This window comes from Dama dama, chromosome 11, assembly GCF_033118175.1.
Source record: "Dama dama isolate Ldn47 chromosome 11, ASM3311817v1, whole genome shotgun sequence".
Classification (NCBI taxonomy): Eukaryota; Metazoa; Chordata; class Mammalia; order Artiodactyla; family Cervidae; genus Dama; species Dama dama.
In genome coordinates, this window is record NC_083691.1 from 5,737,931 (window position 1) to 5,981,748 (window position 243,818).

Consider the following 243,818-nt stretch of genomic DNA (forward strand, 5'->3'; position numbering starts at 1 on the left):
CCCTGGTGCCCCCCGACAGACAGGCGGCAGAGGTGGCCACACACAGCATCCCAAGGGACTCAGGGCGTAAACCCACCCGCCCGTGCACAGCGCATCAACGCCAAAAGCTCACATGCTCACACATGCACGTTCACTCCATGCTAATTCCTGCCTTTGATCGCGGCCTCTAGTCTGTCATCACCGCTCAGCGTTGACAAAGCAAAAATAAAAAATAAAACGAAAGAAATCCGCCCTGTCATTTGGACTCCCCCCACCCCGCCGGGCTTGGCAGCCCCCACCCCCGCCCCCGCCTTTGTATTATGGGTTTATGTCAAGGTATGTTGGATTCTAAATTAAATGTCAGCCCACTGTACGTTTCTGGCTCCAGCCGCAGAAAATGAAGAGCTAGCGCTGGAGACCATCCAGTTGTTCCGCTCCCCGTGCCTAACCGTGAGGGGTGACAAGCCCATTGAATCACCGCACGGTAGCTTTCCATGCCACAGGAAGCCAAGATAAATTTATTTTTAATGATAAATGTGACTGTCAGAGTGAAGTTGAGACAGCTTTACGGTGAGAGTCAAGCGCCCTCGGCAGCGTGGGGCAGAGGCTGGGTGGACGAAGGCCAGAGGTCCCAACCTCCCAGCCAGCCGGTCCCTGGGGCCCCATGAGACGAAGCATATTCAACATTCAGCACACGTGTGCTGAGTTCCTGCCACAGGCCGGCTTTGTGGTCCTGGGCTCAGGCCCAGAGCTGCCCAAGCAAGAGGACAGAGGTGAGGAAGAAAGGGAGATGCACTCCAGCAGTGCGGAGACCTCAGTTCACATTCTGACTCCGTCAGTTGCTGTGTGATTTTGGCTGAGTGCCTTAACCTCTCTGAGCTTCAGTCGCCTCATCTATGAAATGGGCATATCAATAACATCCACGGGTTTTTGTGGAGAACCGCATGAAATGAGATCTATTGCTAATGAACGGTACACAGCACATGAAAAATGCTTTCTGAATGGTAGCTATTATTTATATCATTTTTGCTAATAGCACTTTTACCCAAGTTATGTAACTTACCTTTGGGAGTCAATTTTGTCATTCGTGAAACAAGGGTAACAATAGCTCTCACTTACGAGGGTGGCTGGGAGGATGCGGTGTGCCCGGCGCAGGGCTGAGTGTAGGAGCGAGGGGCCGTGGATTCTAGCCGGTCGGACAGCAGTAACCCTGCATGTTGTCACCCGGCATCTCTGGCCACGCTCGTCTCCTTGATGAGAAGGCTCTCTTCCTTTCCATCCCTCTCAGGCTGGCAGGCCGCACAGCCTGCCCTGTACCCCTCCCTGCAAAGAAAAGGGGGTACCATGAACAAGCATCCCTCCTTCACCCTGCGGTGGGCACCTGGCCGAGGACAGCTGATGACCTACGAGGGACATGTCCTGGCTCCAAAAGATGAGCAGGATGAATCAGAGCCCTTCTCCTGGGAATTTAAACTAAAAATCCCCCAGGAGGGGTTTCTGTTGGTGCGACCGTCATGTCCCAGTGGCCAAAGGCAGGAAAGACAGGAACACGGGGAATCAGTGAACCAGAGGGAGAAGGGTGAGGGGATGTGTAGCGAGTGGGCAGGGTCCTGGAGCAGCCTGGGGGTCCCGGGTTCCAGCTTCCCTGAGGTCCCGGCTGGAGTGCCCTGTCTCAGGCTGGCTGGAAAGCCCTGGTCCAGCCCTGATTCCACTGAGCACACCTGGGCTCCTCCGTGGGGCTCTGCAGACACCAACTGTGTCCAGAGGAAATTAGAGGGAGGGGCTCTGTCCCCTCTGGGGGGTCAGCTGTGCTTTTGCTCACATAGATCCCTCTTCTCCCCCAGCCAGGGCAGCTTGTAAGGCACTGAGCAAATGCCGGCGGGGCTCCTTCTTCTGGGCGGGCTCTTCTTCTGGGGGTGCTGAGCAGGGGCCATCATCACAGCGGGGGTGATGGGTGAAGACCACTCCCACACATGCACTCACCACACCCCTGCGGGCAGGAAAGTGAGGAATCTGTGGCCCAGCTTGTGAGACAGGCTGACCGCAAACAGTGCCAGGAGCAGCCGCTAGGTGGCCCCCGCTTACCTGTCCACGCGCCCTTCTGCAGGCCTGGGAGCAGGTCGTCTGGCTGGTGTCCTCTGGTTGGTACCTGCCTGTGCTGGGGGAACTGTCATTTTCCATCCTCTGCCTTTGCCTTGCGGCTTCGCTGCCTGGAATGCCTTGTCCCCCAAATTCCAGGTGTCTCCACCTTCACAGCCCAGCACCCCACCCCCTCCTCCAGGATGTCTTCCCCGCCCATCCAGAGCAGACACCCCCAAAACTCTGCTGGCCCTTAGCACCCTCTCCACTCAGAATCTCAGCTCGGGGACCCCCAGAAGGGTGACCTTCTGTCTGTACATAGACACTTCTGGAGCTTACCTCCTCTCCCCAAATCGGACTCAGGTTAGGAGTTCCCGCCTCACGTCTACAAACCTCACAAGTCCCCATTTAGAAGGGGGAGGTGGCGATTTCTTGTTCAATGAGGAGACCCAGACTTGGAGAAGACAGGGAATCTGCTCAAGGTCACAGTGGGGAAGTCTGAAGCCTCATCTTGTCGGATGTTTCAACACACTGTCTCTCAGAACTTCCCGAGAGCCCTCTGAAGAGGGTGCTGTTGGCCCTTTAGCAACCGTGGGGAAACCGAGGCTCAGAGGCACGGCTGTTTGCCCCACTCCACTCGGCCACCACAGGCCTCTCCACAAGGCTAATGGCCCCCCTGCCAATCCATTTAACCTGCAGGAAAGGCCTCAAGTGAGAGATGCCATCCAGAAAGAGCCCAGGAACCAGGACTCCAACCCAGGTCCCCAGCTCCCAGGTGATGCTGGGGGACCCAAACTCCCAGGTGGCCTGACTGCCTTCCTTGGGCCCGGGGAGTGGGCTGCAGGTGAGGCGGGCAGATAGCTCTGGAAGGAAGAGGCGGCTGGCAGGTTGGGAACCCACCTTCTGTGGGTGAGTTGACAGTCCACTCGGATGCCAGGGGCAGCAAGTGCCCCCAAACCCCAGCTTTCCGGGGCCCCCACCCCCAGGCAGTCTGCTGCACCCCTGAAGGCCCTGGGGAGAGGGATGAATACGGGGCGACAGACTGGGAGCCGGTGGGAGAGAGACGAAGACGATGCCAGGGAACAGCCTGGCGCGGGCCAAGGCGCCCCGGGAGCCCGAACATAGCTCTGGGGAGAAGCGTGGGGAAGGGAACACAGGAGTCTATTCTAAAGCTGGGGGAGCCGAAGATTGGGGGGGTTGACGCCCCGCAGAGAGGGGCGGGGGGAGGGGCAGTCGGTCAGGATCTCTTGGCGGCCCGGGGGAGGGGGCGGCCGGCCGGGAGTTCGGCGTCGGTCGTGTGGGCGCCTCCCGGTCAGGAGTCACAATAGCAGCTCGTTAACAGCGCAGATTAAGGACTTTTGTCAATTACCTCTGAAGGCTGCACCGGGCGGATTAAATGCTTTTTAAAGTGCTGCTGGTGGGAGGGGGCGACTAAGAAGCCCCCTCCCGGCACAAATCCCTCCTCTCCCGGGCAGAGGAGGAGGCGGGGGCCGAGGCAGCGCTGGGCGCGCCCGGGGAATGCGGGCGATCGGCCGCGTGCGCGGGCAGAGCGCGGAGCGGCTCGCACGCGACACCGCGGGCCGCCTGGGCGAGAATAAGGCGTGGGGCCGGCTCTCCGTACGCGAGCACCGGACTCAGGCCTACCGGCTCTGGCCGAGGAGCCCCCAGGGCCAGCCTCGCGGGTCGGGGTCGGGAGAGGGCGGTTCCTGGTGGCGGGAGACTCTGGGCCTGGGCGCACTTGCCCCGGGACCTGGACCCAGATCTCAGACACCCGCAGGGGGTGCCCTTCAGCCGGCCCCCACCCCCGGGACCCGCCGGGTCTCAGGGTGAGCCCCTGTGCCTTGAGGGGGCCGGGAGGAGCGCGGCACCTCTCCCCGGAGACGCCCGAAGGCCCCTCGGGGGCGCCCCCGGGGCCTGCCCGGCGCCGCGCTCCCCGCGCACGGTGAGTTGGCGCGGGTCCGGCCCGGGAGGAAGTTTGCGAGGAGGCGGCCCCCGGGGTTCTCAAGCCCCTCCGGCCCCGGCGAGGGGAGGGCTGCCCGCGGCTCTTTGCTGTCCTCCCGGGCTGGCCCCGGGGGTCTGGGCCGGCCCGCCTCTTCTCTATTAATTAGCCTTTGGGGAGGTGGAGTTTCCCTATCGCCGTCCGCGGTGTGTGCGTGCGTATCAGAGGGATAGCGGGGGAGCAATAAAAGGCAAAGAGAGTCCAAGACAAAAAAGACACGGAGACTGAGAAGGAGGGGGGGAGGAGGGAGGAGCGCGCAGGGGAGGCGCGGGAGCCGGGAGCGGGGACGGCGCGCAGCGCGAGCGGCGGGCGGGCGGCGGGCGGTCGGCGGCTCTCGCGCTCCCGCTCCCGCTGTCGCCCGCACACACCCGCGCACACGCCGGCACGCACACACACACACACTCGCACACCCGCCCGCTGGCCCGGGCCGTCCCGGTGCGGGGCACCGAGGCGGGAAGCCGGCGAACAGAGCGAGCCCGCGCCCACCTCGGCGCCTTTGCGCTCCGCAGCGGCGCGCCTCGCCCGGCGTCCCCGCCAGCGGTCCTGCCGGAAGATGGTCAACGACCGGTGGAAGACCATGGGCGGCGCTTCCCAACTTGAGGACCGGCCGCGCGACAAGCCGCAGGTACGCGCGGGCCCGGGGCGTGGGGATACGGGGGCCCCGCGCGGTGGGCGAGGCGGTGGCGGCTCCGGCCGGCGGGCTGGGCACCCGGGCTGGAGTTTGGGGCGTACCCCCCGTGAGGCTCCGCAGGCCCGAGTTGGGGCGGGCACCCTCCTTGGCTCCAGAGGAGACACTTGAACTTGGGGTTCGGGCTGCGGATGAGGGCGGCACCCCTGCAGGAGCCCCCTTGCTCCTCCAACGGACTCAGGTGCACGCCTGCGCAGAGAAAGTAAGGGACCCATAGAGTTTACAGTGCCACCAGCCCTTGAGCGCGAGCCTCTGTTTCCTCATCTCTACAATGGGCATCTGAACCATTTACTAAGTATCCCACCCTGGGCACCACCCCGTGCCAGGCGCCTGGCATGCGACCCCCTCCCCCTCATCTCCTCTGAATCCTCACACTGTAGCCAGCCTACCCCCACCCCATCCAGCAGAGGATCAGTAAATATTTGCCTCTTGTAAGAACACTGGGCATTGTGGTTCTCCAGCTTTAGGACAAGGGAAGCAGGATTCAGAGAGAGTTGCTTCTGCCCCAGGCCTTGTGGCTCTGCTGGGATTTGAACCCCCGGTCCTTGGGCTCCAGGTCTGTTCATCCCCCGCTTTGTGCTGCCTCTTCAGGGGGCCGAGGAGGAGGCCCAGGGCTGTGACTGGAAGGGGGGATGAGGACAGAGCTCCAGGGCTGGCCGGAGAGGGGCTGGGGCTGGGAGCCGAGTGGAGGGGCAGCCCCGGGGCCGCCCCAGGCTGGGCTGCCAAGGGACTGGGGCAGGCAGGCGAGATGCGAGGTCTGCTCGCCAAGGAGAGGAAATAATGGAGCTGCCCGTTTTAAATTTCAAATTTCTCCCAGACAGATGTCATTGGGGAAGGAACAGTTCTTGTTTGCAGAGGCAGGAGGGGGGTGGCAGGGGCGGGCCTTGGCGGGCCCCTCACTCTCTCGGGAGCGGGAGCGGCAGCCTGAGCGTTGTCTGGAGCCACATGCCTCCACACTTTGCAGAGCCCTTTCCCAACCGTCTGCACAGCCTCGCGGTCGGCAGCAGCCTGGGTGGGGAGGCAGGGGTGCACGTGCCCTTGTCGCAGGAGGACGGCGGCGCAGAGAAGTCGAGGCATGCACCCGAGTCACACAACATGTTAGTGGGAGAACAAAGTTTCCAAGCCAGGTCTGACGCCACGCCTCTCCCAGCGCCTCCTGGCCCATTCTCCTTTCCTGTGAGCCCCCTTACAGGTACTGACTGCTTGTCATTTGCTAACAAGCAAATGACACCAGACTGCCTGTTTCCAAACGTTTGCTGCCTCATTGTCCCCCAAACACACACACACACACACACACACACACACACACACACACGCTTCACTCAGGGAAACCCTGTATATACTTCAAAACCTACTCAGGTGCCACCTCCTCCAGGAAGCCCTCCCTGATGCCCAGTGGGCTCTGCCTTGATTCCCAGCAGCATTTAGCCTGTGCCACTCAGCTGCCTTTATCTCCCTGCCTTGTTCCCTAGCCTTGATCCCTCCTCTAGCAGGAGCTCCCTTTGGACACATGCTTCTTCTGGGCCCCCATCCTGGGGTCTCCCCCTGGGTCCAGGCTCCTGTCTTTCCATGCAGCTCAGGCTGGGAGCTGAGGGATTTTTGCTGAACTGAACTGCATGAAGCCTGGCCAGGAGGAGCTGGGAGAGCAGCGAGAGCTGATGTGTCTCAAGGGGAGGTGGCTTCTGGGGGATCTATTTGAAATGTGGTTTTAAGGCCTCCTGGGTCAGCCCTGGCCTCTCTGCTGCTTCGTGGGGTATATATTCCAGCTGCCACCAGGCCAGAGCCCAGCTGTCTGCCCCTTGGCATCGGAGGCTGCCATGAGCTTGTGGTCTCAGCGGCCTGGGCCAATATCAAACACCACCTTCTCACTCCACCCCTTTGGTGATCCAACATGTAGACAGGCTGTCCCGTTGCCAGCTCCAGGCTTGTCTGAAGCTTCAGGTAGGAGGCAAGCCCTTTCCTGTGCCCACCGTCAGAAGGGTTCCCTTGGACCTGGCCTTCTTGCATCCATAGTTTCATCTCGACCACTGACATGCTTTGTGTCTGGGTAAGTTACGTCCCCTCTCTGAGTCTGGGCTTTACCATCTGTAAAATGGGAACGGCAGTCACTGCTTCCTCCTCACTTCAAAAGGGCTTAACAAGAGTTGGGTGAAATACTGGTGTGCTTTGCAAATTGTGAAGCGCTCTACACCCTTGAGGAAGGTGGTTCTCAGAGTAGCCTGACCCCTTTGCCAGGCTATCAATGTCCTGATCATCCCTTTGCCCACCAGGGAAAGCAATATGACCACCCAGTTCCCTCCAGAAGGTTCTGAATGAGGTTCTCTAATGAGGCACTTGCTCCAGAAAAGGTGCCAAAGCCACACTGTGAGTGCCGTCTGTGCACATCTGCATATCTTCTTGTTTCTTAGTCAAACCGTTCTGGGAGTTTGGCAGCAGGAATGATCAACCCATTAAACAGATGAGGAAACTGAGGCTGAGAGGAGTTGCAGTCAGGACTTGAACTTGGGTGACCGATGAGCCTTGTTGGGAAGACTAAGGAAAGAGAGGCTGGCTGCCCTGGACTCCGCCCGCTTGGGCGCATTATGTAACTCCCGAGGAGAGGGCTCTGGTACCTGGTGCGTGGTTCCCCAGGGCGCACACCGTACCCACTGCCATTGAAGGGCCTACATCCAAGTGCTGCTGTTTCTGCGGACAGCCTCGGGCCGACTGTGTCCCGGGCCTGTCCGGCCTCAGCTCCTCATTTGCCAGGTGACCTTGGACAAGGTGCCGACTTCATTAGAGCTTCACTTCTCCCCCTGCAAAGCCAAGGGGCTCTCACACCCTTAGGGCAGCAGGTGATGGTGGAATATTTGCCAGGAGTTCGGAGTTGCTCAGATAAAAGGACCTAGAAATAGCCACAGTTCTCCTAATCACCTAGTGTGGGGCAGAAAGTCACCCTGTAACTATCTCCTCTTGTTGCGGGGGGCGGGGGGCGGAGGCGGCTCATTTCTGAGCAGTCCCTGAGTCAAACCACCCCCCAGGGAGGTCAACCTCTGAACCATCCCAGGCAGTGTCTCTTGATATTTTCAAAACTTTGAAAAATATTCCAGACAGGGAATACAAGTCTCATTGGGAAGTTCTTCTTGATGTCTAACCTAAACCCTGCTGCATTTAATTCACTCAGTGGCTATTTATAGAGTCGCTCCCTCCTCTAGGAGAGACAGCTGTAAACCTGTGCCTCGGGAACTTAGAGTCTCTTGGGAGGAACACACTCGCATCATGGGATTATGACAAACCACGATGGGCATTATAAAGAAAACCATGCATGCCTCTGTCCTCATTGCCTGGGCTTTGGGTGGAGGTCACTGTGTCCGGGTTGGATGAGAAGGAGGCTGAAGAGAACAGGGACTGCCAGTCAAGGACTCCTTCCTTCTCCTTCTGTTTCCTGGGCCCCACCCCATGGAGCTCAGCCCCTAGCCCAGTGGTGTGGCTGTGATGAGGAGGCTGGAGGCCAGGAGAGGCTGGGGTGGGAGGGCAGAGATCACTTCCCCAGGGAGGCGGCATTTAAGCTGGACAACATCTGTCAGATCTGTAACGCCAACGTGTGTTGGAAATGACAGAGGGGGTGTCCCAGGTGATGCTAGTGGTAAAGGGCCCGTCTGCCAATGCAGGAGACTTAAGAGATGCAGGTTCGATCCCTGGATGGGGAAGATCCCCTGCAGGAGGGCATGGCAACCCACTCCAGCATTCTTACCTAGAGAATCCCAGACAGAGGAGCCTGGTGGGATACAATCCATAGCGTCGCAAAGAGTCGGACACAAGTGACTTAGCACACACACACAGGCAGCTGGAGAGGACTGGACAGGAGTTGAGGGGAGGGGAGGGGACAATAGCAGAGGCTGGGGGTGGGGAGGGACCTGCTCCCGAGGCCTCTTAGTCCCGGAGTGGTCTGAGCGGAGTGTCCTGGGCTTTTTGCCATCAGGAGGGTCCTGGGCCGCTGGGTGGGCTATGGTTGGTGGGCCTGGGAGGAGGTGGGGAGGCTAACAGGGAGATGGTTGCGGTGATTTTAAAGTAGACGATGGGGCTTGGACCAGGTCAGGGCTGGGGGGGCCATAGGAACAGAGGGGCCCTGGGGATTCGAGGAGGTAAGAGTGGACACAGCCAGGTGCTGGCTGGGGGTGGGGGTGAGGGAGGGGAGCCCAGGGAAGCCCCCGGTTTTGGAGGGGGCTGGTGAGGCTGATACCATCCCTGGGTGGAGGTTTCAGGATGGCTCAGGTTTGAGGTGGAACAAGCCTGGTTTAGGGGTCAGTGGGCTGGAGGTCTGGAGATCTGGGGGTGGGGAGGGTGAGCAAGACCCTCACAAGACACATTAAGATACCTTCCCTCATTGGAAATGGACTCAGAACTGAGTGCTCTCTGGGGAGTGAGGGCTGGCGGCTCGGCTCCTCCGGGAGGGGTGGACGCGGGCAGTTCCCAGACCCTTCTTTTTGTCCCTAGAACACCTCCGGCCACTCTTCTGGGGCCTTCCTGGTGGCCTGAGGCTTCAGACGGCCTTTAGCGTGGGTCATGTTCAGAGGCCCCTGGCAAGACAGGGAGCTCTTCCCCCAGGACTCATAGAGTGAGCCAGCAAGCCCTCTTCCTAAATCTTTGGGACCCCCCCGCCACCAGAATTTTGAGCAGAACAACCACCTCCTCTTTTTAAGGGGTCTCTGGGATCTTCCTTCTGCCAGGGCCAGAGCATCAGAGCCCAGCCCAGGTCAGGCACTGTTTGCCTGGCTGGGGAGCAGATGTGTGTTCCTGGGGAGAGAGGAGGAAGACGCCCCCAGGGCCTTTGGGCTGGGCAGGGGCTGGGCTGCTCCACTTGCGACGATGTGTGAGCCCAGGTGCAGCTCTGAGTCTCTGCCAGGCTCAGACCACACCGCCGCACCTCGGTTTTCCCAACGCAGACCCACACAATGTGTTTCTGGGGCTGGGGTGCTCCTAGGAGGTGGGAGGCTGGGAGCGGCTTGCACCTGGATCTCACCTTGCCTGGCCTCCCCCTGGGGGAGATTTTCTTCTTCCTATCCTGGTATAAGGAGTGTAGTCTCAGCCTACTCATGGGACCACGACCCAGCTCCTTTAAAAAAACGGAAAGAGACTTCTCTGGTGGCCCGGTGGTGGCCCCCTGCACACTCCCAATGCAGGGGGCACAGTTTCGATCCCTGGTTGGGGAACTAAGATCTCACATACTGCACAGTATGGCCTTAAAAAAAAAAACAAGGAAGAAGTGGGGTGCGGTGCAGGCAGAGCACTGTAGCCGTGAGCCCTTTCTTCCAGAGCCCTCTTAGCCTCAGCCAGACCCCGTGGCCATCCCTGAAGGCTGGAGACTCAGAGGAGGCAGTTGGGACGCACACCGCCCCTCTAATGAGGCAGCTCCGGGGCTTTCTCCTCCCACCTCCCCTGGCATGAGCCCACTGTGTCCTCCCCTGGCTGGGGTGTCCTGGCCCGCCTTGGACCGCGGGCCAGCACTAGGAGTCATGCAGGGGATGAAGCCACATCCCCCCAGCCGGGAGCTTGCACAGGGGTTTAGCACCAGCAGCAGGTCTCAGACCCTGGGGTTCCTCGGATGCCCCCCAAGCCCCGCCTGGGATGCCTTCCCAATCTACAGGCTCCTTGCGCCTGGGAGGTGGGGACCCCAAGTATGCATCACTCTGCCCTGGCCAAGGGCTGATGAGTTAAACACCAGCCCCCCACACGCTCTACTGGGCTGCTCGCACCTGAAGCCCCCCTTATGGTCTCAGATAGATTTCTTTGCAAGGCACGTAAACTGCAGCCTATAAAAGCGAATAGCACTTCATGTTTAAGGTGATCTCTGAAGACTGATTCTCCTCTGCTGAGTGGCCGGTTTCATCTCCAGGCTCTGGCGTCCCCCTGCCCCTGGGGGGACCCCCTGCAACCTTCTCCAGCTCCCCCCGCTCCTCTGTGCCCTTGGCCTTCCCACCAGGGACCAAGGGCCTGGGTGGAAGCAGATGCCCAAGAGGACTGTGGTCCTGGGGACACACCCGGGGGACGTGGCTGGCCGCTCTGCCTCCCCAGCTGGGGACCTTAACGCTTTCCTGTGGAGGACGTCGCTCAGAGCGGCTCGGGGCAAGGTGTCTCGTGACGGAGTCTGGGAGGGGACTGACAGGGACTGAATGACACTCCCTGGATGACTCACTGGCTGACACAGGGCTTTGTCTCAAACCCCGGCCAGGCTTCCCACAAGGCAGGACTGCGGTCGGATGGCTCAGCAACAGCCGCACAAACGGGCAATGGGTTTGAACCCAGTCACCCGGGCCTGGGTTCAAATGCTCCTGTCACCTCAGGCAAGGCTCTTCTCTCTTTGAGCCTCAGTTTTCCCATCTGCAAAATGTAACCAACCACAACAAGGGGATGTTTGGAGGTTTCAGTGGTGGGAAAACAGCATAAACTCAAGTAATAGCGGTGACAATGTGATGCCCGCCCCCGTGGATCCTGCTGCCTCGTGGCAGGGTTGGGGCAGCCTGGAGGCAGCCTTCATTCTGTGCCAGGCCTTCCTGGGTGGGCACAGGGCTCAGTGTGGAGGTCATGATCCTCTGCCCTGCCAATCACCATGGGTCCCAGGGCCTTCACCTCCTCCCACGCCTCCAAGGTCATGGAGAAATGTCCTAGCCCGTCTGCCCTGTCCTCCATCCATCCAACAACCAGTTGCTCTATGCCTTTTGGGGGAGGGTGGGACTCACGGTTTAGAGCAGGTCTCCTAGACCTGGGCTCTGCCGGCTCCAGAATTCTAGCTTCCCTTGTATCCACAGCTTTCATCATCTCCAAGGGGATCCATGCCCCCAAAGAGGGTAAGAGTCATAGTCCATGGGACACAAGCTCCCTACGGGCAAGGCTGGCATGACTGTCCACTGCTACCCCTCAGGGACTGGCTTGGACCCTGGCTCGGGGGGAACACCAGGTAATACTGAATGGATGTTTGAGTGAATGAATGCAGTCAAGGGTGATGACTGTATTTGTTAGGGCCACCGTGGGGGCAGCAAGGGCTGTGGGAACACTGAGGAGGAGCCTCACCCAAACTGGGAGGAGGGCTGAGGAAACAGTCCAGAAAGGCTTCCTGGAGGAAGTGACATCTACCTGAGCCCTGAAGAAAGAGAGTTTAGCTATGGAAGAGAAGCAGGGGAGGCTGATGCCTCGGGCCCAGGGAGCAGCCTGTGTAGAGCTGGCGGAGGGGAGCTGGCATGTTCAGGTCTGGCTGGGGTAAATCGTGCCACTGTGTGGAGTCCCAGCATGTCTGAGCAGGTGTGGGGAGAGGTGGGGTAGAATGTTGAGTCCCATCACTGCAGGGACAGGCTAAGGAACCCTCTCCCTCATCTCTCCAACAACACAGACCCCTGACCCCCATCTCCTCTGGTGCCAAATAGGAGATTCAGGGGTTACGTGTAGAATTTGAATTTAGGGAAAGTAGCTATTTGTTCTGCCATATTTTCTCATAGAAAAACACAGTATATAAGAGGCTATTTTTTTTTAAATTTGGCTGCACCTTGCTGCACATGGGATCTTAGTTCCGTGACCAGAGATCAAACCTGCGCCCCCTGCAGCGGAAGCATGCAGTCCTAACCAGTGAACCACCAGGGATGTCCCTAGAGGCTATTTTATGTATCACCAAGAAAGAAAATTGTCAATCACAATTGTAAGATCCTCCCAAATGTCAGAGACGTTGAGATATGGAGACCGAAAAAAAAAACACAAAAAAACCAGGGAAGGGACATTCTAGCATCAATGACACAGAAATAGCACTTTAGGTGGAAAATAAAAAACCCGACACCTCCAGATGCTCTATGCACATTGATCATGAGATAATAAAAGCCGCTAATATTTATTGCACAAACACAGCGTGCCAGGCATGGCTCCAAGTGCTTTAATATACTAACTCATTTAAAGATGCCCCTTGGATTCAGAAAGTTGAAAACGTGGGGAAAATTCAGCGCTTGGACATGCCTGGCCCTGGGAGGAGGTGGAGGTGGGGGGGCCCAGTCTGAGCCCAGCTTCTCATCGGCGGGGTGACTGTGGGCAAGCCCCTGGCCTTCTCTGGGCCTCAGGTCCCCGTGTGTCAAAGGCTGAGTGATCGCTCTGCAGGCTTCCCTTGGGCCATGAGGGATGCAGGCCAGTGAGTCTGGATTTGTGCTCCATCACGGTGCCTCCTTTAATTACAAGCTGCGCTGGGTCCAAGGGGTGGGGGGTGGGGGGGTGCTTTGTGAAGAGGGGGAGGAAGGCAGGGGAGGCAGGAGAGGAAAGGAGGGCGGGGAGGTGCTCAGGAGGCCACCCCCGGCCTGGGGACTCATGGCAGCTTCATGGGCCTGCGGTGGCTTCAGGACGCGGGGTGTGGGTGCTCTGGGTTGAAAAGACCTTCAGTGACAGCAGCCCATGACCCCAAGGCATCCATTCCGCTGAGACAGCGCGATGATTTGTAGCATCGCTGTGTCACCATCGCAGCTGTCCCTTCCCGAGTCTGCATGGTGTCGGGCGCCTGCCTATGCGGTGGGCGTGTCATCATTGCCCCCATTTAACAGATGAGGACACCGAGGCTCAGGGAGGTGAAGACCCTCACTCAAGGTCACCCTGCAGGAAATGACAGCTTGGGGACCCGAGCCCGGCCTCTCTGGCTGCAGAGTGGGAGTCCACCTCCCGCTCGCCCTTACTAGACCCAGGAGGGCTCCACGTGGGGCGATGTGCCCGCCTGGGGCAGGGGCAGTCAGGGAGAAGGGACTGTCCCTCCATCTCCTGGCTCTCTGCCCTGGTTCCTCTTGTCACCGTCCCCATCCGTCTCCCTGCCTCTCTTGCTGTCTTGAGCTTGCCGTCTTTGGTGGCGGCGGGTGGGGGCCTGTTTCTCTGTCTCCCCTCCGGGGCTGTTTCTCTGCAACTCCCCTCCCACGTCCCCCAGAAGGGGACCCTGTGAGGCTCGTCCAGGCTTCACAAAGGCCAGAGGGCCCCCATCCGAGGGCTGAAGCCGGAGGCCCGGGTCTGCCCCTGACGTTGTTCCTTCTCTCTCCTCGTCTGTCCCTCTGTCCGTCTCTGCGTCCATGTGCCTGGGCTGGCCCGCAGCGGCCGGGCTGCGGCTACGTGCTGGGTACCGTGCTGCTGTCCCTCGCGGTGCTGCTCGCCGTGGCGGTCACCGGCGCCGTGCTGCTCCTGAACCACGCCCACGTGCCTGGCACGGCGCCCCCGCCCGTCGTCAGCACCGGGCCGGCCGGGGCCAACAGCGCCCTGGTCACCGTGGACAGGGCCGACAGCTCACGCCTCAGCATCCTCATTGACCCGCGGTGCCCTGACCTCGCCGACGGCTTCGCCCGCCTGGAGGGCGCCCAGGCCTCTGTGCTGCAGGCGCTGAGCCAGCGCCAGGCCGAGCCGCGGCTGCCGGGCGAGCAGGAGCAGGAGCTGCTGGACACGCTGGCGGACCAGCTCCCTCGGCTGCTGGCCCGGGCCTCGGAGCTGCAGGCCGAGTGCGCCGGGCTGCGGAAGGGACACGGCGCCCTGGGCCAGGAGCTCAGCGCCCTGCAGAGTGAGCAGGGCCGCCTCATCCAGGTAAGGGCGGGGGTCTGCGCCTCCCTTGGGGTCTGGGCAGGGGTGGGTGGGGCGGCTGTCACTGCCTGCTGGCCCTGCTGAGTGCCTGGTGCCCACAGCGCCCCTCCGTCCCCAAGTGCCCCAGGGCCAGGGGCTGTTGCGATTCCCATCTACGGACAAGCAGATGAGGCTCAGAGAGGTGAGAGTCTCACCCAAGGTCACACAGCTGGTGACATGGGTGTTAGTGTAGCCTCCATGGCATGCAGTAGTCCATCCATCAGTCAAATCCATCCATTGAGTCAAATCCAGGCCTGGAAGGGCTTCCCAGTGCCCCTGGGCAGGTGGACACAGGAGAGGCAGGACATGGCCTCCATCAGGCTAATAGAAGATCTGGGTGAAGGGTTTCTAACACTGGCCATGCCTGCAGCACCAGCAAGAATTTTCCCCCTTGTAGAATCAGGGCTCAGGATCAGCTCACTGACCCTCTGCTGTTTTCCAGAAGGGAAAACTAAGGCCCAGAGGGGGTCAGTGATTTGTCCGGGATACAGTAGCAAGTCTCCCCAGGTGGTGCTAGTGGTAAAGAACCCACCTGCCAATGCAGGAGATATAAGAGACACAGGTTTGGTCCCTGGGTCGGGACGATCCCCTGGAGGAGGGCGTGGCAACTTATGCCAGTATTCTTGCCTGGAGAATCCCCTGGACAGAGAAGCCTGGCGGGCTACAGTCCACAGCATCACAAAGAGTCAGACAGGACTGAAGCAACTCAGCACACGCACATGCACAGTGGCCAGGTCAGGCCTGGCATCCGGCCTCTGGAGCACTGCCCAGCCGCCAGCCTTCACCCTGTCTGCTGCCCACCCCCCACCCCCATGACTTAGGTCCTTAGGGACTGAGACGCGAGCCCCACTTCTGCCACGGGTCCAGCCCCTTCCAGACACATGAAATGACCAGGCATTTGGTCACTCACCAGCTCAAAAGTGATGGGCCTTTTCCCTCCCCCGAAGGCTGCAGCTGGAGAAATTACAGTCCTCGTCATCCTGTCTGGGTGACTGATGGGGAGGCGGCCTCCCCATCCTGGGGGGGTGTTCAGCTGCCCTCCTGCTGCCCCTCCATCTGCAGCGTCCCCGCCCCTCATCCTCAGGGCTCGGGGAGACCTCCAGACTTTCTGGGGCATCTGGGCGCCTCACTCTGCTCTCCCCGTGGCTCAGCCCTGGACAGCCTGGCCCGCCCGCAAACGCTCACCTTCAGGGCAGGGGCGGAGGACTGGGTGGGAGCTCAGGGCCTCCCACCCGCTCACCTGCACGGAGGCCTGGAGCCGTCCCCAGAAGACTAATGGCTCTTCTGGGGCCCAGCACTGCCTCGGCTCACCTGATATATTCACTTCTCACAAGAATGTTTAATTTGACTCATTTCCCACAGAATCAAGGTGATTTCAGAGACCATGTGTCTTGCAGAGCCGTGTTGCCATAGCTCCTAGTTCCCCTTCTACGAGCTTCCCAGACCCTCCGCTGTCAGCCCGAGACCTGGGCTTCTCAGAGCAATGCCCACGGCACTCCCTGTCGGAGTGACCAGAGCTGCTTGTTAAAAGGCATGTCCCTGGACCTCACCCCCAAACCCCCGGGTCCCAGCAGGTCAACAAGCACCTGGCTGACTCCTGTGCACTGATGTACAGATGTCTAAGACCCACTGGCCCGGGAGCGGCAGAGCTGAGTGTTCCTGCCCTCACGGTTTGAGTCAGTAGAGTCAAGGCTTCACCGAGGACCAGCTGTGCATCCCTGAGCACCTCCGGTGCCCTCCCGGAGCGGAGCACTGCCCTCCTCACCGGTGACATGGGGCTAGCACGGTCCATGCCCAGTAGGATGCTGGCGCTCATAGATGTACTGGTCTCGGCGGGCGTGTGGCACGTGAGAGATGCTGTCTACACATCCCCACTTCTTTTATGATGACGGTAGAAACTTTGTAAACTGAAGTTGCAGCCCATGGGCAGCCACCACTGAAAATCTTTTTTTCGGTCCACACTGTGTGTAATAAGCACTTTGCAGTACAGTAGCCCCGGGAGATGGTGAAGTGAAAGTGAAAGTCGCTCAGTCGTGTCTGACTCTTTGCAACCCCATGGACCATACAGTCTATGGACTTCTCCAGGCCAAAATACTGGAGTGGGTAGCCTCTCCCTTCTTCAGGGGATCTTCCCAACCCAGGGATCGAACCCAGGTCTCCCGCATTGCAGGCAGGTTCTTTACCAGCTGAGCCAGAAGGGAAGCCCAGGAGGTGGAGGGAATCATTACCCCCATTCTACGGAGTGGCAGACTGAGGCTCAGTGTGGCAAAGCGCCTTGTTTAAGCTCCAACAACTGAGAAGTGCTGGAAGCAGCATCTCCGATTTCACTGCCTCTGAAAGTCGCCAAGTCCTCTTGAGTGCAGCTGTGCGGCTCAGCAAGCAGGGACTGACTTTCCCCATTAATTCGGGGCATGTTTTTATGTACATTTTCCACTTTAATCATTTGCTGATTTAAACTGAGGTCTTCCTTGCCCGTTAGCAAGAGCTGGCCATGCCTGAGTTTCTCGAGTGTGTCTGCCTTGTCACAGAAGGATGGGCAGTACAGATTCGACTGAACCAATGGGCTTAGTGATCTTTCCTGCTCACATCCCACAGGGCCGCCCCCTGCCCCTGCTCCCTGGGGCTGCCTGCATCCCGCTGCAGAACTCCTCCAATGGGGCTTGTCTCCAGGACACTGCAATAAGACCCCAGGAGAAAGCTGCCACCCTGCCTCAATGCTCTCTCCACCCGTCTGGGTGCCTCTTCCCCGGGCCTGAGCCCCCACTGAATCACCTGCTCAGCAGAGGGGAAACTGACAAGGAAACTAAAAGCTTTGTCGGGCCCCTGCTCCCGGACAAGCCGAGAATCATATTTTGTGAACTGCTGGCACTGTATATTTCTATTTCCCTTCCTCGAACGAGCTATTATCTGGCCAGTGACAGATTCGGTGTGTAAAGAAAGACCCAGCAAGCTGCATGCTCACTGGCTGGCTGCAGTCTGCCTGTGACCCTGCCTCCCTCCTCCTGGAGCCCTGGGGTGGGGAGGTGACAGACCACAGACCCCTCAGGCAGCAGGCACAACCGAGAGACCCCAGGTGGAACAGAGCCGCACTAACTGAGCCCCAAACCTCTGGACCGTGATCACAGTGGGAATGGTACAAATCGAGAAAGCAGACTGAACACATGCTGTCGAGAACCTTCCCCCTCCCTAGAAAACAGGGCCCACCGTGGTGGTTCTCGGGGAGGAGAATAACGCGAAAGGGGTTTGGTTACCCTTCCAGGGTTATTTGAAAGTGACTGGAGGAGGGGCCTGAGCGAAAACCCAGAATCAACACCAGAGCCTGGGTCCAAATCATGGTGCGGCCTGCCCCCACCTTAGGCTCCCTGCACGATGGCGCAGTCCTGGGTTCCCTTCCTGCCAGTCAGTCCACGCGGGTCATGGCCTGAGTGTGTCCTCCACAGGGACCTCCCCTTCTGGGCCTGTTTCCCTGTCTGTAACAAGGGGACAACACCTCAAGCCCTTCCACCTGGCTGTGCTATGGGGTCAGGTGAAGGGATGGACATCAGAGATCCCTGGAAAGTCAAAGCTGGGTTCTCATGGGGATGCATGGGGGGTGGTTCAGGCCTCCAGGGTCCCACCTGTGGAGTTCAGACCCAGCACCCCTGCTTTATAGCCTTGCTGGGCAATGAGAAGAGATGTTGGGTGAAGGTGTTTTGTAATCTGGAAGGTGCCTCATGAATTCCCATACTGAGGCAGGCATCCAGGTGCTGAGTGCTGAGTCCCTGCTGGGGGCCGCACGCTGTGACTGATCCCCAAGGCACCTGGTCCAGGGAGGCTAGGTTAGCCCTGTCTCAAGGCTGGGTTAATCACTCACCTGCAGCCGTGTAACTGGCAAGTGGGTGAGTTGGGGTTTGAACAGTGGGGTCTCTTTTAGTCAGCTCAACGGGGCTGAAGGCACAGAAATGGATGAAGGACAGGGCCTGCGGGCAGCAGCGGCACAGGGGTCTCCTCCCACCTGGGCCCCCGTCCTTTGCGCACCGGGGCTAAGACTGCCGTGGGTGGCGGCCAGAGTAAGTCAGGAGCTCGCACCAGGAGCATGCCTCCGCCTTGTGTGTGCACCAGAGCCATTGCCACCCCGGTGCTCCACTCACTCAGGGCTCAGTCCCCCCGGAGCTCCACCCACCCGGAGCTCCACCCACCTAACGATCCACCCACCCGGAGCTCCACCTACCTGGAGCTCCACCCACCCGGAGATCCACCCACCCGGAGCTCCACCCACTGAGTGCTCCACTCACCTGGAACTCCACCCACCCAGTGACCCCACCCCCCTGGAACTCCACCCACCCGGAGCTCCGCCCACCCAGAGCGCCACCCACCCAACGATCCACCCACCAGGAGCTCCACCCACACAGTGCCCACCCACCTGGAATTCCACCCACCCAGTGACCCCACTCCCCGTGGAACTCCACCCACCGAGCGCTCCACTCACTAGGAGCTCCACCCACCGAGTGCTCCACCCACCCAGAGCTCCACCCACCAGAAGCTCCACCCACCTGGAGCTCCACCCACCGAGTGCTCCACTCACCAGGAGCTCCACCCACCCAGAGCTCCACCCACCTCTGTGCCCTACAGCTTCTCTCTGAGAGCCAAGGCCACATGGCTCACCTGGTGAACTCGGTCAGTGATGTCCTGGACGCCCTGCAGAGGGACCGGGCACTGGGCCGACCCCATGTCAAGGCTGACCTTCAGAGGGCACCTGCCAGGGGATCGCGGCCCCGCGGCTGCGCCAATGGTGAGTGGGGTGGGGGCTGCCCTCCTTGGATGACCTGGGTGCCCAGGTTCATCCCCACAACGTCCCCCACCTGCCCCACTGACGAGACTATACTGCGTCTGTGTGCCGAGGACTTCCTGCTGCTGGGCAGCACTGAGCACCCTACCTATACCCTCCTGTGGACCCCTCTCCCAGCCGGATGAGGTGGAGCTCACTGCACCCATTTTCCAGATGAGGAAAGTGAGCCTCAGAGAGGGTGCTCACTCACCACATCCACCCAGGGAGAGGCAGAGTCACAGCCTGCCCCCAAGGCCAGTGCTCTGGAGCCCACTTGACCCTGCTGGACAGACAAGTCAGAGACCCAGGGACACAGGAGGCTGGGGAGGAACGTGGGTGCGGGGCCCAGTGCCCTGATGGCCTTCCCTGTCTCAGGCTCTCGGCCACGTGACTGTCTGGACGTCCTCCTGAGCGGACAGCAGGAGGACGGCGTTTACTCCGTCTTCCCCACACACGACCCCGCTGGCTTCCAGGTCTACTGTGACATGCGCACAGACGGAGGCGGCTGGACGGTGAGTCTCCCTGGGTGTGCGGCCGGCTGGGCCCGGCCCCGCCTCCTCTGGGCCCTGCAGATGTCTGAGCAGATCCTGGGGTGACCCAGGAGGCTGTGCACGTAAACCAGGGGTGCTTTTCCTGGCCCTGCCCAGAGGCTCGCCAGCCCTCACAAACCTGCCCGTAATCTCACCAAAGCCTGCACAGGGCAAGTGCAGGGTGTGTGCTGACACGTGGGGGCCACTTGGGGGCAGGTGTCAGATCCCGATGTCTGAGTGGAGCCGCCTTAGACTCCCTGCGCCTGCGGCCCCCACCCCCACCCTGGGCAGTGGTTCTGGAGCGGTGGAGGGGTACTGAGGTTGGGTCCTGGGACGACCGGCTGCTACTGTGAGTTCAAGGGCAGACGTTTTCCGTTATTCAGTAGGTGGTGTGTGTGCAGGAGACAGAAGGGGGAGCATGCACGGTTGCTGTGAGCAGAGATCCCCCCAGGGTCTCCTGGGGAGGAGCTGTCGCCATCTCCTTGCACATCCTGGTTCCTGCCCAGATGGGAACTGGGAGCGATGAAAAGGCAAGGGTGAGAGTCGCAGGTGGCCCGAGACCTCCCCTGGGCCAAGAGAAGGAGGAGGTGGGCGTGGCAGGGCGGCGGCCCTGGTTTGAACACCTGGAGGTCTCCTGATCGGCCAATGGAGAAGCCCCTTCTACAGCAGGGTAGGCACACAGGTCTCCCCTGGTCTGCGCCGCAAGTCCTCAACTCTGCCTTCGCAGGGGGAATGTAGCCACAAAACCAAAACGCCTGGGAGGTGCGTGGTGGCATACGAGGGTGAGGGCAGCGGCAAATGGAGCAGGAGGCGAGACAGGAAGGCCCGAGCGAGGCAGGAGGGCAGGGCCCAAGCGGATGCTCTCAGAGGGCAGAGCTGCCATCAGCAGCTGTGAGAGCTGCTGAGAGCCCCCTGAGGACCCCAAGACAGACATTCCTCTAAACGTCCCTGCAAGCTCCAGAGAGGGGAGCGTTTAGCACTGGACTCACATCTGAGCCTAAAAGCACTTTTGTTTTCCTATCTCGGAGCATCTGAGTTATGGCCTCCGCCTCTGGGACCCCCTCGGCAGGCAGAACAGCTCTGATACGCCAGCCAGAGCCCAGAAATCAGAGTTAAGGGTTAGGACAGGCTTAATGAAAGACCAGGATGCCGGCCCAGACCATGCATCTTCCACTCGGGTGGAGTGGAAGCCAATCTCCCGGGAAGTCAATTAGGGTTGGGGCCGGGAGGCGGGTAATTCCTCGGGCCTGGGCTTCGGGGGTGATTAGAGGGGAGTCGATGAGGTGCACTGGCCTGCCCAGCCCTCCCGCCCAGACATCTGGATCAGCCAGCCTGGAAGAAAGGCCATTCTCAGCAGAGAAGGGCTAGCGAGGCCCAAAGACGTTAATATCCATTTGGGCTTCCGTCAAAAGCAATCTTTTCCCGGATACCTCTGGGCGTCTGTCAGGATCACCTCCCTGCCACACGGGATCTCTTGGAAACTCAATTGCTGTTTGGGAGGGAGCTGGCTGCCACCTTGCTGGACCCCGATACCATCCATCCTCATTTAGGCTCCATGTCCAAACTGCCGGGCCTCGAGTGCCAACACGGGGGACAGGGTGCCTGGGGCCAGACACGCTAACCAGAACCTGCTTCCCAGAGAGCCGGGACTGCAAGAGGTTGGCACTCAGCATCCCTGGTTGCCTCGGGGCACTTTACAGTTTATATACCCTGGCCCTGCTGGCATGCAACCCCTGGAGACTCCCAGGGCAGCCTCAGCGAGGGCAAGCGGTTTGTTCAAGGTCATCCAGGTGGTGCTAGCGGTAAAGAATCTGCCTGCCAATGCAGGAGACAAAAGAGATGAAGGTTCGTCAGTCCCTGGGTCGGGAAGATCCCCTGGAGGAGGGCATGGCAACCCACTCCAGCATTCCTGCCTGGAGAATCCCACGGACAGAGGAGCCTGGCTGGCCACAGCCCATAGTGTCGCAAAGAGTCAGACACGACTGAAGTGACTCAGCACGCACGCACCTGGCAAATAAGCAGCCCGGCCTCGTGCAAGTTTGTGGAACCAACTGTCGCATGGTGTCACTTGTCAGTTTACGGCTCAATCATGGGGTGCCAGCCATGGGCCTGAGGATTCCGCAGCAAGGTGCCAGCCTGGCAGGGAGCTAGACAAGTCAGCCAGCCTGTGTGGGGGCCACAGGGCTAGGGGTCCAGGGGGACCCCAGAGGATGAGGTGAGGAGAGTGTCCAGGCAAAGGGAACACGTGCAGGGGTGGCAGGGAGAGGGCAGGGCTTGTTCTGGGACCTTGGTGGCTCCGTTCTGCTTGCGTATCGCTCAGGGGCCCGGGGACGGGTGGGAAAGCAGGCAGGGCCTGGGTCGCGTGGTTTTGCAGATGCTGTAGGAGTCAGGCTTTCTCCCTGGGGGCACGATGGGCTCTTGGGAGGGAGTGACCCAGAGACGGGGGGCCAAGGGGGAGAGTGTGCGAGCAGCTCAGGAACGGGGGTTGCAGGGGCCTCGAATCCTTGCAGAGGGCGTGGGAGTCACCATGTGGGAATGAGGTCAGGGGATAGGGGTACACAGGCCTCAAGGTGGCCTCTCTGATGATGTGGCCACTGGCCCTCGTGGAGCCCCAGCCCCTCTCCACACTCACCATTGACCACAATGACCCAGGCCACACGGGGTCAAGCTGATCAGCCAGGCCGCTGCTGAACCTGCCACATGCACCCCACCCACACCCGCCCTGCAAAAGGAGGAGGAAAGCAGGATGGAAGGTCCGCCCCCTGTTCACCTGTGACCCTGGGCAAGGGGCCCAGCTTGGTTGCCGGGTCATTTGAGAGTCCTCCCGGGTCCCCCCCTTGTGCTCCCTTTTTGCATCTGTCACAGGTGTTGTCCGTCTGTGTCCCCACCAGGCTAGAGCTCTGCAAGGCGGCAGCTGGTCACCCGGTGGCCCCCATAGCTCAGGGGTCCACACGGTGCTTGCACACCAATCTGTGCTCCTAAATACTTGCAGGATGGGTAACCGTTGGCATCTTCTGGCAGCATAACTTCCCCTCTTGGAACCTCAGTTTTCTCATCCATTAAATGGGAATAAAGTAGTGCTCTTCAGGGTGGGGGGGTGTCAGAATCCCCCACACGCTGCTCACTTGTGGGGCAGGGGCAGAGGAAGGGGAAGGGGCACCAAGGGACCCCCTGAGAACAGAGGAACTGACTCAACCTTGTAGGATCTTATGGTCAAACCGTGTCTTTATTATTATTTTTTACTTTTTTGGCTGCACCCCACAGCATGTGGGATCTTTAGTTCCCCAACCAGGGGTCGAACCCACGCCCCCTGCATTGGAAGGCAGAATTGTTACCACTGTACCTCTGGGGGAATCCCAAGTGGTGTTTTTAAAGAGGAGGAAGATTTGTTAAAAACAGAAGCCAAATTTCCTCATTTGGAAGGGTGATGCGTGGGACGAAGCAGCCGTTTCCAGCTCATCCCCGGGGCCCTGAGAGACTGGAAAGGTCATATTCCCTCTGGGGGCGTCCCCTTCCTCGTCTGGCCAGTGGGGTGGCCCCTGTGTGTTACATGTTCACCTTTCAGGGCCTGGGGAACAGGGTGACCAGGCCCAGGGCCCGGTTGGGGTTTTGTGGCTGGGAGGAGGGTCCAGCCGGCGTCTGCAGAGTGGGTCCCCCACTGTCCTGTCCTTCGACCCCGGGGTCACAGCCTTGCCCCCACCAGGGTCGCTTCAGTGGAGCTGCCAGCCGGCCTGATTGCCAAGCCCTTGTCTTTGCATAATCACCAGTTGAGGTCACAGAAATCAGGTCCAGTTCAGCGTCTCCTACCGCGGGGACCTGCAATAGGACTGGCTCTGCTCTGTGTCCCCCGCTCAGATCCACGATGCCACCAGCTTTCCCCCGGCCCTACCAGCCGAGTGCCCAAGCCTGCGTTCTCTGCCAGGCATTTTACTGCCGTGCAGGGTCAGCTGGCTCAGACGGGCCTCTAATTGGCTCCACGGCGAGAGCAAACCTCCCCTCCCACCGTGTCCATTCCCTCCCTACCTGCACGCCCCAGGCTGAGGAAAATCCTTCTCTTACTGGGAAGACATCAAAGGAACTGAACCCCTGAACAGAGCCCAGCCCAGCAGGGGATCAGGCTCAAGAGAGATGAAAGCTCCCAGCCTCAGCCAGGATGCAGGTGATGGGGGGGCTGTGGGACACACTGGGGGCGCCACCTAGCAGGACTTGGGGGTCCGCCAGGGTGCAGTCTCCCCGCTGTGTGCCAGGGGCTGCGGAGGCAGGAGGAGACCTGCCGTGACATCAGTGGCTGTCGCCTGGCTCCCCAGTGTTCCGGAGGAGTCCTCCGAGCGCACGCTGATAATGACCGCGTCCACTGCTGATGGCACCCCTCTGGTCCGTGAGTGATGCGCTGGGAGCGGTTAGGATTTTTCAAACTTTGAACGTAGACGGGGTGGGGGCTGCACGTGGAGCTCAGCCCGGCGCCTCAGCATCTGATAAACAGCAGCTCTGAGCGCCGTTTGCCTGGAGCCGACAGCCACCGCCTGCCAAGCCTGGGAAACATGGCGGGGCGCCAGGCCCAGGGGTACCATTTGCAGTCATAGACAAGGAGTGGGCCCACTTCCTTCTGGGCTTCCGCGGCTGGTTCTGAAGGAGAGAGAGGTTAGACATACCGTGCCCCTCCCCCACCCCACCGGGCTCACACCTACCTTTTCCTGCCTGGCATCTTCACTGTGACCCTGCAGGGCTGACGAAGGGGTTGCTGATGGGGCCTTTGAAAATATATATATTTATTTGTCTGCCCAGGTCTTAGTTGCGGCCTGTGGGATCTTGAGTCACGCCGTGAGGGATCTGGTTCCCTGACCAGGGATCAAACCCAGGCTCCCTGCATGGGGAACTTGGAGTCTTAGCCACTGGACCCCCAGGGAAGTCCCTGATGGGACCTTTTTTTTTTTTACAGAGAGGGGAACTAAGGCTCAGAAAGGGTCCCGTGACTTGTCTGAGGTTACACGACCCACAGCCAGGATTTGAACTCAGTTTGGCCTTATTCCAGCAACTGTGCTCTTGCTAGCAAGCCCAGGCGCTGGGAGTTGCTGCCCAGAGGTGTCCAGAAAGGACTGGAGGAGCAACTGCCTCCTGGGAAAGCCGGCAGAGCGTCCCCAGGGGCCAGCTTTGAAGGGCTGCGTTTGTTCCACGTCTAAGTTCTTTGTTCTTTAGAGACAAGAATCCGCCTCTGCCATAGCCTGCCACCCCTCCTCCCAGAACCGCCTGCTCAGGAGGCCTGGGAAGGCTGGTGGAGCACAACCAACACAGCTCTGCCTGTAATTGGTTTCCAGAGCAGCTTCATCAGAGTCGAGGAAAAATCTCAGATGCTGCCTCCTGGGGACCCCGCCCACCACCACCACCTCATAGCATTTGGACCCACCCTGTGTCTGTCTCTTGTGCCTCAGCTCCTCTGACCACCTGCCAAGACCCTGCTCAATCTGCAGTTCACCTGAACACCTCTTCCTTCAGAAAGCCCTCTAGGAACCCACCCTCCCAACCATCCCAGCAGGTGGCTCATCCTCTTCTGAGCTCTGGACAAATGTAACAACAAGCGTGACCCTGATGGAATGCTGTGTTATCAACCAGCCCATTTAACAATGTCACCGTATGCTGGTGGGTTGGAGCTGTTATAATTCCCATTTTACAGATGAGAAAACTGAGGCACGAAGATCAAAAGAACACCTCAGATTGGGAGCTGCTCAGCCCTGAGGCTGCTGGCTTGTGCATCCATCTCTCCTGGGGCTGTGAGCTCTCTGAGGGTCATAGTCCCCCCACCGCGAGTCCAGGCACACCACATGGGGTCTGCAGGAGCAACCCTATCATTTTGCAGAAGAGAGAAACCAAGACTCAGATGGTCGCACTGCCCTAGGCTGGAGCCTGGATAGAACTTGAATCTCCTGGGTGCCAGCCCAGTGGGTTTCCTGGGACCCGCTCAGCACAGCTATGAGGGAGAGACAGGGGACTCACAGGCCTAGAGGCACAGTGTCCACCCCCTCAGCCAAGGGGCACCCTGGGCCACCCGCAGTTTTTGTGTCAATCTCCCGACTTCAGGTTTCAGTGGGCCCCTGCCTTGAGGCACTCCTACTCCGCAGAGGTCTCCCCACCTCTCCAGACCTTAGTCTTCTCATCTGTCAAATGGCAGCATGAATCCCTCCCTCCTGGGTTGTGGTGGGGAGGACTGAGATCATCCTTGAAGGCACTGGGTGACTGCAGAGCCAGGCCCCGACTCTCAGGAGGTCTCCGCGCTCTGGGCAGCGTGGCTAACGTGATCAGCTGGGGCCCATGGGAGGAAAAGGCCCAGAGGACACTGAACCTGTGGAGCGCGAGACAGGCCCCAGGAGCCTGTCTGACACACGGGACAGTCGGCCGCTCTGCTGCTCCCCCACCCGCTCCCGCCGCCCAAATGCAGCGGCTCCTTCCTTTGAAACCTCCGGGCACCATCTGCAGGACCATGTGGGCCCAGCGCTCCCTTGGCAGAGCCTCCCCGAGCGGCACTTGGAAGACGCTGGGCGGCAGGCGGCTGGCTTCTGAGAATCCGCAGCAAAAAAAACACGCCCGTCTGTCTGCCCACTCGTGGCATCTGCCCAGGAGGCCGCGGAAGCGTTTCTCCATCAATCACTTTGCAGCCGGAACCCGAGGGAGAGGCCCCAAGAGCTGGGCCAGTGGATATTTTAGCCCTAAAATTCATAGTTTGTTTCCCCACCTTATCCCCACCATTTTTGTCTAAATGGAGACTCCTGTTCCATGGCCAGGATGGAGGAGGGGGATGTGGATGCTTCAATCCTTTACTTGCATCCCCCCATTTTTTCATTTGGCTGTGCCAGTTCTTACTTGAAGCATGTGGGACCTTTTAGTTGCAGCATGGGGGATCTAGTTCCCTGACCAGGAATCAAACCCGGGCCCGCTGCATTGGGAATGCTGAGTCCAAGAGATCGTTTTCTTTTTTTTTTTTTCCCTGCTACACTGAGCAGCCTGTGGGATCTTAGTTCCCCAACCAGGGATTGAACCCAGGCCTTTGGCAGTGAAAGCGTGGAGTCTTAACCACTGGACCACCAGGGAAGTCCCTTGCTTCCTTCTTTGTATCTTCTTGTCTGGCTGATCCTTGCTCTGTAATTGAAGGTCTTCTGGTGGGTGACATCTGGCCCTCCAGGGTTCCCAAAGCCCAGCTGGTTTCCAGAAATCTCAAGCCACAACTGCAGTTCACCCTGAACCCCAAGTCAGAGAAAACACTCCTGGGAGCCTGGGAGGACCTGCGGATGACCTGTGGCCTGTGCCGACCTGGGACGCATGGCATGCTGTGGTCAGCTCAAGGGCAAGATGCGGGCTTTTCAGTCTGAGATTCCAGCCATTGCCCAGCGTGCTCGGTCACCCAGTGTCGGAGCTACGGGATCAAGACAGCCCACGGCAAAGGCTGGCAACTTCAAACTGCGGGTCGTGATCCATTGGCTGGTGGAGAAATCGATTTAATGGGTTGTGAGCAACATGTTTTTTTTTTTTTTTTAATGAAGTGGAGTGGAGTAGAACAGAATAGCAGGATGGAAAATATTAACGCCCATCTATCTGAAGGACAGCTATCATTTTGGAAAGCTTTTGTTTCAGATACAAAAAGCTGTGAGTATGCATGTCAGGATGTCAACTGCATTTCCCTGGGTCACAGTCCGAGAGTCTGAAAGCCGCTTCTTTGGAACTGCAGCAGGGCTGTGTCTCAGCCCCGGAAGGGGTTGGTCACGGTTTGTTACCACTCGGAAGAGCGCCCGTGTTGGCAAATGATGCTCTGACCTCTGAGCTGCGGCGGATTGGAGCCAAATTGTCAAGACGTCTGCTGCTCTCAGCGATGGCAGGTGCTTCCCAGGTGGAGGAGAGAGGCCGGGAGGCCCCGGTGGCCTTGAATGTGTGCTCACCACCTCTGATCATTCACCCAGACCGAGCCGTAGCTGGGGCCCTGCCTGCTACTGGCACCCAGCCTGGAAAAGTAGCAGGAAAGGAGGGCTGAAGACAGGGGGATGCTGAGAGATCAGCTCTTGGCCTGAGAGGCCTGGCAAGGAGACAAGGGGGCAGGTTTGGGACGCCCCTGGTGGGTGGCAAATGAGCACGTGGACGTGGGTGGTGAGACACGGACTTCCGGGTATCCAGCACGGCCTCAGGCTACGGAGTGAGGGGTGAGTCAGACTGTCCACTCATAGCTGCCTGACTTCTGGCCAGTGTCTGAGCTTCTGTCTCCTGGAATGGAAAGCGGGGCAGGTCAGAGGACCCAGAACTGGGCTCCCAGAGTAGGAGTAAGGAAGTGTGTGCACCGGACAAGGAGAACTTAGCCTGAGCGTCGGCTGTGGTCAGCTCTCAACCCAAGCCGGCCTGCCTGTCCCAGTGGCTAGGGTTCCTGTCCTGCCTGTGCCTGCAAGCGTGACCCGCCCACTTTCCACTTCATAATAGCGGGAACAGGAAAAACAACAGCGATGGCAATAATGATACCAACTACTCTGTGATTTATTCCTCGCTGAGGTCTGGGAGGCCGGCTGAGTGGTGGGTGAGGCAAGCATGGCCTCGGGGGCAGGAATGATGCTCCTGGGCCACATGTTGGGTCATGCGGGGGCCAGGACGGGCCCTTGCTCCGGGGTCACCCTGGATCCCCTCCCAGAAGCCAGGCCCTCTGGCCATCTGCTATTCCTCTGATCTGCCCTGCTTCCCACCTGGGTGGGGAATCCCCTCAACCAGGCATCACCCCGTGTTCCCCTGCCCTAAGGGCCCTTACTTGGATTTCCCAGCTGGTTCCTGACACGGATGTTAAGTGCGACATTTGGGGGAATAGACTTGGGACAGCCCCCCTGGTCAGTTCTGGAGGAGACAAGCCCAAGTCTGGGAGCAATGTGGCCTAGGGCCAGGGCTGAGAGAGAAGGGAGGAGGCCCTGGTGGTCTGTGTCCTGGGGCTGTGGGTCTCCTCGTCTGGTATGGGCTGACCCCTGCCTATGTGCCAGGCCCTGAGCTGACTGTCTGTGGGTGAAAGTTAAAGTGTTAGGACTGCAACCCTTCGCAACCCTTTGGTTGCATGGAATTCTCCAGGCAAGAATATAGCAGTGGGTTGTCATTCCCTTCTCCAGGGGATCTTCCCCACCCAGGGATTGAACCCAGGTCTCCTACATTGCAGGCAGTTTTTTTTTTTTTTTTTAAACCATCTGAGCTATCTACAGCCAATGGGCAAGGGCCGGGGGGTGAGGGTGGTGGGGTGGTGTTGATGCCGAGATCCCCATTTTACAGATGAGGAAACTGAGGCTCAGAGAAGCGTCGTCACTGGCTGGCACTGTAAGTGGCAGAACCCAAGCTCTAGAGCCCAGATTGGGAACCACTGTCCTCCCCGCCCCTGCCCCTCTCCTCCGCCCCAGCAGCCCTCCCACCACCCCCCACCTCCAGCCCTGTTCTTCCTGCAGAAACAGGCTCTGCTGTCCGAGGCCTTCTCGGGGGAGTGTCTGAGCTTCTGCCAGGATTAGGCCTTTCAAAGGGCACGTGCTCAGGGTCCCAATCTGCAGCCATCAATACCCGCTCTCCACCGGCTCTCTGATCTCCGAGCCTGATCGAATTTCCTTCTGCTCGCGTCCCTTCTGAGGGCTTTCACGTGTCAGGGCCAGGCCGGGTTGAAGGTAGCCAAGCAAAGGAAAAAGGTGTCGCCTCCCTCCCCTCCCGCCACCTGACGTCAGAGCTGCCCGAGCGGCCGCGGTGATGGACGGTGCCCCGCGGACAGACCCGGAGCTGCAGGCAGACGCCGCACAGGGCGGTTCCGGGCGGCTGAAGTCGGGCTGCTTAGTAATGGATCGGGCGGCTCTGCTGGTGCCGCGGCCAAACCTCTAACACCTCAGACGCGGGCACAGATGGAGGCGGTGGGGGCGAGTGCTGCCTCTGCAAATGAGCAAGAAAAAGGCTTGTTAGACAGAAAGGCTTGGGGGCGGAGGGGGGGTGGGGGGCGGCAAGCGGGGGAACAGGATTGTCAGCGGATCCTGTAAATACTCAAGGCAGCTCTGGCCTGGACCAGCGTGCTACTTATTTCAAAGCAATTTAACCGATGGGATTCCGGACTCCCAAATCAAGAATGTTATTAAAATGAAGAACAGAGGCGGCCGGCAGCTGGCTGCAGACTCCTGGTGCTCCCCTGAGAGGTGGCCCGGGCTCTGCTTTCCCAGGGCCCCCTGCCGATCCCCTACCAGGGGTTTTTTAATAGGGTTGGCGGGGATGTGCATGAATGTAGCAGGGGTGTATTGAGAGACCCAGCCAAGCCGGTGTGTGTGTGTGTGTTAAGTGCAGTGTCAGTCACTCAGTCGTGTCCGACTCTGCAACCCCATAGACTGTAGCCCATCAGGCTCCACTGTCCATGGGATTCTCCAGGCAAGAATGCTGGAGTGGGCTGCTGTGCCCTCCTCCAGGGAATCTTCCCAACCCAGGGATCAAACCCGGGTCTCCTGCATTGCAGGCAGATTCTTTGTCATCTGGGCCACCAGGGACACCCTGTGTGTGTGTGTGTGTGTGTGTGTGTGTGTGTTGTTGGGCTTTAAAAACTCAAGAATGGGTTTTTGTTCAGTTTTGTTTTGGACCCAGGAAAAGGTACAGGGACCTTTGTTCAGCCCCTTATTATTTGACCAGTGGGGAAACTGAGGTCCCTGCAGGGATGGGACCAGTCCAGGGTCACACAGTGAGGCAGCAGAGTGGGTCTGGAAGTCTGTTTCTCTCCACTGCACCCCAGTCCACCCCGGTTCCTCCTTGAGGGGGTATTTCAGGGCCTGGGGGCATTTGGTCAGTTCCCCCGCCTCGGAATATCATGAGCCTCCCAGGTCTGGGTCCCAGCGAGAGCTGTTGAGAGATACGAGGCTCAGCCCCTGTGCTCCCCAAGTGGGCAGGTGAGGGGCAGTGGGACGCATGTGGGGTCCTGGGAAGTCTGGGGCCAGCTCTCCATTCTCATCCGCTCTCAGGTGTTTCAGCGACGGGAGGACGGCTCCGTAAACTTCTTCCGAGGCTGGGAGGCGTACCGCGACGGCTTCGGCAAGCTCACGGGGGAGCACTGGCTAGGTGAGACCCCCGCCCGCCTGACGCCTGGCCTGCCCTCTCCCTGTGCAATGCAGGCTGTCACACATGAGCCCCCTCCTCACGTGGATGCCAGCCAGGTCTCCGTGACCCCCCGTGCCCAGGTCAGCTCCCAGGTTCTGCGTGGAAAGGGGACCTGTGCACCCAGTGGAATGTGTCTAGGAGCAGGAAGCCCAGGGCGGTGCATGCGCCGTGGCTGGGTCCCTCGAGGATGTGTGCTTGTCCTGCTGGGGGCGCCCTGGGACCTGGTTGCTGTGGCCGATGCAGGTGCTGGAAGACCAGGATGACCCTCACGCTCCCCTTACCCTTGAGGGTCAGCGCCCACCCCCCAGAGCAGCAGTGGTGCCCCTGCCACCCCTGGCATCTTAACTGAAATCTGTTGGCAGCCATTGAGTGCAGCAAAAGCATCTAAGCGGAGCCTTGAGCAGCTCCTGGCAGGCAGGGAGCCCCAATGAGGATGTCAACGGGAGCCCAGTCCTCAACTGCCCTGTGATGTGCCCTGCCTCTGCTTTTCCACATTCCCCTGCCACCTTTTCATCTAGTGTTTTGTCTTTTCCTATTGAGTTATGAGAGCTTTTTATATATTAAGGTTATTGATTCTTTGTCAGATACCCCTGATACATAGTTACTCCCAGTCATTTGTCTTTCAGCATCTCTTTTTTGGTAACATTATTGCTTATTTCCTAGGAGTTTTAACTTTTTTTCATGTAGTTGATTGCGCTAGTCTTTTCCTTCATATCTTCTGAGTTTTAGGCCCTGTTTTTCTCTCCCGGTGTCATAAAAATGTCTATTTTTAAAATGCCTTTTCAGTGTTCGGTGGTAGGTTCAGCTCTTTAATCCACCTGGAAGTTCACTGGGGTGACGATGGGGGTCTGAGTATGTTTCCTCATCTTCCTCCTCATGCTCTGTGATCTGAACTCTGATGGATGGTGGGGATGGAACTCCAATCACCCCAGGGGCCCAGGGAAGTGGGGGTTGTGAGCATCCTGGTGGATCTACAAGGACTGGAGAAACCCAGAGGGTAAAGATGAGGGAGGTGGAGGCAGGAGGGAAGGGGGCCTTGAGGGGAGGAAGGGTAGAGAGAAGGGAGACCTTGGGCCCTCCCTCAGGACACCTGGGGTCCCCCATAGGCACTGGGCTGGCTTATTAAGGAGTGGAACTCTGCTTATCCCGGCAGAGTGGTGTCCTAATGGGGGTCCATGGGGCCCACTCGGGGGTGGGGGAAGGAATCTTCCACCATCCCCATGGGGCTGGGCTCCCTCTTGCCCTACACCTGGATCAGATCATCTGTCCTGGGCAAGAACTAAATGAGCGCACACAGTCTGGGCTAAGTCTGCCACTTAGCAGCTGTGTGACCTGGGCCAGTGACTTCACCTCTTGGCACCTCATTCTCCTCACCTATAAAACACGGATAATACTAGCAGTCGTCTCATGGATCACGACAGCAGTGGCAAGCACCTGGACCATGTGTGCAGTGGGCCAGGCGTGTTCTAAGAGCTGTACAGGGACCCTTTAATTAAATTGGACTCACTCGAATCCCCCTGGCCTCATTAATCCACGTGAAACGCTCATAGCAGCACCTGGCATTTGTAAGTGCTGTCTGCGGGGTGGGGGCTTCTGTCAGCGGTGCCTACAGCCTGCCCTTTACAGCTTGGGAAGCCCTCTGACCCTCACTCCACGGGTGTGCAGCCTGGGGCCCAGATAGGGCCCCAGCTTGCTATGAGGCTCCAGCCCAAGGAGACAAGGCCCCTGGGCTCCGGCAGCCGGGTCCTCGGTGATGGATGCCAGTGGATGCAGGGAGGTTCCGGCTGTCTGGATGGCTTTTGCTCTTGTCATGGTTCCTTTTCCTCTGCCCGGGACCTGGACCAGAGTCTTCCCTCTGGGCTGGTTGGGGAGGAGCCCACATAGCCCTCCCTCCCGCCCTGGGGGCGTCCACACGCTGACCCACGCAGGAGAGGAAGGCAGGAGAGACAGGCTGAGGAAATGTCACTTGGTGCCAATAACTTGTAAGGCGTTTAATTAAAAGCCCTCTTAATCAAGAGGTAATCAAACTGGCAGGGAAACATCTTGAGTGTGAGTGGCGGAGAGGGGGGGTGGAAGGGGAAAGGGAGGGCCTGGCATGAGACCCCAGGGTGGGCACAGGAGAGCGCAGGAGGGGAGGGACAGTGGTGGGGGGAAGGAAGTAGGACAGGGTGTGCTGAGGGGTGTCCGGAGCCAGGCATGGTCTTCTGCCTCTCGTCCACTAGGCCAGTGTTTATTGAGCACCTATTGTGTGCTGGCCCACCTCAGATGCTGGGGTTCCACAGTGAGCGGGACAGTCATGCTGATCACATGGAGCTTCCACGCTGGTGGAGGGGGGAGCCCGACATGGAAATAGGCAGCTGGAATCAGAATGATAAACACCAACAGGGGGCACCTGGGTTGGCAGAGGTCCTTCACTTCGACAGGAGGGCAGGCAGTCTTCCTGAGGAAGTGAGATCTGAAAATGAGCAGAAAGCAACCAGGTGAGGGGGCTTCCTTGGTGGCTCAGCGGTAAAGAATCCACCTGCCAATGCAGGAAATGTGGGTTCAATCCTTGGGTCAGGAAGATCCCCTGCAGAAGGAAATGGCAACCTGTCCCAGTATTCTTGCCTGGGAAACCCCATGGACAGAGGCGCCTAATGGGCTACAGCCCATGGGGTCGCAAAGAGTTGGACACAACTGAGCAACTAAAGAACAACATCAAAGCAGGTGAGGAGAGTAGGGAAAAGTGTCTCAGGCAGAGGGAACAGCATGTGCAAAGGCTGTCAGGCCAGGGAGTGCATGTGAGGACCAGATCCCATCTAACCGGAGCCCAGAGTGTCAGAGAAGATTAAGGCGCCATCACCCCCAACCCAGAAGATTTTCCAGACTCCTCTTGACTCCTGCAGCTTTTTACCAGCCTTCAGCTTAAAACATTTGGAAAGCACAGCCTGATTTAAAGCAAATACAAAACACACAGAGCATGAAAACCCATCAGTCCTGTTTCCTGCCAAACACAGCTCTGCAGGAAGAAGGAAGTAGCCTGGGGCTGAAAGGACACCCTTAGCGGTTGTTGTTCCTTTCTGTCACCAACCACATCAGCTTAGCTCTCATGTCCCCTTGGTTCTCTCTAGGGAGGTCACTTCCTCAGCCCCCAGCTTCTCCCATCATTCTCTCCCTTATTTCAGGGCTCAAGAGGATCCACGCCCTGACCACTCAGGCGGCCTACGAGCTACACGTGGACCTAGAAGACTTTGACAATGGCACAGCCTATGCCCACTACGGGAGCTTTGGCGTGGGGCTGTTCTCTGTGGACCCTGAGGAAGACGGATACCCGCTCACCGTGGCTGACTACTCGGGCACGGCAGGTAAGGGTCCAGGCTGCAGTGGTGGTGGAGAAGGGCTGGGGCCACCTCCCCACCTGGATGGACAAAGGAAGTCTTTCCAGGCCAGGGGCCAGCATCAAGGCTGCTCACCAGCACCACCAAGGGCCCAGCTGGTCCTCATCCCAGCCCCGTGAAGCTCTCAGGGCCTCTCCCACAGAACCACCCATTTTGCAGATGAGCGAAGAGCTCAGAGCCAGGAATCAGGCAGGACATCTGGAGTTTGAGCTCTGCTGAGCCTCTCCGTGGCCTCTGGGCTGGGTTTCTCCTCTAGGGGCCAAGGCAAGAAAACCCTGAAAAGGGTGTGTGACAAGTCTAGGAGGAGAGAGAGGCCGCGGGGACCCTCAGGGCGGCACTGGGGCTGCCTGTGGGCACCAAGGGGGTGCGAAGGGGCAGGTGCGCGCGCGCTCACGTGTGTGCATCGTGCACGGGAAGCTGCGTGCACGCACCCGTGCCCCACTGAACACACCTCCTGTGTACACCTGCGCAGGGGACTCCCTCCTGAAGCACAGCGGCATGAAGTTCACCACCAAGGACCGCGACAGTGACCACTCAGAGAACAACTGTGCCGCCTTCTACCGCGGCGCCTGGTGGTACCGCAACTGCCACACGTCCAACCTCAACGGGCAGTACCTGCGCGGCGCACACGCCTCCTACGCCGACGGCGTCGAGTGGTCCTCCTGGACTGGCTGGCAGTACTCACTCAAGTTCTCGGAGATGAAGATCCGGCCGGTCCGTGAGGACCGCTAGACCGGCGCGCTCCTGCCCTGCCGCATCCCTGCTGCCCCGCCCCCCGCCCCCGCCACGCCCCGCCCTCGCCCCGCCCCCATCACCACGCCCTGCCCCCTCGCCCCTCCCCACCCTCGCCCCAGCCCGCCCCACCCCCACCATCACCTCGCCCCCTCGCCCCGCCCCCAGCCACCACACCCTGCCCCCTCGCCCCGCCCCGCCGTCACCACGTCCACCCCAACTCCGCTCCTGCCCAGATGCCCGCCTGCCCGTGCATGACTGACCTGCTCTCGCCATGGGGTGGGCCAAGCCAACCCCGACCCGAAGCACCCCCTGAACGAGTGAGGCCACACAGCACCTTCACACTGTCCCCACCCCCAATTTGCCCCTGCTGATGGGGCGGGGCAAATCTGACCACCCCGAATTCTGCCTGCCCCGACTTTAGGTCCATGGGCCACGTGTCTGCCTCGGCCTTGGCCAGGAGTCGGCCACGTGCTCCTGGCAGCCCTTCCACTTTGCCAGCGCAAACATCTGGAGTCATGGGCGGTGGAGGAGGGGCAGCTGGCACCCCTGGAGCCCTTTTAGCAGACAGAGGGAAGGGTCAGATATTTCTAGTCGGCCCGAGGCCAGCCTCCTCTGACCCTCTAGACCCCTCCTCAGTTTCTCTGGCGCCTGGAGGTCCCCCTCTCTCCCAAGGACTGGGGAGTGGTGGTGCTCAGGGCTGCCTGTGCCCATGGGCTAGGTGGCCACATCCCTGCACGTCCTGGGGCCAGGCTGGGGTGCAGCTGCCTTCAGGAACTCACACCCCGAGGTGGCTAAGATCCGTTCCCTGGAGACCTACCCACCCACCCACCCACCCTGATTCCCGATGTCTTTCCAGGCCTGGGAGGCCCCCAGTCCCCTTGGCTGCTCTGCCCATCCTCCTGCCTTCCAGGGGCAGCTGAAGTCTGGCCCCACCCCATCCTCCTGTGGGACGCACAGGACCGGTGCTGGGCCAGTGAAGACCTCTTGATTTTCGGGGCATTGGCAGGGCTGTGCCACCCCCACCACCAGTTTCCAAGCAGGGACTCTGGGATCCTAGGTCCTCCGAGGAGCAGGCTGGTCGGAGACGGCTGGACCCAGAGGGTTTGGTGGCTGGTACCCAGTCAGCTTGGACACGGCTGTCTCAGTGGAGAGGCTGCCCCCTGCTGCTGACTGTGGGTGTTGCCACCTTGGGTCAGGGGGAAGGGAGGGCGTCACTGGGCAAGTGGGGGAGACCGAAGCACCTCCCAGGCATTCAGAGACCTTTCTCATCAAATTCTCTCAATGCTCAGTGCACGGTTACTGCTCCTCTGTAACAAGAACCGCAGGTTCCCCAGGCCAGCGACCAGGAGGGGCAGGGCTGGGACTCCAGCCCGTGGCACCCTGTTCAACCAGCCTTGGGATCCTGGTGTCAGAACCAAGCCCGGGGCTGTTTTGCCTAGTTTCTGCCTGTCCGGACCTGAGAGGGTCAGGAGGTCAGCCTGGAAAGCGGCCCAGAGGGTGGGCATCCCAGCGACCCCCTCCTCAGGCAGGGGCTAGGAGTGATTCCTAACCAGGACACCTGAAGGCAGCCAAGTTGGGGAGTGTGGGATCCAGCCCTCCCTTCCCCTCCTGCCAAGGTCTGTGCTTCAATAATAGTAAACTGGAGTTGGCCTCGGACAGCAGGAAAGGCCCCAAGGGCCTCTGACATGCCAGGGGACCTGGCGGGTCCCCTCCAGCACCACCTGGTTGTTGGGCATTTGTCAGGCTTTCCGGACAAGACCCAGTTGCTGCTCTCCTGGCCCTCAGCTGGAATCAGAGACAGCCAGGGAATCAGCGATGACAGCCCAGAGTCACCAGGGCAGTAACAGGAGTGCCAGGTGCAGGCGGGGTGGGGGCAGTGTGCTGGAGATGTGTGCAAGACGACCACATGGGCCCCCCTGCTGGCCCCTTGCCCATCCTCTAGAAACCAAGAGAGCCAGTCTGCTGGGACCCCCCCAGCCAAGGAGCAGAGGCCATGTGGAACCCTGCATCCTCATCCTGGGGACCCCCCTCCCCCCTCCAGCTCCAGACCAGAGCTAGCTTCTGCTGCCAGCCTCGCGGTGCCAGCCACTGTTTAGAAAGTGCCAAGTGCTTTCTGATCTGTCATCAAACACGCTCCTGGTGAGCGTGATGTTAATGGATTCACAGATGTGCGTGTGCGTCAGAAGGCTCAGGGGCGCTCATGCCAGGGCTTGGCCCGGGAACAGACGAGCCACATCTTTGGCCTGGTCGGGGGCCGGGCGAGAGTGGCTTTTAGGTGTGTCAGACCAACCTGGAGACACTGGTTCGTTCCTGCTGGGGATCCCCGGTGCCCCTCCGCAACCCAGGTTTGGCATTACTAGGGACACGGTCGCACCAAAAGCTGGCTAAACAGGCACACGGCCCATTGTGGTGAGGACAGCCAAGGCCAGTGCATCCCCCTTCCTAAAGGGCACCCCTTCCCAGGGCCAGGAGGCTGGGGTGCACGAGGCAGGCCTGGACCCTGGCTTGGAGGAGCCCGCAGCGTGATTCCAGTGCCCGTGGCTGTCACCAGAGATGGGGGTGACCACGGAAGGAAGGCGGCGCTGGGGGAGCCGGAGGGGTAGCGACAGCACGGCAGATGGAGAGATGACGGATGCGTGTAAGGGCCACCCGGGACGCACGGTCACTGCACCCAAAAGCTGACCCACCATCACGATGACGGAGTCGATGGCTTGATGGTGGGCTACCTGTGACCCAGCTGTAACACGCTGCCTGATCAACCCCCTCCTGCTGTTCTTCCTTCTCCGATGAGGAGAGAACCAAGCGGGGGCGGGGGGCTCTCTCCCCTGGGACCCTCAGGTGGGGCATTTACCCTCCCTGCTTCCGAAAGTCCCTTTCCAAAGGCACAGGTAGGTTCTGTGGGATCAGCCTCAATCCTTGCCACTCAAACTCTGGATCCATCTCTGAGACGCCACCCAGCCAGCCACCCCAGCTCCCCGAGTCCAGAGGGTGGATGGGCCCTGGGTTTCCAGCCTGAAGGCCTCAGCGTGGTGAACAGGAGTTGAGCACGGAGCCAGGGGCCGTTCTCAGGTAGCATGTCCCCCTGCAGCCGCATGAGAATAGGTTTGGTCACCATGGTCTTGGAGCAGAAGTGACAGCCACACACCCCAGCACCCACCGCCTCCGGGTCCCCCAGGGCCAAACACCCTCATCCACGCAGACCTCTGGCCCGGAAGCTGGGAGCCCCGTCACCCAGGGCTAAGAGGATTCGTGAGGACCGTCGACAGGACCCGCTGGCCACGTGCACTTCAGCAGGAGGGGAGGGAGGTGGGGATGCCGTGTGCGCTGCCGTCGGGAGACCGGGGCCAGGGCCCTGATGTGGAGTTTGAGGACGGACACGCTCATGGGAGCGGGCAGGGACGTGCGGACAAGGACATGAGGCTTCGGTCCGACAGGCCGGCCGGCACCTCCCCAGGGCCTGTTTCTTCATCTGTGAGGAGGGAGAGGGCTGCCCCCAAACCCCGAGTGCCCACGCAGCTGGCAGGACTTGGCAGACCCGGGGGGCTGACATTGGACCTCGGTGGGGATGGGGCAAGCAGCGTACACTGGGCTCTCACCTGGCCACGTCCGCCCGCTGCCATGCCCACAGGCTGCCCGACTGTCCACACGAGGGACGAGGCCCGGCCCGGGACGGGTGCTCGTGGGGCCTGTGTGCACTTGGCGTCATGTGTGGTCCTGTCTCCAATAAAGTCTCGTGGTGACCGACTCAGGCCTCTGCCTCCCGCCTGCTCAGTGCCCCACAAGGTGGGTCAGACACCCCAGGGTGCCAGGACCGCCTCGTGCACACGTCCCAGTGCAGCTGTCTCGACGTGGGCAACCCCTGTTCCCCAGACAGCTCTGTACCCCCAGGAACCACACGAGGCCCCAGGCAGAGCCGGCCCCACGCCTGGCCAGCACCCTGGGCGTCAGGGTCAGGGATGGGAGGCCTTCCCCCCTCAAGAGCACACCTCCCGGGGCTGAGCCTGAGCCCTTGTTTCCCATCACGGTCCCCAGGGTCCCAGTCGGTCCCAGTGGGTCTCTCTTGTGGCCGGGCTGCAGTCCTGAGGAGTTGAGACTCTTCATTCAGAAAATCAGTCCCTGTGCTCAGGTGCTCAGTCGTGTCCAACTCTTTGTGATCCCATGGACTGTAGCCCACCAGGCTCCTCTGTCCATGGGATTCTCCAGGCAAGAATATTGGAGTGGGTTGCCATTTTCTCCTCCTGGGGATCTTCCCAACCCAGGTGTCGAACCCACATCTCTTGTGTCTCCTGCATTGGCAAGTGGATTCTTTACCACTTCCCTGGTGGTTCAGCTGGAAAAGAATCCGCCTGCAATGCGAGAGACCTGGGTTCAATCCCTGGGTTGGGAAGATCCCCTGGAGAAGGGAATGGCTACCCACTCCAGTATTCTGGCCTGGAGAATTCCACAGACTGTGTGGTCCACGGGGTCGGAAAGAGTCGGACACGACTGAGTGATTTTCACTTTCACTTTCCCTGGTGGCTCAGCTGGTAAAGAATCCACCTACAGTGCAGGAGACCAAGGTTCGATCCCTGGGTTGAGAAGATCCATTGGTGAAGAAAATGGCAATCCACTCCAGTATTCTTGCCTGGAGAATTCCATGGGCAGAAGAGTCTGATGGGCTACAGTCCATGGGGTCGCAAAGACGTGACTGAGTGACTAACATGACACTTCTTTACCACTGAGCCACCTGGGAAGCCCCATTCAGAAAATCAGTCCCTAATGACTGTTTATTCATAAAACAAATTTGAAGCTTAAAGACACGGCAGTGCCGCGAGTTGCTGTAATGAAATCCAGTATTTATCCAGCGCCTGCGTTGGGGACCTGGTGGGGGCCAGGGCAAGTGAATGTGCCCAGTGTCCCGCCTCGGGCCGGCCTGCGCAGGGACCCCCGGCTGGGGCGTCTGCACTGCTGGCCTGTGTAGACGGACGTTGCGGCCCGAGGCTCCCTGGACCGTCCTTAGCATTGGTCCCCTGCACAGAGTGTCCTCGCTAACGGGCATGTGGTCCTGCCCGCTGACGGCTCCGTATCAGGCCCACAGGGATGCCATGGGGTCAGACCTCTGAGCCAGGCTGCGGGAAGTCACCGAGGTGATCATGGCTGCCTGCTTTCCCACGGGCTACACCCACCCCCCAGGGGGACCCCTCTGCTCCACCACCCAACCCAACTCCTCTGGCCCGGCACACAGCACCATTCCGAGGTCCGGTGACTCAGGCACACGGAGGCTCTCCGAGCTGACGAGCGGTGTTGGCATTTTAGTCACAAATAGTGAGCTTCCTTAGTGGCTCAGTTGGTAAGGAATCTGTCTGCAATGCAGGAGACCCAGGTTTGATCCCTGGGTTAGGAAGATCCCCTGCAGGAGGAAATGGCAACCCACTCCAGTATTTCCTGCCTGGAGAATTCCACGGACAGAGGAGCCTGGTGGGCTACAGTTCATAAAGTCTCTAAGAGTCAGACACGACTGAGTGACTAAACCTACCCAGGGGAGAATCCACATGGTAAGAGAGTCCCCAGGGCAGGGAGTGTTCAGCTGGCATGCCCGGGAGGTCTGAGGGGGATGTGCCGACCTGGGAGGCCCATGCTTGTGAAGAGGGCACCGTCCAGGCTCCCCTGGATGCCAGCAGCCTCCACCCCGGCCCCACCGGCCTTGTCCCCTGTGGTTCACCCTTCCCTCCCCATGGTGTGAGCTCTGCTGGGGGAGGACTTGGAGGTTCAGACAGTGACGAGACTTGCCCGAGGCCACAGCTGGCTCGTGGCTGAGCAGGGGGGAGCCCAGCCCTAGGGGCTCACGTGAGGCTGAAGGGTGGCGGGGTGGGGGAGGCATCTGAGATCCGAGTCAGGGGCCTGGGCTCAGCGCAGCTAGGCTGCGTCGCCCTGCAGGTTCCTGGCAGGTTCTGCCAGGGCAAAGGCCGCCGGTCAGCTTAGACATCCCGGGACACAGCCCCGCCACTCCGCGGGGGCGGCTTCCCAGGGAGCCTTGTGGCCCCGGGACCCCCTCCCCGACAGCCGCCCGCGTTCCCTTGGGGGTGCCGGGGAAAGCCTTTGCTTCTGGAAGCTGATCCTGACAGATCCCACCCACCCTGCTACAGAGTGTCACAGTTGTCACCTCCACGGGTCACAGTCACGCCCGCGTGTTACCGTTGTTACCCCCTCCTGCTCAGGAGTGGGGCTCATTCCCTGGAGGAAGTCCAGGGGTTTTGGGGAGCCCAGGAAGGGACTTGAAACCAATCTTTTGGGCCAGGTGTCCGGGGGAGCTGCTGGCAAGCCCCTGGGGTTGGGATGTTTGACACCAAATCTGACATCAAACTTGGTTCCAGGTGCCCCTACTCCAGGGCTGGGGTGGAGGACTCCTGATCGCCCCCAGTCTTGCCCCCTACCCCGCCCACACCCAACACCTGGGACCTTCTGTGGCCACTTCTCAGAGCCCTGGGCCCCCCCGTCCCGAGAGGGAACCACACGGGGGGCTGTTTTCACAGCAGAACTGTCTTGGGCCCCGTGTGTTAACAGTCAGGTGGAACTTTCCTCCTGGCGGTGGGGGGGCCCTCAGGGCTCGCCCCCACCTCTGCCGTCCCCACTGTCCACAGTTGTCCCTGAGGATCCGCAGGGCACAGCTTGGGGACCACGCCTTCTCATTTGATGCCTATGGGAACTGAGGCACAGAGGGCAGGCATCCGGCTCAAGGCCCCACAGCGAGTCCGTGACCCCGCGGCAGGCTGCGCTCCGTCGTCAACCAGCATCCAGTGTCACGGCCGGCCAGCACTCACCAGGGACAGCGCACCTCCCAGCTCACACGTGCACATGCGCACACACCTGCCTCTGCCTCTGCTCCAGTCGGCACATGGCGTGCCCTCTGCCTGCGCCCGCCTGCAAAGTCCTCACCCTCACCAAGCAGGCCGAGCACACCCCTCCAAGGGGCCCGGAGGCAGCCTGCGCCGCCTGCCTGCTCTTGACCTCGTTCCTGCCGCAGACGGGGCTGGAGACAGGAGCGCCAGGACACGGCTCTGAGTTCAGCGCCTCTGTCCCCCGACCCCATCGCCATGAGGGGAGTAAAGACTCTAGACCCTTCCTCAGGTCGCTGGACGTGGGGAAGGCCGTCTGTTCCCATGTGGGGTGATTCCCACCCCTCTCCTTAGCACGTCAGTGGCGCAGCGGTAAAGAACCCACCAGCAATGCAGGAGATATGGGAGACGCGGGTTCGATCCCTGGGTTGGGAAGATTCCCTGCAGAAGGAAATGGCAACCCACTCCAGTCTTCTTGCCTGGAGAATCCCATGCAAAGCAGCCTGGTGGGCTGCAAAGAGTCAGACACAACTGAAGCGACCGAACACTCACGCACACCAGCACCTCACAGGCAAAGGTGATACAGGTCAGCTGGGTGAGGGCCCTGGAGCTGCAATCCACTGGGCTCAGTCCTCAGCCCGGCCTGAACAGCCGCCCCAGACAACCGCCGGGCGGCCGCAGCCTCACCGCCTGGCGCGCTCTGGAAAATCTAGGCCGGGTGAGACACAGAGGCTGGGACTGTGCTGGGCACCTCCTGCTGGTCTCCCCGGAAACTGACGGTGGACGGTGGAGCGGGGGGAACGGGGAGGGACACTCCTGGGTCTGTGGGCTGCTGGACAGGCCAGCGGGGGGCCCACAGGAGAGCACGTCCCTGGGCTGGGCGCCAGCCATGCCCCTTTGGCTGGTGCCTTGAAGAACATGCTGCCCAAGGGGCCCCACACCCTGGCTTAGCCCGCAGCCCACCCCCTCCCCGCCCCGTGCCCAGAGCAGGCCCCAGAGATCACACATGGGCGGAAGAGCGCACCAGACTTTGCGGTGAATAGTTGCGGGGTGAGTGCCCTGACGTGTGAGCGAGATGCCGAGGGGCCAGAGTGGCTCCCGAGGGGACCGGTGTGCCCACGGCACACCCCCTCTAGCCCTGCACCCCGCTGTGCGGAAGCGGTGCAGGTAAGCACACGTGAAGGCCCCCACCCGGGCCTCCGACCTCACGGGGGAAACTCCCAGGGAGTGAGCGGCTGGGGAGTGACGAACGCCGTGCCCTCCACGACCGTGCCCTTCACCCAGGCCTCGACGAGCCACACACTGGGCTCACAGCCTCGTCTCCACGAGCTGGGCAGTGGGGCCTGGTGGGCCTGAGCCTCCCTGAAAAAAGGCACACCTTCAGTGTTTTAGGGGGTGTGGACTTGAGAGAGGGGCTGGTCTCGCCCCCCTGCACGCCCTCTCCCGCTGCCCAGCTCAGCTTCCTGGCACTGATGCCCCTCGTAAGGCTCCAGAGCAGGTGACCTGTGGCATCGAACACAGCACCTCGCCTCGCCCATGTGACAGGCCGGGGCGGGCTCCAAGCCGTCTGACCTCCTGAGTCCCCCAGGGGCGGAGGTGCTGGCCCAGCAAGCAGACCCAACAAAGGCAGGACCATTAGGGTTCCTCCGGGCCGGGCGGGACCCCAGGGCCAAGCCTGTGACTCACACTGAACGAGGCGCCCCGGCTCCTCCAAGCAAGGTCGCCTTTGCGCAAAGGGCAGCCCCATCTGGCCTCTCATCAGACCACATCCTGTCTGTGTTGGGTCTTTTATCAGCACAGTCCGCGCAGTTCCATCCTTCACCACCAGGTCCCCAAAGGAATCCCAGAGTCAGGAATGCACAGCAATCAGGAGCGCTCAGGGCACGGGCCCCCGGGGTGGGGTGGGGGGCCTATATAAAGCAGGGAGCGCCCAGGAGCTGCACCTCCTGGACGAGAACCCAGAGCAGCTCTGCCCAGCCCGGCCCGGGTCCAGCCGCCCAAGCGGGAGCAGACCCGCAGCACCGTGAGTACGGCCGCTCCATCCCCGGGAGGAATCGCACTCAGGCCTCCTGCAGGTCAGGAGCTGGGCACTTGGCGCAAGAACCCTGGGAACCCACAGGGCTGGGAAGGCCCCGAGGGTGGAGACCCGCACCTCATCTTGCCGCCTAGAGCAGGCAGAGATTGACCACAGGTGCCCTCCGGGGCTCAACCCTGGGCCTCCCTCTGTCTTCTCCTGCCAAGTCCTGGATGTTAGGGCCTGAGCCCCAACTTGTGCTGGGGCCCAGTTTTCGGTGTGGAGTGTCCCAAGCTCCCACTGGATTCCTGAAGGGGTCCACGGTCCCCCCAAAGGGAAGGAGAGAAGGCGCTGCCCGACCCCCTTTTGAGACCCAGAGGCCATTTCCAGGTAGATTCATCTACCAGCTGGAGTCCCACCTTTATCTCAAAGCTGTCTGCCTCGCTTCCTGTGGGGAGGACACCTCTTGAGAAAAGCCCCCACCCCACCCAGACGCTGATGGAGAGGCTTCCCCGAGGCGGGTAAGAGGAGGGCTGGATTTGGGAAGAGGAGGGGGGACATGCTTTGTTTTTTTTTTTAAGCTTTTGGGCTGAGTACACTTTGAAATGTCTTCAAGGGAGCCATTTCTGGAAAGACCTCTGGGAGGCCTGGGCTGTCTTCTCCAGAACCCACTCCCTGTATTCCAGCCTCAGCTCTCCTCCTCAGAGGACCAGCCAGCTCCCACTCACTGTGGTCGTTACCGAAGAGGCTTCCTTTGTGAGGGAAGGAGCAATTACTGCCAAGGCAGGGGCACTGGGGGGAAGCTCTATTTCTGTCTTGCATCCCCCACAGACTGCCGGTGCATGGGGTAGAGGAGCGATTCCCACGTCCAGCCCAATTAGACCGGGGCTTGCATCCTAGCTTTGTCACTTACAGAACTGAGATCTTGGGCCCGTCACCTGTTTGGGAGTCCTGCCTCCTTTGTAAAAGGGAATAAGGGAGGCCCTCAAGGACAGCATCAGGTGGGGAAGGTTAAACTGGCCCACAGTCCAAGAAGCCCCCTGGCCATTAGAATCGGGAACCCTAGGGCCTCTACTTTCTAGCTGTGGGGCCTGGGCACAGTCTCTTAGCCTTTGTGACAGTTATCTTGCCTGAAAAAAATAAATGGGACTAACAGGGCTTCAGGTTAGCTTTTCTGTGAAGATAAAATACAACTGTGCAGGCAAAGGTTTACCTAGCAGCCAGGTTACACAGTTGGAGGAGGAAACAGCAACCCACTCCAGTATTCTTGCCTGGAGAAGTCCATGGACAGAGGAGCCTGGCGGGCTACACAGTCCATGGGGTCGCAAAGAGTCAGACACGACTGAGCGACTATCACTGTCACTCAGGTACACAGTTAGTGCTCAGTGGGGACTGGTGAGCGCTCCTCTCTGGGAGGATGTCTGAGTTAGGCTGGGCATCAGATCAGCTTCCTGCTTTCCGGAGCGACTGGCTTCCAGGTCACAGAGACATGAGCAGAGCATCCCCACTAAACAGCTTAACCAGACCCATTTATTATCAAGTTGAAAACGAAGAGGGGTAGATGCTATTAACTCTACCCCATGGCTCTGAGATGATATGGCCCAGGAGTCAATAATTATAATAAGGGAAGAATGAGCCCAAATTTGCTCAGCTCTCCCGGGGCCGCCTATAAGCCATCCCAGCGGCAGCGGTATTAGTGTGCTAAGCTGCCAAGGCCGTCAAAAGATTGCAGGAGAGGGAGAACCAGCCTAATTGGCGCAGCTGGCTCCTGAACCTGCTAAGAAAATAAAGGCCGGGTCCCCCAACGTGGTGACACTTCCTCACGCTGCTTGTAGGCTCGGCTCAACCGAGCCGCCAGCTCATGCCTTTGATGGCGGCCTGGGAACCCGGGAAGCATGCAGACAGCTGTGCGTGGCCCTGGGGTGCAGCGTGTAACCCCCTCCTCTCTCTCCCCTGGACCAGATGCGGAGCCCTTACTCCCTGCCTTACCTCCTGTTCCTGCCCCTGGGTGCCTGCTTCCCGGTGCTGGACACAGAGGAGCCCGTGGACGCCGTGGGGGGCACCGGACGTGAAATGAGTTGGACGGACCCGGCGGGGGGACACCCCTTCCCATGGGCCCCCCCCCCTGGGTGGCCAAGAGCCCCACATCCGCGTGCCCTGCTCGTCACGGCCAAGGAGCTGTGGGCGGCAGGCAGGGCGCGTGCCGGCTTCAAGCTGCGTCTTAGGAGGCAGGACGACGGCAGCGAGGCCACCGGCCTCCTCCTGGGGGAAGCCGAGAAGGCGGGGGGCCTGTTGGGGACCCTGGCTGAGGAGCTCAATGGCTACAGCAGGAAGAAAGGGGGCTTCAGCTTCCGCTTTGGCCGGGGGTGAAGGGGCCAGTGCGTCCTGGGAATGGCCCCTCTCCACCCGACCCCATCCCTGCCATTTCCATGCGCTTCTCCTCTGGCCTCAAAGACCAAGACACTGAGAAGGTGTGGAACATTCCTATAAAGAGTGACAATAGGAATAATAATAGCAGTAGGATTGGTTAGGTGGGTGCTTACTTTTGATTTCCAACTTTGCTGAAGCAAAAAATCCTGGATGGTATCAAAAAGGAGCTCAAAAAACCAGAAAAGCAAGGGAACAAGAAACACCACGCCTGGCACCACCCCCGGCAGACTGCTGTATTTCAGCCCCCTCCTCTGGGGGCCTGGAGCCAAGGATGCCCTCGGACCACGACTCTGAACAGGCAGAGCTGGTTGTGCTGGCTCTGGCTTAAAGGTAGGTGGCCTGAGTGATTCCGTGGGATAACCACTGTTTTGACAGTCTCCGCCAGGACGTCAGGGGTTGACATCAGAAGTGTGACTGTGAGTGAGCACATTCCGCTGGGTACAGAGTGTGGTTCTGAAAGTTAACAATGGTAAAAAAAAAAAAAAAAAAAAATCTTGTTCTCCATCCCATTAAGACAACATCCCTCTGGCAAGCAAACCTTGCTGCCGTGTTCCGATGCCACTGAGAACCCGCTGCCCAGGCCTTCAGACAACCATCCTCATCGGTGGTACAGCGTTTGCCAGGCTGAGAAGGCTCCTGGGAGGTGAATGAGGAAGGAATACGTTTGTTTGGTTTTTTTTTCTGCAGCAAGGTTGAGTGTCCAATGTTCAGAATGTGAATGTATTGTTGTCTTTTGAAATAAAAGTTGTAGCGACTGCAAACTGTGACGGGAAGCCCGCCTGACTCTTGCCTGCAGGTCCTCTGTGCCCTGGGAACTTCGCTTCCCGAGTTGCGAGTTGCCTTGACTTTGGGGAGATGGAAATCCTGTTGCCTGTACCCCACACGCCTCTCCCGGCATCCCCTTAATTGGCAGTTGGTGAAATACCCGTGGTCAGAGGTACAGGGAAAGACACACGGGGTGGTGCATTTTTTCTCTTGCGCTAGACAGCTCTTGCCCTGGTTTTCTCCAAGCGAGGTGAATTCTGAAAGCAACTGCTCTGCCCCGAGGGAAGCCTGCGCTGGGCAGCCCTGGGGCGAGGCGGAGCATCTCCTTCAAATGCAGCTCTGGTGAGTCCTGCGTCCAGACCCTAGTCAGCTCCGGCAGCCTGATGATCCTCACTCACCGGCTGGCTGCAACTGCCGGGACCAGAGCCTGTATCGATGTTGCCATGGCAACACCGCCCCTCCTCCCTTGTGAGCCGCGGCTTGCCCCTGTTCACAATTGAATAATTCCCCATTGAGCTGTCACAATTAATTGGTAGATTCTTATTAGCCTTTTTAGAACCACACTGTGCCTGGGCCCAGCTTGGCACCTCAGAGCATTTCACAGTGTTTTTCCCGTTCTATTAGAGACTTAGGTTCCCCGGTAGCAGCTCTCAATCCTCGACAGCCTGGAAAGTCACTTCATTAAGGGGTGACAGATCTGAGCCACAAAAAGAGGCGGGCTGACTGGGGAGCAGAAATGAGATGGTGGGGTGGGACAGGGACGCGGGAGTCGGAGCTTCGCCTTATGCTGAAGCGAGCTGCTCGGAGCACGTGTCCTGGGCTCAGGGCCGTGGTGATGGGGGCCGGCAGTGACGCGGAGTCTGGGAGGCACCTTGTTCCCTTTGGCCTCTGCCACTGGTGAGGGAGGGAGGAGCCGGGAGGCCTCCTGCTAATGTGACAGGTTGATCGGGGGGGTGGTTTTTGTGGGTGAAAGAGGCGAACACTCGGCCCTGAAGCCACGGAGGGAAAGCTCATGAAACCAGTCAAGGACAGCCCCGCTGTAGAGGCCGTACAACACGGGGTGGCCAGAGGAGGCAGGCGGGGTCGTAGCCTGGGCTCTCACCCCGGCACGTGCTAACTTCCACTCTGATACGGGGGAGGCGAGGCAGATCCTGGAGTAAGTACTCCAGGCTGTAGCTCATTTACACACACAAAGAAGCCAGAGAATGTGCTCGCGACCCACCAGGGGAAACATAGGAGACCAAGGGCAGAGGGACGCCCTGCAGCAAGGTCCCCTGGCCCATGCGCTCGGGCCAGCTTCTGCTCTCAGGACGAAAGGAGACACCCCCGCAGTCACGAACGGTGAGAGCTGAGAACCTGGAGGTCACCGAGCGGGGGAAGACACTCCCGCACGTGTTTATGCACGCTGTGGGTATGCACCGGCTGGCTTTTAATTTAGTAGGATTAAGTTAACCTCGATGGAGAAATCCGAGATAAAGGGGGGAGGAGGAGAGGGGAGGGCCTTCAAACAGTGGATAACCTGTCATTAGGCTTTCATCATTAAACAGAAATCAACAACAAAGCTGTCCTCTCCAGTTGCTTGTACATTCGAGTTCAATAAACCTGAAAATCAGAACAATCAAACTGCTACGGGCGTTGATCTGTTAAATCCACTCCCACTGCGTTTGGCTAACCTTCCTCTTTAACCTCCCCACACCTCTCGACCCCCCGGCTCTGTAAAGGTTTGGGGGTCTCTCATGCCATCCCCACACAGCCCTCCCTCCTTGGTGGAGAAGATGACTCCCCAGATTAGTGAAGGTGAGGCTCTTCGGAAAACATCTGCTTTGGAAGCAGGGCGATTACGCTCCCCCGGCGGCCTGGCCGGCTCCACCTGCTGTGGCCGTGCTGTCCTCCGGCCCAGGCACCTGGGAGCCGACGCATTCGCTCGTGCTATGCATTCAAGACACATAAAAAAACGCTCCATCTTGGTGTGCAGATCTCCAGGTATTTAGCTCTTAAAATGGATGGGGAATATTTGCCGGTATTTTCTTGCATTTTTGAAATATTAATAAAAATGTCCAAGAAAAAAAAGAGGCTGGGGGTGGGGGCAATAGCAGACCATCAGGCAGCAGCTGTAGTAAGTGAGGTGTCAACTCACCCAAACAGTGCCCCGGGGCCAAAGATGCTGCAAGGCACACACCAGGGGAGACCCAGACCCAGGCAGGGGCTTTCACCGTCCAGGCAGGCAGCTGGGGCCCTGGCCTGAGATGGGGGGCGACCACGGAGGAGGGCTGGCACCGAAGACAGGGGACACCATGGTTGGGCAGTCTTGTCCCACCTAACGTCTTCTGTATGAAGACGACAGGTCGACATGGGCTCCCCAGAGCGCTCAGCTGAGGAGTGCCGTCTATAAAACACCCCTGACGCCGACAGGGCTGGGCGAGCTGTAGTTCTCACTTCTCCTCTTTCACGATGGAGCCGGGGAGGCAAGCCTGGCCCTGGAGCCCCGATCGCTGCGGATTGTGCTGTGGCCACCTGGACTGCCAACAGATGAGTCCGGGACAGTAGGCGTTAAGTGGGCACATGCTGTGTGACCTCGGGCTAGCTATCGCACATCTCTGAACCCAGCTTTCTCACCCATGAAATGAAGACGGTCACAGAACCTCCCTCGTTAATTCTGAAAAAGGTGTGAGGGTTTTCCATGGTGATGCGGAGTGCATCCGTAGAGTAGCTAAAAGCACTCCCCTGTGAGCTGTAATTCTAAAAAAAATGTTCATTGCAACCTAACACACATCTGGAATGCACCCCAGTTCTAAGCGTGGCTGGATGAGCTTCCAGCCAGTGACGCACCCATTAGCCGGCACCACCCAGGCTACGCACCCCGCGTCGCCTGCCCGTCTGACCTCTTCCACCCGACCACGTGCCTGTTTAAGCGTTGCCTCGCGGGGTCTGACGGCTGCCCGGCACCGTGTACCGTGGAGTGGGGCGAGTCTGTCCCCACCCACTCCCAGTGCCCCGCCACATTCCACAGCGTAAACACACCACCCATACCTATTCCTTTCCCCTCTTGATGATTGATTTCTGTCTAGGGAATCTCAAAGGTTTTAAAATTTTTGAGGCTGGAGGCTTATACATTTCGAGGTAACCATGTCAACAGCAGCTGCCCGCTTTCCGGGGCCTGGCCCTTGGGTGCCCACTCCTTGGTTCTGGAGCTCAAAGGCATGACTCGGACCTTTGACCACTGTTGTGGTGTGCACACAGATATGTCTTCCTGGGGCTAGATCCAGTCCCCACTAAGTTCTCAAGGGGTTCTGTGACCTAAGAGGTTCAGGGCCACTGACCTAGAATGGCGAGACCCAAGCAAGCTTCTTCAGCTCACCTGACATTCGTCCAAGATGCTCACTTTGGAGAAGAGCCTTCTGAGATCCCTGTCTCACGCCACTACAGCTGCCAGAGTGACTGGCGTGTACACGAGGCCTTGTCCTGGTCTCACCGCGTGGGAGCCGTGACTGGATGAGCTCTCTGTGGGCACTGGGAAGACGGGACAACCCACCCCGTCTGCGGGGCTGCCGTGAGGAGTCCGGGACCCATGCAGCCTGACTCAGGGGAAGCAGCCATCAGCGGGGACTTGTCACTGCAATCCCATGTCCTCTTTCAGACTGAGAGCTGTCCCTCAAAGGGAGAGTCTGCTCCCCGTGGAAAAGCCCCCGACTCAGGAGCTCTGGTGTCCAGTGACGGCTCTGCCACTGACCCACCCTGCGGCCTGGGCCTGTTTCTGCCTCCGTGAGACGAGGAGAGCTGTTCCTCGGTCCCGCCTGGGGCCACGCCACTCGAGCACACACCGTGGGTCCCACCGACTCCATCCCGGGCTGATGTTTCTACCGCCCCTGCCATGGAGTGGCACAGCTCGCTGCCCAGGTCTCTGGGAGAGAGGCTCCACTGGACCGTGTGTCTTCACTGGGCTCTGGTGGACGGGACATGCGTCTTCTGACAGGCCTGCTGGCTTAATAAGTATCATTAGCAGGGGCAGCTACTCACTTCCCTGACGTCCACTTTCCGAGCTGTCAGCTGGCGTCAAATGGAGATTGAGGACGCGTCAGCACCCCCTCGGGAGGTCCCCAAGGGAGAGGCTGCACCGAGGCCCTGGCCGGTGGCTCCATCCCCTCACAGGCCAGCACACCCTGCTTTTCTTCGTCCACCGAGAAGTAAGACGCCCAGAGCGCTGAACACAAGTGAATGGAGGGCACTTTGCGGACTGATGACAGTGGCCCAAAGTGAGTTCAAATGCAATGAGGAAAAAAAAAAGCCCTTGGGGAGGGCCAAACGCTTTCCGGCCAGAGAGGAATCCGGGACGTGAGCTCCTCCCCCCTTTTCAGGGACAGGCGTCACCACTGACGGTGGCCCTCCTTCCCCAGGCCAGACGGCTGCGGCCCGTGTGGGAGCACGGCCCGTTCTCGGGGCTGCCGAAGAGCCAGGGTGCTTGCGGGTGCAGAGGGGCCTGATGCGAGGGCTGGCTGGCCGCTTCGGGAAATCCTAGCTCCCTCCCAGCCCACACGCGCGCCAGGGCTCTGAGGATGACAGGGAAGAATTATGGACCACAGCAATTTGCCCAAGGTCTGGTGTTGTAAACATTTATTTAAAAAATACTACAGAGGAGAGATGTGGATTCAAAAAAACACAGAGTCATATACAGAAAACAAAATATACTGGACCAAAAAAAAAAAAAAGACACCATAGGCATTCCAGAAGGGAGGACAGTGGAAAACTATTTACACGTCATTTATAAAAGAGCGAGTCTACAAAAGAGTGTAATACCAAAGTATAAATGCAAAATATAGTGGCACATCGTGTGAACGGGGAGAGACAAGTACCTCATAGAAACGGGCAGTGGAGGGGACCTGGTGGGCGTTGCTCCGCTTCGTCTGCAAGGCCACTGGCGGTGTTTGGGCACCCTCCCCCTCGGTCTGCGTGGCACAGCAGCCCGGGGGGCAAAGAGGTGAGGTGCTGTGAAAACAGCATAAAACGACCCAGAGGAAACCACCTCTATCAGAGAAATAAAAGACAAACTCAGGTGATTAGTGTAAAAACGGGGCCCGTGTGAGGTCATGGGCACGGGGCGGCCTGGGGAGCAGGTAGGAGGCGGTCTCCTCCTGGTTTCATCGGGGGTTCTCCTGAGCAAGGCCCAGGCAGGTGCCGGCCCACTCTTCAGTAGCTGCTCTAGGTCAAGGTCAAGGGCACGTGGGTTCCTGCCCCCCCAACCTAGTCCTGGGCAGCCCGGGGAGACGACGCTGAGGACTCCTCTCTGAGACACTTCCTGGGGTTTCCTCTGATTCTCTTCATCCCTGATGACTCCCACCGGAATGTTAGGTTTAAGTGTTGCTTGCGGTAATTAAATAAGCTACGTGCCCATCGGGGCTCGGCCCACATTGGACGGGGCTTCGGTGCCCTAATCCTTTCCCTCCTGCGGGAGTGCTGGGCGCCCGATGGTGGCTCCTTCTCTGTGGGGAGGCAGCTGTGCTGAAGGCAGTTTGGAAATGCTTCAAGAACTCTGGAAAGCTGAAGACTGGCTTGTCACCAGGGAAGGAGCCCTGCAAGAATCTATTTTGCCTTAGAGGAGCACGATGGAATGGAAAGAGATCGACTGGGAGTGAAGACCAAGCGCCTTGTCAGGGCCCCTGGGAATTCGGAAGGAAGGTAACTGCGCTCACTGCTGACCTGCCCAGGCCCTGCTCTGGGCCATCCTGGGCCCAGCTGCACCGCCAAGCTTGCCACCCCCTCCAGCCTCTGGGGCCCCCGTGTGCTCCCCCGTGACCCTGCTACCCTCCAGACTCAAGCTTTCTTTCCAGGATGAGCAGTGCACGTCACAGGAGAGTGGGTGATGGGGCCCTGAGGACCTGGAGAGGATGATGAGGAAGCTACCCCCATCGCAGACTCCTCGGCTTCCCCCGGGCCCAGGACCCAGAGGCTGGCTGGTGGCAGCGCCCTGGCCTGTCTCAGCCCCCAGTCAGGAGCCATCCTTCATGAGGAGATGGTGCTGGGGGGGGTGGGCAGGGTGACCCCTGGGCTGCACTTCCCGGGATGTGGCTCTGGACACGTGTCCTCAGCAGGTGGCCCGAGTGAGCCAAGTGTACACTCGCTGCCTGGGGTGAGTGGAGGGGACAGTCCCCAAGCCCTGCTGACTCAACTCCCATTCAGGGTGCTCCTTCCTCAGAACAAAGGGGGGGAAGGCAGAGCCAGTGGAGGTCCTCCAGGAATGAAGATGGAAAGGAAGTACTCATCGACCTTCCCGCCTGGCCCCGAGGGCTGAGTTTTGAAGCCCCACGTGCGGGGAGGAGGCTGCCGTGCCCACTGCAGTCCACAGAGCGGGAACTCCACAGACAGAACTCGGATGAGGCTCCGGGGGCCAGGCGGAGAGGGGAGGCGAGCGCAGGAGGACGGCGGGCAGGACAAAGGCAGTGGCGCCGCGCTCCACGGCAGCCTCCGCTCTGCCTGGCACAGAGCTCTGGGCCAAGCTCCCCATGCGTGGGTCCTGCTGGCCGATCGCCCACCATCTCAGGCACGCACGGGGAGCCCTTGGGCGCTGCCGGCTCCTGCTACCTCTGCACGATGTCACTGATCTCCTTCACGGAACTGAGGAGTTTGCTGAAGTCCTGAGTGGCCGCTGGGCCACCCCCTGCTGTCGCTGGGCAGATCTGCAGCTCCCGGAGGTTGTTCTCCAGTTTGTTGATGGCCTCGCGGAAGGCGAATTTGTTCCTCATTTGCTGGATGGAGTCCACATAGCTCACGCAGAATGTGTAGAGGTTTTTGCCGGCTTCGAGCACGGCGCTGTGGCTGGCCATCTGCTCAGAGTTCTTGGAGATGGCCAGGCACAACGCCTCAGTGCCATCCAGCACCATGCCCTTGGTGATGGCGCCACTGGCGAGCCGCTCAGGAGGCTGCCGGGTTTTCCGAAGAGACACGCGGGTTGATATGAGCGGGATGAAGGCGGTGGAGGATGGCGGGTCCCCTGCCAGGGCAGAGGGTGCTGATGGTAAGGGGGCGGGGGCGGGGCTGGTCGGGGTCCCTGCCGGCTTGGTGGATGCTGGCGGCTTTGGCATGGACGGGAGCGTGGGTTTCTTGGCACCCTCTCCCAGCTGGCCGGGCTTGGTGGTGTCACTGTTCACGGTATCCGCAGCCAGAGCCGCGGGTTTCCCCTTCCCACCGGTGCCTGCCTCCCCGGCCGCTTCCTGGCTCGGGCTCTGTGAGGACTTCCCGGCTTTGCCAGCGGAGGTGGGTGGCGGGGGCGGCGGGGCAGGTTTGAGCTTGGCTAGTTTCCCCTTGTCTCTCCCTGGGGACTCAGAGGTGGGCTTGTGCCTCCTCCCCCGGGGCTCCTCTGTGGTGGCGGCCTTGTTGGGCCCTCCAGAGGCTCCTGGCCCAGCCCGGCTGGTGGAAGGTGCCAGCTCGGTGGGCACCCCTGTGGCACTGGGCCTACCGGCCTCCTCCTTGTGGGGAGGGCTGGAGGGAGGCGCGGCCGCACCCTGCCTCCGGAGGGGTTTCGGCGTTAGGCTGGGCGGGCTGGAGCCCGGGCTGGCCTCAGCCACGTCCTTGAAGACCTCATCGGCAGCCTCCTCAGTCTTCTTCACCAGCCGGGGCGGTGGGGTGACCGTGCCTCTGGTCACCTGGTCAGACCTGTTCTCACTTGCCCGCTTCCGAGGCAGGGCCGGCTTCTCGCTTTTGTGGCCTCCGAAGGTGGACGAGTCGAACTGCCTGCCAGTGGACTGCAGGTCCCGAGGCAGGGTCACCGACCGCCACTCTGTGTCCTTGGCGCCGTGGGGCACGCAGGAGGCCGAGCAGGACCTCAGGAAGCGCTTGCTGGCACCGCCGCCACCCTCCTCTTCACCGGCGGCCAGCCGGCTGCTGGTCAGCGTGCTGGACTTCTTCCACAGGTGGGGCGACCGGAAGCCCGCACCCCCAGACTCCCGGAAGGCCCCGTTGGGGACCCCAGACCCACCACTGGGCTTCGGGGACTTGGCTAACTCCGCTGCATCCGGGGGTGCTGGCGCCAGCGCCCCGTTGCTGATTTCCCGGCCTTCCTCCTCGCTGGCCGCTTTCCGCTCAGGCGGGCCGTCCATCTCCCGGAAGGAGCTGCTGCGTTTGGGAGGGGTTGGGGCGGTTTTCTTCTTCTTCTTGATCAAGGCGCTGAACAGGTTGGTCTTCTTGTCCTTGGGAAGCAGGCGCTCATCCTCATTAAGGCCTCCATCTGGAGGACCCCGCTCTTTTCGAGGGAGCAGTGGAGATACAGCGGGCTCGTGGTCCAGAGGATCTGAAACACACAGGGTAGAGTTGAATGAGTCCAGGCCAGAAGCGACAAGTGGGGAGCCTCGCCTGGGCCGGCTGGCCTGTCCTCACAGAGCGGCCTCGCATCTGGGCTCTGCCAGGCCTGCGTGTGTGGTCAGGCAGCCCGACCCTGGCGAGCAATTTGTCTCTGCTCACCCTCGGCTTCCTCATTGATAAAACGGAGGACAATAGAGCTACCCGGAATGCTGCAGTGAGAATGGAATGGACGTGGGGCATTTATCACAGCTCTTGGCATGAAATTCCTCAGTAGCTATTGTCACTGTATGTTGGTGTTGTTATTATCGGGCAGAGCTAAGGTCTCTCTCCTTGAAGACAGCAGAACAAAAAGCTGGGGCATCTGAGCCCAACCCCCCACACCTGTTAAAGCAGCAGAGGCCCCTGCACACCGCCATCTAGAGGGTACAGGCCACATGAGGCCAAGCACAGGGTCAGGAGCTGACCTCTCTGACCAGGCGGCCACTCCCAGCTCCCAAGAGGCCGGACAGGAGGGAGGGGGCCGCGTACCACAGGGTGCAGTGACAACGGGCTATTATGCTCGGGGAGCTAGAAGGGTGACCTTTTAAAACTTTTAAATGGGCATTCTTTAAATATGAATAACAGCGCCTAAGAAATCTTTCTGGTGTTGTCAAGCTCCCCGCGAGTGAGTGACAGAGCTCTTCCTCTGAGGGCGGCAGCAGTACGGTGGCCGTCAACACCTGGGACACTGAGGGACTGGGCATCTGTCAGAACAGCAGGCGGCACATAGGACTCCCGGATCTGGGGAAGTCGAGGCCCTCCCCAAACCTCAGCCCCGTTGGAGGAAGGCAAAGAGAGTGAATTTCTAATGAATTATGCACAGCTCTGTTTCAGGGGCTGAAGAGCTAATTGACACTCTTGGCGCGCCATGAGATTATATATCAGAATACCTCTCAGATGAATACTGATGGGGGGTAAATGAACATGATGGCTTATCACTGGCCTTTTAATAAGCCGCAAGTTCTCAGAGCGGCCCCTCCTCCCCACCGCTGTTCCACTTCCTGACGTCAGGACTACTAACAGAGGATGGAGGGGCCGGGTTCTAAATAGTTTACATGCTGTCGAAGCAGGGTAAGCAAAACAGTCCAGGGAGTGTGCAAAGAAAGCAGGATAATTTATCTCTGATGTAAACCTTTTAAGTGTATATTTTTGCTATATTTCATAGTAAATATATTTGTGCAGCAGTACATATACAATACCTATGTATAGAAGCTACACAGTCAACTTTTAAAATATGGGTACATGATGAAAGAATAGCAAGGACAGATAAGAAACACTTCCTAAGTGATCAATGCGAAGAAATAGAGGAAAACAATAGAATGGGAAAAACTAGAGATCTCTTCAAGAAAATTAAGAGATACCAAGGGAACATTTCACGCAAAGATGGGCTCAATAAAGGACAGAAATGGTATGGACCTAAAAGAAGTAGAAGATGTTAAGAAGAGGTGGCAAGAATACACAGAAGAACTATACAAAAAAGATCTTAATAACCGAGATGACCACGATGGTGTGATCACTCACCCAGAGCCAGAAATACTAGAGTGAGAAGTTAAGTGGGCCTTAGGAGCATCACTACGAGCAAAGCTAGTGGAGGCGATGGAATTCCAGTTGAGTTATTTCAAATCCTAAAAGATGATGCTGTAAAAGTGCTGCACTCAATATGCCAGCAAATTTGGAAAACTCGGCAGTGGCCACAGGAATGGAAAAGGTCAGTTTTCATTCCAATCCAAAAGAAAGGCAATGTCAAAGAATGTTCAAACTGCTGCACAATTGCACTCATCTTCACGTGCTAGCAAAGTAATGCTCAAAATTCTCCAAGCTAGGCTTCAACAGTACATGTACTGAAAACTTCCAGATGTTCAAGCAGGATTTAGAAAAGGCAGGGGAATCAGAGATCAAATAGCCAAGATCTGCTGGATCATAGAAAAAGCAAGAGAATTCCAGAAAAACATCTACTTCTGCTTCATTGACTACACGAAAGCTTTTGACTGTGTGAATCACAACAAACTGTGAAAAATTCTTAAAGAGCTGGGATATACCAGACCACCTTACTTGCCTCCTGAGAAACCTGTATGCAGGTCAAGAACCAACAGTTAGAACCAGACATGCAACAATGAGCTGGGTCCAAATTGGGAAAGGAGTACATCAAGGCTGTATATTGCCACCCTGCTTATTTAACTTATATGCAGATTACATCATGCAAAATGCTGGGCTGGATAAAGCACAAGCTGGAATCAAGATTGCTGGGAGAAATATCGGTAACCTCAGATACAGCACCTTTATGGCAGAAAACGAAGAGGAGCTAAAGAGCCTCTTGATGAAAGTGAAAGAGGAGAGTGAAAAAGCTGGCTTAAAACTCAATATTCAAAAAACGAAGATCATGGCATCCGGTCCCATCACTTCATGGCAAATAGATGAGGAAACAATGGAAAGAATGAGAGACTATTTTCTTAGGCTCCAAAATCACTGAAGATGGTGACTGCAGCCGTGAAATTAAAAGATGCTTGCTCCTCGGAAGAAAAGCTATGACAAACCTAAACAGCGTATTAAATAGCACAGATATTACCTTGCCAACAAAGGTCCATATAGTCAAAGCTATGGTTTTTCCAGTCGTCATGTATGGATGTGAGCGTTGGATCATAGAGGCGGCTGAATGTTGAAGAATTGATGCTTCTGAGCTGTGGTGCTGGGGAAGACTCTTGAGAGTCTCTTGGATAACAAGACCAAACCAGTCCATCCTAAAGGAAACCAAGCCTGAATATTCACTGGAAGGACTGATGCTGAAGCGCCAATACTTTGGCCACCTGATGCCAAGAACCGACTCATTAGAAGACTCTGATGCTGGGCAAAATTGAAGGCAGCAGGAGAAGGGGATGATAGAGGATGAGATGGTTGGATGGCATCACTGATTCAATGGACATGAGTTTGAGCAAGTTCCAGGAAACAGTGAACAACAGGGAAGCCTGGCGTGCTGCAGTCCACAGGGCCGCAAAGAGTCGGACATGACTGAGTGACTGAACAACAACATGATGGAAAAGATTGGAATCACGGGGTCTTGGAGATTCTGGGGTTTGTCCTGTCCCTTCCCATTCACCCAGAGTGTGTGGCCCGTCAGAGCAATCCCCTAGAAGCAGCTAAAAACCCAGACACCTGGCCTATTGCAGACATCTCCACTCAGTTGGTCTGCTCTGGAATCCAGACTTCTGTATTTTTTTTTTTTTTTTGGCTGGGGGCAACTGCAAAACCAGAGCAGCCTTGCTCAGAGAAGAGCCTGGCACACAGGAAGCACTGGATCCATGTTTGCTCATGTTAACCCCTCCTGCAGTGCTCCCACTGTCCTCGCTAGTCAAGGGGACAGCCCCAGAGTCTCTTCTCAGGGACCATGAGAGGACCCCAGCCCTGCCACGGGGGTCTCGTGGCTTCGTCAGCACCAGTGAGCTTTTCATATCAGTGCTTTTACAACGAGCTGCTCTTTGTTTGGTTTAGTGTTTATTACTGCGCTATCTGTCCACAATGCAGAACAACCACAAACAGTGTAAATGATACACGAAAAGGTGGGTTTGTTCCTGGTAGGTTTCATGAACACCTCTGCCTATCTGACTAGACTGAGTACCGAAGCAATGGCTCCTAACTGATGGGGGCGGGGTGGGCAGAGAGTGCAGAGAAAAGGAGAACTTTCCTCCCTTCGCAGCTGGCCCACTCATGAGGGATGTGCCTGCCTGCCAGTGCAGGGTCGCCTCCCCGGGGCCCCTGAGGCGGGTGGGGGGTGGGCACATACCGGTCTCTCCTGGGCCCTTGGAGTGGGGTGTCTCGGGCATGTCGGGGGTGTCTTTGGGCTCAGCAGCTCTCCTGGAGGTTCTCGTCTTGGTGGGCAGTTCTGGGGCCTGCAGCAGGGTACCTGCAACCCCTCGCATGCCTTTCTTCCCCAACTCCTTTTCCACCTCTAAGAAACACCAAAAAAATTAAGAACAAAACCGGCAGTCATCAGCAGTGGTATGTTGAGTAGTCATCTATGTACGGTTACAGAAAAGGGACACACACTCTGAAGAAACAGTACTCAGCAGTTTTCAGAACCCTGGCTGCAAGAGATGGAGAGCCACCCTCAGCGCCCCTGCTCCACTTTCTGCTCAGGCGAGATGCTGGCCCACGCGCTCTAGCAGGAAGTGGACTGAGGACTGGGCCGGGCCCCACACGGCTGTCCCTCCCAGGGCGACCCTGCTCCCCACCACGGGCACCCCAAGGAAGGGCACTTTACCGTCTGATATGCTGGACTCCTGGAACATCGTTTCAAAGGCTTGGTGGATCTCAGCAAAGGAGGGCCGGTCGGAGGGATTCCACTGCCAACCTGAGGATGAGACCCAAGTCAGACTGCCCACGAGGCCTTGCTAACACGGGGGGACGAGACAGTCTCAGTGGAGAGTCTGGAAATTAAGCATTCCAATCCTGCTTAAGCATCTTTTGCTGTGACAAGTTAAAGTGATGAATGTCACTGTGTCCTATTACAGACATCGAGAATTTGAGAAGATTTTGGATACTGGCAGGAATACGGAGTCTAAAATCCCAGAGACAGGCTGACAGCAACAACTACATTTACAAATAGGATTTTACCAGCCTGCCTCCAGCAAATGTACAAAGTTACTAAACCCAGTAGCTTGCTTCCTACCTTACCCTTACTTCATGGATATCAAAGCCCAAATTCCTCATCAGGAAAGATGTACTAATTAAAACAAGATTAAAATGAGGATTAAGGGATGACTAAGCCCTGTTAGGTGAAGACGTAGAGTCCCTCTTGGAAACTTCTGTTGAGACTATCAATTCATATAACCTTTTTGAGAAAAAGATAAAACCTATCAAAATTTAAAATGCACATAGCTTCCTGAACCAACAGTTCAGCTTCTAGAAGTACTAGCAAAGTGCATAGAGGTCTACATATGAGGGTGCTGGTTCCTGCCTTGTTTATAATGACAAAAAAAAAAAAAACCCAATGTGTAAAACAACCAAATGTTCATCAAAAGAGGACTGGATGAATGAATAAATCATGCAGTAGATCCCAGACAGCTACATAAAGATATGAGACAGGAAAGTGGGGGGAAGAGAGTGAACTTGTTCTGAATCACAGACATGGAAAGACAGGCCTGTTCCACTGGTAAGTACAAAAAAAAAGTTGAGGTGATAAATTTTTTTTTTGAGGTGATAAATTTTTATACATTTTATATATGCACACACATATTACATACATACACACACCCACACAACCTATAACACATACATAACATACATATATACACACCTGTAACATACATACACCACATATACACACACACACACACATACACGTGTGTGTATGTATGTGTGTGTGTAAATTACTGAAATTTCAGGGTCCATAATTACATGGGCTTCCCTGGCGGCTTAAAGGTAGTGAATCCTCCTGCCAATGCAGGAGATGCAAATTGGATCCCTGGGTTGGAAAGATCCTGGAGAAGGAAATGGCAACCCACTCCGGTATTCTTGCCTGGGCAATCCAATGGACAGAGGAACCTGGCAGGCTACAGTTCACAGGGTTGCAAACCCTGGGTTTCTTATTAATAAATGCAAATTTCTGGTATAGTAGGCAAATATTCTGAGTGCCTTTTATCCACCCAGGTTTTGTATCCATTGGTCTCATTTTTCGTGAAAAACAAAAAACCCTCACACATAAAATACTATGTATGAATAAAGGTGCATAGAAACATGCAAACAAGTTAAGAAAGAAAAGTACCAAACTGTTACAGTGGTCGCTTCTGAAGAAGGGGAAGGAAGAGAGGAAATGGGGCACTCTTAACCTCTCACTTTATACATACGGCCTGCACTGAGTTGCCTACAGAGCCCACATCAGAACAAGCAGGGGAAGGCTCACATGCTCGCATGAGTTCGTAGACCTTCTCTGGGCAGCCTTCCGGGCGCTCCATGCGGTAGTCTTTCTCCAGCAGCTCATACACCTGGGACAGGTCAATTCCTGGGTAAGGTGACATGCCATAGGTAGCAATTTCCCAAAGCAATACTCCAAATGCTAAAAGAAAAAAGAAAGAGCAAGACTGTTCAAGATGCGTTTAAGATTTGACTATACCACATTTAAAACTGGCTAACTGCGCAGCAGACTTCAGAAGTTACACCGTCAGAAGCAGCCCAGACACTTTTGACATTTTATGAGGCTCTTAATTACCAACAGCCCTGGACAGAACAGGACAGAATGAGGCTTTCCAGTCACTCCCTCCCACGGACTAACACACACTGTAGGAGAGAAGGGGCCTGGGATGACCAGCCCCTCCAGGGTCTTTAAGGGAGCATGGCTATCTTATTGGAAGACGTGGTGGAAGGCACCTAGGACTGGAATTGAAGAGGCCATTTCTACTTGTGGCTCTGTGACCAACTAGCTGCCTGCCTCCAACAGGCACCTCTCCCTGCTGGGTATGTGAAGTTATCTCTAAGGTCCCTTCCAACTCCAAAAACTCCATTAAAATCTTACGAAATCACTGAAATGCCAGGTCCCACTAAGGAACCAGAATTCCTTGGAGAAGTGGGTGGTTCAGGTCTGGGGCAGAGAATGAACCTGGAGTATTTTATTCATTTCAGAGAGCACAGATGCTATAGAAGACTATAGGGTTTTGTCAGAAAGAACCAGGAATACTTTGAAGTCTCCACGGGCCAAAGTTGAGACAATCTGAATATCAATTTTAAAAAACAACTGCAGTGGATTAATCCATAATATACTCTAATATAATTAAATCCCAGAGCTTGTAATAATACTACAAAAGAAAAACAAAACCTAATTGGTCACCACTGGAGGGTATTAAGAAATCAATCTGTTATCATGGAAAGTGGTAAATTATGGCAAGAAAGTGTATATTTATCTTGTCTTTCCTGTATAAACTGTACCCCCTACTGTAATCAGATGGTAGGAGAGAGGAAGTTTCTTCTTATAGAAGTATGGAGCTCATAAATGAATAAGGAATGACAGAACTAGAAAACTGTCATTTGGCAACCCCCTCATAAATCAGTGGCTCTAGACAGGGAAAATCAAGAATTATGGGGCTAATGATCAAAGGTACCCTCCTTCCTATGAAGTACTCTTACCAAAACAAAACAAATCAAACCCGAATGTGATCAAGGGGTCTAGGTTCAAATACCCATATTCTGGGAATGTGAAGACTGAGGAACATGAGAAACAGTGAGCAGAATCCAGAATGTGAGAAACTTTAAAGGACAAATGGCAGGATCTCTTCCACAAATAACCAGCGAGAGACACAGAGAGATAAGAAGGGAGTTTACAGATTAGAGGAGATCTTAAGGACATCGTCAACTAATTGCACTGGGAGATTTGTATTTTCACTCCATTTCAACCAGATTCAAAAAAAAAAAAGCGTGACTTTTATGATTAATTGGAGCTTTGAACATTGATATTTGCTAATATTTAGAAACCAGTTCCTCAGTGGCTCATCGGGTAAAGAATCTGCCTCTAATTCAGGAGACACAGCAGACACAGGTTCGATCCTCCGGTCGGGAAGATGCCCTGGAGAAGGAAATGGCAACCCACTCCAGTATTCTGGCCTGAAACATCCCATGGACAGAGGAACCTGGTGGGCTACAGTCCAAGGGGTCACAAAGAGTCAGACACAACTGAGCAACTAAGCACGCAAAATTCAGAAACTAAACTCAACTTGCGGTTCTACAAATACAAAAGTCGTCTTTAAGAGACATATGAATATTCATGGACAAAATATTATGCTGTCTGGAATTTGCTTTGAAATCACAAGGGTCGGGGCTGGGCGGGGGTGTAGGGTGAGAGGGTACCACCAGGTGAAGACAGCAAAGCTGGGGGTGGCGAGTGCCTGGAGTCATGGTAACTCTGCCTCCTTGACTGCCTGCTGACAATCTGCATAACAAAAAGTCTTTTAAAAAAAGTAAAAATGCTGTCATACAAGGCTTCAGAGAAGAACATTCTACTTGAATCCCAAACCAGACTCTGCAGCATTCTCTCCGCAGAGGCAGACCCTGGGTGCCTGCAGGGTGGCCTGGCTGCCCTGCACGTCCAGGCAATCTAAGAGTGAAGAAGACAAAGGTGTTAAGTGGGGGGAAAGTTCATCTGAATTATTTTGGAAGAGGAAAAAAAAAAAACCTCACTTTTACCTCGTTTTGGAGAGAAAACATGGGAGAAGAGATTTTTAAAATGAAAAAGAAGCAAAAGAAACAAAAAGAGAATGAAGTAATGAGAAAGAAATGAAAGAGCAAGGAAAAAGGAACTGAAAAGGCAAGGAGAGAAGGCACGGTGGGGACACAGCCCCGCCCTAGACGGGTGAGGTCAGAACCGGAGTGGCGGCCTTACCCCAGATGTCCGACTTGATGGAGAACTTGTTGTAGGCCAGGCTCTCGGGCGCCGTCCACTTGATGGGGAACTTGGCCCCGGCGTGGGCTGTGTAGGTGTCTCCTGTCATCAGCCTGCTCAGGCCAAAGTCAGCCACCTTCACCAAGTGGTTTTCCCCGACCAGGCAGTTCCGGGCAGCAAGATCTCTGGGAAAGGAAACGGTTTATCTGTGAGTTCCTGGCTGGCTGTCAGCTTTACAAATCCTCCACCATTGTTTATAAAGGTGCAACACTCACAATGGGAAAATGGAGATCCTAAATAAAAAAAAATGTTTGTAAACAGTAACCACCAAGCTCTACCTTTCAGAGGGTGGCGGGGGAACAGGCTCCCTGGCCCCACGACCTGGAGTGAGTGAATCACCCTAGGACTTGGTTCTCTCACCCGTAAAATGAAGATGATGATAATGGTGCTTGCTTCTCAGGATGGTTGTGAGTGGTGATAAATTAACAGTAAAGCACTGACTGAAATCTGGGGGATAGTGTCCTTAAGAGTCTGTTCAGCTACTACTGCCCTGTGCCAGGCACGGGGAGCGGACATCCAGGCCAGGCCTTGGTCTCCAGAAATTTACATCAGAGTGAGTCTCTACTTGTCCTATTTAGACTCAACAGGATAAAATAAAGCTCATGACATTCTTTATCCAAATTGTATTTCCCACTTTCCTATTTCTTCCCGATGCGCATCCAACCAAATGTATCTTATGGATTCTCTCCTGTATAATCGGCTTCCTTTCACCTCCTGATTCTCCCACGGAGGCAGGAGCCTAATCTCTGGTTCACGGACGTTAACCATGAAATCACAAGGCAACCTGGAATGCAGGATGAGAAGAGGCACCCGCTGAAGGCGATGGCTGCGTGAGATAGCCTGATCACCAGCAATGAGAAAGAAAGGAAATTCAGGAGGGTTGTGCCTAATAGGATTTCGGTAAAGCATTTTAAGTTTGCATGAATGAAGAGAGAATGAACTGAGCCATGCAAGGCAAACCAGAAGTCAAGAAATTTCAATTTGCAGCCTCAGAGGGTTCACTTTCCTGAGTGACAGGAGCCTCTGAAGCAGACTCTCACAGAGCAGAGAAAAATCTGTCATACAAGGCACCGCCAGCAGTTCACACACGCTCCTCTTACTCCTCACTATGAAGTCCCGTGTACAGGTTTCATACTTCAGTTAATTGGGAAGGAAAGGTCACCACGGTGGCTGGAGAACATCTTGTATAGAAGACTCCGGCAAAGCCCATCAGGCCCTGTCCTGCACAGGCCGTCACTCTGCTAGGAAGCCATTTCCACCAGCCAAGAATGTGGAGACCAAGATAATTGTGGCATGCTTGAAGGTCAGAACACTTCAGGCTTTGAAGCAGCCAAGATGCTTAATTTAGAACTACAAATACTCAATCCTGACAATGGTGGAAACATTCCTGAACCAGATGACAGCAAGTTAAGTGGAGAATGAAATGATAATTATGAGAAGGGAGGGGAAAACACATACACACACAACACGGGAATAAAACCCACATAGGGCCATTTCTGAGAGCTTGTGGAAAAGAAACGCCCCAGTGGCTACTGGGAAGAGGTCATGACACGACTGATGAACCCCAGTCCTAGAGGAGTAACAGGTGCCCTATGTCACAGGGAGCCTTGCCAATGAAAAGGGGTGCCTTCTAATGAACTTCATTCAGTATTCCCCTTAGTCCAAAATGATTCTGCAGTGAAATACTTCTCAGCCTGAGGATAACTGCTCTATGGGTCCAAGGGCCAGGCCGGGCTGAGTGAAGTCCTGGACGCATGCCCGAAGCTGGCAATGTCAGGAACCTGGTGTTTGCCTTTGCTCCAAGGTCCAAGGAGCTGCCAGCATTAAACAAGTCAGATGCCAAGCCAGAAGACCCTGCAGGTTGGGGTTGTTTAGGTGAAAGGATGCCCGGGTCCCGTGGCTGCCCTGCGACTCTGCTGGTGCAGGGAGGGTGGCCTCGCGGGGCTCCTACCTGTGGATGAAGTTTTTCTTCTCCAGGTACTCCATGGCGGACGAGATCTGAGTGGCCATGTACAGCAGCACCACGGCGTTCACCTCCTGCCGGTTACAGTCCCTCAGGTAGTCCAGCAGGTTCCCATAGGTCATGAACTCGGTGATTATGTAGAACGGGGGCTCCCGGGTGCAGACCCCTGCCAACGAGACCAAGGCTTCAGCGTGCCGCTCCGCTCCCAACAGAACACACACCAGAAAAGATGAGCCCTGAAGAATGAAGCTTCTGAGACGGATTCTCACTCTGCCCCTATGTCCTGGGCCCACGTTCTGCAATGAATTCATGCACTCGTGGGTTGAGATTATGTTCCCACGGGAGGGACGTGGCCCCTCTTTTTTCTTCCTATCAAGCCCATGAGCTTCAACAGGAAAGAGGCTGCCACTGAGTTCAAAAGCAGAGGCCGGGCCACATCAAACACACTAACTCATCACCGTTAGGTTAGCATACGCCCCTGATGGATATTTCCATGTACAGAATCGCCTCAGGAAGGAACTTCTGAAATTCTTAGGTTTCAAGATGTTGATTTGAGATTTGTGCTTGACTGCTTTTGGGTATCAAGTTAAAAGTTATAACATTCTCTCTCACTTCCGTGGGCCCATAGACACACACACCCCCCCATCTCTCACTTGTGGAGGTGCATGGACACACACACATACCCACACCCATTCCACACAGGCCTCTTTGTACCAAGGGCTGATGCAGGTGGGGAACAGACGTACAGACCAGAAACCTTAAGGCAGTGAGCCATTCACCTCTGTTCCAACAGCGCCTGTATCACCCGGAGAGTTTAATTCAAAGCTCAGAGCTCCTCACTCACCGAGCAACTGTACTAAATTGGGGTGCTTGATCTCTTTCATTACTGCAGCCTCTTTCAAGAACTCCTCCACCTCCATGGTATCCTCCTGCAGGAAAGAAAGAAGTGATGACATTATCTCAGCAAGGAAAGTGTTCAAGGGGGGAAGTACGACTTGAATGGTTAACACAAGCTGGAGCTTCGATGAGCAATGATCCTGGTCCACTGGTTTCAACCACAACATCCTTCTGGACAGGTTCCAAGGTGGCTGGTCATCAGCCCAACGGCACAAAGAATTTTCCACTATGGTGCGGAGCTTTTGAATTCTCACCCTGAGCACAACAGCAAACGGCTGGGTATGCTGTTGACTTGCTCTGATGGCTCTATGCAGACTTCTTGTTTCCATCACCTAGTGAAGTTTACGGGGAGGGAGGGAGATGTGTAAAGGCAAACACCACAAGCATGGTACCACTTCCCTAAGGAATGACTGGTTTCCAAGGACCATAACATTAAAAAAAAAAAAAAAAACACTTGAAGAATCCGATAGGTACTTGATTCAAGAGAAGAGACCTTGATGACAGAAAAAGATGTATAGCACCACCAAAGAACAGTGCCTCAAGATGTGGCAGAAAGAGAGGACGCTGAGTTCCTTAAGAATGTGGTCTCATGTGGCCCTTAATGAGGCAATCGCCACTACCTGTCAGGTCAATTTACTCAGATCCTAAAACAAGCCTGACTAGCAGCTCCCCTAGCAACGGGTTCATAAATGTGATCACCAGTCCATACCACATTTTAGCTAGTTCACAGTATTTAAATGCCAAGGGGAGACAAAGATATTAGCACAAGCCCAGAGCAAATGTGACAATATTTCTACATTTCCTCACCTATCAGGGTGGAGTGCTGTGGTGCTGGGTCTTGGAGTTGGCCTTGTTATCAAGATCGTGGGGGTGGGCTTATGTTGGGGAGACCTCTTTTTGGAACACCAAAGGAAGAAGCCAGTGGAAGATGTGACGTAGTCTGTTGCTATAAAGGCCAATGAGGGAAGTGAGACCCTAACCTCCCAGGTTTCAACATGGAGTCTGAGTCTGTCTGAAGAGCAAGACTACAGGGGAGACGGGGAGAGCACGTCTTGAAAACTAGATTCCCCAAGAAGAAAGCTTTATCGACTACTTTAAAAGTGGCGCTTTCTTTACACTGTACCTGCTGCCCCTCTGGGAAACAAAAAGCTAAAGTGTCCGACTCCCCATGGCTGCCGGTTGCCACCCTGGCACCTGGGGCTCACTCCAGAGGACAGGCCACCCTCTACTGAGCGCTGTCCTGCTCTGGTCAGTTGTGTTTACCAGCGAAGCAGGACCACTGAGGATGTGTGTCAGCTCCTGAATCACTCAGCTCAGGCCTTGGTGGGACTGAAACGTAGACACAATTTACTGCCCTTTAGAAATGGTGAGGGCTTCCCTGGTAGCTTGGTGGTAAAGAACCCACCTAGCAGCAGCTCAGTATCAGAAAAAAAAAAACAACCCAATCAAAACACTGGCAGAAGACCTGAACAAACACTTCTCTAAAGAAGACATGCAGATGATTAATAAATATGAAAAGATGCTCAACACTGCTTATTATTAGAGAAATGCAAATCAAAATACAATGAGCTATCACCTCATTGTATGAGATGATGGCCATCATCAAAAAACCTACAAACAACAAATGCTGGTGAGGGTGTGGGGAAAAGGGAACCTCCTTGCACTATTGGTGGGAATGTAAATTAATAACAGCCACTATGGAGAACAGTATGGAGATTCCTTAAAAAACTAGGAACAAAACTACCGTATGAGCCAGCAATCCCATTACTGGGCATATACCCTGTGAAAACTATTTTAAAAGACACATGTACCCCAATGTTCACTGCAGCACTATTTACAACAGCCAGGACATGGACTCAACCTAGATGTCCTTCGACAGATGAACGGATAAAGAAGTTGTGGTGCATTTTTACAAGGGAATAATACACACCCATAAAAACGAACAAATTTGAGTCAGTTCTAGTGAGGTGGATGAAACTAGAGCCTGTTACATATAGTGAAGTAAATCAGAAATAGAAAAACTAATATCATATATTAACTCATACATATGGAATCTAGAAAAATGGTACTGATGAACCTATTTGTAGGGCAGTAATAAAGACATGTAGACAACAGATTTGTGGACACAGTGGGGAAAGGAGAGGATGGGACAAATTGAGAGAGAAACATATACATTACCATATGTAAAATAGTCAGTGGGAATTTGCTGTATGGTGCAGGGAGTTCAGCTGGTGCTTTGTGATAACCTAGAGGGGTGGGATGTGGTGGGAAGTGGGAGGCAGGTTCAAGAGGAAGGAAACACATGTATACTTATGGCAGATTCATGTTGCTGTACGGCAGAAACCAATACAACACTGTAAAGCAATTATCCTCCAATTAAAATTAGATAAATTTAAAAAATAGAAAAGAATCTACCAAACAATGCAAGAGACCAGAGTTCCATCCTTGGTCTGGGAAGATTCCACATGCCCTGCAGAGCAACTAAGCCCACGTGCCACAACTAATTCCTAGTTTTTAAAGAAATCTCCGTACTGTTCTCCATAGTGATTATCAATTTACATTCCCACCAACAGAGCAAGAAAGTTCTCTTTGCTCCACACTCTCTCCAGTGTTTACTGTTTGCAGATTTTTTTTAAGCAACTCCTGAGCCCACGTGCTGCGACTACTGAAACCTGCATGCTCTAGAGTTCCTGCTCTGCAAAAAGAGAAGCCCAGGGACCGCAATTAGAGCTAGTGGACCCCACTCACTGCAGCTAGGGAAAAGCCGCGCAGCAACAAAGACCCAGCAAAGCCAAAAAGAAAGAAATAAAATTGCTTTAAAAAAAAAAAAAAGGTGAGCCATTCTAAGGTCACTTAAACATCCTGGGTGGTCTCTGTGTCAAGCTGCATGGGTGGGAGAAGAATACACCCCTGCCACCACTCCCCTGGCTGTTTAATTCTTCAAGTCCTCTCTACTCCTGAGCACACTGAGCAGACCGCGCTGTCTCTGGCACGGCGGGCTCTGATCTACCAGGGTGAAAGTGAAAGTCACTCAGTCATGTCCGACTCTATGCGACCCCATGGACTACACAGTCTGTGGAATTCTGCAGGTCAGCATACTGGAGTGGGTGGCCTTTCCCTTCTCCAGGGGATCTTCCCAACCCAGGGATGGAACCCAGGTCTCCAGCACTGCAGGATCACGCTGCCTCTGGCGCGGCGGGCTCTGACCTACCAGGGTGACACACTACTATCGATGACTGGAGGGCAAGCGCCTGCGGGAACCACAGGACCCAACGCCACTCACAGGAAGGACTGTGAGACTCGTGCTCAGCCAGCAATGTGTTCAAAAGCAGCCCTCGAATGAAGGCTTGTGGGCGTAGAGGCCCCCATTAACGAACCATGCAGAGTGAGATCATTTCCGAAGTAACACTGCTCTTATAGCTACTGACTCTTCTACAAGAACCACGTTCCAGGTCTTGAGGGGTGTGGATGTGCAAAGGAACACCGCGGCTTTCGAAGGCCCCCTTCTCCTCTGTTTCCATGCACTCACTCACTCACACACACGCACACACGGCATGTGGACAGTGTAAATAACTCCTTGTTTTCTGTTTTTCGGGACAATCTTGTGTGAGCTTGTCTCCCCCTGCTGGAAGCAGGCCTGGTTCAATTTTTAACTTAAACTACTAACGGCATCCTCCATTGGTAGCTGTGTTAAACTGGAAAGATCCCTGATGCTACCCTGTTAGAGTCCTTTCATTTTAAAAATCTCCATCACCTTTTAGAAGAGGATTCTTCCATTTACACAGTAAAATAAAAGGAATTCTGAATGATTAGGGTCAAGGCCACACTGTGAGTAAAGGCTGTGAATTTCAGTCCTGTCTCTCAAGGAGGGAGATAGATCCCCTGACCTCTCTTCACGAGGCCTGACTGGATGCGGATGAAAGCTGTGGCTGGCCCAGTGGTTAAGAGGATGCTGGTGAGTTACCCCTACCGAACTCTGCTGCTGTGTCACCACGGCAAGTCACCCACATGACAGGTAACAGTATCGCTGGACTTGTTCTCTCGCCTACCGAATGGAGAGTGGCTAGGACACAGAGAGCACAGAGGGCACCACCCAGAACACGGTCATCACCACTCCACGGCACTCACTTTCACTATTATCAAGACAGTTGATCTCTATTCCTGAGAAGCAGGCTAAACATATTGCTTGTATGGAAGACAGGCTGGTTCTTTACTTAACACTGGTTTTTGGGTCTTTTTCACATTCTCTCAGACTCAACACAGGTAGCTTCATCCTTTTTGCTTACTGGCCTCGTCACCAAGAGTAGGAATTCTATGGCACAGGACAGAACACCATTTTTAAGCCCAACCCAGCTCTCAGTCCTCTCCAGACCTCCCTCTTGGCAGAGCTGGGCTCATGTCTAAGGTAGATCAGCTTCCACGTTCTGTGTTTACCCAATGTCAGAGGAGCACGCTTACAAGCACACTAAAGTGCTACCCTGCACCATCAGCTTGACCAGGATCAACACGCAGGAGAGACGGGGGAGGTTCTGAGCTAGAGTAGGAAGGCAGCTGGTTCACAAATCAGGTGGGAGGCTTAAAGCTCATGTGAAAAGTCCATAAGGGACGATCTCAGAGAGGAACCCCAGCCTCTGGTCCCCAATACTGTAGCCGTGTTGAGTTCCATGGCCAGAGGGAAGCCACGCGACAGGGCAGCAGCCCCTCTCCCCAGCACATGGCTCCTCACGAAGCCAGAGCAACCACGTAGACTGGCTGGGGTTCCTGGTGTCCTGGGGCCTTCCCTTCTCTGCTCGTGATTGGAGCTTTCCAGCAAGACCAACTTCCTGGGGGTGGGGGGTGGCGAGAAACAAACGTAAACCCAAACCAAACACAGACTGTGTTGGTGCGGGTGGGGAAACGGGCACTTCTCCACATGGGTGCTGGAGGGCACACTGGTGGGCACACATGGATCCAGCAGCTTCTGCTCTGAGGAGCTGACCGGCCAGCTCAGGCTCCCGCAGGTGCAAACATAGACAGTCACCGTGCACTGCGTGCAACAGCAAAGAAGCGGGGAGAAGACGCATGTCCACGGAAGGCTGCTAAGATACTAGAATCTCCACCAGAAACAAGGCCACCTGCCAAGTACTGTCAAGGACGAACTGCCGAGAGATAGTAACAGAAGGTACAGAGCAGTGTCTACAGCAGGCTGTCATGTGGTTAAAGAGATAACACACGTGTGGACTACTTCCGGAAGGACATGAAAATCAAGGATGGAGGAAACTATGTATATATATTACCTACTGGGAAAATAGGTAAAGAACTGAGTACGGTGCTAAGTTTCAACTTTTTTCAACAGTGTTATTTTCCCCTCTTTTAATAGTAAATTTGTCAGCTAGCTTATGAGTCAATATTAACACAATTAGATCAATGGCAGACTTATCCAAATTCTATTGCTTACACAGCTGTTCTATACAAAGATGACTGATATACAAACAAACTTTTACTAGACAGCTCAAGACTGAAGACTGTCAAATTTCAAACTAAGTGCTCTCCAGGAGGCCTTCGCTGTAATCCCAGTTTCCCACCATAGGGGTCACCCTAATGTCCCCGTGTTTTCTCTCCTGGTCTTCCTTTGGCCCTGAAGGGAAGAGACCGGTGCTGCCTGGAGGATCAATCCAGAGCGGTGGTTACAAGCAGGGCCTCAGTGAGAACTGGCTAAACCGACAAAAGCTTGGGCTAGAAGAGGAGGACTTCCCAAGGCATCTTCAAGAGAAAGGCAGATCACAGCCTGTGGGGAAGGGGAACGGGAGGCTGGGGAAAGGTGATTTTTAAGGTGTATAATTGTAGTTTGTGTGTACTCTTCACGGTGCAGGAGGAACCGGATACTGCCTAACAATTTTAGGGAAAGACCTGGGTTTTGCAGCAGGATGTCTGGGCTCACACCCTGCCTCTGTCACTGCCAGCCATGCAACTGATGCCAGGCCAGTTACTGAACCTCCCTCTGCTTCAGGTCTCTCAACTCTGAAATGGTAGGGGTCATCAGCAGCCTTCTCTTCAGGCTGGAAGGATTAAATGAGATGCTCTATGTGGAGCATGAAGCACTCAGACTCTGCCAGGCACGTCGGGAGAATCAGTAAACGACAGCCACCGCTGCCACTTAGGGCCCACACAAACTCTCCACGTCTGTAGTGGAGATGAACGACCCAAATGCTGACACCAAGCTGATCTGATAAGTGGGAAACATACTGCACACACGCTTTCTGAGCAGGGTGGGCTGGAAGGAGGGATAATTTATTTAGCTGTTGCTCAGTACCTTATTGGAGAAGGAAATGGCAACCCACTCCAGTACTCTTACCTGGAGAATCCCAGGGATGGAGAAGCCTGGTGGGCTGCCGTCTATGGGGCTGCACAGAGTTGGACACGACTGAAATGACTTAGCAGCAGCAGCACCTTATATTGGGTTAATCTACCTCTAGAAAATGACACACTCCCCCTTTCCTAATTAGCTGCCACTTGGAATGACTATTTACAGAAATCTATGCAACTATATTCCGTAATTTTTTTTTTCATGAACTGCGGGATCATAAGTTAATAAGGCTCTTAGGGAAAATCATTAAAAGTATAAAAAGCTTAATAACACATCATTAGAGAAGTACGTTCTGGAAGGCACCCACTTCCAGGCAATTGTGATATCCGGATAGAATACAAACCCCCCTGAGCTCCAGGGAGCCTCTCCTCTAAAAGCATCTTCTTCAGTCATTCAGAAAACAATGGCTCGGCACAGCTAGTGGGCTACGGTTTCCCCAAGTGGAACCCCTACCTCCTTCTTGAGTTTTCGAACAGGCCTCTCCTGGACCGCTGTCTATTTGTGCTTTTCCTCTTGTTTGGCTTTGGCAAAGCCTGGCAAGCATGTGGGTGGCGCCTGAGCCTTGACCAGTTCTGCCAGCTGGCCGAGGCTGTGTCTCCCGGGGCCTGGTCTGCAGCTGTGTGCCGCATGGGGACGTGGGAGCATGCATCTCCCTGCCGTCGCCAGGCCTCTGTTGAGCTCATTCGAAGCTCATCAACAGAGCTGCCCCTGAAGCGGTGAATCCGATCACCTTCTTCCTGTGCATCAAACCCTTCAGGGTGCCCCACTGCCTCCAGGACAGCACCCCAGCTCCTCAGGCGGGCTCGAGGCCTCCGAGACATGCCAAGTCCACTCTGCCCCCTCCCTCCCTCTCCCAGCTCCATCCCCTCATTCACCTGTTCCTCTGTTGAGGCTGGCTCACCTGGCTCGCTGTCCTGCCCCCTCCCTGCCCAGCAGCGCTCACCTGTCCCCCCTCTCGTCCCCGTGTGGCGCTACAGCTTTGAGCTCCTGTCGTGATCAGAGCCTCCGTCACATGTGGTGCAGTGACGGGCACACCGACCCATTTCTTCTACTAACTAAGACTACCTAGTAGGGCTTCCCTGGTGGTTCAGATGGTAAAGAGTCTGCCTGCAGTGGAGGCGACCAGGGTTCAAATCCTGGGTCGGGAAGATCCCCTGGAGATGGGAACGGCTGCCCACTCTAGTATTCCTGCCTGGAGAATTCCATGGACAGAGGAGCCTGGTGGGCTACGGTCCACAGGGTCGCAAAGAGTAGACACAACTGAGAGACTAACACTTGCTCTTTTCAGACTACCTACTTCCACCTAGACATCTCTAACTACCTAACTTAGCCTGAGGCAAAGAACTCTGTCCAATTCCTTTTTCACAATCCCAGCATTAAGCTCAGGGTCTGGCAAATAAGAGTGAAGAATTTGATAAATGCTTATCAAATTTAAAAAATCCTATCTGGAAAATACACAGGAGTCCTCAAAACATCCATGCCACCCCCGTCCCCAAGTGTATCAATCCTGCACCCAAGGACCAAGCTAAGGGGACGCGGTCAGTACGAAGGCCAGGAAGCCACCTTTGGTCTCTGGGACTAAAGAATGTGATCTTTTCTCTAAAGTGTCACTTCGTATCAACCAGAAACCACAACTTCTATTTTGTCATGCCCTTGAGTGAGGACATCAGGGAATTAATTGGGTCCCGAAAGGGCAGGCGTTCTGGCTGCGTGAATCCAAATGACCTTCGAGAAGAAGTGCGTACACACTTGGGTTCATTTTCCCCAGGGGTGGGTGTTTCAGTTCTGCTTCTCTGCCAACAGCTGCAAAACGGGGCTCCCTCTCCCCCATTTCTGGGCACAGCTCAATGGAACCGGAGTTTATTTAAAACAAGTGAAAACCACACAGGTCAACACTAGGGGACACTCTCGCCACAGCTAAAAATGTGGGTCATATTTTTGAAGGAGGTGGAGGCCTGCAAACTAAAACTTCCCTCCCTGGGCGTCCTAAGAGTCACCTGGAAACTACAACACTAGACATCAGTTGACAGGGAAAGTCACAGGTAAGGGTACAGAATAGACAGTATCTGAGTTAGTAAGAAGTCCCCATATTTTCTTAACGTCTCCTGGTGGGGGCTGCTCCACACTCGTATTTCCAGGAGTCTGGACATGATATAGAGAATTGGAACCTACTAGAAACACCTAGTGCATCTGCTCTCACATCTACCAAGAAAAAATCCACAGATTTGGTTTTGTCTCCGACAAAACTCAAGAGATTCCCTGCCCACCCACCCCCGCCCTCTTAACTCAATAGGAAGTGATTCAAATGCCACACAAACTGAACGGAAACCCGCAGCTTTAAAACACCCTTGCCATAGAATGAAAAAACTCCTTCAAATGACTAATCGTTTTATACCAAAAAAAAAAAAAACCCCACAGCACTTCTCAGCTCTCCAGCATATGTGGAAACACGTGGAGAATGAGTCAACCCGCTCACAGAAACCCAGACGGCGTGTGCCAGAGAGTCAGGCCCGGGGCCGGGTGTGCAGGCAGGCAACGGAGGGCGCGTGGCTGTGCCCGGCGGACAACAGGCCCCCGGAGCTGAAGTGCCACGAGCGCCTGGTCTCGCTGGACGGCCTGCCAGGCGGGGCCCAGGCTTACCTTCAGGGTCTTCACGGCCACCGTCAGGCTGTATTTCTTCCACACACCTTCGTACACCTCCCCGTACTGGCCGCCCCCCAGCTTGTGCTTCATGGTGATGTCCGTGCGCTCCATCTCCCACTTGTCGTAGTTGGGGGACACGCCATAGACGGTGGGCTTGTTGCGCTTGGGGGCCGGGTAGTGGAGAGTGGTGATGAGCCCGTCGGCCACAGTGGAGTGGTGGTGGACCAGCTCGGCCAGCGTGTTGAAGCGGCTCTCTGAGGAGACGTAGAGCTGAGGAGACAGGGACAGCCTTCAGCCAGCAAGCAGACAGAGCCCCGCGACTCGGGAGGCCAGCTGTCTGCTGAGCCTTAACACAGCAGGCCTCAGAGGAACCGCCCTCCGCACAGGACCCCGGGCGAGAAAATCACGCAACTGTGCTTCTCTGTGACGTCCTCCACCCACCTGACTGCCACCTGTCTCCTTCTCTGTAACCAGCCTGAGCACACTGGCAACGTCCATGAAGTATTCCCTCACTGGCCAACGCAGAGTCACGGCTGAGCACCAGTCTTCTCATCACCTGTCTTACTTCTCTGTGCTGTACTTACCTCAGGCTGATGATTCCTTGTCTACCTGCTTGGTTATTGTCTGTCTCCACCTACCAGAATGCCAGTTTCATGAGAATAGAGCCCTTCAGCCGTCTGCTTTTATCCTATGTCCCCAGCGTCCAGAGCAAGATACAAGCACATAACTGGTACTCAAAAATGTTGTTGGTTAAATTAATAAAGAGGAGAACTTAGTATTTGCTGATTAGAAAAGAAAACGAATTATAAAAATTATGTTTATTACCCTAAACTTATAATGATATAATTATCTAGAACTAAACAGTGATCAGGCTTCCCTGATGGCTCAGTGGTAAAGAATCCGCCTGCCAATGGAGGAGATGTGGGTTTGATCCCCGGGTCGGGAAGATCCCCTGGAGGAGGATATGGCTGCCCACTCCAGTATTTCTTGCCTGGAGAATCCCATGGACAGAGGAGTCTGGCGGGCTACAGTCCATGAGGTTGCAAAAGAGTTGGACACGACTTAACAACTGAACAGCATCAACACTGATCAGAGGTGAAAATCACTGAATAAAACATAAATCTCCTTCTCGTTCCTACTCCCTCGATTTGGGCTGAGTAGAAAGCATCAGAGGCCAAGACCTGCAAATGCCTGTGGCATGCCCATGAGGGATGCCCTGCCAGCTCTCTCTCAGGACAGAGTGGGGGGTGTGGAGGGCTGCACATAGGCCACACGGCCCCCACCAGCACAGAGAAGAAGGGATAGAGACACAAATACACGTCAGTCTTGAATTGAGACTAACGGCAGGTGAGCACCCACACAGGCAACCCCTCCGTGTGGCATCTTTGTCTGAACATGCAAAGGGAAGGAAGGCAAAGGCAGAGGCTGGCAGAGAGCAGCATGAGGACAGGACAGCTATCTTTCTTCCTTCTTTTTGGTTCAATGAGGCAGTTAGGGGGTATTTCCTCACCAAAACCAATTCAGGTTAAAATTCACAGAGAACACTTGGGATCCAGGCACACAAGCGACTCTGCTGGCTCACTAAGGGCAGCTGACAATCGCTCAAGGTGGAGGGATCTTTAAGATCACGACTAGGTGTTTGTAAGCCTTGCCCAAACTGAAAAGACGTGGGAAGGAGGAATACAGATTTGGGACAGTGTTGATGGCTGAGCTAAGAGGGACAGAAGGAACAGGATCAGTCAGCTGTAGCTGTATTAACTTCCTACTTAAAAAAAAAAAAGACAGAGGAAGAAAAAGCCCAGATCACCTATGGCAGGGCCATGGCCTTGGCTGTTTGCAACAGTATGCTCCATTACTTTCTGCATGTCTATAATTTTAGACAGTAAAAACAGTTTAAAGAAAGGAAATATCAACAAACATACAAGTTATCCCACCTATAGCTCTCAAGAGGTAAACAAGAGTCCTTAATAAGAGATCTTTCTTTCTTTGCTTGGGAAGATGACAAATTTTTAAAAACCAGGCAAGCCAGTGGCAAACTTTGGCTTCAGTTCAGTTGCCCAGTCAAGTCCGACTCTTTGCGACCCCAGGGACTGCAGCATGCCAGGCTTCCCCGTCTATCACCAACTCCCAGAGTTTACTCAAACTCATGTCCATTGCGTCGGTGTTGCCATCCAACCATCTCATCCTCTGTTGTCCCCTTCTCCTCCCACTTCAATCTTTCCCAGCATCAGGGTCTTTTCAAACGAGTCAGTTCTTCGCATCAGGTGGCCAAAGTATTGGAATTTCAGCTTCAGCATCAGTCCTTCCAATGAATGTTCAGGACTGATTCTGGCTTAGAGGTTTATAATTTGCAATCTCTTTGCAACAATTCTACTAAAATAAAATTCTAATCCCAAGAACCGTGCAGAACAATCCTGCAGCCCTGGGGAGCCTGTCCCTCAGGAAGAGGGCGCCTCTGGGTGGGAGGGCCAGTCAGGGTGAGGAGGCCCCACCTTCACACCTCAGAATGCTGAGGACCAAGCCATGGTGAACCGCTCTAGGGAGAGGCCATGGGCCACCCGCAGGCCCTCTGAACAAGGCAGGGTCGGGGGAGGGCAGAGGAGGGCACCGCTGGGCCTGCCCTCAGCTGACGACATGGCACCCCAGTCAGTGTTAAGTCACCAGTGCACCTGCCGTTCACAAAGACAATGGAGTGGGGATGCGGGGAGAGCTCCTAACCCCTGTCCTTCTCTGGGAAGGCCTGACCGCACTACTACAGGCTGCAGACCCCCCACCCCGCAACAAGTCCTTTTCTCTCCGGCTGCTCAGCTGGTGGGCACTTTTCCTACCAAGGAGTGATGAGAGGAGGGAAAAGCCATTCCAAGGAGGCAGCCCCCTGGGACCAGAGTGACCCTCCCAGCCTGGAAATCCGTGCACAGCACATGCAGAAGAGCCTGTTCCACCTGCTGGGCTCCCGGGGCAGGTCACCTGGCAGCGAGGCTCGTTACCCATTTCTCCCTGTCAGCTTGAAAGCGGCGCTCCCCAACCCGAGGATCAAGTTCACTCAGTTGCACAGAATGCTAATGGCTCCCCTAAGCCCTAGTTTATGCAGAATTTGTTCTTGGTCTCAGCTGATTCCCTCTCAGGCTCCTTTGTTAAGAGATTTCAGAATGATGGGAGGTTTCACTGACTGGGCAAACTTTATCCTTCTCAATAATTAAATTTACAGACCCTGAGACTAGGTTCATTTTTCAACATAAAATTTACATCCTGACACTTATTAAATATTGACACTGCTCTCCCTTCAACGTACAGCACAGCCATCTTCTAAGAGTCAAGTCTGGGGGGCCTCCTTCTGATTAGGGCTGGTCTGTGAGCGGCATGTTGCTTAGTGAACTGGGGGAATATTCATCAGGAATTCATGGCATGTGCACAGGAGAAAGTGAAATGAACGTTATGAATGGCATGTCACCATGCTATGCGCCCAGTTACGTAAACACTCGGGGTGCTCAGCTAGGGCTGCACGTCTTCCTAATCACGTGGGGACCCGAGAGATGGGGCCTTTCAGAGACACTCACCAGGAACAGCTCTCCTCCTGACAGCCAGGCTCACGGGCTCATCGGACTGGGGCAACCTTCGGCTGCCTCAGACCTTGGCATCCCACCTCGGACGTGGTATTTACAGGCTGTGAGGCTAGTAAGTGACACCTGCCCAGCAACTCCCAAGCTCCTCAAACACCTGCAGGAAGGCAGTCCTTAATAATAATTCCCCCTGGTCTCCTGGACAAGGGAAGGTCAGCTTGGTTCAGCAGGCTTTTCACCAGGTGCCTGCACCTGCTAAGCCAGTGTCAGGGCGGGCAGGTCTTCAAAACACAAGAGGTTATACAGGTGGTGCCCCACCATGTCGCCTCTGCTAAAGCTAAGCTCAGATTCTGCTCCTGTCAACTCCAAATCTATGACTTCAGCAGCCCATGAAAATAAACGCCAACTGGGCAGCTCGTTGAAGAAAGGAAGGAAAGACTCTTATTGAGGGCTGTGAGGAACTGTGGGGCTTGGCAGTGGCAACCCCCCAAGTAAGAAAGATAGAGACACAAATAACCAAACAACGGGAGAATGATGGGGGTGGGTGGTGGAGGAGGAACAGCAGCCTTTAATTCCACTTTAATTCTGTTGGCAGAGGGTTCCAAACTTTAAGAAAGCATCAAGAATGAAAACCAAATCCCAGGGTATCTGGAGATTGTTAAGCCTCGAAGGACACCCCAGAAACAGCAATGTCTGTTTGGTACGGCCCTTCCAAGAGGCTAGCCTGAAACTCCTGGAGTCCTGGGCTCTGGCCCCCAGGCTGACTGACCAGCCACAAGGGCTGCTGAAACCAGAGCCAAGAGGGTGGAGGCAGAAAGAAATCCTTTGGGGCCTGAGAGAAGAATCTCCTAAAAATTCAGTTGTTTTCTAAAGATTAGCTAATTTGAAAATAAGAATTAAACTTATTCAACCCCGGCCTATTCCTTCCACCAAACTTTACATTTTCCCCTTTGAAATCCAAAAAGGATTGCATCAAAGCTCTGCTATGCAAGCAGCGTTTTCCGTGCCGAGCCGTGTTGTCCAACATGCCGCTGTAATACCTCCCCCTCCCCCGACTTTGAGGCTGTTCCACTCATTCCAGGAATACGACCCCACCCAACAGAGTCCCCTTGACTGTGACCTGATGACCCCATGGGCTGAGAAGTCTCCAGGTGCTGGGACAGCTGAACGGAGAGTCTTTGCTGGGGGCGGGGTGGAGGAGGGGGGGTCAAGAAACCTAGGACACGCTCATGAGCTGCCCAGCAGTGGGCACTGCCTGGTCGGCCCCCCGTGGACTACCTGGAACGAAAGGAACCCACCTGGCACACACCAGCTTCCAGACAGGCAGCTGGGCGTCCTCGTTAAGATGACTCTCAAATGCTGCAGATCATGTATCCATGCAGGCCTTGCTCTCTCCCCCGCTTTAACAATATTTCAGACCAACCCCCAGCTAATGAGTTGTCAAACTAGATCATTCCTGCCCTGCATCTGTTCCAAGGATGCTGATTAAACAACTCCAGGGAAAAGAAACCATTATCCTGTTCAGTACAGACCTCGCCTGATTACTGTGGTGCAGCATGGCTCGCCCTGGGTAAACAGCACAGATGGGAAGCAAGCTGTCAGCTCCAGGAAATCACCCCCCCCCCCATGGGTGGTGCACTCCATTCTAATTCACTGAAAAGGCTCCCCTGCGGCCTGAAGGCAAGGTTTCAAAGGGCCCAGCACCCTGGAATGTATCCCGCAGAATGGAAGGACCTAGCTCCACAGCTGGGCTGAGAACAATGACCTGCAAAGCATGCTGATGAGGCCACATTCTGGTCAGCCATCAACAGCAGACTATGCTGCTTGTCGTATAGACTCCGGTGCTGCTGTAAAGACATGGGCAGTGAAGGAAAGAATCAGAAAAACACCAGATGAGAACACTGAAATAAGTCATGCACTGTGTGTCTCTATGGTACAAATCAATGTGTGAGAATGGCCATGAAAATGCTAGCAAGAGTAAGAAAAGGGGACTAGGAACTTCCCTGGTTGGTCCAGTGGTTAAGACTCTGCTTTCCAATGCAGGGGGCGTGGGTATGATCCCTGGTCAGGGAACTAAGATCCCTGTTTGCTGCCAAGGTTTGGCCAAAAAAAAGGACTAGCCCTACCAGATATTAAAATATATTTTAAAGTCATACAATTAAAAAGTCTGGTATTGCTGTATGAAGAGACAGACCAATGAAAGAGAATACACCTGAATACAAATGTAAATTTGGTATACTTCAAATGCATAAGAAAAGATGAATTTAGAAAGCACAGGTATAGTAAGTATAATGAGGGATCATCTTTACCAGTCAGTGACAGAGAGGCTTTTGCAAGTCTGAGAACATACTGCTGAGGAGGGGAAAGGGAACACGCTCTCACAACACTGCTGGTGAGAAAACACATCTGCACAATTCCTAAAGAAAGTAATTTGGCACCATCTATACAAGTTTTAGATACGCATAACCTTCAATCAGTTCTAGCAACTTATCTTGCATAACTTGGACTGTACACAAAGAAGTATGTGCAGTGTAATTTCAAAATGCTGGTCATGACCCACCAGTGGGGTCTATGGAATAAATTTAGTGGATTATGCCCAGAATGTTTTAAAATGAAACAGAACAGAATGGTATACAAAATATCAGAGTGCATTACATACAGTAGGAGTAATGAGTAGGGTTTCCTGAACCTTCTGTTACTAGCCTGTATATGGGATGGTGGTGTAAAGCTTTTTTTTTTTAAACAGTGTGCTGAGTTTTTTTTTTTAAAGACTTGAAATCCACATCATAACTGCATTATAATAGCAAAAGACTGGAAACAGCCTAAAAATTGGCCAACAGGGGACTGCTTAAAAAAATGACGGTCCATCCGCACTATGTAGTCATTAAGAAGAATGAGGCAGCTCTGAATGTGCTGCCATAAAACAATCTCCAAAATATATTATTAGACTGGAAAAGCAAGATGCGGAACTGTGTAGATTATGTATCACTTGTGTTTCTTAAAAAGTATAAACAAGTATACATAGGGGAACTATGGCAGAAACTGGTCACAATGGTTGCCTCTGGGCAGGGGAACTGAATTAGGGGGCAGAATTATGTTTCATGGTGATTGATTTTCTTTTTTTTTTTAAACCATATGCATGCATTACACGTTATTAAAAAATATATACACCATCTGGACCCATGCCGACAATTCACCTATCTACACCCTAGATGACAGCGTGAAGCAGACAGTGGAATCTGAGCTTGGTTCCATTAGTGACTCACTATGGGATCTTCAACAAAGAAATTTTATCCCTCTAAACCTTCACTGGGGGCTTCCATGATAGCTCAACTGGTAAAGAATCTGCCTGTAATGCAGGAGACTCCAGTTTGATTCCTGGGTCAGAAAGATCCGCTGGAGAAGGGATAGGTTACCCACTCCAGTATTCTTGGGCTTCTCTTGTGGCTCAGCTGATAAAGAATCTGCCCGCAATACAGGAGACCTGTGTTCAATCCCTGGACTGGGAAGCTCCCTTGGAGAAGGGAAAGGCTACCCATGACTTGGAGAATTCCAAGGACTATCTAGTCCCTGGGGTCGCAAAGAGTCAGACACAACTAAGTGACTTTCACTTTCAAATCTTCATTTCCTTAATGCAAAATTGCAGTTAATAAAAGCAGTATCTGTCCTGAGGACTAAGTTCAGTTCAGTTCAGTTCAGTCACTCAGTCGTGTCCGACTCTTTGCGACCCCATGAATCGCAGCACGCCAGGCCTCCCTGTCCATCACAAACTCCCAGAGTTTACTCAAACTCATGCCCATCGAATCGGTGATGCCATCCAGCCATCTCATCCTCTGTCATCCCCTTCTCCTCCTGCCCCCAATCCCTCCAAGCATCAGGGTCTTTTCCAATGAGTCAACTCTTCGCATGAGGTGGCCAAAGTATTGGAGTTTCAGCTTTAGCATCAGTCCTTCCAATGAACACCCAGGACTGATCTCCTTCAGGATGGAATGGCTGAATCTCCTTGCAGTCCAAGGGACTCTCAAGAGTCTTCTCCAACACCACAGTTCAAAAGGATCAATTTTTCGGTGCTCAGCTTTCTTCACAGTCCAACTCTCACATCCATACATGACTACTGGAAAAACCATAGCCTTGACCAGATGGACCTTTGTTGGCCAAGTAATGTCTCTGCTTTTTAATATGCTATCTAGGGTGGTCATAGCTTTCCTTCCAAGGAGTAAGCGTCTTTTAATTTCATGGCTGCAGTCACCATCTGCAGTGATTTTGGAGCCCCCCAAAATAAAGTCTGACACTGTTTCCACTGTCTCCCCACCTATTTCCCATGAGGTGATGGGACCAGATGCCATGATCTTAGTTTTCTGCATGTTGAGCTTTAAACCAACTTTTTCACTCTCCTCTTTCACTTTCATCAAGAGACTTTAGTTCTTCTTCACTTTCTGTCATAAGGGTGATGTCATCTGCATACCTGAGGTTATTGATATTTCTCCCGGCAATCTTAATTCCAGCTTGTGCCCAGCGTTTCTCATGATGTACTCTGCATATAAGTTAAATAAGCAGGGTGACAATATACAGCCTTGACGTACTCCTTTTCCTATTTGGAACCAGTCTGTTGTTCCACGGCCAGTTCTAACTGTTGCTTCCTGACCTGCATACAGGTTTCTCAAGAGGCAGGTCAGGTGGTCTGGTATTCCCATCTCCTTCAGAATTTTCCACAGTTTACTGTGATCCTCACAGTCGAAGGCTTTGGCGTAGTCAATAAAGCAGAATAGATGTTTTTCTGGAACTCTCTTGCTTTTTTGATGATCCAGAGGATATTGGCAATTTGATCTCTGGTTCCTCTGCCTTTTCTAAAACCAGCTTGAACATCTGGAAGTTCTCGGTTCACGTATTGCTGAAGCCTGGCTTGGAGAATTTTGAGCATTACTTTACTAGCATGTGAGATGAGTGCAATTGTATGGTAGTTTGAGCATTCTTTGGGATTGCCTTTCTTAGGGATTGGAATGAAAACGGACCCTTTTCCAGTCCTGTAGCCACTGCTGAGTTTTCCAAATTTGCTGGACTCTTAACGACTGTTTATAGGAAGATCAAGAAACCATATAAATCAACTCCTTTACAAAACTATAGCTCAGGTTTGGAGACATACAGGTATAATGTGATCCCATTTTTATTTAAAAATATTACACACACACACGTGATTCTATCTACAGGAGGAAGGCCACATACTACACTTGTTTTGGAGAGGTACTATTAAGGTGATCTCTCACTTTAAAAATAACCATCTATTGTGTGAATTCTTCTCACTAAGGATAAATTACTATCACAATAAAAGATTTTCTAAAAAGGGAGAGTCTTAATATAAGAAGTCAGTCCAAAACCCAACAGACAGTCCACCTGTCTTAGGAAACTGCTGACCACACCACTCCAGGAGGACAATGAAAGAACATCAGGCTGCGGACCTGTAACTTCACATGACTGCTCCTCCACAGAGGGTCTTTGACCAGGCTAGTGGGATGATGCCTGCTGTTTCAAACATCTTCTTGCTTTGCTGCAAGAACTTAGCAACCCAGCAGCAGGTTCTCTGGCCCCCGCCCCTGCCCTGGCCCCCTACCTTGCCATCAGAAGCAGTGTTGATGCGGTAGTGGTACACCCTCCCTTCGTATCTCAGTGAGATGGACCTCTGCCCAGGACTACTCTCGCTCTCCCGAACCAAGAAGCTGCCGTTGATTCCGCTGCTCAGAAGGTACTCGGCAGCGTTGCGGGACACAGGCCCGTGGTACCAGGAGTGCTTCTCCAGGCTGTTGACTGGCGTGATGTAGTTGCTTGGGACCCAGCCTTGGCCATTTTTGGTCTGGGCTTCACACCACTCCCCATTGTGATTGTAGCCTAAGACCCGGAGCTTTTCACCTTTGAAGAAAAGAACCCGAACCGGACACATCAGTTTTAAAAGCTAACACGTTCATTCTTATTCACTCTTCTGTGATCACTAAAAAAAAAACCTCCAAGTTCCTAAATACCTACTTCATTTTAACAGGTCCATATAAATATATGCATTTAGAACTGTATGAGTATACAGTTTCCTGTTTACAGTGAATATGTAGATAAATACATAGCCACAGTTTTTTATAAATCTATTATTCAAGCGCCCTAGTTTCTAATATATGGAAGCTTTTTGTAGAAAAATACTTTTTCTTAAAAAAAAAAAAGTGTTTTCCGTGTTTGGTCCAAATGTCTTTTTCAATACAAAATAGAGAAAGTTCTGCTTTTGCTAAGAACTACACAAGAACTTTTCTCCTGAAGGAAAAGTGACTCTCATAAAGGTGCTCTTAGTTTTTCTGGCTCTCTCTGGATTCCAAACAGCTCTCCCAACAAGCAAAGGTGTGGCCAGTCAAGCCGCATCTCCCCCGATCTCTGTCTCCTGCAACCACCAGCAGCCATCCACAGCTCCTTTACCTTTAGTTATGCTTAAAGTGTTATCCCCACTGGCCACAAAGTCATACAGTGCAACAAAAAGGTTGGGGTCATTTTCACTGGGACCGGCGAGAAGGTTTTCCTTAGAGTTCCAACGAGCTGCTTCGCTCAGACCTTGGGGCTCGAAGTCAGATGCTACTGGCCTCTGAAGGGCTTCTGGAAGAGAAAGAGAAGAAACAGGGAAAAAAGTTTCATTTTCAGGAGCAAAGTCCTGATTTACTTTTACTTCTTAACATATGTACATATTACTTATTAATAAAAAAAGAGGGTTAAAAAATGGGACTCTTCCATTCCCAAATCTTGTGAAAAATCCTAAACATTTACATTCCAGAGAGGTAACTACTTACTGTTGCCAAACGGTTTAAACTTTACGTTCTTTAACTCAAAATGAATTCTGTAAGAAAGAGATGGTCCATCCTCACACCTCTTTACCATTGCTAATTTATGTTATAATACGGAGCAAAAGCTTCTTGCTTTAAAACGTTTTCAAATGTTAACATACATACATAATTTAAAAATCAAATAGCGCTGAAGGGATTATAATGAAGGACAAACATTTTCCATCCCATTCTTCTGTTACCCAGAGGTAACAGTTGCCTTATTTTGGTTATCACCTCCATCTCTCTGAACGCAAGCTATCCTATCATTACAACTGCCCCTCCCTCTCCCACACCAGGCTCTACTACTTACCTTTCTATTTTCAGTAACAGACTTACACTTTAATTTCCTGTTCTCCCTGCTAGAGTCCAGTATCTCTCAATGATTTACCTCACAAGATAAGGATATTAACATCCTACCCTTCCTTCTACCTACCCCCACTTCCCTACATACACACTCCAAGTAGGCCTTCTTTTCATTTTCTTTTACTTTGTGTAAAAGAAGTTCTGTTCTTCTATTTTGTCATAACAAAGTCTTCCATTTTTGTCTATAGGTAGATTCTAAAAGTTGAAAACCAATCAACATCTTTTATATTAGGAACGTGTGATTATTACTAAGGGGTTAAACACAGTTCAGTATTTTTTCCTCAAGTTTCTTCTTTTACTTTTTTTTCTTCGAACTACGTTCGAACTCTCCACAGGTTCTTTCAAGACAGCAAATCTCCTCCAAGTAGATCTTAACAGTTATAGAATATTATGGGGTGAAATCTGAATACTCATTTAAGGACACTACAGTAAGAAATCAAACTTTTAAAAAGGAGGAAAGTGGGAAATTCTAATTTTTATGCCAAAACACAAAAGCAAGAAAACAAAATTGTTCCAGTTTTTCCCTTTTTTACAGATTTGGAGGACCCAAACATGTTTTCTTGAGGAATGACATCCATCTCAGGGGTGGGCATGACTTTCCAGTAGTCGCTTCAAAGGATACACTAGAGGCACCTAAAGTATCTGAGAGACTAGGCTAACCTTCCAGAAGCACGACTGGAGAACTTTCAGAAACAAACACTCTTTAAACAATCTCTTTGAAGTAAACCAATAGAACATAAATAGGAAGCCCCTTCTATCCTAGTTTTTGTACTCCTGACTATAGTGAATTTTGAGGAATTGTTTTTCTAAAGAGTAAGTCCCAAATTATGTCACTATTGCGCTTGGTAACTTCACCCTGTGAATCATGAGGGCAAAAAGAATTTCAAGGAAGAGGGTCTTGTGACACTACCATTTCCTAGAATGTGCAAAAGGCTTAGTGAGATGTGTTAGGCCTTGTTCTCTGAGTACTTACAATATATAGCTCTAAAAGCATATCTAGTGCCATCGTGATCAGAGGCTGACCAATCAACCAAAAAAGCTGGTTAAAGCAGGAAATTCTTGAAAATTAAAACATGAGATCCCCTAGCCCACCTGAATGTACACTGATTTGCTAGTCTTGACGATAGGGCTGAGGACTGTTCTGAGTGTGGGTGTGTGATTAGACTTGGATACTGTCTTACCATCCTACCTATGATGCCTCATCTCAGTTCCAGCTCTACAGTCCTGCAGGTGGAGGAAGAGGGTGGGCCATTCGCTATAAAATCCCAGTACAATCCCTTCTAACTGTTCACAGTTGTGTCATTCACACCTAGTCCTGAAACAACTTTTTAAAAAAGACACCTGCATTTATTTACAGAGTCTCTCTAAAGCGCTGACCTAAATTTTCATAGAGACAAATCTCTTCACATTTGGATTTCACTGCTTTCATATGAACTGAGTAATAAAACAAGTATATCTGAAATAAAGGGACGTGGGAAGAAACACAAGTGGCTCTGGGTGTGCTTGTGACTCAGGGGGTGGGAGCAGAATGTGGCAGAGGAGCGGCTGCTCGACTCTGTGGGCACCAGAGAGGCGTGTGTTATGAAGGGAGCCAGACTGCTACACGCTGCAGTGAGTCAGTTAAGTGAAAGCAAGTCAACAGAGCTTCTATGGTCGTTATATTAAGCAGACTTATTAGGCAAAGGATCCTTAACATAAAAGAACTCTTGCAAATCAAAAGGGAAAAGATAAAACCCTCCTCCATGGAAAAATGGAGAAGGAAAATGGCAACCCACCCCAGTATTCTTGCCTGGAGAATTCCATGGACAGAGGAGCCTGGCGAGCCACAGTCCATGGGGTCACAAAGAGTCGGAAATGACTGAGCAACTAACACACATACTCCCACTATGGAAAAACAGATCAAAACTATGAATAAGCAATGCACAGAAACTTTAAATTACTACTAAACAAGGAAAAGCAGAGACATTACATTGCCAACAAAGGTCCATCTAGTCAAGGCTATGGTTTTTCCAGTGGTCATGTATGGATGTGAGAGTTGGACTGTGAAGAAAGCTGAGCACTGAAAAATTGACGCTTTTGAACTATGGTGTTGGAGAAGACTCTTGAGAGTCCCTTGGGCTGCAAGGAGATCCAACCAGTCCAACCTAAAGGAGATCAGTCCTGGGTGTTCACTGGAAGGACTGACACTGAAGCTGAAACTCTAATACTTTGGTTACCTCATGTGAAGGGTTGACTCACTGGAAAAGACCCTGATGCTGGGAGGGATTGGGGGCAGGAGGAGAAGGGGACGACAGAGGATGAGATGGCTGGATGGCATCACCAACTCAATGGGCATGAGTATGAGTATGAGTTGGTGATGGACAGGGAGGCCTGGCGTGCTGCGATTCATAGGGTCGCAAAGAGTCGGACACGACTGAGTGACTGAACTGAACTGAAACAAGGAAAGCATGTTAACATTTCTTGTAATCAAGGAAAGGTAAATTCTCTGTGGCAGGGACCTTTTCTTGAGGCTAACAGTGTAAAACTTCAATGAAATGGGCATTCTCACACAATGCTACTAGTTGATGTAGACACTGCTGGAACATTTTAAGAGAAAAACTGGAAACATGAACTGAACTGAGTCTTTGAAGAATTCTATCACCTTTGATATACCTCAAGGAATTTATCCCAGGAGACCCAAACAATGATTTGTATATGCTCAGTCACTCAGCTGTGTTGACTCTTTGAGACCCCACCGACTGTAGCCCATCAGGCACCTCTGTTCATGGAATTTTCCAGGCAAAAATACTGGATTGGGTTGCCATTTCCTTCTCCAATGATTTGTATGTACTGATTTTTAAAATAACAGCACCAAAAAGGAAAAGCACAAAATATTTATCCATTCAAGATAGGTTAGTTTGTGGTGTATCCATAAAATAGAATATAGCCATAATGTCATTCAAAATATTTTTGGAAAAACGTATCTAACAACTTGGAAATATACTATAACAATCCATAATTTTATAAAAATTGAAAAAAGTCCAGAAGGAACTACACCAAAATGTGAACATTAGTTAATGCATGGTAGTGTGTCAACAGTACCATTAACAGTAGTTTAACACAGGGTGGTGGGATTACAAACATTTTAAGTTTTCTTTTTTCTTTTCTATATCCTGGCATACTTCTCTCACCATGAATGTGAATTGTTTCCATAACCAGAGAACAATTACAAGAATAGAAAAACGGTCATATAGAAGCCAGCTGACGCTTATATAATTGATCATCTAACATGAAAAAGTACACAGGGGGAGGGGGGACTCTTCTCTCTCTGTCCTGAAAAAGTCCATGTGCGTTTCCCTGCAGGATCCCAACTTCGTGGGCGTGAGCACACGACTCTGGCAGACCAGGGCTACACAGGAAATTAAACCAGAGTCATGAATACAGAAATGCTTTTCTTCTCAAAGGCCCTCTGACCTCTTCTATCAAACATTCTGCAGCATCTGGATTTGATCAAAGTTACATAATCGGGGGAAGTGGCCTGGAAAACACCTGGAATGGGCAGAACACAGACACCGGCTCTGGGGTGACTATCGATTTAAAGTGTGGATTATTAAAGGGGGACTGTCCCTCACATGGAGACAGATGCTGAGAACTTCATGTGAGGGGATGAGGCCTCTCTGTCAGGAAGGAAAGGGCCTCCCACTGCCTTTTGATTCAACAGGACGTCAGGAAATCCAAGGCAGCCTCTCGATTTTCCTCTCCAGTTCTTGCTCCATTCCACAAATTAATGGCCAAAGCCCAAAGGGAAGTATTGCTCATGCATGCCTCTGGATCGAGACGCTGAAGTGCAGCCACAGTCCAACACCAAAACCTTCCAGTCAATTCCCAATCCAGGCTGATGTCAAAATTGACTCACGACGTATAAATGCCAAGTTCCTTGCTTCATTTCATAGCGAACAATGCTCGTCAACCTTAAAAATGATCACAGCTTACAAGGCCCAAGTTGCAGAATGTACTTAAATCTTTCTTGCCTAATACATGAACTTCCTGCCAGTCCCCGGATGGACCCTTAAAGGAGCTCAGAGGATTCATTAAAAAAAAACGATGCCCAAAATAGCTCCCCTCTTCTGTTCTGCCAACGGATAAAGAAATCCTTGCGTCTATTCTTCTTAAAAATGTTAGTTTAACATTTTCTGCGGCATCCTGAGTCATAGCTTTAAAATATTTAAGATTTTTATCTTCAAGAATGCCTCTCACCTCATTGGAAATCCTTTTGTTATTACCACATCCTTCATGAAAAGGTTTCCACTCACCCACAAAACTCAGGAAAAGTCATTAATTAGCCAGTTGAATACCAAGAATGGTGCTATCTAAAAGTGCTCCAAAGTTACGGCTCCAACTGTGCGAACAACAAACTGAAAAGTCTGTAAGAACGATGCCACAGAATTCACTGGATCGGTGAGTGATTAACTTATTTGGACAGCATTCGAAGAAAAGAGCTTGGGTCTTTAAAGTACAATTTAAAGATCATTTTATACAAAAATAATCCTTTCTTAAAAGTTGTGAGTCACTGATCAAAAATGTTTACAAAAGATTCTCCCATATGGCATGTCTGGTCTAGACTCTCAGGGGCTGCTGCTGAAGCTGCCACTGCCAAGGAGGAGGGGAACAGGCTACTTCAGTCCCAAAGCGGGAGGGGATGGGAGTGGGGGGAGAAGGTGGGAGGAACGGGGATACGAGTGAGGAGGGGGTGGAGGCGAGGGAAAGGGAGGCTTCATCTCCAGGAAAAACATCCCAGGGAAGCTTCCCACCTTCTTGTTGGTGATCGTGCCCAAGGTTATGGTTCCTGCTGGAGTCAGATAGACGGGCTATGTGGCAGTCATTACTGTCCACCTCGTGGCTCTGGGGCTGGGGTGGGGGGGGAGGAGGGGGGAGAGGATGGGGCGTGTCAGATGTGATAAACACCCCCTTTACTTTTGCTCACATTCCATTATTTAAACCCTGGTCGCTTTAGTCTTATTTCCTTTGTGGGCCCTTCATTATGATCCTCCAGTTCAAGGAATCTCTGTAATTTAAAAATCTATAAAACAGATCCTTCAAAAAAGAGGGACGGCTTCGTGTTTTATTTCACACTCAGTTCCAACCGATGAGATCATGCTCAGACTATTCTCAAGTCAGTTTATAACAGTCTGATACAACTTTTTATAATATGAGCTTAGAGGAAAAGGATGATTTCCCACAATCTGAACTCGATGAAAGTCATTTTATCTACATTCTACATGGTCCTTTATTTTGTAATTTACACCCTCACCCAGAGCAGTTAAACCTAAAAAACAAGTTTAGCTGAATACAGCCTTGGCATTAACTTCACACTCTGAACACAATGTTCCCAGCACCCCCAAAAAACTGTGTCAGCTGCTGGGGAGCAAGGGTAGGGCAATGAGGTAAGGATGCAAGGAACACAGCCTCTGCTCCTTGGGGGAGAAAGACCCGTTCATGAAAATGTACACACCCTCAAAGCAAAAGTCTAACAGAAGACAAGCGCTGTCCTGTGGATTAATTTTTAAGGACACAGACATGGACTACCAGGAGTTGTGAAGGGGGTTGAACTCAGCAGGGTTAGGAAGGAAGCAGACTATGAACAAGGCCATGCCCAGCAAGAGAAGCCCAATTAACACAGGGACCCAAGGCCAGCCTGACACATCAAGCCTACTCAGGGAAGGGGCTTCACCTGTGCTGTGCTGTGCTGTGGGCCCTCTGGTGATGCCTAGGAACTCCTCAGAATAAAGTCTGCAAATACATCAAATAAACATGGAGCACTGCAGAGAACAACTGTACTGTAACAGTCCTCAAAGTATCTTTTGAAAGTAATCTGTGATACAGTGTTTCTTTACTATGCATTAAATATACACTCCTTTATTAACACATTAAATTGCAAGCTCCAGGAGTAGCTACTGTCGTTTCAAAGTAGGGATGAGTTTAGGTAATAATCACAATTGTTATATCATATGAAAATATCTGAGTTCTACTGCTGGCAAAAATCACAAGCACTGCTAATATTACTGTGGTTTGTCATATACATTTGTTAAAAAAAAAAAAAAAAAAACAGATAAAACACTAATTTTCAGTTAGCACTTAGTGAAATAAAGTCTTAAAAATTTCTCCATCCAAGGACATGGAGCCTCTGAATGTCATCCCAGACTCCAAGGGCCTTGTGGGTTCACAATGTCTACACTGCTGACGTAGTTCAGCAGAACCCCAGCAACCTGACAGAGAGACAGGTCTAGAAAGGGGGCTGCTGTAGGTTCCTGTGAAGTCCAGATTATGCAAGTTTCTTTCTAAGTAAAAAGAACTAATAATTTTCTTTCCATTACTTCCCACTTAGGGGTGTTATAGGCAATAAATTAGATGGGATTCCAGAGAAATTCCCTTTAAAAAATAAAAAAAGTTTTTTTAAAAGTTATTTAAATTGGCCCAAGGTGTAACTATTGCTGACAACCTTTTTATATTGTGATATTCCTAGGCAGTCCATTTTAGAAAACAGAATCCTCCATCCTAACCTCTGTCCAGACAGGCAGTTCGGATGCAAACTCTTCTGAAGATACACAGTCCTCTGTCACCGTTCGCTCAACCAGAAAGCCAAAACAAAAGGAATTTTGTGTCACTTTCTAAGAATCCACTGTCAATGAAGTCAACGATGACTAAAGATGGAGTACAAGGACCGACATAAAAGAAGACTCTAGACTATCTTCACACCATTCTGAACCCAACATTCACACTCCTCTCCCTCTCAACCCAGTAAGCGCACACTCACAGCCTGGCCACTTTTCCTCCCAAATCTCTCAGCAAGCCTGTATTTTCCACACCCTCGACTAGTTCCCAGCTTTGATCTGGCCCCTCGTTCCACCTCCGCACTGCCACCTGAGCGCTCTTCCTAAAAAAATGCAGATCTGACCCGAGTCGCTCTTCCGTGAAAATCCACCAAGATGGCCGCCGGCCGAGAAGCCGAAGAGAACAGCTCGGGAGGCGGCCCTACCTGTGGGCCTCGGTCACCTTCACTGGCGCGGTCAGCCGAGGCGCTGTGAGGAACAGGGCTATCCCGTGCCTCGCGGGGAAGCTGGCAGTTGGCCAACAATGTAGGAGACACTGTTCCCTCAGACACCGGCGAGGGCTGTTGCTGCTGCCACCTCTGGGGAAGAAATCCGGGCTCCAGAAGGACCATCTTCCCCCAGGACGCCTGCTCTTCATTCAGCCTGCCCCCCACAGGCCCCCGCGGATTCCCCGTTGCTGCCTCAGCGGTGAGCACCTTGCCCAGGGCCAGTCACTCCCCCTGGAATGCCTAGTCCCTTCTCATCCTCCCGCCCGCACCAAGGCTAGGAAACCTCTGACTGGTCCTTCTGCCTCCCCACCCCTCACCTCTGGTTGATTACTTCCGGTTCGCCTCGCACTCGGGGAGGACCCGATGTCCGTCAAGGGCGCCCTGAGGAATCTGTCCCCGTGTCCCTTGTGGGACACTAAGCCTGGGCTCCAGGGTGGACAAGCCTTGTTCAAATCTCAGCCCACCATGTCTTTAAGATATTAGTTTCCGAGCCTCAGTTTCTCAACTGAACAATGGCTTCAAAACCGAGTTGGGCCGTCAGGAGGGGTCAATGCATACTTGCGTGTGGAGACGTTCTCCACACGGATGCGGGCATGGCGCCTGGCACCAGGGCACCGCAACAGAGAGTAATCATCCCTTCTCTTATTATTGTTACCACAATAATGTAAGTTCTTTTGGGGCAGAGATGGAGCGTTCTTCTCACAGAGTCTTCACTCTCACCTGCCTAATACAATAGACGACTCAGCCCTGCTCAGGGTTTCTTAGAATGAACTCAGTCGTAAGAACATCCTGCACTTGTTTATCTTTGGCAGCAAGGTAAAAAAATTAGGTCATGACTGAAGAGTGCACCTTAATGACCTGCCAGCCTTAAGTAAGAATAGCAGAAGTGACAGACGGGCAAGATGAGAAGCAAATGCAACCCAACCAGGAAAACTTAGCAAGGTGTAGGAAATACAGTAACTTTTTAAATGGAATGTACACCACAGCCAAGAACCTAAAACAAGGTGTAGCATGAAAGTACCTTTCTCTGTGCTTTCAAAAGAAACAGGATTCATTACTGTCTCCTAACAGGCCGAGATGCCTCCACAGACTTCTTATTTGTGAGGGAAGAAAGGTTCCCAGAGTCAAAGTGTCCCCAGTGAGCCCACTAACCTTAAAAGCCTTTTTATTCTGTCACAGGCCATTTGCAACAGACTGAAAGCCTCCCCCTCTCCTGCCAGGCTTGGGAGGGTGTGTAAGCCCTCATTTCACATTTCCTGTTTTCTGTTACAGCATCATCAAGGCTCCTGGGTCACTTGGACCCGAGTGACTGAAGTCAAGAGGCTGCCCAATGGAAGGCAATTTCCCTAGAACGTCTCGTCAGCCATTACTATTGGCATAACTTTAATTGGAGTCAATCCTAAAGGAAATCAACCCTGAATATTCACTGGAAGGACTGATATTGAAGCTCCAATACTTTGGCCACCTGATGCAAACAGCCGACCATTGGAAAAGATCTGATGCTCGGAAAGATTGAAGGCAAAAGGAGAAGATGGTGACAGAGGATGAGGTGGCTGGATGGCATCACTGACCCAATGCACATGAATCTGAGCTGACACCGGGAGACAGTGAAGAACAGGGAAGCCTGGCGTGCTGCAGTCCGTGGGGCTGCAAAGAGTAGAACTCGACTTAGGGACTGAACAGCAAACAACAAAAATTGGAGTAACTGAATGTAACCCCAATAAAGGTATTTTGGCTCCAAAACACAATGGTCAACTCTATTTATTCATGGCCCATCTTTAAGTTAAATTTTAAGGTTAAGGTATTCATTGTATAGCGCTGTTGGCTAAACTTGAGGACTGATAAGACTGATGGGGATTAGGTAGAATTTAAGAGTAATAAGGCTGAAGTTTATGCAACTGAATGTAAGGGAACAACAGCTAGTACTTATTGATCCCTGCTGAGTGCCAGCACTGTGCCAAGCACTTTATCTGCACGAAATCCCTACAACCCATTGAGTAGCCTCTATTATGAGCGTACGTGAGAGGGCAGGAAATACAAGCAGACATGAAGCGCCTCACACGCTCCCTCTCCAGGAATCCATCCATCCATCAGCTACCTGTCAGTCAGCCTCACTCAGTCTCCAGCACTGCTCCCTCCTGGTCTGGCTCCTCCTTCTCCACTCCGCATCTCTTGTCCCCCTCCCCCCACCCTCCCTCTGCCCTGTCCTAGCCCCTAACCCCCTCCTCCTCTCTCGTCTTTGTTTACCCCTCTCCTGTCTCAACTTGTCTTCTTGTCATTGTCTCCCAGTCTCCCACCACCACCTAACACAGACAGTATAACAAAGCATCGAAGATGTGGATTAAGCAAAAAGGATTTGAAAACCAGTTTCAGAGAATAACAACTATCAGTATCTAAGCACAAAGTTAAGTCTCTCAAAAGTCAGGAACTAGCAAGCTATTTTTCCAAACAGCTTTGGAACTTCACTAGGCAAGAAACAAGACTGACCATAAGTGATAACTATTAAAGATGGACAAGGAGTACAAGGGACTTCACTGCTTTTGTTACAGGTTTAAAATTTTTCCACTAAAAAAAGTAAAAAACACGAAAATTTCCTGGTGGTCCAGTGGTTAGGATTCTGTACTCTCAATGCCAGATCACCATTACAGAGGAAAAGATAAATTCTTTCAATGTCTCATCTGATCTTTGGTTCTTGGTTACATATACTTCTGGTTTTATTTTTTTTTCAGTTTTATTGAGATGGAACTGACATACCTCATTGTCTAAATTTTAGGTGTACAACATAGTGACTTGATATATGCACACATTATGAAATGCTTACCACAGGGAGTCTAGTTAACATCCATCACCACACACAGTTACAAATGACTTTCCTTGTGAGAACTTTTAAGATCTACTCTCCTAAGTCATTTTCAAATATACAATATAGCATTATTAACTACAGTCACCATGCTGTACAATGTTACGCATATTTTTCCTGTTTCTATTTCAGGTCAGTGATTACACTGATAAAATTGTGGTCTGATTTTACAGTAAGGTAATAAGCAGTATGAAATTTTCAGTTTTCATATGTTTGGAGCTATGGAAATGCATCTCTAGAGATGAGAAGTAAGATGCCAACTACGGCATTTAATCCTGCCAACAGGATTTTTTTTCTTCCACAATTAAAATATTCACCATGGGAATAAGAATGGGTCAAGGAAGAGAAGATACTCTTCCTTAAAACCAAGGACAGGAAGTATTCATTATAGGCATCAAAGCAAACTTGGAAACAAATTGTTTTCTTAACAAGAAAAACTATCCGTGGGTTTAGTTCAAATTCTATCACACTTCAGCCATTACAGCAATTGGCAATGCCAACATTTTAGAGTCTGAAATACTTAAATTACTAACAGCTAACATTTGCTAACATCTTGCTCTGTGCTAAAGAGTTTAAATGAAACGTCTCATGTGAGTTTCCCAACTCAAGAAAGCAGGGACTATGATGAACCTTATTAGAAACGAGAACACCGAGGCTGAGAGAGCAACATGCCACAGTCACTTCACTGGCAGGATGGATGACATCCGGGCCAGGCGGGCTGGCTTGGGAGCTGTGTGCTTCCCAGGAGAACAGGACGTCGGCAACATTCTAGCCATAACACTGCCTGGATTTAAGGACATCCCAAATGAGCCTCACATCAGTATAAATACATACACTTAGCACTTCACTGGTCTCAAAACTTTCCTGTGACTCATCTCCTGGATTCTCAAAAACAATCCTTGAAGGTGGGCTGGCCAGAGAACATTTGTTCTCTCGGTCTTAGAGGTAAGAAGGCAGAAAAGTTGAGACATGATGAAAACTGGGTTCGCCTGACTCCAAATTCAACTGTTTTTCCTACCCAACTGACCTGGGGCCCTTCCTCCTCCTCTCTAGAAACCTCACAGCGTCAGTCTGAGAATGAAGTGAGGATGTCTATGAAGTGCTTGGTGCTAAAGAACTGTCGCCTCATTGATGCGCAACAATTTCAGTGTAACCTCCAAATGAAAAGGACTGACTGGCTTTCTATTTGGTTACAGAAAGAGCTTCAGATTTTTCTTTGTTACTAAACAAGGGAAGTATTTGATGACCTCAGAAGAGAGTATTTAGAAAGAGAGCATGAGCTTCTGGGAGGCAGAAGTTCTAAAAGTGTATCTGTGTGGCTGGCACCACACAAAGCCTCCACCAGAAAGTTAACTGCTGAATAGAAGCGTTTCAAAGTGGGCCCTTAAAATAAATGCTGACAGTTCACAAAGAGTTCACTTCACAGAATCAACACGTCCACATGTAAGATTAATGCACAGTGTACACAAACACACCAACAAATCAAAGTAAACTGGGGAGGAAAGAAAAAGAATTCAATTGGCGAATGTTCATGTTTTCTTTCACACCTCTAGGAGAGAGAAGAAATGAATCAGAAAATTCAGTGCTTGAAGTAGACCTAAGATTGTAAAGCTCAATGTGGCCATAAAGGACAGATATACCTATAAACATACATTTTTGCAAAGCTGGAACATGGAGGTTAAAATGCTATAATTGCCTATGTGTGCATAAAATGTTTCTAGAAGGATACACAAGAAACTCAAGTGAGGTTTCTGGATGAAGAACAGAATTTCTTCTCACTAACCTTTAAGAATTTTTTAATGATGTACAGCTATTCTAATAAACATTTAAAATTTTACTGCTAAAGGCAGTCATTTTTATCAGTATTAAAAAGGAAAAAAATCCCTGATTCAGGCTTTAGAGTGTTTCTGAAGATACCACTTTAACATCCACAGAGAGTTCCAAGGAGATGAACAGTCATAGCCGGTAAAGCATATAGTGGCTAAAACTGGGCTCTTTGGAGCCAGACAGCAAGGGCTCAAGTCCTAGCACCACCACTTGCAGGCTCTGCGACCTTAGACATGTTTTCTAACTTTCAGATGCATCAAGTTTCTTCATCTATAAAATGGAAGTAACCAAAGGGCTATCATGAGAAATAAGCAAATAAAATCATATAGTATGCCCAAACAGTGCTTGGAATACAGTAAGCATTTAATAATTGTTGCTTTGGCAGCTAGGCCTAAATAGCAATAGATGCATGATCAAGTTGCATTTATGGCTGAACTTACTCTCAATGGAAAACTTGATCATATTCGATTTTCTTGGTCATTTGGGACACCTGGGGCCCCAGTGTGTGTCAATAAACACTGACTGATTGATTTAGGATGTCAGTAAAAACCAAAAGGCTGGATTACTTATCCAGATGTTAGAAATATTTTTCCCAAGCAGCTAATAGCACATCCAGGCTTTTTTTTTTTTTTTCCACATCCAGTCTTTAAGAAACAATCACTAAGGTCTGTTAAATTCCCTCAACTACAAAACAACGGTTTCATTTACTTTCTCCAATTAAACGTAACAACGAAAGAAGGAAAACTCAGTAACAGAAAAGAATTCCTAGAGTGATACCTTCCTAGATGGAGGCTTAATGCCAGGTAGTCTGCTGTAATCAGAATTTTTTTTTTTAAACTTGAGAGTCAACATTATTTCAAGACACATTAGATTTTGTAAACCCTCACCTCCAAAAACAACAACAACTATAATTAAACCATCCAGGTAAGAACTAAATCTACTGTTTACCCCCAGGGAAAACAAAACAATGCCACAACAGTGCTGTGACCTAAACCTTCCTCCATCTCTGCAGCTACAAAAGTCCATTCATCTACTCTGCCTGAAGCATCATCTGCAAAATGGATGGTGATGCCTAACACTAACTCGTTACAGATGTAAATGAGAATGTGCTCAGAATTCTGAGCAACTTGGGAAATAAGCAACATATTAACTGAAGATGATCTTGGCTGCTCACATGCCAACTTCTAGCGAGAAATAAACCATCTTCTCCCTCTAAATGCTAGATCTTGTGAGCCCACTCCATCTGGATGCGCCTTCTCTGAGGTGGCCAATATACACGTCTCATGGCAAGAAGCGCCAACTGATTTCGCCTGTACCACTGGTGTTTACGGTTTGAGCTGCGCATGTGACTTCATGCAGACCCTCAGGTCAAAAAGTTGGAGAGAAAAGAAAAATAGGTGAGACAATGAACAAGGCCTCCTGTTCATTTCTCCTTCATTTTAAAGAGAAAAACGTTACAACTCCGATGGCATTCCAGCAGCCGGAATTCTACTACTTGTTCTAAAAGGAGCTTTACATTTCTACTCCTGTTTTAAGTCCTAAATAAAAAGGACAGACAAATTCAAGCAGATTTACATCCCTAAAGTACAATTAACTTTTCTGCTGAAAGCCAACAGTCTGGGGAGAGTCCCCAAGTCAGATAAATTTCCGCTTCATTCTGAAGCTACAAAATGAAGGCCACTCATCATAGTCAATTGTTTTTTGTTTGTTTGTTTTTTTCCAGTTGTCACCTTACTAGGACAGAAAACAATGACACACAAGAAAGGGGCAAAGGCGGGGGGAGGGAGGGAGGATTAGAGAAGAAAAGGGGAGTAGAATGGGGAGAGGGCAAAAGGGAACCGCCCGGGCTCTGAGGCTTTATGGAAGGAACTTGACACGAGGTGACCCTCCTCCAAGTGCCCTGGACTCATTCAAAATCTTCCTAAAATACGGTGGAACTTCTCTTCTCTCCCTGCAGAAGTCTTAAGAATTCTTACGACCTCTTCGTGGTCCGTAGATAAGATGGAGTGAGTGTGTGTGTGTGTGTGTGTGTGTGTTGTGGGGTGGGGTGGGGGGGAATGGTGTAGAAAGATCACTTCAAATTCTGTATCCATAAATGGTAGAGCCATGTTCCCTTTTGTCCACGAGACTTTAATGAAAATCGTCTGTTTCGCAAATACGGGTCGACCTTTTGGACGCGTAATTCCCAATTAACGGTGGAAATTCCACGACGTGGGCTCACGAGGCCCTTTGGGCCTGTACGCTTTGCTTTCTCCAACTTTCTCGGGGAGACCCTGAAGGCCTGGGGGCCCCGCGGCTTGGCCCTCCCGGCGTGGGCTCCCCCCACACCCCTGGGGTTAGTGCGCGCGGGGGTGGGGTGGGGTGGGCCCGGCGCCCCGCACCCTCCGGGCTGGCGGCGGCGCCCAGGGGCGGGCGAGGGAACCAGAGAGCGGGAGAGGGCGAGGGAGAAAGGCAGAGGGGAAAGGGGGAGAGGGCGGGCGCCGAGGGAGCGCGCGCGCGCGGCCGGGCGAGGCCTAGGAAGGCAGGCAGGCCAGCCGGCCGGCCGGGCAGCGGACACGCGGCCGTCCTCGGCCTGCTCCCCGGAGCTCACCTTCCAGGTAGCAGCTGGAGGAGGATGAAAGCCCCTTCTTGGATTTGCAGCCCACCAACTTCAGGCAGATCTCCAACATCTTGGCGCGCCGGCGGCGTCGGGGAGCCCGCGCCCCGGGCTGCCCTCCGCGGCGGGCTCAGGCCCGGCTCGCCCCGCGCGCCGCCCCGGGCCCTCGCGGCCCCGTCATGCCGCCTGCCCCGCCGCCTACCCCGCCGCCCCGCCGCCCCGCGCCAGCTCCCGGTCTCGGCTCCGGACGCGCCTGTTAACAAAGGGCCCCCGAGCCCGGCCTCGCGAGGCCCGCCCCCGCCGCCTTAACCCTCTGCGCGCCGCGCCCGCACCCAGGAGCTGCCCCGTGTTCCGCCCGGCCCGGGCCGCCGTCCAAAATCGACGCCTCGCGGGTTTCGACGTTAAGGAAAGCGGAGAGCGGTGGGGGGCGGGGGGGGGGGGCGTGATTTTAAGCGCGCCAAGTCTTGGTTCTCAGACTTGCGAAGTACTGTCCTGACGCCCCAAGAAGACAAGGGCAACTATGGCAGGCAAGTCGGGGGAGGGCGGGCCTGCTCAGCATCACTTTTAGGAACCTCCTGCATCTCTGGGAGGAGATCCCCCCCCAACCCCCCAACCCCCGCAACTGCACCGCTGAAGGCCAAGCGAGTTGCACAGGGCGCGGTGCCCTGGCCAACCCCGTGTCCCCTGACTGTTGGTGAATAAGGCAGATTCCTCTGCAGTCATCAATACTGGTCTCATTTCTATTCGGTGAGCTTACTGTGATTAAGGCCAACTCAGTGGGTGTCTGAGGAGTGAATAATCAGAGAGCTGCAACCCACAGTACAGCTACACAAGTTTGCAACACATTTGTCAAGTCATACATCCAGACTAGGAGACAAAGGAGACGTGTGAGTTCAAACACAATGTCTGATTATTAATAAAGGGAGTTTAGTCTCCTCCATGAGAACTCATCAGGGGCAGGGCCTGCTCCCCTTCTTTAAGAAGCCTCATTTTTGTTCAAGAGAAAACTCCTGTTTGGTGGGTGCCATGGGGGGAGGGGGGAACACATTATTTAAAACCCATTTCACTGCTGTGCTTGGCTCGAATAAACATATAACATATATATCTATTATATATATCTATTATATATATAACATATATAACATCACATATAACAATATAAAAAATAACAATAATGTGTGACTTGGTACCAAACTGGAAATCTACATCACTGGAATACAGAATCCGGTCATACCAAATAATTTAACAAAATCGGAAATGTTTCAGCAAGTATAGGAAGGAAAAGTTGTCTAAACAGTGTTAGATAACTAAATTGCAACAGGGAGAAAAATCAAGTTAGTATACATCATAGCATCCAGGAATACTAAGAGCTGAGGGGTACTGAGATTCTACTACAAGCCAGACTCCTGTAAGAAGCACCCTTCAATCATTACCACATTGCATGTGCACAACTATTCTGCACAACAAGCAGAATTATCATCCTGATTCTTCAGGTGAAAATCTGAAATTCAGAGGAGTCAAGCAGCTCGCCCAAAGCCTGAGCTGGACTACCCCTAGGTCTGCCTGGCTCCAAGGATCAGGCTCCTAACCAGTGGGTTATGCAGTCCCTTCTCACCAAAAATAAATCCCAAGTAAATTAAAGCTTCATATATCTTTATCTTTGGCTAAATAACTAAGGTTACCATATAACTAAGAGACTTACCAATATAACTTACCAATAACTAAGAGACCCTGGCTACAGTCATCAGTCCCAGAGGCAAAGCTGGACTCATCTGTGGTCCAACCTATCCTGTAATGACAAAAACCTGGGTATCTTCACTATACTAGGAATGGCTAAGTAACAAGACCTTCACTCAGGTCTGCCAAAACCTGACAGTCCAAGGTTGGACTAGATGTGACTAGTGTGTATCACAGTGTTTCTCAGCCATTATTAATTTTTCAGAGATGTCCTGTCAAATTCTGATTCATATACAAAATGCGTTTTTACTGCAACCAAGTGACCTGTGGTTTGTGTTGTGGTACCAGGTCAGACCTCATGAGCAGCTAAGAAGACACAGCACTTCCCACTGCCTGGAGACACAGGGCTACAGGGCTCCGAGGGGACAAGTGACTGTGGATGCCACCTATTGATAGATGCTGGGAGACTCTATCATTCTGTCAAACAGCCCATGTGTAATGACGGCCAACTGTCACTGAACCTTTCAAACTCCAAGTATAATGCCAAAAATAAAATCCCAAAGGGTGCCACCAATACAAATAAGCTGAAAACTACTGTGTTGGTACCTTTTAGAGAGTTCAAGGGCTTCGGATCAGACTATAATAAAGTCTGTCATTATATAGCATTTCAGATGTAATGTGATGGGATATATTCAAATAGGCACCTTAATGCCAAGAACAGTGGGCATTTTTGCAATTTTAGCCATATCCTTGAATTCTGTCAATACAGGCCCAGATATTTGCCTGCATGTGCTATACTTTATATTAAGATGTAAGTTTATTTTAAAAAGTTAATGACTATTCCTAATATTCTGCTCTTGAATCTAAAATGACCGTATCCCTTTAAAACATCTTAAAATGAGTAATGCTTATAAACTGTGTCCAGATCTTTTAAAATAGTTATAAAACCATACATCAACAGGTCTGGGAAAACACTCTGAATTAGCAGCAATGAACACTGAAAATATCGCCAAGCTGCCCACTACCAAATTAAACTAGGACTATTCTTTCCAGATCTAGCTTTTGATGCTTTTGAAACTCACTCACAAGTACAAAAAACATTCTGCTACAAGCAGATAGGAGAGCTCCAATCTCCTTACTAGAACAGAGGCCTGAGAAGGATTCCTTCTAAGTAATCTTAAGCCTAAAGGCCATTAACTTAAATTTAAAAAAAAGGAAAACAAATTTAAAAGATTATGATGTAACTTGTTTGCTACATTGTACTCAGTTTGGGAAAGGAATAACCTTTTAATATGTGCCACAAAGCTTGCAACAATCCTATGGATTTCCTGTAGTTTAACTCCATTTCACAGGTAAGGAAACTGAGGGGTAAGCAGGTATGGGGACGGGTTAACAGTCTGTCCAGGTTCACACAGCTAGGAAGTAGTAAGGTCTAAAGCCCTTGAACTTTCCAAAATGGACATAATTTGTAATTTAAGTGAAAGGTGGATAATTGTACCAAAGCCAGAGGATGAAATAAAAATCATTAACTATTGAAAAATATCTTGAAACAGCTGATGGAATTAGAACTATTTAAGAATATTTTAAAATATATTAAGAATAATGAGAAAGAATAAAGGTCCTTACTTACATTAAAATATGTGATCTGCACTGTGTTTCTAAAAGCACGGTCCATGGACAACCTATTTTGAGTTGCCTGGGGTGCTTGTTTAAAATGCAGACTCTCGCTCTCCTGTCTAGACCTACACAATCAGAATATATGGAATGGTGGTAACTTAACATGATCTGAAGATGATCTGCGTGCATACGTAAGTCTGACATGACAACCATTGTTTTGGAAGAAGGAAGAGTTCCTTGTTTTCCCTGGGAATAGGACAAATAGGGATGGATATTTCTAAAATTTATTCATCTGAAAGCAGTTTCTGCATTTAAGAAATTGTATAACTCTAAAACAAGTTACCAAACGAGGACTTTTCTCTGAAAATTTTGGATAAAGAATGAACTTTTTTAAAGTCTGGAGATCAGTCCTTTTTTTTTTAAAGTAGAGTTGGGAGTGCGGGGTGTGGATAGGCAAGGGCCGACCACAGAAGTTGCTCGTGGGAAGAAAGCAGGATATGGATGCAGGGGGCAGGATGTGGAAGCTCTACCTGGGAGCAGCAGGATGGGGGTGGGGGTTTAAGGGAGACAGATGAAATCTGACATGGTGCCTGGTTTGGGACCCCGAGGACCAAATGATCCCAGATCTGACTGATCCCTTCCCTGTTTCCAGCCCAGTTAATAGCTTTAGGAGGAAAGAGCAAAGATCTTGAGGTATGTACATGCTTGCTATTTCACTATTTCATGTGCCAACAGAGACTACATCCTCCGATTTGCAGACACTGTCCAGTGAGAGCCTGCCAGGCTTCCAAGTGATGGGTCCAATCCACAGGAAAATGTGGCTTAGAAGAACATATCAACCATACCTACTTTTGCCCCTGTAAAGGGCATGCATGCATCTCTTTAAGTATCATAGATTTTCAGTGAGATAACACTGTTTATTGGTCGTGTCACAAAAGTCCAGGTACTCTGGTGTGGGGGAACTAGGTGAGACGGGAGGCCATGCAGTGAGGCTGAATGAGCTATGACATCACACGACCTTATTCTCAATCTCAGATTTTCCACTCATTGTGGTGGCATAGGCAAGTGACTCAGTTTTCTAGTCTGTAAAACTGTGGGGTGATCTTAAGAGTAGCCATCTCGCTGGATGATGAAAATTAGAAATAGTGTATGATGCTCTGTGTTCCTGCCTAAGTCTTACTGGGACCAAGTTGAGCTAAAATTAACAAATGTGATACGTGAAAATGATTCCAGAAAACACAGTCTGAGGGAGTGAAAGCAGTCTGGAGGTTTTCCAAGGGACAAGGAAATCAACTTATTTTATTAAGGGAAAGAAACACTAGTTATGGGGTAAGAGCCACAACCAAGGTTCAGATGTCACAGAGAGTCCTACCTTTAACTTCTAAAGACGAAGTTTTACAACCACAGCTTGGAGGCAAAACACAAACTCCACACCCTGCATCTTTAGTGAAAGCCTATTTCAGGCCCAGAACTTGAGAACTTGATGTGCAGCCTACACATAGGACTGTCTTTCGCAAAACACATTGTTTTGTTACTCCCTTTGGTGGTTCCAGACCTACAATTCTCAACGGGGGTGGGGTGGAGAGGCACATCTGAACTGCTTTAGGGTAATTACATCCACTTTCTAGAAAATCTCATTCTAGAAAGATTTTACTGTATTTTTATAATTGACAAGTCCAACATTACTATTAAGTGATTTTTCTCCCAGAGGAAACTAATATTGATGGTATGCCCTAAATAGTCTTATTTTTATTTTTAATCCAAGTAACAAAAGTACATGGTTAAAAACCAAATAGTACTAAAAGTCATATAATAAAATCAGAAGTCCCCTGACTCTATCCCCTTGTCTGTTTCTCCAAAGGCAGCCTTCTTCAGATTCTTAATATCCTCATATTGTTGTTTCTGGATTCATCACTATTAACCGGTTATAGTAGTATCATGCTATCTCCAATCTCCCATAACAATACAATCACAATTTTTGGTTAAATCAACAACGGTCAGTGTTGATTATTACGATGACATAAATATTGTTCATTGCTCCACCAATAATATACTGTGAATGTTTCCTTTATTATATAACTTTGTTTATCCTGGCGATATTATTAGGTTGCAAAACTAATTGCAGTTTCGCACTGTTAACTTTGCCATTTGATATTGGAATACATTCTTAAATAAATGTGGTTATTTTATGCATCATTTTAATGTGCATTTCTCACTTTTTTTTTGCTAATGACTTATTACTTGCTGTGAATTTTATATTTATTCTAGACTATGGAAATGATTTAGACAAAAAGCAAATTCGGGTGATTTTTCTTATTCGAGCTCAAAGTAAGTCATAAAGCAGCAGAGACAATTTGCAACATCAACAACGCACTTGGCCCAGGAACTGCTAAAGAACGGACAGTGCAGTGGTGCTTCAGGAAGTTTTGTAAAGGAGATGAGAGCCTTGAAGATGAAGAGCGTACTGGCCAGCCATCGGAAGTTGACAACGACCAATTGAGAGCCATCATCGAAGCTGATCCTCTTACAACTACATGAGAAGTTGCTGAAGAACTCAACATTGGCCATTCTACATAAGGTTATTCAGCATTTGAAACAAACTAGAAAGGTGAAAAAGCTCGGTAAGTGGGTGTCTCATGAGCTGACCGCAGATAAAAAAAAATCATTTTGAAGTGTTGTCTTCTCTTATTCTACACAATGGGGAACCATTTCTCAAATGGATTGTGACGTGCAATGAAAAGTGGATTTTATACGACACCCAGCAACGGCCAGCTCAGTGGCTGGGCTGAGAAGCCGCAAAGCACTTCCTGAAGCAAACTCATACCCGAAAAAAGGTCATGGTCACTGTTTGGTGGTCTGCTGCCCATCTGATCCACTACAGCTTTCTGAATCCCAGCGAAACTATTACATCTGAGAAGCATGCTCAGCAAATTGATGAGATGCACCAAAAACGGCATTGCCTGCAGCTGGCATTGGTCAACAGAAAGGGCCCATTTTTTCCTCCATGACAATGTCCAACCGCACGTGGCACAACCAATGCTTCAAAAGTTGAAAGAGCTGGGCTATGAAGTTTTGCCATGTTCACCTGACCTCTCGCCAACTGACTACCACTTCTTCAAGCATCTTGACAGCTTTTTGCAGGGAAAAATGCTGCCACAACCAGCAGGAGGCAGAAACTGCTTTCCAAGAGTTTGTCAAATGCTGAAGCACAGATTTTTATGCTAAAAGAATAAACAAATTTATTTCCCATTGGAAAAAATGTGTTGATTGTAACAGTTCCTTTTGATTAATAAAGATGTATATTTATAATGACTTAAAATTCACGGTCCAAAACCGCAATTACGTTTGCACCAATCTAATAATTGCCTTGATTTTTTCATTTCATTAGTCTTCTGTATACCTATTACTGTTTTTCCCCAAAACATTTCAAATATCTATGAAACATCTAGTAGTATTTTTTCCAAATATTAAAAAACATTTAAAATATCCTCAGTTCTATTTATTGACTCACATCCTCATGTGGCTGGAATTCACCATCCAGTAGCTTCCTGGGAGTGGGGAGAGGTGCTTGTTTGAAAAAAATGCCTTTCCATTCCAGTGAGTTTGGCTGGGTATAGAATTTTAGGTTGAAAATCATTTTCCCTGCTTAATTTTGAAGGCATCTCTGCTATCTTTTAGTTCTCAGTTCTGTTGTGTAGAAATATAAATCCACTCTGACTCCTAATCTTTTTTTTTATTTTTACTCCTAATCTTTTATATATTACCTGCTTTTGTCTTTGGAAGCTTTTAAGATCTAATATTCTCAGTGTTCTGAGGTTTTACAATGAGATGGCTTGGAGTGAGTCTTTCTCCATATATTATGCTGTGCACTCAGGGAGCCAATCCAATTCAAAGATTTAAGTCATTTAACTCCAGAAAATACTCACTCCATTGAGTTCTGAGATTTTTCGATGTTTACTGTTTCCTAAATTCTCCTCCATTTGCTCTCAGTTCTCTCTTTCTGGAAGTCCTGCCAGATGGATACTAAAGCCCCGGGACTGAGCTTCTAACCGTCTTATCTGTTCTTCTTGTTGTCTAAGTCTTTGTCTTATGTTTTGCTTTCTGAGAAAGACTGTTTTCCAAGTTTCCTGTACAGTTCTTCTGAACTCTTCTTCTGTTTCCTACATTGTCTTTATTTCCACCATGTTCCCTTCCTCTGTGAATTTCTTTTACCCTTTATCTATCACGTAGAGACTTTTAATTTGGCTGTCCATTCATTATACATGGGAGAGGAACTAAAAAGTATGCACCGAAAGGGTACAACATATGGACCTAAATGAAGGGAGGTGGTGAGCTTACTCTTCCATCGAGAGAATGCCCAAATGGGCTTTTCTCTGAGACCATTCAACTTTGTTTTTGTTTTTTTTCTAGAAAAGATTCTTTCCATCTCTTCTCTGTTAGGAAGAGGGCTAAGAATCTCATTATTCAGTATGCAGGCTCAAAAAAGAATCTGCTCTTGCCCACCCCACTGGTTTCAGCCTGATGGTGTACCCACACCTCTGCTGGGGGTAATACCCCAGAGTCTGGAGCCTTTATAGGACAATTTCTCAGTAATACTTCTAGTCTCATGAAAGTGGGAAGGAGAAGTGGTCATCTGGCTGTACAGGAAGGGGCAGGGGTATGAAGAACCTAAAAACTCCTTTATAGGTTTTCAACGGATCCCCTTGATTTCAGTTAAGGGCCTCGCCACCCCCTGCTTTTTGTAGTACTGAAGACTCCAATTTCTGGTTTATTTCCTCTCAGGTTCTTATAACTTGCTTACTTCTAATCAGTGTCTCTCTCAGAAGAGGTTAGGCTTTAGTTTCTTTAATTCTGCTAGGTTTATTTTTTTTAAATATATGGATTTCTTTAATTGTTTTTATTAATGAGTTTACTCATTTATTTTTGGTTGTGCTAGGTCCCCACTGTGGTACTTCTCGTTGTGGTGACTGCTCTTGTTCTGGAACACGGGCTTTAGGCACGAAAGCTTCAATTGTTGGAGCATGTGGGCAGCTTTGCTGCTTTGTGGCATGTGGAATCTTCCCCAACCAGGGATCGAACCTGTGTCCTCTGCATTGGCAGGTGGATTCTTATCCATTGTACCACCAGGGAAGTCCTATTACCACGCTCTTGACTGCCTTCCATTTTCAAAAAACATTTTTGCCTTTCTTATCTGCTTTTCTTATTGGGTTCTTTTTGTCCTTATACATTTTCACTTAAAAAAAAAAAAAAAAGAAATCATTTTGCTGCTGTTCCAGTAGGGCTTGGGGAGGTAGCAGAAATGAAGACAGCTCTGCAAACTTTAATCATTTTCATTCAGAGTCTCATTTGACCATTTTACAGATGAGACAACTGAGGCAGGTTAAGTAACTTGACAAGGTCTCATAGCCAGTTAGTGGCAGAGCCAGGGAAAGAGCCTGGATCTCTGAATTACCTTGCTAGACTTTTTCCATTATATAACACCCACAAGGCACCCATAATCAAGAGCTGACAGGCTAATTTTGGGATATGAGGCTGAAAAAGTATTTAAAATTTGTTGCAAGCTACAGGTCTCAAATCTTAATATTGCTGGTAGTGAAGAAACAACCAAACCCTGAATTCTTAAATCCAGTCACATAACTTTAAATTATAAACAGATACGTTATTAAACAGAAATAGTTTGGGATAGTCTTATTAAACTCTAAGTGCCTGAATTCAATTTAAAGAGGTTTTGCATGATTTCATGAATTGTCTTTGTCCCTTTCATTTTGGTTAACTTTTAAAATAAATGCCACAGAATTTTATTTTAAATCGTGGAAAGTCTTGTTTATTTTTAATCAGAATATTGAATAAAGATTGAGAAATCTACAAAACAAATAAAAAAGAGCAATGTTGCCGAAATCTAAAGGCTTCAAACTATTTTCTTTATAATAAAGTAAATTTAAGCTCCCTTAAGTAGAACTGGTTGAAAAAAGAAAAGCCCAAGTGCTGGTTATTTATAAACAGTAATCCCTTTATTTTCAAACACTAGCACTGCCTTTGGCTTTTATAGTTTTGTTCTGTCTGAACTGGAAAATCAATGGTTAACCTTTTTTCCTCTCTTTCTCTAAGACTAAAAGAATCTGCGAAAGCAGCAGACCAGGCCTAGGGGATCACGTTACTTTGGGGGTGGGGGGAAGGAGGCAGCTGGAGGGGAGTGTAGAGAGAAGGGCCAGAAGGGAAAGAAAACAAGTTGTCTGAACCTCCCCACAGTGTAAGACCCAGCAGGGATTAGGAGGTACGTGGAGGAGCCCGTGTTTATCCAAGTTATCTCTGGGGCAGCTGAAATGGGCTGTGAAAGTATGGGGTCCCTCGATATTAAAACCTTCTCAAAGCACCAGAGCTGCACCCGGGAAAGCGGATTTCTTGGTAATTGTTACCAAGGCCTGAAAACCTAGAATGAAGCGCTCAGAGAGTGTTAATGTTTGTTTCTTCAAACATTCAGTACCAATTTGTTTTGTTGTCAAGGTTTTAAACATACATAGGACAAACGGATTCAGAAGATTTCTTCCCTACACTTGTTAGAAATTACTGCTGTCCTTAGAGAAGCAATGACATCTCTAAACGAAACACTGCTGCTCTTTTTCCTCCTAAAGAGACAGATCTGGCATATTAATACAGAACTACATAGTAACCAGAGAAGAACAGCTACAGTTAACATTGGAGAAACTGCTCATTAAAGGGCACTGCCGGGGGAAAGAGCCACTTGAAAAGCTACAAAACAAAGTTGACCTGGCAGAGGCTGTCCTCTTGTCTGCCACCTTCCTACCACTGGTATATGAAATCTATATTCAGTAAAGCAGCTCCAGAACTGTATTTGATCACTAGGGTATCTTTACATTCTCTAAGTAATAATAATTCATATTTAATATTTATGGCTACTTCACCATTAAGAAAGAAACTGTGAAGAAAGCTGAGCTCCGAAAAGCTGATGCTTTTGAACTGTGGTGTTGGAGAAGACTCTTGAGAGTCCCTTGCACTGCAAGGAGATCCAACCAGTCCATCCTGAAGGAGATCAGTCCTGGGTGTTCATTGGAAGGACTGATGCTGAAGCTGAAACTCCCAATACTTTGGCCACCTCATGCGAAGAGTTGACTCATTGGAAAAGACCCTGCTGCTGGGAGGGATTGGGGGCAGGAGGAGAAGGGGACAACAAAGGATGAGATGGCTGGATGGCATCACCGACTCGATGGACATGAGTTTGAGTAAAATCTGGGAGTTGGTGATGGACAGGGAGGCCTGGCGTGCTGCAATTCATGGGGTCGCAAAGAGTTGGACACGACCGAGTGACTGAACTGATTGACTGACTGACACCATTAAGAACAATTCTAAAACAATAGCAAAATTAACTCCTCCAAAAGGTTTAGGCCAATAATGGCATATCAACTAGACTTTCTTTGATGAAAAAGTCATGGGACTCCCACACAGACTAGTTATAGGAACCGCCAAGCCCAACAAAGGCCCCTAACATCTGTTCTCCTCTCTCACCCTCAACCTCTAAGTTTTAGATGGACATATGGCCCCTAGTCCCTCTTGTACCTAGTTATCACCACGTAACTAAGTTTTAGCTGGAATCAAGATTGCTGGGACAAACATCAATAACCTCAGACATGCAGATCTGATACACAGATACCACCCTCATGGAAGAAAGTGAAGAAGAACTAAAGAGACTCTTGATGAACATGAAAGAGGAGAGTTGGCTTAAAACTCAACATTCAGAAAACTAAGATCATGGCATCCGGTCCCATCACTTCATGGCAAATAGATGGGAAAACAATGGAAACAGTGAGAGACTTATTTTTTTTGGGCTCCAAAATCACTGCAGATGGTGACCGGAGTCACGAAATTAAAAGACACTTTCTCCTTGTAAGAAAAGCTATGACCAACCTAGACAGCATATTAAAAAGCAGAGATATTACTTTGTCAACAAAGATCCATCTAGTCAAAGTTATGGTTTTTCAAGTAGTCATGTATGAATGTGAGAGTTGGACTTTAAAGAAAGCTGAGTGCCGAAGAATTGATGCTTTTGAACTGTGGTGTTGGAGAAGACTCTTGAGAGTCCCTTGGACCGCAAGGAGATCCAACCAGTCAATCCTAAAGGAAATCAACCCTGAATATTCATTGGAAGGACTGATGCTGAAGCTGAAGTTCCAATACTTTGGCCTCCTGATGTGAAGAACTGACTTATTGGAAAAGACCCTGATGCTGGGGAATATTGAAGGTGGGAGGAGAAGGGGATGGCAGAGTATGAGATGGTTGGATGGCATCACCAACTCGATGGAGATGAGTTTGAGCAAGTTCTGGGAGTTGGTGACGGACAGGGAGGCCTGGCGTGCTGCAGTGCATGGGGTCGCAAAGAGTTGGACACGACTGAGAGACTGAACTGAAATTTTAACCAATGATACGGGGAGCAGAGGGATTCCCAGGTGGTGCTGGTGGGAAAGAACCCACCTACCAATGCAGGAGATGTAAGAGACTATAGGTTCGACCCTTGGGTCAGGAAGATTTCCTGGAGGAGGAAATGGCACCCCACTCTAGTATTCTTGCCAGGAGAATCCCACAGACAGAGGAGCCTGGCAGGCTACAGTTCATGGGGTCACAAAGAGTCAGACATGAATGAGCCTCTGAGCAACACAGCAAGCAGAAACGATGCATGTAACCTCTGGGCCAGGTTCTTAAAAGGAATGAGAACAGCTTCCCTCGCTTTTCTACTTCCCACTGCCTGCAAGGGGACAGGCTAGCTGGAGTGGTTGTTTGGATCATGAAGTAGAATCTACACCTTAAAAGCAACAAGATAGAAGGTGTCTGAATCTGTGGAATCCTCATACACATGCAGGACTGCTAACGCCAGACTGTTACAGAAACCAGAAATAAACATGCAGTTGTTTAAACCACTGGTATTCAGTGTCTGCAACAGCCATTTAGTCTTTACCGTAATACTAAAAGACCAGTTCTAACTCCTATAAATCTAAGAATTTCCCAAATCAACTGTTTCTTTTCTTTATCTAGCAAAAACTGTTAATCAGAGAGCAAACATTTGAAATTGCCCTATAACCTTTAGAAAATGAGAAAGTGTTTTAAATAATTGCTGTGAAAAATACAGTCCAGGGTCCACCTCATAGCAAAGACTCAAATATTACACATTAACTGTTATTACTAGTATTTAACTGTCCCTTTCACTTTCCACAGTCTCTGGTACTGGTGTGAGGAAGATTAAAAGATTCTCTATTCTATGATATATCTGAGAAAGAATTTGTATCCAGAATACAGAGAACTCAACACTCAATAAGATAGTAAGCAAACCAAATAAAAAATGGATACAAGATTTAAACTGGAGTGTCACCAAAAAAGAAATATGAATTGCTAATAAGCACATGAAAAGAGGCTCAGTATCATGAGTTAGTCTAGAAATGGAAACTAAAAAACACAATGAGGTACTTTTTCACAGCCACCCAAATAACTATGATCAAAAAGAGACAAAATCAAGTGCTGGTGAGAATGTGGAGAAACTAGAAGCCTGGCGTGCTGTAGTCCATGGGGTTGCAAAGAGTCAGGCATGACTGAGCAACTGAACAACTGTTACAACACTGCTGGTGGGAACATAAAATGGTAGAGCCCTACTATAGAAAATACTTTGGCAGTTTCTTAAAAGGTTAAACATAAATTTACTATAAGACCCCAAAATCTCTACTATTAGGAATCTACCTTAGAGGAATGAAACCATATCCACACATGAATGTCCACAATAGCATTGTTCGAAACGGTCAAAAACTGGAAACAATTCAAATTTCCATCAATTGATGAATTAAACAAAATGTATATCCAAAGAATGGAGTAATATTCAGTAACAAAAGGGAATGAAGTGCTACAATCGAAATGGCAACCCACTCCAGTATTTTTGCCTGGGAAGTCCCATGGACAGAAGAGCCTGGTGGGCTACAGTCCATGAGGTCACAAAAGAGTCGGACACTGCGGAGCCACTCAACAACAACAACAAAGAATAGACAAACCTCAAAAACACACTGTGATGTGAAAGAAGCCTGTCACAAAGATCATATACTGTATGATTCCATTTATATGAAATGTGCAGAAAAGGCAAATCTACAGAGACAGAAAGCAGATCTATCGGTTGCCTGGGGATAGGGGTGGGACTGACTGCAAGGGAGCACAAGGGATCTCTTTGGGATGATGGAAATGTTCTAAAGCTGGACTGTGGTAATGGCTGCACACTCTATAAATCTACTAGAGATCACTGAATTGTACACTAAAATGGTAAATTTTATAGCATGTAAATCTTACCTCAAAAAAATGTTAATAAAAACGAAAAAAAGCAATGTGTTCTATGATTCTGACTCCATTTCCTAATTGGATAGCATACAGAGGGTGAGAAAGCCTGGCTGCTCAGTTCCAAGCTGTGAACCTAAAAAGACCACACTGTGTGTTGTAGGTATGTAGCATTGCATTTCAAGATGCTTCTAATGAGAGCCCCATTCCCAGAGAGTAAACGTGAAACAACTCCGCCCAGCCCTGATACCTATACTGTCTCCTGGCATATTCCTGGCTAAGGAGTGTATGTGAAGGGGAGGACTGGATATACAACTAAGATAATTAAGACCTGGGTGGAAGTGGGGGGGGGTACAGCACAAGTTGATTAAAAACAACCTAGCACATCAAAGACTGAAACTGAAATGCACAGAAACACATCTCCCATTCATAAGAAGCACTTGGACATGCTCACGAGTCCCTGCAGCTTTCTAGCCTTCACCTTCACAGAGACCTGCAGGGATGCGACTTTTGAGTTCCCAAATATGCACCTTGGTACCACTCATCTTCTGGACACACAGTCCAAACCATTAAACTTCTCATAGAAACCGAGAATCATGGTAAATTAGTTGAGATCAGAATGTTAAGAAGAATATTTAAGATCTATTGTAGGAAAATGTCTAGGTAATAAATATTACGTTTCCAAAGTCCAAGGAGAAGGAGAAGCAACCAGTTAAATCCTGAAATTAATTTGCAAGGAATATTTCATGAGTCTTAAGTTTCTGACAAACAAAGGAACGGCAAAAGTTAATCAGTCAATAATTCTCAATACTGTCCAGACTTCTCCTTTACTTTTTCTTATCAAATCTCCAAAATGGCTCAAGGGAGAGAATACCCTGGCGGTCCAGTGGTTAGGACTCTGACTTCCACTGCAGGGGGCACGGGTTCCATTCCTGGTCTGGGAACTAAGATCCCCTAGGCCTTGCAGTGCAGCCAAAAAACCAAACAAAAACAAAACTCAAGGGAAGTACGGAGGAAAGACTGTATTCCCAATGAAGCCACAGTGACTGAAGCCCAGCGTAAAGGAATCCCACAAGAGGGACTCAAGAAGCCAGCATGCTCTGAAGCCAAGATTCCACCAATAACCCAAATGCACCTAGTATAATGGATCCATGGATAATGCCATGCATGCCTGGCAAAACAGAGGTCACATCAGACTAGAATAAGAGACAGTTCCTGCTTTAAAGAGAACTGGGTATTTATCTTCACTTCTTGATCCTTGTCTGACTCTTGGCTTAGCTCTCATAAAACTCTTATTACTTGTCAATCAAAGATTTGACTTGTCATCAGAGATTTGAGAATAGCTGCTCATTCAACAAACGTTACAGAGCCAGTGGTGACGAAGATGATAAAAAGAAGAAGACACACTTCCAGGCTTCTCAAGATGCTTGGTCTTGAGAGAGACGTGGGAAAGAGAGAGGAGCAGACACTGAAACAAGGAATTAAAAGGTTGTGGTTTGTTGGACACTAAGTCGTGTCCAACTCGTGCGACGCCATGGACTGTAGCCCACCAGGCCCACAGGCTCTCTGTGGGATTGTCCAGGCAAGAATACTGGAGTGGGTAGGCATTTCATTCTCCGGGGGCTTTTCCTGACCCAGGGATCGAACCCGGATCTCCTGCATTGCAGGCGGTCTCCTGCACTGCATGTGGATTCTTTACCAACTGAGCCATCTTTCAGTTTAGAAAATTTCAATAATAAGTATATGCATAATAGCTACAGGAGCCCAGAAGAAGTGGCTAATTCTGTCTAGAAGTGAAGTGAAAGTCGCTCAGTCATGTCTGACTCTTTGCGACCCCAGGGACTATACAGTCCACAGAATTCTCTAGGCCAGAATACTGGAGTGGGAAGCCTTTCCCTTCTCCAGGGGGGCTTCCCAATCCAGGGATTGAACCCAGGTTTCCTGCATTGCAGGCAGACTCTTTACCAGCTGAGCCACCAGGGAAGTCCAAGAATGCTGGAGTGGGCAGCCTATCCCTTCTCCAGCGGATCTTCCTGACCCAGGAAGATCCTAGACATTCTGCCTAGAGATGTCAGGAAAGGTTTTCCAGGGGAGAAACCAGTAGCACAGTACCATTTCCTTTCAGAATATAGAAATCAACTAAAAGCATACAAGTGGCCCACACATATGTGTTGAATTGATTCTCCACAGAGGTAGTACAAAGGCAACTAGTTCAGTGGGGATAGGATGGTCTTTTGAACAAATGGAGCTGGAACACTGTGCCATCCATGTGCAAAATGATGACACTTGGTCAATATGCACCATAAACGCTAAATGAAAACTTACAAAACTTCTAGAAGAATATCTTTGTGACCTTGGTGTCAGCAAAAATTTTTTAGATACAATACAAAAAGCATAAACCTTAAGAGAAATAATTGATAAACTGAACTCTATCAAAATTAAAAATTTCTGCTCTTCTAAAGACACTCTTGAGAGAATGAAAAGGATAAGACTGGGAGAAAATGCCAACTGCTGGTAAAAATGTGGAGCAACTGGTGTGAATTGCTGATGGGGAATGCAAAATAACACATTCACGTCGTAAAACAGTTTGGCAGTTTCTCAAAAGTTAAGCATACCCTTAACATATGGCCTACTGACTCCATTCCTAATTATTTAATCATGAGAAATGAAAACTAATGTTCACACAAAAACCGGTATGTGAATTTACATACAGTATAGTGGCTTTATTCATAACCATCAAAAACTGGAAACTCAAATGTCCTCCAACAGCTGAATGGATAAACACACTGCCACACCATCACACAACAGAACACTACTCAGCAATGAAAAGGAATGAACCATGTTGAGTACACGCAACAACACAGATGAATCTTAAATGTATTCTGACTCATAATTCTTTTTATGATATCCTATCACAGACAAAACTTCAGGAAAGAAAACTTCACAGTGGTTGCTGGGGCTGGGAGGATATGTTGACAACCAAAGGAATCAGGACCGGAGGCATGAGTGATGGGACAGTTCTAGGTCTCAAGGGTGGTGGGAGTTTGATGGCCATGTGTGCTGGGCTCAGTCGCTTCAGTCATGTTCGACTCTGTGCGAACCCGTGGACTGTAGCCCACCAGGCTCCTCTGTCCACGGGATTCTGCAGGCAAGAATACTGGAGTGGGTCAGCATGTCCATTCCAGGGAATCTTCCCGACCCGGGGATCGAACCAGCGTCTTCTGCATCTCCTGCATTGCAGGTGGATTCTTTACTGCTGAACCACCAGGGAAGCCCTACATGACTATAAGCACTGTCTAAACTCAAAACTCTAAAAGGGGCAAATTTTACTGCAGGTAAATCATACCTTAGTAAACACATGTCCTTCTTCCTTCAGGGGATCCACGCACTGCCAGAGCGCAGCTTGGTGCTTCCCTGTGAATAACACCCCTCGGCTGTGAGAGGGCCCTGCATTACTGGACTTGATTTGGCTGGTGAGAATTACATTAGTGGAACTAAAGGAGAGGTCCTGGAGGGGTGAGAACAGTCTATACCATTTGGTTTCTTTGCCTTTGTTCCTTCTACCTACAAGACTCAAAGATGAATATATATCAGACGTACACGCAGCACTGATAAGCAGCTTTATCTATTGTCATGCCAGGTGGCAGAAATCCATGCTGAAGGGTTGTCTTTCTCTAATGCAAGCCTCCCTGCACCTGGGTAGGAAGGCACCGGTGACCTCAGGGGAGAGGTAGCTGTGGCGGATGGAGAGAAGCCCTGCAGGGCAGTGGGGCCCTGGGTTGTGGAGGTTTCTGTAAGGCTCGAGAAGGCACTTCGCCAGCTCTGAGCCTCAATCACCTGCAAAAGGAAGGCTGTACCACATGGCTGTTGTGACATGTCCAGGTTCTCGGTCGATAAGCTCATTCCAGGTCTAAGGTAAATCTTTCTGCTTCTCCTTGTCAAGGGCTTTTTTTAAAATGACCACAGACATTTTCCTGACCAGGATGAGTAAGTTTGCTAACTTACAAATGCCAGCACTGTACCCAAAGACTGGCTTTCCTTATCTAGACCATGCCCACAGCCAGTCAATCTTCACAGATGAACTTAGGAGCCTTGGGGCCACAGGACAATGAAGGGCAGGTCTCCAGCAAATCACATCAGAAGTGTGGATGGTCAGCCCTGGCTGGCTACAACTGATTCCTATCTCAACACCTGCAGAGCAAGTGAGCCAGAAAGCTTTATGAAAAACAGTGTCCAGAGCCCTGGGTGTTCAACTTCCTGCTGGTAAGGTGTACAAAGATGAGGACTGGGTGGGGCTGACCAGGTTTGCACAGTCTCCTAAGGATTGAAGGCACTGTTTAATTAATTCCGCAGCTTTCCACTCTTTAGGCGACAAAACTGCCTTTAACTTTGTCCTATAGTTGTGAGCTCCTGAGTCTGTCTGCTGCTGCTGCTGCTGCTAAGTCACTTCAGTCGTGTCCAACTCTGTGCGACCCCACAGACGGCAGCCCACCGGGCTCTGCCGTCCCTGGGATTCTCCAGGCAAGAACACTGGAGTGGGTTGCCATTTCCTTCTCCAGTGCATGAAAGTGAAAAGTGAAAGTGAAGTCGCTTAGTCGTGTCCGACCCTTTGCGATCCCATGGACTGCAGCCTACCAGGCTCCTCCGTCCATGGGATTTTCCAGGCAAGAGTACTAGGGTTTGCATATCTGATTCCTAAGTCTCAAAAAGCCCCATGAGGGAAATTTGACAATATTCAATATCTACCAAAACTATAAATTTATTTACCCTTTGACCCAGTGATTATATTTTGGGGGATTTACTCTATAGACTTAGCCACCCATACACACACACACGAGTGGATGCGAATATACACATATTCATTCAAATATACATATATTCATTGTAGATTGTTTAAATAGCAAGTATCCATCATTAAGTTAAATAAACTTTGGTCTTAGCCTTCAAAATGGGGTACATTTATGCCTGGATGAGGGTACACATTAGCTTTCCAAGAAATATGCAAGTATTTATTTTAAAAGGAATCAAAAAAATAAATAAAAAGGAGTCAACTTTCAGAGCTTCAGTTTCACACATTAGCCTTTCTACAACTCATCTGCCTAAGAACTTCTCTGACTAATGTTGCTCTCATAAAGACCCCTCACTTTCCCCACGAAGGAGAAGAATACCCCTTGTAAGTCCATGGGTTTGAAAATTCCTGGTCATAAACCATGGGACAATCTGAGAATATATATATCTTTAGACAGGAAGTTGGTTTTCTTTAAAAAAATTTTTTTTTTATTTTGTATTTGAGTATAGTGGATTAACAATTCTTTTCTTTTCTTTTTTTTTTTTGGTGAGAACAAAACAAAGAGATGCCCATTAATAGATAAATATTAAATATTCTGCAAATGTTTATGGAGTACCTACTAAGAGCTAGGTACTGTCCTACACTCCAGGGTTATAACAGCTAGAATACAGGGGAAAAGAATCCCTGCCCCTTGACAGTTCACATTCCGGGGTGGGGGTGGTGGTGGAGGCAGACAGACAACAAAATAAACTAGTAAATTATAGACTACATAAAGGGTAGAGACCACAAGAGAGGGCTTCCCTGGTGGTTCAGTGGTGAAGAATCCGCCTGCCAATGCAGAAGACATGGGTTCGATCCCTGGTAAGGGAAGATCCCACATGTCATGCAGCAACAGAATACAACTACTGAGCCTGTGCTCTGGAGCCCGGGAACTGCAACGACTGAGCCCACAGCAATTACTAAAGCCTGTGTGCCCTAGAGCCCGTGCTCCGAAACAAGAGAAGCCACGGCAATGAGAAGCCCATGTACCTTGGCTGAAGAGTGGCCCCCGTCCCCCACAACTAGAGAAAAAGCCCATGTAGCAATGAAGACCCACACAGCCAAAAAATAAATTAAAAACAAACAAAACACTAAGGAAATAAAGCAGGTAGTAGGGGTGGGGATGCTGAGGTTGAAGAGTAGGGATTGAGAGCAAAATTTTAAAGTGATTAGGAAAACCATCACTGGAGATGACAATTGAGCAAAGACCCAAAGGAGCTAGCGTGAACTATGGGGGAAGCACTTTCCTAGCCCAGGGAACAGAAAGTACAGTCAGTGGGGTAGGGAGGATGACTGGGGAAGGTTTGAGGAAGAGCAAAGATCCCACGAATTTTTCACTGCATTTTCACTTTCATTCAGTTCCAAATACTTAAGAATTTCACTTTTGATTTTTTTTTTCTTTGACTCATGGTTTTACTTAAAAGTGTGTTATTTCCTTTGCAACTAGTTGAAAGCTCTTCCAGATATCTTCCTGTTATTGATTCCTCATTGAACTCCATTGTGGTCAGAGATCATACTTTCTATGAATTGAATCAACTTATATGTATTGAGACTCTTTAAATGGCCCAGAAAATGACTTATCTTGGTAACAGTTTCATGTGCACTTGAAAAGAATGTGTATTCTCCTGTTTGGAGGTGTGGCCAGAGTGTTCTATAAACATAAATTAAACCAAGATAGTTGTTTTTATTGTTCAAACCTCCCATATCTTTATTGATTTTCTGTCTATGTGTTCCATCAACTGAGTGAGAAGTGTTAAAATCTTCAAATATAATTGTGGATTTCTCCTTGAAGTTCTATCAGTTTTTGAGTCATGTATTTTTGAATCTCTAATACATATATGAACACTTAGGATTATAGATTCTTATTAGACTGACCTCTTTATTATTGTGAAATGACTTTCTTTACCCTTGGTAATACATTTTGCTTTGAAATATACTTTGTCTGATTAGAGCCATTCAAGTTATCTTTTAATTGATGTTGATATGGTACATTATTCCCTACCCTTTTGATTTTAATCTATCTGTATCAAAAGAGTTGGACCTAACTTTGTGATAAACAACAACAAATCTTTATACTAAAAGGCAGCATATAAATGGGTCTTACTTTTTTATCCAATCTGACAATCTCTGTTTTTTATTGGGGCATTTACAACTTTTCTATTATCAATGATAGAGTTTAATCTATCATCTTGCTATTTTATATTTATCCAATCTGTTCTTTTTCAAAAAATCAGCTTCAGATGTACTGCTATGGTTAGACAGCATCAACGACTTAATGGACATGAATGTGAGCAAACTCCAGAACACAGTGGAGGACAGAGGAGCCTGGTGTGCCGCAGTCCGTGGAATTGCCAAGAGCTGGACACGACTTAACAACTGAACAAGACAAGTACTGATGTGTAATTGGCTCTATGTTCATTTTTCCAAGTTTTTCTGCCTGTCCTTTTTTGTGTCAAGTAGCTTCATGATTACAATTTCTCTCTGTTGGCTTATTAACTATAACTCTGCTGCTTTAGAGTTTATCATATACATCTTTAACTTATTACAATCTATCTGCAAATGATATATTAACTTCACATATGGTATAAGAATCTTGAGACTTCCTGGGTGGTCCAGTGGTTAAGAATCTGTCTTGCAGTGCAGGGGACATGGTTTTGATCGCTGGTGGAACTAAGATCCCATATGCTGCAGAGCAGCTAAGCCTGCGTGCCATAACTGGAGAGTCTGTGCACCAAAATGAAAGAGCCCACATGCCACAGTTCAAACCCCACAGAGCCAAATGAATAAATAAATATTAGAAAAAGAATCTTACAATAGTATTCTTCCACTTCCCCTCTCCCATTTGTGCTTTGCTTCTACATAAGGTATAAATGCCACAGCAGGCTATTTCTGCTTTTGTTTAAAAGACATATCTTTTAAAGAGAGGTTTAAATAAAGAGAAGAAATATTACATATTTGTAATAATAGTTATCCTTTTCCCAGTGTACTACTTTCTTTCTGTTGCTCTGGTTTCCACCAGGTATCATTTTTCTTCTGCTTCAAGAACATTCTTTTAAACTTATTTTTAGTGGTAGCCCACCAGTAATGAATTCTTTTAGCTTTTAATATGTCTGAAAAAGATTTTATATTGCCTTTGTTTTTGAAAGATACTTTTACCAAGAAAAGAATTCTAGGTTGACAATTTTTTTTTTTCTTTTGTTACTTTGAAGATATTCCTCCACTGCCGCCTGGCTTACACTGCTTTCCAAGAGGAATCTGCTGTCATCCTGAGCTTCATTCTTATATATGCAATGTGTCTTTTTCTCTGGCTGCTTTTCATTCTTTTCTATCACTAGTTTTAAATAATTTGAGTATGATGTGCCTTGAAACCATTTTTCTTCATGTTTTTTAATGCTTCGAGTGTCTTGAGATTTTTTGATCTATGGGTTTATAACCTTCATTACATTTGGAGATTTTTTTTTTTTTTTCAGTTATTCTTCTCTTCTGTTATTTCTTCTGTCCCTCACACTCCCTTCTTTGTCAGGCATTCCAATTACATATATACTTGGTGCGACACTTCAGTGATGCCCTGTTCATCAACTTTTTTCAGATTCTTTTCTTTCTGTGTTTCATTTTGGACAGCTTACTTTGTCTTCAAAATCACTAATCTTTACTTCTATGCTGTTTATTCTGACATCAATTTCATTCAGTATATTCTTCATCTAGAATCTCTAGTTTATCTTCCATGTCTCTAACACAATCTTTCCTCTGGCTTCTTAAACATATGGAATACAATTATAATACTTATTTTAATGTCCATATTTACTAACTGTACCATCTGTGTCATTTCTGGTCAGTCACTGGTTGTATTTCTTACTTCCTTACATACCTAGTAGTTTTTGACTGGATGCAGACATTGTGAATTTTACCACAATAGGTCCTAGGTATTTTTCCACTGCTAAAACTATTCTTTAGCTCTGTTCTGAGATACAGTTTGGAAACAGTTTGATCCTTTGGGGTTTTGCTCTTAAATGTTGTTAGGCAAGACCAGGGTAGCATTTATTCTACCATTAACTGGGGCAAGACCCTTGTGATGGTTAATTTTGTGTGTCAGCTTAACTGGGTCACAGAGTATCCAGATTTTTGGTCAAAATGTTATTCTGGTTCTTTCCATGTGGGTGTTTTTGGATGAGATTGCCCTCCTTAATGTGGGTGGACTTCATCCAATCAGCTGAAGGCCTGACTAGAAAAAAAGGGCTGATCCTCTCCCAAGTAAGACAGAATTCCTACTGCCTGACCACCTTTGAATTGGTATTCTAGCTCTGTGTAAGAATGGGATTTAAAAGTATATGAATTCATTTTTGCTTACGTTTGCACAAAGAAGTGATGGAAAGACATCTAACAAAACTGACTACAGTGTTTATTCATGCAAGACATGAGAATGGAATAACCAAGTAGTTCCACACAAGGGTCAGAGTAAGACTTCTCAATCTACTTTTTTTATACATTAATTTTTAAACTAGCAAATTCATTAATCTACTTTGTGTGTGTGTGTGTGTAATAAAGTTTTATTAAAGTATAAAGGAGATAGAGAAAGCTTCTGACATAGACATAAGAAGGGGGTAGAAAGAGTACCCCCTTGCTAGTGTTAGCAATGGAGTTATATACTCTCCAATGAATCCAAAGAATGTCTGGAGGTTGTAAAGGCCTCACCAGACCTACTCCCATAATTTACATTTTAAGATAACAGAATTAGCCAGAAGGTTTAATCCAGAGACTGTCCTCAGGCAGGATGCATTATTGTTATATAATCCTAAAGAATGTAGAGGAAAAAAAGTAAAAAAGTTTGTCCTTTCTTCCTCCTTGAGTATTCCAGACCTCTCTCCTTGGGGACCCCTAGAATTCTTATCAACCTGCCTAGGAAACAACTCTCTCATTCCCCCCTTTTAGGAGAATTATGTTGCCAAGGGAAAGGGGCGTCATTTTTGTTCCATAACTACTTCCTGCTGTTTAGGGGCGTGGTCCCTAAATTGTTAAGGCAACATATTCTCCTAACCCTCATGTTGAGGGTCGCTGATCCAGGGGCCCCAAGTATATTTTACTTTTAAAAAGTCACCACAGGAAATAGGGTTGGCCTGGCTTACTAACATATGAACAGGAATCTTAATATTCTGCAGCATGCTGGAGTCCAGTAGGGCGATCTCTGGACTTTAAGTCTTACTGGTGTGACTAGTTCATAGTAATTAAATCACCTTGGATTAATTCCAAGGCAGATTTATCCTACCATTAAGGCAACAACTTAAGCAATATTTTGCTCAAAAGAAGAGCTAGACTGTGAATTCCCCAGGCAGCTGAAACTATGTCTTATGTCCAATTCACCTTTGTACATACTTAGAGCCAAGTCCTATAGTTATTCATTATTGATTGGTTGGGTTGGTTGAATTAAGAACCTAATCCCACTGTTAAGCAAACTTTCCATAAGCCCTATTTCCTAAGGATAGTGATAGATATCTACTGTTGAAGTGTTTATTGGGACTCCACTTGTTGGTTTCCTGGCTTTTGACCAGATTCTAGGGTATGAGGTTTACATAAGCACCATTTCTTTTTTTTTTTTTTAATTGAGGTATACACCAGTAAACTTAAATTCCAAAGAACCCCGTACTAGATTCCAGCATGCTGCAGAATATTAGGATTTCTGTTCTTACGTTAGTAAGCCAAGCCAGCCCTATTTTCTGTGATAATGTTTTTGATAAAATAATACATTCACTAGTTTAAAAATTAATATATAAAAGATTCTCTCACTAAAAATTTTTTGATAAAGTAATACAAATTTATTTTAGAAAAGTCAGAGTAGAGAATACTAATATCTTATTTTTTATTTCTATTTAGTCTTTCAAAAATTTATTTTTAATATTATAGTATCATACCTAAAATAGAAATTTAAACCAACACTTTATTGAAAAGCAATTATCCTCTAATTAAAAATAAATAAATAAATTTTTAAATAATTAGAAATTTACATCCCACTTGAAAATATACTGATTGCTTAATCAGCCCAGCCATGGCTTTTTATTAAAAATTTTTCATGTTTATAAAGTAAAAAATACCTATTCTGTAATTTATCTCTTCAGCCAGCTGCAATTTTTAGACATCAGAGTCCCTTACAGAGAAATGTACCTAAACAAAAAATATGTGGCCAGTTATGCAAAAGTAAGATACCAAATTAAATCTTTAAGCTATGAAATCAATAATCAACATATCATATCTGGACACAACTCTATTCATAAGTGCAGTAAGTTTAAGCAAAATTTTTGAATCTGTCATGCTCATGTACTTATGATATTGTTGGGAATACAATTTTAAAAATAAGAGCAAAGAAACAGCTACAAGGAACAGACTATTCTGAAACCATTTCCAGGAACAGGGTTTGTTTAAACAAAATGTATTAAGTGAAACCAGCTGCATTAAGGGTCAATGCCATCTGAAGTGGAATTCTAAAACCACCCACTTCATAATATCTGGGTAATTATTCCTTCCTGTTGCTATAAAGGAAACACTCAATGGCCAACTTGCTATAAGACAGCATGCCAAGGAGCAGTGCACCAATGAACAAAAGGCCCAACTGTAGCACAAGTGGACGCCCCCCAAAAACCCTCGAGTCTCACCAGCTAGTCCAACTAGCTTTACGCCTCCATATCACACATCAGACAAAATGCTGAAGAAATGTGAAGGGACTCGCTCTTCTGAGGGTACCAGGAGAGAGAGGCCTACAGTCAAGAATAATAACATTCTGCCAGTGGGTCAAGTGATGATGCTTTCACACAAACTGGTTTTTTAAAAAAAAAACACACACAAAACACTCCTTGAATTAAAATATGCTCTAGGGAATCCTAAAATGCATATTTATTTTCCAATCTGAAAACTAAAACAGATCTCAAGAAAAAGGGGAGTCTAAATCATAAACAAGGTTTCATTATTTAAAATCATTTCCCTTAACAAAACTTATAACAAAAGCATAAAAAAGAGCTTGCTTCTTTGAAGACTTCCTAGTGGCAGTATATCAGGGGAACCCTTCATGAAGTCAGGTGACCCAGTCAGGAATATCACCCGTTTTGAAAGTGTTTCCCAATGTATCATCAGTACTGGTGGCAGGACCGTAATCAAAACAACGCAGTTGAGAAATGCAGCCATTAATCATTTTATTTTGGAAACCAATTAGGGGATGATGAAGGATGAAAAAACAGTGATTCATTTGTTTTGATGAAATCTGGCCTTCAAAAGACAGAACAGGCCAGGAAACACACATATTTTTATGGTCTAAGGTATTTTAAACTAGACCTTTAAAATAAGATTCTTCCCAAGCTCACTAAATGAACAAAATAAATCAGTTAGTTTATGAACCTGACTATGATGTATTCTGCTAAATTTACGGATATAAGCTTACAGGTAAAAAATAACATATGTGACCTGAAGGCAGTCACAAACTTTGCACTTTGAAGCACCAAACTCAACAAGATAGCGATGTACCACCATCTGATGTCACCAGCAAGATAATGGTGGCTCAGGTTTGAAACTGCACTCATTAGCTGGGTTTACCTCACTCTTTAAAAGGCAGGCAAAGCTCAGTACTAAAATTCAAGTCAAAATGTGCAGTCTGCAACACAGCTTATATGGACTAGAACTGTTTCTCAGAAGAAATAGTTTGAAACTTCTAAAATCCACCGAGAGGATAATATCAACAATGTCCTGAAAGGTTTTAAGAACATTCCAATTATAGGGATTCCTGATTAGTATGACTACCACCCATTAAAAATTCATGATAACTTGGGCCCAGGTTAGACTTCACCATACTTATGGAGAACAAAGCGGGTAGAGGCTGAGTACTTGGAGGAACTGGGGGAATGTGGAGCAAAGTAAATCTATGGAAGAAACTTTTAAAGAAATTCATCAATACTGACAGGAATACTAAAAATAAGCAAATTTCATGATTCTTGGTGGCTGATTAAAAAGTGTTGTTCCTTAGCAACATCTATGAGCCATTACTTACTATATAGAAGCAAGATGGTATTGGTGGAGAGCATCTGATTAGAAACCAAGGAAAAGACACGAGCTTGAGTCCTGGGGCTCTGTCCCTTCACGACCGCAGGCAAATCCATTAACCTCTCTAAGCCCGACAGCCTTTACCCATAGAGCTGAGATAACGTTGGCCATCTCATATGACACCAAATGAGATGATGTCACATGACCAGTGTTGCCAGTACAACCACATAAACAGAAGGGACAGTATTGTTTCAAACAGCTCTTAAAAATATTCTTTTCTTAATTTGACTTTAGTTGATTTTCTCTTAAAATATCCTATTCAACATGTTTTACACGTCTTAACCCATCTTATAGTCCCCCTATTTGCTATTTCCACTCTTTGTGCTGCCCAGGACCCTACGTCAGAAATCTTATTTGACGTGCCTACTGGTCCGAGGAAGGCTGGGGGAAGGATGAAACACTTGAAGGGTGGTCAGTGCAAGAAGTTGATGGAAACTGGAAAGGAAAAAGAAGAAAATCAAGAGCCACGCAGTGAAATGAAAGAGGTCACGTCCCTGGCAACACAGAAGAGGTTTTTGGTTACTTGTGGCCTTAGGCTACCATGTGGCCTCTTGAAGGGCAGAAAATAAAGAAAAGAAAAGTTCTCAGTTACAGCAACCATTTCAGTGTCCAGAGAAAGGGAAAATGACACATTAGCAATGAGAAGCTCAGAGCAAATTCCCAGAGACTATCAAGACTCAACCTAAGTGACGGTGGGTCCTGACAAACAAGGAGGGCTTGCCTCACAAGTGAACCCCAAGGCACCCGAGGTCTACTTCCTAGACAGAGATGCTATTCTGCTTTCAACTTTCTTACTCTCATTCTGTCTGGATAGAAGAAAGATGATTTAGAGGTTTAAATCCTGGCTAGGCTCTAAAACACCTAGGATCTTCAGGCAACTTAATCCACCTTTCTGGGTCTATTCAGCTTCTTAAATTTTACCTTTTTTCTTGGAGTCATTTCCCTTTTGAAATATATCCTTGAGAATGTCTTTTAGTGCTGAGTTCTCAGTGGTAAATTCTTTTCATTTACCTGAAAATGTCTTTATTTCATTCTCATTCTTGAAAGATAGTTTCATGGCTATGCAATTCTAGGTTAACAGTTATTTTCTCTTTCTGCAATGAAAATATTATTCTACCATTTCAGGGCTTCTCTAGCTGTAAAAAAAGCCAGCCATCACTCTAATCCTTTGTAGGTAATCTGCCTTTCTCTCCAGCTATTTTAAGAGTCTTTTCTGTCTTTGATGTTCTGTAGGTTCACTATATATTTAGACATCTGTTTCTTTCCTCCTTTCCCTTTTCTCTTTGATTGCTTTGGGCTTTAATAGGCTTCCTGAACCTGAGTGTTTTTATCTCTCTACCACCCTTAGTACTTAGGATAGGGAGGCCCCTGTCCTCAGTTCCACGATTTAACAGACTCCAGCTCCCTCCACAAGGCCAGTGGTCTGAAGGTTCAGGGGATATGTCCACCCAGAGCTTGAGTAGCATATTCCAGGTACCCGGGACCCTGGAATCCCCTACCTAAACAGCTCCAAGCCCACAGTCAGGGTTTACATGGATCTCTTCCCCACGTCTACTCTAAAAGTGGAAGGCACCAGCAGTGTGGACACATGCCAGAGGTGTCCTCAGATGGCTTGTCTGTGAGAAGTGTGAACCGAGATTATACATGTAGGGTGAAACATCTATGCATGTGTGCCCGAGGCCCCTCAGCAGTGCAGAAAAAAGCCAGGGGAAGAAAGAGAAGAGGGTCAGCCACAGGCCAGGGTTTGGCTCAGTGTGTGCTGCTACATGCCAGTGCAAAACTCTGTGAAGTCTGGACACTCTAAATTTCTAGGGTACTGTGGTATATTCACCTAGAAAGGAATATAGAACATATTTTGTTTAATAGTTTGTTACATTTGTAACTTAATATTTAGACATATGGTTTGTAGGTTTCCATGTATACTGATGCACTAGCTCTCACAAATGATAAGGGATGGCCTGATTTTATCATTTATGAAAATCCTCACCCATTATTGCTTTCAGTATTTCCTCTATGACATTCCCCACAGCATCTTTTTCTTGGAACTCCAGTTAAACATAAGCTTGATCTTCTCACTATGTATTCTCTCTTAACCAATCATATTGCCTACCTCTTCATCTCTCCAAACTGCAAGCTCTGTTACTTCTTCAAATTTATCTTCCAGTTCACTAATTTTCTCTTCAGCTAGACCTATTTTGATATTCAATCCCTTCTTGAATTTTTTATCCCAAAGATTACATTTTTCACTTCTTCACATTATATTTGGTTTTTAAAATAAACTTGCCTAGTTCTTCTTGATGATATCTTTTCATTTACTCATACTTTCAACTCCTCCTTTTGTTTCCAAAAATTACTAAGTGAATTTATTTTATATTCAATATCCAATATTTCAAATATTTGAAATCATTAGATGTCAGAGTTTACTATGATTTCTAGTGCCACTTGCTCGTGATATCTTATTTCTGTGTCTCTGCCTGTCGGCTTTTTGGTGAGTTCACATTGGTTGGCCAAGGCCACTAAAAACCTAGGTCCACTTTAAGTCAAGATTTCCAACTTGTAGTTATTGGAGGAGGGTGGGTATCACACAATTAGTATAAAATCAGTTTCTAAATCCATGTGAGAGCAGGTCGGTAGCCACAAGTTCTTATGTTACTCTTTTTTTTTTTTTTTTTTAACTTTGTCCTCCACTGGAAGCCAAAAGTGAAACAGAAAATTTTCTTGCTGCTTGATATTATATAAAGTACTTCTCTCCTAGTCCACCTTTCCTCTGAGAGTGTAACCTCTCTCAAGTCTTGGCTTCATAAGAAATGGTCCTGGATCATCAACTAACTCCCTTCTCTATCCTCAGAGAGCCCAAGGCCTGCCACAGGCACACTACTCCCCTCTCTCCCCTCACCAAAGTTCTAGGTCATCTGAATCTATGTACCAGGGTATCATCAATGGATGCTTATTCTGGGGGTAAAGTTTTGTAATAGCAGATTATTTACATTGTCACAGAATGTCTTCCCCACAGATTGCTTTTTAGTTGCAGGAGCAAAACCAGCAACTAATTATGCAAACCACACACTTCACTAGATAACTAAAACCAATGTCGCTAGTGACAGGCAGAAGGACCCTGTGGGCACCCGGGTGTCACACCACGAGAAAGACACGGCTTTACCTTTGCAGCATTCTAGCCAGGGGTGCGCAGCCTGAATCCAACAGTAAGGAAACAGACCAGGACTGAGAAACATTCTATAAAATAACTGGCCTACATTCTTTAAGAAATATCAGTGCTATGCAAGATAGAAATACTAAGGAACTGTTCGAGATTACAGGAGATTAAAGAATATGACTGCTTAATGCAATCCATGATCCTGGGCTGGATTCTACACTTGGGGGTGGGGGTGGGGGTGGGGAGATGCTCTAAAGGGCATTACTGGGACAGCTGAGAAAACTGGAAACACAGATTATAGATTAAACAAAAATATTGTTATCAGAGTTAAAAATTTCCAAAATTGGTAATCACACTGTAATTAAATAAGAGAATATCCTTGTTGTAAAGAAATATATTTGAAACATTAAGGGACAACCTCAACTGACTCAGAAAAATGAATTTTATATCCACATACACATATGGGGGGGGGGGCGGTGCAGAGAAAGAAGGATAAAGCAAATGTAAACTGACAAAAATCCTAAAAATTGATGAATCTAACTAAAGAGCATGTGGGAATCTCTATACTATCCTGGTAAATATCTTGTAAATTTTGAAATAATTTCAAAATATAAAGTAAAAAAAGTGGGTGATCCAACTTGAGCCAATGGTAGATGTGGAAAACAGAATAAACAAATATACAGTGCTTGCATTAGCAAACTATATTGATCTGTGAGGAACCTAAAACTCCATTTTACCAAGCATTCCTGCTGAGGAACCGGTGAAGAAGTAATATAGAGCTCTGCTCCTGTTTAAGATACAGAAAGTTGTAAGAGAACATCTCTCTCAACCTAACAAGAAAAAGTTAAGAGTATCTCTAAAATCATAATGTTTCTTGAGCTAATCAAACAGAGCTGAGGTCATGAGGTAACCAAGTGAACTGAATTCTAAAGAGTGACAAGTCCCTCCAAGGAGAGACAAGACATACAAACTGTGTGACCCTTCACAGAGCACAAGAGAAAAAGCTGGATGCCATAAAGTCAGGTAAGAGGGAAACAACTTAAATTTTAACAAATTCTTATAAAGCCAGTTGTGGCTTAGTATAACATATCAGATCTCTGGGAGGTCCAAACATCACTGCTGTCTGAACTGACTTGTGAGCTCCTTCCCATGAGGCTTCTACCAGATGCTCATGAGAAAGACTGGGAGCAGAGCGGGAGACTGGAGGGCACTCCACGCCCCCAATACTGACTTGGGAGAAAGTCGTGCCCACTTCCTGGACCATTCTCTCAAATAGCGCGTTTTAATCCACCAGGGTGAAGGGCAAGAAACCCTCCCTGCACCCCAGGATCCAGGGAAAGATCTACCACTTCTGGGGGTGGAGGAGAAGCAAAGACATCGTTGGCTGAATCGGGCATTGATACAATATAGAGGTCTGCTACTGTTGGGGAGGAGGGGCCTGTGAGAAATTATATTCCACTCTTGCCACAGAAGGTAGAGTTTGTGTGCCTCAGAGGGTGGAAGTGCTGGAATGCTAAGAAAGCCCCACCACAGGACTAAGGGGACCAAGAAATTCCCTGTCCCAAGCAACCACACGCCTGGCTCCAAGTAGAAAACTACAGCAATTTACCACTTGGGTAATGATAAAGGTAGGTTAAAAGTAAAACAATAGGGGAAAAAACTACACAAGCATTATCAAAAGGAAGCTGAAGTGGCTATCAGAACAAAAAGTATTACCAGGGATTAGGAGGGATGTTACATAATGATAAAGAGGCCCATTCAACAAAAAGTCTAAACAGTCCTAACTGTGTCTATACCTAATAACAGAGCTGTAAAATATAAAAAGAAATAATCTAAATAAAAGTAATTTAGTCTTTCCTTTCACTCCAGCTGGTCATTTCTTTGTCCTTCCTCCATCCTTACTAGTCCAACTTTTATTACTCATTACTATACGGTAACCAGTTGTGAAAGCTAATGACTAACTTCAATATATACCATATTTTCCTTGCAGCCCTGTTTGTGTTAGCAAAACAACTTAAATGTCCTATAACAGGTTGGCTGAGAAGTTTATTGCATTAGGGAAGAGGGAGGAGATGATATGAGAGGAGTTAAGTCCCACCACAAAGAAGTAGAAGGTCTAAACCTCCCATCGTATTGAAGTGCGAAGGGAAGAAGAGAGGAAGAAGCCAGTAGACAGACATGTCATCACCTCCCCTTCCTGCAACACTCTGAGGGCGGGGACGACGTGTCAGTCAGGGACAGGCGTATCAGTCAAGAGACAGAAACCACAGCAGTGACTTGTACAGGGAAATGTTAATATAAAGAATTAACAAAAGTTGTTAACCAGTAAGAGGGTTTTCTGACTGTGTGTTCTTAAGAGTCTCTACGTGTCTGTTTGGCATCCATTAACTACAGGGCCAAAGTACCCAGCCAAGCTGCTTACATCTGCCTTGTGATCCAGAGCCTTTACTCCAAACCACATCCTTATCCAGCTCTCACACACCCAGCTGATACTTCCCCTGCCCTAAGTCATCCAGGGCCAAGGGAAAGCATATGAGGAAGGCACTAAGAACTTAGAGGAGCCTCCCCGCCACTCCAGAGATGAGGCTCAGACCCTGCAGAGAGAGGTCCCGCTCCGCCGCAGGAACACACAGCCAGCGAGGGACAGGACACTTGTCCAGAGGGAGCAAAACAGAGGTCTATGGCAGTGGGGAAACCTGCTGGGAGAGTGTGTGAATGGGCTGGAGCCAGTCCACAGTATGGTCTCTTGGGTGGTCTGGGAGGGACACGGAGTGTCACTGGGCGTGAAGTCCACGAAAAGCCACACCCCACTGAAAATCAGCACACCGGAAATAGGGAAGGAAACCCCTTCTCCCTCGATGGCCTTGCAGGGTCCCTTCAACTCTGTCCCTCTACTGACAAAGCCTAACATTAAGCCAGCTGGCAAAGGAGAAATGCTTACAGAGTCCAGATCCCATGTCACAAAGCAGGGCAAAGAAAAACAGATTTGGAGATGAAAGGCAATAAACCGGGACCTGGCACAGAGAGGGGAGGGGAGGGCAGACTAGTAGATGGAGGGGAAAAAACAGGGCTGTGCCCCACCTGAAACTCTGAGAGGAGACCACCTTGCAGGATGCAACCTCCCATCCATACACGGGGATGGCCACAGAATAAAAGTGGAGAGTAGCACAGCAGGATGAGACACAGAGAAAGTCTGAATCGTAGCACTCTAAGCCTCGCTTAGTTTCTCTGTGGGAAGAAAGGGACTCGGAAGTTCTTTTCTGCTTCGTGGGAAAAAAAAAACCACGTCAAGAGCCATGACATCTGCCACAGAGTGAATGCACTGAAAAGGCAGACAAGGCTAGTCAGCGGGACCTGATGGAAACAAAAGAATAAAACAAAAACACAAGGTTACCAAACACACCTCTGGGGAGGTCTGCACAAAGGGTCCAGGGACCAGACAGGACTAGATCAGCAAAGGCAGTGAACAGGGAGCCCGCCCTCATCGCAAGACCTTATTATCCTCAAGCCACTCAGATGTCATTCTTTCCTGGGGAAGGGCAGTTGGGGGGGGGGTGGGTGGTGGTGTGTGGAGGGAAATGTGCAAGACTCAGAGCTTACCCAGAGGTAATTTTTAAACTGAAAGGAAATGAGACCTTGTTAACTGACTAGTTAAAACACTTCTCCCCACTACAAGATGACAATTTATGAGGAAGACAGATTCGTGATTTAAAGAAAAAAAAAAGATTCTCATATCTCTGCACAGTAGGTGGTAGTATATAAATCTATGACTCGTCTACATTACTACATGTCTTTAAAAGAGAGAAAAAAACGCAAAGAACACACAAACTTGTATATGCATACAACATTAAACTTCAACAAGTCTAAGACGCCACTGTGAGATACCGTTTTACTTTATGTATCATTAAACCATGGCATTCTAATAGAATTATTATAAGATCCATCCTGATGTTAGATTTTTCTTCTCAATTTTTAATTTTTTAACCATTTTTTAAAACTGGCATACAATTGATATGTTACAGGTGCACAATATTCACAGTTTCTAAAGGCTATATTCCATTTACAGTTATTATAAAATATCTGTTATAGAGCTTTTTAAATGTGAAATAATGGACATTTCACAATTAAAGTAGCTCTGAAAAAACGCAGGAGAAACTAGCAAGGTAGACCTTACATTCTACCAAATGCCTTCCTTTGTTGCTTTCATTTTCTTACTGTGTGTACTTAAAAAAACACACAGGCACAAACTTCCCTACTATTCATCTTAAATTCTCTCCTTAAAAGACATCCTGGTCACTCTCAATTTGAGGGAGGAACTTAAATTTCTACCTAGACACATTCTAATTCCAACAAAATACGTGTTTCCAATTCACAGCTCTCTAAATTCACATGTAACCTACTGCTCCACCTCTCTGCGTTTCGGCGGGTACCTTTCTGGTGCTTCACTTTACTATCAGAGCACGTCTGTGTGAACCGGCTGAGTAGAGGATGCTCTCTCTACTGCAGGTGTGACGGCTGTCCCCACACAGAGGAGACAACCCCAGGCTCCATCTCATCTCACCAGCTCTCTGTGGTTCACATAAAAGGAGGCCAACAGCTGATTTAATTTTCCACATGAGAGTTACACTTTGGGTGGTTATTTTCATCTTCACAGGAGTCTTCAGCTCTGTGAGGACCTTCCTAGGCCATCTGGTTCATCCTTAACTCTTTTGAATGGTTCATGTTTAAAACATTCCTGTGAGTTGGGGAATTCTGCATATGGACTGCATGTTGAACAATGTTACTGGATCCACGCTGAGTTTCTTATGTGCGCCAATGGTGCTGCGTTGGTGGAAAAAAGAGGGTCCTTTTTCTTGGCTATCAGGCGTCTACAGCCAAATTCCAGGTGGCTGGATGAAAAGGAAGTGTTTGTATGTAAAGAGAGACGGAGAGGGTGTGACAGTTGTTAATAGCTGATGAATCAAGAGGAGGGAAAGACTGGTTGTTCTCTGCACTTATTATTTCAAGTTTTAACCGGTTTGAAAATTTTCATGATAAAAAATTAAGAAAAGAAAATCAATGTTCTTGATAAGTACAATCTATCCTTCTTAACATCTTCAGGAAAGGAAATTTCATGACTTCCCATGAAGCCAATACAGCTGCAGCATCTTAGTAAGGGCAATCTTGACCACCACTGAAGCAGCCCTTAATATAATTACCGGGGTTCTCTGCAGGCTCCATGCTAAGAGCTTTTAGCTCACGGCCTCTCCTCATCCTCTCAATAATCCTTGGAGGTGGGTGTGTGTCATCACCATTCCTATCTCACTGGAGTCAGAGCCAAAGCTTTCAAGGGGTAACCCAGTAACTATGAGATCCCACTCCAGTTATGGTAGAGTCAGGATTTCCGGGCAGAGAAACTCTGGGGCCCATACTCTTTATACCATCTCTTCAAACTTGGATCAGGACTCATTCCTGGTCATGAAATCCACTAGTAAATCATAGCCCAGCATTTTTCAACTATGGAATAAAATAAAAAATCACTGTGCAGGATAAAGAGGGTGTGTATTAATTCACAGATTTTCTTCAAATACACAGAGAGAATCATACTAGACTATATGTTTCCCACACAGGTCACAATGTTTGAAAACCATTGCGTTATTCTATATTGCTTCTTCTTTTTTCATTTCCTGCCCAGAAGCCTCCCTGTTTAGGAGACTAGAGAAAAAAAAAGCAATGCAAATTTAGAGAGTTAAGGGGAAAATTCCATTGGGAATTCTCTAATCTCAATATAAGCCAAAATAATATACTTTTAGTACACACTAATAGATAACAATGCAGCTGGCAAATTTGCTAATATAAAAGACATTTTCAAGTAGGAATTTGGATAATCCCCTTGATGTTTGTTACAGTAAGATGTTATCTGCCATTCTATTAAAAGATATCAATTTAAAATTCCGGCTGAAATAGTACATATATACAGTCAGTTGTTAAAGTTAAATGAAAATTCTTCTCTGGTGATTCTTCTTCACTGAAAATCCCACTGCATGTCAACACGACTGAGGTCAAGAATGATGAGTGAAAACTACACTCAGAAGTCCAAGGTGAGGCGTGTATGTGTATGTGTCTGTGTTGCTGGCAGTGCTGGACTGAGCAAATGAGTGGTAGAGAATTATATCAATAGCGTCTCCCCAAACCAAGTACCCAACCTTTTTTAAAAAGGTTAAATGAGAAAAGTGAAGGGAAAAAAAAAATTCCAAATGTGTTGAAGGACTACCATTTAAAGAGGGTTATCTGTGAATTAGTCTTACCATCACCAAATGAAGTCATAGGAAGAAAGTACTATGTCTTTAAATCCACAACTATTTTTCATTCCAAGTTTCTGTTTAAGGCCATTACTGCTCCCTTGGGACTGTATTGACTCACTGCATCTTCAGAATGACGCAAGTGAGCTTCTCTGCACAACTTCAAAACAGACTGTGAATACATCCAGGCAGAGGCTGTCTGGGGAGCCAACAGTCCATCAGGCACCCGTTCGTACAACAACTGCCAGGGCCGGGCAGGTGACGAGAACGCTCTGCTTCTCACCTTCAACTTCATCACGGTCTGAAAACTTTCTTCAACTGGTAAAAGACCCTGACCACTTTTTCTACATCTTTTCTTCACTTGCCTATCTTCTTTGGGACCTCAGATCCACCTTCTCTGCCCAATTGGGGTCCAGTCTACTTTCTTGGACTTACTTGGTTACGGGGTAAGAAAAGAATGAAAACAAGAAATCCAGTTCAAATTTCTCCAGTGCTGGGTCTCTTACACATCTCCAGTTCCCTCCTCTAATCTTTTTTTTAATCTAAAAAAAAAAAAAAAAAAGAGAAAACTCACCATGGGGAGTGGGAGGGCAACATCAATTATCCATGCTCTCCCGCCCCACTGTTAGAAAAAACTGAGAGCTGGCTATAACTCAGTACTCCTTCCAGGGCTAACAGAGACAACACCGAATGGCTCCCCTCATCTCCTACGTCAGTCCCCGCCTGCATCCACCAACCACAGGCAGAGCGGAAAACAGGCAGGACTGGCAGCGGCGGACCTCCACGCGGCCACTCAAAATGCAGAGCACCAGCCCGTGGCCCGTGCCAGGCTCCGAGCAGGCAGGCCAAGACACTCACAGGCCCTCCCTGCACAGAGCTGACAGTCTAGGGAAGGAGGGAGGCTTTAAATCCCTGTCACACTAATAGGGTTCATTCTAAGTACGGAGAAGTGCTAACAAGGACTAACACAGGTGCTAGAGAATCTGGCTGAGAGTGGAAAGGGCTCTTTGAAAGTGACAGGTAAGATGGGACCTGGAGGAAGAGGTGATGTTTGCCAAGGAGAGGAGAGGGTCGGATACGGGAAGTGCGGGGAACAGTTCACCTAGAAATAGCAGGGACAAAGGCCCGAGGCAAGGAAGGACTCGCTACAAGAATCAACATGAGGTGAACAGAATCCAAATCTGAAGCTTCAAGGGGTTTCATCCGGAGACCAGTCACACAGACAGTCCCAATCACCACCAATGTGACAAAGGCAAATGAGGCTACAGCTGCCTGGCCAGGGTTACCTGAAGGCCCTACAGCTTCCTTCCCAAAACAGATGGCCAAAAGGCAGGGACCGAACCAACATAAAATGTGTGTGTGTGTTTTTTAAAGTAGTTTACATTTGGGGCTGATCATTTTCACACAGTGTTCTTTCTGAGAACACTCAAATTATAAAGGTATCCGTGGTGCCAGAGAGCAGAGTGGGGCCTATTAATATGACAGCTGAACAGCTGTAAATAATAAAACCTCAAGTAATCAAGCTAAATGTCAGGCTTTGCCTGTAGCACCTCTCAAAATCAAACACAACTTTATCATATTTCTATTTTATCCTTACAACATGGGCGGTGATAGTGGTAAGGAATCTATCTGCCAATGCAGGACACACAAGAGACAAGGGTTCGATTCCTGGGTCAGGAAGATCCCCTGGAGTAGGAAGTGGCAACCACTCCAGTACTCTTGCCTGGAAAATTCCATGGATAGAGGAGCCTTGCGGGCACATAAGCCTCCTAAAGTATCAGAAGAATGACAGCGTTTTAAGCCCAAAGCAGCTCCTCACATAACAGATTACTCATACGCTCTATATTGTTGGGTGCTTAGATGAGGCATTTCACTATCAAATGCACCACTTTGAACTCATTTCTCTATATAAATGTATAAGCTCCCCCACCCCAAGCATAAAGGGATAAACAGTACAAGACCCTTTCGGGATTTACTACTGGGGACTAAAGTCTTTAATATATCTCAAGACTTTACAGGACTTTGTATCAAGGGTGAAATTGTACCCCATTATGCCATAAGTCAGCAAGCTCTAACATAAAGTAAAAAATGGCGGAGGGCAGCAAAGAGGCAACGGAGGATGGAATTTTTATAGTAAACAGCTTTGCCATCGTGAATAATGACTGTTACTAAAATGTGCTGCTGCTTTTCCAGTATCTCCCTCCTTCTCCCTCTGTTGATCTCCGTTGCCATAACTACCACTCGAATCATCTTAACAACTGCATACACGTCTCCAGCGCTGTTACTGCCACTCTGTCACTTCAGGTCCGCTTTCACTCACCTGGCAGCTGCTGAGCCCAGACTGCTAACACATCGAGGGGCTGTTTTGTGAGCAAGTAGTTAGGAATTAATTCTTAGATTTTTTTAAAGTCCTAGTTCTCAATATATGGTAATATTTAAATCTGAATCATAATTTTCAATCACCTAGAAAGTTTTTCTTCCCTAATTGCCACAAACTTTTTAATTTTCAAGGAGAAAATGACAAACTTTCAAAATATAAGAAACTTCTAAAAAATTCTAAGCTCTATATTTGGCTCTGTATATTTGGCTTCATGGCCTATGCTTTCCTCTATTTGCAGTCATCCATCATCATCAAAGGTGGCAAAATAACGACTGGGTTTCTGGGGAAAGATGATGAACTGAGCACATGTGCTCAACTCCTCTCCTGACGGCGGCCCCTTTAAATTACAATAAAGGACTTTTAAAGGAAGTCTAAACACACAAGGAGGAAGAGAAAAGAAAGGGGGCTGTCATCAGACTAGAAATTCTAACAAATTTTTTTGGAATCTCAAAGTGGATGGGTACACCTTTCCCGGTGAGGCGGAGCAGAGGAAACCACCACTGAGCAGTCTTGAAAGAGGAGAGTGGTAAGAGGGAGCCCGTGGGCCAGGAAGAACTCCAAGCACAGACATGGCAAGTAGAACGTAGGGTGGAAGCGAGACAGGGGAGTGAAAATGGAGGGATGCAAGCCTGAGCACAAAACGATCCACAGCCAAGACCCACACCTGACCCACCTCTGCACCCCCAGACACTCACCCCACCAGCAAGGAGGAGTCTGCTCCAAAGGAGTTAAAGGCAGGCAAGTCTGGAGAGCACAAATGCAGCCCGTTGACGCCCCGATGTCATATAAGCCACCGGAGAAGGTTTCTTAACCCCCCTACTCACCCACATACACAGAACACACTCAACCTTCCCATTCCCCCACTCTTCTATGGACAACAAGGATCACCAGACTCTTGAGGAAAGCCTAGAGCATTACAGAAAGAGATCAAGAGAGACAGATTAACCCTGAAAGGAACAGATAAATTAGGGGAAAAAAAAGATTTAAAGCACCAAAACACAAAACCCTACAACTGCTCTAATCCATACCCTCAGAGATTCTCATAAGGATTACATGTTGAGAAATCAAGAATGTCATGCTAGGGAAAAGATTTTAAGAATTAAAAAAGAAACCCTCTGGTAGTTAAAAACATGACTGCCAAAATAAAAAAAAAAAAAATGTAGTTAAAAAAATAAAATAAACGAGGGCTTCCCCGGTGGCTTGGTGGTAAAGAATCTGCCTGCAAAATGCAAGAGACATAGGTTCGATCCCTGATCTGGGAAGACCCCATATGCCGAGGAGAAGCAGCTAAGCCCGTGCTCTAGAGTCCGGGAGCCGAGACTACTGAGCCGGAGCCCTTTGGCAACAAGAGAAGCCACTGCAATGAGAAGCCTGTGCACTGCAAGAAGAGAGCAGCCCTCGCTCACTGCAACTAGAGAAAGCCCGTGCACCAGTAAAGACTAGGCAGAGTCAAAAAATAACCAACTATATAAATAAAAATTCTTAAAAAAAAAATGAATGAAAAGTAGGCACTTCCCTGGGGGTCCAGTGGCCACACTCCCAATGGAGGTTTGATCCCTGGTGGGAAAGCCAGATCCCACATGCCACAACTTAGACCTGGGGCAGCCTAATTAATTACTGATTATTTTTTTTTTTTTTTTAAAGCATGAGAGGTAGTCAAGGAAATTTCCCAAAACCCGAGAAAAAATGCAAAGGTCCAGGAGGGCAAATATGAAATTAATACAAAGATCCCCTGTAATAAACACGACCCAGTTTCACGGCTTCCGTGGCGGTCTGCACGCTCCCTACTCTGCCCAGCCCCTCCGGGGCTTTCTCCTGTGTGATACCATCCTGGCCACCAGGGTGCCTGGAAATCAGCTCCCACAACAAGTCAACTGAGGCTCACTTAGAGCTCACCTGATTCAAATTTCACAGAGGCCACCTAGAGCAGACTGACCCCTCAGGTTTAACTCCTGTATCTCACAGTGGCTATACCACTCAAGCGCACCCAGAGTCTCTCTTGCCGCAGACATCTGTTTCACCTTTTGGGGTCCTTTTCCCTTTTTCCTTAGAGTATAAAAGTTTTTTTTTGCGAGAGTCTGCTGCAGGTAAAAGCTCAGTTTTCATTTATCTGAAAACATTATTCCCTGATTATTAAAAAATTATATTTTAGCTGAGTTTAAAATTCTAGGTTTGGCAATCATGTTCTCTCAGCCCTTTTAAAACACTATTCCACTATCTTCCGGTTTCCATCGCTGCTGCAGAGAAGTCTCCCTGGGAGGCAATCAGTTTTCTTTTTGACTGCTTTAAGATCATCTTTATGCCTTTGGTGGTCTATTATATTAATTTGTCTGGATAATGCTTATTCTAATTTTAATTCTACTTGGGATTTACTCTGATTCTTAAATCTAAATATTTCTGGTTTTCAGTACTTTTGGAAATTTTTAGCATCATTTTCTGAAATACTGCCTTTTCCCCACTATCTCTTCTTTTTCTGCCTCGCTATTTATTTTAAATTATTTCATTCTGTTTCTTTAATTTTCACAGTTTTCATCTTTGTCTTTCTATACTTTATTCTATGGAGTTTCTTCAGCTTTATTCCCAGTTTACAAAAACTCTCTTTAGCTATGTCTAACGCATTGTTTGACCCATCCACTAAGGTTTAATTTCACTGATTACATATCTCTGCTTTCAGTTCTTCCAGATCTTTCTTCATAGGATTTCAGCTCTTACTAATTCATTGTTTGACCTGTTCACTAAGGTTTAATTTCACTGATTATGTATCTCTGCTTTCAATTCTTCCAGATCTTTCTTCACAGGATTTTAGCTCTTATTTTCTATTTCACATGTTACTTATCTGAGTGTTTTTAAGCTGTAATTTTATATTATAATTCTAATATCTAAAGCTCCACACTAGTTCTGCTTTCTTCCTCTCTCTTGCACTCACAGTCGCTTATTTCCTCATGTTTTTAAATTGGGGATTATGAGCTCGTGTTTGGAGAGGCTTTATCTGCGGGAATCCTGGGCTAAGGCTAGAATAAAGGCAGCCATATCCAAAGAGGATATAGATTGACTTCTGCCAGTATCCGGGAACTCTATCAACCCAGGATCTCGTTAAGATAATTTCTATTTTTGGAATTCCCCAAATTCCAAAGACTACATAGTAAATTCAAACAACGTTCATGAGAAGGCAGGCCTAGGGTAAAAACTATCCAAGGAGAATCCCACCACCACCACACACCCCCCGCCCCAGCAATTCAAAGTGAAAGTGAAGTCTCTCAGTTGTGTCCGACTCTATGCAACCCCATGGACTGTAGTGTACCATGCTCCTCCATCCATGGGACTTTCCAGGCAAGAGTACTGGAGTGGGCTGCCATTTCCTTCTCCAGAAAGTACAGGCCAAATCAGACAAGTTAAAAAAAAAAAAAAAAAAACTGCCAATGGGCTTATTTTTTCATTCTACCATTTTGCTAGAGATATAAGTAACACTTCAATAATCCTAACTTTATATGGTCGTCTCAGTTCCACCTGCCTGTTTAACACAAGCTCCAGACTTTGTCTCCTATCCCAAAAAGCCCTTAAAATCCAGGTCTCCCAGACACCCACCATATGAATGTACTACTCCACCTGTAGCTATATACCAAAGGGAAATAAAGCATATGTCCACACAGACTTGTTCACAAATGTTCTGGCAGCTTTATTTGTAATAGCCCCAAAATGGAAACAACCCAAATGGCCAATAAGAGGTGAACAGATAAACAAAGCATGGTATGCCCAGACAATGAAATCGTATTCAGCAATAAACAGGGACAAACTATTGATACACACAACAATACAGATGAATCTCAAAACAGATAAGAGTATACAGGATATGACTGTATTTTCTAGAATTTTATATAGATGAGAATTAACACATGGGAATAGAAAACAGGTAAGTAGCTGACAGGAAGCAGAGCGGTGTAGAAGGGGAAAAGACTGCAGAAGGTCATAAGAAAACCTAATGATTGATATTTTCATTATTTTAATTAAGGTGATGATTTCATGGGCATATACATATGTCATAATTTATTATGATCATACACTTTAAATATTTGTAGTTTACTATAGGTCAATTATACCTCAATAAAACTATCTGGCGGGGGGGGGGGGGGGGGAGACCTCTTGGTTACTGAAAACAGCAAATGATGCCAAGACAGCTGTGGTTTCAGCTTGCGCCTCTAATTTTCAGTTTGTCTGTTATTTTTTAGGCCTTGAGGAGTTCCCCCTTTTCTTGCAAGTTCCACTAGTTACTAAAAAGATGTCATCTATTTAAGCATCGTGTTTAAGCATTTTTATCAGGTGAATTTTCAGAACAGTTAACCTGTCATGTCACCGGTGAAAGTCTCCCTCGTATCTGTGCTTGCAGGCGATGCTAAATTTCCCTCAAGTCCTATCACATCATGCCATCCCACCCCAGATCCTTCAACAATAAAACCCCGAGGGTGAGCAGAGCTGGATCACAGCCTAATCTCTACGGGCCTTGTATTTCCCTTTCCCCGGGCTCGTGACATGCACTCTGCCCAGAAGCTGTGCCTCCGTCCTGTACCTTTAACTCCTTTCAACAGTAGCATCTGGGCTGTAGTGAAACCCCACCTCTTTACTCCTGGCCTCCTCATACACCCCAAAGCTCTCTCTCCTCATCTCCCCCCACCAAACAATACCACTCCCAAATCTCTCCCTGACTTTTCACCCTAATGAGTGGCAGGCTCTCCTTCCTCTCGACCACTGTTATTCTTTTCACCTACACTCTTAATGTGAACTGAATCATGCCTAGCATTTGAATTAAATGCTTGGGTGTTTCATCTTCTCAACTTGGTTCCTGAAAATCAGGGCCATCTTTGAATCTCCCACAGCTCTAGCACAATGCCTTGTGCTCCTGTAAACAAACAATAAATACCTGGCAAATGAATCACTGAACATACCCAGGAACAAAAATCCTTAAGGGCAAATTAGTACAATGGGAGATATCTCCCAAAGGTGCAGAAGTGTCCGACTCTTCGCGACCCCATGGACTGTAGTCCGCCAGGCTCCTCTGTCCATGGAATTCTCCAGGCAAGAAATACTGGAGTGGGTTGCCATTTCCTCCTCCAGGAGATCCCCCTGACCCAGGGATCGAACCCGAGTCTCCTGCGACTCCTGCACTGGCAGGAGGATTCTTTATCACTGTGCCGCCTGAGAAGCCCAACCAGCCTGACATTCTGATACAAATCACTTAAATCCAGACAGTCACAGCAAGAACTGTTTGGAAGTATCCATTTCAAATCTATAAGTCATGTACACTTTGCTTCAAGAGAATCACAACTAAAATGTTAAAACTAAAAAATAAATAAAATGTTAAAACTGTACTCCCTAGAGTAATTATCAGGCAGCATTTTTAATACCAATTTTTGAAGGAGAAATATCAATAATATTTTCTTTACAGATGTATTTTTTTTCCCTCATAAGCACACATGCTTCTGAGTGAAGATATCTGCAGCATTTCAAAAGTCTAGCACGGGTTAATGTACCATGAATATGTCACAGTGTTTAAGAAAGAACAAATGTTCCTATATTCTGACATCTGCATAATTTCTTGAGCCAAGAGAACGAAAGGACTCTAGGTCCCGATTTGTCCCCTCAAACTCAAAGCACAAATGTATAGAACATAAATTGGCATTCCAGCTGCCTTTATTCAACTCCACGCCCAAACCTATAGTTTTTTCCAATTTCACTTTTTAAGGGAGTGCCACCATGTGGCGACTGACTTTAGTGCACTTAACAGATAGCACTAAGATGTGTTTTTGTTATGTACTCGAGAACAGGAGGGGAAGGAATAAATTATCCAGGCCACATTTTATAGGATATTTTATAAGAGATTACTTTCACAAATGATCAAAGCTTAATATAAGTCTAATAAGATTTTCTCTGTTCCTTTCAGGAGGGTTCAGGTTGGGACCCTGCTTTCATGTTAGTGAGACCCAGAGTCAATAATCCCCACAGCAACTGTAACTGGGGCAGGGCCGAGAGGTGGGGCAGGAATATTGCTAGGCCCTGCAATCCCGGTCTCCTGCCTCGCTGTCCCAAGCCCACAGCTCTTCTGTATAAGATGCAAGTTATCTGGCAACTTTCAGTTTTATTTATTTATTTAACAAACACGTATACGGCACTTACTATGTGCCTGCGACTGTTCTCAGCACTTTATAAGTATTTGTAAAAGCAATATTTAGAGCAGTGCCTGGCACGCAGTAAACACTACATGTGTTAAATAAACAAAAAAATTAAAATCTCCAAATAATTTGTATTTAATGCAGCTCTTCTCATCTGAGGAGTCTGAAGTAACAGCCTATATTATAAAATCTCAGCAATCTTCTAGGTTTTTTTTTTTTTTAAAAAAAAAAAAAAAGGATGCAAAATTCATAGAAATAAAGCTAAGAGCAAAAAGCCAGAAGTCTGTGCTCTAAAAGGATGGAGCACTGTCCTTCAACTGGTGACTGGATACACATCCACACAAAGGGATACCACTCAGAGACACAAAGGGAGGGACTCGCGTAACACGCGACACTGTGAATGACTCACGACGCATGACGCTAAGTGAAAGAAGCCAGGCTCCAAAGGCCATGTACTATACGACTCTGCTATATGATGTCCTGTACATATAAGGACAGAAAACTGGCTGTGGTCGCCAGGAGCCGAGGAGGGAGCGGGGTAGGGATGACTCCAAAGGAGCAGCGCTTGGGGATGTGGGGGATGAGGGCAGGGCTCTGTGTCTTGAATGACGTGGTAATTTCACAACCGAATGCATTTGTCACAGTCCACAGAACTGTACCCTAAAGAGTAAGTTTTATACTCTATGGAAATTATACCTCAATAAACCTGACTAGGTCCATAGTTTAGCTTTCCAAATTAAAGACTGGTTATATTTTAAGAAGCTAAAGAAATTGCATTCTAGAAAAGTTAAAAACTGGTCAGATTTTTTTTTCCTCTGTAACTGACCTCTAACCTTTATTACCTTTATAACTACCCTTCACAATAGTTACAGTTTGCTGAGCTAACTATGTAACAAGTACTATTCTGTTTCTTCCGGTTTACCACTTCCTTTTCTATGTCAACTTTAGATACATATGAAATAACGAGGGAAAAATGCCCCTTCACTTCTCCACAGCATACTCCTGCACCCATTCCACTCCCAGGACATAACCACCATCAACAGACTTTTTTCTACACATGTTCAGACCCACACTTTCCCCTGTGGTATGAATGGGACTGTATTCCATATTACACTTGCTTTTCTACTGAACGCTTTGAATGTCTCTCCGTGTTTATGTAAAGCTGCCTCAATCTCTTTAACAGCTGCAGAATGTTACACAGAACCATGGCCATAATTTATTTAGCCATTCCCTAATAACGTGTACCTAACTCCTTCCAAATGCTCTAAGGTAGGTTCCTCGTAGAGAGTTTAATTCTCCAATGACCCAACAACAAGAGGGCCTATTAAAGATAAGTACCCCAGGGCTTTGGAAAGACGCACTAAGTCCTTCCTTCCACAAGTCCTGCTCTGTGCCAGGAACACAGCAGTGCACAGGTCAGACACTCCTGGCCACCACCTAAGTCACTGCCTTTCTTCTTCACTGGCTGGAACCACTAACAACTCCCTCAGCCCCCCGAACCGGGACAAGTCAGGGCTGATGCGAGAGGGGCTCTGGGGGCTGGCAGAGGGACTCTCGGCCTGGCCTGAGTGCAGAGTGACTGCCGGGGGAGGCCTTCCCGTTCCTGATACTCGGTGCGGCGTCTCCTCCATCCCCATCAGACAGAGGACACACAGCGAGGGTCATCACAGACTCTATCCTAGAGCGGCCCTGCTCTCAAAACAGAAGTCGTCTGCCTGCTGCTGCTACATGCCGGCTCACACCAAGCCTCCCAGGAAGCGGTACACTCAGCAAATCATAAAGTAGTTCACAGATTCACAAATGAGGCCGCGGAGCAAATCTTTCTATCAACAAGGAAGCAGAAAAAGAGGAGGCTGTGGGCTCTGACCACTGTACACGTCAACGAAGCGCACAGGGAAAGACCCCCATTTTAAGAGACACAGCTGAAGACAAAAGCAGCGATTCGGCTCCAGCAGAGAGCTACAAGTAAAAACGCAGGGTTTGGGGGCAAAATCGCCCAGTTAAAAAAAAAAAAGGTATTATGGGAGTTTTAAAAATGTATCGCAAAGCAGAAGAGCATCAGAACCTCCGGGCACTCCACATACCCGTGTCCCCACGTCCTACTCGTCCTGGCTCCAGCAAGTATTGACGCATAGCTGATCATCTTTCACTTAGACCCTCGCCCGCTCCTCTGGCCCAAATAATTGTGAAGCATATATCTGATACTATATAATTTCATTCATAAATATTTTAATACATGCTTCTAGAAGATAAAGTCTAATTTATAAACATAATGATCCTTTTGGTTATAAGACCTAAAAATTAACAGTAAATCTTAAATATCATCCAATATTCAGTTAAAGCTCAAATTTCCCCAATCAGCTCATAAATGCATTTCCACCACTCCAATTTTTATAGTTTGCTTGAGTTCAGATCTTAATAAGTTCCACGTACTGTGGTTATGTCTCCTTTAATCTATAGGTTCCACTTAATCTTTTTCTTCTCATTCACTTACTAAATCAAGACCTTTGCTCCAGTGCTCCCCTCTGTCTAAATTTTGATGACTAAGTTTAACATGTTAGGAGGCCAAACTGTAATTGTTTCTTTTCCTGTGAAAACTTCCTTTGCTCATTTGCAGGTGACGACTCCTAAAAGAGGTACCTTTTTCTGCGTATAGAGGGAGGGTGGGGATGGATGGATGTGCACACTTTATTTTGGAGGGCTGTTCTGTGGCTGGTTGGAAGAATAAAAAGTGTTTCTCAGACAAACTGCAGCTCTTTCACAACTAAAACTTGGTATTCCCTCATGAGGTCAGACTCTCCAGGGCATTCTGAGGCCAAGCAAGCCTTTAGAAGAACAGGATCATGGAGGACTTCCCTGGGTAACACTCTGTGCTCCTACTGCAGGGAGCATGGGTTCGATCCCTGGTTGGGGAACTAAGATCCTACATGCCGTGCAACATGGCCAAATAAAAACGGTAGGATTATGAAGGGGTCCTCTGCATTATAGGAGTATAGACAGCTGGGAGACCCAGGTGGCACCAGTGGTAAAGAACCTGCCTGCCAGTGCAAGAGACATAAAAGGCACGGGTTTGATCCCTGGGTCGGGAAGATCCTCTGGAGAAGGGCATGGCGACCCACTCTAGTATTCTTGCCTAGAGAAGCCCCATGGACAGAGGAGCCTGGAGGGTTACAGTCCGTGGGGTTGCAAAGAGTCTCACACGACTGAAGCGACTAAGCACACACAACCAACTATTTCCATAAATAAGCGAGGTTGAGTTTGGATGGCATGAGTTGGGAAGAAATTAAAGGGGGAGAAAGAGCTGGTGCTGGCGTGGGCACTCTGCCAGGATGGGTACTCTGGACTAGGTCGCTGGGGAAGGTCTTTCCTAAAGGTGCCACGTGAGCTGGGCCTGCATGATCTGAAAGGCCAGAACCAGAGCCGGTGTACCAGTACCCAGCAGAGGGCAGAGCAGGGCTGGGGGGTAGGCACTGACAGGGCAGAGCACCCCAGTGGGCAAAAAGAGGGATTGGGGGGGGGGGTCTGAGTGGGAGACCAGGCCCAGACCACACAGGGCCCACAGGCCATGGAGGGAGACTGGGGACGCTCTTCTGAGGTGGGCACCCAGCGGAGGACAAACACTGGGAAGTGAAAAGGTCTGACACGGATGTCTGCAGAAGGGTCTTTCTGACAGCAGGAGAGCAGACACGGAGGGGAGAAGGACTGAGCCGGAAGACAGAGAAACTTGTCCGAACAGAGGTGGTGGTGGTGAGGGGCCAGGGTGGCATTTACTTGCTCTTAGCCTTTATTCTAGGCTGCTAGGATTCTTCTAAGATTTATTCTAGGAGTTCTTCTTCTTAGAGCTTTTGCTGCCACCTCAGATGTGGGAGTGGGGATAAGGGAGGGGTCCAGGTCGACACCTACGGGAGGGCGGGCCAGGGACCTGGGGAGAGGATGCCATGGTCACAGAGCTGTCACCTCTTGCCCAGGCCCGAAGCCATGAAAAAAAAAAAAGACAGGACCACAACGTGAAGACCAGGTTTGGGGAGATCCCATTCACACACACACACACACACACACAACCCCTGAAAGCGCCTGCACGTCTTCCTCTTCACAATCACAGGACTCACTCGCATCTGCGCCCTAAGGAGCTGCGTCCGACACAGTCGCCCCGGGAGCCCACCTACGCGGCCCTCCCGCGTCCTGCCAGAAGTGCCCGTGGGCTGGGCGGCCACTCACTGCAGGTGCTCCCTTCTTTGCTCCAGGCCCTTCTCGGGAGCCTGCCTGGGACCACCCTTCTCTCCCTGAGCCAACAGTCCTGCCTGGCCGGACCCCCCTTCTGCGCTGGCGGCCACACAGCTTGCGCTGGCTGCGTGGCCTGATGGGGAGCGGGCGGTGGCGGGCGCCGGGGGGAGGGCAAGTGTGCTCGGCATGCGTGTGTGCAATGCCCCGGCCACGGCCGCATTCCTCGGCCTGCACCAACGCACCGGAAGCCCCTGCTGGGCAGCCGTTTCTCTGCAACCCTGGGAAACTTGTCGTGGGCGATGACCCGCACCCACTTGGCCTCCGTGCTGCCAAATACGCTCTGATGAATTCGCCCAGTTCTCTGTTTTGTCTTTGCTCTCCTCGGGGAAGCACTCGTCAGGTGACCAGCACCCCGGTCCCTGTGACTGTCTTCGTACCTAACTCTGCTGATAAGGGGTTTTTTCTTCCACCAAGCGTCTGCATACGACTGATTTTTTTGGTCCGTGCCAGGATTTGGAAAATGTGCCTTACTATGATGCCCTACTAGATTAATAACACTTTCAAAAATCTCAACATTTGTTAAAGCATTAAGCTATGGTATAAAAAAGAAGAAAGAAAAAAAAAAGCAAAAAGGGCTCTTGGGGGCTTAAGAGACAGATCAGAAACACAGGGGCTGTCAGGTGGAATTATGGCTCCACACCACAAAGTGATATGAATTTCCTCCTTCATAAAGACAAATAAACACTGCTCTGTCATTGGCAGTGCACAGGTAAACTGTTCTACTGGACACACATTCCAGGTGGCAGTTCCAAGGATGTTTCCAAAGCCTTAAAAAGTACCTATTCTTTTGATGCAAAATCCCACTTCTAGAAAACTTATCCTGAGGAAATAATAACATACAAAAATGGATTATGAAGACGATCCTGGGGAGAAAAGCTGCAAACAGCGTTAAGTGCTCGTGAATGGCGATTAGGAGATTAGACCGTGGCGTGGCCACATCCTCCAGGTAGATGAGATGTCCATCCTGCCACAAGTGCGGGCAGTGCTCCCTCCTCCTGCGAGAACTCGGCAGAGAAGCAGGTGAGCAGTACCCAGGCGGCCCGGCTGCTGGCTGCAGCACCAACATGACTGCAGCAGAGCCCGTCTGTCCATGCGTCTCAAACAACTGCCCTGAGAAACCAATAACGGCCTTCTCTCTCTCTCTCTCACACACACACACACAAAAGCCACGCGAATATACAAATGTCTGCATATAATTTCAAAAAGGCCTACAAAGTCCAAAGTGAAGCGTATCATTTATATTTAAGAATAAACAAACAAACAAACAAAAGAATAAACAATCATCTGGCAAGGTAACAAATGCTGAATGTGGGCAACTCCGACCACAAAGAACAGGGGGAGGGGAAATTCAGTCTTCGGAGGCGGGCAGCAAGCACGCCACAAACTCCACCTGGATCTTTTTAAATTTTAATTATTTATTTTAACTGGAGGCTAATTACAATATTGTGGTGGTTTTTTTTTGCCATATTACCTGTTACCTTCTGAAATGATTAAATTAATCCACACAAGGTGTCGGGAACACAAAACACAAAATACCTGGCCCTACACATACAAGCGCAAGGAATGGGGAATCTGTAGAGATTTCCAAGGTTTTTGCATACATTCACTAGAACACGAGTCTGATCCTGCTAAGTAAACCAAAAACATGGTTGAGACAAAAAGCCCAGTCCCTCTAATGAGAGAGGGAACCTCTGACACGTAGAAAGGTCAGCGACAGAGTTTAGTCTGAACCAGAAGACCTGGACATACATTTCCCCAGGGGTAAGTAATGAAAGAAAACAAAGAGCTCTGGGGAGATGCATGGTACACAAAAACCTCCCTTTGCAGGATAAATGCAATCCAGAAAGCTCTGCTCTTACTTTCTCTGCTCTCTTCTGGATAAATGCAGCTGTACTCCTAGAGAAGAAACTCTCCCTAAAGAACACGGTGATGGCCACATCCTGGCCTCTGTAGCTGGGTGCGACCTGCTCTCTGCCCCCTCGTGGCCACTCTCCCTTTCCCATTCAGCAGCCTGCCCCCTCAGGACCTTCGCATGTGCTGCCCCTTGGCCTGGAATGTTCTTACTGCTCCGAAGCCTGCCCCTTGGTCCAGTCTCGGCTTAAATGTCTCCTCTAACCGCCCTCCCCCCAAACCCATTATGTTAGGACCATTTCTCACGTGGGTGGGCACGTGAGACTGGACGTGTGTTGTTAATGACAACACAGTCACAACTGAGATGCCTACACTGCTTGCTGTGTCCTGGAGACTTTTCCTCATTCACTTTACCCACATCATCTTGTTTAATCCTCACTATAACCCAAGGATGCGAGTACTGTTAGGAAGGTCACTGCAGGGTCAGTATAGCGGTCAGGATGCAACAGGGTACCCAGTGATTCCCATCGCACCTTCAGTTCAGTTCAGTCACTCAATCATGTCCAACTCTTTGTCACCCCATGGACTGCAGCACACCAGGCCTCTCTGTCCATCACCAACTCCCGGAGTTCACTCAAATTCATATCCATTGAGTCAGTGATGTCATCCAACCATCTCATCCTCTGTCATCCCCTTCTCCTCCCGCCTTCAATCTTTCCCAGCATCAGGGTTTTTTCAAATGAGTCAGTTCTTCGCATCACGTGGCCAAAGTATTAGAGTTTCAGCTTCAGCATCAGTCCTTCCAATGAATATTCAGGACTGATTTCCTTTAGGATGAACTGGTTGGGTCTCCTTGCAGTCCAAGGGACTCTCAAGAGTCTTCTCCAACACTACAGTTCAAAAGCATCAATTCTTCGGCACTCAGCTTTCTTTATAGTCCAACTCTCACATCCATACATGACTACTGGAAAAACCATAGGTTTGACTAGACGGACCTTTGTTGGCAAACTTAAGTCCCCTCCCTTACTGAATAATGCTGGCCGGTATAACCAATAGGATACTGCAGAAATGACAGTGCGACTTCTGTGGCCAGGTCATAAAAGACACAATGGTTTTGGCCTTGTGGTCTCTTGGACTGCCTGTTCTGCAGTCCTCAAGCAGCCTGTGGAGAGGGCCATGTGGCAAGAAGCTGAAGCCTCAGCATCGCCCCGCCAGCCCTGGGAGGGAGCCTCCTTGGAAGCGACCCCACCCCCTCAGCCCCAGTCAAGCTGTCAGATGGCTGCAGCCCCAGCTGACGCCCAGCCTGCAGTCTCACTGAAGACCACAAGCCAGACCCAGCCAGCGAACCCACTTCTAAATTCCTGGCCCACAGATACTGTGACGTGATACTTGTTTTAAGCCTCTACATTGTGAGGAGATTTGTCATGCAGAAATAGATAATACCGATGGGAAAATTGGGATTCAGAACGAAACACAGTTACACAGCTTACAAACGGTGGGACCAAAATTTCTGAATCCCACTAGTCTTCCCTGATAGATTCAGTTAGTAAAGAATCCGCCTGCAATGCAGGAGAGCCCAGTTTGATTCCTGGGCTGGGAAGATCTGCTGGAGAAGGGATAGGCTACTCACTCCAGTATTCTTGGGCTTCCCTTGTGGCTCAGCTGGTAAAGAATCTGCCTGAAATGTGGGAGATCTGAGTTTGATCCCTGGGCTAGGAAGATCCCCTGGAGAAGGGAAAGGTTACCCACTCCAGTATTCTGGCCTGGAGAAGTCCATGGACTGCACAGTCCCTGGGGTTGCAAAGAGCCAGACATGACTGAGCCACTTTCACTTTCAGTCCGACTCCAGAACCCGAGTTCTGAACCATTACACCAGGCAGCCTTCTCCACAGCAGGATTAATGCCCCCAAAGGACCGCATAAAGGCAAGAATCGTGACTGCCTTTTTTTTTTTAATGCTATAACCCCACCAAACACCAGTACAACAGAGCTGGCATATAGCAGATATTTTGTCAAAAGGAAAAGAGTAAATGAAATGAAAGGAGTGGAGTCAGTGGTGGAATTTATAAGGTGACATGCTCTAGCCTACATTTTGCTCGATTTTTAATTTTATTTATTGTATTTATTTTTGGCCATACCGGCTCTCCGTTGCTGCACAGGCATCTCACTGTTGCGGCCTCCCTTGCTGAGGAGCATAAGTTCGAGGAGCAAGGGCTGCAGTAGCTGCAGCTGCCGGTCTCCAGAGCACAGGCTCGATAGTTGTGGCACACGCACTTAGGTGCTCCGAGGCATGTGGGATCTTCCCAGATCAGGGATCGAACCTGTGTCTCCTGCACTGGCAGGTGAATTCTTAACCACTGAGTCACCAGGGAAGCCCCTTGGCTAGGTTTTCTAAGTTTTCCTACCAAGTACATGTATTCTGCAGTTCACTTTACTTGAATTCAATTTGCACTGGAATCTTCAAGGAAGGAAAGCCCATCACCCAGTGCCCCAGGGCAGAGGAACTAGAAAGCAGTGCAAAGACCCTATGGTTGAAACAGATCTGTCCTGCTTAATGAACAGCAAGATGGGGCCAACGTGGCTGTGGGGGCAGGCCGGGGACACGGATGGGCCAGATCTCGGTTAGGCGTTTGGCTTTTAGCTGAAGTGAAATGAGAAGCTACTGGAGGGTTTTTAGCAGAGGAGCAATATGATCTCATTTGCATTCCTGAAAGATTATTCAGGTTTCTGTATGAAAAATAAGTTGTAAAGCATAAAGTCTGAAAGCAAGAGGAGGCCAGTGCACATGGCCAGATGAAGTGAGGGTCTGATGCGGTGATTCCTGTCTGAGCGCGGGGCACACCGCCTGGCAGACTTTATGCACCCAACTGTTCTTTTTTCCTTTGGGAAGGCTCAATTTGAAAATCACTATAAACATATGCAATCACTATAAAGTCCACACCATGCACCCAACACAAAATAAAAAGTTACCATATTCTACATTCAGTGGCATGGAAAAATATTAACAATATATTGTGAAAGGTTTTTTTAAAAGCAAATGAACGGTTTCTATATGTGAGGGGTATGGCTCTGAGCAGAGAAATAAATCTGAAAGATTGTCACAGAACAAATAGTGGGTTATCTCTAAACAGGATCGGAAAGCTCAGTGAAATTGTGGATGGTTTTTACTTTCTTTGTGACCCCTTTCTATATTTTTTAATTCTCTTTAAGTTAACAGTATATTTATTAAAAATTCATATATGCATACCCTATAGCTAGCAGTTCAAGAATTCTCACCTGTATTTACCAAGATATGTATAAATACACACTATTCATGACAGTCCACAGGGTCACAAAGAGTTGGACACAACTGAAGTGACTTAACACACACAACACCCATGATAGAAAAACATGCACTCTCTTTTTCAATAATGAGCACTTATTTAATGGAGAGAAACATAAAACTGTTTTCATTAGTAGGAAAACACTTAACTTCTCGAATATTGTTTTTTTTTTAATTTGAAGAAATGGCTGGATAGTCCACTAAATGAAGATTTATATTATTTCAAAGCAGAATAATTTAGCTGGGAGAACCTTCTGATCACATGGAAGCTGCAAAATGCAATGTTCATGACAGAGCATGGGAGAAATCTGTTAATGTCGAACAACGATTTTTCAAAAAATTAAAGGGGGAGTTGGTTAAAACAGGATATTTCAGCATTTCTTGATTTTTGTCCTCCTGGTCCTAAAATGCTTCCAAAAAAGAACTTCCCTTCACAGAGAAAAAAGAAAAGGCTAAGCTTTAGGATGGGGAAGGTCTGACAGGTTAGAGGTGTGATTTGCTACCCAAAAGTCAATTGTCAGATTTCAGTGATATGCCAAAGCCCATGAATAGTCACAAAAATGGGGGTGGGGTGGGGTGGAAATACATTTAGCCACCAAGAAAATACATAAGAGAAATTTTCTTCCTTAAAAAGTAGAGAAGTAGTATGTTAAGGATGTGTTATCCTAATGTTTTAGCAGAAAAGCTGTCGCCTAATATCTTCAGATCTTCTTACAAGGATCAATTATGCAGCCACTTGGAAAAAAAAAAGAGTATTTCCTGCTTTCAAGAACCCCTGACATTTGTAAGAGTGAATGTTAAGAGAATGGAAAGAAATCCAGGAACAACAGGTCTCCTGTTATAGGATGGCGCTGTCTATTACAAACCCAAGAATAACAGGAATGCACTTGATAGCAGCCGCTTAGAAGTCGCCACACTGAAGGACCGCCTTTAAGGAGAGGGCAAGAGACCAAACATAGCAACTACTCCTTGGCACAGCAAGTCGACATCCCGACAGCCCCAGGATCTGCAGGCAAGGCAGTGGCAATCCTAAGGAGACCACATTTTAACCAGGCTAAAGTGGGAAAACTAAAGAGCTGCAAGGTGGCCAAGGGTGAGCCTTCCAAGTCTGCGACAGGAGGCTGGGCTCTGGTCCAGGCCCACCACTGAGAAGATGGGAAGCGTGGCTATCTAGTGACACTGGCCCTGCAGTGTGATTGGGAGGATTAAGCAAGAGACTAGGAGAATTCCAGACACACAGTATGCTCAACAGTTATTATAATAAATGGCAGAGATCCTAGGAAACGCTCACCCCTTGCTCTACGTGAGCCGGCAAGCTCTGCGGGTGCCCCCAGGCCTCCCTAGCCCTGGAGAACTGCTGTCAGGCACTTACCAGGCCTCCCTCTGCTCTGATGAGAGAATGCCCTCCCAAACCCAAGGAAACAGGTATGATTTTAGCTGAAACAACCAGCCAGATCTGAAGCTAGTAAAGACAGAGTCGGAACTCCATCCCAGGTCTGACTGACTCCTAGGCCCAAACTCTCAGCCACTCTGCAAAGCAAAATGGGCATGAGACGTCGAGCACCCAGCAGCACATGGCCCACTCAGAGTAAGCCCTCAATCTAAGTCAGGGAACCGCCGAGGTAATGTCAACAATATCCCCTTCAAGAAGGGGAGCTGGGGTAACGCTATTGGGGGAGGAAAAGACAGTGCGTGGGGGATGCCCTGGAGAGACCATGGCTTCTCAGCTTTCTCAGAATCTTGCCCAAACTCTCCAGTTTCTTGTACAACATTAGATTCTCAACAGGATCTGGCATTCTCCTCCAGGAGGTGAGCAGACTTCCCGAGTGGGCTGAACTCAGAGTCTGTCTTATAACAACTTGTTCTGAGATCTTGAGAAAGAATGCTTGAGCCAATCTCAGTTTCTTCCCTCACACGGCAAGTTTTGAGGGCCCCAGACTGCTTTCTCACAAAGTCAGAAGGAAATTCTTAAGAATAAAATGGCCTGAGACCCCCCATTCCATCCAGCATTCAGGATTCTCCCTCTTTTCCTGAGGTCAACTGTGTAGTGAATTCAGCAGGTAACACCAAGAGAAGCCCTGCTCTGCCCAGGCTGAGGTTCTAGAGGATTCCAAATGCCCTGATCCCACAGCCATGAGCATGGGGCAAGAAAGAGCTTGGCTCCAAATGCCCACATCCCAGAGCCACAAGGACGGGGCAAGAAAGAGTTTGGTTTTCATTTCCTTTTAAAATCCCCAGACACACACACCTCAAAACCTCCTTACAGTCAAGGCAAAATGGACACAGATCGGTTATCACATAATAGAATGTAGCCAGCCAACACTAATTCTGTGGAGGCCAGTGGCCGGCTGGCACAATGGCCACAAAAGTTCCCTTAGACATCTGAAGATAAGTTGGCAAATAGCAGCAATAAAACAATATCTTCCCCTCAACTCCCATAGCCCTAACAATTTCTCTTTTTTGGCAAAACACCATCGGGTTGCCTTAGACGCTGTCAAGGTAAGTCTAAAGGTGAAGAGAAAATGTTAGAGTGAAATGGATTGCAATGGTTTAGAAGAGAAAAACTTCCATTTATAGCAGCGCTGAAAAAGGCACCAACTTTGTTGTGCCTGAATTAGTCAAAATGTTTTAAAAGTCGTAGAGAATTAAGTGACCCACTGAATTAGCTAACTGGAAATCTAAAGTCTGTTGCAATTTCATATAGAAGATCTGAGGTAAATGTCTTTCATTTGACCACATAATTAATTAAACTCCCCACTCAGATGCAGAAAGCCCGAGAAGCAGCTCTCTGCAGGAGGAGACCTGGGGCAGCTCTGTGTGAACCCGGTGTGACCAGAATCAAGGGGAAAAGGAAGTAAGGAAACACAAAGCCTCCCAGATTCAGCTGCTTTCCTAAAGCAGCATAAACTTGGAAGCAGGCTACTCCAGCAGGAAACCAGCTTCTATTTGTTGATCTTTGCATTTCGAAACCCATTCGTCTTCATAAGAAAAGTGGTTGCCTCTTTTCTCACAGAGAAATACTAAATGGCGTACATAACGAAACCACCACAAAGTCTGCAGATCACTTTTTAATAAAGGAGAAGTGTGGTCGACACTTGGGTATTCTGACAGAAACTTATCCCTGACACTAAAGGGTGTTCTTTCTGCACAATTAAAGGCGTGAAAGGCACAGTCCTGGAACGAGTCCCGGCCTCCTTGGTCGCCTGGGGCAGACGTCCACAGATGGCAGGTCACAGACCCCATCTCTGCAGACCAGGCTGGGCAGCAGCTAAGCAGAGGCCCCTGGGGCTGGGTTTGCACAGACAGCCTTCACCCCACCACGCCGTGAGCCCAGCGAGGGGAGCTGCAGGGTGCCAAAGACTCAAGAAAACAAAGTTTTGTTTAGCTTTTCCAAGATAGAAAAAAGGAGAGAATCGCTCAAAATGGTCTCCTAACTCGCACACTGTTATAGCTAACACATCAAACACACCTTACAAGTGAAGAGGAAAACCATGTGAAGGGGTGTGTCTTACTGAATCCACACGAAATAAGTCCCACCGGGCACGTCTCATCATTACAGTTGACTCTCCCTAGAGACCTAGACTTCCCAAGTCATGTGAGAACCAGGAACACCCTGGAAACAAGTGGTGAGCGAGTGACAGGTGTGTACAAAACACAGTGGGAAGAGTGGACGGAGACTGTCAACCCAACATCATCACTAAAGCATGTCCAGAACAGAAGCCTCACCTTCTTCTGCTTACGGAAGGACTACAAGGAGTTGTTTCTGTGATTTCACTGCTGTTTCTGGTTACCAGACTGAAGTTCAAGAGAATCACTTTTTCCTCCTGCCCATCTCTGCCCACTTGACCAGTCCAGTCAAGCCCATACCCAAGATGGCTCTTGGCATCACTGCAGTTCATCAGGCTCTCCTTAGCTCCTTCTCAAATTACAGACTGATTTTGCTAAATCATGGCTCTGCTCTTCTGACAAACTCCTTCAACAAACATTTACTGAACATGTACTATGTGTCAACTACTGTTCTAAGTACTGGGGATACTCTCATGATGCTAACAGGTTAATGGGAATCCTCTGTAACTTTCATTGGCTGCCAAATATCCCCAGAATCTTTGACTTGGCATTTGAGGTCATCGCTCAGTGAAGCCCAACGTGCCTTTCTGCCTTAATTCATGTGCCACCCTGAATACTGCAGCCAAGCCATTCCTAACGAACTTTTTCCTTTGCCACCTGAAGACATCTCCTCTCCCTTATGAAAGAATAATCTCCCTGAGGCTGTTTCCTAGGGCACTCAATGAAGATACTCAGAGAAGGAAGAGTCCTGAGAGGCCTCACTGAATTCAAATCCCTCTTTATCGTTGTATCTTGCCTCCTTCTGAATAACCCCAGTGATAAAATGATCCTGGTTTTCCAAGGCACTCATGCTATTGCTCAACTGCTCTCCTGTCTGAAAACTCTTTCCACACTGACCCCGAACACATTTTACTTTGTGACTGCCATCCGCTTCTCCTAATTCTGCCTTCCAAAGCAGTGTAGGGTGAGACAAGCTTCCTCTTACATGACCATCCTTTAAATATTCTCAGACAGCTAACACACCTTCCCTTGGTCTCTTCTTCTCCAAGCTCAAAAGATCACCCAGGTTCAGTCAGTCACTGAATACTTACTGAACATCCTATGTGATAGGCACTAAACACAGTCTCTGCTCTAAAGACATGTAAGAGGAAATGATAGAGAGGCAATTATAAAACAGAGTGGTAAATACCACAGTGATAAGCAAAGAATGCAGCTGGAGCAGGGGAAGTGGTACCCTTTGGAGGGGGTGGATTCTGGCAGGTAGCAGGGAAATGACATGGAATCCCATTTTCTGAGCCTTGACCATTTTTAGGTTAAATAATGGGCTCTTCAATTTTCAGAGATTGAAACTTGGTGCTATTTATTTATATTAAACCCCAAACGTCATATTAAAAGGAACACAATTAGAATAACATAATAATATAAAGATATGTCATTTATTTTGTATCAGTTCATTTATTCTACTCGGCCATGCCTCTCTGAACTGAGGTTTTTAATTCTCAGATAATGGTTACCAGCATTCATTTAATTGCCCCTCATAATTCAATAAGAACTCACATATCAGAAGCCAGTGTGTTAGACTTAATTAAGGACCAAAATACAACTTAGCACAATTTATTACAATAAATTACCATTGCTTCAGGAGAAGATAAACGGTTGTACTTCAAATCTAGTCTAAATGATGATTAAATGTCCCTAAAAGTGATCTATAGCAACATTAAGCCAGTGTGAACTGCAGCCTGACAGCAGGAAAAAGATAAACTCATATCATGCTTGGGGTCATGGTGGAGACAGGGTTTGGTAGAGATTTTTCATTTAAAAAGATAATTAAGTAAAGAATCAACATGTTTTAGATTTTAGTTATTCATTAGAAAGCTACATGACATTCACCTCTTAAAACGGAATCAAGAATATCATCAACCCAGACAGTACTTTATACGGAAACCTGAGAGAAGATACAGTACATGGAATAAGAGACTGTAACGTGGCACTGTGCTGCTGCTGCGGCCGTTCCTCAGTCACTAGGTCACGCCTGACTCCCTGCGACCCCCCGGACTGCAGCACACCAGGCTTGCCTGTCCTTCACTGTTCCCAGAGTTTGTTCAAATTCGTGTCCATTGAGTAGGTGATGCTATTTAACCATCACGTCCTCTGCCACCCCCTTCTCCTTTGCCTTCAATCCTTCCCAGCATCAGGGTCTTTTCCAATGAGTTGGCTCCTCTTTGCATCAGGTGGCCAAAGTATTGAAGCTTCAGCATCAGTCCTTCCAATAGATATTCAGGGTTGATTTCCTTTAAGATTGACTGGTTTGATCTCCTTGCAGTTCACGGGACTCCCATTCTCCAGCACCACAATTCAAAAGCATCAATTGATGCTTTTGATCAATTGTTGCTCAGCCTTCTTTATGGTCCATCTCTCACATTAGTACATAACTACTGGAAAAACCATAGCTTTGACTATACAAACCTTTTGTCAGCAAAGTGAAGTCTCTGCTTTTTAATACACTGTCTAGCTTTTATTCCAAGGAGCAAGCGTCTTTTAACTTCATGGCTGCAGTCACCATCTGCAATGATTCTGGAGCCCAAGAAAATAAAATCTGTCACTGCTTCCACTTTTTCCCTTTCTATTTGCCATGAAATAATGGGAATGGATGTCATGATCTTAGTTTTTTGAATGCTGAGTTTGGAGTCAGCTTTTTCACTCTCTCTTTCACCGTCATCAAGAGACTCTCTAATTCCTTTTTGCTTTCTGCCATTAGAAGGATATCATCTTGTACCTGAGGTTGCTGATATCTTTCCCAGCAATCTTGATTCCAGCTTGTTATTCATCCAGCTTGGCATTCTACATCATATGTTCTGCATATAAGTTAAATGAGCAGGGTGACAATATACAACCTTATCATATTCCTTTCTCGAGTTTGAACCAGTCTGTTGTTCCATGTCTGGTTCTAACTGTTGCTTCTTGACCTGCATACAGGTTTCTTGGGAGACAGGTAAGGTGGTCTGGTATTCCTACCTCTTAAAGAATTTTCCACAGTTTGTTGTGATCCACACAGTCAAAGGCTTTAGTGTAGTCAGTGAAGCAGAAGTAGATGTTTTTCTGGAATTCTTTTGCTTTCTCTATGATCCAACAAATGTTGGCTAATTAATCTCTAGTTTCTCTGCCTTTTCTAAATCCAGCTTGTACATCTGGAAGTTCTTGGTTCATGTACTGCTGAAGACTAACTTGAAGGACTTTGAGCTTAACCTTACTAGCATGTGAAACTATACTGTATAACAACGCTATTAGGCAAGATTCTGCTCCAAGACTATAATGTTCTTTCTTTAGCTATGATTCAGTTCACCCTTTCCTTCCTCATATTTATAAAGGCAATAAAAAGAGAAAAATTAAAATGTATAAAGTTTTCACATGAAAAGATTTTCAAGATTAGCCAGCAGGGAAATGCAAATTAAAACCAGAAAGAAATATCCAATAAGAATAGCAAAAAAAGATAATACCAAGTGTTGGTAAGGAAGCCAGGAATTTTGGCATGGAAAGGTACTGGTAGGGATGTCAAATGATAGCCCCTCTGCAAAAGAGTTTGGAAGTTTCCTATAAAACTAAATAAACTAATCAGGTGACCTACTAATACCCACACCAAGAAATAAACCCACACAGTTAGAGTTAACCTACAACAAAGGCAACAAGAATATACAACAGAAAAAGACAGTCTCTCCAATTACTGGTATACTCAGAAAATTACATGTAAAAGAATATAATTAGAACATTTTCTCACATAATATATAAAAATAAACTCAAAATGGATTAAAGACCTAAACGTAAGATCAGAAACTATAAAACTCCTTGAAAATATAGGCACAACATTCTTTAACATAAATCGTAGGTAGTTTTTTGGATCTGTTTCCTAAGGCAAAAGAAACAAAAACAAACATAAACAAATAGGACCTAATTAAACTTGAAAGCTTTTGCACAACAAAAGAAACCAGTGACAACATGAGAGGACAACCTACAGAACAAGAGAAAACACTTGCAAGTGACAGCACTGGTAAGGGGTTGATATCCAAAATACATAAACAGCTAACAAAACTCATTATCAAAAAAATAACCCCAATAAAAAGCGAAATGAGAAACTGAATAGACATTTTTTTTCTAAAGAAAACATACAGACACATGAAAAGGTGTTCATCATCACTAATCAACAGTGAAATGCAAATCAAAACCACAGTGAGATACTACCTCGCACCTGTCAGAATGACTATCACTAAAAAGACCACAGGTAACAAATGTTGGCGAGGATGTGCAGAAAAGGGAACCCTTGTACACTGTCGATGGGAATGTAACTGGCCACTATGGAAAACAATATGGAGGTTCCTCAAAAAACTGAAAACAGAATTACCACATGATCTAGTAATTCCACTCTTGCATATATATCCAAAGAAAACAAAAACACTAATTCAAAAAGATACATGCACCCCAATGTTCATAGCAGCATTATTTGCAACAGCCAAGATATGAAAGCAACCCATGTCCATCACAGAAGAATGGATAAAGAAGGTGTGAGAGATATATATACACACACACAGACACACACACATATGTGTACATACACATACATACATACAGTGGAATACTATTAAGCCGTAAAAAAGAATGAAATTTTGCCCTTTTCAAGGACATGGATGGACCTGGAGGGTACAATGCTTAGTGAAATGTCAGACAAAGATAAATACTATATGTTATCACTTATACGTGGAATCTAAATAATAAAACAAGCAAATGAATATAGCAGAAAAAGAAGGGGGAGGCTGAGGGAAACATGACTACAAAACAGGAGAAGATGGAAGTGAGAGGCTGAAGGGATTCGAGGAAGGAATCACAAGCCAAGGAGTGCTGGTGGCCTCTAGAAGCTGGAAGAGGCAAGGAAGAGGTTCTTCCCTAGAACCTTGGAAGGGGCAAGGCCCTGCCGACACGATGACTTCAGCCCAGCAGTACTAATCTCAGACTTCTAATTTCCAAAACAGTGGGCAAAGCAATTTCTCTTGCTAGTGGTAATTTGTTATAGCATCCATAGGAAACTAACATGCTGTGTGAATTGAAAGCTTATATTCCCATTAAAAACTGTACACAGAGGTTTATAACAATTCTATTCATACACATCAGTAGCTGGAAATGACCCAAACGGTCTTCAACTGATTAGCACACTGTGGTACAACAGTGGTACTGATGTGCAACAGAATACTACTCAGTAACGAAAAGGAACAGACTACTGCGATTTGCAACACTCGGATGTATCTCAAAGGAATTATGCTCAGTGAAAGAAGTCAAGTCTTCAAAGGTTATACACTGCATGGTTCTATTAACATGACATTCTCAGGAAGACAAAATACAGAGACAACAACAGATCAGTGGTTGCCAGGGGCTAAGGATGAAGGGAGGGAGGGACTGCAAAGGAATCGAATGAAGAAGGTTACTGGGGATGTGAAAGTATTTTGTGTCCTGTTGTCATGGGGGGTAGTTATTTATAGTTTATTCTATATCTTCCCTCTATATCTTCTCTAATTAAATCATCACTAACACAGTAATGCGATTCATGGGGTTGCAAAGAGTCGGACACAACTGAGTGACTGAACTGAACTGAACACAGTAATAAAGAAGAATGAAATAATTTTTGAGCCAGAAGCATTCTCCAAAGACATCTGGGGCAGCCCACATTCATTATGTTTACTAAACATAAGCCTAAGGACCATAAAGTCAAAAAATGATTCTGTACTGGAAGAGCCTCAAAGAAATTCACCTGCTCCCTTCATCCTACAGCAGGTGAAGATGCTGGTGAAAAATAACACGGCTAAATGGTGTAAGAATGGAGGAAACTGAAAGCAAGGGCCTGGAAAACCAATTGCCAAATAACCACCAGAGTATAAGCTTTACTTTAAACTCATACAGACTTCCTTAAGTTGATAAATGCCCAGAAAGTCATGAGAAGAATCAGCCGTCACAACAACATAAAGAAAAAATGCAAATACTCTGGTGTGTGCATGCTAAGTTGCTTCACTCATGTTGAACTCTTTATGACCCTACAGACTGTAGCCCATCAGCCTCTGGTAGACCACTAAATTTCTTAGGCTTTTACCCATGCAAGAAATCTTTCTGACCAAGGAGAATTGAAGGCTTGCAGGGTTGCTTATAAACCTCAGAACTTAACCTCTAGCAAACTAACCACAATATATAAATATTTTAAAAATTGTTTTATTATTCTTATTTTTATTTTATTTATTTAGTTTGGCTGTGCTGCATGGCTTGCAGGATCTCAGTTCCCCGACCAGGGATCGAACTCACGCCCCTTACACTGGAAGCACAGTCTCAACCTCTAGAGCTCCAGGGAAGTCCCTATCCACAATATGTTATACCAAACTGTGCCTCACAAATTTACAAAGGTTCACAAATAAAACCTATGCAGACTCTGACAAAAGGGCTGAAAAAAAAAAAAAAAAAGTGTGCGGAACAACAAGCAGTGGATTTAAGAATTAGATAACTGTCCTGAAGAAATAAGAAACTAAGGAGGGAAAGAAAAGTAGGCATCTGGTCAGAGGACGCTGCCGCTACAGCAAGAATGGCCTGAAGGCCCAAATGACCAGGAAATCCTCAGGGCAGGTGATTAGAAGCACACATTTCAAGTAGTAGGAATGGAAAGATCTCTACAGCTCACAGCCTCCAATCACCCTGAAGGAAGTACTTGAAAAAAATATTTACAGTTTAAGCAGAGGTTTTCTTGAGAATTTTCTTGAGGCATTGCATTCCAGTGTCATCATGTGTTCAGACACAATCCATGGATTTTACAGATAATCCGTAATTACCAACACTGTGCAACCTTGTCTCTGGCAAACTGCTCATCACAACATTATCACTACTAGAGTCCATGTCTTAATTTTCCTCTAGTTTAGTCCTTTCTGGCCTGCTCCTTATTACTGACAGATATATTATTCTAGAATTATAAATCATAAGAGGAGCAACAATTAACATTTGTTAGAGGCTAAGTAGTCATGTTTTTTCCAGTAGTCATGTATGGATGTGAGAGTTGGACTATAAAGAAAGCTGAGCGCCGAAGAATTGACGCTTTTGAATTGTGGTGTTGGAGAAGACTCTTGAGAGTCCCTTGGACTGCAAGGAGATCCAACCAGTCCATCCTAAAGGAAACCAGTCCTGAACATTAATTGGAAGGACTGATGCTGAAGCTGAAACTCCAATACTTTGGCCACCTGATGCGAAGAACTGAGTCGTTTGCAAAGACCGTGATGCTGGGAAAGATTGAAGGTGAGAGGAGAATGGGACAACAGAGGATGCAACGGTTGGATTCAATTAGATTCACCAATTCAATGGACAGGAGTTTGAGTAAACTCCGGGAGTTGGTGATGGACAGGGAGGCCTGGCGTGCTGCAGTCCATGGGGTCGAGTCAGACATGACTGAGCGACTGAACTGAGAGGCTAAGTGCCAGGCATTGTTAGACTTTTTATTATCTCATTTAATTCTCCCATCACAGTACAATCAAGGTGAGTACTATGATCCCTATTTTGCAAATCAGGAACCAGAGACTCTGAGAAGTTAAAAAGACTTGCTGGTGGCTTAGTGCTAAAGAATCCACTGCCAATGCAGGAGACATGGGTTCGATCCCTGGTCCAGGAAGGTCCCACATGCCTCGGAGCAACAAAGCCTGTGTGCCACAACTACTGAGCCTGTGCTCTAGAAGTCGGGAGCCACAACTGCCGAGCCCACAGGCCACAGTCACTGAAGCCCTCGCATCCTAGAACGTGTGCTCCGCAACAAGAGAGGCTACCACGATTAGAAGCCCATGAACCACAACTAAAGTAGCTTCCGCTTTCCACAACTAAAGAAAAGCCCAAGCAGCAGTGAAGGCCCAGCACAAAACAAACAAATAAAATTCTCTCTATATATTTAAAAAACAACAAAACACTTGCTGTACTGCTCAGCTCAGTTCAGTCGCTCAGTCGTGTCCAACTCTGCGCAACCCCATGGACAGCAGCACGCCAGGCTTCCCTGTCCATCACCAACTCCCAGAGCCTCCTAAAACTCATGTCCATCGAGTTAGTGATGCCATCCAACCATCTCATCCTCTGTCATCCCCTTCTCCTCCTGCCCCCAGTCCCTCCCAGCATCAGGGTCTTTTCCAATGAGTCAACTCTTCACATGAGGTGGCCAAAGTATTGGAGTTTCAGCTTCAGCATCAGTCCTTCCAATGAATATGCAGGACTGATTTCCTTTAGGATGGACCGGTTGGATCTCCTTGCAGTCCAAGGGACTCTCAAGCCTTCTCCAACACCACAGTTCAAAAGCATCAATTCTTCAGTGCTCAGCTTTCTTTAGAGCCCAACTCTGACATCCATACAAGACTACTGGAAAATCCATAGCTTTGACTAGAGAGACCTTTGTTGGTAAAGTAATGTCTCTGCTTTTTAATATGCTGTCTAGGTTGGTCATAGCTTTTCTTCCAAGGAGCAAGCATCTTTTAATTTCATGGCTGCAGTCACCATCTGCAGTGACTTTGGAGCCCCAAAACATAAAGTCTCTCACTGTTTCCACTGTTTCCCCGCCTATTTGCCATGAAGTAATGGGACCGGATGCCATGATCTTAGTTTTCTGAATGTTGAGTTTTAAGCCAACTTTTTCACTCTCCTCTTTCACTTTCATCAAGAGGCTCTGCAGTTCTTCGCTAGTACCGAGCAAAATGTGTAGCACAGAGGATGTCCTCAGCTAGTGTATTAACTACACCAATGCTGGTGTCTGCAGTCACACTGCTCATAAGTGGTAAATAGGGACCTGAATTCAAAAAAAAATCATGATTTCATTATCACCCTTCTCTCCCTGTTGGGACAAGAAAGTAGACACAGAAGCAGGAAACTGTCAAGGGACAAAAGAACCCCTATATTCTACAGTCTGTACTTTCATTTCTGGGAAGGCTTGGTTTAACATATACTCTCATTCTCTGAAGCCTTACTTTCCCAGGTTCACTTTAATTTATTAATCTTCAATTTCTCTTTCAAAAACAGAACCAGCCACAATCAAACAAGAAGGAGTTTAATAATTAGACAATTTCGGGAGTTTTATGAAATCAAAAATGCCACAAATTTCAGGATTTCCCTGGTGGTCAAGTGGTTAAGACTCCATACTTCCAACGCATGGGGTATAGGTTCGATCCTTGGCAGGGGGAACTAAGATCCCCATGTGGCAGAGTTTGGCAAAAAAAAAAAAGGAAAGGAAAAAAGGGCCAATTTCAACACTGATAAACATTTTTCCATATGCATTTCAAAGAACAAGAGCTAAAGTCTGTTATCAAAAGAGTTCAGGCTGAAATCTGAGGGAAAGAACTTCAGAATGATCAACATAAATGTGAAAGTCATTTCCCCCTCACTCCGGGAGTTTCCATTTCCTATCATGAGCCAGAATTCACAGGCAGAAGGAAGGAAGGGAGAAACAAGGAGGTATCGAGAGTTATGCCTTTGTTTATTTTTTTTCTTTCTTTCTACAGAAAAATGCAAATCAAAACTGCAGGGTGGTCTATTAGGCAGGCCAGTCTAAGCCACCTACACACCAGAGAATTAAAAGGTCCCAAAGGAAGGGAGAGTACCTTCTCACCTCCCTACCTTTACTCTTGCCCACTTTTGTCTCTGTAAAAGTAAACAAGTGAAAACAATTCAACTCTAACACAACTTCAGCAAAAAATATATATATATATATATGAATATATGTATATATATATGTATAATGTGTATATATATATATATATGGTTTACCTGCTCAATTTTTAGATAAAAGTACATAATTTTTCATAAAAATAGAAACTGCCTCACTATATAATGGGAACCACCAGAAGTTTCTGAGCTACAAAATGCCAGAATGCACCCTAGCACAAAGGCTCTGGTGTTATTTGGGAACTATAATTTGCTTGCTCAAAAAATTTTGAGAGATAAAGGTACGTGATGTTTTACAAAAATAGAGACTGCTGCTCTACATAATGGGAACTACCAGAAGGTTTTAAGCTACAACACCCCACACTTAGATTGTTCTTTAGCATAAGGGCTCTGGCATTATTTGGTAACTTTTAAAAATAATACGCCAGGTTGGGGGGCGGGGGGTCAGGATGTGGCGGTGGAGGGACACATGTATACCTGTGGTTGACTGATGTTGATGTATGGCAAAAACCATCACAATATTATAGTTATTCACCAATTAAAATAAATTAATTGAAAAAAGAATACACTTTGACATAAATTGTAAAAAAAATTTTTTTAAATAAAAATAATACACCAAGGGCTCTGCATAGTGCTTCACACAGAGAAAGCTCTCCGGGGGCAGGTACAACAGGTAAGGAATATAAGACAACACCTGGTGTCCAAGATGGGCTATTTACATGCAGCCCACTGTCTGTGAACCAGGGCTGGCCTCCACTTCACCTAACGCCCTTCAGAGGAGATGGACATGCTTTTGCTGAAATAGGGCTCAGCCTCCAGGCAGTGGAGAAAAGGTTTTACATGTAGTCAAAGGCCTTCTCAGAAGTCTGTCTAAGTGCACTGCACTGGTTAATGACTGAAAAGCCCCGCGTGCGTCCTGTCTGACTCACTGCCGGGCACACAGCCTCAAAATGACTGACACCCACGCAGCTGGAGACACCCCACATACGTGGGAAAGCGAACTGCTCTTCCTCACAAATGGCCCTCCTTTGAGTTCAGCCAAAACCAAAGACAACAGAGAGTACACATGACCCTGTAACCTTAGCGGGCCTGGGAAGGAGCATTGCACCACAACAGAGGACCCAGACGACGGGGCTGCCGACTGCTCTGTTAACCGCATGGAGTCCCTGCTCAAGAAGGTCTGGGTCCCACTTACCGCGGCCCCCAGAGCCCCGGCGCTATGCGGTGGCCAAGCAGCTGGGCGCCACCAATCCCAACACACCTACTTTATCCCTTTTCCTAGGCTCTCATCCAATCTCCTTTCCGCTACATCTCCCTTGCCCGCTCCTGTTTTCCTCTGCACTGCACTGTAAACGGCCGAGGACAGGTGTGCTCTTGCCCTCTTCCGTGTAACCCACAGTTCTTGGCCAACACGCACTCCGGTGGGCTCACTGGTATCCCTGCTCACCGTCTCCCACAGCGTCTGTGGGAGCAGGAAGCCCCACGACTGGGAACCCCACAGAGCAGCCGCCCACTTAGCTTAGGAACTTTGTATCTACACACAGAAGGAGCCAATTTCCAGCTCTGTCCAGCCTGCGATTCAAGGACATCCCAGGTGCAAGGACATGGCTCTTTGGGTTGTGTTATCTGTGGCCATTCATTACGGGATTCATTATGAATTTACTGGTAAATCCTCCCACAAGCCAATTTCAACAAAAACTTCACTTCAATTAAAGAATCATACGTTACTGACTCCTCTGACTCACTACCTACATCATGATTACACATTCTTACAAAGCAATGATATGAACTTGGAAAGTCATACCAGAGTTTGATCAACTTACAGAATCCACCCCATAACCATGACTTCATAATTTGGAAACACTATAAACCAAATGCATCCTGAAAACCATTGCAGGACACCTACATTTTTCTTACTTTAATCACTTATTACTTGTCCCAGGAGAGTATTAAATTTTCATTTGAACGATGCTGACCGAACTTTAAATTACTTTCTGAATCAACCCTTCTTTGAATAATTTACAGAAATACATGGTGTTAAAAAAAAAGTAGCTATTTTTAAAGTAATACATCTTATATTTCCTGAAGGCGTTTCTCTTTTATGTTGTTGTTCAGTCGCTAGGTAGTGTCCAACTCTTTGCAACCCTATAAACTGCAGAACACCAGGCTTCCCTGTCCTTCACTATCTCCTGGAGTTTGCTCAAATTCATGTCCATTGAGCTGGTGATGCCATCCAACCATTTCATCCTCTGTCACCCCCTTTTCATCCTGCCCTCAATCTTTCCCAGCATCAGGGTCATTTCCAAAGAGTCAGCTCCTCCTCGTATCAGGTGGCCAAAGTATTAGAGCTTCAGCATCATTCCTTCCAATGAATATTCAGGGTTGATTTAAGATTGACTGGTGTGATCTCCTTGCAGTCCAAGGGACTCTCAGGAGTCTCCTCTAGCACCACAACTTCGGGCTCTTTCTCTGTTATGCCCACATCTTAACTAAACTTAAAAAAAAAAAAAAAAAGAGCCCTAAAAAAAATTTCAAGAAACACTATGCATTTAATTTAACTGACAATGACATGATGCCATGATCGTGAATTAGACAATGCCAAGGCGGGTGCTACTAATTAAACATCACATGTCATGGCTCAGCCAAAGTAACGCAAGGCTATACAGGCAGCTTCCTGCTAACACATAACAGAAGCAATGCACTTTTCTGTATTTCAAGAGCTCCATTTTCCCTGCCAGGCTGAAAAGACCTACATATCACCAATGAAACGCACATTTTTCTAAGGATAAAAACTTTTCCTTACCTTGTAGCCACTGAACAATATATTTTGTTTTGAATAATGTGGGGTGGAGAGTAATAACTGTCACTATTACTTTTAACAGCATGATTTAACATTTTTATGTTATCATTCACCCATGCAGACCACCTGATCCCAGCAACTACCTCAAATGTGCTTCTCAAACAAAACAAACCTTCCAGATGTGCTAATAATGATCACTTCTTAGTTTCCATTTTTTCCTTGCTGTTCCAAGTATCTGAAACTGTAGTTGTATTAAATAACTTAATGTATTACAAATGACTGGACTAGTACCTGAATGCACTCATCAAATGTCGCCAGTTACTACTGTGGAAGGAAGGGCAATTGAACGATAAACACTATTGTGACATTTCTTTCCCCTTTGGCAACGTTCCGACTATGTCTTACACTATGAGGTTCTTTGTATTATGACTGTATCTGGTTTTCCAACTGTCATCTCTCAAGAACAGATGGTGCTGTGAGGCAGAAGCAGTTTTAACACTTAGATAACAGTGGCCACCAGCAGGCCTCAAGGAAGACACTGAAAAGGAGCTGAGTCCCTGACCAGGCTTTACCCTGGGCACTCAGCACGCTTTACCATTTGGCTTCCATGTAAAACAGTCCGGAGCAAACACAACAGCTCCTTGAGCCAGAGGTCCTGTGTTCTTCAAACTGACCCAGCGCGCAGCACACGAGCGGGGGTGCTGACCACAGGAACAGCCGAGCACCGGAGGGCCAGGCGCTGTGCCGGGGGGCAGTGGCTGGCCCGGTCAGTCGCCTAGCAGTGGCAGTAGCCAGGCCGCACTACCAACCCAGGACTGGGTTTAAAGGCAACGAAGATAACCTATTGTCTTTAACAAAGTGGTGCTGTAACAAGGCGGTTCAGCAATACACCTCAGGGATATAATCAGTACAGTGTGGTAGGGAGAGTGAAAGTTGCTCAGCCTTGTCCAATTCTTTGCGAGCCCCATGCACTATACAGTCCATGGACTTCGCCAGGCCAGAATACTGGCATGGGTAGCCTTTCCCTTCTCCAGGGGATCTTCCCAACTCAGAGATCAAATCCAGGTCTCCTGTATTGCAGGCAAATTCTTTACCAGCTGAGCCACAAGGAAAGCCCAAGAATACTGGAGTGGGTAGCCTATCCCTTCTCCAGTGGCTCTTCCCGACCCAGGAATCGAACCAGGGTCTCCCGCATTGCAGGTGGATTCTCTACCAACTCAGCTATGAGGGAAGCCCAAATACGTGAAAGTCTCTCAGTCTTGTCTGACTCTTTGCAACCTCTTGGACTATACAGTCCATGGACTCCTCTAGGCCAGAATAATGGAGTGGGTAGCCTTTCCCTTCTCCAGGGCATCTTCCCAACCTAGGGATTAAACCCAGGTCTCCTGCATTGCAGGTGGATTCTTTATCAGCTAAGTCACAAGGGAAGTCCGTGGTAGGGAGAAGCACCCTTATAAGACAGAATTTTGCCAGTTTCACAAAACATAAAACACAAGTGTGAAAGTAGAATACAAACACAGAAGCGAAGCCGCTCAGCCGTGTCCGACTCTCTGTGACCCCATGGACTGTAGCCTGCCAAGCTCCTCTGTCCATGGGATTTTCCAGGCAAGAGTACTGGGGTGTATTGCCATTTCCTTGTCTAGGGAATCTTCTTGATCCAGGGATCAAACCCAGGTCTCCCGAGTTGCAGGCAGACTCTTTACTGTCTGAGCCACCAGGGGATCCCTTAGACAAACGCAGAGCCTAACAAATATAATTATCATTTGTCAATGGAATCTGTCATTTTTCTTTCAAAAAATGGAAAGGTGAAATAACTGATCAACTTAAAATGTATTACCTTCTCAGTGAGGACACTGGTGGTATAAGTTATAGTGTAAGTGCGTGCGTGCTCAGCTGTTTCCGCCTCTTTGCAACCCCATGGACTGTAGCCCAACAGGCTCCTCTGTCCAAGGGATTTCCCAGACAAGAGTGCTGGAGCGGGTTGCCATTTCTTTCTCCAGGGGATCTCCCCGACCCAGGGATGGAACCCTCCTATCTCCTGTGTCTCCTGCGCTGGCAGGTGAATTCTTTACCACTGCGCCACCTGGGAAACCCAAAAGTAATAGTAAATCCAACATGAAAATTGGCTTAAACAATAAGGAAACAGTATGATGTCACATAATTCAAAGTCCAAAGGTCAGCTGGCAGTGGCAGCCCTACACTGCCCCCCTCCCTCCCCCACCCCACTCCAACACCAACCCTCCCCAGGCTTCCAGGCTCGGCCTGAAGGTGGCGGCCCTCACGGTTTACACTGACTGCCAGAGGCAAAGCCCGTCCTCCCACAGCCGCAGGGAAGGAAAGGCCTTGCTTTCCGTCAGTCCGTTCAGAGCGCTATGAGGGGCTGAGAGCAGGGGTGCGCGGTCCTGGCTGCTTGTTCGAATCACCTGGAGTTAAAAATGAAAACGAGGAGACACTTTGCAGACCTTATGGTCACAGTGTTCTCTCTAGCACAACAGCCCCTTTCCCTCGCAGTAATCCTTTTGTACAAAATATCTCTCTGCTAAAAAACAAATAAAAAAAACTGATGCTCCCCAGGCCAATTAAATCCTCCTGAGTGGTGGAACCTTAGATGGAAGTCTTCTCAAGCCCCAAAGGAGAAGGAAATGGCAACCCACTCCAGTACTCTTGCCTGAATTCCATGGACAGAGGAGCCTGGGGGGCTACGGTGCCTGGGGTCACACAGAGTGGGACGTGACGGAGTGACTGACACACACAAGGAGATCCTCATGCACAGAGACGGCTAAAAACTGCCTGGTGAGAACCCCTCCGGCGGCCGGGGTGGGGCCGTCCCTCGTGAGACGCAGGGCAGTGAAGGAGCCGAGGGCAGTGGGCGCTGTGAGGGCAAGCAGCCCGGCCCTGCAGTCACCTGGTTAGGGTCTGCCGCACAGTGAGCCTGGCGAGGTGGTTCGCAGCAACATAAATACGTACATCCCTTGAGCATGTTAAAAATGCTCAACCTCACTCAGAGGAGAGCTACTAATAAAACCCATAGGAAATCCAAGATACTGTTTCCTACTGAAAAGCTCCCAAACTTGAAACACAGGCTCTCAGCTAGGCTCTGGGGATACAATCATCCTTGAGCATTACTAGTGAAGAGAGTGTAGCTATCAACATAGTATCCACCTTAATATCTACTACCTACTGCTATTGATTGATACTAAGTAACACCTTGTTATAGAAATTAATTAAACTGATGCTAAAATGTATCTAAAAATGTATCTAAAAGGTACCTGAACAAGAAGAGCCAAGGCAATCCTGAAGACCAAAACAAGTTTTAACTCTGTGCTACCTTGCTTCAGAACCGTCCTACTCTTGGCCACACCCGGACTGTAGTCCCCCAGGTTCCTCTGTCCATGGGATTCTCCAGGCAAGAAGTGGGTTGCCATTTCCTTCTCCATACTCTACTGGTTATTAAGACTTACTTTAAAGCTACAGTGTTTAAGACTACATGACACTGGTGCAAGGACAGACAAATAGAACAAGTAAAGGATTCCCACACAGACCTAAACACACGTGGACACCTGATTTATGCAGCAGCATATGTTCTTTTCAATTAAAGAACTAGTTTAATATGGGGGAAAAACAAACAGCCATTGCCTCTACATAGAAAAAATCAATTTCAAGTGAACTGTAGGTCTAAATATGAATGGTAACAGAATAAAACTTCTCCATGACCTTGGGGTAGACAAATATTTGTATAGGACCAAAAAAAGCACTAATCACAAAGACTGTTAAATTGAACATTAAAATTAAGAACTTTGGTTCATTACAGATACCATTAAGAGAATAAAAGGAAAAAAAGGCAAGCCACAAAGTGTGAGAAGATACCTGCAATAAATGCATTAAAAAGAGACTGAGAAAATATAAACAACTCCTGTAAATCAATAAGAAACACATATATGTATATGTGTATATATGCATGATATCCAAATAGCCAATAAACATATGATCATGAGTTACAAAAAAAGTTCAAATTAAAACCATAATGAGACACTACTGCAGAGTCCCATGAAAAGTGAACATTTAAAACACTGACAGTATCAAGGTTTGACAAGAATGTAAAGAAATTGTTAGCCTCCTCTACTGCTGATGAGAACTACACTGAGGCAATGTCTGGAAAGTTCTTTGATGGGGAACATGCCTATACTGTGTAAACAAGCGATTCCACTTCTAGGTATATAAGAATGTTCATAGAGGCATTATTTGTAAGTAGCTAAAACTGAAAATAATCTGCATGGCCATCAATAATAGCATGTGTAAATAAATTTTTGAACATTTATAGACCAGAATACTAATTAACAATGAAAATGAACAAACTACCAATACCTGCAACAACATGGATGAATCTTACAAAATTAATGTGGAATGAAAGAAGCCATCAAAGCACAGAAATCCACATAGATATATACTGCTCGGGTTGAAAAATATGCAGACCTGAGCTTCTGCTTCTGGCCATAATGCAGTATCAGATATCCCTTCACCCTAAGCAAATGTAAAACTGAACAAAATAAATGAGACAACTGTTTTCAGGTATAAGACAGCAGGCAAGGCAGGGCTCTGACCCTCAGAGAAGAGGAAAACAGCAGGCAAGCGCCAGCTTCCTGCACAGGGCACTCTCCCAACCACAACCACGGTGCAGGGAGACGGTAGCCACGCTGACAGCAGCAGTCCATGTGAACCGACAAGACTGGGCTCCCGACTGCTGAGGGAGCAGGAGCTGCAGGGCAGGACATCTGAGGGGTGGAGGCTGTGGCAAGTGCAAAGCGTAAGACGGCAACAGGCAGCTGACACACGCAAGGTGAGAGCCCACAAGGCTCAACAGACAGCATCGGCTGCGAGGGTGGGACGCGAACAGAGGTACAAAGGCCTCACGGTGCCCGCAAACGGGCACCTGCAGCCAGTCCAGGGTGGAGAGACCTTGCCAAACACGTCTTTCATTAGCTGAGATCCCAGAAAAGTCAAGCATTAGTTATCAAGAATGTCCTCCACAGTAAGGGCCATGCCTCTGGACTAAGGATAAATCCAAAAGCAGACTCACTCTAACAAAATACAAACAACCTATGGGGTCAAAAGAACATGTCAGTAACTTAACCGCCTGTCAGAGCAAAATGAAAACCTCTCTAAGGTAAGACAAGGCTGAAAATCCCTACAGTGTAACATCCACATGACATATAATAAAAAATAATTAAACACGCAAAGAAGCAGAAAAATGTGACTCCTAAGGCAAGGAAAAAGCAATCAATCAAAATAGACCCCAGGATGACCCAGACTGGGCTTCCCCTGTGGCTCAGCTGGTAAAGAATCAGCCTGCAGTGCAGGAGACCTGGGTGGGGAAGATCCCCCGGAAAAGGGAAAGGCTACCCCACTCCAGTTTTCTGGCCTGAAGAGTTCCACAGACTGTACAGTCCCTGGGGTTGCAAAGAGTCGGACATGACTGAGCAACTTTCACTTTTCACTTTCACTTGACCCAGATATTTGAATTAACAGACAGGTCTCTCTACCTTCAAGGATTTGGAGGAAAAGGTGGACCTAATGAGTGAAAAGATGGTGAATCTCAATAGAAAAATGCAAACTATATGGAAATTTCAGAATTTAAACTGATTATATCTGACATGAAGATTTTAAAGAAACTGAAGATTGCAAACTGCAGAGTTAGTGAACTTGAAGATAGATCAATAGAAAGTGTCTCAACTGAAAAATAGGAAGAAAAAAAAGTCTGGTGACTTTTAACAGAGTTTCAAACTATATGACATGAAAACTAACAGAATATCTATAGTTATGTTTTCATTCTAAATTCTAAATTGCTCAAGTATGCCTTTTCTTTTTCATCAATCTCACTAGATGTTTGCCTATTTTACAAATTTCTTTCAAAGTCAATTTTTGGTATATTTTAAAATTTTTTATCTATTTATTTACTTATTTGGCTGTGCTGGGTCTTTGCTGTTGCAAGTGGGCTTTCACTGGTTGTGGTGAGCAGGGACTACTCTTCACTGGGGTGCACAGACTCTAGGAGAGGTGGCTCAGGAGTTGTGATGCACGGGCTTAGTTGCCCCATGGCATCTTCCGGGACCAGGGATCAATCCTGAGTCCCCTACGTCTGCAGGCAGATTCTCAACCACTGGACCACCAGGGGAGTCCCAGCTTGTGGTATTTTTGATCATTTCCATCTCTCAGTTTGTGTTTTCATTCTTGCCACTCTTCATCTTTTGTGCACTGTGGGATTACTCTGCTTTCCGAGCTTCTTTAATTAAATGCTTAGTTATCCCCTTCTCCCCTACCATCTTTGTTTTCTAATAAAAACTTTTAAAGCTAAAAAAAAAACTTAAAGATAGAATTAAAAGCAAAAACACCCCCAAATCTATCATCATAGCTGTGGTTTTTAACAGCTGAGGCTCGGCAACAAAACACACCAAAAAAGAAACTGAGCAAAAGTACAGATAAAATAAGTATACAAAAAATCAGTAAGGCTGTAGAAGATTTTAAACAACACTGTCAACCAACTTGATCTAATTCACATTTACAGAAAATTACAACCAAAAACTGCAGAACACATATTCTTTGCAAGTACAAATGGAATATTCAGTAAGACAGGTCAAAGGCTGGGTCATAAAATTAATCTCAGTAAATGTCAAAAGACTGAAATTTTACAGAGGATGTTCTCTGACAACATGGAATTAAGTTTGAAATCGGTAAGATATCTGCTGTTGCTGCTGCTAAGTCACTTCAGTCGTGTCCGACTCTATGTGACCCCATAGACAGCAGCCCACCAGGCGCCGCTGTCCCTGGGATTCTCCAGGCAAGAACAAAGGAGTGGGTTGCCATTTCCTTCTCCAGGTAAGATATCTAGACTCTCCCAAATATCTGGGAATTAAACGCTTTAAAAACAACACATCAAAACCTGCCTTTAAGAAGGAGGGGACAGTCAAGCAGAGTTCTGAAAGGCAGATGGGTCTGGAACACACAGCAGAGTGACGTCCGGGGCACGACCACCACACAGAAGACGTACACGGAAGGCCCGCAGGGAGTGCTTCCTCCTACTGCAGCTCGTCTTCTAAGCAGCAGTCTTAATCTTTTCAGCCCATAGACTCAGATAACATGCCTGACATACTCCTCTGGGTATAATTCCCAACTCAGTCATGTTAACTCATCCTTTTCCCTCCCACTCATTAAATGCATCTCTTTGCAACACACTTCACAACACACCAGTGGTTATCACATGGAGATCTGTAGCACAGGCAAAGTCCCTAACCAGTACAAAGTGATTTCTTCTTTCCTCCAATTTCTATTATTTTCTTTGCTAGGTTGCTTCATTTAAGTAAGGTAAAAACTCTTTCGGTTAAATCATCTTTGATCATCCTCTGTTACTAATCCCATTTTTCTGTTTTCTGAATTCTGTTTTCTTCTATATTATTAGCATATTTCTTAGAAGGGGACAAAAGGGAACAAAAGACTTCCCTGGTGGCTCGGTGGTAAAGAATCCACCTACCAGTGCAGGGGGCATGGGTTTGATCCCTGTTCCGGGAAGATCCCACATGCCGCAGAGCAACTAAACTCACGTGCTTTAGAGCCCCGGAGCTGCAACTGCTAAAGCCCGAGAGTCGAGAGTCCACAAACCACCGCAATGGGAAGTTCGTGCACTGCAACTGGAGAGGAGCCCTCACCTGCTGCAACTGCAGCCAGGTGAGGCTTTAGTGAGAAAGCCAGCATGCAGCAATGAAGACCCAGTGCAGCCAAAAATAATTCAGCCAAAATAAATAAGTAAATAAAATTTTTATAAAACTTACTTGTAATGCCAAAAATAAGTTTTCTTTTTTAAAAAAAAATGAGGAATAAGAGTTTATGAAAAACAAGAAAGCCACACAAAATGTATTAGACTATGAAAAATAACAGGATGCCTTAAAAAATGTACACACAATTTTGCATTATCTTAGTTCATGTATCACAACCCCAATCCCTAATATAAAGTACATGGATATAATCTTTCCAAACAACCTCTTTTTAAAGACCTAATTGGACTTCAATACCTATAAGACTCAACAGCTGTACTTTTTCCCAACTCCTAAGCTGTATGGTTGCACAGTATAATTTAACAATAGCAAGAACTATATTATTGCTCTATCAAGTTCCTATTTGATTACCTCAAAGAAAGTTTTATTTGAAAACAGTAAAATAGTTTTAAACTGAGAGTAAATAATTTCTTACAATCATTTTTCAGTTAAGCTCATTGTAAAACATCTGACATGTACAAATTAAATAAGTAATACCCTGAAAGACATAGAATGTACTAACTTAAAATTAGAAAATCTAGAAATAATTTAGAGGAAAAAAAAAAAACCCTTCAATTTTTAAAAGTACTAACTAGAAAAGCATTACAAAGTTTTACAAACTGAAATGATTTTATATTAAAAACATTTACTACCAAGAAAAATAGGAAAACTTGTGTGCAATTTTTTTTTTTAACTCCACAACTTTCTGATTTAGGGAGGAACAACCTAGAGAAATGGGATTTAGAACCTAAACATGAGTTAAAATCATTCTCTTGTAAAATTTTGAATATCACCACCCTGACCCCCACAAAAGGAAAAAAAAAGATTCAAACTAATCCTACACAAAGGTGTCAAGTCTTAACTTCATAAAGTACCAAACGGCACCTTGCTTACGTGAAAGACACACACGGAGGTCCTCCCTTGGGGATGTCATCCACTCTCACAGCTTTAAATACCATCCAGGACCCGGCGACCCTCGGGTTCTCTCTCCAGGCTGGACTGCTTCCCTGAATTCACGCTTGGAGAGCCCGCGGCATGCACGCATATCTGACACACCCATGTACAGGCACCTCAAATGCAGCAAGTGCAAGCAGCAGCTCCAGGTGGTCACCACTTCCTCACACCCCATCCTCTGGTTCACATTTCAGTAAAAGGCAACTCCATTTTTCCAGTCACTCAGTCCCCGGACCCTTGCCTTCTCTCACATCGCACATCTAAGAACAAATCTAGTCAGGAGTGCCTTCAGATAGTCACAGAATCTGACCCCTTGACCGCCACCACCACCCTGGGCCGAGCCATCACCATCCTCACCCAGACTACTGCCATCAACGGCCAAGTGGAATCCCTCCTGCCTCCTCAGCTCCCCTTCAGGACAGAGAACTTCATCACAGCATAAATCAGGTCGTATTCCTCCTCTCTCAAAATCCTCCCAAGACCACACGAGGAGAAGTCAAAATCCTTGAAATGAACAACAAGGCCACTTTCTTCTCCAGCCAACCTCCCCTGCTCCCTCATTTCATCTCCTGCAACTTTCCTTTGCTCTCTCTGCTCCAGGTACTCTGGGCTTCTCGAACCTGCTAAGCAAGCTCTACCTACGGCCCCCCATGCGCCTTGATTCCCCTCCCGCCTGAAAGCCATTACCCTAACCGTAACCCTAACCCTAACCCTCCTCCTCAGGTCTTTATTCAAACCCCACCTTCCCAAAGAGCCTCTCTGGTCACCCTAAAGTCACCCCTTAACATTCCCTGTCCCCTTTTCTATGTTATTCTTCTCCTCAGCAACTCTATGTTTTATGTTTTACTTGTTGTTGGTGTTGAGTTCCTTATTGCAAAAATTCAGGCTTAAACTAAAGAAAGTAAGGAAAACCACTAGACCATTCAGGTATGACCTCAATCAAATCCCTTATGAGTATATGGTGGAGATGGCGAAGAGATTCAAGGGATTAGATCTGGTAGACAGAGTGCCTCAAGAAATACGGACAGAGGTTCATAACATTGTACAGGAGGCAGTGACCAAAACCATCCCGAAGAAAAAGAAATGCAAGAAGGCAAAATGGCTGTTTAAGGAGACCTTACAAATAGCTGAGGAAAGAAGAAAAGTGAAAGGTAAAGGAGAGAGGAAAAGATACACTCAACTGCATGCAGAGTTCCAGAGAACAGCAAGGAGAGACAAGAAAGCCTTCTTAAGTGAACAATGCAAAGAAATAGAGGAAAACAATAGAATGGGAAAGACTAGAGATCTCCTCAAGAAAACTGAAGATACAAGGGAACTTCTCACACAAAGATGGGCGCAATAAAGGACAGAAATGGCCAGGAACTAACAGAAGCAGAAGAGATTAAGAGGTGGCAAGAATACACAGAACTATACAAAAAAGGTCTTAATGATCCAGATCAGATAACCACAATGGTGTGATCACTCACCTAGAGCCAGACATCCTGGAGTGTGAATTCAAGTGGACCTTAGGAAGCATTACTGAGAACAAAACTAGTCAAGGTGATGGAATTCCAGCTGAGCTATTTCAAATGCTAAAAGAAGATGCTGTTAAAGTGCTGCACTCAATATGCTAACAAATTTGGAAAGCTCAGCAATGGCCACAGAACTGGAAAAGGTCAGTTTTCATTCCAATCCCAAAGAAAGGCAATGCCAAAGAATGTTCAAACTATCATACAACTGTGCTCATCTCACATGCTAGCAAGGTAATGCTCAAAATCCTTCAAGCTAGGCTCCAGCAGTATGTGGACCAAGAACTTACAGATATACATGCTGAATTTAGAAAAGGCAGAGGAACCAGAGATCAAATTGCTAATATCCACAGGATCATAGAGAAAGCAAGGGAATTCCAGAAAAACATCTACTTCTACTTCATTGACTATGCTAAAGCCTTTGACTGTATGAATCACAACAAACAATGGAAAATTCTTAGAGATGAAAACAACAACAACAAGAAATTCTTAGAGATGGGAACACCAGACCACGTGAGCTGCTGTCTGAGAAACCTGTATGCAGGTCAATAAGCAACAGTTAGAACCAGACAGAGAAAAAAGGACTGGTTCAAAATTGGGAAAGGATTTTGTTGTATATTGTCACGCTGCTTATTTAAGTTATATTCAGAGTACATCCTGTGAAATGCTGGGCTGGATGAATCACCAGCTGGAATCAAGATTGCCAAGAGAAGTATCAACAACCTCAGATATGCAAATAAAACCACTCTAATAACAGAAAGTGATGAGGAACTAAAGAGCCTCTTGATGAGGGTGAAAAAGGAGAGTGAAAAAGCTGGCTTCAAACTCAACATTAAAAAATCAAAGATCATGGCATCTGGTCCCATTACTTCATGACAAATAGATGGGGAAAAAGTGGAAACATTGGCAGATTTCATTTTCTTGGGCTCCAAAATCACTGCTCCAAAATCATGATTGCAGCCATGAAATGAAAAGATGCTTACTCCTTGGGAGAAAAGCTATGACCAACTTAGACATCATATTAAAGCAGAGATATCACTTGGTCAACAAGGGTCCATATAGTCAAAACTATGGTTTTTCCAGTAGTCATGTATGGATGTGAGAGTTAGACCAGAAAGAAGGCTGAATGCCAAAAAATTGAAGTTTTTGAATTGTGGTGCTAGAGAAGACTCTTGAGAGTCCCTTGGACAGCAAGATCAAACTAGTCAATCCTAAAGGAAATCAACCCTAAATATTCATTGGAAGGACTGATGCTAAAGCTGAAGCTCCAATACTTTGGCCACCTGATATGAAGAGCTGAGTCACTGGAAAAAACCCTAATGCTGGCAAAGATTGAGGGCAGGAGGAAAAGGAGGTGACAGAGGATGAGATGGTTGGATGGCATCACTGACTCAATGGACATGAGTTTGAGCAAGTTCCGGGAGATGGTGAAAGGCAGGGAAGCCTGCTATGCTGTAGTCCATGGGGTCACAAAGAGTCAAACACCATTTAGCAACTGAACAATGAACAACAACTCCACCAACCAGAATGTAAGTTTGAGGAGGGCAGGGAGGTGCCTTTACCCACTAATGTATCACCAATGACTAAAACACTTCCTGGTACATAGTGTGAGCTCAATAAATATTTGCTGAGAAAAGGACACACTAAGGTAAACAAGTTTACTAGGGAATGCTTTCAATTCTGTTTTACCAACTTTCACAAAAGTGAATTTTCTTAATCGAGACACTGAAATTTGAAAGGAACAGAAGGTCCATGAAATAATACTATGGTTTCCATCCCCCTGTTGCCTGTACCTATGACTAGCCCTTTGACCCTGAATGATCCTAGCAAAAAGTTGCCATCTGCCCATTCAGGTTCATCACCACCACCATACCACACAACATTATTCTTAGCTTCCAGATGCATGTCTGGTCCAACACTGTATGTTACGGCTGCAAGTTTTTTAATCCAAACTATATGGATATTAACCAACTCTAGGAAGATCAGCCTGTGAGAGATCAAGAACCAATTGCTCCCCTAGGAAAAGTATATCCAAAGTCCAAAGAAATTCACTTGTCTTCAGTTAAAACATGACCTAGGCAATTTTTTTCAATAAACAATATTTATCACAAAGAACTGACTATTTGGTTGAGATACCATCAATTTGTTTTTTAAACCCTCCTAATTTGGGTATTGGGCTTCCCTGGTGGCTCAGAGGTTAAAGCATCTGCCTGGAATGCGGGAGACCCTGGTTCGATCCCTGAGTTGGGAAGATCCCCTGGAGAAGGAAATGGCAACCCACTCCAGTACTCTTGCCTCCATGAGAATCCCATGGAGGGAGGAGCCTGGTAGGCTACAGTCCATGGGGTTGCAAAGAGTCTGACACGACTGAGCGACTTCACTTTCACTTTCACTTTGGGTATTACAAAATAGAACAAATTTGTTGTAAAAAGCCTGAAACATCACAAATGCAAAGTAAAAAGTACAAGTTTTCTATTCCACCTAAATCCCAATTCCCTAGAGATTAACAATTATCAGTCTAAACGCTTCTATACTTTTTTCTGTACATGTACAAATAAATAGTTTTTCTTTTACAAAAATGGGGCCACACCATGCAGACTGATCCCCAAATTGCTTTTTTCCACTTACCATTACACGGACAGCTTTCCGTGTTGGCACTTACAGTATGTTGGCAATAAAAATCCTTATATGATTTCCTATTTCTTTTTGTTTGCTCACTCCCTGATGACTTCTTGATAGACTTTCTATCAGTCAGTTCAGTTCAGTTCAGTCGCTCAGTCGTGTCTGACTCTTTGCGACCCCATGAATCGCAGCAGGCCAGGCCTCCCTGTGCATCACCAACTCCCGGAGTTTACTCAAACTCATGCCCATCGAGTCGGTGATGCCATCCAGTCATCTCGTCCTCTGCTGTCCCCTTCTCCTCCTGCCCCCATTCCCTCCCAGCATCAGGGTCTTTTCCAATGAGTCAACTCTTCGCATGAGGTGGCCAAAGTACTGGAGTTTCAGCTTCAGCATCAGTCCTTCCAATGAACACCCAGGACTGATCTCCTTTAGGATGGACTGGTTGGATCTCCTTGCAGTCCAAAGGACTCTCAAGAGTCTCCTCCAACACCACAGTTCAAAAGCATCAATTTTTCGGCGCTCAGCTTTCTTCACAGTCCAACTCTTACATCTATACATTATACAGAATCCCAGCGTGCTTTTATTTATATAGATTATCTCATCAATATTTACTATAGTATGAATTTAAACTGAAAATTTTAAATTATTCATTTGTTCACCTAAAAATAAACATTTCTATTTTCACTGGGAAATAGCTTGTTTTCCCTTGTTTATAGATAACTGTAGATACTGTTCTTTGAAGCTACATCAAACTCAGTAAGTGGTAGTTTCCTAAAGGCTAGTTTTGATATAGAATCTAAAACTCTTACCAATTAATATCTGTATTCTGTTACATTAAAATTCAATGGTCCATCTTGCCCCTTGAATGAATCTTTTTTACCTGTGCTTGATTTTATAATATCATGTGCTGTCATTTACAAAATATCAGTTCACTGAATCATGTAGGTCTTCCAAATAAGTATTCCATTATAAGATATCAAAATAGTTTGGTTATAAATATTACCACCAATCTCTACTTCACAGGAGCAGATACAAGTTTTCCAAAACCCTAATTTTTGCTGGAAAGCAAAGATGTTTTCATTGACAACAGACACTACCAGCTGTTTTCCTTGAAATACTTAATACATTTTTTTAATCTGAATAACCACAGTTTGTCAGTAAAAATGGTAGTCTATGAAAAAAGCAGCAAGTTCAGCTCGAACTAACCATTACCCAAAGCTCTTCCTAGAGACAAACAGCACACAGAAAGAAGTATTTTCCAGTTCCTTCACAGAAGATTACAAAGATATATACATAACAGTTGAGAGTTGATAAAACTAATAATTTTTGCTGTTTCATCAGGAACATTCTTAAGTGAAAACCAAAAAATATATATATTTATTTAATTTTACTATTTTACTATGTGTGCATGGCATGAAGAACACAATGGCTACTATGGTTATGCCACAATCTTGATTCATGCTTAGAAGCCTGCATTACTTTTGCACCATTACTGAAAAGATTGCAAATAACGTCTTGTGTGAGTGCATGCTAAGGTCACCTCAGTCATATCCAACTCTTTGTGACCCCATGGACTGTAGTCCTCCAGGCTCCTCTGTCCATGGGATTTTCCAGGCAAGCATACTTGAATGGGTTGCCATTTCCTTCTCCAGGGGACCTTCTTGACCCAGGCATGGAACCCTCGACTCCTGCACTGCAGGTGCATTCTTTATTGCTGAGCCACTGGGGAAGCCCAACATCTTAGTATTGTGTTAACATGAAAAGTTTTCACCTCTGGACCCTCTGAAGGGGTGAAAGGCACACCAAGGACACTACACTGTTCCATGCTAGGACAGCTTCCTAGAAGCGAGATTACTGGGTCACTGCTATGTACATTTTAAATTCAGATATGTTTGGCCAAAGCTCTCCAAAAAGTCTGTACCAATTTTCACTGGGGGTGGCAGAGGATGAGGTGGTTGGATGGCATCACTGGCTCAGTGGACATGAATATGAACAAACTCCGGGAGGTAGTGAAGCACAGGGAAGCCTTGCAAGATGCAGTCTATGGAGTCGCAGAAAGTTGGACATGGCTCACAGACTGAACAATTTTCACTACCTAAGGTTGCATGATCATCACTAGTTGAAATGCAAATAATTCACTTACAAATCTTCACTGTGGTAAGTGTCATAATACATTACTGTATTTACCTGTCTAAACCCAACGCTAAAATACAACTCGTGTTTCACGGCAAAAGTAAAATCCAAGTACCCAGATTATTTAGAAAATCAAACCTCAATTGTCAAATACAAGTTCACTGAATAGAGAACTTTGTTTATTGTAGTCACAGATTGTTAAGGGTATTTGTGATTGAATTTCAAAGTATATGTTACTTGCACACGTCTTCCATTTGCTTACAGAGGGTGGGTGAGCTCGACAGATATTTTCATAAGTACAAGGTCTGAAAAATGTCAGGCTGTGACAGTACAAACAGGATGCTAATTAATTGGTGCGTGGCACAGACATCAGTCTAAGCTGACCCTTAGCTTTAAAACTTCATGCAGAATTACTGGACGTGACCAGTATAACATGTACTGTCAGCACTCAAATGCCAGTGGTGTTCATAAAAATGTCAAAGACAACCTTTCTTGCCCCAAGTGTCATGTGAAACAAAGAGAGAAAGAGGAAAAAGCTCCATTCTGAGGAAAGGACTACTCCCTGTCTCAGGTGAAACCACTGAAAGCTGGGGATCCTCAGTTCACAAGGAATGTGGCCTCCCCTCAACTGTTTCCACATAGTTCCAAAGTGAGGATTTTCAAGCTTTACTTATGACTGAAAAGATCAAGGTTATTAGTGTCAACTAGGGCCTGTGGGGGCCTCTGGGGGTGCACAAACCCCTTTGAGGATAAGATTGAAAGTGTCAACTAGGGCCTGTGGGGGCACTCTGGGGGGTGCACAAACCCCATTGAGGATAAGATTGAAAGCTCCCCACAGGTAAAGCAGTGAAGGATCCATGTACCTCAGAGGAAGGAAGAGGCCTTAGGTCAGAGCAGAATCATGGCCAGGCCTTAGGTCAGAGCAGAATCATGGACTATGGATCCTGAGAAATCACTCAAGCCCAACCTCCTCAGGGAGCCGGAATAGTAAAATGGCTTGTCCAAGGTCAACAGTGGGTTAGAAAGGGAATCAGGCAAGAAATAAGCAGTAAGACTTTGAATAAAGCCACCCAATGTCACCAAGTAACTTTTTCTTATACAAAGAAAGTTCCACCGAAGAGTAAAAGATAACTACAGGAATTGAAGTTTTAAATAGAACTGGAAGGAACCAACATAAGCCCTGTGGTTCAAAAGTTCCTTAGGCATGGCAAAGCGGAAAATAGGACCAGAAATCTTGAAGAGCACTCACCATGTTCCACAAAAACATTGCAGTGTGGACCGCCGTGCCTCGATGATTCCTTCTTGCCTGCTCCTTTGATAAAGTGCAGGGCAGGCAGACTTGGCCTCCTTTGGTCCCCAAGAACTTTTCCAGGCTGCTGCCCCATAAAGCAAGGATAGGCACCCCTTTCCAGAAGAGGGTTCAAGATCTTTCAGAATGATCAGTGAGCTGAGAAGGAAACGGTCTTTACCTGGGATTTCACATTCACCGCATCTCCACCAGTCAGTAACTGAGGTCAATCACAAGACATCTTCCACAAAAAAAGGAAGTGAAGATTTTAGGTTGACTTGTGCAAACAGGAGTTCCGATTATATTCGCAGTTTATCAATTCGAAGTAATGTAACTGCAGTGCGAACCCAAAGTTCCTGGATTTCAAGTGTCTTTTACTGGCTAAGTTTCCTCCCTCTCAAGGAGAAAAACCTAAAGACAAATATTCACAGGGGATGCTGTACAACGGTCAGTGAGGCTAAAGTCGTGTCGATTTCTACACATCGAGGAAACGTGGATCGGTCTTTGAATGCTCCTCCAGAACTTTTCCTGGGGAAGTCACCCACCCTCTATCTTGGTGTCTCCATCTTCCAACAAATTTCCTGCCACACTAGCTGCCGCTCCTGCTTTTTCTCTACCCTGCTCTCCGGAAAAGGACACGGGTCACCCCGACTTCAGCGAGAGCTGGCCCTCTGACGAGAAGGAATGCATGGCCAGCAACTTTTTAAGTCCGCTTTTTAAAAGGCCTGTGAAACCAGTCCAGGCTTTTCCTCTGCATTAAAGTTTCTGGCTGGGCTGAGGCTGAGGGGGCCGTAGGTGACATTGGAAGAAGTCAGGGCATTACAGGCTCACGGGAGCAAGGTGGGGGGGAAGGGGAGGCCACTTGACAGCAGGGAGGGGATTTGAATGAGGGGGACGCTCCGAGGGCAAACTTGAGGCCGGGAATCGTAGTTAAGGGGCGGCTCGGGGGTAAAGAGGGAGGCTGCCGGGGCGGGGGGCGGGGGGCACGGGCGGCTTACTCCGGGGGGCGACGCTCCTCCAAGCCTCAGGAAACGGGGTGTCCCCAGGTCTGGGGAAAGAGACCACAACCCCAGGGTCCCAGAGCCGGGATGGAGCTGATAAGGGACGATGGGCTCTCGCGGCCCCGAAGGCGGGTGGCGGACAGAACGGGGAGGAGGCCTGGCCGCCTCAGCTGCCCGGAGCCTGTGGGGGGGTCTCTATCCGAGACACCCCCCTCCCCCGGGCCCGGACGTGGTTACGGCCGCCGCCGCCAGGCAGTCACATCCCCCGGGCTCCGTCGGAAGACCCGGCCTCCCCGCGCAGGTAGGGGCCGTGGACAACGCAAGGCGGGCTCCTCAGCTGCAGGACCCAGGAACCGGTTCCGGCTCCGGCGCTGCTCAGGGACGGTCACCGGACCCCCGCGGCCGCCATGATGGATTACTAGCCGCTCCACAACGAGGCCAGTCCCCGCCCCCGGCCCCGCCCCCCGATGACGTCCGGTGCGCGCCTCGCGTGGGGACCGGGACCCTTCCGACACCGCTTTCGGAGACACTGCGGCGTCTTTCGGCTCTGGTCCCCCTGCCCTCCAGGGCCCGGCCCCGCACGACCTGTTAAATGTGGCTTTCCCGAGGAGCAAGGTGAGTGGTAAGGAAGCTCCCGCCTCCCCTGCACTTCTATTGGTCCCTGAGAATCCGGGTCAGCTCCCTCTCCTACATCCCATTAGCCGACTGGGACAGCAGGGGCTAGAGCTCCCAGCCAACCACTTTCGGCGTAGCCCGCGGGGCAGGCCGGGAGTTGTGGTCCTGCGGCGCCCCCGCCCCTGTCCGCTCTCGCCCGAGCCTTGCCCTCTGCTCTAGGCTCCTGAGTGTCGGTCCCGCCCTCCTGGGAGCCGGTGGACTCTAGCCGGCCTCGCGCAGGGTTGGCCAATGTCTCCCCTGAGCGGGTTGGTAAGGCCGGCGAGGAACCAAAGCAAAGGGAAAACTACGGATTGGATTTCCCCAGAACCGGAGCTGGATCGCTTCCTTGAGCTTCTTTAGGAGAGAGAATTTAGCTCGCTCCTGGAAACCGAAGTATTTGGTGCTTCCACCGCTGCCCCTCACCCCCAACTTCCACCTTGACTCCAAGAAGCATAAATATTAGAACGAGCGAAAAATAAACAAGTAGAGAGCGTCGACATATTGCTAACGAATTGTTTCTTTGGAGTATCAGGGAGCCCACTCATTAACAGCATTTTAAGATTAAACTTAAACTTGTCCAATGATGTATGTCAACTTTGTCTCAATTAAACTGGGTGGGTGGGGGCAGGGAGGGGACAGTAGAAAAAGATTACACGATCTAATTTCAGGGATGTACACATAATCACATGAAAACATGTTAGCCGAAGCTGTTGAGTTTAGGTCTACAGAACTAGCCAATGACCCATAAAACCAGATCCACACATGCCATAACCCATTTTTATGCAACTAAAATGCACGCTGGTCCCCTTCTTCACTCTCCACATCGTCCCAGAGCAATGCACCTGCCGGGATATACCCATTTCTAAGGGGATCCTCATCACACCTAATCTATACTATGGTCTATTCTGCTTTTCATAAACCATATTCTCATTTAATCCTTACTCTAGCCCAGTAACACAAGTAATGTTTTCCCCTGTATACAGATGAGGAAACCAAGTAAGATGTGAGTTACTCAAGGTCACTGGCCTAGTCATGTGACAGTTTGAGCCCAGATTGATACTACTTCAAAGCCTTTTCTCTTGTACCATTGAATATCAAGTAACTGTTGATCTAATGTTAGTTGATATTTTAGAAGTTGCTACTGATAGTAGGGGAAAACCAGTCGCATCATAAGTGTTGTATGTTCAGTTGTTGTGTATTTTAGAAATATTTCTGCTGGATTGGGAAATGGTGCTGATTTTATAGATATTGGCTTGTAAAAATAGAGTTCCTTGGAGGTACTGAATGTGAAGCAAATTCAGAAGCAGAATTTATATTTAGATGTTAACTGGGTTAGCTTTGCTCTATCATGAAGTAGTCTGGCTGATGAACTTTGTCCTGGCTTATAGATCACTCTTCAAGTGTCAACACCCTCTTCCCTTTATTTACCCATCACCTTATCCTTACCATCACCCTAACTTTTCTCTTTGAAGATTTCACTTTTTATTCCTCTTCACGCTTTCATCATTTCCTACACATCTTCATTCTTCACTCTCTAGGTTAAAATTGACCAATCAAATCAGAACTCTAACCCACACTTCTTGAACTAATAAATCATTCACAAACATTATTGAGCCCGTGTGCCAAGCATTGTCCTAGATGCTGGGGTACAAATGAGGCGTGGGGGTGGAGGGACTCATCCTTGTCTCCCAGAGCAGACATGGGAGGGACAGGCAGTATATAAAATAAGTAACAATCCAAAGTGTAGGTCTCAATGCTGGAAATAAAATTTCTGGACTCCATATCCTTTCACTGTCAGTCCAACCCCTTCTCTCAAGGGTTGCTTTATGATCCATCCCTAGAGCTTAAGCCTACTGACCCACAGTTGCTAATGAGCTTTAATGAAGTCACTTTAATTATGTGAATGGCTTTCATTTATAAACAGGGGTCATATCAAACTTTACAAGGTTATCATGAGAATCAAATGGGACCTTATTTCCCATAAATATTGAGACTAACTATGCTTTCTGAAAGTCAAGGACAGAGGCCAGCAGCACTTGATTTAAAGGTTTATCCCTACTCACCATTTACTTTCTGCCATTTTCTAGTTTTAGGTGAATCTCCAAGCCCAGACTATAATATTTTTTTCCAGAGATGCACTAACGCTGTAGAATGATACTCTTAAGGACTTAAAACTAGAATCCAGAGCCCAGCAAATGCCTGACAGTCAGAAGTAAATAAATTTTAATAAATTGCCAAATTCAAATTGCCACATTTGAATAAATCCCTTTAAGCGCATATATTCCACTAAGAGTGACACAGTCCAGCCTAATTTTGTGCTCACGCTTATAAAGCAAAGCAACCTACACATTGCTAGAGGAATTCAGAACCAGTGTAAAAACTTCAGCTTTATTTTTAAAAAAATACCTACTGAAATTACGCTTAACAAGGGCACCCTCTAGTGGGCCACAAAAAAAGTAGCTAATAACCAAAAAGATGTTTTTAGACTTTTATATGTTGGTATCTCCACTTAGTAGGTAACCAGTATTCAGGATATACTGAGTGAACAGCATGGGGTGGCAGCTTGGGAGACCAAGTGAGAAGGGCAAACATTCAGAACCCACTGACGGCCCTGATCAAAAGCAGCCCAGAGCAGGATGCAGGCTCCCATCCTTCCCTTTCCCCTTCCCTTCAGGGACATACAACCTGGGACGTGTTCTTGGAAACAAGGGAGCAAACCTAAGGCTGCAACGCGGCCTGTACAACACTCAGTTGTCTGCAGCCCCTTGAAACAGGCAACAGACTAAATGACGTTATAAAGACACACAACTTAACAAAAAAGAGCTGAGTTCCGTTTCCAAACTGTTAGATGCTCCACGTTACCACTGAAACTGTCCTAGGTTTAAATTTTACTAGGTGTTCTAGGTTTAAGTTTAAAGGCCTCTGTCAGAAGAATTTCTGTCTCCCAAGTCGTCCTCACCTGTACTTAGCTCCCAAGTATTACACAGAATACAAGAACAGAAATGGTGATGCCACATGTATAAACTAAAAAAAAAAACAAAAAACAAAAACAAACAGCTCCCCAAATAGCACTCTCATATACTGTCTTTAAAAGAACTGTTTACCCCAAACCCAAATCAGGGCACCATGTTTAGAAAGTCATCTGAAAAAGAATGCATAAAAATTCTAGCCATTCTCAGTGAGACAGAACTTCAGTATCTTGTTTTTACCTTTCAACCCTGAATTATTCAAAAGTAAATGCACTGCTGCTTCAGTTATAGGAGGAAAAACTTTTCTTTTTCCATCTCCACCTTTCTTACTTTGTTTTCACATTTATCAGAGCACCCAAAACAGTCATTCTCTCTGTCCTCAATTATTCAGCTTCTGACAGATCACCCTCAAAGGCAGAACAGATTAAGGCAGCCTGGCGGGGATGTACTTGTGTCTGTCACTAGGGGGAACACGTAACAGGAAATGAGATTCCAACCAAGCAAAAGGCTGCTTGGTTGCTGTGTTCTCCCACTGACTCTTGGGTTCATTTTACCAGCTACACTCTTCAGTGTCATTCTCGCGCTGCAGAGGAGGTGGGAATGGACCCAAAAGAGACCACTGGGGGGATCAGGGAGGCTATGTTTTATATAGGGGCAATTTCATGGGGCACTGTGCCTGGTGAGTTGACGGTGACTATAAGACAAAAGATTCCAAAATAGAATCCAAAATATGATTCCAAAACAGAAGTCTATTCAGCTGGAACTCTGAATGCTTTTAAGGGCCTGAAACTACCCGAAGCACCGAAGTCTGTGGGCAACTCAAGGGGTCAGCAGCAGTAATCACCTTCCCCCTCACTTTGCCTTAAAACAGGAGAAAGCAGGTCTTTGGGGTAGAGGCAGCCCAATGTAGGTCCAGTGATGAATTTCCCGGTTCTTCACTAAGCTGCACGTGGGGACCACCAATCAGATTCTCCACTTTCAAGGGCTGCTCTGCTAGGGTCCACACAGTCCTGGCCGTCAGAGGCTTCTTCTTACCCCTCCTGTTCCAAAAGCCTCTGGCGTGTTTCCATCACAATTTCCTCCATTATTTCTGGCTTTAAGATGTCTTTGATCTGAAAGAGAAAGGACAAAAGTTAATTTGTTCAATCAGTGAGCACACCATCAAGCTGACCCAAATATAGAAACCAGGCCTGGTTAACACGAGCCTTCCGTCTTCCTTTCGTTTATCAGAGGCTAAGTATTCCAAGAAAGGATCTGCTAGAACTAGCTTAATAAATCAGCAAGGTTCTCTCGGATATAGCTGACAAGAACAACAAAGCTATTACTCCAGCATTCACTAGAAAGGCAGCAAAAACTGGGATGGCCAAGGTGAAGTCAGGGGGCCGCTGTCATAAACCAGCCCCACCTGGCACCTCCAACTGCCCACATACCCTTACATGGACATAGATATTGAGAATATTATTAGCATCTCGGGGAAAGCTCTACCAGTCAACAAGGGTGTCCACCAGGTGAGTTCATACTGATGGACATGGTCAAGGTACGTCGGGGGGAGGTGGAGTGGATGACACGCCATACCTGCTCACAGATGGGCGAGAAGGGGAGCCCTGGGTGGCGTACCTGATGTGGAAGGGATGCTTCATAGCAGTACAGGATGCTGGTATCATACAGCATCATCCTCTGAGTTGCCAGCGAGACGATGCAGTTCCGGAGCCGGGAGATCACCTCTCGATCAGCAAGGGAGACCGGCTACCGGGGGAGACAAACAGAATCAAGACGAGAACAAGTGAACGGTTACAGCAGATCACAGGAATCATTTATAGCTGAGGTGGGATCACTCCGGGACTCCAAACCAAGCAAACTGCTGACTCCAAGGAAGATGACAAAGGATGGCTCCCTCAGTGGCTTTTTGGCTGTTACCCTGCAGCTTTGCCATCTGGGCCAACAGAGATCAAAGTCGCTGACTTCATCTCTCCAGAACGAGAGAGGGCAGCACGATGTTTCGAGCAGCCTTCAATGGAAATGCAAACCAGCTCAAACCACAGCCACGCATCAGTAAGAGACGGACAGCGCCCCACCTGCTGCAGAAGCGCAGTGCCGGCTGAATGCCTCTCCATCCCAATAGGGCAGCTGCAGCGTGTACTCACCTCAAGGTTTGCGATGAAGCCCCCTGCATCGTCTTCTTTGTGCTCAGGGGTTGGGTAGACCCAGATGAAGCCATTGTTGCCCAGGATCACTGAGGCACCACACGGCAGGTCATGGAAGTGGGTCTTCTGCCGTTTCACCAGGGAAGGGGAGACCTGAACCAAAACGCCCTGACCTAGCTAAAAAAAAAAAAAAAAATATCACACATTAAGTCACTGTAGGATCATCAGTGAGGGGACTATAAAGCAGAGTACAGACTGTGTCCTAGGGAGGCTGGAATCAGGGTCCTTGCTGGTGATAACTGCCATGACACGCACATGCAAAATACAGACACTTTCCGGAGGCATGCGTCATTTACACATCCCAAGAGAAGGTGACTTTCACTCTCTTCTTCACCATTTATTCTCCGTTGTGAGCGTCATCATGTTCTGATCCAGGGCTGGTGTGACGGCTGAGAAAAGGTGGAGCCAATGAGGATGTGGGCTTGAGCCTCTTGAGGGCCAAGGAGCACTGCCCTGTTCCACCTTGACCCCAACTGCCTGTCCTGCCCACGAGATATGCCACTGGAGAAGGGGACTGGCCTTCCAGGGGACTGGGCGCAAATACATCCCTGATCCTGGCAGGTGAGCTCAAGGCCCACATACCACAGAAGGGGCGTCTGCTACAGGCCCCGGGCCCACAAAGGTCAGCACAGGCAGTGCGCCTGCCTCCTCTCCTGATTCAAGGGCGTGGCTGACTGCAGCCACTCCACTGACCAGCGAAGTTTCTTTTCCACTCAGAAAATGAGAAAGTTCACCCAGACAAAGCTGAGACTAATAAGTCATCATTTGTTTGGGAAAACATGCTGTCCTTACAAAAATAAATAGCCTCAATAACGTCTGTCACCTTATAGCAAGAAAAGCAACAAAATTTCCTTTAGCGGCTCAAGTGACAAGCCCATCTTTCCTAAGAATAATATCCATTCTCTCGACTGGACGTTTGTCCAAGGGCCAGGGGCCATTGTGTTTCATCAGTCCATGAGCTCCCTTGGCTGCAACTCAGCACTGAGGCCATGCAAAGCCGCCACACCCCTTGGGAGAAAGTGGAGACAGCCACGGGGCCGGGGCCCAGGGTCATAGGGGCTCTTCTGCCAGAACAATCTCCTCCGCAGACAAAGGGCGAGGGTTGTCGTCCTTTATGATGCTACCAGCCCACAACCGCGTGAGTCAGCATCTGCAATGCCAGCCTGTTAACACGTAACTTCCAGGTGCTTCAGGCCAGAATTCCAGAGACAGCTGGAGACTGAGAAATGGATTTGAAGTCTCACTCATCCAATGAGAACACCCAGAGCCCAACTTACTTTTCCGTATTTGAGACTCCTCGTGTGCAGAGAGACGGCTCCATCAGAGAACACTGCCTGGACCTCAGCCTGGCCGGTGATGAAGGAACAAACACTTTGTCATCACCTGTGTCCCTGGTTGCCCCTCCATCCTCATGTCTGTGTCCACCAGGCCCGCCTGCAGCTGTAGATGGACTCGGAGGCCACACTGCTGTGACCTAACCTCTCCCCCTTGGCTGTCATGAATATCCTGACACGAACACCACCTTTTCTCCTTCCTGGGATGAAAGTTAACATCTCCAGGAAACTTTGAGCTGGCTTCAAGCATGAGCCACCATAAGTTACAAGACCGCAAAACATGAGAGGGTCGGCCCAGCCGACCCGGCCAGGCTGAGCAGCAGCAGGTCTGAACAAGAGCTGGAGGGTCAGCTGGAGGGTCAGCTGGGCTGAGGAGAGGGGTGGGGAGGGGTAAACTAGGAATCTCGGAGTAACATACACACACTGCTATGTATAAACAGATAAACAAGAACCTACTGTCTAGCACAGTAACTCTACTCAATATTTTGTAATAGTCTATATAGGAAAAGAATGTCAAAAAGACCATACATATACTTATATATGTATGTGTGTGTATATCTGATTCACTCTGCTATACGCGTAAAACTAATGCGAGCATGCGTGCTCAGTCGCTTCAGTCATTCTGATTCTTTGCAACCCCCGGATTGTAGCCCACCAGGCTCCTCTGTCCATGATATTCTCCAGGCAAGAATACTGGTGTGGGTAGCCATTGACGTCTCCAGGGGATCTTCCCAACCCAAGGACTGAATCCCCTCTTCTGTCTCCTACATTAGCAGGTAAGTTCTTTACCACTAGCACCACCTGGGAAGCACCCAAAACTAACTATACTTCAATTTTAAAAAAATATTTTTTTAATGTACAAAGAAAAGAGAGAGAGAGAAAGGCTGCATGAGAGCCCTTCGCTCTTGGTCAAGGACTCAGACCCCTGCCAGGGTCACAGGTTTCTCCTGTGAGAGACCTATAATTTAAGCCCCACTTCCCAGCGGCACAGCAAACATAAAGATGCTGGAATGCAAGGTGAAGGATACACTGATAAGGTCCCCTTCTTGCAAGAAACCTCTCATCGCCAGCTCATCTTCTGCAGATCTTCGCCTCTGAAACACACAAGGAGAAGGCCATGTTAGGGAGTCAGACCCTAAACAAAGACTTCTATCTCTTCTTTCTCTTTCACTTTCTCCCGAGACCTCTGAAGGCGGCCACCGTGTGCACATACCAGGGTAGGTAACCTGTGCCACTCAAAGAAGACAAAGCCATGACTACTACTCTGTCTTACGGACGTTCCCGTGGCTCCTCTTCTTTGAATAACATTCAGAATCCTTATGTGATTTGCCAAACCCCAATCGAGCCTACCTACTTGCCGTGACAGCTCGCCACGCTACAGTAAGACCGGCTACCTCCAGGTTAACTGTATCTTTGCTCACACGTTTCCATTTATCTCAGATTCCTGAACTCACTGTTAAAATTCTAGCCATCCTTCAAGGATAGGATCAACTTCAACATTCATTTTTCCTATAAGCTTCTCGTGGCGAACTTAATCATGCCTTTTGTACAATCACACACTTGTTTACTCTTGGACTGCCGGGTATTTAGACCAGTTATCTCATATTCCCTACTAGTCTAAGCTCTTTTAGGAACTGAATTGTGCCTCTTGGATTTTGGTGTTCTCCAGAGAGCCAAGCACCATGAGCCTCTCTGTAAATAGATGTTGGCCTGAAGATTAGGCTGAACCACAGCATTTTACAAAAGGAAGCAGCTTAGGTACTATGGTTGTCTGGAACAACCAAATGTCATTTGATTCATGTAAAGCTGATTTGTAAACAGTTTTTCAAGCAAGACCTTCAGTGAGCAAAACTGATACACCCAGAAAAGGAAAATTATTAGTACCAGGCATCTGAGAGAGCTCCTCTCAAATCTCCTTTGGGATCTTCCCACAGACATCCCAGATTCTACCACATACCAACTGCTGCCTGAGTTGGGAGGCCTGGGCCAAGTGAAAAGCCTATATGGATATCCAGACACCAAACTTCACAGGAGACAAACAGGAGTACAAGTGGCAACCTCAGTATAAAGCAAAGTTCTCTGCTGGAGCAAGGGATCCCAGCACTCTGGCCAGCAATACACAGTCCCAGACACTATACACAGTCCCAGCTGGAGATCCTTACCAGTTCTCCTCCAGGAAGGTTCATGGATGAGAGAAGCAAGACTGAATCCAGCCTGGAGTTGGTCTCCACCTTCCACCTCTTCTGTTGAACCTACAAAACAAAGGAATCCCACACCTGGACACATACTCCAGAGGCCAGAGCTCACACTGTAAATGACCAATAACCCCCGATTGGACAAACCACTTACATCGAACTGTTTACAAACCAACCATTTATATCAAACTGTTTACAAACAAACTGTTTACATCAAGGTCACATAAGAGCCAAACACAGTGAATCCTTCTTTCGTGTAACTGCGTGTAATAGGACGGCTATCTCATTCATTAGATCACCAGCTCACTTTTACTTTGTAAAAACCAATCTGATAAGACTTTACCTCTGTGATTCTCCCCACTACAATGTCTCCCACTTCGCCATTATATCTGAAAGAAAAAGCAGAAGGTCCCCCATCAGTGAAAGGACTCTAGGCCAAGACCGAGTACCATTTGAGATTTCAGTTAAAATAGCACGCAGGCCTGGATCAGGCACCACGTTTGGTAAATTCACATAATCATGCTGTTCGAACTTAGTTTCAGGAACTGACAACTTCCAACATTCCTGTGCATGTAAAGTCTCCATCAACTATTCTTACATCATTTATTGCAAGGAGTTCATTAAGTCTGATACCCCTTATTTTGTTAATTGCATGAAAAATGGATACGCATGGGATATTTTCTGGTGGGGTCTGGAACACAGATGAGTTCTGCATCAGCCAGAGGAGGAGAAAGGAAACAGACAGGATACCACCCAAACCAGTCTACTCACGTCTCCCCCACCCACTGGCTGCATGTCTCAGACCCCTTTGCTAGTTCCTCCTCCCAACTCTAATGATGAATTAGACCCTCCATGCTGAAGGCTAAGTCCTTGGGCCTCTTCTCTTTCCAGCCCACACTCACTTTGTGAGCTTATCCAGTTTGATGGCTTTAAATATTACCAATGAGTCCACCACTCTCCTGAATTCAGGCTCTAGCTCTAGTCAACTGCTGGCTACCCAGCACCTTCACTTATGTGACTAACAGAAATCTGTATAAGTTACAAACCTCAAACAAAGCTTTCTAGCAGCCCCTTCAATTCCACTATAGCAAATGGATCCTCTCCCAGTTGTCACCAGCCCAGGAAATAGCAACTCCACCCCTCCAGTTGCTCAAGACACAATCCTCAGAGTCTTTCGAGGAACCCTGTGTCTCTCCCTCCTCCCCTCTCTCTCCTGCTCCAGGGCAAGTCCAGCAGCAGATTCTAGTACCTCCACCTTACCAATATAGGCAGAAAATAAAAAGCATCCCAAAGGAAGAAGTAAAACTATCTCTTCTCACAGACATAGTCCTACATGTAGAAAATCCCACATACAAAATCCTACAGCTTTTCATGATAAATACACTCAGAACACAAAATACATGCAGAATTGATCACTATTCCCCACTTCTATGGCTATCACCTTTGTCCAAGCCACCATCAATTGAGACGATGAAAACAGAGCAGGAATCTGTCTCCCTAACCCTGCCCCACCCCCGCCCCCAACAGCAGCCAGAGTGATTTCATTAACCAGAAGTCACATCATGTCCCTCTTCTGCTCCACCTGCTCCAGGGCCTTCCTAGACTGCACAAACTGGAAGTCAGAAACGTTTATGGTGGCTGCAGGGCATGCACACTGCCTACCTCAGCTCTCTGCATCCGCTCCTACTCCTCGTCTGCTCACTCTGTTCCAACCCCACTGGCTTATGTTCTGGGGCTAACCTTTATTGAGCCCTTTGAGGCAGGAGACTCTCTGTATAAAGTACTTTATACACACTATTTCAGTGAATTCCAAGGAAAATCCTACCCAGGGGGTCATGCAAGGTCTCATTTTGGAGAAGAGGGAACCAAAGTTTGAAGAGGTCAGACATCATAGGGAAACCTTTGAAGCCTGGCCCTACCTATAGTCATCTATACCCTTCCTACAGTTATGTTCCCGAAATCCCAGACCTACAGAACGATAGGGCAGGCAGGGCTGGGGGTAGGGGGTATGTATGGCCAATAAGACCTGGCTATGCAACTCAGATGCCACAAAATACACACCTTTTGTTCTCACCTGGTTTTCAAAGCTTTTACACAGATCAGCTTGTTTACTCTCTCCACAGAGCCAGCCACAGATGCAATGAGCTTCTCTTCCCCCATATAGGTTCCATGGCCCCTGTTGCAACAGGAAGATACAAAGGATTCCAGTGTAATACTTGAGGTGACCTCTTGCAGCCAGAACAATGTGTTCCTCAAACCTGATTCCTCCTTCCTTAAAGACAGGCTTTTGTGCTGGTTGCCACCCCTGCCTAAATACTCCTTCTTTGGAGTCCTACGTGGCCATCTCCTTCATTGTACTCAAGCCGACTCATACGGCACTTTCTCCACCAGGCTTTCCTCATCTCCCATTTGTAACAGTCACCCACCCTGCGGCTGCCACCCTCACCATATTTCCAACTTATGCTCCACTTACCCGGTTTGACGTCTTAATTTTTTTCTACTGGATTTACCAGTAAACATTCTGAATAACTTGTTTGTTGTGCTTATTTCTCATCTGTCTCTCTCAGAACATAAAAGTCCACCAGGACAGAGATTTCCTCTTTGTTCAGTTTATACTCCAACCACAAATACTGCATGAATACAGGACTGAATCTTAAAATTTCCTGGGATCCAATAATGCCAAACTAAGAGGTTAAAGGGCAATGGAATAAATGCTGTACCTCTCCCATATGCATATGCGGCGGCGGGGGGTGGCGGGGGTGGACAGGGGCAGGCTGAGGTACCACTACTGTTGACCCCTATGATGGTGATAGAGCCGTGAATTCTGTTTCTTTTCCTAATCATTAGCCCCCATGTAATCCTCGGGCTTCCCTGGCGGCTCAGACAGTAAAGCACCTGCCTGCAATGCAAGAGACCTGGGGTGGTGGTGAAGATCCCCTGAAGAAGGGAATGCAACCCACTTCAGTATTCTTGCCTGGAGAATTCCATGGACAGAGGAACCTAGCAGGCTACAGTCCACGGGGTCGCAAAGGGTCGGACATGACTGAGCGACTAACTTTTCCACACTTTCACTTTCATGGAATCCTCGCCACTCTCTGGAATAGTTAGTTATTGTCACTATTTTACAGACGAGGAAACTGACCTCGGAGAGGTCATACAGCTAACACTGTGAGGGCAGCAGGGCTGGAACCCCAGCTGCCCTTAAGCTGGAGCCTGCCCTCAGACTCAAAGTTATCTATTCTGGTGCATGTACCACAATATATTTGCGTGCCCCCTAAGCCCAAACAATGACTCGTTCCAAAATCGTGCCCCTGGCTAGGAGATGCTGAGGGCTAAGTGGACGAAGTAAAAAACGCCCACCACCCCTTCCGCCGAAACCTGTGAAGAGGCCCCAGCACCCGGTTCAACGAGGAAGGCTCAAAATCGGGGCCTGAGACACAGGATCCACGAGTCACGGCTACCAGTGATCGGGACAGGAAGGTTTTGGTGAAGCTGAGGCAGCTGCAGACGGGGACATACAAGATGCAGGGCGTAGGAAGTCCGCAGCCTCGAAAACGAGGCAACTGAGATGCTCAGCTGACGCGCCCCGGGTACCGCGGGCACTTAGATGCAGAACACAGGCCCAAGTTTCACGTGGAGAGAGTGCAATGCAGCCGCCCCTTGCTGCCCAAAGTCCCCCACCCCCCCACCTACCGCATGAAGCCTGTGTCCGTGGTGATCGTGTCCCCTGGGACCACCAGGTGTTTTTTACTCTCGCGACCTAGACTCTCGCTAAGAGGCTTCCGAGCGACAGGAAGCCTCATCTCCAACGCCATCTTGGCGCCAATAACTCGCGCAGGCGCAGCCCCACGCGGAGGCACGCTTTCCGTCTCCGCAATTTCCAGTTGTCGCTCGTAGGGGCGGGGCCTCAGAGCAGCCTCCAATGGGAACTCACGGTCTGGCCTCCATGTTGGCTATTGGCAACCATTAGGTTAGCACGAAGGGAAGGAAGTTGCCATTTTTACTATTGGCAAGGCTGCTCTTGTCAAATAATAAAATCTCAGGTTGCATAGCGTTTGACTTTTCAGCAAAACTCTTGTGCTTATCCCACTTACTGTTTTCCAGGCTTAGAAATAATTGTGAAATGGGCCTCTGAGTTTCTTTCCAATTCAAAGCTGCTGAAATCTCATTTATTTGGGTATGCGATTGCCCAGGAGGATCAAGAAGAGAAAACACTATTTGGAAAGAGTCTCTTTTCGTACTGTTAGTAGCCCCTGTATTCTACATTACTGCCACCTCGTGGGTGCTAGTTCAGCACCAACCATCACCTACACCCCCAAACAATGCTACAGGTGCTGTTTCCATTCTTTCTTAAGCGAGCTGATTTCCCTAGTACTTCTTTTGGAAAAAGCAAGAAATCTTTTAAGAACAGATTTAAATCTTGCCAAGCGGGTGTGTTTTGACAGGGAGGACAAATGGACACAATACAAAGATCTTTGCTTATATTTACACACACAGCGAAATGGGCAGGAGCTGTCCTAAGAGTTCGGTGATGAACGGATAGATGGATATGTGGCTTTATCTAGGTGTCAGAAGTATTTTGCTTATCCCTCTCCCCAGTTCCTACCCTCTCCCTCACCCTTGCCCTGCATGCTTTATAGCATTCACAACAGACTGAGTTTCACCCTCAGGTAACTGGAGGTGATAATTCTTCATGCAGACTTCCCAGGAACCTGCCTGCCAATGCAGGAGACATGAGATTCGAGTTCAATCCCTGGGTCGGGAAGATCCCCTGGAGGAGAGGATGGCAACCCACTTCAGTATTCTTACCTGGAGAATCCCATGGACAGAGGAGCCTGATGGGCTGCAGTCCGTGGAGTTGCAAAGAGTCAGGCAAGACTGAAGTGACTTAGCGCGGCACAGCCCAGCCCAGTTCTTCACGCCCAGGGATTCTAAAGAGGATAGAATGAAATAACTTGCATCAGCACCACTCACTGATCAGTAAATCAAGTCTGCTTTCTCCTGAAGATTCATGAGACCAATAGCCTGGTAAATCTTCAAAAGGATGGAATTTCTTTCACCTAAGCATGGATACTCAGTTCAGTTCGGTTCAGTCGCTCAGTCGTGCCCGACTCTTTGCGACCCCATGGACTGCAGCACGCCAGGCCTCCTTGTCCATCACCAACTCCCGGAGTTTGCTCAAAGTCATGTCCATTGAGTCGGTGATGTCATCCAACCATCTCATGAGACAGAGGACAGAGGAGAAGGGGCTAGAGCCAAGAAAAGTATGAGAAAGGGTGCATCTGTGGAGTCTGCTCTCTACCAGAAGAGGGCGGTGGTGTCCTTTGAACCAGCATAGCTCAGTCAGGCTGCCAGACCGAGTTAAAGCCTTGGGTTTTAGTTTTATGCTGGATTGGACAGGGGAGCCTGATAAGCTGCAGTCCATGGGGTTGCTAAGAGTTAGACACAACTGAGCGACTTCACTTTCACTTTTCCTTTCATGCATCGGAGAAGGAAATGGCAACCCACTCCAATGTTCTTGCCTGGAGAATCCCAGGGACCGGGGAGCCTGGTGGGCTGCCGTCTGTGGGTCGCACAGAGTTGGACACGACTGAAGCGACTTAGCAGCAGCAGCAGCAGCAGTCTTGACACTATCCAGTTTCAACGAAGGATTGTCATAATCATAACCCCTCCCGTTCTCATGGCACTTATGCTTACAGAGCCTTTCACAAAATTGGGATTATGGATCTGTCTTAGTATAGTGGCAGACTCAGTGTCTGGTTCAGATAGGGGGTCCCTGTGACCCCTGCACAGTGGAAGGGGCCAGGGAGCTCTCTGGGGTCTCTTTTATAAGGCACCAATCCCATTCAGGAAGGCTCCACCTTCATGACCTAATCATCTCCCAAAGACCTCTCCTCCTACTACCATCACCTTGAGGTTAAGATTTCAAGATATGAATTTGGGGTGGATGTAAACATTCAGTCCACTGCAGGTACCTTTTTAAAGAGGAGGAAACTGAGGCCCCCAAAGGACTAGAATTCACACAGCAGTTGGCGGCGGGGCCATGTTCCTTCTGACTGCACCTGCTTCACCCTAGAGCCTGCACATCCTGAGCGTCTGGCGCTTTGTGTTAAGCAAATGTTATGTTATTGGAATTCCCTGGTGGCCCTAGTAGTTAGGACTCTGTGCTTCCACTGCCAGGGTCCCAGGTTTGACCCCTTGTCGGGAACCTGAGAGTCCATAAGCCACTTGGCGCAGCCAAAACAAAGACAAGAAAATAATGTGTTTTAAATTCCTCACAGTCAGCTGATCTTGGAGGTAGGCATTACAACCCTTGATGGGCAACTTTGCATCACATCCCCAAGAGGCTTGTTAGGAATACTGACTCTTGAGCCCAGATTTAAGCACTGGGGTTCTGTAGGAGGGGTCCAGAAGTCTGTGAGTAGGTGTCTGAACTCCCAGAGTGATACTAATTGCTGAACGGGTCTAACATACACCATTTCCTCCCCCACCCATCTACCTCCCCATCTGTGCGGCACCAGAGCCATCACCCCAAGCTGATGGCATCACCACCTGACCCAGTTCCCTGATTCTACCTTTTCCATGCCTACACCCAATTTCCATACAGCAGCCCGAGGTAGCTGAACTCATCTACAAAGCAGAAACAGACTCACAGACCGAGAGAACAGACGTGGTTGCCAGGCGAATAGGGGAGGGAGGGACTGAGAGGTGAGGATTAACAAACTATTATATATGGATAAACAACAAGTTCCTACTATAGAGCACAGGGAACTATATTCAGTATCCTGCAATAAACCATAAAGTGAAAGTAACCCAGTTGTGTCTGACTCTTTGCAACCCCATGGACTGTACAGTCCATGGAGTTCTCCAGGCCAGAATACTGGAGTGGGTAGCCATTCCCTTCTCCAGGGGGTCTTCCCAACCCAGGGATAGAACCCAGGTCTCCCGTATTGTAGGCAGATTCTTTACCAGCTGAGCCACCAGGGAAGCCTGATGAACCGTAAAGGAAAAGAATATTTTTAAAAAAGAATGTATACAAAAGTAAAGAAAAAAAGAAAAAGATTATTTTATGGCAATGTGACTAAATAATTAGTTAATTAAATTTTAAAAAGAATGCACATACACACATACATGTATTAAACTGTATATGTTCATATATGTATGTATCTATAACTGAATGGGACTTACCAGGTGGCACAGTGGTAAACAATCTGCCTGCCAATGCAGGACACACAGGAGACACAGTTTCCATCCCTGGGTCAGGAAGATCCCCTGGAATAGGAAATGGTACCCCACTCCAGTATTCCTGCCTGAAAAATCCCATGGACAGAGGAGCCTGGTGGGCTACAGTCCATGGGGTTGCAAAGAGTTGGACATGACTGAGCGACTGAGCACACAGAATTGAATCACTTTGCTGTACAATAGAAATTAACACAGAGTAATAAACCACCTACACTTCAATACAACGTGTAACTAAAAATGAAACAAACAAAATGAGCAAGACACATAAAGCAAACAACAACAAGAACAAAGTTCTCCTGTATAGCATAGGGAACTATATTTAATATCATGTAATAAACCATACCAGCGCTTCGCTGGTAGCTCAAATGGTAAAAGAATCTGCCTGCAAGACAGGAGACCTGGGTTCAATCCCTGGGTTGGCAAGATCCTCTGCAGAAGGAAATGGCAACCCACTCCAGTATGCTTGCCTGGAGAATCCCATGGCCAGAGGAGCCTCGTGGGCTACAGTCCACAGTATGGGGTCGCAAAGAGTCCAACACAACTGAGCGCCTGTCACTTTTTTTTAAAATAAACCATAATGGCAAAGGGTAAAAATAAATAATTAAGTCTTTTAGGATATTCAACAAGAAAATAAGAAATAAAAACAGATCAGATTAAATCACTTTCTTGCTTAGAACACTTCTGGCAGCTTCCCTGTTCCCAGGAATAAAATCCAGATTCATCTCTGCCTGATTCTGCCCATCTGCGACCCAACCTGCTCCCTTACCCAGTACACAGCCAGACGTGATGGCACCAAGGACGTGTGTGTTTTTGGCGCTGCGGGGAACGCTCTTCCCTCCAGGTCTTCATGTAGCTCCTCCTCGGTTGGATCTCAGCTCATACATCACCTCCTCAGAGAAGCCTTCCTGACCACCTTACCTAGACTAATCCTGTTTTTATCACTTGATACTGTTTTATTTCTTGTCACTAAATTTTCCCCTGGTTAGGGAACTAGATCCCACATGCCATGCAGAGCAGACACAAGACGAAAAAAAAGAAAAACAAACGCAGGTACTCTGAGAACAGCACTCAGCAAATATCTGTGGAATGAATGAACTTATTCCACAAGTGTTTCTGGAGCGTTTCTACCCCAGGCTTCAGGGCGTTTGGGCAGGAGCTCAGGGATCGGAGGTGGGGGGTTTAGGGGAGGACAGAAAAGACGTCCTGACAGCACTGGTGTTCGAATGAGCCTTGAAGGCAAGAAACTATTGACGCTGGAGAGTTTGGTTGAGGGGGACAGAGAACTCTGAGTGAAAGTAACCAAAAAGGAAATCTGGAAAAGTGTGAAAACAGAGCAGCAGGAACCCTCTAGCCCTGAGCTCTTTGGAAGCATGGAGTCCTAACCACTGTTAGGAGACCACTGAGAGGAACCGCCAGGGAGTTCCTCTCCGCCCACCCACCCCCATCCCCCGAAGTTTTGCAGTCAGAGATGTACACAAAAATTTCCACCCAAGGACCTCATGTTTTGGGGACAGCCTCTCCTCAAAACATTAGAAACAGTTTTGATGCCTGTGGCAGCTTTTAAGCATGTCCACGAATTTTAAGAATGGCAGTCTGTGCCTCCTTGTCTTGCATCTGGGCAGGCTTGTGACTAAGGCACCTGTCCATCACCTTGATAGCGCATATCAGAAGTGCCTCTACAGGACTTCAAAGACCGACTGCCATGGGAAGCAGTCAGGATGGGTGCTAACAAGCCATTGTCCTTAATCTGTCCCACCCCGTCATGGCCATGCAGCCTAGCAGACCAGCCCCAAAGTGGGAAGGAAGCCAAAAGCTTAGAATATCTGTTCCTCCATTTCAGGAGCTCCGAGGATAATGGCTAATGGAAAGGGCAGGAGATGGGGTGACGGACAGCTGCCTTAGATGCCCCTGTCGGATGCCCAGTGAGGTGGGTGGTAGAAGCAGCCACAACCCTTCACTCCACCAAAGGCATCCTTGTGTTAACAATGGTTTCCATTTACTGAGTTCTTACTACATGCCAGATCCCAAGCCATGTATTACACTTACATTCATTATCCTACTTAGTCCTCACAATATCCTTAGGAGCGAAGCATCACCCCATTTTTCATTTGAGTAAGTTGAGACACATAGACATTAGTTCACTTGTCCAAGGTCACACAGCTAGTGAAAGGCCAAGTAGGGTTTCAAACACAGATCAGTGACCTCTATCTAGAACTCTCTATACCCAGAGGTCTTGAACCATGCAGTAAAAAAAGACATGAAAGTCATCTTGATTAGAAAATAAGAAATAAAACTGCCTTATTCACAGATAACATGACCGTACATAGAAGTCCTAAGGAATCTAACCCCCCAAAGCTACAAGAATGAATAAGTGAGTTTTCTAAGATTAAGGCTATACAAGGTCAATTTATAGTGCTGTCTATACCGCACGCCTACAGGATACGCAGCAAGCCCTTCTGATTGAATCTGCAAACTGACTGGTAGGTGGTGGGGCCTACTGGTCATAAGTATGGCTTCTAGGGTCAGTTGCCATGGTGAAACCTGCTCTGCCACTCATTGGCTAAGTGACATGTGCAAATGACTTCTTCTATGCCTCAGATTTCTCACAATTCAGAAGGACATTTGGAGAAAAAAATGGCAACCCACTCCAATATTCTTGCCTGGAAAAGCCCATGGACAGAGGAACCTGGTAGGCTACAGTCCTTGGGGTCGCAAAGAGTCAGACACGACTGAGCGACTTCACTTTCACTTTTCACTTTTTGATGCCTCAGATTTCTCATAATTCAGATGGATGTTAACAGAGCATCGGAAGGGGGACAACAAAGAAAAAAGAGCATCAAGTTCATGGATTTATGGGGAGGAATCCTGCAATGCATGCATATACATCCCTAAACTCAAAAATTACTCTAGCTGTATTTGTGTGCTTTTGTTGGGAGGAGGGGGATGTGCACTCTTGGGAAAGGAGCCTGAGGCCCCTGCTGGGAAAGTGAACAAAGTAAGAGATTAGGCTTTGAGTATCAGGCCTCAGTGAGTGAGTGAAAGTCGCTCAGTCGTGTCCAAGTCTTTGGGACACGACTCTTTGGGACTGTATAGCCCATGGAATTCTCCAGGCCAGAATACTGGAATGGGTAGCCTTTCCCTTCTCCAGGGGATCTTCCCAACCCAGGATCGAACCCAGGTCTCCCACATTGCAGGCGGATTCTTTACCAGCTGAGCCACAAGGGAAGCCCCCATTGGTATGCAGTCCTTCCAGTGGCCAATGCCTCTCTGCCCATCCTGTCATCTCCAGTGCCAGCAACACTGCGGGGAACACAGGCACTTTAATTCTGCAATTACAACCTGCTGCCACCAGGTGGGTTCTGGAGCAGGGGCTGTTGCCCTTCAGCTCTGCCGTCGGAGCTTCATAAAATTCCCTACAGAAAGCAATTTAGATTTTTGATCAAGGGCGGGCCCACTGACTTTTATGAAGACTGACACTGTGTTGCAGTGAGAGGAGGGTAAGACTACGGGCCACAAGAGGCATCAGAAAATGTCTTGTGAGGAATCAAAGGAGAAGCAAGATTTGTAACGGGATGAAGAGGAGGAGAATGAAGAGTGAGGTCGACCACTGGCCCCAAAGACCTTCAAGTGAATAACTTGCAGGACCTTCAAGTGTACGTCTCTGCCTGTGCCCCTACATGCCAGGGTGCGAGATCAGTCCCCCGAAGTACGGGGTCTTTGGGATTATATGAAGCTCCAAATGGGAATGGCCTGTATGTACGTGAGAATTCCACCATCTTCGGGGGTGTGTGTGTGTGTGTGTGTGTGTGTGTGTGTGTGTGTGTGTGTGTGTGTACACAGCTAGAATGCACAGAGAGGTGGGCCTGAGGGATGCCAGCAGGTTGGAAGGGTGACAGCCTCACAGCTGTTACGTGCTGAAGCACAGGTGTGAACTCACACTTCCCAGTTTGTGCACCTCCTCCTGGCCAGGAGGTCCTGGAGAGGAGAGCCGGGGCCTGGCCCTACACTGATGGCCTCCCTGCTCTTTGTTCTTCCTGAAGAAGTGTCCAAAAGTGAGCACCACAGCATTTGGAAATTCTAGGCGTTGGGAGGGTATTTCTTGTCCATCTTGGTCCACCTGCCTGGGCTGCACGGATTCCTTCAAACTGTCCATGAAAATTTTTTAAAAAGCAGCAGCAAAGATTTGGGGGCAGTAAGAAAGCAAGACACTGATATTTCCTTGGAAACCAGGAGGAATCTGCCCAGCGCCTTGTGAGCTTTGACTGCTTTATACTGCGGCCTTCTCTTTGGTGAGCTGACGCCCCAACTGGGACAAGGATGGTTATTTTCAAAACCAGTAGGTGAAACAACTCTTCCTGCCCTTTCTCCAACTTCTAGACATTTTCCACATTTCCCTTTCATGCAGACAAAAGATCGACCCATTCAGATGTTAAGTGGTAAGTGTTCCAAGTAAGTTTTATTTTAGAATACAAGAGAGGTACAAATGTATTTACAGTTGTACATGTACAATCAAATAATATATATCACAGGTTCGTAAATATCATTTAAGATAAATATTTACAAAGTTAAAGTGACCGTTTTCTGGAAGTAGAACACAGGTTCTTGAAAACTCTATACATTTTATACTTTTCATCAATATTATAGTTTATTTTACAAAACGCCCTAGGCGGGATTCTAGTAAATGACTGAAAGGTGGGGAAGGCGACACTAGAGGGCGCCCACGGCCCGGAGCTTGGGGAAACCGGACGGAGCCGAGGGCGGAACCTCCTGGCATCCCGCACAGCTCTGAGATGCTTTCTGGGGGGGCCGAAAAGCCAGTCTTGGCCTCCTGGTGCCGGAGGGTGGCGAGGAGGGCCCGGCATCCCCTTTCCAAGCTTGACGTCAGAGCTGAAGGCGAGGAGACGTTGGTCCAATTCTCTCATTTTACAGATGGGGATAGGGGAAGCGTAGGCCCAAAGAGAGGCAGGCCTTATCCCAGGGAGTGGATTTCTATTTTGCCTTGATGCGTGCTTAAGTCGCTTCAGTCATGTCCCACTCTTTGTAACCCTGTGGGCTGCAGCCCACTAGTCTCCTCTGTCATGGGGTTCTCCAGGCAAGAATACTCGAGTGGGTATCTTCCTGACGCCCTCCTCCAGGGGATCTTCCTGACCCAGGGATCGAACCTGATCTCCTGCATGGCAGGCAGATTCTTTACCGCTGAGCCTCCGCGGTTTTGCCTTCCTTGTCAGCTTGTTTGGCACATTTGTGCCTTGTGTGTCCCCAGGGAGCCCATTTTGGGGGGCAAGTGGCCCGAAGGAGAGAAGCCCCCCACCCCGTCCTGGCAGGGAAGGGCAGGTCTCTCCGGCCTCCTCTGGCTGCCCCTGAGCCCGCCAGCCCCCAGCTCTCAAGGAGGGGGCGACGCTGCAGGGTAGCAGTCCCTGAGGAGGGAGGAGGAGAGAGATGGCGCGTGCCAGCCCCGGGGCCCGCTTTGCCCACCCTGGGACGGGGAGGTCGCTCTCCATTTCCAACACGCGGCTGTGAGGGTGGTGGGAATCTCCTTTCCCCCGCCCTCGCTGAGGACCCTCAGCGAGGCTTTCAGTATCCTCTCCCGCCACCCACGAGGGGGCTATATCAGCCCGGTCAGCCGACTCAAGAGGCGTGCGACTCGGGGGACCGTCTGAAGATGTGGCTGAGGTCGGGGAGAGGGGAGGCCTGGGAGAGAGACTTCGCCGTTCAGGGTCCTCACGTGAGACAATGGGGCGAAGAGGGTAAGCCTGGGCGTCATTTCTGGGGCGCGCCTACAGCGCCGGGTCCGGCGGCCGCGTGCGGCCAGGAGGTCGCGTCAGGAGAGATGACAGCGGCCTGTCGCGCGGCGGCCCGGGATCTGGGAGCGGGGGCGCGCGCAGGGGAGCGGGGGCGCGCACGCAGGCGCAGGCGCTCACAGCACCATGACCGGCAGGTGTCGCGCGGCGGCCCGGGGTCTGGGCGGCGGGGGCGCGCGGCGGGGAGCGGGGGAGCGCGCGGGGAGCGGGGCCGCGCACGCAGGCGCAGGCGCTCACAGCACCATGGCCGGCAGGTGGTGCGCGGCGGCGGCGGCGGCGGCGAGCGCGGGCGCGTGCGCGTGCGGCGCGGGCAGCGCGGGCGAGTGGGTCTGCAGCGCGGCGCTGGGCGGCCGGTGGCGCGCACTCTTCTGGTGGGCGCGCAGGCCGGCCAGCTGCGAGTACGCGCTCTGGCACACCTGGCACTTGTAGGGGCGCTCGCCCGTGTGCAGGCGCACGTGGTTGCGCAGCGTGGACGACTGACTGAAGCGGCGGTTGCAGAAGCGGCACACGAAGGGCTTGTCCAGCGTGTGGATGCGCATGTGCGAGCGCAGATTGCTGCGCGAGTTGAAGCCGCGGTGGCAGATGACGCAGCGCATGCGTCCCGCGGTGCCCGCCGCCGAGTCCGCGGGGTGGAAGTCCTCTGGCCGCGCGGGCGGGGTCCGGGTAGGGGGCGGGCAGGCGGGAAGGAGGAGAGAGAGAGAGAGCAGCCTCGTTAGCATCCCCGAGGCCGGCGGCTCGACACCCCACCCCCGTACGCCTCCCCAAGGGGCGCCCCTCCCGGGGCTCAGCCGCCTCGGATCATCGATCTGTCGATCCGTCGGGGTGACCGCTCTGCAGACTGATTCGGGGCGCCGCACAGGGTGGGAAGGGGCAGCGAGCGCCCTGACCTGGCATCCGTTAGGATTTGGACTTCAGACCCATGCTGCAAGATCTCGGGGACTTAGTGACTTAGCCTCTCGGGGAAGCCTCAAGTTTCTCAGCCGGTACAAGGAGAACCTACGTGAAGGCAGGGCACCCAAAGCCAGGTGCTTTGTGACAAGTTGGAGGGATGAGGTGGGGAGGGAGGTGGGCTCAGGATGGAGGGGATACATGGATGCCTTGTGGCCCATTCGTGTTGAGTAAGGCAAAAACCGTCACAGGATTGTTAAGTAATTATCCTCTGATTAAAATAAGTAAATTTTTAAAAATAATTTTTAAAAAAGGGAACCTACTACGACATCACGGGGGTTATGCACAGCTACACCTGAGTGCGTGTGCGCGCTCAGTTCTCAGTCGTGTCAGACTCTTTGTGACCCCATGGACTGTAACCTGCCAGGCTCCTCTATGGTATATTCCAGGCAAGAATACTGGAGTGGGTTGCCATTTCCTCCTCCAGGGCATCTTCCTGAGATGATCACCAAAAAAGCTGACGTCTTCAAAGGCTACTCTGTATAGAGCACTTTACCTGCCTAAGCCCAGACTTAGGAAGTACCAGGCTTATAGGAACTGTCCATAAATGGTAGTAACTGTTGTAACTACTCCTCTTCCCCCCAAAACCTTTCATTTATTTATCCCGCAAATATTTACTGGGTGCCATCTATGTACTAGGGCTTCCCTGGTGGCCTTGATGGTAAAGAATCTGCCTGCAATGCAGAAGACCTGGGTTCAATCCCTGGGTTGGGAAGATCCCTTGGGGAAGGGAATGGCAACCCACTCCAGTATTCTTGCCTGGAAAATTCCATGGACAAAGGAGCCTGATGGGCTACAGTCCATGGGGTTGCAAAGAGTTTGGCTTGACTGGGCAACTTTCACTTTTTCAACTATGTACCAGTGAACTGTACCTCACTTTTATCATCCCCAAAATGAAAGTAATGATAACATCACCCAAAAAAAGTTGCTATGAGGATCAGAAAAAATGGTTTGTGGAAACATTAGAGCAAGGGCTGGATAGACAGTAGTTCCTGAGCCTCAGATTTGTCCTTTAAAAATAACCAAATATCACAAAGGTTTTTATGAGGACCCAAGTGGGATGATACCTGTAAAAGGTTTAGCTCAGTACTTGGCAGAAAATAGGTCTTGAGCAAATGGTCTCTACCATGATGGTCAGTGCCCCCACCCCCACCCCACCCACCCAACTCTCTCTCTCTCTCTCTCTCTCTGCTCAGCCTTCATTCAACAGATGCACACTGAGCACCTACTCTGTGCCAGGTCCAGCACCATGGACAGAGCTAGGAGGGTGCTCAGACATCATCTTGCCTAACAAACATCCTTTTAGAGGTAGGGAAACCAAGCACAGAGCCATTTCCCAAGATTGCACAGCAGAACTGGAATTCAACCCAGTGTCTTTACTGCCTGGCCCCTTGCTCCTCTGCCACACCCTGCTTCTCCCTCCACCCATTCTGCCCACAGACAGTCTATTTTGTCCAGAATCAGAACTGTCTTCCATCCATGCCTGGACCATGGCAGCGGCTCTAGGGGCATCCGCCTCCTTAAACCAGGAAGTGCCACATGCTTGACGCTGCAGGAGGTGGAACCAAGGTCCCCAGAGGCCAGGAGTTTCCCTGCCAAACACACACACCCTCACTCACTCTCTCACTCTCTGTCTGAGTTCTGTGGGTCCATTGTCATTGTGGACTCATGGGGACTACCTACCATGCTTGTTCTTTTTCTGCTCCTCCTCCAGTCCGGGCACACCAGGGATCCCCAGGAAGGTGTTGTGTGAATTTCCATACCACACCAGCAGCTCCTGGTCTGGAGGGATCATCTGTAGGGAAGGAAGCAAGAGGAAGTCAGGGAGGCAGCAGCCCCCTGCCCCCACCCCTCGCCAGGGGGGGATGTTCCCTCACAGCCATGAGGAGCTGTCCTAGCTCCCACCATGGACATGTGGATACAGTCGCAGCCCCAAGAGAGCCACACTGGGATCCCTTTCTACCAGGCTGTCTCCAACAAGCTTCATAGACATGGGAGGCCCTGGGATACTCCGCCCCTCTGCTTCACTCTGCCCAGGTTTCTCACCGTCTCAGCCCAGCTCTGCTGCTGGGACCAGAGCTGTCTCCTGGCCACTCTCCCAAACTGACAACAGTGTGATGGAAAGCATGCTGCAAACAGAAGTAACTGAAGAAGGAAAGCTAGAAAACTTGTCATTTCTCTCCAAGGGGAACCAGAGCCAGCCAGCCCTCAGGTCTGCAGGGCTAAGCCAGACATCCCCAAGGAGCATGGGCTGCAGGGTGCCCTGTGGTTCTGTTACACCCTGCCTGATGATGTTCTGGAAACATCTCTCAACCAGTGCACCCAGGAGGCAGCACCACATCACACACACTTCTCTCCCCGTCACAGGCCTCTGTATGACTCCCTGAAAAGGGCTAAAAAAGAAGCATTCAGATCAATGATGCTTCTGCCTCCAGACATACCGGGGCACCTAGCCTTAAATGGGATCTGTCTCGTCGTGTCATAGGTCTATGGTACAGCTTCCCAGGTGGCTCAGAGGTAAAGAATCCTCCTGCAATACAGGAGACGAGGGTTCAATCCCTGGGTTGGGAAGATCCCCTGGAGAAGGAAATGGCAACCCACTCCAGTATTTTTGCCTGGAGAATCCCATGGACAGAGGAACCTAGTGGGCTATAGTCCATGGTTTGCAGAAGTGTCAGATATGACTTGGGCACTAAACAGTGATAGGTCTATGGCAGAGAACTCCACAGTGACAGGGCTCTGCTGCTCCCAGGGGAGGACCTGCCGCAGGGACCTGCCATCAGGAGGGCTCTGCAGTGACAATCCAAGGAGGCTGTGGAAGGCTCGCTTCTGCGGTGGTGCCGACCCCGCCCTCTGGGACATCCCAGGGACCTGCCACCCCTTTGGTGGCAGCCAGTTACTCAAGGTGAAGAATCCTCAGGTCCCAGCCAGCTAGAGTAAAGGCAAGAGGGCAAGGCCCATCACCTCCTGAGGCCTGAATCTGAGAGGAGTGACTTCGGTACCCACTCTGGGGGTCACTCTCTGACTGGCGCAGAGAAAGGCAGACACCCCCAGGCAACAGCTGGGTTGTTTTCCTAGTGGGTCCTTTTTGTTTTTCTGGCTGCATCACGTGGCATGTGGGATATTAGTTCCTGGACCAGGAATTGAACCTGTGCCCCTTGCAGTGGGAGTTTAAAGTCTTAACCACTGGGCTGCCAGGGAAGTCCCCCGGTGAGTCCTCTTTTAGTTGAAGTGAATAAAAAAAAAATCACACAGGACTCCATGTAGGCTGTCTGTCACCCTAGAAAATGGACCCTTCTCTTTGACCCTCAGGGTCACAGAAAAAGCCCCCACCCCTTCCCTTTGGTTCTGACCTGAAGAACCCTGCCAATCACAGAACCCTTCTGCTCGACACACCTGCGTTCCTCCAGTCTGAGCCAGGAAGAACCTCAGACCATCAGAGCCCGCTCTGCCTAACCCTGCAGGGGAGGGAAGCAGGAAGAGGAGGGGGTAGGAGAAGCAAAGTTCCAGGGGGCCTAGGCGATGTCCATCCTCTGATGACTCAGCCTGAGGTCCCCATGCCCCTTTCCAACAGACCCCAACAGCCTTTGGGGTGTCATGGCAAGCCACATGGTCAGTGAGTGACAAGGAGCCTGGCAGAGGGTGCCACGCCCACTCAGACTGATGGGGTTTAAATATGGAAAGACCAAATGCAGTCTCAGAAGCCAAGGGAAATTAGACCATGCCTAAAAGCAGATAGATGCAAATCTGGCACTGCAGCAAGAGTCCTCGTGGCCTCTGATCATTCACAGGCATGGCCACTGTCAAGGAGGCCAGCAGGTCAGAGCTGGAGGCCCTTCTGGAAAAGCTGAGAGAGGTTCAGTGAACCCCTTAGAAAAGAGGGTGATGGAGCTAAAGTATTCAGGATAAATTCACTGTGAAGGAAGCTGCTGAGAGATGGTGCCAGTGGGCCTTCAGTCCCTGGGTCCCCGGGTGACCTTAGGTGAGCACTCGGCCTTCCTAAGCTTGTCTCCTCAAATGAGGGGGGTGGGGAGCATGATCTCTGAGGTCCCCCCAATTCTAAGACTCTGTCAGTCACCTCCAACATTGTCCCAGCCCCTGGCTTCAACATTCAGATGACACCAGATCTTTGTACATCACGGTTCTTCTCAAGTGACCAGTTGTCTGGTCCAGCTGTCCAGCTATCTGTACATGCCCCTTCCTTCAGGAGATGGCACTGCCGAGGGTTCTGGCTCTGGTTCAGGGCTCACACAGGTCAGGGTCCACTTGGGCTCCCCACCTGCTGAGCGTGCCCCCTTGGGCAAGTGACCTTCTGTCAGCAGTCCTCAGTTTCCTCAACTATAAAACAGTGACCACACCTCTGCTGGGCATCCATCTATGGGGTATTGGGTTCCCCACTTGTCCCCACAGAGCCTGCAGTGTAGCGAGGGGGGGCCCAGGATGTCCGTGGCTCTGCCTTCAGTGACCATCAGAAGCACAGGCTGGGGAATTCCCCAGTGGTCCAGTAGTTAGGACTTCACACTTTCACTGCCGAGGGCCAGGTTCAATCTTTGGCTGGAGAATTAAGATCCCGCAGGAATAAAAAAAGAAAAAAAAAAAAGCACAAGCTGGCCCGCATGCCCCCAGGACGCCAATACCACGCTGGTGCCACTGTGTCCTGGCCCCATCTGCCCTGAGCAGGAGGGGAAAGCCCAGAGGTGGGGTGAGAAGGGTCAGCAAGCCCGCACGATGTCTCTGAAAACTACACTGCCATCTCCAGACTTGCAGTCCGGGAGTCAAATACCTAAGTCAACACCGGCCTTTTCATTTGAACTGACAGTGACAACCATTACGAGACATAAAACAAATAAAACAGTGACGGCAGTCATGGTGACGAATGAGGGGCCAAGAACACCTGGAAATGCATGAATTCTGAAGATTATTATTCAAAACGGTGGTTGGGGATAAAATTTTTAAAATAAGAGCTTTAATATTGACTGAGTCATTTATTTACGGACACGTCTTTCAAATGGACTAAAATTAATTTTACTCCTGGATTTTAAAAATTAGAACACTGGCACAGACACAAAGGAGCATATTGGGAAAGGTAATTCTCCCAGCCAGGGTGCCCAGCCACATCTTCTGGTTTTCTGCAAATCTTTCCTCAGACAGGTTTGTCATTTTGAGACCTCTTTTTTTTTTTTAATGTTGATTAAAATTGACTTACATCTTCTACATGCTGCATCTGATGTTTTAAGAATTAATGAACACATATTACTTTTATACAAAAAGAATATATATATTTTAATTAATTAATTTAGCTGTGCCGGGTCTTAGTTGCAACAGGAGGGACTTTTTTTTATTTTTATTTTTTTTTTCAGTTGCAGGATGTGGGATCTAGTTCCCTAACCAGGGATCGAACCTGGGCACCCTGCATTGGGTACGTGGAGTCTTAGCCACTGGACCACCAGGCAAGTCCCACAAAAAGAATAGTTTTTAACGAAAGAAAATCTATTAAAAAGAACTCACTGGAATTGACAATAACACATATCCCCAGACAGCGAGAAGCTTCCAGTTTGAGGCAGAATGGATACATGTGTGTGTATGGCTGAGTCCCTTCACTATTCACCTGAAACTATCACAACATTGTTAATCAGCTGTACCCCAGTACAAAATTAAAAATGTTTAAAAATAAAGTAATCAGAACTGATGACACGAGAGTATTTGAGGTTATCCCAGTCAAGAAAAAACAAAGAAGTGTCCAGCTCTCAAAGCAGCACTGGGGAAGGCGGCCTCACCTCTCGGAGGCCAGGCACTGAAGGTTCTCTCTACCCATCAGAGCTCCGGGAAACCTGTGGCAGCTCCTGGCCTGGATCTCTGGCCTCTGCCTGCTCCCAGTGACCCCAGAGATGGAGACCAGGAGAGCCCAAGAACCAGCCGCCTGTTCCCTGAGATCCTAGTACCGTTGTCCAGAGGCTCCCGGATGCTAATCGCCTAAGAGCAAAGAACAGCTGTGGTCCTCTGCAGGGCCCCCCAGTGCCCTCAGGAGCCCTATTTCTCCTTTTTTTTGGGGGGGGGGGGTCCACCGCACGGCATGTACGATCTTAGTCTCCCGACCAGGAATTGAACCCACACCCTGCCCCCCACAGTGGAAGTGTGACGTCTTATCCCTTGGACTGCCTGGGAAGACCCTAGCCCCATTTCTTTCCCATCAACACTCTGACCTGGCCCAGCCGGGGCTCTACACTGGGGCTCAGAGAATGAGAATCAGCTGCTCGTTCACTTTTCTGGAGAGCGGACACTAACTCAGGACACACAATAAACAAAGCAATTCTCAAAGAGACGAATGCCGCACCATAAAGTTCGCGTTGCAGGACTCTGGGTGAATTTCAGAGCCTGACTCTTCAGTTGACAAATTACATAATCTCCCAATGTGTGCTTCTTCACCTTCCCTATCAGCCCAGAAGTTTTCTCCTGACCCATTTCTGAACTTTTATTATCAGTTGCAAACGTGTTGGGGGTTTGTGTTTGTTTTCCTAATATAAATTCATGTCACAACATTGAACATGCTCCCAGGAGGTTCTGATGCCCCCTACCCCCGCCCCCGGTGGTACAGAAACCCTCGTCCAGAAGGACCTCAGTGTCATCTGGACGAATATCAATTTCCATTGTACCACAGATGTCCTGACACACCAATTAATAGAGTTCCAGCAAATAGATATTGGCCAGGGAGGTCCCATGGCACAGTGACCGAGGGCTCCGCTTGGGGATCAGACAAATTCAAACCACAGCTCCACAGTCTCCCAAGATCCCCCTGAACCTCAGTTTCATTGTCATTGAAATGGGGATAGGGAAGGCCCCAGGCTGAGGGGATGAAACCTGTGAAAATCCTTAGCGTGGTGCCGGCACATAGTAACTGCTCTAAGGACAGTAGCATCTTTAATGATGCTTATTATTAATAATCAAAGCCCCTTAACTGCACCCACCAGTGAGCAAGATTGAAAGGAAAATAGAGCCTGTCCTCATAGAAAAAGAAAGATGGAGAGATGGAGCTGTTGGGCTCTAGGGGGAGAAGAATTTCAATAGCCTGAAACGAGAAGAAAAGTCACAAAAAAGTAAAGAGCCCCCATTTCAGGGCACAGTCCTACACCAAAACATCAGGAGAAGAAAGCCTGAGAAGTTTCTTCCCAGTTCCCAAATCCAAAATTTGCATAAATTATTCCTAAATACTTTACTTGTGTTGAATTTGGGGGTCAAATTTCTTGTTTCGCAGGGCAGCCGGTTTTATTTACCAGTTTTGTTTTCCTGGGAGAAACAGGTCTGTGTGTCCACTTTCGAGCCAGCTCCCATCATCCAGAGAAAGACTTATTCATTAACATGTAGTGCCCATGTGCTGTGCAATTTCTAGAAATGTCATTTTAGGCACCTGAGGTTACAGTAAATTCTTCCTTGGCAGAAGACAGCAAGGGGAGAGAGGGTCCTAGTATAACATGCCGGCAAATCCAGCCAGACGCCAAATCCACCTGGACCGGCTGGCCCCAGAAACCCATCACCCTCGTCTCCATTTGGACAGCCTTCCTTTTGTATCTATAGAAAATTTCAGAGCCATATTATATTCTGCTTATTTTATGAAGATGCTTCTTTCCATTTTTTTTTCCTTTTCGCAAGAAACGGGTTACTGTTATGAAATAAACATAGCAGTTCTGGGTGACAGGAAGATTAAGAAAACAGGTCATGGCACAGACCCTTCTTGGTTCCCTCACACAAACACAGAACAAACAGCCCCCTTACTCCAGAGGCATCCCAGGGAGTGGCCTGGGGCAGCAGGAATTTCTTCCGGCCGAGCCCTGCTGCATGGCGGTCAATCACACACACCCAGACGCACCGCTGGTCCGGAAAGCGGCATCTGACATTTTGTCACGTCACTTTAAGAAAACTGCCACCACAAAAAAAAAAAAAAAGGTGCCCAACATCACTTGTTTAAAGTAAAATGGGTGATATTTTGTGTTTTCTTATCCCTCATTCCAGCACTTGGCTTGCTAATTCTATAAAGGCGTGGATAGCCAAATTGGTGATATCCAGTGATCTAGATCATATCCAGGAGGATATATTTTCCTAATCTTCTTTCTTCAATGTTTAAAATGTATTTTATTCTGTTTTGTTTTTTGGCTGCTCCGAGTGGTGGCTTTTGGGATCTTAGTTCCCCGACCAGGGACTGAACCCAGGTCCTCGGCAGTGAAAGGGCTGAGGCCTAACTACTGGACCACTAGGAGATTCCCTTCTTTTCTTCAATTTTAATTCCCCATCAAATGTAGATGACTTTTAAAAATCTTATAATCTTGGATTCCTCCGTGGAGATACATCTTAGCCACCGTGCCCTCTGACTCTGAATTTCTGTACAAATCTCTGTTAATATTTCCTGGTTCTGCTCAGCGCTCAGCCAGTGACTGGAACAGTGAGATGAGACTCCTGTCTCCATAACTGATGCAGTCGGGAGTCCTTTGCTAAAATCACATCAGCATCCTTACCCTGTTTCCTGTGTGTGTGTGTGTGTGTGTATGAGTATGCACATGTCTCCATGGAAGCGATGGAATGACTGTGTGTCCCCCATCTCATCTGTTTCAGGGTAGCCAGGAAGCAGTGTACAAATGTTAAGGGTGCGTGTGAGGCTGAGCGGGTGAGAGGGGGTGCTCTCTACCAGAAGCGTGGTTCAGCCACACATAAGGCCTTCCTCCCATAAGAAGCACCTCCACTCTCAGCCTGGGTTCGGATCAGTCCTGTCCTCACTCTACCCCGTCTCATGCAAACTTCAGTCCAAGAACTGCTAACCTTCCTGTTTTTTTGCACAGCAGGGAGTGTAGGATCTCAGTACTGAGACAGGGATCAAACCTGGGCCCGGCATTCAAAGTGCTGAGCCCTAACCCCTGGACCTCCAGGGCATTCCCAACCTCTCTTTACCCTTCCTGGACCTCCTCGGGTCCAGCCCTCGTTGGGACACACCTCCTGGCCACACCAGGACCCAAGCAAAGGCCAGTCTGTTGCCACCCCCGGGAGACTCCCTGGGGCTTGGTTACTGAGTGACAGCTGTCCAGTGCCCCCTCGGAGCCTTAGAAAGACGTGAGGCTCTGTGTTGCAGGAAGAAAATGGACTAAAGGAAGGGGGAGTCCTTCTCTGGCCCAGAGTGGGAGCTCCTTCAGAACACCCCCAAACTCAGCCAAGCCCAGCCACACCCCAAGAGGCACCGTGCCTCTTCCCACAAGCGTGGGGTCCAGAGGATTGTGGGGGCACGATACCCCCACACCCCCCTCCCGCCCCCAGCCCAGCACTTGCTGCCAACCTGCCACGGGAAGGCGGGGCTGCTCGCCCCCCTCCTGGGCCAGACCCTGAGCAAATTTCCTGGAAGGGACAAGGTCTTAAGGGTCCCAACAGCCTGGCTGCCTCAGCTGCCACCGCTGGTGCCGTGATCTCCTCCCCAAATAGTATGAGTCTGTCTGCCTCTGCCCCAGCATTTCTCTGCGGGGGACACCTCCTTTCCGCCCGCCTTGAACCTCCTGCCCTAGGCCTGGCCAGCTCCCCACCCCACCCCCACCCCCACCCCCATCATGGGAAATGATATATATCTGCCTGCTATCTCTCGCTTTCCACTTTCCCTCTTGTCTGAGAAGCTTCACTCACTCAGATGTCAATGCTAACATCCCCCTACCCCCACCCCGTTCCAATGCCCGTAAAAGCTCCTGAGTCTGCCAGTCTACCAAGTGAGACCCAGTAAACTGTAGATGGTCACAGAAGCCTTCCTTGAAGATTAAATACATGAGGATTAAACATGATCACACTTGTACCACGTCTAGGAAGAGCCTGATGCTTCAAGTGATGAGGATGTGATAGCTGAGGCTAGAGTTGCGATCCACACCATCCACACGTCCCTGACTCAATACCCTCTCTCCCCAGCAGATGCTTTCCCTGGACTGCTTTCTGAGGACTTGTTCTCTGCATCTCTGTGGCTTCTCAATCCCAGGACAGCCTCAGCAGATATCCTGGGACCTTGCTGTTGAGGTGGCCATGACATTCACAATGGCATACAGTCAAAGGCTCTGTCCTTTCTGATCTGCAGCAGGAAGCTTGCCCTGGAGGTCATGCTCCCAGACACCGTGATGCTCAGGCTTCAGTCCTTCAGCCTGGGCAGGGCCAGCCAGGCCAGCATCTTCCCCAACACTCCCCTCTTGCTTCCACTTCAGTCACAACTGCCCTGCACCCCAGGCTGGCTGCACCCCCACTGCCCCCTGTGCAACGACACATGCACTCACCTCAATGGCTTTGTAGAAGATGCTGGTGCCGATCTGGACCACCTCCAGGTTCTGCTCCTGCTCGTTACGGGCGCATTTGATGTAGGTCATCCAGCTTCGGTGGTCCTCCTGGCTGGCGTCGATGAAGTAGCGCACCGTGCCATCCTCATTGAACACCTGGGCGCAGGTAAATCGGGGGCCGGGTGAGGCAGGGCTGTGTGCTGTGTGCTGCCTGGGGCCAGGGCTAGGTCCCACACCAGGCGCATCCACACACTGTCTCTTTCCAGCCTCCAACACTCCCAGGAATTGGACACAGCTGTTATTGTCTCGGTTTTCCAGTGGAGGAAAGGCGGGCTTGGAGCAGTATGGCGACTCGCCTGAGGCCGGCTGGCTAGAAGTGGCCAACAAGGAGTCAGTCTCCAGGGCCCCACAGGCTCCTGCTGCCACGGCCTCCCCATCCCCGCGTGAAAAGGGGTCTCCAGGAGATCACTGACCAAGAGGGTATCCCCTCCAGCCAGCTCTCCGGGCAAGCAGTGGAGAGCACTGTCCAGGACCTCAGAGGGGGACACAAAGGAGCCTAGAAAGGGAAGCCTGGCCCACTTGGGGACCTTGGCCTGGCCTCTCTTTGCGGGAGCCACCAAAAGTACTGCGAGATCTACTGGAGCCCAACTTCCTAACCCAGCAACCGGTGGAAAAAGGAACTGCTGGCCCAGATCTCCAGAGGTGCGGGAGGAGGTGAGGTTAGGAGCGGCCTGGGGGCATCCCTCTGGCCTCTCTCCTCCGCTCCTGTGACCACGTGTAGGATTTGTCCCAGGGCTCCTTGAGCATCTGCCAGGAGGGGCCCTGGTGGGGAGCCCTGGGGAAGGGAAGGACAATGACACTGGGGAGTGCATGCATCAGTGTGACCTCCTCAAAGTGAGAGGCCCAGGAGGCAGCAGTGCTCTGGGAGTGGCTTTATCCCAAGGTTGGGGGGGGGGGGGGGCTTTGCTGGCATCTGGCACTGTTGCAGGGAGGAGAGACAGAAGACCTTGGATGGAAGGTCACCTTCCTTCTCCAAAACGGGAATAATAACTCATTGGGCTGCTGAGACAATCTAGTGGAATGCCGGCCCAGTGCTCAGAAAGCAGACTCTGTTCAGAAAGCTGACTCTGTGCCAGTTCACAGGCATTCCGTCCACTGTCATTGTTCCACCTGGTTTGAGAAGCCGACTCCCAGGGAGCACCCTCTCCCTTCATCCTTCCTTCTAGCCATGATCACCCCAAGGCCAAGGCTGGCTCTGAGGGGCTCTCTTTTGCTGCTGCTGGAGTGAGGGGAAAAAATGCAGGTGGCTGGGAGGTGGCTCCCAGGAATGGAGGTGGCTCCCAGGAATGGCTTCCCAGGTCTCCAGTGGGACTCTGGGCAAGGCACATGACTTCTCTGGGTCCCTGAGCCAACCCTCCCCTCCGGAAGTGCTCCCCAAGGTTCCCGGGGGGGGGGGGGGGGGGGAGCCTTCGCCCCGCGATTTGGGGCGGAACCTTCAGACATCAGGGACCCTGAGCAATCGACCTCAGGGACTGGTCATGGCCCAGCACAAAGCCCCTACAGCTTCCAGCAAGGGAGGAAGCAGCGGCGGGTCAGGCAGGCCTCCAGGGCCCCATCCACATCCCACGCCCTTCAGTCCACACTGCTCTCCCCCCAGCCCCCCCAACCGGGGACCCTGCCTACCTCCCACATGAGGTTGTTGTTCTTGCAGATGTCCACGTGCTCCGGAGCGATGACCCGGCCAGTGAAGGGGCCCATCTCGGTGCCGGCCTTGATCCACGTCTTGGAGAAGATGCCGAGGCCCTCGCCGGGGATTGAGCTCTGCGCGATGATCACCTCGGCCGGCAGCACCAGGCTGGACAGCTTCTGAACCTCTGTGGCCGCCAGACAGGGGTACTGGGTTAGAGCCGGAGGCAGGGAGGCCGGCTTTCCCCCCCCACACCCTCCCCGGGGGGTGGAGGCTCAGCAACCCACCGAGCCTCCGAAAGCAAGAGGTGCCTTTGGGATTCATTTCTAGGAGAGTTCTCTTGTGTTCGTTTTTGTTTTGGGTCTCTCCACGAATTCTCAGAATATCCACAACCGCCCCTTCCCTCCACTTCAGCCAAGTTTAAGAACTGCTGGGCCGACGGCAGTGCAGGCCTTAACCATTGAGTAAACTGAGGCCCGCTCCCACGAGGAGGTGACGGCCCAGCCAAGATTCTTTCGCCCGGCTCGGGTTCTGGGCGGTTCTCCCGTGGCTCCGCGCGGGCTGCGCTTTCCGGCACGGAGCGCAGGGCACTGTCGGGGGACCGGGGGCTCGGCCAGGGGCTCTGACTCCGCTCGGGGTGCGGGAACCTTGCGCCTGCGGCGCGCCGACCGCGCTGGGAAAGGAAGTCGGGCTTTGAGGCGGAGGAGGCTCAAAAGAAACGCGGGCGAAGGCGGCGGGCCGAGTTTCACGCTACTGGGTGACCCTGGGCACGCCCGGGTTCCTAGCTGCCCGGCGAGATCCGAGGGTATCAGGGAGGGCCGTGCCCGGACCTAGGCCAGCCGCGAAGTCGCCTCTCCGGGTGGACAAGAGCCGGGGCGGCCCGCAACCCCCCGGGGGGGTGTCTTTCTGCCTTGGCCGGGCAGCCGGGGTGGGAGCGGCGAGGCGCACAGGGGCGGCCTTCATGTCTTACAAGGTTCCCCTCTAAGCTACCTGGGAAAATACCCGGCGAGCGGGCCGGCTGAAAGGGGGGGTTAAACGGTGTCCATTGCGGCGCGGCCGGCAATTTGTCACGCTGTTAAAGTGATCGCATTCATTCGGCTCCATTCGAAAGAAATTGCTAATTCTAAATTCATTAGCCCTGGAAGAATGCTGTAGCAGTAAATTGTAGCTCAATGCGGAGGGGACTTGTTTAAAAGGGGCCGAGGAATTCCCCTTACAAAAAGGGGGGATTAGACGGTTGACATAGCGTGAATGGAAGTGGAATTAGTCTGCACGGTAAATTAAGAGAGGAACAGAAATCGTAAAGGGGGAAAAGGGGGCGACGCGCAGAGATGCCAGCGCCGGGGAAAGATATTGTTTGCTCGTTGATGAATGAGGAGTAAGAACTTGAGACATCTTAAAGAAAAGAAACTTTTCTCCCTCTCTCTTTCTCTCCCTCGCTCTCTCTCCGCCGCTTTCTCTCCCGTCCGCCCTCCCTCCGCCCCCTCCCCAGCCCCCGCTGCCTTTTAAAGTTCTTGGTTTAAGTGGGAACTCTCGCGGGTCAAGCCCAAGTTAACTAAATGAATTTAAAACCCCTTCTTTTTGAGTCAACTGCTATTACACGCCTAGTAAGGCTTTAAATGCCGGGAACCCGCCGGCTCAAAGGGGGCGAGGGGCGGCTGGGGAAGCGCGGGGGCGGCGGGCCCGGCAGCAGGAGCGCCTAGATCTCGGACTCCGAGCCGCGCGCGGTGGAGGCGCCCCCCACCCTCACCCGCCCGGGCTTGGCTGCTTGCGCCCGGGCTCGGCTTACGGGAAACTGAGTCACGGGCCGCGTCTGGAACGCCCGGATGGGCGCGAGCGGCTGCCACCGCCCTCTGGGCCCCGCCGCGGCCCGCGCGTGTGGGCCCGGGAACCAGGGGGCTGCGGGGAGGGAGGGATGCGATCGGCCCCGACGGCGCGACTCACCGCCCGAGAAGGACTGCGCCAGGACCTCGGCGGTGAAGGCGGTCTTGGGGCTGGCATGGTGGCTCTTGTCTTCGAAGAGCTGCTCGCCCAGCACGTTGCGCCAGCGGCCGTACAAGAAGCTGTGCAGGATGTCGGAGGTGATGACCTCGGCCAGCGCCAGCCCCGGCGCCTTCAGCCCGGTCTTGAGCACCAGGGCCTCCGCCGGGAGCACGGAGCCCATCATGGGCGGCCCGGGGCTCGCCGGCGCCGAGGACGGAGGGACGGACGGACGGACGGACGGCCCGGCCGAGGCGGGGGATGTGGTGGGCGAGCCGGGGAGGGGGGGGTGGAGTCCAGGAGCGGGAGAAGAGGGCTGGGATGGGGAAGGAAGAGGGGCAGGAGGGAGCGGGAGGCGAGGGGGTGGCTGGGAGGGAAGTGAACGAGGGGGAGCGAGGCAGAAAGGCAGAGGGAGATGAGAAATGTGCAGCGATGGCAGAGGCGGCGCGAAGGGCTGGAGAGCCAGGGGTGGAGGCGGAGGCGGGTGCGGGAAGACGGGGGCGGGCCGTGCGGGGTGGGTGGGAGGCGGGTGGCTGCAGAGAAACGGGCGGCGAGGGGCTCTCCGCCGCGCGCTCGCCTCTCACACACCCGGCCCGGACGGTCTTCCCCTTGGCAAAAAATCTCAGCGCCTTTATAGGAGCCGCAGTGACCCTCCTAATTGGTTATTAATGACCCCCTGACGTCGGAGGACAGACTTGTTGTACCCGGCCCAGGAGCGAGGAGCCTTCGCCGCCAGAGCTAAAGGGGCGGGGGCGCTCGGCCGCTCGGATCGGTCCCCTCCTGCGCTCCTCCCGCCCCTCCCTGGCCCTTCACCGCCCCCCCCCCCCCCTTCTTTCTCCTCCTCTCCCCGTGGGAAGCGCCGGGCCGGGAAGGAGGCTAGGCCCGCGGCGAAGAGAGGAGGGGGACAGAGCAGGGCAGGGGGCGCAGCGAGGCTCGCTCGGACTCCAGGGACCAAGACTAGGCTGGAGGAGACGCCTGCCCTCGGGCCCCGCGCTCACCCACGATCCCAGGCCGGATCTGCGCTCGGCATCCCGGCTGGGCCAGGCCGCCACTCACCTCCCCTGCGCTCCCTGGCCCCGCCGGGCCCGCCGGGTGCCGCGCTCTCCCCGGGTCCACGCCCCAGACTGCGGTAGTCGCCCCGGAGCCAGCCGGCCCCACTCAGGCCCGCGCTGAACTCCTGCGCAGACGACGCTGCGGAGGCCGGCGCTTCGCTTCAAACGGGCCTCTGCAACCGCCGGGCTGGCTGCCGGTAGCCGGTTGCGAAACTCCTCTCTGGGCGGAGAGGGCTGCGGGGCGGAGCTGCGGCCGCCGTCGGGGCTGGGGCTGGCCCGAGACGCCTTCGCGGGAGACATCTCCCGGTCCTAGGGGGGCCTAGATCGGGGTTGGGAAGGGCACACCCACAGACCGAAATTCGCGGGTCGCTTGGCAAAGGCTTTTTCCTGACGGATGCAGGGCGATCGAAAGAGGTCTCCGGAGCATCGCCACTGCGAGCGGCGGGGCCCAGGAGCGAACGCACCCCCGCATCTTCAGGGAGCTCCCCGGGGCCGGGCCGCGGTGCGCCCTTGGCTAGAAGCTCGAACCCCCTGGCTCCTTCAGTTCGGCTGCGACCGAGCATCCCGCACCCCTTCCTGCCTCCTACCTCTTTCTCTTCTAGCCCCCCACTTCACTCCCTCCCTGCCTACTTGCTTCCCTACGCCACCTCAACCTCACCCGGCCAGCAGACTTTCTTCACGAAGGTTCCAAGGCTTCCGGGAGGGCCAGCGCAGTCCCTCCAGGGAGACCGGGAGCCGGGAACCAAAGCGGGAAGACTACCGCTAACCTGCGGGCTTTGCTGCTGCCCAGGGTTGGTCCCAAGTCCCACCCCGCCCCCCAGCCCCAGAGGAGGGATGGGGCGCATCGAGGGCACCCCCATCTGCTGAACTCCGCACCCTCCCCACCAATGTCAGATACTAATAACCGGTTTTCCGGACCTTCAGGCCAGTGCCTTGGGCTCACTGGTGAGCTGGAGGAATGGGACCCCCCTACCCCCCAGGCCTTGTTCTCAGAGAGGGGACTTGGGCAGAGGGGCAGGGGGGCCTGATTTCCTACAAGGAGTACTGTCAGTGCCCCTTGGCAAAGAGCCCCCTTCACAGCTGGGTCCTGCTTTGGCTAAGCCAGCCGCGCACCTGCCGGCCGCGGACACACTAAGACACACCCAGTTCGGGCCAGTGGTCTGTCATCCCGGGGTGCGCATCGGAGCATAGAGTCAGGAAGGCGGGGCCCCCATTCTTCAGAGCCAGGGCCTGAGGTCGCCTCGAGTCTGATGCCCCAGGGGAAGCTGCACTGGGCAGCAGGGGCGACCGTCGGGCGTGGCGCCAGCAGAGGGCAGCGCGGTGGAGGAGCGAGCTGCAGCCCACAGGGTTAGGGTCCCGGGAACCTCGACTTTCTTCCAGCCGTCGCCAGAGAGCCACGCTGGCTCTGGCTTGAGCCGAAAGTTCGATTCCGAGGCGAGCAGAAGGAGTCCGGGCGTGGGAGCCTCCCCCGTGCCTGGGCCTCTGTTTCTAGGAAGACTCTGTGGAGAGCAAGATGCGCCCAGGATGGAGGCGACTACGCCGTCGGGGAGAGCCCCCAGGAGCCCCACCCAAGCTCAGCGAGCGCCTCCGGGAGACAGCGGCGGATGGAGGCCTGCTGTGCGTCCTTGGGCCGGCCCTTCTCTCCGAGCCTCGGTGTCCCTGTGTGTGCAATGGTTTGGGATGGACTTCATGAACTGAGGCTTCTTCGCGCCTTGTGTCTCTCTGGGTCAGGTCACTTTCCAATGAATACCCTGCAAATTTTGCCGATTCCAGGGGCCACACCCCACCGAGACAAGTCTGTGCGGTCCCTCTGTCCTGGGGTGCAGCATTTAGGTCCTGGACCTTCTTGGCTCGGGGTCAGAAGAGGAAGTGATGGAGGGTTCGAACTGCAGCCAGGGAGCCCTATTCCCTTCGCCTGCACCCGCGAACCCAGAGAGCGGTGCTGTGGGCGGGGCGGAGACGGAGCGGCCCGGGAGCATCTCCACCGCGCGCTCACATTTTGTGCCTCGGGTCTAGCCGCCGACCCATCCGACCGCGCCCCAGTCTCAGGGCCCCTTGGAACTGGGGAGCAAGGCCCCCGCGCTTGCATCTACCCTCGCTGAGATTGAGAGGGAAAGCCCACATTTCCCGAGGTTTCTCCGCGGATGAACCGAGTTGTTTTCCGGGGGTCCCGGGCGCACTGTGCGCCCGCACCAAGCCCCCTCCCTTAGCCCCGGCCCGGCCTGAACTCGCAGGCGCGGCACCCACCGCCCCCCCCCCCCCCCCCGCCACCTCCGCCCTCGCGCCCGCGGGCCGCCGCTCCGAGATCTCTTTAATATTCATGGGCGTTAATAGAGAGGCCCCCAGTATATCGGTCCATTGTGGGAGGCTCGTAGGGCTTGAATAGGCCCCGGCCCTCTTTCTTCGGCGCGGCTTCCCGAGGGGCCGGGCCAGGAGTGAATGGCCCCGCTTCCCGCCCCGCGCCTCCTCCCCCTGGCGGGGACAACATCTTTATCCCCGTCGTCGTCGCCGCCGCCGCCCGGGCCCCCATTCACGCGGCCCGGGCTCCGGGCGGAACGAATCAATCGGCCGCGGCTCTTCGGAGGTCATCCTCATAGCCCGGGGTCCCCCTTTCTCCGCGCGCCCACGGGAGTGGAGAGAGGGAGGCGGCGGCGGGCAGGCCGACCCCACGGACTGAGGGGCACTGGGCGGGTGGGGCAGGTGGACATCGGGGCAGGTGAAGCGGGACTCGGGGAGGCTGGCTGGTGATTTCTACTTGTTGACCCGCGCTGGGCGGATCGCGGAGAGAACCGGGGCCATGGCCCGACCCCGGAGACCCGTCCTACCTCCCCTCGAGGCACCCGCAGGAGCCCCTTCGGGTGCGGTGGCCGCATCTGCGAGGCCCAGGGCACAGGGTGGGAGGGGGGCCGCCTAGGGCTCCCCAGGCCCCGCTCCTCCGCCCGCAAGGCACTTTCGTTCTCGCCGGCGCGCTCAGGTCTGGTCTGCGCTCTTCCCGGGGCGATCGGAGGGGAAGCCGGTCTCCCGGCTTCCGCGCCTTCACTCGGCGACCCCGGTCAGGGGTGGAGGGGACGCTAGTCTGTCCGGCGGGGCGGCGGCGCAAGGGTTCCCGCCCCGCCGGCCCTAGGAGGCGCAGAAAGGAGCCCATTGTCCGCCGGGAAATACATTTTTTGGGGGCCGAGTGAAAGCCTTTCTTTTGAACTTTAGAAGAGAGTCTTCTGCCTCGCCCCTCGGAGGGGGAGATTTGTCCCCACCTCCCGGGAGCCCCGCGCGCCTCCTCCTCCCGAAACATCTGCCAGGGGAAAATCCACCCTGGAGGGCAGCTCGCGCTCGCTCTAAGCCCCGCGAACTCATTAAAAAGATATTAGCGGCGGGGGCAGGGCCCGCGCAGGTATCGATCGGCCGGAATGAGCCGGAGGAAGAAAAGACGAAGAATGCGGAGCCGCGGCGCCCCGGCCGCTTACCCCGGTCCCCCGGCCCCCTGCGCTGCAGCCCCGAGGCGGGAGTGGGGCCCCTGCGCGATCCGCGCGTCCGGCGGTCCGCGGGTCCAGCTGCCTCTGGCGGCTCCTCGCCGCCTTCCCTGCCCCGCGCCCCCGCCCCCGCCCCTCCTCTCCCGCACGCGGGTTCCCGTCTCCTCCCGCCATGTCCCTGCTCCGCTAGCTCTCCGCAGCCGTCGCGCGCCCCCGTCCACGTCTCGCCTTCTCTCCCGCTCCTTCCCTGGCGCTCTTTCCTTTTTCTCCTGCGCTCCGGCCGCCCCTCCGGCTTCCTCACACCCTTTGGGCTTCCTCCTCCCATTTCTTTCTCCTGCTGAATCTCAGTCTCTCTGCTCCCCAAGCCCGCGGGCCCTAAGGAAATTCCTTCCTCGCCTGGGGCCCGTGCGCCCTCTCCCCAGTTCCCGCAGGGCGATTCAGGGGTCCGGGGGGCGTCCCCGCTAGCGCGCGCAATGAAGCAACCGCTGCGGAGATGGGGTTGGGGGCGTTGCCGCCGAAACGGTTTCAATAGACGTGACTCGGGCTGGCTAGAGCGGGGCTGTCGGGCGGAGTGGCGGCCTCAGTGTCGCCGTGAATAGGGACAGCTCCCCCCACCTCCAATCTAATTAGCCTCCGTGGCCGCGGGGAGACAAAGGCGCGCCCCGGGGGCTCCCACGTCGAGCGCTGTCATCTGCGCCCAGGCCGGCAGGTGACTGGCACGCGAGTCTCTCTGGGCGCGGAGGCCCGGGTGCCCCTCCTCTGCGCCTCCTGGAACCTTCCCCCCGCATCGCCCACGCCCGGGGCCTCCAGGCCCGCGGTTGGCAGCGCGGAAGTCCTGGCAGATCGATGCGGCGGGGCTGAGGGGTGAGGCACGTGGGCAAGCTGGAACTCCAGGAGGGAGGCGGCAAGGCACAGGCTTTGGGAGATAGAGTTGGGCTGAGATGGAGGGAGACTGAAGCAAAGAGAGGCCGAGAAGGATCCAGATAAAATTTAGTCTGAGACTTCGGAGATCCAAGGACGCAGAGAAATGAAGGAAGTGGAGGTAGGGATTCCAAAAGAGCCTGGGGCTTGGGGAGACTTCTGAGAGTCAAGAGAAATGGTGGAGAGACGGGAATGGGGGTGCCTCGGACACAGAGACTGGGGTACAGGGAGAGCAGTTGGGGAAAGCAGGCAGGAAGGATGAAGGGAGGAGGCTGTCGCGGGGTGGGGGGTGAGGGAGTGGGGGGGGTGAGGGAGTGGGGGGGATGGGAGATGGGTGGTACCCTTCTTTGCCTTTCTCCAGGCCCTCCAGCCTGGCCCCTCACCAGCTTTCAGCCCCTCCTGTGCATCTAGGACCAGCCAGAAGGAAGGGTCCCTGACTCACTCACATCCCCTTCTTTCTCCAGAGGCCCTTCCTCCACCATCTCTGGGCCCTTGCACCTGCTCACCTTCCTTTTGCGGGGTTCACAGCCAGATGATCAGACCGGGAGCTCCTGGAAGGCAGAGACCTTGTCTGGATCTTCCTTGGTCTCTGGGGCCAGCTCTGGAGCTTAACACACAGCGGATGCTCAGCCAGGGAAAGAGCGACGGGGGCAGATGGGGGCAAGATGGTATTCAGTTCAGTCGCTCAGTTGTGCCTGACTCTTTGCGACCCCATGGACTGCAGCACGCCAGGCCTCCCTGTTCATCACCAACTCCCTGAGTTTACTGAAACCCATGTCCATTGAGTCGGTGATGCCATCCAACCATCTCATCCTCTGTCGTCCCCTTTTCCTCCTGCCTTCAATCTTTCCCAAAACCAGGGTCTTTTCAAATAAGTCAGCTCTTTGCATCAGGTGGCCAAAGTATTTGGAGTTTCAGCTTCAACATCAGTCCTTCCAATGAATATTCAGGACTGATTTCCTTTAGGATGGACTGGTTGGATCTCCTTGCAGTCCAAGGGACTCTCAAGAGTCTTCTCCAACACCACAGTTCAAAAGCATCAATTCTTCAGCACTCAGCTTTCTTGCTGTGGACAAATTCAAAGGACCACGAGGCCTCTGAACTTGCTCACCTCTGGGCAGCACAGAGGAAGCTTCTGTGTTCCAGTGAACTGGCATCTAGGGAGCTCCAGGAGCTATCAAGCCTGCATAGCCAACAGGCTAGGGCAGCCCAGATCCTCGGAACCTTGGGCCCCAATTAGGATGTTAGGGAGGAGACGCCAAGGCCCAGCCTCGGATGCTCCCACCTGGGTAGACATGAGGCAGTGGGATGTGTGTCCTCAGACCCGAGAGGCTGAGCCAGAGGGACCCACAACTGGAGGCCAGGCCTGCTCCCACTCATCCTAGCTGGGGCCTCAGACTCCCTGGGCCTCCCTGCCTCCAGTCCTGTATCTCATCCACAGAGAGATGCCTCTACCGTAGCATCCAATCGTCATTGCTGTCCTAGCTCCAAAACCATCCTCAGCATGGAGTATAAAGTGGTGAGGGCTGCCGCTGTCTGAGAGCTTCTTTTGCACCTCTGCTGCCCGGGGTCAGGCAGGCGCAGAGGAGACTGTGAAGAGCTCATGTAGCAACTCTGCAAGGTAGGTTTCCACAGTCACCCCATCCTACAGCAGAGGAAATGGAGGCTGTGCAAGAGTAATGGATGCTTTCCAAGCCTGGACCCTTCCCTTCTACGCCTTCCTTGCTCTCTGCACCCAGCAAAGAAAGCCCTCAGGGTGGTATCATCATATCCGTGTGCCCAAATATAACCCGGAGAAGAAAGCCCTCCATGTGCCCCCCTGCTCAGGACTCTAGGTGTATCAGAAAACGGCTGTTCAACTGAACTGAATGGAGTTTTTTTTTTTTTTTTTTAAGTCTTTTTATTTTGTATGGGGTATAGCTAGTTGACAATGTTGTGATAAAAAATAAATAAAACAAAAAATCCCATAAAATAAAATAATAAAGAAAAAAGGAAAACACACACACAAAGAAATCAATGTTGTGATAGTCTCAGGTGAAGAGCGAAGGGAATCAGCCACACATACACATGTATCCATTCCTCCTAAACTCCCCTCCCATCCAGGCTGGCACATAACATGGAGCAGAGTTCCCTGTGCCATACAGGAGGTCCTTGTTGGTTTTCCATTTTAAGTTGGATGGAGATTTTTCTTAATGTTAGACTCGTGTATATCCTCCCACCCCTCCTCCTCTTTGTCTGATGGCAGACTTTGGGGAATCAGGGAAAACAGACTCACCTGAAGACGAGTTAAATAAGGTGTGTGCTATGTGCTCAGTTGTGTCCAACTCTTTGTGATCCCATGGACCATAGCCCACCAGGCTCCCCTGACCATGGAATTCTCCAGGCAAGAATACTGGAGTGGGTTGCCATTTCCTTTTCCAAATAAGGTACAGTTACAATGAAAGGCAATGTGCTGCTCCAGGTATCTGGGGCTTCTCTGCTGGCTCTGCTGGTAAAGAATCCACCCAAAAGGTAGGAGACCTGGGTTCGATCCCTGGGTTGGGAAGATCCCCTGGAGGAGGGCATGGCAACCCACTCTAGTATTCTGGCCTGGAGAATTCTGGGGACTGTATAGTCCATGGGGTCACAAAGAGTTGGACATGACTGAGCGACTTTCACTCTCAGATATCCAGTAAGTCACAAATTGAATTTTTTTCTGGAGGTTTCTGGACACCCCAGTCTCTCAGACCATAATGTATTATTTATTTATTTATTTTTAAGATTTTTTTTTTTTTTTTTTTTTTGGTTGTGGACCGTTTTTAAAGTCCTCATTGAATTTGTTACAGTATTGCTTCTGTTTTCTGTTTTGGTTTTTCAGCCCTGAGGCATGTGGGATTTTAGTTCCCGGACCAGGGATTGAACCCCTGCCCCCTGCATCGGAAGGCAAGGTCTTCACCACTGGACAGCCAGGACAGTCCCTCATGTATTTATTTTAATTATGCAAATGTTTAATGCTTGCCCACCGGGTGCCAGACTGGACCTGGAGATCAAGTGAGGGTTGTCATGTCCTGCAGGGTCAGCCTGGCCCTGGTGGCTTCTGGTTCCAGAGACTTTAGTTCAAGCTTATTTAGTTCAACCAGCGTCTAAGGAGCACTCGTGCTGCACCAGCCCTGCCCAAGCGCTGAGAGGCTGAAGAGGACCCAGCTGGTTTCCACCCTCAGTATGTAGATGTTTCCTGAGCGAGCCAGGCACATCCAGGTGCCCACGCCATGCCTTGAGATGCTAGCCAGAGATGGAGACTCCTTCTCCATGCAGTTTCACGGAGGAAAGCTTCACCTCCTTGTTCTCCCACTGGTCGAAATGTCCTCTTCCTCCCTACAGCTCTCGTGAAGGGAGTGCTTGGAGCTACCAGCGCCACTGTGCCTGTTTCTTCTTACCATGAAGTGAACAGCTGTACTTTCTCTTCTTTTTTTTTATATTTATGTATGTGTGTATTTGGCTGTGCGTGGTCTTAGCTGTGGCACATGTGATATTCAGTCTTCACTGGGGTATGGGGGATCTTTAGTTGCAGCATGTGGACTCTTAATTCTGGTGTGTGGGATCTAGTTCTCCCATCATGGATCGAACCCGGGCCCCCTGCATTGGGAGAATGGAGGCTTAGTCACTGGACCACCAGGAAAGTCCCAGAAGCTACACTCTCACACCCTCAGATGGGGGGCTTTGAATGCTGGGTGAGCAGTGAAATACTTTCTTTGGGTGAGATCTTGGGAAGGAATCTGATAAGAACACAGTTAGAGGGCTTTCAGGTACAGCTCTGCCATGTAGAAAACTTGGAAATCATCACCTTCACCTTTTTTTGTTGTTTCATTCACCAAGTCATGTCCAGCTCTCTGTGACTCCATGAACTGCAGCACACCCGGCCTCCCTGTCCTTCACTATCTCCCTGAGTTTGCATCACCTTCCCAAATGGAAAATCAGCAGTTTTTCTTGGACCCATCAGAGAACTGAGGTTGCAAGGCGAGCTGTCACCCTGCCATCTGGAGAGATGGGACTCTGGAGGATCACAGCTGAGATCTGTTCAGCTGAAATAGAATCCCTGGGGCCACAGGCTGGTAGGAACACTGAGTGGTAATTTTGATGAATTGCTGGAAGGCTGCGTATAGGACAGCTGAGAAACTCCTGGGGTCTCCTGTCTTGGGCAGGGTGAAGGTTCATACTTTCATGGGTTTTATCTCCAGGAACCCCACCATTACTTTGCCAACAAAGGTCTATTTAGTCAAAGCTATGGTTTTTCCAGTAGTCATGTATGAATGTGAAAGCTGGACTATAAAGAAGGCTGAGCACCAAAAAATTGATGCTTTTGAACTATGATGTTGGAGAAGACTCTTGAGAGTCCCTTGGACTGCAAGGAGATCCAACCAGTCCATCCTAAAGTAGATCAGTCCTGGGTGTTCATTGGAAGGACTGATGTTGAAGCTGAAACTCCAATATTTTGGCCACCTGATGCAAAGAGCTGACTCATTTGAAAAGACCCTAATTTTGGGAAAGATTGAAGGCAGGAGGAGACGGGGACAACAGAGGATGAGATGGTTGGATGGCATCACCGACTCAACGGACATGAGTTTGAGTAAATTCTAGGAGTTGGTGATGAACAGGGAGGCCTGGCATGCTGCAGTCCATGGGGTCACAAAGAGTCAGACACAACTGAGCGACTGAACTGAAGTGAACTGATGCTAACTGGTGCATCACTGCTGAAAGAGCTGCAGGTCTCAGATTCTATCTGAGGAGGAGCATGTAGGGAAGCCTGAGGTCAGGGGAGGAAGACAGAAAAAGACACTCGAGAATTTGAAGCTTCTGGCACCTATAGCTATGGAGAGCTTTACCTACAGCCTCACTCATGGGCAGATTAACGTGCATCCTCATTCTAAAAGCCCATCAGTTCCTATCATCTCATACAACGTGTGCAGCTTTCAGCAGAATATTGCAAAGCATGCCAAAAGGTAAGGGAAAAATAAATACAATTTGAAGAGACAAAGCAATGATCAGAACCAGACTCAGATAGGATACCAAGCCTGACACTATCAAACAGGAAATTTATCAGTTGATTGATTGACTTTGGGCTGCGCTAGGTCTTTGTTTTGTCTGGGTCTTGGCTGTGTCCTGTGGGCTCTTCGCTGTAGCATGCGAGCTTTCCCACCCCATGGCATGTGAGATCTTAGCTTCTTGACCAGGGATTGAACCCATGTCCCCTGCACTGGAAGGTGAATTCTTAACCACTGAACCACCAGGGAAGTTCCTCTAACAAGGAATTTAAAATAACTGATTAATATGTTAAGGGTTCTAATAGAAAAAATGGGCACCATGCAGGAACAGATGGGTAATTTAGGTAGAGAGATGGAACCTCTAAGGAAGAATCAAAAAGGAAATACTAGAGATGGAAAACAATGACAGAAATAAAGGATGCCTCTGGTGGGCTCATCAGTGGACTGGACATGGCTGAGGAAAGAATCAGTGAATCTGAATAGATGTCAAGAGAAACTTCCTGAAGTAAAGTGCAAAGAGAAAAGGGAATACAAGAAACAACAGGAAAGGCAGCCAAGAACTGTAAGGCAGTCTCCAAAGCTGTAACATCTGTGAAGCTGGGATCCCATGAGGAGCAGAAAGAGTGAGAGAGCAGAATATCTGAAATAGTGATGGCTGAGAATTTTCAAACGTTAGTGACAGGCACCTAGTTTATCCCTCCTAACTCAGGAACTTGGGATTAATATCTACACACTGCTCTGTATAAATTAGATAAATAACAAGGTCGGATCCTATAGCACAGGAAACTATGCTTAATATATCTTATAATAACCTATAGGGCTTCCCAAGTAGGGCAGTGGTGAAGAATCCACCTGCCAATGAAGGAGAAGCAGGAGACCCAGGTTTGATCCCTGAATCAGAAAGATCACCTGGAGCAGGAAATGGCAACCACTCCAGTATTCTTGCCTGGAGAATCCCATGGACAGAGGAACCTGGTGGGCTATAATCCATGGGGTCGAAAAGAGTTGAACACAACTGATCACACACAAACAACACAACAGCTTATAAGGAAAAAGAATCTGAAAAAGAACATATATATATACATATGTGAGTATATATATATAGACACACATATATATGTGTGTCTATATATATATACATATGAATCACTTCGCTATACACCTGAAACTATTACAACATTGTAAATCAACTATACTTTAATTTAAAAAAATTGACAGGCAGTCAACCATAGATCTAGGAAGCTCAGAGAACATCAAACTGAATAAAAAAAACCCAAACAAAAAGAAACAAAACAACAAAAACAAATGCACAAAAAGCAGCACATCTCGGCAGGACACGGTCAAGCTGCAGAAAACCAAAGAAAGCAAATACAGTGGGATTTAAATAGTAAGAGATGGCTAAATTCATATTTACATATTTACTCGCCAGACCTGATGCAAAGAGCCAATCTATTGGAAAAGACCCTGAAGCTGGGAAAGACTGAAGGCAGGAGATGAAGGGGACAGCAGAGGATGAGGTGATTGGATGGCATCACTGACTCAACGGACATGAGTTATGAGCAAACTTTGGGAGAGAGTGAAGAACGGGGAAGTCTGGCTGGCTGCCATCCATGGGGTTGCAAAGAGTCAGAGATGACTGAGCGATTAAACAGCAAAAATAACACTCCATGGCTAGTGATAGAATCTAAACTAGGAGTCTGGGGATGAGTTTCACGGAAGCCACAGCATCCACATTATTTCTGCGTTGGTTGCACAGTGTGGGCGTGACCTTGACTCAGACAAATGTGCAGTTGTTAATGACAATGGTATTTGAACTGCTTACCTTGTTTTCTTAGATAACTCTTTAATAAAACTGATGAAGATTCAAAAAGAATGTGTGGGGAGAACTTTTTGTTTCAAAGTTGAGTTGCTAAGTAACCACTGCCAGTGGTAAAGGAGCCCCTCTCCCGCATGGCAAGCTCTATAAGGGGAGGAGCTCTGCAGGGCAAGAAGGTCTGTAGGGGGAGAAGCAGGAGAACTTGACCACCGGTTAGGGTCAGTGCCTGAGTATGCAGGTGGGGCTCTAGCGGTATTACTGCGGGTGTTAACTGCAGAGTGACTACTGGCCATGCTGAGATGATCTACTTCCTAGAGTCTTGCGTACTGGGTCGCTCAGTCGTGTCCAAGTCCTTTGTGACCCCACGGACTGTAGCCCGCCAGGCTCTCCTGTCCATGGGATTTTCCAGGCATGAATACTGGAGTGGATTGTCATTTTCTCCTTGCCTGGCTTCTGACCGAGCATAGAACTCAGTAATAAACTGAACGATGAACTTCTGGTTTTTCTGGAGTAGATAGATAGCTGCAGTCTGAATTCCAAGACCAAGTCCAGAGTGAGAATTTTCCTCATCAGGAATGTGAACGGTGGGCATATAACCCAAATGGGAGTGAGTTAAGCTAGGAGCATGGGTGGGCACGTTTCAGGTCTTCAGTGGGTTAAGTCATGGTTTAGATTATAGATTGTTCTCATGAATATGCACACAATAATCCTAAACAAAAATATTGGCAAATCAATCCAATGATATACAAGGATAGGTAATACATTACCACCAAGTGAAGTTTATTCTAAAAATGCAAGGCTAGTTTAACATTTGAAAATCCATGCTTGCTTAGGCAGCACATATACTACAATTGAAATGATATAGAGAAGATGAGCACAGTCCTTGCACAAGGATGACAAATTCATGAAACATTCTATATTTTTATAGGCTTCCTTGGTGGTAAAGAATCTGCCTGCAATGCAGGAGACCCAGGTTCCATTCCTGGGTCAATAAGATCCTCTGGAGTAGGAAATGCAACCCACTCCAGTACTCTTGCCTGGGAAATCCCATGGACAGAGAAGCCTGGCAGGCTACAGTCTATGGGTCGCAATAAGTCGGACATGACTGAACAACTAACACTTCCACTTTTCTTTCAACTGACTCATTGGAAAAGACCCTGATGCTGGGAAAGGTTGAAGGCAGGAGGTGAAGGGACGACAGAGGATGAGATGGTTGGATGGCATCACCGACTCGATGGACATGATTTTGAGCAAGCTCCAGGAGTTGGTGATGGACAGGGAAGCCTGGTGTGCTGCAGTCCATGGGATCACAAAGAGTTGGACACAACTGAGCAATTGAACTGAACCGATAGCTGATTTACTTTGCTATACAGCAAAAATTAACACAACATTGCAAAACAGCTCACTCCAGTAAAAAATTAATACAAAATTGAATACTCATCAATGTGATTCATTTCATTAAAATTAAAAAGGAGATAATTCATGTGATGATGTCTATGAAAACACATGTGAAAAAAATGCAGAAAAAGCATGTGAAAAATTCCACACCCATTCATGATAAAACTGGCAACATAGGATCAGAAGAGAACTTCTTTACCTGATAAAATGTATGTACGACAATTGTACAACACACATAATTAATGGTTATTAAAAGTGTGCCCTAAGACTGCAAACAAGACCACTCTTCCTCCTTTCAGCTGACAGTGTACTGGCAGTCTTGGCCAGTCATAGGAAGCAATAAAAAGAAACAAATGGCATAAAGATTGGAATGCAAAAAAAAAGACACCATCATTATTTATAAATGACATGATTCTGAACATAGAAATGCTATATAAATCTACAAGTTATTAGAATTAATAAAGAATTCAAGTAAAGTCACTGGAATCAAAGTCAATGTGTAAGCATAAATTATATTTCTATCACCAGCCAAAAAAGTGAAATGGAAAAAATATCATTTTGGATAACAGCTAAATATAAAAAACCCAGGAATCACTGGAAAGATGTGCAAGACTTATATACTGAAAACCATAAAAATTGTAGAGCAAAATCAAAGAACTAAACAAGAGACAGGGATATACCACGTTCATAGACTAGAAGAGAATGTTGTTAGGTTGTCGATTCTTCCCATAGATTCAGTGCAATCCCAATCAAAATCCTAGCAGCTTTAAAGTCATTTTTGTGATCTGCCTGCAATGCAGGAGACACAGGAGTCCTGTATTCCATCTTTGGGTCGGGAAGATCCCCTGAAGGAGGGCATGGCGACCCACTCCAGTATTTTTGTTCGGAGAATCCCATGGACAGAGGAACCTGGCAGCCTACAGTCTGTGGGGTTGCGAAGTGTCAGACACGACTGAGTGTGCATGCATCTTCTATAGCTGCCCAGACTTTGGGGGACCCATGAGCTGGGCCTTGGATCATGTGTCCTGGGGAGACCCAGAGACCCCAGGGGAAGCTTAGAGGGTCCGTGCTGAAGCTGACATTTGTTTCAGATCTCAGCCTGTCCTGGCCCTCAGAGAGGAGCAGAAAAAAACATCAAGGCAGTCAGAAGCCGTGGACTCAGTGACTGCTCTAAGCTGCTGCTTCCTGAGAGCTCAGGATAAGCCAGGGCTTTACATATAGTCATGGACCCTCCCACTCAGCCCCAAGATCTGGGAGGCGGTTGTTATCCCCACACTGTGGATGAAGAGACTGTTGAGCAGCGGAGAGGGAAGCTTGAGTTTGTATGTTTAAACTTTCCACTCTGTTCCCCAGGTGGGCTGAACCTGTTAGATCTCTCTAGAACCAACCTAGGGGGCCCTCGAACATGTCTGTCTCTGTCCTTGGCGGGGCACGATGGACAGGGTTTACAGTCGAACTGAGGGCTGAGTCCTGCTCTGTGATCTCCAGATCTGGGGTGTGACTTTGGCAAGAACCTACTCAAACCTGTTTCCTCATTTCCCGTGTGGGTACCCAGAGCCATGGGGCTCTCGCAGGAAAGTAAGTTACAGTCTGTTCTTGTTATTTGCAGTGTGATGTTCTATAAAGTTGCAGAGACACTGAACCTCTGAATGCTGAACACTTGCTCCTTGGGGAAATATAGGCTCACTGCAGTTTTTCATCAACTGGCCAGCACATAACTTTGCTTCATTTGTGTTTCTCTTTTAAAGACATCTTATATGTATATATATATACAGTTGTTGTTCAGTCACTAAGTTGTATCCAAGTCTTTGCAGCGACCCTATGGGCTGCAGCACTCCAAGGTCCTCTGTCCTCCACAATTTCCCAGAGCTTGCTCAGACTCATGTCCATTGAGTTGGTGATGCCATCTAACCATCTCATTCTCTACTGCCCTCTCTCTTTTTGCCCTCAATCTTTCCCAGCATCAGGGTCTTTTCCAATGAGGTGGCTTTTTAAAGCAGGTGGCCAAAGTATTATTGTTGATTCATTAACATTGAACTCACAGCGAACAGCACCTCATGCTTGCAGAAAGCTTACCTCGCACCTGTATTTTCTCTGTAAAGCACATCATTAGACAGCACTACCTCAGGGTAGCATTGTAAATGCAAAGTCACCCAGAGAAAGCACAAAAGTGCAAAATAAATGGCACTAAGGAGAGTGCTGGGAGGAAGGAGCCTTGCTTACGGGATGAGCTGGAACTGGAAGGCAGACTGTTTGCCTGGTTCATCTCAGCTGGGAACACGGGAACCAGGCAACTCGATTTTTTTTTCTGTTAGGAATGACCACAGAAGTGTGGTGAGTATTGATCTTAAGGTTATAAATACATTTTAGTGAGTAGGTGAATTTGCAAATACAGGATCAGTGAGGATGACTGACTGACAGGGCCTCATCCGTGGTTGTCACGTGGCACCAACTCTTAGGACTGTTTCCTCCTCCTACCAAGCACCTCACTTGGTGGCAATGGCAGGGTCCCCGCTCCTTGACCATGAGCTCCTGGTGGGCAATTGTGTTTCTCTCGATTGAAGTCTCAGGTGAAGCAGAGCATAGAACCTGGCAGAGAAATGGCCCACACACTTGGGTAGATAAAGGCAGTTGACGCGCCTCTGACTCTGAGCCCTCATCTATGAAAGGGGAAGCGTGGACCTGCCTGGCTCCCCAGGTGTGGAGACCCCCAGCAGAGGAAATGTCTGGAAAGGGCCAGAACCTTCTCGGGAGATGCTACTCACAGGCCCTCAAGACAAAGGCCAGCAAAGATTCCCATTGTTCCAGGGCTGCCTTCACTTGCCCTTCCACCCATCCAAGACGCGGACCCAGACCAGCACCCCCTGCGGAATTGAGTGTCAGTCCACTTTCTGGCCATTAATCTCAAAGAGTCTATCAGGACCATTTGCATTAGCCCATCTTAAAAAAACCCCAGCTGGGTCCCAGCGGGCCAGACGTGGGCTCAGGAAACAGTGCTGCTGTAGCCAGCTAGAAGCAGAGGCTCCATGGCGTCCAGACTCCAGCTTGGACCAAGCCCTGCACCACGCGGTCTGTACCCCAGCCAACCTGACTGCGTGAGGATGTCATAGATGATCACCCCTGGAGAGGGACGCCTCCTACCTGAGACCAGGGGTATTGATGAAGGCACCCTGGCTGGAGGACTCACCACCCCGGGCCCAAACTCTTGGGTGGGTGGGGAACAGCCTGGGTGGGTCCTTGGAACCTGAGCTTAGGCGGCTGGCAGAGACCAGGCGTGCTCGTGTGATGGAGAGCGGGAGGTGAGGCGAGAGTTCTGCAGACAGCCTGGGCCCCCGCCCCGCCTCCGCCGCCTCCCCCAACACACAGACTGTCCTTCCCGTGATGACCATGCAGCTTTCTTAATGGAACACAATCGCTGAACTTGGTACATTTCAAGCACTTTAGCCTTCCAGGACACCAGACTGCTGATGAAAACCATCTTCCGTGGGCGCCATGTTAATGAGAGGCCAAATTTCATATGCTTGCAAACTTTCCCCCCTCCTCCCGCTGTACTGCACCCCGCCCCCCCTCAATAAAAGGTTGCATCAGAGAGAGAGAGAGAGATTTCCATAATTTATAGTATGGGCATTTCACTGGGGACAAGCGCTAATCTGTACTTACCGATACATTTAAGAAAATGCATCCTCCCGCAAGCCTGCGCCATTTATGACTCTTGGCACAAACCGCAATGCTCAGTCTTCAATTAAGGGACACCTTAGGGTTCATTATCACACAATCGCTCCCTGTGAACCATGCCAAATGCTGTTTTGGCACGGAGCTTGGAAGATGAATTAGAAGGAAGTCTTCTCTGTAATGCCGTCTCCCTAAATCCCATTCCCACCATCAGCGTTTATGCCCTTCTCTGGCGCGACCCCCTCCTTCTTTCCAAGTGGCTTTTACTATTCAATTTCTCAACGTCAAAGTCGATTCTCTAGAGGTGTAGTCGGAGATGCCACGTCTCCTTTTTGTCTTCCGGCTCTCAACAGGCCTCAGAATGGCTACAGATGGGCGGCTCTCCACACCCCTTGTTGGCCTAAAGGAGCCACAGATGCTTTTTTTCCCCCTCCTCTTAAGAGCCTGGGATAGAGAGAAGAAAAGGGACCAGAACGGGAGTCACACGCCATGAGAATGAGCCATAAGGAGCTTCTGAACAGGGTCCTCCTTGCAGCCCTGTGTCTAAACGAAGAGGTGCCTCAGCGCAGGGCTCACAGCAGAGGGAGGCGAGTTCAGAGTCAAGGGAGAGCTCTGTTCAAAGCTGGTCGCTTCCACCAACGGGAAAGGAAGCCGGAAAGAGTTCAAAGGCCCATCTCCTTGCCCCCTCAAAAACCCTCCAGTCCAGGGCCCACACTGTGCCCATGAGTCGTGAATCCATAGGGCCCTCCCTGGCTTCAACTCGTGGGTAAGGGCACCCCTTTTTGTCTCCTTCATGAAAACAGTGAAACACTTCCCAGCTCGCCCAGCCACCCAGGTCCCACCACTGTTGTGGGCTCAGAGAAAACAGCACCCATCCAGCGACCGGGCGGGCCCCGGGCCGTGGGTGCATCGGGCCACGTCCAGGCTGCCCTGTTTAGGTTCCGACTTCCCAGGGGTGTGCGGGGTGATGGGCGGGAGGGAGCTGACTCAGGTGCGGGAACATGCGTGGTCCCCCCTGCCCCTCCCAGATCGTAACTCCTCTCAATGAATCCGGCTCCACTTACGAGGACAGCGCCCCCACGCAAGGAGACCCGTTATAGGCTTCTTGGTGTCACACCCATGTCTGGAGATGCTCAGATGTGACTGACAGGTAAGAGGGGCTGATGGCAACCAA

The 243,818-nt window shown here is 49.3% G+C and overlaps 6 protein-coding genes and 1 pseudogene across 8 annotated transcripts; 3 read left to right on the plus strand and 4 right to left on the minus strand.

Annotated features, from left to right (window-relative positions):
• Positions 1–4,610: 4,610 nt before the first annotated feature.
• FIBCD1 (fibrinogen C domain containing 1) lies at positions 4,611–34,900 on the plus strand. The gene is made up of 7 exons (XM_061156168.1): positions 4,611–4,682; positions 13,827–14,306; positions 18,954–19,113; positions 19,525–19,661; positions 30,656–30,752; positions 33,956–34,135; positions 34,641–34,900. The coding sequence occupies exons 1-7, from the start codon at positions 4,611–4,613 to the stop codon at positions 34,898–34,900; spliced, it is 1,386 nt and encodes a 461-aa protein (XP_061012151.1).
• A 10,794-nt stretch (positions 34,901–45,694) lies between these two features.
• Positions 45,695–46,102, plus strand: QRFP (pyroglutamylated RFamide peptide). Its single transcript, XM_061156169.1, has one exon. The coding sequence runs from the start codon at positions 45,695–45,697 to the stop codon at positions 46,100–46,102; it is 408 nt and encodes a 135-aa protein (XP_061012152.1).
• A 5,419-nt stretch (positions 46,103–51,521) lies between these two features.
• Positions 51,522–187,698, minus strand: ABL1 (ABL proto-oncogene 1, non-receptor tyrosine kinase). Of its 3 annotated transcripts, none has more exons than XM_061154392.1 (11): positions 186,961–187,698; positions 85,540–85,713; positions 84,698–84,993; positions 75,527–75,799; positions 66,488–66,572; positions 65,632–65,809; positions 63,621–63,805; positions 61,155–61,307; positions 59,514–59,603; positions 59,037–59,201; positions 51,522–55,208 (listed from the first exon to the last, which is right to left on the minus strand). In XM_061154392.1, exons 1-11 carry the CDS (start codon positions 187,094–187,096, stop codon positions 53,500–53,502), a joined length of 3,444 nt encoding a protein of 1,147 aa, XP_061010375.1. In that variant the 5' UTR covers positions 187,097–187,698; the 3' UTR covers positions 51,522–53,499. The 3 variants fall into 3 exon arrangements, with proteins under 3 accessions (XP_061010375.1, XP_061010376.1, XP_061010377.1); XM_061154393.1 differs by lacking the exon at positions 186,961–187,698 and adding an exon at positions 100,656–100,784; XM_061154394.1 differs by lacking the exons at positions 84,698–84,993; positions 85,540–85,713 and having other exon boundaries at positions 186,961–187,113.
• A 4-nt stretch (positions 187,699–187,702) lies between these two features.
• On the minus strand, positions 187,703–187,801 carry LOC133064379 (uncharacterized). The gene has a single exon (XM_061154396.1). It carries the CDS (start codon positions 187,799–187,801, stop codon positions 187,703–187,705), a length of 99 nt encoding a protein of 32 aa, XP_061010379.1.
• Positions 187,802–191,015: 3,214 nt separating this feature from the next.
• EXOSC2 (exosome component 2) lies at positions 191,016–201,183 on the minus strand. The gene is made up of 9 exons (XM_061154395.1): positions 201,050–201,183; positions 199,431–199,532; positions 197,700–197,745; positions 197,324–197,413; positions 196,190–196,255; positions 195,105–195,173; positions 193,768–193,944; positions 193,241–193,369; positions 191,016–192,735 (listed from the first exon to the last, which is right to left on the minus strand). The coding sequence occupies exons 1-9, from the start codon at positions 201,169–201,171 to the stop codon at positions 192,655–192,657; spliced, it is 882 nt and encodes a 293-aa protein (XP_061010378.1). The 5' UTR covers positions 201,172–201,183; the 3' UTR covers positions 191,016–192,654.
• A 9,449-nt stretch (positions 201,184–210,632) lies between these two features.
• Positions 210,633–225,484, minus strand: PRDM12 (PR/SET domain 12). The gene is made up of 5 exons (XM_061156170.1): positions 225,262–225,484; positions 223,314–223,504; positions 221,631–221,786; positions 213,031–213,142; positions 210,633–211,039 (listed from the first exon to the last, which is right to left on the minus strand). Exons 1-5 carry the CDS (start codon positions 225,482–225,484, stop codon positions 210,633–210,635), a joined length of 1,089 nt encoding a protein of 362 aa, XP_061012153.1.
• Positions 225,485–238,399: 12,915 nt separating this feature from the next.
• LOC133065679 (U6 spliceosomal RNA) lies at positions 238,400–238,498 on the plus strand (annotated as a pseudogene).
• Positions 238,499–243,818: the final 5,320 nt, after the last annotated feature.

Coding starts and splice junctions, on each gene's coding strand:
- PRDM12 (XM_061156170.1), bottom strand. CDS start 225,484: ATGATGGGCTCCGTGCTCCCGGCGGAGGCCCTGGTGCTCAAGACCGGG. Junction 223,505..225,261: donor GGCGCAGTCCTTCTCGGGCG/GTGAGTCGCGCC, acceptor TGGCGGCCACAG/AGGTTCAGAAGCTGTCCAGC. Junction 213,143..221,630: donor TCTTCTACAAAGCCATTGAG/GTGAGTGCATGT, acceptor CCTTCCCTACAG/ATGATCCCTCCAGACCAGGA.
- FIBCD1 (XM_061156168.1), top strand. CDS start 4,611: ATGGTCAACGACCGGTGGAAGACCATGGGCGGCGCTTCCCAACTTGAG. Junction 4,683..13,826: donor GGCCGCGCGACAAGCCGCAG/GTACGCGCGGGC, acceptor GCTGGCCCGCAG/CGGCCGGGCTGCGGCTACGT. Junction 14,307..18,953: donor AGCAGGGCCGCCTCATCCAG/GTAAGGGCGGGG, acceptor TGTGCCCTACAG/CTTCTCTCTGAGAGCCAAGG.
- EXOSC2 (XM_061154395.1), bottom strand. CDS start 201,171: ATGGCGTTGGAGATGAGGCTTCCTGTCGCTCGGAAGCCTCTTAGCGAG. Junction 199,533..201,049: donor ACGGACACAGGCTTCATGCG/GTAGGTGGGGGG, acceptor CTGTTGCAACAG/GGGCCATGGAACCTATATGG. Junction 192,736..193,240: donor AAGCATCCCTTCCACATCAG/GTACGCCACCCA, acceptor TTTCTCTTTCAG/ATCAAAGACATCTTAAAGCC.
- ABL1 (XM_061154392.1), bottom strand. CDS start 187,096: ATGGGGCAGCAGCCTGGAAAAGTTCTTGGGGACCAAAGGAGGCCAAGT. Junction 75,800..84,697: donor ACACTGCTTCTGATGGCAAG/GTAGGGGGCCAG, acceptor CTGTCTCCTCAG/CTCTACGTCTCCTCAGAGAG. Junction 66,573..75,526: donor TGGCCGTGAAGACCCTGAAG/GTAAGCCTGGGC, acceptor TCTTTCCTGCAG/GAGGATACCATGGAGGTGGA.
- LOC133064379 (XM_061154396.1), bottom strand. CDS start 187,801: ATGTCACCTACGGCCCCCTCAGCCTCAGCCCAGCCAGAAACTTTAATG.
- QRFP (XM_061156169.1), top strand. CDS start 45,695: ATGCGGAGCCCTTACTCCCTGCCTTACCTCCTGTTCCTGCCCCTGGGT.